A 218,850-nucleotide genomic window follows, 5' to 3' on the forward strand; every position below is an offset into this window, starting at 1 on the left:
ATATATTCTAGTAGGTAGTAAGTAATAGGTAGTAAGTAATAAGTAGTAGGTAGTAGGCGTTTTGTACCTGCCCATTTACTATCTATTCAACAACATATTCAAAGAAGAGGAGGAGGACACAGGAAAAAATTTTCGATTTCCAAGGTTGGAAATTCAATATTTTTGGATTGGAAATTTTGGTTTTATAATTGAAGGTTGGAAATTTGAGCGATTACCTTAAGCTGATTTGGAAAACGTAAATTACCCATAGGTTTTGTAGAATAAACCAATGCCCTTGAAAAATCAAGTGAAAAAAACCCATGTAGAAATGGCAATTTTCCAAGGCTGGTTGGAAAACATGACTTTTTGGGTGGGGAATTTTTTTTTTCCAAACTGTTTGGGAATTGAAAAAAAAGGTCAAAAATCGATGTGAAAATATATATTTTAGTAAATTTGATACCTGCTCAAGTTGAAAAACTAGACTTTTTGGGTCGGAAATTTGTGTTTCTCCCAAACAGTTTGGAAAACGTTAAAAATCCATGTGGAAATTACATTTTTCTAAGATTGAGATCCTTTCTTGGAAAACTAGACTTTTTGGGTTGGAAATTTGTGTTTCTCCAAACAGTTTGGAAAACATTAAAAACCCATGTGGAAATTACATTTTTGTGAAATTGAAACTCTTTCGATTGGAAAACTAGACTTTTTGGGTTGGAAATTTGTGTTTTCCAAACAGTTTGGAAAACGTTAAAAATCCACGTGAAAATTACATTTTTGTGAAATTGAAACTCTTTCGATTGGAAAACTAGACTTTTTGGGTTGGAAATTTGTGTTTCTCCAAACAGTTTGGAAAACGTTAAAAATCCATGTAGAAATTACATTTTTGTGAAATTGAAACTCTCTCGATTGGAAAACTAGACTTTTTGGGTTGGAAATTTGTGTTTCTCCAAACAGTTTGGAAAACGTTAAAAATCCACGTGAAAATTACATTTTTGTGAAATTGAAACCCTTTCGATTGGAAAACTAGACTTTTTGGGTTGGAAATTTGTGTTTCTCCAAACAGTTTGGAAAACGTTAAAAATCCATGTAGAAATTACATTTTTGTGAAATTGAAACTCTTTCGATTGGAAAACTAGACTTTTTGGGTTGGAAATTTGTGTTTCTCCAAACAGTTTGGAAAACGTTAAAAATCCATGTGGAAATTACGTTTTTCTAACCATTTTTTGCGCATGTCCTTGGGAAAACCACAAGCGATTTTTCGCTCAAAACTGTTTTGATGTATAGCTAACCTAGATATTAGGCTATAATGTGAGCAGTCAAGCTGTAAGTTTCCGTCAGGCGAGGCGTCTCTTCGGAGCGGCCTCGGTCAATCGCAGTGAGTTCGCACAGTGAAGCACATAGGGTACTTGTGTCATAGTTTCAAATAGCGCCCTGCTGAGCTGTGTGAGTGATTTAAGATCAACCACGTATCTGTGCGAACAATAACGACAGATTGACCGGGAGCCATCGAGCCTAGGCTAGCGAGTGACTGTTCACATAAACAAAAACCTTGTTTAAGATCTCTTTTCCACATCTCTGCCATCACTTTTTGGATTTTGGCTTTTTCAACCTGAATTTTCGAAATTTCCAACCTTGTTTAGCTTGGATTTTGGCTTTTTTCCAACTGAATTTACAAAAATTCCAACCTTGTATTTCGGCTTTTTTCCACCTGGATTTTCGAAAATTCCAACCTTGTTAAATTTGGATTTTGGCTTTTTTCTAACTGAATTTTAAAAAATTCCAACCTTGTTAAATTTGGATTTTGGCTTTTTTCCACCTGGATTTTCGAAAATTCCAACCTTGTTAAATTTGGATTTTGGCTTTTTTCTAACTGAATTTTAAAAAATTCCAACCTTGTTAAATTTGGATTTTGGCTTTTTTCAACCTGGATTTTCGAAAATTCCAACCTTGTTAAATTTAGATTTTGGCTTTTTTCAACCTGGATTTTTGAAAATTCCAAGCCATGGAAAATGCAAAATTTCCAACCTTGGAGAATGTCCCACATTTTCAGGTTGGATTTTCCATTGGATTTTATCTTTTTTCCAACTAAGAAAACTTGAAATTTCCAACCTTGGAAATCGAAAATTTTTTCCTGTGGGATATCTCTGGTTGGAAAGATATTTTGAGTTTTTATTTTAGTTATCCAAATTAGCACATCACAATCTCCTAATTAAGAGACTTATCTCCTATTTAGGAGAGATTACCGATGGGTATCCTAATTTGCACTTGTTCTTGACTGTCTTGGAGTAGGACCCCTCCCACTCCCAGTCAGGCGGGATTATACCCTAAAAAAGAGATATACTCTATTTAAGAGAAGGTCTCTTAAATAGGAGATTTCTTTCTCTTAACTAGGAGACTTTTCTTTCTTCGTTAATTTTTGGCCTTATAGTCGCGCGGCTGAGGTCGAAAAACGTTTCGAATCTTTTAGATTCCAAAAAAAACAACGGAAACTCGCGAATTAGTATGTGTAGATTACAAAATCAAAAAGTTTCCACGATATTATCGTGCAAGTAACGAGTAATTGGCGATTTTTTGCGTTTCCAGGCACAATTGCAAGGCCTGGAAATTCATGATTTTTGGGGGGTCTTCAAATTAAAAAAAGACCTATATCACATGATAGAGCTCTTCAAACTGAGCAAAAAAGTCATGAATTTCCAGGCCTTGCAATTTTGCCTGGAAACGCAAAAAATCGCCATTTACTCGTTACTTGCACGATAATATCGTGGAAACTTTTTGATTTTGGAATCTACATATACTAATTCGAGAGTTTCCATCGAAAAAAGTGGAATCTAAGAGGTGTATCACGAAAATCATTTTCTAGCCACTTTTTTCGACCTCAGCCGCGCGACTATTACCATGATTTTGCGCAAGTTTTGAACTTCATAGATCGACTCAGCACGTTTTTTTCTCCCTTCTAGCAAAATTTGGTTGAGTTCTGCTAATGTTTTGTGGACCTAGGATGGTTAGGGTCTTACAATCTAAAGGCCGATCTACATTCAGGGCCAAATTGAAAAGTCCCGTTTCTGTCACGGAAGGAAATCAGAGCCTTTTTTGGTCTATTTTTGAAAAATGGTAAACTTAATGAAAATAGTATTAGTCCTGAATTAAAGCCTTCATAGTTCTACTACTTCCAAACCAAAATAAATTTCATAAAAGTTTTTCCTCGTTGAATAATTGAACTTTGAAGGTTCTGTCACGGAAGGAACGCAGCAAAGACATTAAAAAAGACAAAAGTATGCTGATTCAGATTCCTGTGAATTTAAAAAAAAATTTTAAGACCAAAATACCACTAGAAGAAACTTATGTCTATCTGCTTGTCATTGAAAAAAGAACTGAGTCAAAAAAATTAATTTCAATGGCTACAGGCCTTTGCAACTGAGAAAGGTCAGTGTCAAGGAAGGACACCGTCACGGTAGGAAAAAATTCCTATTTTTCAAAATCAGCAATAGCGTAAGAAATGTTGACTGAAACTAGTGAAGTGACACATCATATCATGAATCATAGCCATTTTTACTATTCAGTTCATTTCAAAACCTTGGAACTGTATTTTTATTGTTCAACCATAATAGTGATAATAATTAGGAAATTTTACAGGAAAGATTATATTTTTTAAGCAAAAAAACATAAAAACGCGACCTTGCAAGCCAGTGAGCTACTTCCAAAGGCTCTAATTAGCATATTTCCATGGTGCTGAAGCGATTTAGAGGATTTAGAACCAGCTAGGAACAGTAGCTTTGCCAGAAAACCGGTTTTTAGGCCTCCAGAGCCGCCTGGGCTTTACGCTGTAAGCTTACAGCGCTGTACTGGAGCCTTAGTTTTAAGCTTATTCTGAGCTCCATACAGGGCTGAGCTGGTTCCCAATGGTCATAAACCTTGTAGGACACTCCCCTGCAATGGACTAGACCCATTGAAGTCTAGCAAAAGGGGCAGAACCAACAAATTTTCACTAAAAAGGCTTAAAAACGCTTAAAAAGCTCTATTTATAAGCGTTTTTAAGGCTTTTTTAAGCAAAAAACGTAAAAACGCAACCTTGCAAGCAAGTGAACTACTTCCAAAGACTCTAATTGGCATATTTCCATGGTGCTGAAGCGATTTTGATCGTTTAGAACCCGCTCGGAACAGTAGTTTTGCCAGAAAACCGGTTTTTAGGCCTCCAGAGCCGCCTAAATAAGGTAATGCCCCTAACTTGGGTATTCTCTTATTTAGGGTATAATCCCTGACTGACTCCAGCGCTCTGAAAACTTCCGGAGTTTTCCGGAGCAGCTAAAAAAACACACTATTTTTCTCTCCGGAAAGTTCTGGTGTTTCCGGAGCAAGTGATTTTTAACACGTTCTAAAAACACCGTTTAAACAAACATTGTATGTTACAAAAAAATATTTGTCCCTAGGCTCAGGTGATGGACTTTGATTAAATAAAATACTTACAGTCTTTGGAGGATGATGATTTAGCCATTAATGAAATTAAATTTGTCACATTATATTCGAAAGCATCGAAACTATACCATGAGTTGGCTGATTTTTTCTAAATACGCACGTGCACAATTATTAGTTTTCACCGCTGATGGTAAATTATTCTCCTGGGAATAGAACCAACAAATGATCAAATTAAGACATTGATTTGAACCCCCTGATTTACAGAGGCTTTTACTAGCATGTTGCAATTGACCTTGTATATCAAAACAGGGGTTAATATTTTCTTGTACGGCTACTGCTTTCAGTTTGCGTGTTTTGAAAGTTTAATGTGTGTACTCCCTCCTCATGGGATTTTTTAATGGCATGAAAACAGAATATGCTTTGTCTTTAAGAACACATTTCTAAAAGGCTTTTGTTGTTCTGTAAATATTTCTTTTTGGATTAAGAAATTCCATCTGTTGTTGTTCTAATGATTATAGTATTTATTTATAAGATGCTTTGTTGTCTTTTTGGACCTACCTTAAGGTAGTCCTTTAAATTAACCCTTGTTCGTTCGTCCGTTCGTTCATCCGTTCACCTGTTGCCAGCTTTTCTCGGGATCGGTTCATTAGTTTTTTCGAATTTTTTGCACAATGATGCAAAAAATTAAAAAAAAGAAAAACTGGTTTTTCGGCATTTTCTCGAGATTTCATCATTCTGCATCATTAGATTTTTTGCTCAAAGTTGCGTATGCCCAAAACATGGCCTAGTCCGATTTTTGAGAAAAAATTTTTTCCGGATGAAAATGCCAGAAATATGCCGGAAATGGCCGTTTTTCTGGATTTTCATTCAGGCCCCCCCCCCTGAGTTTAAAAAATGAGACAGCTCCCACCCACTTTTAGGCCGATTTTAGATGTACACCACCCAAATAAGTGGGGAGGGGGGATTGGGGGCGGAGCCATGTAGTAAAGTTTCAAAAATCAAGAAAAAATTCAAAATGTCACTGAACAACTTATTGATATGTTTCTTACTCAATTTGAGGGTGCTGATTCCGAATTTGAATGTTACCAAGCTGAAAACCTGCAGTATGTGCGTAATTTGCAATTTTTTACGTTTGCAGGCGAAATTGTAAGCCCTGAAAATTCATGATTTTTCCGGGGTCTCAAAAATCAAAAAAGACCTATACCATGTGATAGAGCTCTTCAAACTGAGTAAAAAAAAAAAACACGAGAATCTTCAATACTGATTATTAGAATGTTCATAGCAAACTTGAGTTCTACTAAAAAGTCTTATTTCATCGGGCAAGCTTAGAATTTCTTTTGATACATTTTATAAAAGAAATCAAAAGACTTTAACGACCAATTACCGACACATTCAACTCCTGTTTTTCTTTATACCTCTATGTCTAAATAAACTAAACTATAATTTCATCAGTTCATGATCTCATCATCTCTCATTTTCATAACATGGAAGAAGTAAATTTTGAACTAATTATACTAAACTAATCTCAGTTTGATGGGTGAAATTGTTGAAATTGTATGTCGTTTATCACTTTATCCCTCTTGGGCCTTGCTCTCTCTTTATCTTTATTTATAGTATCCAAATAAGAATGTTGATTGCTATTTTTGTTTTTCGTGATGAAGTCCCAGACAACATAGAGATAAAATGAAAAGCATTATTTCAGAAAATCATATACGTCAGTTTGAATAATTACAAACTCCAGCATTAAAACAAAAACACATCTCGGATGCGTAATTAGTAAAAGTGTATACTAATTTTTTTTGTCCAATATTTGATGTTGGAGTCAGCTGCAGTTTTCTAAGTTTTCATGCGACTTTGCAGGGAGATTCCCTATTGCTGTAAGGAAGGGTTTTTAAATGGAATGGTACTGTCCTTTAATAGCATCAATACGTGAATTCTTAAATTTTGTATTTGTGTTTATATTTTGTATTTTTATTTGGATCAAGCAACCAGAAAGTTCATCTTTTTTATTTCCCAATTTTTTTGAAATGTCCCAAACACACTTGAGAAACATATTTGATACACTTGTATTCTATTGGCTTTCAACTTGGGTATATTAAAGTTATAATAGACAAGGATAATTGAATTGAAATATGTTTTGAAAAAGATAAAAAACTACTCTATCATCAGTTCCATACACTTGTTTTATGATAACTAATGTTAGCGCTGGTTAGTGGTGAAAATTTTATTTTAATTTGAAACTCAACAAGGTGAAAAGATAATGAAGATAATTATTTTTTTCTTCAAAATGTTTTTGAATTTCTAATCATCTACTTATTCTTTTAGGTTCAAGAGGGATCTCCTGGATATAAAGCCGGCCTAGAACCATTCTTTGATTTCATTATTTCTGTTGAAGATAGACGTCTGGTAACTATTTTCAATTTCAAAATATATAAAACCCTCTAATAACCATTTATGAGGGCAATACGCTAGAATACTGACCAATATCAAAAGTATTTGGCTAAACTTGTGCGGTAATTTAAGCTCTTCATCGTTTCATGAGCTTGACCCTTTTGAAGTCTTGTTCTTTAAAATTAAACCCCCCCTACACTACTTGGCATTCTTATACCAAAAATTCTGGTCCCAAAAAGGTTTTTTGAATTTTGATAATTCAAATCAAATACTATTTGATCCTATCATTTGAAGGAAAACAGGAAATTTTCTTTCTTTGCATGTTGTCTTTCTTATCATTCAATATTTTTCTCAAAAATTGTTATGTTTTAGGACCAAGATGACGATACATTGAAAGAAGTTTTAAAAACGAATGTGGAAAAACCATGCAAGCTTTTGGTATATAGTAGCAAAACTAGAAAAGTCAGAGGTAAGTTTATCTGCTCTCTCTTTCGATGAAAACTAGAGTTTTCTTTTTATACCGGGTGTTTTAAAAAAAGTGTACAAGTTCGAAGTGAGGTTGTGAGAAAATTAAAAATGTTATAAATCCAAACTTTTGGCCATTCGAAGGAGGAAAGACCAACTGGGCTACTACATACTTAAGATTTGCTTCATGCATTCAAAAATTATAAAGAAAATTCAAAAAAATTCTTCTTCGAAAAAGCGTAATTTTTGAGAAAAAACTTTTCGCCGTTCGAAGGAGGAAAGACTAACTTGAATTTTGGGCTACTACATACTTCAGTATGGTGGCCCATGAGAGCCAAGTTAAATTTTTTTGACATTTCTATAAAAAAAAATTCAAAACAATTTCTTTTCACATTCATTTTTGCAATAGCTTTTAATTTAAGTTTTGAACTAAATTTTGATTTCAAAATTGATTTACTTTCTATTTTCGTTTCAAATTAAAAACGGGTTTGTTTTCAAAAACGATTTTCAACTCAGCCCATCGAGGTCATGTCATTTTAAAATCAATTTTAAATTTTTTTAAATGAATTGATCTGACAGCCCATTGAGGCCACTCATAGAAATAAGTAAATTTCAACAGATAAAGTTTCTTTTGATAATAGAACGAACCAGTTGATTGTTTTAGAGGGGGGGCCACATTGGGGTTTCCTCGGAGCCAAAAATATTAAAGCATATGGCGGCAACATGAAAGGGGTTGGAAGTAAATAAAACTTCCCTCTTATTACACTCTTTTTTTATAAGAACCAGTAAATATTTGCTGAGGCTCGGCTGTTCTTAATTTTTTGGCACTTTGAGCCTTGAATTGTTCTTATTTTGTTCTTATTTTTTCCAAGGTAAAAAACAAGTTTTGGCTATTTACTTTATTATTTAGAGGATTTTAGAAACCAGGCTCCACTGTTCTTAAATTGTTCTTATTTTTTTGGCATTTTTGAGCCTCATTGTTCTTATAAAATTGTTCTTATATAAAAAAAGTGTATTTCCTCTCTTCTCAACATTTTTCCTTTCATGCTCGCATGCTGCATATTAAGGAAAAATTCGACTCTTCATTTACACATCAAAACAAAGGCTCTTCATGTTCCCCATTGTTTTATGAATAATTTTGTCTGCAAAAAGAAGTAAATTTTTCAAGACAATACAACCCACCAGCCAAACAATGAACAATAGAAAGGAAAAGCACTGTGACGGACAAAAAATCTCTCATTTATGGTACCATAAAACACTGGAGTACACGTTTTTTCTTTTATTAGAACCTAGTTTATAAGAACATATAGGCTGAAATTCGTCCAAAAATTAAGAACATGCCCAGCCTCAGTTTGGAAAAAAATTACAAGAAACTACAATTTTTTCCTCTTTTTAAGCAGTTTTAACCGAATTTAGGGGTGGATCTTCAAAAGTTGAGAGTCAAATATTGTCCAAGTGCTCTTTATTTTGTATCATATTGTTGATTTAGAGTAATCTGAAAAATTAAGAATGCATTTTAGAACATTTTAGGCTGAAAATTGCTAAAAAAATAAGCACATCCAGGCTCAGCCAAATTTTAGGTGTTCTAATAAAAAAAAAAGTGTAAAGGATATCATTTTATACTCTCCTACACATTTGTAAAAATGTTTGGGGTTTAAGCACTAAGTTGTTTTGGCCTTGGTGGGCCGTGAACTGTAAGCATACCAATAAGTAACCATAGTAACTTCAATCTTTTAAGCCTGTAGGGGTCTGGAGACAAAGCTGTCTTTGGCACTGATGGGCTACGTGAGAAAAGTGATTTTAAAAATAACAAGACGACTTAAAGTCGAAAATTTCGCCTAAAGTTTAAACTGCATGGGAAAAAACAAGAAGTAGAGATGAAAGCTGATCTGAAGTCTACTTTACATCGACCCTTGACGAAACAATTTGATATGAACAACGAGGCTCAAAATCACTAAAAAGATAAGATCAATTTACGAACAATGGTTGTTTAATTCTTAAGAACTAATAACTGAAGGGCATATCACCATCTATGAAGAGTTATTAATTTGATTCTTATAGAAAAAAACACCTTATCAGGGAAAATTTCGTCGGGGAAAAGTGACGAAATTTTGGCCAAGTGACGAATATTTTTCCCCGACGAGAATTTAGCCCGGCCTTAACGCCTTTACCAACTACCAGCAAGTGACGAATATTTTTCCCCGACGAAGTTTTCCCCGATAATGTAAATATGTTCATATGTGCGCCATCCCTTGATTACTTTGTAAGAACTAATTACCGAAAGGTATATCACCTTCTATCAAGTGTTATTGATTTGATTCTTATAAAGTATATGCTTATAAGAAAAATAAATATGCTCATATTGTGTACCATCCCTTGTTTACCTTGTAAGAACTAATTACCGAAGGGTATATCACCATCTATCAAGAGTTATTGATTTGATTCTTATAAAGTATATGCTTATAAGAAAAATAAATATGATCATATTGTGCGCCATCCCTTATTTACTTTGTAAGAACTAATTACCAAAGGGTATAACACCGTTTATCAAGAGTTATTGATTTGATTCTTATAAAGTGTATGCTTATAAGAAAAATAAATATGCTCATATTGTGTGCCATCCCTTGTTTACTTTGTAAGAACTAATTACCGAAAGGTATATCACAGTCTATCAAGAGTTGTTGATTTGATTCTTATAAAGTATATGCTTATAAGAAAAATAAATATGATCATATTGTGCGCCATCCCTTATTTACTTTGTAAGAACTAATTACCGAAGGGTATATCACAGTCTATCAAGAGTTATTGATTTGATTCTTATAAAGTGTATGCTTATAAGAAAAATAAATATGATCATATTGTGCGCCATCCCTTATTTACTTTGTAAGAACTAATTACCGAAGGGTATATCACAGTCTATCAAGAGTTATTGATTTGATTCTTATAAAGTGTATGCTTATAAGAAAAATAAATATACACATATTATGCGCCATCCCTTACCTACTTTGTAAGAACTAATTACTGAAGGGTATATCACCTTCTATCAAGAGTTGTTGATTTGATTCTTATAAAGTATATGCTTATAAGAAAAATAAATATGATCATATTGTGCGGCATCCCTTGTTTACTTTGTAAGAACTAATTACCGAAGGGTATATCACCGTTTTAAAGAGTTATGATTTGATTCTTATAAAGTGTATGCTTATAAGAAAAATAAATATGATCATATTGTGCGCCACCCCTTGTTTACTTTGTAAGAACTAATTACCGAAGGGTATATCACCGTTTATCAAGAGTTATTGATTTGATTCTTATAAAGTGTATGCTTATAAGAAAAATAAATATGATCATATTGTGCGCCACCCCTTGTTTACTTTGTAATAACTAATTACCGAAGGGTATATCACCGTTTATCAAGAGTTATTGATTTGATTCTTATAAAGTGTATGCTTATAAGAAAAATAAATATGATCATATTGTGCGCCATCCCTTGTTTACTTTGTAAGAACTAATTACCGAAGGGTATATCACCGTTTATCAAGAGTTATTGATTTGATTCTTATAAAGTATATGCGCTATATAAGGTAAAGGACACAAAGACAAAGATATATGACGTAATCCAAAGAAAACCCGCGAAAATCGTCCGTGGTTATACGAGCGTATAGTTTGTAAATTAAATTTAGTGAGTTCGTCCACCGTATCGAGTACTTTCGTTTTCTAATTTTTTTTCCGACGACACCGCCGCGAAAGACGATTGTAATACTTTCGCTAAGCGAAATTAAAAAAACAAAATGCTTTTTAAAATGATATCGAAAAGTAAATGAGAATTAAAACAAAATTGAAATCATTTGTGTGGCCTTGCTGGGTCGTATGTTAGGTTGTTTTTAAAGTCATTTTGAAAACGAAATTACTTTTAAATTGATTTTGAAATAAAAGTTAATACACGGGTTTCGAATTAAATCTGGCGCAAGAGAAAAAATCAAGTAAATAAAAGGAGCGATAAGGGGAAATGCCTTATAAAAGGTTGATAGATTTCCTTTCTTCTCTTTTGAAAGCCAGGTGTTCATTCAAAAGATGTTTTTCTATTTTAAATTCAATAAAAGAAATATGATTAAACGATTGACTTTTTATTTTAATGTTTTTTGTTTTCATAATGACCCATAAAGTCTGTCAAAATGGAAAAATGAGCTAAAATTGCTTGATACACGGCCAATTTTCGTTCTGTTTACTTGATATTTTTCGTGCAAATTTACATGGGATCAAAGCTAAAGCTAAGCAAAAATTTAATTCGAAACCCGTGTATTTAAATTGTAAAATGAAAGTTATTTTCATTTATAAAAAAAATATTTTTCTGAGTTTTTCAATAAAAAATTACTTGGCACTTATGGGCCACCATACTTCAGATTTGCTTCATGCATTCAAAAGTTAAAAAGAAAATTCGGAAAAATTCTTCTTTGAAAAAGTAAAATCGCCAGAACAGCCCAGAATCGCCGGATTTCTTGAATTTTTCGTGTTGAATGCCAGTCAAAAATTGTGTGAGGTTTTAAAAATTTCAAAAATTGGTAAAAAAACTAACTTTTATAGAATTTATTTTTTTCAAGTGGAATTTTACATCAACATAGGTAAAACCGTGTAGAACAACCCTAGTAGTTTAGAATACATAAATAAGCTATTTTGGTGGCTGCATTTGTGTTTTTAACCATAAGCACTAAATGTCAGCCATCATATTACTCCTTTGTATTTAAAAAAAATAAATCTGAAACTTTAGTAGTAGATAGATTTTGCTATCTAGTGAATATTAAATGTACATGAATTATCCAGATATAAAGACGCATTTTGATGGCTGACACTGACCAATTTCTAAGTTTTATAAATCACTATGAAAGCCACCATTTTGGTCAAATTAAAAAAAAATTCACACAATGTCACCTCCATGACCTAATGTTGAACAAAAGAAAACAAAAATATATAAAATGGACTAATTGGTGGCTTACAAGAACTTTTGTTCAATTTTTAACCGATAATTATCGATTAATTTTTTTGCATCAATTCAGCTACTTCTATAATCTTCTGAATAATCTTTTGAAAAAATAGAGAAGCTTTGGTGGCTGACAAGATGACAAAGCAATAAACATTGAACAAGACAATAAACTTTGAAAAGTCTTCTTACTATCCATCCATTCATTCATTTATTTAATTAGCAATTTTTAGAGCAAACTATGGCTTAAAAATAAGCATTATGCCAGCCACAAAAAGAACTAATATTATGTCAATGAAAACATTACGATAACGAAATTATAATGTATCTGACATATGACAAAAATTATAAGCTGGTATAAATATCTGCTTTCAAAATGTGATACTGCAACCATTTTGTCTAATTGAAAGGGGCCATTGAAGCCGCCATATGTACTCAAACATACTGCTATTTGGCATTTGTCAGCCACCAAATCCTCCAAAAACTTTATAAAAACCACTGTATTACTACAAAAAAAGACATCTTTCATTGCTCATAAACAGTATCTCCTTTGTTTCATAAACTACAATGAAACCCTAACTTTTAAAAAGTTAATTGAAAGCCACCAAATAGTCCCGATAACTAAAAAAACAAGAAAATATCAGTCTAAAGACATGGAACTATAATGATAAAAAAATATGTGACCAAAATAAGATAGTTTGAATTTAAACAGCATGTTTGTCTTGTAAGCCACTTTTTTGTTCCCTTAATAACCTGTCAGCCACCAAAAAATTACATTTACCATAAATAATGATCTGCCTGTAAGCCATTTCGATACTAAAACAGTATTTTTACTGCAATTTATCAATAGACAGCCCATCAAGTTAAAACACTAAGTGTAAGTCGCCAGGTTTGAAGCCACCAAAATGACTCACAGATTAGACTCTGTTTTCTGATGATATTGTCAGCCACTTTTCATGTAAGTTATATCACCATAAAGCCAGATAATTTATCTTAACCATGGATTTAGTTTTAAATGTCAGCCACCATTCTGTCTCATTTTATGAGCAAAAATGTGGCTGATTTTTCAAACCTCACATTTAGGGGGGGGGGGTATTTTTGACTGGCATCGTTGTTCTTGTATTATTCTGCATTTTCATACTATTGTTGTCATTTTTCAATTGTCTCATTACATCAATCTTCAGGTCGGTCCATTCAGCATGTAGCTTGTTTGATATACACCTAAATTTTTGAGAGCCTTTCGATTGTTTTGATTATCAAAAGAATAAAAAAAGAATCTCTAAAATCGAAAAATGTTAATTACAGCAATTAAAACTTTAAATCAACTGTGTCAAAACTTTTACACTTTTTTCAAAACACCCGGTATATTTTGTGTTCCTTAAATGAATGATTTACTGCAAAAATCCTTTTTGCTAGATTTTAGAAAGTGTATTCCTACATGAAATGAAAATAATGCGTGAATTTCTTCACAAAAGTAGTTCTACTTCGTGTTTCTTAAAATATTTATGATATTTGATTTTGATTTTTAGAATCAAGCATCACTCCAAGTAATTTATGGGGAGGACAAGGACTCTTAGGTATATATACTACTTGCTTGATTTTATTATTTAAGCCTAGTTATTTCTTTCAATTCAAACTGTGGTATCCGATCTACCAATTTCCGTCTCACCACCAGTCAGCCAACATCGTGTTGTTAGTGGTTATGAGAATTTTTACTAAGTTTTGAGTAATTTAAGAAGTTTTTCAGAAAACATCTTACCTACCATACCAATCATTTTCCCAGCTTCTTTCTTTATATGCAAGTACTTTTTGATTGCTCAAACCTATTCAAGGTTTTCGTGACATCAATTTTCTCATCCATAAAAGTTTGGTAACTCTTTTCATGAATTTTTATACTCACTTTCATTTTTAGGTGTCAGCATACGATTTTGTTCATTTGACGGAGCCTCTGACAATGTATGGCATGTATTGGTAAGTCGACCTTTGGTGTTGTTTTTTTATAATTCCTTTTTGTGTCATTGCTACAATCATCGTCAACGTGCCATTCCGAGAAATTGTCAACCACAATTGGAGAGTGTATGCCCGATTGAACCGCCTCTATATGTTTTCAGATTGTGCATGGGTTGTTGCGCTCCTAGTTTCCTACTGGCAGTATTCAGTCAAAAATGAGCGTGATGTAGCGTACCCCCTATTAATGGCTGCAAAGTAAATTAACTATTTTGGGAATTTTAACGTTTCTCAGAATTTAATCTCCGGAGGAGAATTTGTGTGATTTCATTAGATTTTTCAATTTGGGAGGGGTTAAGTGGCTATATTTTCAGCCTTGTTGAAACATTTTTGAAATCCTGAGTCTTAATTCTCATGTTAAAACTATCCAACCGTAAGTTAAAGAACTTGAAAAAAATCAAAAATTTTTTCAATGTGAAAGTCAAAAAGTTACTTTTTCTGAACAGATTTAAGAACAATAAGTATTCTTTGTTTTATTGGGCCAACTCCTGCTGTATTTTTTTTATAATTCGAGATGATAGAATTTTGTAATTTCTTCAGGATGTAAACCCTAACTCACCAGCCGACATTGCTGGATTACGACCACATACTGATTACGTCATTGGAGCTGACCAAGTTTTACACGATGTAAGCTCTAATTTTGTCAAAATCTTTCAAATTTTGTTGAGATTACAAAATTATTTTTTAGTTTTCCCATTTTCCCACCAAAATCTCTTTTATTTGATTTTACTCGGGTTTTTTGTTTCAATTTTCGATATTGGAAGATAAAATTTTAACTAGCAATATGCATGGACTTCTTATTTTCTTCTTGATTTTTAGACGGAAGATTTTTTCAACCTGATTGAACAACACGAAGGCAAAGCTTTGAAATTGTATGTTTACAATGCTGAAACAGACGGATGTCGCGAGGTAAGCCTCCATTATTTGTACTGTCAGCTCCCGAATAAAGAATCCCAGTGCACGTTCACTCTCGCTAATTCGAACGAGAAGTATAATTTGTTCGAACTATAGGGAAATTCGAATTATAGAAAGTATTTTAGGAGTGTTTCATCAGGGACTGAGAATTAGCTCGGATAATAGAAGTTTGGATTAGCGAGAGTCCACTTTACAGCCATTATATAGTCTATGTCCGATTGAACCGCCTCTATGGTTGCTATTGAATGGTGAATGGATCGCGGCGCTCCTAGGTCCCTACTGACTGCATCTACTAAGAATTGAGCGTGAACTGATATACCCCTTCCTCTGGAATGACCGTTTATCCTTTGTATTAAGTTCTTAAACAATGGCCAGTCATCAAAGAGTAAGATTATTGACAATCGATGTCAAGGAGAAACTACTAAGTGTAATCCTTTTTCCAATACACCGTTTAACAGTCTCGCCATCTCCACCGTAGAGGCGGTAGGTGAAAATGCTCACTTTAGTACTGTGGAAGGTTAGAAAAATGTAAGCATTGCCATTTTTTTTTCTTGAGTGAAGTTTCCCGTGGTTGCCAGAATCAAAACAATGGAAAATTGTTCATACGCGTGCGCAGTCGACACTGTTAAACGGTGTATTATGAGTGTGAGCCATATTTCCGCTATATGTATTACGGCGTACAGTTGTCTCTCGTTAATTCAATATTTAAGGGACTAACATATTTTCTCGAATTTAAGAAAGAATTAGAATTTATAAAGAATATTTTACACTACTTTCCAAGTACCAATTCAAATAACAGAAAGAATCGAATATCAGAGGAGTTGACTGAAGCTTCTCTAAGATTATGCAAAGCTCGACACTTTTGTGTTTTGAGCACTCTGGTGACAACGGCAGTCTATGCTCGCTTACCCCGAGCCGTACTGACGAGTCCTGGGAAGGACAAAACACGTGTCTACGGATGTATAAGATTCTACGTGATGTTAACGTTAGCAAATAACTCTGTAATTAATTTTCCATTCAGGTTACGATAACACCAAATGGCAATTGGGGTGGAGAAGGAAGGTAATTTTTCAATTTATTCTCTGTTCCATCTCTCTCTTCCTTTTATTGTTTCACTTTCCTCGGCGTTCAGAGACATTTTCAAAAACCTCATGGATATGAGTATGGGTATTTTAATATAAAAAAGTTTCAATAAAATTCAGCTGCGATTTCTCGCAGATTTTCCAGAAATATTTTTGTATCTTCTTCACGTTTCTTCAAAAGTCTTTTGAATAAATAGAAGATAGAAGATCTCTCCCGTCAAAGTGTATTTTTCAAGATAACTTAATTTATTAATACATCATAGCAACTATTATTACAACATGTTAAATTCTTTCAATCTTTTCCAAGCAAAGATTTTAACTGTCCACTTTGTGCCCACTTTTTGCCTACTCTAACAATTAGAATCAAAACTTAGAGGCTAAAACTTAACAGGTTCTCCTTTCGATAAACATCTACAGTATTCCGTATTTCTACAGACCAAGGTTATGATTTCAAATAACACTGTCTTTTCTTCAACACCACTTCTCTGCTCTGGTTGTGAGATGTCAATAACAATGTTACTTTCTTTCATTTTGTTTAGCATTGGATGTGGTATCGGTTACGGATTGTTACATCGCATTCCAGTTCCTGATCAGACAGTCCCCTTGAAACCTCCCATGGTTGCCCCTTCGACTGCTGGAATAGGCGGATTCTCTGAGGTAGGGGAATTTAATCTTTCGTTTACTGTCTGAACAAACCATTAAGATAGCATAAATGGTCAAAACAAAGCCCTTCTAATGTTTACTTTAGAGGGTTTGACTGTTTACCTACTCTTATTTAATGTAAAATTCTGATAGGTGCTTTGATCAATGGTAAATCTCACAGTTATTATTTACAATTACGATAAAGGAACTGATCGGTTCTCCTATCTTCTATTTTATTTCAATATCAATTATCCCCAATTTGAGGCAAAGAAATCAAGTATTTATTCGATAATGTAACACGCTTTTAGTAACTAGTTTCTTTATCTTCCATTTACCTACAGATTCCATTACAAGGGGGTTCAGTACCATTACATGCTGGATCTCTTGACGGACAAATGGCAGCAATGAACCTCTCATCCACCAACAGTTTCCAACAACCACCTCCATTGATGACCGCACCACTACTTACTAATAATCTACCACCCAATAATTTCCCTCCAACACAACCAACCAGCTTCACTCCACAGCCTCCAATGCACCCAACAAATTTTGTTCCCCAACAGCATATGCAGCCAACAAATTTCGCGACTCAGCCTCCGATGCAGGCAACCAATTACTCCCCACAACCAGCTATCCCACCAACGAATTTCACACCACAATCTATGACTCCACCACCTAGTCTACAACAATCGCAAACCACTCCACCAGCGGCATCTCAGATCCCATCCGCCGTTGTACCGCCACAGCAAAACATCTCACCCATGCAGCCGCCGCCACAATTACAACCAAACTTACCAACCATTATGTCAACTTCGACGGTCGGCTCTTATCAACCGGCAACTTTAGTTGCAACCGAATCGGCGCCACTCCACACCACACCCACTCAACCAACGATAAATGGTTACCAAGCAAATCCCCCCATTAACAGTGGTGAAACGGCTTTTATACAACCACAGTATCAAACACAACCAATGCAACCTGCCCAACCACCTTCACAACTATTTGCAGCTCCCCCACAACTTCAGACCATACCCTCACAATACCAACAAGACCCTAATGTTATATTAGCAAAAACAACACCTTCAATGACAGACATTTCATTAGATGGGTCACCTCAAATGATCCAGCATATCCCTTCTCAACTACCTGCTGAGGGTGAACAAAATGTCAACTTGACATAAATACACATTTCTGAAATAGTTTTTGAAGGATTTTTTTGGTCGTACATTGATCACTGGGGGGATTTATTGTGAAGTGTGCTGGAATTGTATTCATTATATTATTTATGGAAGATAAATTTTTATTTTTGTTTATTGTTTTAGTTTGTTTTCGAATTTTTCACAAAAGAAAATCGACCATCCTCTTTAGAATATAAAGCCTCGTTAAATTTCAAACTGTCGTTACCGTATAAATATGATAAAAACTAAGTGGCATAAGTTGAAAGAAATAAACAACAAGTCATCAAAATGGAATCTACTCCTTTCAGTGCTTTCATTAATAGGAATTTAATTTATTCCTAGATTATTTTTTTCGCTAGAAATTTTTCTCGTTTTTACTAAAAAATATGACTTTATAATTATTTGAATTCAAAGAGAGAAAAAAATTAAATTGGAACCTTTTTTTCAAAATACTTACTTTTGATACTTTTGATGGGTTTTTTGACTCTCTCAATCATCCAATTTGGAAATCCGATGATTCACCATTTCTCTCACACTGTTTGAATCCGCTCTCCTGTAGGGATAATTATTCGGGAGCAATTTTAAATTTTAATGAGAGTTTAGTCTCTTTTTAACAATTCTACTTAGATTTCGACAAAACTCACAATAAAAGACAATTATCGAATTATGGCAGTGTGGTGTATTGTAAAAACCCTTCTTCGCTTGGGTCAATCCATTTCATGTGAGAGGATTTGGTGGATAGTTTTGTTTATTTTTCAAATTCGAGTAAATTTATTTACGAATTGGGATTATAAATTTTGATAGATTTGGATTAGATTGCGGTTTCGTACTGTGAAAATGATATAATCGAGTAAAATATTATCATTTGAAAAAAAAGAAAAAAATTGAAGAAAAAAAATCTAAAATTACCATGAAAAATGGTAATCAACTCCCAATAGATTCATGCTATAATTCTCGTAATCTTAGAACTATAACTAGCACACCACACATAACCACTTTAAAAATTGTGTTGGAATAATAATTATTTTAGTACTAAAAAGGCTCAATCACGCCATTACGCAAACCGCTTGGTTCCTCATGATTCACTAATATATATTCTGATAAATTCCGCCGCCGGGTGCTTCCCTCCTGCTGCACAAAAATTCAAAATGGTAGATATTTCAGCACAAACTCAAAGTCGGGTTTCACTGTTACTTATCTGTTATATTATTAGATAGCGTAACATCTAAGATGCAAAAATATGGGATGAAAGGATGATAGTTCTCAGAGAGCGTAACAACAAACCGTTTAAAAAGTTTTAGTAAGTGTTCGGCTCAACTATCACAGGAAACAACTTCGCACACCAAAAACAAAACCAAAGCCATGATTGTTTTTTTTTCACGTTTCTGCGTTCACATGTTTAAAGACGTCTATCGTCTCTCATGGATTCTCACACTCACTTTCAGTTTTTGGTTTGTATTCTTTTTTATTTCTTGTTTTGAAATCTAAGTTATGAAACGTCCCTACTCGGTGCACAGTGCTCAGTGGCGGCCGCCTGGCAGAGGGGGTGGTGCAGGATGTGCAGTGCACCACCAAGAAAGACCTCACCTGGAGAGGGGTGCCAAAAGAGCTTTTTAAGGCATAAGGGGGCGCCAAAATTTTGTGATGTTTAATTGGGCGATTTGGTGCTCTTCGACACGTTTTTTTTTTCTTTTTGCTAAGTTTTTTTAGTTCTTTCAGTTCCAATGTTCGCTTTGTTTTAAGATTTGAGATTGCGAATTCATAATTTTTAAAAATTAGCTTGTTATTTTAACAGTTCAAATAGTTTTCTTTCATTACGACCCTCGACATGGCCCGAGAATTCTCGGGCCAAAACTTTTATTGGAATTCGCGTAAAGCCCGAGTATGGCCCAAGAATTCAGGCCGTGTTCGGGCCACACGCGGGCCACACTCTGGCCAATTTTTGAAAACATGATTTAACAAATCATAACAGGCGTGTAATTTCAGGACTGAATTTTTTTAACATTTTCTTTGAGAAAAACTTGGTTTCTCTTAATTATATTAAATATATGAATGTTGTAAATTCATATAAATATTAAATGTCTTATTTGGTATGAAAACATAGTTATAAATATACTTAGGGTGGAAATATTTGCTAGTAAACTGGTCCTGGTTTTAAACTGAAGCGTGTCCACGGGAAGCTCGTAAAGTTTTTTTGAGCGATATAAACAAAACAGACAAATCTTATTTTGTACTATTTTGTTTGACTGGACATGCTGAATCAATTTAACATTTAACATGGCCCGAACATGGCCCGAATGACTCGGGTCATGTTCGGATGTCGAGGGCCGTTTAAAAGTTATGAAAGCTCGAAAATTGCTATTTTTAGGGGGGGATGTTATTTTGCAAAAATGGCATAAATTCTTAGCCCATTTGTCAAAAGTTGCCTTTGGGTATAAAAAGAAGAAAAAATTATGTTAAAACCATGTGGTACCCTTTTCAAGGTTGCCACGGGCAGGGTGCCACCGTGGCTCCGCCAGCAAAATCGAAATTTCAAAAATTTTCAAAACATAGTGAAGTGACCCCTCATTTGAAAGGTATTTTCATGCTGGTTAAGAAAATCAATATAATGAGGTTGAATAACACTGTCACAAAAAGTAATTTCCAACAGTTGGCAAAATTTTGAGGATTTTGCTAAAAACGCAATTTTTTGATCGTTTTTCTTGAGTTACTTCTTGTGAGAGTGTCTTTCACCCTTACAATATTGATTTTCTTAATCAGCATGAAAATACCTTTCAAATGAGGGGTCACTTCGCTATGTTTTAAAAATTTTTGAAATTTCGATTTTGCTGGCGGAGCGGCGGTGGCACCCTACCCGTGGCAACCTTGAAAAAAGTTCCACAAGGTTTTTACATGAATTTTTCTTCTTTTTATACCCAATGGCAACTTTTGACAAATGGGCTTAAAAAATTAGTCCTAACATCCCCCCCTACGTATTTTCCGCTATTTTGGGGGTATTTTTGATAAAACCCAAATTTTTGCTCAATTTTGCCATTAGGATAACTTATTGTACTAAATTATATATAATGAAACATCTATTTTATCACTTTAAAGCACTTAAGAGTGTCGTCAGAAATTGATTCAATATCGGCAGGTACAAAATGCATAATACATAATGCATATTGCATAATGCCAGACGGTGTCAATCGAACAAATCGAACGCCGAATCAATTGAACGCAATTGAACACAATCGAATAATTGCGATTCGATTGTCGAACGCAATCGAATCGCAATCGAATATACCCAGGATTTGCCGTTCGATTGCTTCGATTACGTTTGATTGTATTCGATTATGTTCGGGTACGTTCGATTGAAATGATTTAGATTTTATTCGCTTTCGTACTATACTTAATAAGCGCTCAGCCGCCCCACGCCAAAAAGCTCTAACAGAGTGATCCAATTTAATTTAATCGCAATCAAACTCATCGAACATAATCGTAATCGAACCAATGGAACATAGTCAACTATTAATCGAACCAATCTAACCTTACTCGAACGCAATCGAACACAATCGAATATTACCCAGGAATCGGCCGTTCGATTGAGATTCGATTACGTTCGACAATCGAATCGCAATTATTCGATCGCGTTCGATTACGTTCGATTGGTTCGATTGCGATTTTTGTTTGAAGTTGTTCGATTGACACCGTCTGGATAATGCATAGTATTGTGTAATTTACAAAGCGGTTTTATATTTTCTAAAACTGGAGTTGCCTCCTTTGCAGAGGCAAAAGCCGCGAAAACCTCTTTAGAAGAGTTTTTTGTAACATTCCAATCAGAGGGATTTCCCCAGACATAATGTTTACTTTTCGAATCCGAAAGAAAGAGAAAATATTCAAATCATAACAACATAAAGGGTTTTCCCTCAGCATAAGTAATAAGAAAATGCAACAGATCAGAAAGTTTTCCCCTTCTTTCTTTCTCAAAAAGGTATATAAATACACAAACATTCGAATGTAAAAAGATTAGAAGTCTATTTTCTTTGATCTAGTTTTCGCAATTTATATATATTTTGTATAATTGGCTGGATATTGGCTTATCTAACAAAAAGCATTCACTGGTTCAGGGCTGCAAATAAATATTTTTAGTCAATCGGACATCATGTCCGACAGGAATGAAATCCTGTCGGTCAAACTCAAAATCCTGTCAGTCATTCAGTGTATATTTTTTTTCAAAGTTACGGAGAAAGCGAGTCGGAAAAATAAAAGTTACCTTTGAACAGTTTGTTACTGTATATAACAGAGAAATTGATTCGATAAAAGTGATCTTAGAAACACCCTTGGAAGTTACGAAGAAAGCGAGTCGATAAAAGTTTAAATTTCAAACACCCTTGAAAGTTACGAAGAAAGCAAATTGATAAAAGTGATCTTAGAAACACCCTTGGAAGATACGAAGAAAGCAAGTTGATACAAGTTAACTTAGAAACACTCTTGAAAGTTATGAAGTAAGCGAGTTGATAAAAGTGATCTTAGAAACACTCTTGAAAGTTATGAAGTAAGCAAGTTGATGAAAATGGTCTTAAAAAAACTCTTGAAAGTTACGAAGAAAGCGAATTGATAAAAGTGATCTTAGAAACACTCTTGAAAGTTACGAAGAAAGCGAGTCGATAAAAGTTTAACTTTGAAACACCCTTGGAAGTTACAAAGAAAGCAAATTGATAAAAGTGATCTTAGAAACAAAGAAGGTTACGAAGAAAGCAAGTTGACAAAAGTAATTTAGAAACACCCTTAAAAGAGTTACAAAGAAAGCGGGTTGATAAAAGTGATCTTAGAAACAAAGAAAGTAACGAAGAAAGCAAGTCGATAAAAGTTAACTTAGAAACACCCTGAAAGCTACAAAGGAAGCGAGTATTAAAAGAATAGGCTAAGTAAGATACAGGGGTGTAAGAGATTTATTTACAACTCTCAAGTTAATGGTTTATTCCTTTTTTCAGTCGGACATCATGACGGACACAAAAGATTTTCAGTCGGTCAAATAGCTTTTTCAGTCGGACACTGACCGATGACCGACGCTTATTTGCAGCCCTGCTGGTTAAACATGGTTAATGCTTTGTAAGAGGGAAAACCCGTCGAAATTTATTAATTAGCAATATTGTTCGTTCGAAAAGAGATCTTTTCGAGTTAGAAAAGTAATATACGGAGGAGATATTTTCGTGTTTTTTCTACACTATACTACGTTGTGTGAAATACAACTATGAAAACCAAAATGGCGACCAGCATTTTCAGTGGATCATGGATTTTCTTCATCATCCAAAATTCAAATTTACAGCTTTCTACCCTTTATTTTCTGGTAGAAAATGGTATATTTGTTTTGTTGAAAGTATTATCTTTCAAATTCTCCTTATTATAGCCTCTAAAAATGACATTTTACAAATATTATGCATTATGCATTATGCAATATGCATTATGTTTTATGCATTTTGAACCTGCCGGATTCAATATGCTTTAACCAGACGATGTCAATCGAACGCAATTGAACGCAATCGAATAATTGCAATTCGATCCAATTTGATTTAATCGCAATCAAACTCATCAAACATTGACCCAATGTAATTGCCAGACGATCTCAATTTAACAGAAGCGACGATCGAACCAGTCGAACAACAATCGAACCAATCGAATATTACCCAGAATTTTGACATTCGATTTATATTCGATTGCGTTCGATTTGGTTCGACTGATTCGATTGTCGATTCCGTTCGATTGAGATTGTCTGGTAATTGACAATCAATCGAACCAATCGAACATAGTCAACACAATCGAATATTACCCAGGAATTGGCCGTTCGATTGCTTCGATTACGTTTGATTGTATTCGATTATGTTCGAGTACGTTCGATTGAAATGATTTAGATTTTATTCGCTTTCGTACTATGAGCATGAGTCTGGTAATGTCACCCAAATAGGTGAAAAAATTTGGAAAAAATAAAGTTTTGAATTTCACTTTTATTCCTGGATAATTCTTTTATTAATGACTTCAATTTTCAGAAAACATAAGTATCAGGGCTTAATCAAACTGGCTTGGTCCATAAATTTAACCTAGAGTAGTTATAATCAGACAAATTTGGCAAAAAACTCTTTGTAGTTTACACTTTATTTGAGATAAAATATGCATTATCTAATACTTGTCTTAGATTTCAGTTCATGGCTAATATATTAAGCTGCATTGAAAAGCAATTTTTACCCTCCAGTATGGCATATTTTTCAAATTCTGACACTTTTTTCAAAATAAAATCTAAAATACTAAAAAATATTCCCATAAAGTTTGACTTCATGAAAAGAAAACTGGCTATGGTCAGGTAATTTCATTCTAGATTTGAAGGACTCATCACAAGGCTTCCAAAAAACCAAAAGTTTGCTATATTTCAGTTAGCCAATAAAAATTAGAAAATGAAACCTTGTTGGTTGCGGACATAACTTTTTGTTAAATTTGATTTAAAATCAGCAATAAACATTAAATTGAGTTATTATTTGGCTTTTAATACTTTGCTGTACTTGAACCAAAACTTAATCATTGGAATTTGTTGTCTTGAAAGGTCTTTGTAACTATGATTTCCTGAAAATTGAAGATTTATTTGTAAAAGAGAATCCAATCATAAATAATTTTTTGTTAAAATCTAATCTTAAAAGTTAAGATTTGAGCTTCACATCAACTGTTGTACATTTTCATAATCATTAATATGATTTTTCCTTGAGAGTCACTAAACTTTTTCAATAGAAAGGGTTAAATGTATAATAATGCTGTGTTGCGGACATAACTTTTTCTTCTTAGGGTAGAACCATAGAACATTATACATCATTAATTAAAGATTTTGGAGTGTCTTTTTCTATTGCCAAAATTTAAGGAATATTATAGAGACTAAATCAATATAAAACCAAAACATTTGGTTTGGTTTGATTTTAGTTTTATTACATGTTTTTCTTTGAAAAGAATAAAAGAAGACTTATCAATGATATTAGAACTTTCTCATATTTCTAATAGAAGAACGACCCTCTAGGGGACACAAAAAATTAAAAAAACAAGGAAATGCATGGTTTTTACAAATGTAACTCTTTAGTATTGTCAAAGTGTTAGCATAACTGCTTAAGGGGGTCAAAAATCTGATAAAATACTTCAATAGTTATGTCCGCAACATACAATTTGCTACAGAATATGACTCTGTTTTGAACTATTGGAGCAATTCTAACCAGTCTGTAAGTGAATGTGTAGTAGATTATGTTATGTGAACACTACACAATGAATTTAATATGCAAATTAATGCATGATTTATCCTTTATTCAAGCTCGCAGGCTCAGAACCATCATTTTCAAAGAAACAAAAAGGTTATTTTTCTGTTAAAATTTTAATTTTGGACCTCAACTTGGCATCAGAGTATTTGTTTTCTATTTCTAATAGCCTAAGCATTACTTCCATATAATAAAACATCATGCCAGCTTGCAAATACACTTCATCAGCAACATTTTAGATGAAATAGTTATGTCCGCAACATGAAATACATATGATATGAGGTGAAAAAACTGAAATCTTGCCAATGGAAAATTATCAGACTTTTTTCTGGTTTTAACCAACTTATAATGACCTCAAATGCAATAATTTGTCAAAGAAACCTAAAAATGGTGTTTGGGGGCTGAGAAAATTTCATGATTTGTTGCGGACATAACTTTTTGTTGCGGACATAACTAAATTTTGGAGAAACTATTTTGTTTCACCGTCTCCCAACAAATAGCCTTTGGGACTTCAAATTTGTATAAAATGACCCCAAATATGACCCTTGATATAGAAAAATGATTCAGTTGAGTAAGAATAACTCGTTTGAAAATTTAAAGGATAAAATAATGTGCGGACATAACTCAAAATTGTGAACGGAAATCGTACCCTGTTCACTTCAAAATGGAATCTTTTTCAATGAAGGACAACTGGTATTTTAGTGTTACTTGGTTTGGTTCTCTAATGGATGGGAAGGGTTAAAAATCAAATAACTATAGATATTAACACTTCCACTTCTCTAGCAAATCAATTGTGTGCGGACATAACTTTGTGAACGGAAAAAGTTATGTCTGCAACTTTTTGCATTTATTCTGGGAAAAACTTCATTTTGAAAAATCTTTTTGTAGATTTTGTTTTTCATATCCCTTGGCTGTAATAAAAAGAAAAAATAAGTATGATCAGACATGATTGGCCTAGATTATTAAATAATGAACTTAGACAATTTGCTAAAAACCTCATTTTCCGTTCTCATTCTGATGTAAAAAGCTGTCCTGAAAAAATTGTGTACTTTGTAAAGTGAAAAAAGTGACTGTTTAAGCTTGCCAGTATCAAGACTGATAAAAAACATCATCTGGTATCATTATTGCATACACCTAGATTTTTCACTGGAGCCTTAAAGTTGAAAAGTTAACAAAAACAAAAATGGGTGACATTAGCAGACTCATGCTCCTATACTTAATAAGCGCTCAGCCGCCCCACGCCAAAAAGCTCTAACAGAGTGATCCAATTTAATTTAATTGCAATCAAACTCATCGAACATAATCGTAATCGAACCAATGGAACATAGTCAACTATTAATCGAACCAATGTAACCTTACTCGAACGCAATCGAACACAATAGAATATTACCCAGGAATCGGCCGTTCGATTGAGATTCGATTACGTTCGACAATCGAATCGCAATTATTCGATCGCGTTCGATTACGTTCGATTGGTTCGATTGCGATTTTTGTTTGAAGTTGTTCGATTGACACGGTCTGGCTTGAAGCACTGAAAATCCCAATTTTGAATAATTTTCGCCATTTTCGGTCAATTTTGACCTAAAAACCTATTATTTTGTAATTTTCATATATCATAGAGCTATATTATTGTTGGATCAAGTCCGGTTGGACTGGTCGGTGGTTGGATTCTTGACTAGTTTTTGAAACTGGTCAAGAATCCACCCGGGACTTATTTTACTGACCCGATTTCGTAAAATCTTACAAAAAACCTGGTCAAGAACCCTCCCCTCAGCTGGTCAAGAATCTGACTTTCTGGTCAAGAATTTACCCGCGAACTGGTCAAGAACCGCCCCCCCCCCAACTGGTCAAGAATCCACTCGACCTGGTCAAGAACCGGTCCCCCAACTGGTCAAGAATCCACCCGACCTGGTCAAGAACCCTCCCCTCAGCTGGTCAAGAATCTGACTTTCTGGTCAAGAATTTACCCGCGAACTGGTCAAGGACCGCCCCCCCCAACTAGTCAAGAATCCACCCGACCTGGTCAAGAACCGGCCCCCCAACTGGTCAAGAATCCACCCGACCTGGTCAAGAACCGGCCCCCCAACTAGTCAAGAATCCACCCGACCTGGTCAAGAACCGCCCCCCAACTGGTCAAGAATCCACCCGACCTGGTCAAGAACCGGCCCCCCAACTAGTCAAGAATCCACCCGACCTGGTCAAGAACCGGCCCCCCAACTGGTCAACTATCCACCCGAACTGGTCAAGGACCTGCCCCCCAACTGGTCAAGAATCCACCCGACCTGGTCAAGAACCCTCCCCTCAACTAGTCAAGAATCCACTCGACCTGGTCAAGATCCGGCCCCCCAACTAGTCAAGAATCCACCCGACCTGGTCAAGAACCGGCCCCCCAACTGGTCAAGAATCCACCCGACCTGGTCAAGAACCGGCCCCCCAACTGGTCAACTATCCACCCGACCTGGTCAAGAACCGGCCCCCCAACTGGTCAAGAATCCACTCGACCTGGTCAAGAACCGGCCCCCCAACTGGTCAAGAATCCACTCGACCTGGTCAAGAACCGGCCCCCCCAACTGGTCAAGAATCCACCCGACCTGGTCAAGAACCGGCCCCCCCAACTGGTCAACTATCCACTCGACCTGGTCAAGGACCTGCCCCCCAACTGGTCAAGAATCAACCCGACCTGGTCAAGAACCGGCCCCCCAACTGGTCAACTATCCATTTGATCTCGTACTTCTGTCCATCGGCACGAAATTTAAAAAGTGGAACGAACATAGCCTTATTAATGTCTATCAGATTAATCAGTATACATCTTTTCTATTGACCTGACCAAGTGTAATTGAAATAAGAATCTTTCTAAAAAATCTGTGTCAAAAAAGGTGTGCACTGTTTTTATTTTCAGCCATAACTTTCGAATTTTCGAATCATTTTTGTATAATAAAATATTAAAGTCTATTCACGATAAGTGTGCACTCTTTTTTCATTTACCTATAACTTTTGAAGGAATTCTTCAATCATTATAAATTTGGTATCATTGGAAAGATATTAGTGAGTGGATCAATTTGAAATAAAAAAATCTTTAAACAAATTCTAAAAATGAAGATGAAAATGAAGAAGAAAAAAATGAAGATCTTGTAGAAAGGTGCTATAACTATCATTTTCACTGAAATGAATCCTTGGTTATCGAACATCATCTTTGTGAAAAAATTTCTCAAAAATAATCATTCAGTCAAAAGATATCAAGCAAAGTTATAAGCTGATTGACGTCTAAAAACGCTGTTTTCTGCTGTTTTCTGCTGTTTTTTGGGGTCACTCACTTATTAACTTTGTATCATAACTTTATATTGAATAAATATTTTAGTGAAATTTCTTCAAAGTGATGATCTCCTAAGATCAAAGAATCTCTCCAGTGAAAATGAAAGTTATAGCACTTCTCTACAAGATCTTCATTTTTTCCTTCTTCATTTTCACCTTCGTTTTTAGAATTTTTTCAAAGACTTTTTTATTTCAAATTGTTCCACTCAAAAATATCTCTCCAATGATACCAAATTTATAAAGATTGAAGAATTCCTTCAAAAGTTATAGGTAAAAGAAAAAAGAGTGCACACTTATCGTGAACAGACTTTAGGTATCGCTGGAAAGATGTTTAAATCTACCGTGGAATCCACTGCCCGATTAAAATACGTATATTCTCGCAGAAAGCTTTGACCTCTGATACTCAGGGTATTCAAAATTCGTCCAAGAAGGTGAAGAAAAACGAAGAAGAAAATTTACTACCTTTGATAGAGGGTGCTACGGAAATGAATTTTACATCAATCGAAAGCTGAATAATACGTGAGTCCAAAAATAGCTCGCTTCACTCGCACTAGCTTCTTCCAAATTTTTTTATTGCCCCGCAGGGGCTTTTGTTGCTTCACGTAGTGGGCTTGTTCGCCAGAAAAATATTCATGTTCATGTTGTTTCTTTCGATTCTGAGCGGGCCGCCGCGGTTAAAGAATGCTCGTGCGCATCTATCGTTTTATCTATTTTGTTGCGACTTGTATTGATTCTCACGTTTTAGTTCTTACAAAGTAAACAATGGATGGCGCATAAAATGAGCATTTTTATTTTTCTTGTAAGCACCTACTTTATAAGCATCAAATCGATAACTCTTTATAAACAGCCGTATACTTTTCGGTAATTAGTTCTTACAAAGTAAACAATGGATGGCGCATAATATGAGCACATTTATTTTTCTTATAAGCATTTAGCTTATAAGATTCATATCAATAACTCTTGATCAACAGCTTTATACTTTTTGGTATAGTTCTTACAAAGTAAACAAGGGACAGTGCACAATATGAGCATATTTATTTTTCTTGTAAGCATCTAGTTTATAAGAATCAGATCAATAACTCTTGATAGAGCCATATACTTTTCGGTGATTAGTTTTTACGAAGTAAACGGAGATATCAAGATGTTTTACCGTGTGTGCTAAGCTGTACACCTCGTTTCTTTTTTGTCAGCCAATCAGAGAGAAGAAAAACATTTGACTTTGGTGTTTTTTTTTTCTTGTGTAAAAATATTTTCTACCACAATGGTTTCAAAGGAACGAGACAAGCGCTCAGCGAATAGAAATTTCTAGCTGTGTGCTTATTGGATGGCGCTCCAATAAAACGATCTGGTGGAATGCGGCCTTCAAACGTTCATTCTCGATTATGAATGCGTTCGCGGGGCATTCATAGCGACAGCTACTTGCTAGTCTAGAGATAGTATCAAATTTATCTCTTTTTCCTTAAGGATTTGGGCCATCATGGCAGTCAGTTTTTAAATATTTTCAAAGGGCCTCCTTTTCATACATCAACCATAAATTCAAAAATCTGATTCAATAAATAATCCTAATATCATTTGGCCCATCCAGAAAAATATTCCCACAATGCCAATGTTTAGATCCAATTGAAATTTACTAACGAATTTCCTTAAGAAACTCTCATAAATAGTAGCCCGTTAAGGTCTACTATTCGGCATTCTATCACTCGATAAGAGCCAGTTTTCGATGAAAGTTTGAGGTCCCTTGACGATTTTCCGTTCTCTTAATCAATTTTCTAGCGCTTAATAAGCCCGCCTTTGGGACACGAAGTTCAAAATTCAATGTAATAAGTAAGGATGTGATAGGGCAATGCAATAAAAGCTTCCAGGGGGTAATATAGGGTAGCCAGATGAAAGATGTACGAGGACGGGAAACCAAGTTTTAGTGAAAAAATGACCCTTGATAAAACTCTTTCTGAAAATTTTTCTTCGATTTTCGAAAATTTCCTACTCTTAAATAAACTTTTTGCAATTTTTCTCAAGAAATGAAACAAAATTCCTAAAAATCATAAATTTTTCGACCTTACAAAGACACTACTTTAAAATTTTCAGATTTTGGTAACGTTTGAGAGACTTTGGTTGATGAAAAACCCGACCTTTATCGTTCACACATACCCAGCACCCATTTTTGCCTAAGTACCCCCTCCGAGGGAAGTGTACCTGAAAAATAGGGAAAATTTGATCGGTATCGGTATTCGAACAAAAAATTTACAACAGTTGATTGGTGCAAGTAACGTATTGGTAAAAAAAAATTACATAATTTCATGAAGTCATTGCAGTGGTGCATAATTTTTGATAAATAACGAGATTGCTCACGGGAATTTTTTGACCCGCATTCCGCGCGATCGTGTTTAATCGCCCGCGCGTGTACGCTCTGCGAATTCTGTCTGCTGTATATGGGTACTGTATGCAAGAAAAAGCTCCTCTCCTCAGTCTTTTGAGACTCTAATGAGACTGGAGAGTGTCCTAACTCCCCCCAGATGAAAATTCAGGGTTTACAGCCCGTTTGCAGCAGTCCCAGTAAAAAGTCCTGTAAATCCCCTGAGAATCGTTGATCGGCTCCCGCATGTTGGAAAATGATCTAAAATCATTTGTTTAAGAAGTTAATACCTTGACAGGGTAAATAAAATTATACAGGTCATGGCAAATAAAGATATTGTATATTTTATCATTGTCCATTTGTCGTTGCATCTTAAGGTGTTGGTTAAGGTGTTGATCTGGAAGGTTTGTGAAGGCCATTTTCGAGAGTTCGAATCCTATACGGTGCGTTGGAGTTTGCGTTATTTTGTCAGCATTGACCAAACTTTTTCTGGTTTTATGAGCTCTTATTAATATTTTTGAAAATCCCCGTTATATTTTTAAGAAAAAAATTTCTAAGTGGTGTCACCTTTGACTCAAGTCGTCAAGTACAGTATTTCACCACAAGTGAAAAAAAAGCAGCTAAAAAATGATTGACAAGTCTAAAAAATGATTGACATGTGCGGGTTTTCTCACGCGGGTTAAAAATTCTCGTGAGCAATCTCGTTATTTATCAGAATGTGTGCATATCCTGAATTCGTGATATGATATGTACCATTGCAATGTCTTCTGTAGACATTACATCATAAATGCACTCAGCAGCTGATTGGTTTTAAGTGACGTAAAATAAGCTGCCAATCAGTTATTGGGTCCGTGGAAGATATTGTGATGGTGCATATCATGAATCAGCCTGATTCATTTTTTCACTTCGTTCTTGGTACGAGCTACAACTAAGTGACGAACATAATGGTTTTCGGAAAGATAGGGGAACAACTGAAGGAATTTACACAATCAAACGGATCCAACAGATTACTGATCGAAAAAGAGAGCCCCTATTTATCATTTTCGTCGACCTGACAGTAGCATTCGACCACATCCCTCGTGACTGGCATTTCGAGTCGATTCGTTTGCGATTCGATAACCGTCAATCACCCACACTATTCGACATTCTTGAAAAACTTTATAAAAATAAGTCTGACTTACGAAGATGCAAATAAAAAGTTTCAAAACTCATCTGGTGTTCGACAAGGAGGACCAGAAAGTCCCTTCTTGTTCCATCTTTATATTGACTTTGTCATGAGACTCTTCAAAGAAAAATCAAATGATATCAACTTTTTCAAACACAAATATTGCATCGACTTGAAAAGTCTCACCCGAACCGTTGTACCCAATACGAAATAGTCTTCTACTTTAATCGGATCATAGAGGTATAAAGAAAACAGGAGTTGAATGTGTCGGTAATTGGTCGTTAAACTCTTTTGATTTCTTTTATAAAATGTATCAAAAGAAATTCTAAGCTCGCCCGATGAAATAAGACTTTTTAGTAGAACTCAAGTTTGCTCTGAACATTCTAATAATCAGTATTGAAGATTCTAGCCTTTTAATATACGAAAATTAGATAAAACTTCGTCCACGAAACAAATTTATGTTCCATTTCGCTATCCGTTCAATTTTGTTTTGAAAAGATATTTTCTCAAGCCAGAAAATGAAAAGTTCTTTATAAGCACACACGATTTCAAACTCAATTTGTAGACATAAAGTCGCTGGAGAATTTTGAAGGAAAGTATCAAGCAATAGAGCTCACCTGAAAGAAAACATTGATCGAAAAATCTTATCATTTGATGAAGGATTGCCAAGTTTACAGGCCTTTTTTTAGTCCAAATATTTTCTTACACTGATGTCAGAAACAATGAATCTCGTCTCATCTAATTTCTAAAGCTTAAATGAGCCAATAAGATTTAACCTATGGATAAAAGAGCTCATTAAAAATGCACGATATATGAGATTATGAGCATGCATACATCGTAACTTTTTTAATCGTAGGGCGAGCTTGGTTACAATAGCATACTTCTCCTGTCTTTCTTTATACCTCCATGATCGGATTAATTTTCGCGAGATTAAATTAAGCGATTTCGCGAATTTTTGCCATTTTCGCGAAATTAAAACTCGCGAACACGCGTGAGATTCCTGATTCGTGAAATTAAATCCACCGCAAAACTTTTAAAATTGTATTTTTGGCGGAGAAACTAGTTCCAAGTCTCGATTTATGGCAAAAAATGGCTATTTTCAGCTGTTTTCTGGCTTATTCGCGAAATTAAATCCACGCGAAATATTTCAAAACTCTGATAATCAGCCATGACGAGCCCAATACCGGAAATTCAGAAGTCAATAATCGTATTCAATTGGCATCTGCAAAATTCAACGAAATGTCAAACCTCCTTCAAAATCAGCGAATCAACCTTCCCACCCGAATCAACTTCCTCGATAGTTTTGTGAGAAGTCGACTTTCGTACGCGTGTCAAAACTGGAACCTAACAAAAAATCTATTTGAAAGATTGAATGTTAGTTATCGTTCTTTTCTTCGGCGAATGATACGTAATGGTCAAAAGTTTGTAAATCCTACTGAAAAAGATTTATGGAAGCCAATTTGCACAAAAAAGACTGCAAACCAAGGTTTACAGTTCTAAACTTACGTTTCCAGCCTGTAAACTTAGGTTTGCAGTCTCTAAACCTATGTTTACAGCTCTAAACCTTGGTTTGCAGCCTGTAAACTTAGGTTTGCAGTCTCTAAACCTATGTTTACAGCTCTAAACCTTGGTTTGAAGCCCTGCAAACCTAAGTTAATGTGTAAACATAGGTTTAGAGACTGTAAACCTAGGTTTGTAAATCTGTCAATCAAAATTTCGTTAAGCCAATCAGCGTTAGTTTTTTCAGCCAATCGAAACTGAGTAAAAAAATTCCATAGCTAGAAACCACACACTGATTTAAGACATTTTATAGACTAAACGACTGGGAGAAATTATGATATGATTTAAAAGACGGGGGTAGTGTTGTTATGATATGGGTAAAATTGCCCCTTTTTTAACCTGACTGAAATTCGAGCCGTTACTAGCAACCCTGCGGGGCCCAAGGCGCCGAGTATGCACCCGGCACAGTGACAAGCCATTACTAGCAACCCTAACCTAAGCAATTCCAAACAACAAAACCCCCGGAAAATTTAAAATGTCGGAATGAGCATTAGAAAAGAGTTTTTTTCCGTTGATGGATTTTGCATATATTCGGGTCCGGGATTTACTATTGTCAAGAGCTTTTTTTGCTATACTTTAAAACAACCTACACCAAAGGGTGTTAAAGGGCGGGAGTTTCAGTTGAAACTATTTTGTAAACCTAAGTTTCTTATGCGTAAACCTAGGTTTACATATCTTAACCTAGGTTTACAAGTTGTAAACCAAGGTTTAGAGCTTTAAACCTAGGTTTAGAGCTTGTAAACCTAGGTTTAGAACTGTAAACCTAGGTTTACAGTCATTTTTGTGCTAAACGGCTTCCATAAAGATTATCGAAAAATTATATCTAATCAACGTCTACACGAAATTTGTCATACACGTGACTTAGAATTCTTCATACGAGATCAACAATAGAAATATATGCCGCATGTTATTCGAATGAACGCGGATATTCAATCAAAGTCAAGGGTGGGCGCCCTTTATTAACGATCTAGGCTGCAAACAAAACGTAAATTACAAAGTGGTTAAAACGTAAAACTATTGCACATATTGAAAGTGCATATAGAAAAAAGAGCAAACATAAACATCAATTATGACATGTAAAAATCACTCCTCAAGGCTTTCTAACAGATTTTAGTTCCCAAAAAAGTCCCGATTACAGGTAAATAGCCAAAGTCTCACAGTCCCTATGTTAGGGGACTGAATACTTTTTGATCATTTCACTTTAGCTAAACTGAACCATTTTTTGGTTTACGACGATTTCAGAGATTAAAAATTAAATTAAGAGTTTAAGAATTTCAATAGAAAAAAGCTAAACTTTCGACACTATCAATATCATCTCAACACCAACAATAAAGGAAAATCGCATAATATCGTTTAACAGCAAAGCCGACTTTCCTTGACCAGGTCGGGTGGATAGTTGACCAGTTGGGGGGCCGGTTCTTGACCAGGTCGGGTGGATTCTTGACTAGTTGGGGGGCCGGTTCTTGACCAGGTCGGGTGGATAGTTGACCAGTTGGGGGGCCGGTTCTTGACCAGGTCGAGTGGATTCTTGACCAGTTGGGGGGCCGGTTCTTGACCAGGTCGGGTGGATTCTTGACCAGTTGGGGGGCCGGTTCTTGACCAGGTCGGGTGGATTCTTGACTAGTTGGGGGGCCGGTTCTTGACCATTTCGGGTGGATAGTTGACCAGTTGGGGGGCCGGTTCTTGACCAGGTCGGGTGGATTCTTGACCAGTTGGGGGGCTGGTTCTTGACCAGGTCGGGTGGATTCTTGACTAGTTTGGGGGCCGGTTCTTGACCAGGTCGAGTGGATTCTTGACCAGTTGGGGGGCCGGTTCTTGACCAGGTCGAGTGGATTCTTGACCCGTTGGGGGGCCGGTTCTTGACCAGGTCGGGTGGATTCTTGACCAGTTGGGGGGCCGGTTCTTGACCAGGTCGGGTGGATTCTTGACTAGTTGGGGGGCCGGTTCTTGACCAGGTCGAGTGGATTCTTGACCAGTTGGGGGGCCGGTTCTTGACCAGGTCGGGTGGATTCTTGACTAGTTGGGGGGCCGGTTCTTGACCAGGTCGAGTGGATTCTTGACCAGTTGGGGGGCCGGTTCTTGACCAGGTCGGGTGGATTCTTGACTAGTTGGGGGGCCGGTTCTTGACCAGGTCGGGTGGATTCTTGACCAGTTGGGGGGCAGGTCCTTGACCAGGTCGGGTGGATAGTTGACCAGTTGGGGGGCCGGTTCTTGACCAGGTCGGGTGGATTCTTGACTAGTTGGGGGGCCGGTTCTTGACCAGGTCGGGTGGATTCTTGACCAGTTGGGGGGCCGGTTCTTGACCAGGTCGGGTGGATTCTTGACTAGTTGGGGGGCCGGTTCTTGACCAGGTCGAGTGGATTCTTGACCAGTTGGGGGGGCGGTTCTTGACCAGTTCGCGGGTAAATTCTTGACCAGAAAGTCAGATTATTGACCAGCTGAGGGGAGGGTTCTTGACCAGGTTTTTTGTAAGATTTTACGAAATCGGGTCAGTAAAATAAGTCCCGGGTGGATTCTTGACCAGTTTCAAAAACTAGTCAAGAATCTAACCAGCGACCAGTCCAACCGGACTTGATCCTTATTGTTATATTCTAATCCTACTTTTTCCCAATTTGAGGGCTGTAGCACCAACACAGCTGGTTTTAGGACTTTTTTTCAGGCAAAAACCCTGTTTTTCTCAAATTTTCGAAAATATTGATTTTACAAAACCCTGGGGCAAACGGTCAATTTTGAAGATTTTGAATTAATTTTTTCACAGAAAGTCTTAGAATAGATTAAATTACCCTTTATGGGTAAGGAAGGAAAGATATATGGGTAAGCAAGGAAAGATATTGGACGAGGCTTTGTCCAGTCCAATATCTTTTCTTGTAGCCCAATATTTTTTATATTGGATGAGACTGCGTCCAAATAAATGGTTTATTATCCGTTCATCATTAAAGGGCGCAGAGGTGCCAACTCTCACGCATTGGACGTGAGACTCACGCATTCCAACACTGTCTCACGCAATTTTTCAAAAGTTTGATTTCTCACGCATTTTTGATATTTGAAAGAAATTTCCCCGATTTTCCGATTTTCGGAATAAATTTCCCCGATTTTCCGATTTTTGGAAAAAAAATTTCCCCGATTTTCCGATTTTCAGAATAAATTTCCCCGATTTTCCGATTTTTGGAGAAAAAATTTTTCCCGATTTTCTGATTTTTGGAAAAATTTTTCCGTTTTCCGAAGTCGGAAAATCGGAAAAATCGGGTTAAGATTTCGGATCTTCATGAAAATTTTGTGCTTTTGGGCCTGGGGACAAGTTATAGCACGGTAAATTTGACCGACTAAAAACTCCGTACGGCCGACAATTGTTAGGGTGTATGATGAAATGACTTTTTTTCAGAATTTCACTTTGGACAAATTTTTCTGGTAATTTAATCTACTCTAATACTTTCTGTGAAAAAATTAATTCAAAATCTTCAAAATTGACCGTTTGCCCCAGGGTTTTGTAAAATCGATATTTTCGAAAATTTGCGAAAAACAGGGTTTTTGCCTGAAAAAAAATCCTAAAACCAGCTGTGTTGGTGCTACAGCCCTGAAATTGGGCCTAAAATGTTCCTTGGAAAAAAGTAGGATTAGAATGTAACAATGATATAGCTCTATCATACATGAAAATTATTAAAAGTAGGTTTTTAGGCCAAAAATGACCGAAAACGCGAAAAAATGAGGTTTTGCCTGAAAAAAATCCTAAATCCTGCTGTGTTGGTGCTACAGCCCTGAAATTGGGCCGAAAATGTTCCTTTGGAAAAAGTAGGATTATAATGTAACAATGATATAGCTCTGTCATATATAAAAATTACAAAAAATGTAGGTTTTTAGGCCAAAAATGACCGAAAACGCGAAAAAATGGGGTTTTGCCTGAGAAAAAATCCTAAAATCTGCTGTGTTGGTAGTACAGCCCGCAAATTGGGCCCATAATGTTCCTTGGGAAAAAGTAGGATTAGAATATAACAATAATATAGCTCTATCATATATAGAAATTACAAAATAATAGGTTTTTAGGTCAAAATTGACCGAAAAAGGCGGAAATTACTCTAAATCAAGATTTTCTGTGCTTAAAGCATATTGAATCAATTTCTGACACTCTTAAGTGCTTTAAAGTGATTAAATAGATGTTTCATTATATATAATCTAGTACAATAAGCTATCCTAATGGCAAAATAGCGGAAAATAGCGATTTTTGATTTTTCATAACTTTTAAAGGCTCAATTCAAGACTTTGAAACTTGGCATAATGAAAGAAAACTATTTGAACTGTTAAAAGAACAAACTAATTTCTAAAAATTATGAATCTCAAAACTCATTCTCAATCTAAAATCTTAACACTAACAGAGCGAACCTTGAACTAGGGGATCCCTAGTGCATGAAGCTAACGCCTTATACCACTGGGCCAACTTCTGGACATGCGCTGGCGAAATTTCTCAGGGATGTCTTTCCTTTGCTAGTTTAGAGCTCAATAGGGACCCCTAAAAGTATTTTTGAGACTTGGCTGGTCTGATACGAGGTCTGACCCCGCCCCCTCTAGAGCCTTCCCATGAACTTTTTAGGACTTCGGACCTATTTTTTCGGGATCTACATCAAAAAAACGTAAAATATCAAAACCTGGTAAAAAATTGGGACTTTGACCCAAACCAGATTGGATTCGATCAGGGGAACTTTGGACCACTAGGCTAACTTCCCGGGGGAGGGGGGTACTTAGGAAAATGAAGGGTACTGTATGTGCTGCAAATTTCAACTTTTTACCTCTGGAAAGACCAAAATTTGGTCAAATTTTTCACAAAATGTTCCTTTGTTTTCTACTTTTTAGTCCCGGTAAGGATCTGAGGGTCGAAGGTTGGGTTGCAACCCTAGTACCCCGGGGCTAACTACTACTAATCGCACGCTGGGAAATTTTCTCAAGGTTGTGAGGGCTTGCTAATGAGCCCTAAAGGGCCCTTAGAGCATTCTTGAGACTTGACTAAAGCTACAAAAGTAAATAAAGCACCACCACCCAAAAGCATAGCATAGCATTACTAGCATTACTGGAAGAAAAATAAAATAAAATCTCCACCTCCACTCCACGCCATGCCACTGGGAGTTCCCAGGCAGTCCCACATCCAAGTACTATCCCAGCCCGACCGAGAGGTGCTTTCATCCTGGTATGGATGTGGAGTATGCCTGGAGTGCTTTTTCTGGCTATTTATACCTTGTTCAAGGTGCCGACTAAGCAGTCAGGCAAAGTTCCCCAGTGGGACCAATTGAGGCCTCTACAGCCCCCACAGCCCTTTGGAGCCCTTTGGGTACCCTCTGGCTTGCTCTCCCTCAAAGCCAGCATCCTCCATCAGTCCTCCGAAGCCTTTAAAAGGCTTGAAAATTGGTGAAAATTCGTCAAAATTACCTTCTTTTTTTTAGTCTATAGTGTACTGTAAGTAACACGAACAAATAGTACAAAACTAAAGATTTCTAACCTCCCGCAAAAGGACCACCAGATCATACCGCCAGGAGGAAGGAACCTTTATAAGCTAACAAAATGAACAATATAATGATTAATAAATGAAAAAAATGACCTCCTTTGGGTACCACTGCAGACGGCCCTTGGGGGTCCTGACTGGGGTCCCAGGGGCCTGACCGGTGCCCACTGGTCAGGGGGCATGTGAGGGTACACGCCTGCACCAGTGTGGGTCCTTCAAAGTTCCTCAAAGTGTCGTCAAAAGCCGCCAAAATCGTTCTAACTCACTCCGTGGACCGATTTCGGGCCATCCCGGACAGGGAATGGGGGTCCCCAAATGGTCTTCCGGACCTGGTCCTGAAAGGGTGGCACACATACTTTGCATATCGACAGGTTTGGATGTCTGGGGGGTCCCAGGGGTCTTGCTATAAAGGGATTTTCGCATGCATAAAAATCGCCATTTTGGCCCGCTGGAAGGCCCTGTCCGGGTCAGGTCCGGGCCATCGGGGATCGTACAGGTGAAGACTGATGCACTGCGTCCATCCCAGCCCATCAGAACATTACATTAGCGAAGGCTTCAGCATGCCATTAAAACCGGAGATTTAGAAAGTTGGTATAAACAGTTTTCTGGGATTCCTTCCGGACTTTTGCCGGGCCTTCCGGGCTGGAATGGTAGAAGTTACCCTTCTGCTTTGCTCTCAGACCGTTTTCAACATTAAGGAAGGCTTACAGGACTTTTGGGGGCCTCCAGACCGAGCTATGGTTACGGTACTCTAAAAAACGACATTTCCGGACTTTCCTGAGCCGGGAAAAGCCGGTGTAGTGCCCCAAGCGACCCAAATCGCCGGTCTTTGGACCCAAACATCTTTTCCACTTTTCAAGTTCATTATAGAAAGCCTTGGGGGCCTTGCAGAAGCCCCCAAGGGTTTCAGAAAGTCGCCAGTTCCGGAGGCTTGCCGGGGAGTTCCCGATGCCTCCGAAAAGTATATTAAAGTATAAAGTATAGTATAGTAGTACGGACAATTACGTGAACTAGACCAATCATGTACTATTGTACTGCCTGTAGCTGATGAAAATAGATAAATATACGGACAAATACGCACACTAATTGGCATATGAGTTTTGATGTATTATATACAGACAATTACGCAAACTAGTTGGCGTATCAGTTTTGGATGTATTATATACGGAAAATTAGGCAAACTAGTTGGCGTATCAGTTTTGGATGTATTATATACGGAAAATTACGCGAACTAGTTGGCGTATCAGTTTTGGATATATTACATACAGACAATTATGCAAACTAGTTGGCGTATTAGTTTTGGATGTATTGTATACAGACAATCACGCGAACTAGTTGGTGTATTTCCAGATATTCTCAACTTCAGTTGAGCTACAATCTGACAATGTCTGTGTGTGTGTCTGTCTGTGTGTGTGTCTGTCTGTCACAAAAACTTTAGGGCAGCCTGGAGACTTCAAAAATGCTTGGATTTGGCTGAGATTTGGCACACTTGTTCCTTGGGTGAATATCTGGGGGTGATTTTTTCATTTTTTGAAAATTTTAATTTTTGGGGCCTGGGGGCGAGTTTTTCGCCAAAACGAGGCTAAAACTTTGGGGTAGACTGGAGACTTCAAAAATGGTCCGATTTGGCTGAAATTTTGCACACTTGATCCTTGGGCAAATCCCTGGGTTTTTTCTTTCATTTTTTCAAAATTTTAATTTTTGGGGCCTGGGGACGAGTTTTTCGCCAAAACGAGGCTAAAACTTTGGGGCAGGCTGGAGACTTCAAAAATGGTCCGATTTGGCTGAAATTTTACACACTTGATCCTTGGGCAAATCCCTGGGGGTGTTCTTTGATTTTTTCAAAATTTAGATTTTTGGGGCCTGGGGATGAGTTTTTCGCCAAAACGAGGGTAAAACTTTGGGGCAGGCTGGAGACTTCAAGGGAGAATCCCTGTGGGTGGTTTTCATTATTTTATAATTTCCATTTTAAGGGGGTGGTCATGAGTTTTTAGTTGTAATTGGTTACAATCTTACAATTGGGCCTACGAATGATTTAAAAACACTGAAGTTGAGCCCAGTGCGGTTAGCACGTTCGACAGTATTATATAGATATCAATATTACGCGAACATGTTGGCGTAATTGTCTGTATATATAATATAAAATTAGTTGTTGTAATAGTCCGTATATTATAAATAGATATTGTTAGCATAATCTGATATGCCAATATCTACTTTCTCTTGGTAGTTTTTTTATTCAAAAGTCTTGTATTTATTTTGTGACGCAATGTCAAAAAGAAGATGCTCAACTGTCATTGAACTCGTTGTGTGACGTCAATTTTTGAAATATATATGTAGCCTCTATGGAAGCTATATATTCGAAAATATTAGACAGCAAAGAAGCCAATCAAATGTCACTATTTACGCGCATCAGTAATACTAAGCAGATATATTGGGCTATTCCATTGATTGGGCGTTTCAAGTTATAGTCAGTTACCCCCTTGTGGACAACATGGATTTTCTGTAACAATTTACTTTTGATCCAAGCTCATAATCTTAGAAAAAACAAAAAGTACCTCACCTCACAAAGTTCTAAGATTATAGAGCTTGGTGCAGGTAGATTAGTCTGACACAGAATGTTATAATTTATAAACAGTCTGTGTGTGAGCCAGCTTTTTCCATAAGTTATGCATGCGCGCGCATCGAAATTATCAAAATGCGCTTGAAAGTACTGCTATGTAATACGCCGAAAGCTGGCCAATCAGGCAGAACCTGCATTGCAGGGAAAAATTTCCCTGCAGGCGCCAAGCGTTAAACAAGCAGCAAAAATATCATAAACTAGACTGTGAACAAAGTTTAACGCTTGGATTCCCAGGCTAGATTTCCGTAACATTCAAGATTTTTTATGGGAAAATCTTGGATTTTACAATACTGTACCATAAGTTGGTCTAATCTTGACATCCGTCTTCTAATTTCGACACCCTTCTTTAGAGATAGGAATAATATGAAAGCTGAAATTGGTGATTGAAAAAGAACTAAGCAAGGAAAAATAGTTTCGACCTTTCTATTATTTTCAGCTTTAGAAAAGGATGTCGAATTTAGACGAGGGATGTCGACATTAGACCAAAAAAATAAAATAAAGCAAATTTCATGGATTTTCCGATACATATGACTAAATAATGAGGAAAAATCCTGGATTTTCCAAAACCTTTTTCAAATTTCTCAGGATTTCCAAGTGAAAAAAATCCAAAAAAACCTGTCGTCCACAGGTGTAAAGTGACTTTTAATCAAAATATATTTCTAAAACAAAAATAAAAAGTACAAAATTTAATTTATAAATCATGAAACAAAAAATTTGTTGCACCTTGGAAATAGTGTTTATTTATTATATACTCACTGTAACTTATCTCATTGTGCCATTAGGCTAGGCTAGCTAGACTAGGCTATATTTATTCATTTATTTTATTTTAGTATGTTAGGCACACCTGGTTTCCATGGCCTCATTTTCAGTATCATGTCACAGTGCGAACTCAGTCTATTTAAGGCCTCACTTCAGTCACACCTCAGAGCTACCATTTTGTGTCATGTCATGCTGACTGACCATAATGGCATCATAATTCATAACCATAAGGCTCTAACCTTTCCTCTGTCATTTCCTGTAACGCCACAACAGGGGGGTAGGTAAAGGACCCTCCCCGAAACGTTTTGTTCATGCTTCTGAACACCGGAAGAATCCGGAGCACTTCCGGTGTTCTGGAGGTAGATTTTCAGCAATTGGTCTACACTGGCAGGCTAGCTCTAATAAAACAGCATCTAATAACATGATATGATTCTTCAATGGGAATCAAAACTATAAAGTGCACTTACAAACATCAATATATCAGATCTAACAAAATGAATAACGGCACTGTCATCATTGACAATAAAATATAAGATTTTCTGTCAAGAGTCTTGTAAACATTCCAACAACTTCCATCGAAATGATCAGTCACAGCTGAGTCTACCATTTTTAACACGGTTTGAGGATCGAGCCAAGGATTGAGCCAAGAATGCTCGCAGAACGCTTGCAGAACGCCCGCGGGTGAAAAATTTAATCTGTTGATCATTTTCTCAAGCAAAGAGTATGCGAAGCGATTCTAGCAGACCATTAGTGGATAGTATTCAATTATCATTATCCTTTTATTTTCATTTCTAGCACTTTTGCAAAGGAAAGGAAAAATAGAAAAGTTGTATTTTTTACTGCTCTTTTCACATACTGAATTTGAAAGATCTTCTATGTGGTGTTTTTTTGCAAACTGCAAAAAACTGATTTTTGTCCTGCTTTTGCAGGACTTCAGCTTAAGTGCTGGAGTGCATTATGTGCATAGGGTACAAAGTCCAAATATGTGTTTCCCGTAATTTTTGTATGAAGAGGTGCTAATGGTGCTAATCATGTGAAAACTAACTGCATACGCGTGTAAGAAATCAGCTGACTCATGGAAGTGAAACCTTGTGTTTTTAATTTTTTTGATATTTCTACCAGTGATGCTTCCGAATGTAATATCACGAATTCAATTTCATTAATGGCTTAACCATCATATCAATATTTAGAATATTTTTTGTAACCATGTTTAAACGGTTTTTTAGAATGTGTCAAAAATCACTTGCTCCAGAAGCACCGGAAGAGCTCCAGAACTTTCCCGAGAGAAAAATAGTGTTTTTTCGTGATTTGGAAAAACCTGCACTTCTGACCCGCAAAATCGAGGACGGTAAAAGTGCTGATTTACTGTCGTCCTAAGTTGGTCATGCTCTAGTCAAATTAGAACCTTACCGTCTCCGTCGCTGAAAAACACACATAATAGTAATCTGGGGCAAATACGGGACACCCCTAAAAACTGTGTTATTATTATAAATTTGGATTTCAGACGGAGAGGACTTTGGAGTCATTCTATCTGGTAGAAAAATGTCTAGTTAGCTTATTCTAACATATACTTTTGATGTTTCAACAAAAGTTTCACGTGTGACCATAAAAATCAATTTTCATAGTTTTAGAAGGAACTTTTCTATTTTTCAAGCTTTAGTGTCAGGAAGAGCTGAAATCACTTTGATTATATTTTGACTGAATTCTGACATCAAGATACTATGGTTTGAGATTATAATTGTCTCATTATCAAACAAGGCACCTTATCTCTAAAAAGTGTTTCTCATATTCACCCCGTAGTCAAATCTTAATTTTGGGGTAATTATGGGACACTAAAGACTAAAGTTTGAGTTTGAAGTGTTTATTTTTTATAAGAAAACTACAAACTTGATTTTCTAATTTAATGGAATCATAACTACACTCTAAGTCTTTCAAAACCTGCAAAAGTTTGCATCTAAATTAATTCAGTTGGTCTGGATTTCTCTATACAAATATTACTGTTTTGGGGTAAAAACGGGACAATCTCAGTAATTTCGTTGAAAGTCCTTTAAATAATAGCACTTGGATTTTAAGTCATCAGTCAATGCAGAACCTCAAATATCATGACCTTTTGGAAAGATATCTGGATTTTTCAATAACATTTTATACCTGTCCCATATTTACCCCAAGGGTGTCCCTGAAATGTGGGGTAATTACGGGACACCTTTAAAATAAATTTTAGGAACATCTAACTTTCAAGGAAAAGTAATACATCTTGTGTAAAGGTCATACTTTGATAAATAAAATATCAAAAGATCAGATCTCTAGGATTAATACTTTCAGAGTAATGCCCAAATAAGTCAAAATCGTCCTATAATTACCCCAGATGACTATATGTTGAATAAGAAAAAAATAGTGCACATTTATTGTATTTATGCATTAATGTGTCATCGTTTTCAATGCTAGAGTTTTTGATTGTTTTTGCTAGAGTTTGCCAATAAATATACTATAAACTAAAGTTAATGAACTAATTATGGAAAATCAATTTATAAATAAATAATATGTCGAAAAAATTGACCTATCAATTCTCCCTAAGAATCAATGTTACGTTGTTGAATTTCTTTTTTTAGATGAAACCATGTGTCTGTTCTTTACATGATGCTCCTGAGCATATCAGAAGTAACAACATCTATATTGAAAATGGATATCGTAAAAACTTCCTACATTATAAACAATGCCTCAAAAGTATTTTCATGTTAACTAATGAGACTGTAAATATTTGGTCACATTTGCTTGGCTCAATTTTATTCATATTCCTGATTTTTTCAATAAATGATTTTTTGCGTGGCCTTGAACATGCCACCCAGATTGATCATTTAATTGTGACAGTATCATGTCTATGCTTTTTGTTTTGCTTGGTCTTTTCAACTACCTATCATATTTTTAAATGTCAGTCCAAGGAATATGCTGAATGCTGTTTACGAATGGATTTTACTGGTATTAGTGTAAGCTTGTGTGGTATTTATCTACCTGGCTATTATTATGCATTCACGTGTTTTGATTTTTGGAGAATGTTTTATAGTGGTCTTACATTTATATTGATTATTGTAACCGTATTATTTCAAGTATTGCCAAGAAGAATATACATCGATAGATTGGATCGTAAACGAATTGCTTTGTTTTCTTTCATGGTGTTATTCGGCATTATACCAGCATGTCATTGGGTGTATCTTTATGGCGGTCTGTCAAGTATTTTCATCCAAACATTCCTTCCAAAGATATTTGTTATGTACTTGATTGTTGGTTCAGCATTTTTCTTCTACATGTCTAAAATTCCAGAAAAATACAAGCCAGGATTCTTTGATTATTTTGGTGCAAGTCACCAGATATGGCATATATTGATTTTATCTGCTTTTGTTTACTGGTATTGTTGCTCCTTTGAACTTATTAAGTATATTTACAGTAGAGATGGATTTTGTAATTTGTAAGGATGGGCGTAGTATTTATTTTTGTTAGTATTTTTTGTCCATTTAGACGAACTAAACTTATTAGTTACTGTGATTTAATTAGAATTCTTCTTCTTTGTTCTTTCTTCTTGATTTACGGAAATGCATTTTTATGAGAAATATAAAAAGATTTATTTCAAGATTGGCTTTTTAAAAAACTTTTTTCAGTTTATTTTTATAAAAGATTATTAATTTAACTATCATTCATTTTTTTTTTTAATTTTATTTTTGTAACTTTACTACTCAATTTTTTTTACTACTCAATCACAAACAAGAAACACCCCTATAAGTCATTCTCTGTTTGAAAATTATTTTCTTTAGAAATTGGCTTGAAAAAGGAGCAATGTAGATTAAAGTGCGAAAGACACCTCCAATTATAATTGTGAGTTTGGCAATTTGACCTTCAGCTCATTGTTGAAAACTTTTAAGACATTTTGCTCAGAGAGTTATTTTTTTAACTGATAGATTTTAATCTTTAAAAAGATTCTAGATCAATAAAATACTTTTAGAATGATATTTCTAACAATTACAAGTGTTTTTCAAACATTTTTTAAGGCAATTAAAGCTGATCTGTGTCCTGCGTCCTGGGTCCTGCGTTTTGAAACCAACTGAGGAATTCTTCTTAAAATTATTAGAATGATCAGGGGTTATAATTTTAATTAGAACTGTAAATTATTATTCATTTGTCAGAAAATTGATTTTATTAATCATAGTATGTAAAATTATAGGATATATATATATATATAGCTGGATTAATTTCAAATAATTTTATAATATCAATAGCAAATTTTTAGAGTAGTCATTTAAACAGATTTCATTCAATAGAAAATAGATAATATTCTTTCAAGACTATTAATTAATAGATTTAAAGGCTGATTTAAAATCTAACATTTTTCCATAGAGTCTTATAAATTGCATACTTTCTTAACCCTTCAAATTATTCATTAAAAAATAGTATCATAAGCATCACCTGAAAGAGAAGGAATTTCTCATTTTGTGGTGTATCAAATAATAACTGTTTACAAATATTTTTATCTATATAGAAAATGCAAAATATACGAAATCAAAAAACAAAACTGACACGTCTATCGTCTACCTTATTGCAGCAACGAAGATGCCTTAGTCTAACAGCGCAACACTTAAATAATTGGAATCCCGTTATACGAAAACGTAACACAGACGTGGGGAAACATGTTTTTGAGGCATTCTCTGTTCGTACATTGATAGACCAGCATCCAGAGCTGAATGGTGGTGAAATCCACGATGTCACACAAGGTAGTATTTTGTATTTTTGTTATTTTTATATAAGGCTAACCAAAATTCTATCAATAAAATCAAAGAACACCTTTCTCTGTTCAGACATTTCACCCTTAAGAAATGAATATCAAAATATCTTTTTCTTTTGTTCTATGCCGATGGCCTTCTAGTTTTGCTTTTCTTTGACTGACAATATACTTGATGGGTTTGATGTTTCCAAATAGGAAATGTCTAATATTTTCAAGTCGAGGCGAGGATCCTCAATAATCTCAAATCAATAGTGCACCGCACTGAATTTTAAAATAGATTTTATTTTTGACATAATCATTACTCTCGATGTGTTTGTACGAGCCAAGCCCATCAACAATCTTTGCGTTAATCTGTTTTGCGCGTTTATTGCATCACTTGACAAAAGATACATAACAACTTGCACGTATCTTTAATTGAACCACATTGAATTGTGGGATTGTAACTTGTACAAAATATCAAAAAGTGAAAAGTAATGATTATGACGTATGCGTTGCGGAGCGCTACTAAAGGAAGATCAAGATTAATCGTAATGGTCCACACAGTAAAAAGTGCGTTTTGATAGACTTCGTGTCGTGAGTTTTTTAATTAATATAATAATATGAATATTTTTCACAGGCTTGGTCAAAACAGAGATGCTGGTTGACAAATTGCAAGATTCATCTACTTTGCCCTCTTGTGAAGCAGTGGAAGATATTTTCAGTAAAATTGGTGAGCTAAAATTACAGAAGAATGTAACAGAGCTTGATGCAGTTTTGCGTGAATTTTCTGAAAAAATCTTTGATGGTTTATCTCAACGTGAAAAATTATTTTTGATGAAAACACGACATCCAAAACACATTTTGAAAACAATCTGTAATTCTAAGAACATGGAATTGACAGTTGAAGTTGATTTCGATTGTGATGAAAGTGAATGTATAGTATTTATCACTTGTGGTGACAAAGAATTACAAATGCGCATGCCAAAAGATAAATCGATTGCTGAGGTTGAACATGACGTTTGTTTGTTATTACTTAATGATCATTTCTCTGAGGAATTCAATGCTTTCAAATTCCGACTTTCTGAAGTGGTTGATGAAAGTACGATTCTATTGAATCCGAAAGCTCCGGTCAAACGTGAGGTTTCATTGCAGAAAATATCTGAAGAAAGTTTTGGATTCACCATCCGAGGGGGAGAGCGTAAAGCTGTACGTAATGATGAGTATCTGCAACAATATATCACCACCCCAGTGTTCATTTCTGATATCATTGCTGGATCACCAGCAGAGAAAGCAGGGTTAATGGTGGGTGATGTACTATTAGCAGTCAGTGATCACGTCTTACAAGATATGGGTCATCAACAAGTTGTACTATCTTTGAAGAAGTTTGCCAATGTCTCTAGCGTTACTTTTACTGTCAAACATTCTAAACAAGAAGTCTTGAAATATGAAGCAGAGCAACGTTTTATAGAGAGGCAGAAAGAGAAAGTTCGAGAAGAGATCCGATGTAAGAACATGAGTAAATGGCATGATGCCAAAGCTAAGTTAGATCCTGAAGAGTATCTATTGGAAAGATTGAAAGAGAAGAAAAAGACATACATTGCCAAGAAGCCTCGACAATCAAGACGCCTTTGGGATTATTAGATGAAGATTTTTTAGGCTTAGATCTTATTTTTTTGTACTTTAGTTTTTACGAGAGAAAAAGGTGTCTATATTTCCAAACTTTGTTTGTTGTCGTATTCTAGCTTTGACGTTTTATTACATTATTCTCGTTATCATTTTGATCTACTTTCATGTACATATCTTTTGCAATGCTGATTTTTTGTTAACTTTTTAGAGTTACTTATCATAGGTTTGTGGGATGACAGGTATGTGTTGCCTATGGTGGTCGGGCCGTTATAGGGACCAAAATGGATCCTTAGAGCGACTTAAATGGAAGAAAAACCCGAATTGTTGTGAATTTTGTGAGGCTTATTGGGACTATTTTATAGAAATTTGGAATTGGATTATCCGATCTTTACGGCCCTTAGTGGGATTTTTGAAGATCCAAAAAAGTTACCCTTAAGGGCGGCACATACCTGTACCCTCTTTTTGCCTAAGTACCCCACCCCCCGGGCTTCTTTCAGCTTTAGAAAATACTGTAGGTCTTATTTGTCTGTATGTATTTGCAATGTATCCTTTATTGTTTATGTTTAGATGAAAATTCAAACCTATTACCCAAAAACAAACTCTAATACAGATTTTACGAAGAAAATGGTTTGTCATGAAATTGATTGGCTTTTTGGAGCAGACTTTGAAATATGGTCTACGTCATGTAATGGTATGAATCGTCAAAGATCATGGATGTACATAAGAAAAAAATACTGGATAATTTCTACACAGAATTTTCTATCTTGATGACGTGAGCAATTTATCAAAGAAAAATATGACTGTGAATCAATCATTTACTGGTCTGCCAAAGAAAAGTTGTAAGCTCAATTTTTCCTTTCTTTTTTTCTACTTTTTTACTGGTCTTAATGAGTCACACAGCTATCATTACTGTGAAATTAATTTTCTTATTGCTGTGATATTTGGATTGAGTTACAAGTCTATATGTACCACATGCTCTTTTTTTTTGTACTGCTATATTTATTTTTATTCAGTTAGGTTTTACTCTTATATGATCATGGGCTATTTGAGGAGATTAAGCTATCGGTACATATCGCAGCTCCCAAATTGAGGGAATAATACACGGGTTGCAAAATTATATCAATGCAGTAAGTAAAATTTAAGAAGATTTACTCAAGTCACAGGGGGTACCAATCACAGGGGGTACCTACTAACGTCTGTTGTACCCCCACCTAAAATTCAGGGGGTACTTATTTTCTAAGGGGGTACCTAAACCCCTGGTTCATGCTATGTCAAAACACCTGGTACTCGAAAAATTCACGAGATCTTATTCCCATGTTACTTGCTTTACAACTTACCTTACTGTTGATAACTTTATTAGTGTCAGTAAATTCAAACCAATCAGATATAGATGTCATGTAACAAGCACATAAAAATTTCCAGTAAAAGCCGATTTATCTTCACTTCAGACTTTAATTTTGCAACCTGTGTATTGATTTTGATCGGATTTTTTTAAGTGGGACTTGCGAATGCCAGATTTGGATAAATGTTAGGCTGTACGAAACCCTTTGATATGTTTTGATATAGCAGACGCATGCGCAACGTTTATAAAATTCCCGTCCGAGGGTTATCCCAGTCTTTGAGTTTTTGAGTCTTAGAAATTTGATTCTAAACGTTTTTAAGAAAATTAAAACAGGTTACCCCAATAACTCTCGGACAGGAATTTTATACATGATTAACATCCCCTATATCAAAACATATCAGCAGAGGATGTTTGCAGCCTGTGGGCTTAGAATTGTAGTTCAGAATGTTTAAACCATCCCTTGAAATCTCAAATCATGTTTAGTGATTCAATTAACTACCTTAAGGGAACTATTTTTTGCGGGAACTAATTTTTGCGGTTCGCTGTTCAAGATTTAATATTCAATATTTTCGGGAACTTAATTTTGCGGATTCCTCACTTGAAAGAAAATTAGAGCCGTACTGTGAATTATTCGACCTTTGTTTTTCCCATTTGAAAAATTTTGCGGGAACTTAATTTTACGGTTTGTGCCTAAATCCGCAAAAACCGCAAAATTTAGTTCCCGCAAAAATTAGTTCCATTAAGGTAACCAATTCTAAGCTGCTTTTTTGGAAAGATAATTGAAAAGGAAAACTCTTTTCTTGAAATAAAAGTCATAAAAAATGACTATTTGGAGATGCGTGAAGGAGGAGGAAAAGCTCTTGTTTCTCTGAGTGATTTCTGGTAATGTGCGATATAAATTACAGTGTAGTCTCTATTACTCAAACACGGACGGGGAGCACAAATTTTTTCGAGTTAAGGAAATTTTGAGTTATGGAGTAAGGTTTATAAGGCATTGTTAACTGAAGGGACAATAAAAACGTGTTCAAATTATAGAGACATTCAAGCTGTAGACTCTACTGTATATGGTTGGACCTGGGATTAGATCCTTTTGACTTTCTTAACTTAACTATCATAGAAGCTATCATAGAAATACTCGGTTTTAGGGGTTAATCATTGACTGGTGTCTTCCGTTTTGTGTTACCATTTACTGCGACTTTGAATGCTTGTTAACAGGAGACTGGTAAAGGGAATTTTTATAATTAATTACACATGTGAAATGATAAAATATACGTTTTTCTATAAGAACAAATTATATAAGAACATAAGGATTCGTTGGCTGAAATCTGAAGAACAAGTTGAGAATATTTTAAGGCTTTGTGGACTCTAGAACACCAAATGTCTTAGGAAAACAGACAAAAATATCCCAAAAACGGTGAAAATAAGAGCATGTTAAGAATATTTTTAGGCTTGAAATTCAAAAATTAAGCACATCTAAAGGCTTCAATAATTTTGGATGTTCTTATAAAAAAACGTGTGTTCGTTGACTCAGTCAGTCCGAACACATGCGGATGGATGGTTGGATGGTTGGTGAAAAGAAAGAAAGTTTGTATTGAATGGTAAATGAAGTGTCACTTCCCGTCATCCTGTTCTTTCGTCATGTTGTTCTTTGACATCAAAAAGTAACACTCATAATGATATTTTTTATAAGAAACAATATATTTTTCAAGAGGATTTTTATTTTTTTCGTGATTAGTCCCGGCTTAAATTATACTAAAATACCTATTTTGGTTATCACTTCCAAACTTTAAAAGATGCGTTATTTTGACATTTTGCTCAAAATTCTAGCCTTGAGTTGTTTTTTTAATTTTGTTCTTTTTAAGTATTGGCCTAAATTGAGCCTTAATGTTCTTATAAAAATTGTTCTTTGACGTCAAAAAACATACATGCACCATGAAACCATGATGTTAAAACTGGCCACAAGAAACGAGAAAAATAGACATCATAAAAACACACACACAATTATAATAAAAATAACAACAGTAAAAAGAAACAAACAAGAAGGGGAAATTTCCTTTCAGTTTTTTTTTCTGGCCGGTTTTTTGTGTGTCATCTCTTTGCAAAGATTCTGGTGGTGTGGTTAACCTTCTTGAATGAATCTGAAATTTCCACTATCAATTTTTTTGTTTATGTCATTGTATATCGAAATTCCATTAATTGGGTATGGTTCCAATGACTTTTGTACAGTGGAGTCTCCATAACTCGAACACACACGGGAACATCTGGTCGAGTTAAGGAAATTTCGAGTTATGGAGTAAAGTTTAGTTAGAACAATGCCGTTCTTACTAAAGGGACGAGAAAACTTTTTATAATTAAGGAGGTATTCGAGTTATAGAGGTTCGAATTCAATAATTTGTTACGTTATGCTATGTCGTTTCCGCCTTCTACCGCCATCTTAGCTCTGTATGTAGATCTCGTTCTAATTTACAAAAAAAAATTAATTTAGAGAAATAATGTATATCGTAACAGAGAGCTTTCGCGAATTCAAACTCTATTCATTTGAATTTTTCTATTACTCCAACTGATTTTTAGTCTCCAGACTTAACTGTAATTGGAACCAGATTTATTTCTCTGAGTTGAGTTCGAATTAAATCAACCAAAGACAGTGGAGTCTCTTTAACTTGAACCTCCATAATTCGAATCTCCTTAATTCGAACAAGTTTCACGGCCCCTTCAGTTAACAATACCTTATAAGCATTACTCCATAACTCGAACAAATTATGTTATTATCAATGTGTGTTCGAGTTTTAGAATTCATTGTATCATTCTCCAGTGAGAAAGTGTGTAGGATTTTGATTTGAAATGTGTGTTTTATATTGACGAATGTCTGTGAGTGATTTGGGGTGTTTTCAACTGAGATTCTTGATTCTAAAGTAAACAAACCCTTATCCAAAAGTTGGTTTTTCTTCGTGATTACATTGTAGCGCTATTAGAAAATGAGATTTTGATAACTGACGTTTTTTATTTTACCGGTGGCGCGAGTTATTTTTATCAAGCTACTTTGGGATAACATTGGAGTTTTTTTTTCTTTCTTTCACCATTTCTTAAGTCTGTTGGAATTTCATTTTCTTATGGGATTACAGTCTTATATTCTACCTTTGGGACATGTTGAAAAGTTGAAACGTCTTTGTGATTCGATTCCAGCGAATTTTTAAGTTTAGGCCGGTGAATTCTTAGTGAGTTTATGTATCTAATCTTTTGAAGACAGTGGAGTAACTGAAACGATTTGATACAACCCGCAGTTCTGACCTGCAAAATCGTTCGTAATGTTCAGGATCTAGACAAATTAAAAGCTGAGACGGTTCTGTCTCAGAACATCAGCGAGTTTATGTATTCGAGATAAATCTAGGGGGACGGTATGAAGCAAAGTTGACATGACTCCAAAATTACCGTCCACTTTGCTCGACGACGGTAAAAACACCAAGATACCGTCGTCTATTTAGGTGAGCAAAGGCGATATAGAGCCGTGTATCAATCATCGACTTTGTTTTGTATCATTTCACTTACCGTCGCCCTCGATATCCTCCGATACATAAACTCGGTATCAATTCGCTGAATACGGAGTTTAGGTATGTGTGTTTTTCTGCGACGACAACGGCAAGGCTCTAGTTTGTCTTTATCGCGACTGAGAACGACGGTAAATCAGCACTTTACCATTCTCGATTTTGCGGGTCAAAACTGCGGGTTTTTCCAAATCACTTCTGTCACTTTGCCGTCTTCAAAGTGCAAATATATCAACTCGCTAAATATATCCTTAAACCGGAGAAATATCTAACCCGAAGAATCATAGTTTTATCTTGCATTGGGAAAGTTCGCCTATACGGGAATAATACATTGAGTTTCAAGCCCGAAGAGCTAGAGGCGAGACTCCTGGATGGGAAATGAAACCACTTATTCCTCATCCAGAAGGCCCGTGCGTAGTTTTCACACAAACGCCGGATTGAAACTAAAATCTATCGCTAAATTTCAAAAAATTTAGTCCTCCAAAACAAAGGGAACCGCTATATACAATCCGTCGTCATGATTACGGTGCGTTCTATGCGCGTTCTATGCTCGTTTTGGATGGGAAATAAGTGGTTTCAATTTCTCTTGGGGAAGGGTTAAAGTTTCGCCTCTATCCCGTCGTGCTTGAAACTCAATGGAATAATTATACTCTAATCCTAAATATCTAAAAGAGAGGCACGTAGCATACAGTATTTGTGTTTGCACCCTGACCTTCATCAAATTTTGATAACTAAATATTATGGGATTAAGAAAGGCAATCAATATTATTTTTCTATACTTTTTCTTCACTTTTTTGCTTATTTTTTCTTAAGGGTTCATTGTATAACGTCACTGGATATAGATTTTATTGAATAATAATGGTAACCCAAGTTGCGGAAGGCCAAATAAAAATGTCGTTAGGGTCAACCGTTATACTCTTTAAATATTATTATAACAAAAATCAATTATTGAAACACATTCGCGACTCTCTAGCGCTTTACTTTTACTTTAACATCAACTTGGGGTTGTTTTTAAGAACATGGCGCTATTTTTTACTACTTTTCTATCTGTTTTCTTTTAACTTTTTTTTTCTGTGCAAGTTGGTGTGTTCAAGCGTAGTCTTTAGCAGAACGCTGTTTCATTCAAAGCTTGAGAGATGCTCTTTGAAAAACGAGTAATTTGTACAAATAAATCAGTGTAAAGAGGTGTGAAGATTTTCGCATTGCATTAATCGGATATCGGGTTTTGGAAAAATAATGGATTAGTCATATGTTTGCTTACTACACTATCGTTTGATCTAAAGATTCAATATTTGGTATCATTAATCTGTCATCTACGCATTATAATTTAGGTATCTCTACTGATCAGAGATAGCCCCAGCATGCTATTTTGATTGGTAACTTTACGGGTAGAAGTAATATTTGGAGCTGCAACTTCGAAACAACAAGGACAGATTTTCATTATCATATCAAAATCTTACTGGAAAAGCAATGAATTTTGGGCTATGCGGCTGCCTCGCTTACATTACCTTATGTTTGCATCTTTTCACCATCGAAGCACGTTCAGTGAGTTATAATTTGTTGGATTATAGTCATATTCAAGTTACGAAAAGCGTGACGCGAAGGATAAACGGTTATTGTGTGAAAGACGGTGAGGATTATAAATGTAGTGGTTATGTGCCGTCCAAAAAACATATACATGAATCAAATGTGGAACACGAAGAACGATTACAAAGAAAAATAAAGAAAGGTCGCCACTGGCAAGTTGTTTTCGATAATACAACTAAAGGGATTGATATTACGGTTGCATTCCGAAGGGTGAGTGTTTTGCTTTTAGATTTCGAAATTCATTGCCATACACGCTACGTTATAATAAATCTTAGGTTTGGCGTTTTTATAGTGTGCCGGTAATAGATAAATAGATGAGTATGCAAAAATTCCATTGATATCTGCTTGTAGACGCTAGAAAATTTCCGTACTAACGTATTAGTTAAAAAGTTTAAGGGTTTTTTTTTATTCGGCTCTAAATCCCTATCCACTTTGCGCCCTTTACAATAAATTAAACTGTTTTATACATACAGTAAAGAACTCGGACCTCTAGAGCTCGAATTTGGCCTTAACCCTATTATTATCAGGCTTTTTCGGATTTTGTATTCTCAAGGGGGGGGGGGGTGTTTTCCACCAGCCTTGCATAACTTTTGATCTAGAAAAGATGTGGACATGAAATTTGGCAGAAATGTTCTCTATCATAAAAGGAGTTCATAGAAAAAAATTTGGGTTGATGACGTCATCATAAAGGTGATGACGTCATCACAAAGTTTCACAATTATCGCTGACCAATGAAAAAGTACTATTCATTAAAATAGCAATTAAAGTTGAACGAATGGAGATTTTTCAATTCTGTTTTGAATTTCTAAAAGCCAAAAAGAATATCTTTAACATATTTGCCGTTTTTTTACATACTAATAAAATTGACGTTTAAAATCCATGCAGAAAATGAGTAAGTTTTTTCAAAAAACAATGACGTCATTTTTGATGACGTCAGCAGTTTTTGAAAATTTTTAAAATATTTCTTAAAATTTATTATTGATACCTAAAACCTGTCAAAATTTGAAGTCAGTTGGATGCCTAGATCAAAAGTTATGCTAAATTTAAGACTTTGGGATTTTACAGGGTTTTAGCTGGATTTTATGATATGCCTGCACAAAAAAGTCATAAAACCTGATCTGGTCGGTGTAAAATTGTAAAATTTGGTATACATGCTGCTAATAGGATTATATTAAAAGTCAAAAACTTTCAGAGTGTTAAAATTTTTTTTCAGTGAGCTATTAGCAAAAGAGTGCCAGCCTGGTGGAAAACACCCCCCCCCCTGATAAAAATAGGGTTAACTCGAAAAAAGTTTTATGGACCCTTCAGTTAATAGTGCCTCATAATCATTACTTTATAACGAGATTTCCTTAACTCGAACAAATTTGTGTTCCCCATGCGTGTTTTCGAGTTATAGAGACTTGTTCACTGTATTTAAGTAAAATATACCACTTCTATTATACCACGATCGAAAATGTGGCTAATATTGAATACTTGCTTAATATCCTTACTGGGTAACTCATTTAATTGTTTTTGAAAGCATTTGTTAACTTCCCTAACACCTCAATGTCCTAAGTGTTTCAAGTGGCGAGTCACCATATCTCAAAAGAAATTCAGAAAACATTGACTACTTTATTCTTAGAAACACGCTATGATTTTCATTAATTGATTTACGCTATCATTCTTTCTTCACACTTTTTTGGACCTACCCCGGTGGAGGTCCTAAAATTTAACCCATGTTCGTTCGTGCGTGCGTACGTTCACGTGTTCGCTAGTTGCTTATCTGGCACTCAGATGGTGAAATTTTCATCCGACACACTAAAGCTCTGAAGGTCGGGAAAATTTTCAACATCTGGAAGGTTTGCATTACGGAATTTTGCAAAACCGCGTCAAGAATTTGGCAGCGGGAGGTCTGGTAATCCAACCCTCGTTTTTGGGATTGGCGGGTCCAACCGAAATATTTATGGGTTACGCGCAAGGGCTGTTGAAACCGACTAGGGATGCGGTACATCAAAGGCAGACTATCATTTCTCTCCGATGAGAAATTGGCCCTCTCCTTTAGAGCCTTAGCGTGGGCGGCCGCCAACCCGCCATCGGAATATCAGATAAGCTAGTTGCCAGCTTTTCTTGGCTCATTCAAATTTTCTGATTTTTGGCACAAAGGTGCATGACTATAAACCCTCGAATGTGACGGAGCCCGAATTTCGGAAAAACATTTTGGGCAAATTTGGGCGAAAAAACGGCTAAAAACGGGAAGTTGGATCATTAGTTTCTTCTGATTTTTTGCATGAAAGTAGGGTACCATCATAGATAAAAGATGGCTTAAGCAGACTTTTTGAAAAAAAAAATTATCTAAAACAATCACTATTAATAACTTACATCAATGTTCTTAGCTAAATTAGTCAATTTTTTGATGAGATAGATGTTCTTTTTGCTCGCGAAGTCTTGAATATGAAAGAATATTTGTGTTTGAGCATAAAGCTTTGGTTTCTAAACGTGTTTTTTATAAGAAACAAACGACGAATTTTGATATATCGTCACTATTTTTGTTCTGAATGATTGTTTAATGGTCACGCTCACGTATATCAGTTTATATGTGTTAAATGCATAGGGGGGGGTTTCAGGGGTCTCAAATACCGTCATACCGACAAAAATTTGGGTCAAATACCGTAGTACCGTCGATAAAAGAAGCCGAATTACCTAAATACCGATACCGGTAGAAAATGAAATACCGTAATCCCGTCGTTTTTTTCTGGTAATACCGATTTATCGGGGAAAAAAAGGCCCAATACCGTCGTACCGTAAAAGTGAAAATCCCCCCCCCCCCCTGCATAACCAGGTGGGTCCATAAAAGTATCGCTTGTTTTAAACTTTTATAAGCACCTAATCGGATCTTGTTTGTGCACCAAGAACAGACCATGAAGGTCTTATTTCGAAAATATAAAGGAGACCTTTTTGGTGTATAGAACAAGACCTTGCTTGAATGGTAACCTTGCAAGGTCTCAATCGGCCACACAAGAGTTTCAATTCAGACCTTTCATGATATACTAACATCTAAGTAAAAATTAGACCGGCTAAGGTCTCAAAACTAAACCTAAAAGGTTTGAATTCAGACTGATAAGGTCTTTCTTCAAATTAGCATCTAAAAGGTCTCATATAAAACCCTAAAAACTGAGAGTGTGTACCCTTTGTGATATTATTGCTTTACCACCGGTGTACAATACACCCAAATGATTTTGCCAAAACAGTCACATAAAAAACGGAGACTTCAAAATAGAACTTTCGAATTCGGGACCTAAAATCAGTGTTCCCTTCAAAACATCTTCAAAACTAATTTGAATTACATCTTTCTTCTCTCAGTAACAATGTTGTTCTCGTCGTTGCTCTCAAAAAAAAGATGAAAAAAAATCAACCAATTTCTTCTTTTCGACTGCTTTATTTTTAAAAGGATGATGTCCATTTTTTCGATCACAAGAAACTTTGATGTAGTTGAATGCCAATAAATATCCATTTTATATTCATTTCTTCTTAGCCTTACGTTGTGAACAATGTGCTACTGGCATTCGACGAGACGAACAACAATCTGGCAGCAGGTTACATTAAGATTATACATGAAGATGGGAGAATCGAAAAAACCAATTTTGCCGCTTCAAGACTGATTTGCGATATTCTGTTTGACCAAGAGGTGGAATCGTGTCATGTTAGGAACATAACTAGCGCACTCAAATACTTATACAAGGTATAAGTTTTTATAATTTATTAACTAGAAGTTATTTTGATGACGTGCGTTGAAAGCTTTAGGGAAAGCAGGCTTGGGGTGACATTTTATGTGCCCTTTAAATGCAAGCTTTCTGCGTTAGATGACATCTCATATCCCTCCAGAGCAACCCTTGACTGAAGTTTTATAGGCTCCTCTTTAGAGTTTTTAGCTGATGAAGTTTAAGGTATTTTTATTGAGTTCATGCGATCTTCTTAAGCATAACCCTTGGTTTTTTGGACCTACCTTTGGAGGTCCTATAAATTAACCCGTGTTCGTCCGTTCGTTCGTCCGTTCGTTACTAGCTTTTCTCGGGATTGGCTCATTAGTTTTTCCTAATTTTTGGCACAAAGATGCAAAATGGTAATGCCCAAAATGTGACGGAGCCCGATTTTCGAAAAAAAATCATTTCCGGCCGAAAATGCCGGAAATATGCCGGAAAAACCGGTTTTTTGGCATTTTCTCGAGATTTCATCATTAGTTTTTTCTGATTTTTTGCACAAAGATGCGTATTAGCAATGCCTAAAACATGGATTAGTCCGATTTTTGAGAAAAATTCTATTCCGGCTGAAAATGCCGGAAATATCCCGGAAATCGCCGTTTTTGCAGATTTTCATTGGATTTTTTCCTTATATTTCGTTGTTTTTTCACACAAAAACATTATTTGTAGCATTGCCCACCATCAAGCATGGTTTAATTGTCAATAAAAGTGATTTTTGAAGCCGGAACTTTCTAAAAATCGCCGGAACAGCCTATTTTCGCCGGAAAAACGGTATTTCTTGAATTTCTCGAGCTGTACTTTATATTTTTTCATGAAATTTTGCACACTGATGCAAAATGGCAATACCTAAAATATGACAGAGCCTGATTTTCAATTAACGTACTTTTCCGGCCGAAAATGCCGGAAATATGTTGGAAAAACCGGTTTTTTGGCATTTTCTCGAGATTTCATCATTAGTTTTTTCTGATTTTTTGCACAAAGATGTGTATTAACAATGCCCAAAACATGGCCGAGTCCGATTTTCGAGAAAAAATTTTTTCCGGCGGAAAATGCCTGAAATATGCCGGAAATCGCCGTTTTCTGGGTTTTCATTGGGCTTTTTCCTGTTAAATGGTTGTTTTTTCATTCAAACACATTATTAATAGCAATGCCCACCATCAAGCATGTTTTAATTTTCAATAAAATTGAATTTTGAAGCCGGAACTATTTAAAAATCTCCGGAACAACCTATTTTCGCTGGAAGGACAGTATTTCTTGAATTTCTCGAGCTGTACTTTCTATTTTTTATGAAATTTTTCACACTGATGCAAAATGACAATACCTAAAATGTGACGGAGCTCGATTTTCGAAAAACATTTTTTTCCGGCCGAAAATGCCACCGGAAAAACCGGTTTTTTGACATTTCCTCGAATTTTCATCTTTTGTTTTTTTCTGATTTTTTGCAGACAGATGCGTATTCGCAATGCTCAAAACATGGCCGAGTTCGATTTTTGAGAAAAATTTCTTCTGTTGGAAAATGCCGGAAATCGCCGTTTTTGCAGATTTTCATTGGATTTTTTCCTTAAATTTCAAATTTTTTTCACACAAAAACATTATTGATAACAATGCTCACCATCAAGCATGATTCAATTGTCAATAAAACTGATTTTTGCGACCAGAACTTTTTATTTATTTTTTCCTTACAACCCTTTCCTCTCCCCCATCAACAATCAATGATGAATTTTTTGCGTTATGCATTTTCGCTAAACGCTATATTTTCTGATTGATTGATTTTTTTCATTTTTCTCCTCGCATTGCTATCTAACTTTCATCATCAGGTAGGTCCATTCAGCATCTAGCTTGTTATGTAATATTCTTAGAACCTTCTCCCTTATCGATCGCTGAAATTACTGAATTTTCTTTCGATGCAATACCCAAATATGCAAACGTCCAATTCGCTAGTATACTGGTCTACCGTTTGAATCATAGTTATATGTTCGTGTATTTTCCTGCGACGGAGACGGTCATATTCTGATTTGTCTAGATCTTGAGTGACTGAGGAAAACGGTAAATCAGCAGTTTTACTGTCCTCGATTTTGCGGGTCAGAACTGTTCAGAACTGCGGGCTATTCCAAATCGCTTCAGTAAACTCACTAATATTTGTGATTTTCAGAAACCGATTGTTGGGACTTCATTAACAATCCACCTTTTCCCTCCTATCATCGGTGATGTACTCAATCAAAATGTAAGTATACATTTTTTTATCGGAACATCTAAAATTTTAGAAGCCTTTGGATACTCTAAACTTTTTTCTGTTTAAAGCCTCAAAAAAATGTTCTTAAATTTTATCATTTTGAGAGTATTTTTGTGCGATTTCCTGAGAAATGGGTTTTGTTAGAGACCATAAAGACTTAAAGTCGTTTATGAGAGTTTCTTGTTGACGGTGGCTTTCAATATTATCGACCAATGGAGCGTATCGAACAGCAGAACCTCGAATTAGAGAACTTCACTTGTATTGCCTTTTATCAACAAGATATCTTGAGAATTTGAAAGAAGTCCATTCTCTCTATTTTTAGTCAGGAGTCATCACCATCAGTCATTTCAAAATTTACGGTGAATGTTTTTGTTCGAATGGTCGAAAGACAAGATGTGTTGAAGCAAGTGAAGACAATACATTGCAAAACAATGGTCAAAGAACTATCTTGTTGTGTTCAACTGATGTTAGGCAACTACCATTCTGTATGTCGAATAATTTTCAAGTTTATATAAGTTCTAGTAGGGTGTCAACCCTGGATCCGTAGCATATTTTAAAATCTTGAGATATTCTCTCAAATTTCGTCCCACGAAAGATGCTTCTTCTTTGTGTAATTAACGAAATAAAGATTTTGGACGGTGCGGTTAAATTATTAGGGAGTTTATTTACTTGTATTTTGACGGGAGGAGATGGTTGTTTTTAAATGTTGTAGATCTTGCAAAACTTTGTAAGTATGTAGAAATCTCTAATAGAAATCATCCTGCTGACGAATTGTTATTTCAAATAAACATCTACGTCTACGATTTCACTAAAGAGACCTGAAGTTACTTTCATTTTTCTTTCAGCGTATTTTGTACATAAAAGGAAAAGAAGAAGTAAGTTATGACCCTTTCATTATAGTTTGTACGACGAACTTAAATGAATGTCAATACAACGGAAACTGTGGTCTGAATCGCAGACCTCTAAAAATCGCCGCTAGTATCTAAGGAGTAGGAATCTGTTAGTGAATGCCTGTAGCCTATACAATTGTAACCTTTTCTGCGATGGGTTCGAATCCAGCCGAATCAAAATAACAAATCCCTTCATCCTTTTCACTATTTCATTTGCGAATTTTTCTAATGTTTGGAGCGTTTTCGGGCTCTAAACATTCGAATTTTTACGTCACATTTCAATTTTTGAAGCTCTTGCAGGTGGGAAAAACTGAGTTTGCGTCAGAACATTGAAAGCCAATTTTTATTCAATAATTCCGGTTCCAGATTCACTAAAAAGTGATTCCAACACTGTATACGGGTATTCAAAGTAAGCGACCTACATTAAGGGTGCGTTTTCAGGCTTCCAAAAGCACACTGTAAGGGTCGGAATGAGAGAAAGTGCGCTCTAAATGATCGTTTTTAAATCTAGTGCCCCCCCCCCTCTGGCGACGATCACATCGCGCAGAATTGATGTTTTAAAACGCCATACTCAGGAAACAGTGGGATAAAAAAGGAGAAACGAATTTTAAGAATTTTTTGTTTTTAAATCTAAATTTAGCGTCAAAAATTACGTCATAACCCCCGGATTTATCGCATGACAAAAATTATAACGTCAATTCTGCGCGATGAATTTCTTGTGAAACATTTTTCCATCTTTTTTGTTTTTACTCAGGTGTCTGTGAATGTAGCTCAGTCGGTACATTATATGGAGTTTGTTATCCCATAGTCGGTTTGGGTCATCAGTGCCCATGCAAACATAGTTACCGTGGAAAGTTTTGTAATAAATGTTCAGATGGTTATCACGGCTTCCCTGAATGCAAAGGTATGTTTTGTTTTTTGTTTAAAAGAAAAATCAAGTTTATAATTAAACCACTTTCTTGGACTAGAATTTAGCTCGGAACTACTAGGATTGAAATTTATCATTGCATTGACGCACTTGAAATACCCCTTACAGCCTCTCTGGAACTTTTCCCAATAGCGGGGATAAAAGATCCCAATTCGGACTGAAATTCTATTGTTCCAAGCTAAATAATCCAGTGGGGATGGTTTGGAGTGTATTTTTTTTAATTGAATTTCAAATGGGGATGTAAAGTAATTTCTACCAAACTTTCCAGTGGGGTGGGGGTCCCGTCGGGTGTATGACAAAGGATTTTCAAAGTCACAGACCAGTAACAATGTAAATTTATTTGGTAACGATAAAGCAGGGCAAAGTCATACAGGGGGTAGTCGAACCCTTTTAAGCCGAAGATCTTCACGCCTTTTTTTTTTATAAGAAAACACTTTATAAGAATGTCCATGATGAAAATGGCCGAAAAATTAAGAATATGGTAAGAATATCACCATCATGGAATTTAGCAACGGAGCCTAAGAATGCCATTTTTAATGCATTTTAACCTGTAGATTGCCAATTTCAATCTTAACGTAAGAATACCGTAAGAATATTTTTGGATGATTTTCGCCAAAAAGTTAAGAATATCCATGATAATGAAAAAACACCATTCTTATATAAAAAAGCCTGTTTTTTGAAAATATGTGTATACCTCCTAGAATAATTCGTTTTCATACCTTTTAATGAATTTGGACAAGATAAAATCATTTTTTCACCCACTTTTAGTTTAGTTGTAAATTTTATTTCTGTATGTATTTCATCTTTGCAGAATGTTTTTGTCACTACATTGGATCAAAAAATGCCGATTGTGACGTCATGACAGGAAAATGTAGATGTCATTCCAAATATAGTGGTTTGAAATGTGATAAATGCGCACCTGGTCGCTATAACTTCCCATTTTGTTTTCGTGAGTATTAACTGTTGATATGATATCTATTGTCGATTTCATTTGGGCTGTAAATGTCTGTTTGATGCTTTCGGACAGCCCAAAGACTTTTGTAAATGATCAAACATTGTATGAATTTTAACGAATACCTGGGGCTTAATAATGTGGTGGTGCGCATACCGCACGACTATCGACTACCATAGCCATTACATATATTAGGGAAGAAAGAGCTCAGTCAAAAAGTTTTTTGTTTTCCTCAGCTCAGTCTGTACGAGTACGAGTTTTGGAAATTTCGAATTAGTTAGGTTTGTAAGACATTTTTAACTGAAGGGACCATAAAAGCTTGTTCGAGTTTAGGGAGACGAGACATTCAAGTTATAGAGGTTCGAGTTAATGAAATTGTACTTAAAATAGGCATTGGCTGACAGCATTTTCCGTCCATCTTCCACAATAATTAATTTCAGCTCGCTAAAGAATTCTTGTCTAAAACAGATAGCAGTTGTGTTTTAGTCCCCCAGTTTTTAGTGATCCAGACAGACAGGGGGGGGGTCGATAGTAAAATCTCAGACATATATGAGTAGTAAAAGGATTTTTACGAATTGTTACATACCGCCACCCAGACTCTTGGAAGAGGTATTTTACTACCCTGGTAGTAAAAGTTTTTGGGACAATTTGTCATGGAGAACACCTATTTTTTGGTTGCTTTTCGGATTTATTTTACAAAAAAAGCCAAATAATGATTATTTCTGTGACACATTTTTCACTTAGTACAAAATATAATGTTTTGCCCTTAGAATTAAAATCTTTTTTATGTTAACAAACAATTTCGAGAAATTTCGAGAATTTTTTGTTTGCAGCAAACAACTTTCCAACAGAAAATCTTTTCAAATTATAAAAATTTTCAGATTTTTTCAGAAAAGTCATCCAAAAAATTAAAAGGATTACAAAAATAGCTAAAATTTGCTAATTTTACCAGTTTTAACTACCCAGATAGTAAAAATATTTCAAAATTTAACACATAGATACCACCCATTTTACTATTTAACTACCCTGGGTAGTAAATTTTTTTTTTCGATTTTTCGTCACACCGCCACCGTAGTAATCGTCATTATGTCTGAGCTTTTAATACCGACCCCCCCCCCCTGATCCAGATGCACTCGCACTCAAATGATAAAAGAGACTCATCATATGCCCTCGCCTCAAGTTTTTCCTCTAACCTCTTATTTAATCTTAATTTTATCCACGCCCAAATGGGAGAGCAAAAGTGACTATAAATGCGAAAAGGGTCCACGCTCTCTCGTTCAAAAGTAATCAAATCTGAGCTCTAAACATGTTTCATTTTATCACAGCTTGTCCATGCCCAACCGAAAGAACAAAAGCAACTGTATGTGATTCAGTCACTGGCAGATGTCATTGTTCAGAAAGATTCACTGGAGAGAAATGTGCTAGTTGTGCAAAATGGTTCCAAAACTTCCCTGTCTGCCACAGGCCAGGTATTACTTCCTTAATTTTCTTTGTGTGGGCTATAAACTGATCGTTCCCATGGTTAAGAGGGGCTGAGGTAGGAAGGGACCGTTTCACCCAAAAATAAGATTTTTTAAATGTAAATGCTGTTTTTTCGTTCCTTCGGGAAAAGAAAAATTAAAAAATTAATTTCGGTCGATTTTGTTCAATTCATTTAGGCTCTATAAGATTAAAAAGTATTTTTGTCATTTTTACATGGAGCAAAAATGGAAAAGTTGGCAGCGATGTCGAGTTTGGACTAATAATGGAGATGTTTTTGTGACTTAAAAACCCTCTTAACATGTTTTAAAATACCCTTTCTTTCCTCAATTAAGACCTTCACAGGAGCTAATAATAAAAGTTAACTCATATGAAATATAATAATTCGAACTCACATAGGGATATGACGATGGAAGAAGAAGAAAATGTTACCTATTTGAATGCTCAGCTTAGGCTGGCCAATAATTCGAACTCACATAGGGAACACAGATACGGAAGTTTATAATAGTGGTTTATAAGGCATTATTGACTGAAGGAACAAGAAAACTTGTTCGAATTAACCTTTCCAGCGCGCAACTTTTTAAATTTTCACGCTGTCAGCGCGCAACATTTTTTCAGAAAATAGACATATTCAGTTATTTGATCATAACTCAAGAACTAGGAATCTTTAGAAAAAAAGTAAGGTATCCCTGAAAAGCTACTTAAATTCTACAACTTTTAGACCAAGTACCAATCCAAATAAAATATTCCAACAAAAATGGTAGCATCACGCAAACCACAGTTTTTTTCACGTTTTGCGGTAATGTGACTTTTTTTGCATTTTTCACTTCTAGAGCAAAAAAAAGTGGGGGGAAGTTAATTAAAAAATCTGTCTTTGGCTATTTATCAATCTATACATCATTTTGAAGTAATATACCAAAAATCAGCATCCAGAAAAATCTGTATGTGTCACACCAGCCTCCCAAATATCGGTCACTTTTGCCAAAAATCACGATTTTCGGCTAAAAAAATCCAATATATACAATTTTGAAGTATTTTGATGATAATGTGTTTCCAGAAGCAGCTACAACATCAAAAATGGTGTAAAAGTATTCCCCAACTATCTAAACAACACTTTCAGTCAGTATTCTTAGCTCCTGAAGCTTTTGAAGGGTATCGGCTACCGTGAAACTAGATGGCATAGCCGGCGGCAGTTGCAAAGTTTCCAAAAACCGTAAGCCTTTTGAGGCAAACTCATTGCTATCAAATCTGGTCTCTTTTGCCCATAAGGAATGCTAAATGTCATCATAATAATTCCATGTGGCTGTTATGTGGTTCCTGCCATCATTTTGATCCATATAAGCTGTAATCAGGACATCGTTATGAGCCAAGAATTTCGGGGATCGATCGACCGTTGCTGGTGGAGCGGAAGAAGTAGTGCAATTCAACATAAATCCAGGCTTTTCAAATTCTTTGGTGCTCCTTTGAAATAAATGAGGTGTAGAAAACACTTTTGCATTGAATTTGTCCACTTTCCATACTCCAACCTGAATAAAAAGTAATAAGTACTGTAAGTTTGGGTCGACTCCGATGGTTTGTCGAGAAAAGTGGTCAAAATGACAAATAAATGGAATTTTTATGCTAAAAACAAAACACAAAATATAAGATATACTTACTGGATGTTTTGCCATTATAAAAACAATGTTTCCATGAAGAAAAGTGGCCTAAACCAGTCAAAAAATCCAAGAACTTTAGCAGTAAGTTTGAAAAACCCATTTCTTGGTCGCCATCTTGATTCAGTGTTTTTCTCTACCTTTTCTCCGAAATCTGCTGCCTCACCACGTGATCAAAACATTACATCACCATATATCAAAAGAAAGCTTAGAATCTCTACTTTCCGTTTCTCTTTACTTCTACGGCTAGCAAAGAAGCCAATGGGAGAAATATAGCTTAGAAGATCACTATGTCAAAAAAACGACTATACTCGTCTGCCGGAACGTATGCTCGACGACTATACTCGTCCGCCGGGCTGAAAAGGTTAAGGAGATATTCGATTTATAGAAACTCGACTGATGAAGGCTACTATAACCTTACATTGTTCTTTTTACCAAAAATTGGGGCTCACTTTGTTATAGAAAGTGTAGAATTACATGTTTTTCTCTCCTCCACTGCAGGTTGTAAATGCAATAAACTGGGTGCTTACAATGGGACGTGCAACAATCGAAGAAATTGTTTTTGTAAACCAATGTATACAGGGAAACGGTGTGATATGTGTAAAGCTGGTTATGGTGATTTCCCCAAATGTAAAGGTAAGGCTTCGAAATGTTGCTAATCCAACTGATCCGGCAAATACAAGTAATAAAGTTTATTCTCGGCCGGGAGGTACTAGGGTTGCGACCTAACGGGTGGGTGCCACCTGACTTTTGACCCTAGGACCCCTTAGCGGGACTAAAAAGGATGAAACTTTTAAAGACCTTTATTGGAACTAATTTGACCAGATTTCCTAATTTTCCTACACTTTTCCCCAACCCTTAGTGAGACTGAGATTTAGTTTTCTGTTTTTTTCCAACCCTTACAGAGACTTCCAGGCTCCAAAAAGGCACCTTTAAGCGCAGCACATACCCGTACCTTTTTACTTGCCTTGGTATCCCCCCTCACTGAGTATGAAAAATTACTGGATTTAAGTTTCTTTTTATAGGAAAGGTTTAGGGTACACTTTCATTTTTTAAGTTGGATTTTTCTCTCATCTGTTTGGAAAGATACGTCTGTTAACTCAAAATCAAAGAAAGGTGTATGGCCAGCTTAAGCCAGTGTGGAAAAAGAATTGCAAAGAAGTTTATGAGAATTCTTTAACTTTAGTCAGTACTGTAAGTTAAGAAGAGATAAATATCGGACTGTGCCAGTATTTCTTCAAGAAATCTGTCTAAAGCATTTTTTACTAATTTGATCATTTCCTCTACTTCAAAACACTGACTGATCTAAAGTTTTTTTTCAAAACAACAAGAAAGCCTTCTCTTGGAGAGTTGTCAGTTCAATGAAAGGTCTGCTTGTCCCCTCTTTCTTTCAATGTACGATAATGACGAAATCTTTGTGTGTCAGAGAATATCACTTCACAAATTTTTGACAGATACAAAGTATATCTTTTATATTGATACAATTCTCTTACAACTAAGACAGTGTTACCGATATGACTTATAAAGTAAACAAAAATTGGCATGTTCAGAGGACAAATTCTTTCTTACTTCTGATGAAGTACATAATGTATAGGTTTTAAAACTTGGGTATTTTGGCAGGTTATATTTGCGATTGCTGACTTTTGTAGGGGTTGATCTTTTTTTGATTATATAGTTTGAAACTAGCCTCTTTAACTAAGCCAATATTCAAAAATGCTAGGACACACGGTCTATGGCGTATTAGTGTTTTCGGCGCTTTAAAGATTTCTTATATTTACGGATTTGAAGTTTGCCTTGTAATACTTTCCTTAAGCTAGTTTTTCAGTCATAACTTTACCATCAGATTTATCAAATTATCAAATTTGTCGTTATTTTTGGATTTGTCGTTCTTTTTGTCTATATTTAGTAAATGTAGGATTCTTTAGATTAAACCCCCTCTTAACAAGACGTCTGTTTTTTTCTGGATTCAAGTTTGACCGATAAACGCTATTCTAAATAAAGATTTGTTATCGGTATAGTTTAGGATTTTTAGATGCTTAGCAGAGTTTTGATACATTTCGAACAACTCTTCAAAAAGATTTTCCTCGGAGACAGATTATTTCAAAAGCAGACTTAAACAAGTCTACACTTTACAGTTCTTTTCATGGTCTGTCAATAAAGTCTACATTTTGTGTACAAAGGTCTTTTTACGATTTGGATATTACATCAAACATGGGCTTCCAATTACAACAGACCTTCGATTGACATTGCAAATATTGTTTGAACCATGATCCCTCACGACTTTCTTTTCTACATGTTTCTAATAGGAACGCCAAAATAATTTCGAGTCTTAGATTGTTCTCAAGTTTTTTTCAGTTGTTCTTTTTTCCTCCAATTTTGTTGCATCTCCTACACAGTCCGCAAAGTCTTTTTTTTTTTTTTTTTTTTTTTTAACTTTCTTATTTTTTGACTTTGAAACCTTATGTTCTTACAGTGTATACTTGGTGCTTATAGAAAAATATGTTTATTGTTTTTGTAAAGCGGATTTAGTGGGATGATTCAATATTGATCATTTTGATGCCCAGAATGTCAATATAGATCATAAGTCCGTCTGTTTCTGTGTGGTTTAATCGTCAGGTTCTACCAGAACTCTTTTTATGGACTTCTGAATTGTTCTAATTGCTGGAAATCAGAGTGATAGCGATCATTTGCGTCGTGCTTTTAATTTTGAAGTTTTCAAGAAGCTGAATACTTTAGTTTTCAAGTTTTGTTCTGAAATAACTTTTCTAAACATTACACTGAGCTAGTTTTCAAGAACATTCGATAATGCTATGATGGTAGTTGATGATAGTTTTCAATATTCTGTCTTATTTTGTCTCATTTCCATGACATACGAGCTTCGTTTAAAAGGCTGGTTAAAGTATAGTAATAGTTAGCTTGTAAGTAGTATCATTGTCTACTTTGTCTAGAAAGAAGTGTTCTATTGTTTACACAAAAAGTGACGTCATCGATAAGGCAGGGCAACTATGTCGATTTAGCATACACGTTTTTTTGTCTATAAGAACAAACTATATAAGAGCATAAGGCTTCTCGATGGCCAAAATGTTAAGAACATTTTAAGGCTTTGCGGACTCTAGAACACCGAATTTCATAGGAAAATGGACAAGAATACCCAAGAAATGGCAAAAATAAAAACATGTTAAGAACATTTTGAGGCTTAAAACTCAAAACGTTAAGAAAAATTTTTGGATGTTCTTATGAAAGAAAACGTGTATTTAGTGACACAAGTGTGCCTGTTCCTTTGTCCCTCTATGTTATTTTATCACTGAGTGTAATAATATTCTTGAATTTTTGTGTGCTGAGTTTTCTGACGATCAGAATGAGAAGGATTTGAAAGTTGATGTTGAAGTTGCGATGAGTTTTTCATATTTGTTGATATAAGGTTACAGGGATTGGAAATCTTATGATTTTCCTTCATGTTTCTCGCGTCATAATGCATCGAGATCACGGGATTTTGACGTCAAAGCACGTCTACCAGGCCTTGAATTTAGAACGCCATGCCTTTTTTCCCTTGTCCCCCGATGAAAATAAAAATTCAATTTAAAAAGGATAGTTTAGAAAATTACTAAGCTGGGATTAAGCTCGATAAAGTCTTGACTAGTCTGTTGATTGTCAAATCTTGTAAGGTCTACTGAGAGAGATGTTTACTTGTTTTAGTATATCAGCAGTAAGAAAAAAATATTTTTAAATCATAGCGAGTCGTAACCAATCCTTAAAAAGATTCTGAAAGATATTTTTTTTCCTTCTGAAACAATCTGTCAACAGATTATAAAGTTGTAGATCTGTAACGAATTTAAAATTTCCTTGTGTAGGAGTTCCACTATCAGAGCTTTATTACCAAATATGGATATTCAGCTCTTCACCGTTGTGTGTTTTCAGTGGTCAACCTTGATTCACGTAATCATGAGCCTACACGAGGGTTACATTTTGAGATGTTCGGTTATAAAAGGTTTGCTGTATATAGAGCAATATTGAAGTGTGAGACTTTCTATGTCAAAATGATTTTTTGAAGCTTTTGGTGTTTTTTGTACGTAAGAAATTTTGATTGGAGTATTGTTTTCTAAGGAAGAGTTTGTTGAAAATCAGATTGTGTTCCTCGCCATGAACTGGCTCACAATACAAGGCACCATCATTACCAAGCTTGATATTTTCGTTGTTTTGCTGTTTAAGAAGTTACATATTACTACTAACAATTTACAATTTCAATTTACCACGATTTGCATTTAATTGAATAATGTATTAAATTAAAAAAGTTGGTCCGTCGACGCTTAACTAAGGAAAGTGTTCTCACAATTTGTACTAAGTAACCAAGGAAACCTCTTTTTTTTCCACAATGTCTTTATTCTAAAGCTAACTCATAACTAATATTAAAGTGATTGATATTTTCAGGGGCCAACCATTTAGGCTTCTTGCAGACATGAGCTGGAGTTTTTACAAGATACTTCACTAATTGGTCATTTGAAGTAATAGAGATGACGCGTTCTTTAGAAAATTTAACAAAATTGTTTTGTTACAGGCTAAAGATCAACCATAAATCACATAAGAGCTTGTAAAAACTTCAACTTGTCCCTAGCTAAGGAGATATTTGTGTTTTACAGTTTCGTGTTAAAGAGTTCGAGTTATGGAGACTGATTTATAATTGTAATTTCAATTGTATTGACCAGAGAAGATGTTCGAGTTAAGGAGACATTTGTGTTTTACAGGTTCGAGTTATGGAGACTGTACTCTCTAAACTTCTATTCAATTATACGTGATACACTTCAAGGCAAATCACTCATCTATCAAATTCGTCAAGCCACATATAGAGAAAGTGTCTAGTTCACATGATCTATTGTTTTATTTTCATAAAACAATAGATCATGTGAAGTAGGCACTTTCCCCCCCTCTCAGGTAGCACGTGAATCCACGATTGGCGTCTGCAATCTTGATCGAATCCTGATGCACTCGTTATGTTTGTTTTCACACATTACTGTCTTAACGAGGTACTAATCGATAACGATGTTAGTTTAAGGATTCACCCTTATTTGTGATATTTAGGTCACTTCCATACTTTTTTATCAATTTGTTTTAGGTGCTAATCGCGTGTTTTACGTTATTTAAATATTAAGTCTTTTTTCTGACGATTCTCAAGCCCTTTGATGGTCTTAAAAGTCTTAAAGTGGTTGAAACCATTAGGATTACTGTTGTAAAAAAGTATACAGCGAAAGTTTGTTGACGAGACTTTGAAGGTTAAACGCTGATAGAGTTAATTTGCAGAATAACTTATAATCGATAGTAGAAAAAGCCGCAAGGTCAAACAGACTTGAAATAGAGTAACAGTCGACGGCGATGAGTTTGACTCGCATTGGTCAGACCGTCTTAATGTCATTACCAGGATTTTGAAAAGAAGCCTATCGTTTCTTATTTCTTATTTCCACCATTATTTCTACCATTTTCTACATTTTACAGCGAACATAAATTTCAAAATGAGCAAAAACTATCTGTCTATGCGATTGCTGGCACTAGCTTTTCTCCTAACTCTGACATGCATGGTTGATTTGATTTTAGCCTGTGATTGCAACACAGCTGGATCGTACAGTAACATTTGTGATGCGCGTACAGGCCAGTGTCATTGTAAACCATCATTCAAAGGGAAGAATTGTGATCAATGTATACAGGCTGGGTTGGCTTTCCCCGATTGCGAAGGAAATGCCAAATGCAAATGCCATAAAGAGGGAACACTTTTGGATCGGAAAAGAAAAGGGCCATGCATTAACGAGGTAAGTCGATATACAAAAACTTTAACCATATAACAGCTACAGTAAAAACAAGATAAAACTTAATCCGAAAATTCATTTTGCCATGGATCTTTGTGGAGTCAGAAAAAAAAGAAAAAAAATTTTCAGAAGAGTAGATATACACACGTTCTTTTACATAAGAACAAACTATATAAGAACATAAGGCTTTGACAATCAAAATATTGCGAATACTTTTAGAACATTTTGAGGCGGTGGTCTCTAAAACACCCGAATTTCTTAGAAAATCGCACAAAAATATTTACAACATTGTGAAAATAAGAACATTTTTAGGCTCAAAAAGTTCGGGAGCTTCAAAAATTTTAGACGCTCTTATAAAAAAACGTACAATTCGTTATTTAATAACTCGATAAAAGTGGTTGCCGAGATCCAAGACAGACTGATAAATACCAACTTTTTGGCAATAGTAGACTTCTTTCTCGCTGGTCTTATAGTTTTCGGCTATAGAAAAACCTCCGATGGTTTTCTGTAATTACCTTTCTTTATTTGGCTAAGAAATATGAGAATATACCAATCTGTGGTTTCCTGTTCGATGATAGATAAGCATTACTAATATGACAAATTTCGATTCTTTCTAACTAAAGGTGTTGATTAGATATGTCATCGTCCAAAGGGTCACCCTAGAAACAATTAATCTTTTCAAAGTGTCAAGTTTAATCATTTTCGACATGTTGTTGTTGATTCAACCAAGAAGAACTAAAAATTTCTCAAGTATCTTATTTCGGCCCCTTTTACGCCGGTCCTTATTGGTATTATTTTTTGGCTTTTGGCTAGCGTAAAAAGGGCAAATAAGTTAGTGATTAGGACAAAAAGGCAACCATTTTTCCTCAAATAAGTGCCGTGGTCCTCTTTATATTTTCAAGATTTTGCAGTGCTGGACTCTTTAGAGGGCAGTATTGAGTAAAGGAAATACGGTACCATAAACCATTGGAAGGTTCAGCAGCTCTAGATATCGTTCAAAATGTGAGATCTAATATCCACATCACAATCCCTTAAAATATTAATTTACATTTGTTAACTGCCTTGGTGGCTGCCCACGGTAAAGCTCTAAAGGAACAGGCCAATTTCTTATCCGAGAGTTTCTTGTTGTGCCGCTTCCCCAGCTGGGCTCAAACGGCATTTGTGCATTAACCTGAAAATGATCTGATCTCAATGATTTTGATGATCGACGGTGATATGCAAATGGGGGTTATAAAAAGGACACGGTTAGATAGCGATAATTGAAGAAATTTTGACTAATTAATTTTTATTTTATTCTTATCTGAACCCCCTTCAATATCATTTGAAAAAAAGTCTTCAAAAGCTCACTAGAATTCGAGAATAAGATATTACCCAGCGACACGAAGATACGATGGATTTGTTTTAGACTAATAGACTAACTTTACCATTCTAGCTGTCATGCCTTTGCAAAGAAAACGTGGAAGGAGCCGATTGCTCACGGTGCAAGTCACAACATTACGGCCTCTCGAGGTCCAATCACAAGGGTTGCAGTCCGTGTAATTGTTACAAACCTGGATGTTTCGGTAACATAGCAACGTGTGATATTTCCACTGGACAATGTTATTGCAAAGAATTTACGACCGGAAAACGTTGCGATAAATGCAAGACGGGATATTATTCATTGGACCGGTTTAATTTGTTTGGGTGCACATGTAAGTTCATCTTTCACTGCTTCAAAAATTTCTTCTTTTTCAATTCATCCTCGAGAAATCAAATTTTTAGAAAAAGCTCATATCAAGCTGCCCAAAATTATCTTTCCAACGTCATATTACTTTCAGGTTCCAATATCTTTATCTTGATATTGTGGCATTGTAGAATTTACCCATTTTCGATTGACATTATAATGTTTTTTTAGAGGAGTGTTATTTTCAGTTTTTGAATTTCTTGATAGATCCTGTTAAACGTTTGTTTGATACCTAGCATTGCCTTTGCTATCCTGTACCAGAGTTTATCTCACGTTTATCGTTTCGCAGTCCACTCTGTATGCATTGTCTCTTTGATAAAAAAATTCCCGTACGGAAACCTCTGCGATGAAGTATGATTTATAAATAGCCACACTTCTCTCATCGTCTCCCTCTCTCAACCGCACTTCATCGCAGCGGTCGGTTCGAAAAATCTCAAATGAGAAAAGACAATGACAACAGACCCTATACGGCAATGAATTTTGAAATTAGCCGTAGATATCGGGTCTCTTTACAGACTATGCCTTTGCAAACAATGATACCCTTTCGATTTCCTTTCAGCATGCAATTGTGACGTTGGTGGTTCACTCAGTCCGAACTGTGACGACCTTGGCAATTGTCAATGTAAACCAAACTTTCAAGGAAAAACATGTCGCCAGTAAGATTTGTTGTTCTATTATGAAATTTGTGATATCATCTATGTTACAATTGTGCTAAAAGTATTATCTTAAAGCCAATCTATACATATATGAAGCTTTTTGCTGATCTTACCAAAGCGATCCAAAATTTTACTCTTTCCCATCAGAAATGTAGTCCATTCGTTGTTTTTTACTCGACACTTTTTTATGTCAGTAACTTTGTTTTATTGATTCGTTTTAGAAATTGAAAAATATTTTTTCGATTGTAAGCTCAGCATTTTTTACAAAGCGATTCAAACCCCACTTATTAAACCGTCAAGCTGGCTTTAAGTTAGAGCACATCTTTAACGTGCGGAAGGTTGTGAGTATTGGCAAATACAAAGCAACTAAAGTGAAGGGTTTAGAAACCCTGCGAAAGCATTGACACGGTAAATTCGTATAGATGAAGCCTAAAGAAAAATTGATAGCAAACTTACTTACTATATAGCTTCGATATTCTTCCACAAATAATACTTCTTGGTTTTGTTTTCAGTTACTAAATTTCTTTTCCGATAGAACCCTTGCATTGACTCGTATTAGCGAGTTTATGTACCGCTGTGGTAGAGGATGATTAGTTTTTCATTCCTAAATTCTGACTGACTGATGAAGATACCAATCAACATCTGTATTGATCTTAATTTTGAGGGTCAATACTAAGGGATGTTGCAATTTGTTTCAGTTTTTCCTGCGTCTCCATAAGCTTACTTACATAAAACTGTCATGTCTTTCTTACCAAGGTTTTCTTTTTTACATTCCCCAGGCTAAAGAAAGATCAATCGTTCGTACCTGACTACTATCACCACTTGTTCGAGATGGAAAGCTCGACCAATGAAGGAAAGCCTGTCATTTATCAATACAATAGCATCGAATTCCCAAATTTCAGTGGAAAAGGATACATTGCATTCACAAATTCACAGGTATGTTGTTTCGCCGATAATATACAGTCGACTCTCTCTCTAATTCGATCTTAAAGAGAGTTTTCTTCGAATTAAAGAAAGATTTGAATTAATTTCACGATACTCTAGCTAAGGAACAATTTTTTTCAGTTCGAATTACAGAAAGATTAACAGAGGGTTGACTGTAGCTAACTTTAGTATTAAACGTAGTTTTGAGCTTTTTTTCCCCCAAATGTATGGTTGTGATATTAATAAAGTATTACACCAGTACATCCAAACAAATTGACTCAGTCCATTATTGCAAAGTTTTCCTGAGTTGTTTTTGTGCAGCGGAGATGGTTAGTTTCTCTATATCCTAGCTGACTGAGAAGGACAGTAAATAAGCGTATTAATCAATGAAGTATAAGCCCGAAGGGCTAGAAGTCAATCTCCTTGGTAGGATTTGAAGCCAACAAATCCTTCCAAAGTTGCGCGGCCTTGAGCGGCTCGCCTGGCTTTTACACAAATGACAGATTGAAACTAAAATTTACAGCTAAATTTCGAAAAAAATATCAATCGTAAACAAAGGGATTGCTAGATTCAATCTGTCGTCAAAAATGCCGGCGCATTTTTTAAGGCTTTACTTTTTCTTGCCTGAGAAAGGTTAGAGATTGACCTCTAGCACTTCGGGCTTTAAACTCAATGGTATTAAGCGTTATTGATTTTACGTGTCAAAATTACGGGTCGCTTCAAGTCACTACTTCGTCCACAAAATAAGGGTGGATACCTAAACTCGCTAAAAAAATTACGGTTCTTGGAATCTTTTTACTATTGAAATAATGGTAGAAAAGATGACGTCAAAAATGACCTGTTAAATTAACTAAATCTTACCTTATTCTTGATTCAGACCAATACGAAATTAGCCATTGAAGTACCAAAGACGCGCAAATATATCCTTCTTATTCATTACATGTTGAGAAGAGAAGAGAAAGCTTCCATTCTAGTCTACTTCACTTCCAAAGGTTAGACGAGTATTTCCTTCATTCTGTTCGAATACTTTTTAATCTAAATCTGTTGGATAAACAGGGATAAATCAATATAAAAATCCTTGACTAATGAGGGTAATCAAATATCTGGACGTTAAAAATATTTTTAAAAGAAGGTTAGGCTAAGGCTACTTGTTACTTTAAGTTTTTTTGCCCTGAATATACGCAATTTTGAAATATTTCTTAACTCCATTCTTAATCGAAAAAGGCTTTTCGTACTGTTTGTTCTCTTTGATAATAAGTACAAAAATATTGTATATGAGCAAATTTAAAAATACCAAAACTTTCAACCATTCAATTTAGATCGTGGCAGCTCATACGTTGCTAGTATAGACCTTTTCAAAACAGACGAATCCTTCTCTCGATATTCAACTTTTACTGTTTCTGGTGGACGACGGGAAATTGTTCTTTCCAAAGGATCATGGGATTTGGAACTGTCTTCGACATCGCAAGATTTACTTGTGGTAAGTAGTCATTTGTTACGGTTTAACATAGAAATTTGTTGACCTTTCAGAGACCTCCAGACTGATATCCCCTAGAATTTTGGTCGATTTGCGACAAACAATAGGTAAGAAGGTATTGAAGATAGATGGGATAAAACGTCTCGGTAATGACTTAACTGAGTTTAAATCAAATCTTTTATAAATGTTTTGTAAGTCACCTAATTTCTGCCATTATGGAAGCGAACCTTCGAATCTGTAGAGGCAATCCCTTACGCAAATCGAATGTTTGCTTCCATAATGGCGGAAATTGTGTAACTTAACAAATAAAAATGAAAAACCTTTAAACGATACATGATCTTAATAATTTTCTTTGAATTTAGGATCATGTGGTCCTGGTACCTGAGGAATATTACACGGCCAAGAAACTCCAACCAGCGGCCGTTCAACCATGTCTCGCAGGACAACCGAAAGAAACGTTATGCGTCGATTACAAATATATTGATCTTAATAATTTCTTGAACGTACAAGCGGAGAGTGGGACTAACAGTAAAGGGTATGGACCCGAAGTTGTGGAAAACACACGTCTTTTCAATGATCCAGATATCTTACAACAACTTCCTGTTATCAATGATATGGCAGAATTGAGCCCGAAACAGGTATTTTATTAACCTTTTAATTATTTAACTGTAAATTAATTAGCAAAGACCATCTGTCTGCTTGGCAAAGGAATACTACATGACGCAATTAAATCGGGGCTGTTTTATGCTCGCTACTTTAAGTTCCCGAATAGTAGATGGGGGCCGAATAAAAGGGAGCTGAAAAAAATAAAATGGACGTTTATTCGGGACCTTAGAATATGCTTTGACTGCTCTGATGTTTAATGTTTTTGAAAGTAAAAAGATTGTTTTTCCTCAAACAAAAATCTTACTCCAACATACGTTTTAGATAGCATTGACGCTCGAGGTGGACGTGGTTGAGAAAGGATCATATCATATCGTGGTCACATATTTCAACCCTGATGATCGAACATATCGTTTGGATCTGCATGATAGTAAGTTTGACCATGCCTCTCTTCCATTCAGTGATAAAAGTTCTTTCGTTTCAGCGCGAAATGTATTAAGAGGCTATCCGTATCAAAATTCTGCATAGTTCGCCAAAATTTCATGAATATATTGTGCTAATTTGCTGTGGAAAATCCATTTTTCGACTTAGACGAAAAACCTTGCATTGACCACTGAATCACAGTTTTTCTTTTACTCATCGCAAGAATTTTAATATGAACTTCAGTTTCTTCAATCTGTGAAAAACGAGATTTCAGGAGTTAAGATTTAGTCGAATAGGGCTGTTTTTCTTACCTTTAATTTAAGTTAACTTTGTAAGATGCCAATTTGAAGTATTTCTTCCGAATTTGATTTGATTTTTGGAATTCTGAATTTCAGAATATAGTGGAGTCACTATAACTCGAACGCGCACGGGGGATGCAAATTTGTTTGAGTTAGGGAAACTTCGAGTTATGGAGTAAGGTTTATAAGGAATTGTTAACTGAAGGAACCATAAAGCTTGTTTGAGTTAAGGAGACATTTGAGTCATAGAGGTCCGAGTTAAAGTAACCCCACTGTATTACTTATACAACTAGCTTTAAATATTTTCCCTTTCTGAAAAAATATTAGGTGAATCTGGTACTCATGGCTCCGTCGAAGCTTTGCCTTGTTTATACCGCTTCTTGTGTCGGACCGTTGTACTCGTGCATCAAGGACGGCCCTTCACTGTCACTTATGACGTCAATCGGACAGTAGATATCACTTTCTTGGGAAATATTCGTGGAAGTTTATCCATTGTAAGTTTTTTTATGTGTTTGTTAGTTTGTTTGTTTTACTTCTTGTTTCGGACCAAATCTATTAAGCTGTAAGATAAGGATCTCAGCTTTAGGATTTTCTCAAGGCGACAAACTTAGACTGAACAATTTCCTAGCTCTAAGTTGAAGATTACTATTCGATCCGGATCGCAAAGAAATATCGTTGATTAATGTCAGTAAACATATAGCGGTATGTTGTCAGTTTGTCGAACTACCAAACTACCAAACTTAAGGCAGTTTTTAAGATTTGATTTCTTGACTCTCACATCACCACTGAACTACTCTGCCGGATGAGCTATCATAGTCCTCGCTCTCCATAGTGGTTAAAGTAAATCAAAATTCTTCAGTCTTATTTTTTCATTGTTTCTTTCTTCATTTAGGATTACGTCACGTTTATTCCAGTCGATTCATGGTCACCTGATTACGTCATACCACGTGACACTTGCATTCAAAAAGATGGCTCCTGTTTGCAAAATGTTCAATTCCAGACCCCTGATGACGCAGTTCAAATGAAACCAACTAAAGATAATCCCTTGAACCCACTCACGAAAGCTGTCTACCTTACAGACAAGGTAGGTTGATACCATCACTAGTGAAAATTATAAGTTGAGAGGTCCAAGAAAATAGCTAATCAGCATTTTTCTAACCTCGCGGTTAAGTGACCCGCTAAAAGTATGCTAGTTCTCAATTCTGAGGTTATGCGTATGCGGAACGTATAAAAACTGCCAAATTTTAATAGACGGGGTAATGTTTTTATTCGAAGATAGGGTATTTGCAAATCTGTTTTCCTATTTCTTTGTCTTTCTTAATTACCTTTGATAAATAAAAGCTGGTTTGTTTTTCACCATGTTGACTGAAAACTCGTTTCTTCGTGTTATAGAAACCTGTTTACTTCACTGCCAGTATTATCAAACCAGCAAAATACATCGTTGTTTACCAATACTATCAACCTAATTCACCACGCTATGAAATCAGTATCAATATTCAGGGCAAATCTTTCCGAAAAACGACGCACGTCAATGTTCCATTTTGTCCGTCAAATGTCGGATGTCGTGCGGCGTTTACTCACGGCATGCTGGATATTGGTGAAGTGACGGTCTCTTTTGAAGTACCCAACGGAAAGGAACTTTGGATTGTAAGCATGTTTTGTTTTTACATATGACAGTGTTAAAAATTCTTTTGTCTCAGATAGAACTTCAAGCTATTGTTAAATATATATGGTGAAGATCAGGGATCTGACCTCAAGGAGAGAAAGAGTTGAAAATACTAAATAAAATAAAGATGAAACATAAAAAGGCACTAATATTTTAATAATTATACGTTTTTGTTTCCATTTTTTTGAACAGCAATCACATAAACACAAACACCAAAAACCACTCAAAAACACAACCAATGCAATCTGGAGTCCCCGACTTGCGACAGGTGCAGCGGCTTTAAACATATTTTAAGGACGTCCAACGCTCAGCCTCCCCCAGATTCCATAACCCTGAACCGACCCGCAGTCCAAACAAACTAACAAACATAGAAAAATAAACAAAAACTTGCACACAAATACAAAGAAACAAAAAAGGGGTTAAACAACAGACAAAACAAATAAGTTCAAAGAGACAAGAACAAGACAAACGACAAATTACAAATTACAAGTATCAAAAAACATAAATTTTCAAAAAGTAGGCCCAGAACCCGGTTCGACACCTAAAGTCCGTGCAGCCGTCTGCAAGGGAAAGAACGAAAAAGAAAATGACTGAGAAAACTAACATACAATACATAATATAAAAAAATGTTTCAATTTTTAAAAATGCAGTTGCGCCATGGCGTTCTAAAGTTACTTTAGAACGCCATGAGTTGCGCTAAAAAATCATTTAAAGATTCTCCAAATTTCATAAAAGTCTCTGGAAATCTATCAAAACACTTTACATTTTTTTTTGCAAGAAAGATCTTTCAGCTCTCTGATTGAGCATGCGCTTGAAAAGTTCTGAAATTCTGGGCAGAACATCTTCAAAAGGAAGAGTGCATCTAGCAATGCGTAGGACCTCAGAATATATAGAACTGTAAAAGATGATTGATTTTAAATTACTATCTTTATGTGGCATTCTCGCAATGAAAAAGGGAAAGGCGTCTCTCTTGTCAAACAATTTGTAGCGAAAGATGTTATTTTCAATGCTTATATCTAGATCCAAAAACGTTGCATGTGATCCATGATGTTCAACTTTCAACTGTAGCTCTTCCGGATAGATATCATTATTACATGAGGAAATATCATCATATATAAAGAAGCTTCTCTGTCTGAAAACTCTGCATAATTCGCCAAAATTTCCAGAATATGTGCTAAATTCCATTTTCCATCTCAGAAGAAAAACCTTGTTTTTACCACTCTAATGATGCTCCATTAGTTGATCTCCTCTAATTCGAACTAAAGAATTAAGCTCGAATTAGAGAATCGTTTAAACTAGAACGGTCTGTAATACTTTTAAGGCACAAAATTACGATTTTTTTCCTCATTAGGACTCAGTTTACTTCATCCCCGAAGAAAGCTACCAACACCATGACTACATCACACCAAAGCGTACAGAGCTCATTTCAAAATTCAAGCGATCCTGCTTAGACGACAAAGGTCTACCAAAACGCCCACCGCCCGATGGTTTCTGTTCAAACGCCCTAGTTACCCTAACATCAGAATTCACGAGTCAGACTTTCACTTGTAATTGTGATAAAAGAGGATCTGTTAGTCAAGAATGCAATCGCATTGGTGGACATTGTAAATGCAAAGCTAACGTGATTGGCAAATTGTAATAAATGTAAAACTGGCTATTATGGTTTCCCGAACTGTAAAGGTAAATTTTCTCTTAGATTTATTTTTTGACCCTTTTGGTGTGACTTTCTTTGTGTTTTTAAACTTTAGGTAAGTAACGATAAGATTTTAATTGCTTTAATTGATTTTAATTGCTAGACTTTAATTACACTTAAACCTCTATACAATATAAATGAAAATTGAAATTTTTTGCTTAATATATTTCATCAAATTGTCTGATCTTGCTGGTTTTTAGAATCTATCCAAATTCACTTATTATCTAGAAAATATAGACACGTTCCCTATATCAACTCACTTATTAACGTAAGTATTTAACGTACCATTAACCTAAGCATTTAACGTACCATTAACCTCGTCATTTCAGCTTGCAACTGTTTTATTGCTGGTTCAAAAACAGCGGACTGCAACAGATACGGACAGTGTGCATGCAAGCCACAATATACCGGACGGACGTGTAATCGCTGCCGCAGTGGAAACTGGGGATTCCCTGATTGTCGCTGTAAGTGAATTGTAAAATTTTGAAATGCAGTGAACTCCTTTAATTGAACCTCTATATCTCAATTGAGTTAAGTCTCCTTAATTCGAATGATTTTTCTCGCCCCTTAAGTTTATAAACCTTACTCCGTAACTCGAACAAATCTGCATTGTCCGTGTGTGTTCGAGTTATGGAAACTTCACTGTAATGATTGATTTATTCCTTTCATAATATCTTTCTCTAATTCGAAGAAAATTCTCCTCCCCTTGTAGATCGAATCCGAGAAAAACAACTCTATAACATTACGTCATGAATATCACGAATTTAACTTTCATTTTTCAGCTTGCAGTTGTGATCGTCGTGGATCGTTCACGTTGACATGTCGAAGTACAGACGGCCAATGCCCGTGCTTGAGAAATTACGCCGGTCGCGCATGCGGCCAATGCCAGATCGGGTTTTTCGATTTTCCATACTGTAGAAGTTGTAACTGTCATTCTGCTGGTATTGTAGTAACCAAGGAAACGCCTACTGGTTGCTATAGAAAAAACCCGGTAAGTATATTTTATGTTGGTTTAGTCTATCTAAAATACTAGTTGACTTTTTTTGCCTAATTACACTCTTCAGCTTCTGCTCCTTAAGAACGTTCTAAGAAGTAAGTACATCCGAAGTTTTTGACGTTCTTATAAAAAGAGTCGTTGTATTAAACAGGACCGATGTGATTGTAAGCAAAACGTGGAAGGGTCAACATGCAACCGATGTAAGGTCAACTACTACAACATGCAACTAGATAACCCACTTGGTTGTACCGCATGCAATTGCTCCACATTTGGTTCTATCCGTGGCGCGGGAACGTGCCACCGTGAAAACGGACAATGTATATGTCAACCGAACGTGATCGGACGCCGTTGTGATACGTGTAAAGATGGGTTCTACGTCGTGAAGAGAGATAAAGTATTCAGTTGTCAACGTACGTAAACTTTGTATTGTTATTATTGTGAGAGTTACTCTACGTGATATTTTCGTCCATGGCTAGAAAATTTTTAAAGCCTTCGCATTGACATAAACGAATATCATTTAGACTTTTAAGTAGAGCCTAGCATAACAATAGCAATTATCTGTTTAATTTCCAGCATGAATTTTTAATCTATTTCAATCTATTTTTAACCTATCTTTTAAACGGTATTTTGGCTACAATAGGTGCCGAAATATGTTGACAATTTTGTCCTCAAGATTTAAGTCGCCAAGCTCTTAAAAGTCACTTACGGTTTAAAAATGTTGAGGGAATTCCCCTTTTGTGCTAAATATTACGGCAGGGATTGTATAAGTTGATTCTTTTTTTAGTCTATGTAAATCTTTACCTCTGAAATATCTTAATTCGTTCCTTATCTAATTTTTCAGCTTGTTTGTGCAGCTCTGGAGGTTCTTTACATGGAGTTTGTGACAAAGTGACTGGTCAGTGTAAATGCAAACCTAAAGTCGGTGGTCTTAAGTGTGACAAAGAGGAAGAAGGGGGATACTATCTTCCCTCTATCGGTCAATATATTTTCTCTGCTGACGACATCGTGCCTCACGCACCGCACGAGTTTTTCGGTGATTTCGACGGTGCGTTGGTAAATGGTAGCTTTGCTTCGAGAAGAGTATCCTTTAACGTGACAGAGAAAGAACAGACATTCTATATTATGGTTTATTACTCATTGACCAGTCATATCAGTCCCAGGATCGATTTGGAATTTTCGAAAGATGGTATGTTCTATTTTTAATTCCTCGTGTATTATGTGAATGGTAAAGCGTCCTTTATGAATGTTTTTTGTTGACGATGGCTTTAAAATTAGGCTTTTTTGGACTTTTTCACAAGTTTCAACACCAAATTCTCGTCAAAACTTCAAATCCTGAAACAGCCTTCTACTGTAGAGTCTCTCAAACTACAATCGTCACACGTGCGAACTGTTTGTAGTTCGAATGACTGTTCTTACTCTTGAAGTTATCTTGCCTTATCCAACCTAGTCACCGTGTATCCCAGGCTTTATGAACGCTACTGATGAACGCCACTGATGAACGCCACAGATATTATCTATGATCTATCGACAATATATATATATATATATTTTTTCGTATTCCAGAGAAAATCTTACCAGTGACGAATTACTTGAAAGCCAAAGAATTCCAACAACCAACACTCGACATCATAAGAGATAATAATTCATATCTTATGACGAACTTAACTCAAGGTCTCTGGCATCTACAACTCATACTCTACAAAAGCTTTATTTTAGTAAGTTTACTGTACTGTCTTAGGTATGAAGCCTAAAATACCTCTATTTTGGCCTAAAAATAAGAATTAGAACAATTTGAGGCTCAAATTTCCGAAAAATAAGAATATCGAGCTTGCAACAAAGTTTTGTTGGCTTTCTTACGACAAAAGAGTGTATGAAATAAAACCCTTCTCAAATGTGCTTTCGTGTCCTCCTTAAAACTCAAATTTTTTTTGGTTCAAAATGTTCAACAAAATCTAGAGCCATGGGCATCGTTATTTCAAGATTTATAATACCTTTGGAGTTGTGAGGATAATTCGCTTTCCTGGAATTGAAAATATTCTTGAATGATGCAAAACAAACGAAAACCGCACTCTCTAACTTCACTACTTTTCTGAATTCTCGTTTTCAGAATCAAATCACTATGGTCCCCATCGAGCAAATCAGTAAACAAAAAGTCTCCAAATCCATCAACAACCCATGTACCATTAGCGATGGTCGGCGGTATTGTAGTATGTACACCTACTTTGAGCTATCCAATGTGGGTGCTGTGTTGATCCAAGGAGAAGAGCTTTCAAATGATGGAGCAGACTTGTTTGATTTGGAGAAATACCGTGGCGCAAATATTGATGGTGCAGTCAAACTATCGATGAGTAAAGTACGTTTGTGCACGCTTTCAAATTTGTGTGTGTTTCTAACTGTCTCGAATACTTTAGGGCAGCCTGGAAGCTTCAAATATGGTCGGAATTTCCTGAAGTTTGGCACAATTGTTCCATTGGGTGAATTTATGGGGGTCATTTTGTTAGACAATTTTGATTTTGGGGTCTAGGAACGAGTTTTTCTCTTTTTTCTCAGTTACTCTTATCTTATATCAAGAATCTTCTGCTAAAATTGACAATGCGGCCTTTTTTAATTTGAAAGATATTGAATTTCAGCCAATGCGGTTAGCTCGTTTGACAGTGATGTGTGAGAATATAGATTGTTCTTTTTTAGTCTGGTGTTTTTGTCTATATTTTTACTCGATCAAGCATTCGCGACCTCTTCATATTCATACGTTCAATCTAATTGACTTATCAAGATATTTCAACACAAAAACAATTGGTTGGATACACTATTGGAAAAATTATTGAATGATTTTATCTTTCCTTAGGGTTTGGCATATTCACTCTACGATGCAAGACCTGAGCCATTTTATGTGGTCATTCAATATTTGAACACAGATCTGAATAGTTCCATGGTTGAACTTTCTATATTAAACAGGGGCATAACTCAAAAAGGTAAGCAGTCAAATTCGTTTTTCTGATCGCGAAGTTTCCATTGTTGTGTGCATGGCATTTTTAATAGACCATGTTGTGTGGTACAACGTTTGATCTTATTGCTGAGATAGAACCTATTGATTTGACACAAAGAAAGCTCGAATTCCGTTCCCTTTTCTTTTCAGTAAGAAAATCTACGGAATAACCTGCAAATCACTTTTCCACATCAATCCTCCCGCCGATAATTTACAGGGGTTTTCCCTAAGTTTGGAAATCTTTAACAAATTTAACACTCCGTTGTTAACTACTAGAGTTCTTAGTTGTATAAAGCTGCAGTCTTGGAAAAAAACTTACTGATTGATGGACTAAAATCTGATTTATAATGCCCAAGTTTAGATCTTTATTCAAGGGGGTTTTATTTTCTACTTTTTCTCTCAGGTACTGTTGAACTGTTCCCATGCATTTATGCATTTGGATGTCGACAAGTGATCTTGGTGGAAAGGACGGACAGTAAACTACTTTTCACTGGGAATGATAAAGCACGAACTATCACACTCAAATCTCTTAACAAATACCAAGCCTATATTGTAAGTAGAAATTCTTAGCTCTTAAACTCCAGTCTTTTTAGAATCTGAGAACGTCTATCCTTCTGTTCTTCTGCAGTAAGAAAAATTCTCAATGACAGATATTGGTCAAATCAAGAATTGTTCTCGGAAATTCATCATCACTGGGATTCTTAAATACGACTTTATCTTCTTCCGGTAATTGTCCCTGTTATTCCTCCAAAGTTTCTATAAGCGTCTGTACCAATTATTTTGAGATGAGGCTACCAATAGTTCTTCAAATAAGCCATAGCTTATCTGTTTTTGTTCTTCTTACCATCTAGGATTTCGTTGCTCTCATACCTAAATCCAAATGGAACCCAAACATCATTTCGCCAGCTTTCTATTGCAATCGACGTTTATCGAGATGTATAGATGGTGAATTTCCTTCAACTACAAATACACAACAAATTGAAGCTAAAAAAGCTCTTGGTGTGAGAGCAAGTGCTCCTCCAGATGGCCATCCGACTTCATTAGCTGTTTTAATGACTCCACGAAGACAGGTTGGTTTTTCAAATATCTTGATTAAGTGTCAAAAACATTTTCACGAAAATAAAACTAGCGAAATCCTTTGGTATAGCTCGTTCGCGAAATTAAATCCGCGCGAAATTTTTCAAAGGGGTCATTCGCTAAAATAAATACAAAAAATCTTTGTACCATAGTTGTTTTTAGCAAAATTGTCAAGTTTCAAGAAAATCGTAAAGATGACCGAAGTAAATTTTTTTTTAATTTTGAAAAGGCTCATTCGCGAAATTAAATCCACACGAAATTTTTCAAAGGGCTCATTCGCGAAAATAAATCCAAAATATTTCGCGAATTTTTGAACTCGCGAAATTTAATTTCGCGAAAATTAATCCGGTTAAAGTAGTATCTCAAATTCCCTGTTTATCCGCTTATCCCGTTGTCTGTACACAAACCTAGTATCTACGGCTTTTTTCAAAATTCATTGTACTACGAAGCGATAAACGTGAGATACACTCTGGTACAGAGTACTTATTCAAAGGCTTATGCTTTATTAATTACCCCGGGAGAAGTCATTTTTTTTGCCATTAATTCAGAGGGTCTTTGAAATTTTGGAAAGGATCCAGGGAAGTCTAAACTGTCCAAATTGGCGTCCTCGTCCTTGGGATAAAATCTTTTCCAGACACTAGAGAATCTTCTTTCACTTTTTAGCGAAACTTGCGTTGGATCAAACCATTGAAGACTGGTTCATATTACATGATCATCCATTACTATCAACCATTATACGATAAATTCCCTTCCAAAGTCATTGTTATGACTTATCAACGAGCCGTAGCTGGCAAAGTGAGTTTTATTTTCACCCTTGGAGTTCTTACTTTATTGTACTTCTCAAATATGTAACGCTCTGTTTCTATGGGTGTTTAAATTTACACAACTTTGGCATTGTCGTAGGTAAAAGGTGTCAATTATCATTTTTGAGCGAATCATTTTTATCCTCACTGTCTCAAGTGACTTGAAAAAATGTTGAATAGGATTTTAAGGGAAAACGAAAAACTGCGCTACAGAAAAGGAAAACTACCAAAACCGTCCCCTTGCAACTAATTATGATATGTCAAATGTCAGTGATGCCTAAACGAGCTCTATGTGGTACATTAATGATACATTGATACACTCTCTGATTGTGTCTCTAAGTTTTATTTAAAGGTTTTTCAACAAATAAGGGAGTTGCTTTAGTAGAGCACTCATCTGATAAACGATGAGTCTTACAATGAGGTTACAAAAAGCTTTTGGATATCACTGATTATATTGTTATCAGGAAGTAACAAAACTCATGAAGAATATTTATTACCAATCATTACCAAGCAAATCAAGCTAAATAGATCATTTCCTTATTCCTTATCCGCAAAAATTTTACTCGCATAGTAACTCTGAGTCATTTTGTTTAAGACTACATTCAAGCTGATTCAAGAATTCTTATTTTGCTCGATGATCTATATCAGTGGCGGCCTGGCAGGGGGTGCAGGGTGTGCAGTGCACCACCCAGAAAGATCTAAGAGGGGCGCCAAAAGAGCTTTTCAAGGGGGCGCTAAAATTTTGTTCATGTTTAATTGGCTGACTTAGCGCCCTTCGACAAGTTTATAGCGCCTTCAATAAGTGCAATGTTAATTTTTTTCGCCTGCGGTGCTTCCTTTTATTTTACGCTCTTGTATCCTTTCTCTTGAACTTTTTCAAAACTACTATTACTATCAACATTGAATCGCGAAAAGTCAAAGCAAAAGAAGTGTTGTGTATCCACCAGAAGTTAAAGCGGATGCTCACCTCTACAATGAGAGATTGCCAAAAAGATCGAAACTTGTTGATGCTCGCTGTGGTTTTTTAGGTCTTATGCTGACTAACTTTCTCCTTTTTAGAAGATCTTTTAAGCTGTTTGACGTTTCTTACACCAATTTTTTTTGCCTGCGGCGCCGAGTTTAAAAAGAACCCTTAGTCCTGCCAACTTTCGAATTTCTGGGGCCTTTTTAAGCCATTATTATGATCTTTAATGGAGAGTAAAGTAAGACCAGCGGCGCAAAACTTTAAAGATTATCAAGTAATTTTTCTGATAAAGTTTTAGAAAACAAAAATATAGACTAAATCGACCTACTAGGTATAAAATTTCCATTTCAAGTATCAACAGCTCATGTTTTTTATTTGAGGAGCTTATTTTTGGTGCTAAATCGGTATAAATTGGGGCATTTTTAGACATTTTAAAAGTTGAAAATTAAAGAATTTACCTTTTTCAGAAAACTATGACAAATTATAACAAGGAAACAGATATCAAGTTATCATTACCACCACCTTCGTATAAATAAAAGTTTTTTAACTCAAAGATTCCGGGCGTTACTTTCAACCGGTCACTGCTCTCACAGAGTGAGCTCAAGCATACCAGGATAATCACGACGACGGACGAAATATGTAATAGGCTAGTGAAAGTACGAAATTTGATTGGTTGAAACTCACTAGCTTGTTAAATTTTCGTTCGTCGTTGTGATTTTTACCGATATACTTAACTTCACTAATATTTCCACTTAATGATCAAGGGCGCAAAGTAAGGACAAAAATCCAGGGGCGCCAATTTCATAGTTTGCACCACCAAGAAAATTAAGCCAGGCCGCTACTGATCTATATCTATAAATACTTGCCGAATCAAATAGATACCTATCTTGATCGTTGGCTTTCTACTGACACGGCCGACACAAACTACAATAGAATTTCGAACCCCTTCACACACCATTTATAACGCAATCTCTATAACTTGAATCTCCCATAACTCGAACAAGTTCTCCGTGTGTTATGCATTCGGTTGCGATCCAAGAGCATATCTTTATAACTCGAGCCTCTTTATTTCGAATGCCTCCTCTCGAACAAGATTTCTGGCCCCTTCACGCACCATTTATAACCAAACCTCTAAAACTTGAATCTTCCATAACTCTAACAAGTACTCCGTGTGTCCTGCTGTCGGTTGCGGTCCCAAGAGCTCACTATACAAGCGTTACGAAAATTCAAAAAATGTCTTTTTTCTTTTCACAGGTTTTCTTCAACTACTGTCCAAGTGTTCACGGATGTCGATCTGTTGTCAAATATCTCCTTGACGACGACAATCAGCGGTTCCCAGTCTCCGGAAATATCATGAGAGTTTCTTTCACGTTACCTCGATACTCAAAATTATGGGTGGTAAGTCTATTCTCAATTATCCAAGGCCTGTTTGGTGGTGGGATAAGTGTCTGTCAGATTTAACAATCCCCGTACCTTACGTACGAAAAAAATTTGGTGTTTAACGAATACGGATTGTTTTCTTTTTTCTTTTGGTTCGGTAAAAGATACACCATCTACAGCAAAAATATTTTCAGAATGTTTTTATTTACTAGGAATAAGTTATCAAAGTGGAAAAACTCTTCTTTGCAAAAGTTTTAATTAATCAGAGCCCTTAACAAAAACCAAATAGCGGAGATTCTCAAGCTTGATATAAACAACAGGCTAGCAAGACATAGTTGAAACTGAAAAGCATCATATCATATCTTATTCTTAATCCCTTGCATTTATCTCTTTCTTCAGGAACGTATTGTTCTGGTACCAGTCAACGAGTATCACGAAAACATATTAGAGCTCAGTCCTCTAGACATCACTAAACGTTATTTACGCAAATGCATCGGGCGTCAATCAAATCAAATCGAAAAATCAAATCGTGAATTCTGTCGATCAGCAACGTTCGAGTTAACGTTAGGCCTTAACAAATACCCTACGCCGTGTATATGTAACGCGCGTGGTTCACACCCTTACGTAAACTGTAATCCACAAAATGGACAATGCTCGTGTAAACAAGGCTTTCGTGGTAAAGACTGCTCAAAGTGTGTACAGGGCTTTTTTCCTCACTGTAGAGCTAAAAGCCGTATGTTTAGATACTCATACTTTCTATAGAACTTTATAATATTGGAGAAGATTGTCGTAATAATTTTGTAGGTAGATTTGGTTGTTCATGGTTTATTTATGAATGTTATAGGAGCGATGGCCAAAGGCGTCAGCGTCTCAACCAGGGATTCGCGGTTCGAATTCCCGCTCCTTCCAATGTTCCGTTCAGTTCATAGATAGCCGAGTCGGCTTGCCGTGGATTCCGTGAAAACAATCGAAAGACTGTCTAACTAACTAAAAGTCTTAGATTACCGGGCTATCCACGTAAAATATCGACTCTATCTATTTATTCCTGAAGGAGAAAAATGTCATAACTTGTACGCAGCCATTGTATCGCGTCAAGTTGATGACTATACTTCTTTATAAAGAAAATTGAAAGCTGCAGACGGTCGAGGAGGACAAAAAAATACTCGTGCGTTATGCTTATATTGGAATGAAAGCGTATCTTAGTTTTACATAGCTGTATGAGAACTTATATGAATCTAATTCGTAATATCAACTAAAGATCAAGAATGATATCAATTATCTGAAGAAAATATTCTCGGACCAATAAAATAAACTTTATAAGAAAATTCATGATAAAATTGGCAAAAAAATAGAATATGCTAAGAATACCAACATCATGGAACCTAAAAAAAATTAAGAATTTTCATGATGAAATGGAACGACGCAACAAAAGCTTGTACCTAAAAATTAGATTTCAAAAGATTCATAAATATCAAAAATCCTACAAATATAGTACCCCTTCTAAAGTTTCTAATCACGAATTGTTATGACTAGACAACTGGGTTGGGTAAGATCACGATTGCTTTGATTTTAAGTACCATTCTATATAAACTTTTATACCTAAAAACTGTGTTTTGTTTTTTTGTAATAATAAATTTTATATTTTTGTTTTCTGTAAATATTATATTATGAGAGGTTACAAAGGAAAAAGTTTATATATTCTATAAATTTGACTAATATTTTATATCTTTTTAAAGATTTTTAAATATATTTTCTTTAATGAAAATATGAAAATATTCTCTCTTTTTTCTGCTTTTTTTTTAACTCTCCTGATACACGTTTTTTATAAGAACATGCTATAGACTAACATAAGGCCTCGATGGCCAAAATTTTAAGAAAAAATTATAAGAATATTTGATGTCTTTGCAGACTCGTATCAAAGACACCCCCGCAATTATTTAGGAAAATGGATGAAATTTTTAGGATTGAATCTCAAAAAGTTGAGAACATCCAAACGCTTCATAAATTTGGATGTTCTTATAAAAAAAACGAGTAGCCCAAACTTTTTGTTGGATCTATCTTCAATATTTATTTTTTTATTTTAAAGGTAATTTTCGAGGATATTTTATCCTGCTACCCCCTTTTTGGGCAGGTTTGAGATCAATTTATTTAATTAGAAAGTATCCCTTGCAATTTTTTTAAAATTTAAGAATGACAAAAAATATCTTATTAAGACTCAAAATACAAAATCTCATTTCGATCGTCCGATTCATGCAATTTTTGTAAAAACAACTGTCTATGAATTATGTACCAGCAACAGGCCTGTTCAATTGAAAAAGCATATGCCATCAAGGATGCCCCACCCCCCTTAACAATACCAGATACAATAAAACTTTGAATTTTCTAATAATATTATTAATAATCATATCATTTTGATTTGATGTATGGTCCCATTTGATTCGAAATATAGTTTAATATTTTGCCGCGCCCACTAGGCGATGCACTGACCAGACCGTATGTCAGCAGTGGAAACGGGTTTTTCCCTACGGGATAAAAAACTTGACCAATTTTTTACCAATTTTTAAGACTTATTTTTAAAGTATAAGCAAAAGGTAATTACTAGCAAACATCACGAATAGCAAATTTTACGACACTTTCATCCCGAGTGGCAATGAATTTTGAAATTAATTTCCGTAGATCGTACCCGTGTAGTCTGCCGATATGTTTACCCCCCCCCCCCCCGTCGTGTAAAGTAAGCAATCGATGGCGCTCGCTTTAACTTTGAGGAACCGCCAACCGCTGACCAGTTTTACGATCCTCAAAACTGAGACGCCATTATGATCGAATCCCGGAGTCTACGCGTTGAAGGTGATATCAGTGGGAAGGCACCAAATCAGTGAAGGTGAAAGAAGGGCGTGCAGTCAGTGATGAGAATTGTAGTATTTTATTACATATTTTTCTTAATTTTAGACTAAACTGGTAGGATAAAAGAAATAACAAATCATGGTGTATTGAATGGAATAAATTTAACCACTGGCTGGAAATTAGGGTTGATTCTATTGAAGAAAGCAGAATGATAGGGGCTTTATTTGTTTACAATCACAAGGGTGAAGTTTTGATTTCACGTATCTACAGACATGACGTGAGGTATTGATAATTTATTGCCCTTTCATAGTATGAACCCCCCCTTTTTTAAGGGGGGGGGGATCCGAGTTTTCAAGGAAGGCTTTATAGGGGGGGATGGGCAATTTTCCAGTTAAAATGGGGGGTTTGAGCTTATAGGGGGGGATCAAATAAAAATGGGGGGGATAGTAACTTTTTGGTTTAGTTTACTGTTTATTTGCTAGTGTTTTCAAGTTCATTGACTATTGGTACGAATTCACACTGAAAGATATATTTCATTCATCAAAATTCTTCCCCAATACTGGGAGTACAAATTATATGCTGGGGGCTCGGACCCCTCTAAATGGTGCGGGATCAAAAAATTTTAAAAATAGGGGGGATACCTTTATAGGGGGGGATGAAATATTAATGGGGGGGTTCAGACCCCTCTGCACACTATGCCTTTATTAGTTTTACTTTTGAGGAAATTTCAGTCAAATAATTTTATCTCAATTTCAGATTCGCCACGCATGCATGGCAAAACAAATAAATCTTTTGCCAGCCAGGCCAGTCTGGAATTCATGCACAGTACGCCAAATATATTTGGTGTGAGAATGTCCTCAATTGGGTGTAACCTTCTTGATCCTCAAAATATCTTCGGCGTGGATTTTGCATGGATTCCACACTGGCAGCCAGGGAATGTCAACCAAACCCAGCTGGAACCAAATGCTACCGTGAGAGTGGGTAACTTGCATCAGTGGAGGCTCACATGCATAGCCCTCAAATGAATGACCTGGCTGGTCATTAAAATAAACTATAGACTATATACAGCTCCGCTCGCAGCTCTACTCTACCATTTTTGTTTTGATTTAACTTTGTATTTTAATGACCAGACGGGTCATTCATTTGAGGGCTATGCATGTTAGCCTCCACTGATGCAAGTTGCCCACTCTCACGGTATTGAACTGATTCTCTTAATCGAACCATAGAACCTAATCAAACGGCAAAAATGAAACTTTACCGCAGAAATATCTTTATTAGTTTGATTAAAAACTGTCTCGATATTGTTTGAGTATATAGTTCAATGCGTGTTCGATTAGCTCGATCAATGAGTATTATTAGAGTAGTTCAATGAGTATTCAATACAGTTCGATGATGGTTAAAAAACACATTGCTTTTGGTTCAATAGCCCAGACGGTACTAATCGAACGTTCGATTGTGTGGTGATCAAAGTAATCAATAATGATCGATAACAACCGAAGGTGATCAGTGACCACTTAGGGGCCGTCGACATTCGACTTTCGAATTTTTTAACGGCATTTGGCCGTTAAGGGGGGGAGGGGGTCGACCATGTGCCGTTAAGGGAAGGTCGAAAATCTCTTTAGGTGTCAACTCACCACATATCAATTCTTTTCACCAGAAAATATCGATTTTTGAGACGTTTATTCCATACAAATGTTACTTTCCATTTCTTTTCCTCCTTTTATCAACTAAGATCTGCTAAAGTCGCATACCTAAAGTATTCACTTCGCTATTTTTTAGAATAATTTTAACCAAAACAAACGACCCGATGTTTATGTCTCGTGTTCCTTTTGTTTAGACGGTCCGCGCGGCCCTTGAATTTAGCAGACGGTCGGTCTTTTTTCTTTGAAATGCCGCTATTCTTTTGAGTATGATTACGGAGATAATTAATTTGCCCAACTTTCGGAAAAAAGTTTAGAAATTATCTCCGTTATTTTTAAAAGGTAAACTGAGCGAAGCCGTAGCAATATTAAAGATGGCTGACGAAACAACGATGAAAGTGAAGGAGAAAATTTAGAGTTTCATCGATTTTTGACAATTTTTTAACTTTAGAGAATTTGATGGCCGTTAACGTAGAGGGGGGGAGGGGGTCAGAACCATAACGGCCAAATGCCGTTAAAAAATTCGAAAGTCGAATGTCGACGGCCCCTTAAGGCGGCAATCAAAAATATGTTTTTAACGCTAGTTTATTATTACTACCTGGTGGCTTTGTGAACCTATAAAGGTTGTTTCACCAGGTAGGTTTTGTAAATTTTCTTAGGTAAAGTTCACAGGAAAGAAACTTCAATTTCAATTTCAAGTTGCGTTCGGGTCGGCCGACCGACTGTTTTTCACAAGAAAACCCAATTCGGAAAGTCCATAAAATCGTTGGGTTTTTTTGGACGCTGTTCGCAGGTTGGGATCTTTCCTATAATGGCACGGGCGAACGGAGCATGTCTTTAAATCATTAGTTTTTGTTTCCTTATAACCCACATTGAGTCCCGTTCAAGTTTTTCATGTACCCTTTTTGAAATTTTACAGTAATGTCAAAATTCAGCAACGCGGTAGGGCCAATACCGAAAGTAAGGGTCATATTAAGGTTAACACATGCGCGTGCACATTTTATTTGGCAAATTAAAGATGGTGGGTGGCATAAGATTCTGTTGATTGCCGACTTGATTCATCGGAATTTACTCGATCTTAAAAATCCGACAAAATTTACTACTGACCAACCGACCGACTGGATTTGAAGATGCGTTCAAGTTGCGTTCGGGTCGGCCGACCGACTGTTTTTCACAAGAAAACCCAATTCGGAAAGTCCATAAAATCGTTGGGTTTTTTTGGACGCTGTTCGCAGGTTGGGATCTTTCCTATAATGGCACGGGCGAACGGAGCATGTCTTTAAATCATTAGTTTTTGTTTCCTTATAACCCACATTGAGTCCCGTTCAAGTTTTTCATGTACCCTTTTTGAAATTTTACAGTAATGTCAAAATTCAGCAACGCGGTAGGGCCAATACCGAAAGTAAGGGTCATATTAAGGTTAACACATGCGCGTGCACATTTTATTTGGCAAATTAAAGATGGTGGGTGGCATAAGATTCTGTTGATTGCCGACTTGATTCATCGGAATTTACTCGATCTTAAAAATCCGACAAAATTTACTACTGACCAACCGACCGACTGGATTTGAAGATGTTTTAGGATCCGAATGAAACATATTTTTGATTGCCGCCTTACCGATTCTATTGGTGATAAATTACTCACTCAACTGCAAATCATGACATTTCTTTCTGCCATTTTCGAATCGTTCGATCGTTTCGATTACTGTTCGATTACTTTCAATCACTTTCGATCATATTGAATACCTTCAATTGTGTCGGATATGTTTCCTGTAGCAAAGCAACGGAATCTTGAACCAAGTTTATCTCGTCCAATAAAATACGAGACTGAGTTTAGTTCGTCCAATAAAATACGAGACTGAGTTTATTTCGTCCAATAAAACATGCAATTTACGCGCAAAAATCACTTGGTTATTTGAGGAAACCCAGGGCGAGCACACTTAAAATGGCAGAGAAGTACTGAAGGTGATTCTTATGGCTTCTTTTTGTGGTTTGGTTTTCGGTCAATGTTTTTGGTTTTTCCAAGGTATATCTATGTAATCAACTGGTTATCGAAGAAAACATGGTTATCGAAGTTATCAAAAGTAATCAATAACAATCAAAGTACTCAAACGGTTATCGAGTCTTCAAAGGGTTGTTAAGAAAGTGATCGAAGAGTCAGAATTTTTTTGAAATTTGGGTACTCGGAATTCGATTGTTAATCGATAAATGGTCGTTCGATTACTCCGATTACTATCGATTACTTAGATAATCGAATTTATCAATTAGTACCGTCTGGAATAGCCTTTGATCGGGCATTTGATACTATCAACTGTTCTAACTTGGGACGATTGGTCGAAACAGGGACTGGTTGACAACAAATTTGTTTAGATAACTCCACCAAGTTTATCAATCATACTTCTTCGTTCCTCTTTGAGTGACAGTACGCTCGCGTACTACAGATTTTTTTCAAATTTCGAGTTAAAAGCCTACTCGGTGCGAAAGAGAAATCGTTTATTTTTTAATACGCCGTTCATTAATTCAAATCAAATGACTTTGGATGTTCGGTGAAATGGTGGCTGAATTGCTGTCCCATGTTTTGTCACATAGTCCCATGTTAGAGCAGTTGACGGTATATTCAATGATTAATCGATGCTGTCAAAGTACAAAAGAACCCAGTTTCTAGACTAAGAATCTTGGTGCTTTCCCGGAATCATTACCATTACCAAAAATTTTTAGAAATTTTCAAAACTACTGCGCGCTCAAAGGGTTAACCAAAAAATTTTTGATTTTTTTTGAAGACTCCAAACTGCTCAAAATACCTGAAAATGACAATTAGGAGTTATTCAAAGTTGTTTTGACCATAAAAAAATCTTTACCAGGGGTCTCATTAACCCTTAGGCTCCATAGGACGTGTTTTTGCGTCCTTAAACAGCCAAAATACCAAGTCCCAAAGCTTGGGTCTCAGCTCCCTAGGACTTGATTTAAAGGGGATTAAACCCAATGCTTTTTGAAAGAGTATAGAATTACCTTTCCAATGGTTGGTACCAAAACGAGTGTCTGAATCAAAAGCTACAAGCTTTTACACCATTTTGAAGTTTCAAATTTCAAAAAAAAATCATTGAAATTTTTCAACATTTTCAAAACTACTGCGCGCTCAAAGGGTTAACCAAAAATTTTAGTTGTTTTGACGATAACAAATTTTACCAGGGGTCTCATTAACCCTTAGGCTCCATAGGACGCGTTTTCGCGTCTTCTTTTTTGAATGCTCAATATAAAATTTTAAAGAAAAACTGAAATACATCACATTTTCGGTTCAGGGGTCACCTAAATATTAGGGATCATCAAAAACTTGGGATGAGGCTTGGATGGCCCAAAACAGAGCTATTTTCAAATTTTGAAAATTTTTCAGAAAATTTGTCCCTTCCGTTACGCTTATTCTTTACCTAATATTTACAATTTTTAGGAGTATTTGTAAGTTTATATAGTTAGTTCTGGTTAGTTCTATCATTTTAGGTTAAAAGATCATATTTGACTATTAAAATTCAAACTATCTTTTGAAGCAAGTTTTTTCCTAGTAAAGATGTTAATTAAAAATTTGAAAGTTGTCCTTTCCGTTACGCAAATTAGGCTACCCCTCCAACCTGAAAATGTAAATTCATGAAAAACGATTTTAGGAATTGGTTAAAACACTTTAGAAACATTTTAAGAGTAAGTTTAGTCTTATAAGTGGCTCTTTTTTGTAGAAATAACAAGTTTTTAGTTATTGGTTGAAAATGAGAAAAAAATCAACCACAACAACTTCTAGGGTCCTACAGTTCTGCAAAAAGGTAATATAGAGGAGCACATACTTGATTATCATCATAGAGGTATATACACATCCAAATAAATAGGTTTTAAGCAATTTTGAGGAGGAAATTTTTTTATAGCGTAACGGAAGGGACAGGTGTACCAAAAATGTGGCCTTTACCCATATGCTATTCTTAATATTTTGCAAAATCATGTTGATTGAAAACAACAAAATCCCCTTTCAAGCTCTCTTTTTTTATCCTTGCAAACTTTTCAGTTCGTGATTGAGAGAGTGATATATTTTTTTACTTCTGTTTAGTTGATATAAAAGGTCTGTCAAACACTTCACCGGAGAGCCTTTAAATTGTGAGCTTCCCTTTAAACTTTAAAAAGGATGGAAAGAGAACGAAGAGTGTATTCTCCTCTCGCTGAGCTAATGGTTTGTTTGCTCTTTCCATTGTTGGTCAATTACCTTACAAATGGTTTATGTAAACCTAATAGCAATAGATTGATCTCTTTCGTGTTCTCTCGTTCTCTTTCTCTTCAAAAACATGTAAAAAAACTAACAAATTGACACTCACACTGCTACTCTGGATTCTAAGACGGTGGTTACACGTAGCCGGGGTGAAATTCACCCCGGGGTGAAATAAAAACATATTTCACCCCGGGGTGAAATTCACTCCGGTCTATAAAGAAAACACTGTTTCTGTATACACGTATTTAGGCGGGGTGAAATCGTTTTTAGGCGGGTTGAACTCACCCCGGGGTTGATTTCACCCCGGTCCTGAGGACCGGAGTGAAATTTTTTTTGAGGATTTTTTTTGCAAATTTTTGCAGATTTTTACATGTTTACACAATTTCTTTTTCACCCCGGGTTGAATCTAAAAGTTATGCATGATTAAAGGCTGTTCACGATAAGTGTGCACTCTTTTTCTTTTACCTATATAGTTTTTGAAGGAATTCTTCAATCTTTACAAATTTGGTATCATTGGAAAGATATTAGTGAGTGGAAAAATTTGAATTACAGTAAGAAATCTTTAAAAAAATTCTAAAAATGAAGATGACAATGAAGAAGAAAAAAATGAAGATCTTGTAGAAAAGTGCTATAACTATCATTTTCACTGAAGTGAATCCTTGATCATCGAACGTCATAAAAGTGAAAAATTTTCTCAAAAATAATCATTCAGTCAAAAGATATCAAACAAAGTTATAAGCTGATTGACGTCTAAAAACGTTGTTTTCTGCTGTTTTCTGATGTTTTTTGAGGTCGATCACTTATTAACTTTGCATCGTAACTTTATATTGATTAAATATTTTAGTGAAATTTTTTCACAGTGATGACCTCCTAAGATCAAAGAATCTCTCCAGTGAATATGAAAGTTATAGCAATTTTCTACAAGATCTTCATTGTTTTCTTCTTTATTTTCATCTTCATTTTTAGAATTTTTTTATAGATTTTTTTATTTCAAATTGTTCCACTCACAAGTATCTCTCTAACGATACCAAATTTATAAAGATTGAAGAATTCCTTCAAAAGTTATAGGTAAAAGAAAAAAGAGTGCACACTTATCGTGAACAGACTTCACATTTTCACGCCGGGGTGAAAATAAGTTAAAATTTTCACCCCGGACTGAAAAAAAGGGATTTCACCCCGCCTTTCACCGACGTGTATCCCAAAATGATTTTCACCCCGGGGTGAATTATTTTTCCATTTCACCCCGGGGTGAATTTCACCCCGGCTACGTGTAACCACCGCCTAAGAGATTCAACGTCCTGTAAAATGCAAAGAAAAGAAAAACATGACAGTAAAGATTGTGGCTAAAGCAGCGATATAAACTTTCAGATTAAAAACATTTCTGTAGAGATGTATTTTTAGGAAGAAAACAGCTCTAAAACGCTTGAAATTGAGCTTTTTTTATTGCAGTTTTTTGTTGAACCGCCATCTTTGTTCATGCAAAGATGCCATTTTTAAAGGGACCTTTTACGATTAATACGGTTAATAAACAATAGAGAAGTTTCTGATTCGCCAATTCACTTTCTTGCAACTTTTGACTGAGTCTGGGATGTTCTAAATGTTTTCGCCAACAAAAATCATAAAAAAGAAATAAGTTTATTTATACCTAAGCTAACCAGAGCTAACCAATTTCATCAAGCAAAACCTTAAAAGGTTTGTAATTTTGGAGCTCGTTGACCAAATTTGATGTTTTATACAAATCCCTGTCAGGATTTGATGTCATCAGGTGATTAATGCTGTCTAATTCTGCTATAGCGACTATCTGATATGCAAAGTAGTTGGAGTGATTTTTTTAAGCAGCTTTTTCAGAAGGTTTTATTTATAAACATTTAAAAAGACCAGTTAGTTGCTATGGCAAAATTAGGCAAGGTATGTCGACACTACACAAATTTACCATACTAAAATTTGGCAGGATTCTTTTAGAACTGTTTTTCTAATAAAAACTTTCTCTCAGGCCAGTTTTCAGATGTTGGAAAAAGGAAAGGTGGGATGGAGAGTAAACAGCAGGAGGGCTGACCTAAAATGGGTCCAGGGCAAGAAACTCCAGAATCCCTAGAAATTGTTATTCAATAGAGTTTAAGTTATCATTTTTGTAGGTATGGCCTCGCTTTTCTGAACAGGTGGTAAATTAGGCTGAAAACAAATCAACTTTAGCTACCGTATACTGTTCAAAATTACTGACATTTACAGACAAAGAGATGGAAGGTGCTGACGCTTCTCACCAATCCTAAATGCTGCCCTTGAAACTTTTTGGACCTACCTCCGGGTACCCCGGTGGAGGTCCTATAAATTAACCCATGTCCGTCCGTTCGTCCGTCTGCTACCAGCTTTTCTCAGGATTGGGTCGTTAGTTTTTTTTGATTTTTGGCACAATGATGCAAAATGGCAATGCCCAGAACGTGACGGAGCCCGATTTTTGAGAACAAATTTATTTGGGCAAATTTGGGCCAAAAACTACCTAAAAATAGGGTTTTTTGGACTTTGTGCAAAATCCTGTCATTACTTTTTTCTGATTTTTTGTACAAATATGGAGGGCAAGATTTTCTAAAGAATGGCTGAAGTGGTTTTTCCCGGAAACTTCTTATTTGCCTTAAAAAACGGATTTTCGTATTCTGGGGAAATTCCCTTTAACCAAATAAGAAAATATAGCTTTTCTCAATGTTGACTCATTATTTTTTTCTGATTTTTTGCACAATGATGCAAAATGGCAATGCCTAAAATGTGACGGAGCCCGATTTTCGAAAAAAAATATATTTGGGCAAATTTGGGCCAAAAACTACCTAAAAATAGGGTTTTTTGGACTTTGTGCAAAATCCTGTCATTACTTTTTTCTAATTTTTTGTACAAAGATGGAGGGCAAGATTCTCTAAAGAATGGCTGAAGTGTTTTTCCCGGAAAATTCTTATTCGCCTTAAAAAACGGATTTTCGTATTTTGGGGAAATTCCCCTTAACCAAATAAGAAAATATAGCTTTTCTCAATGTTGACTCATTATTTTTATCTGATTTTTTGCACAATGATGCAAAATGGCAATGCCTAAAATGTGACGAAGCCCGATTTTCGAAAAACATTTTTTTCCGGCCGAAAATGCCGGAAAATGCCGTTTTTCTGGATTTTCAATGGACTTTTTTCTTATTGGTTGTTTTTTCATTCAAAAACATTATTAATAGCCATGCCTACCGTCAAGCATGTTTCAATTTTTCAAAAAAATTGATCCTTGAAGCCGGAACTATTCAAAAATCGCCCGAACAACCTATTTTCGCCGGAAAGACAGTATTTCTTGAATTTCTCGAGCTGTACTTAATATTTTTGGACCTACCCCTGTGTTCGTTCGTTCGTCTGTTACCAACTTTTCTCAGGATTGAATCATAGGAATCTTTTGATTTTTGGTACAAAGGTGCAAAATGGTGGTGGCCAAAATGTGACGGAGCCCGATTTTTGAAAAAAAATTTTCTTGGGCAAATTTGGGCCAAAAACTTCACTTTGTGAAAAATTGGATCATTAATTTTTTCTGATTTTTTGCATGAAAGTAGGGTACCATCATAGGTAAAAGATGGCTCAAGCAGATTTTTGCAAAAAAAATTTGTTGGCTCAAAAGGGCATTTTTATCTATAAGAATATCTATTAATAAGCATAGATCAATGTTCTTAGTCAAATTGCTCAATTTTTTTATGAGATAGATGTTTTTTTTGCTCATTAGGGCTTACTTTTGATAAATATTAGTGTTTAGACATGAAATTTTGGCTGCTTGGCGTTTTTTTATAGAAACTGGCCAAATTCGATATTTTTTATAAGCACATTATCAATTACTTAGGTATTGCCTTTTTTCGAGATTGGCTCTTTCATTCTTTATGAATTTTTGCACAAAGATACATAATAACTATAAGCCCTCAAATGTGACGGAGGCCGATTTTCAAAAAAAAATGTTTTTGGGCAAATTTGGACCAAAAAACGGCTAAAAAGCGGTTTTTTTGGACTTTGTGAAGTATTGGATCATTGTTTTTACTGATTTTTTGCATGAAAGTAGGTAAAAGATGGCTCAAGCAGATTTTTGTAAAAAATGAATTTTTCAGCTCAAAAAACGCATCTTTATCTATAAGAATCACTTTAATAAGCATACATCAATGTTCTTAGCCAAATTACTCAATTTTTTTTATGAGATAGATGTTTTTTTTGCTCACGAACTCTTGAATATGAAAGAATATTTCAACAAGATGAAATTTTGTTTTCTAAACGTTTTTTTTATAAGAAACAAACGACTAATTTTAATAGATCGTCACTGTTTATGTTCCGAATGATTGTTTAATGGTCACGTCACGTAGATATCAATTATATATGTGTTAAATACATAACCAGGTAGGTCCATAAAAGTATCACTTGTTTTATGAAATTTTACGCACTGATGAAAGAAAGATGAACCGGAACTTTCTATTTCTATTTTCCCTACTCCCTTCCCTCTTCCCCCATCAACAATCAATGATAAAATTTAATGTGTTATGCATTTTCGCAAAACGCTATATTATCTGACTCATTGTTTTCATTTTTCTCCTTATTGCCTTATTATCTAGCTTTCATCATCAGGTAGGTCCATTCCGCATGTTGCTTGTTGAATTTTAAATTTATGCCCCTACTCCTGAGGGCACTAACACAACCTTTCCTGCTCTTGCATTTGAGAAAAGTGAAGGGACCTGAAAACTGGCCCTAAGAAAACTCATGCAAAGAACAGTTTTGTTTAACCCCTAAAAGCCAAACAATTGAGAGCAATAAAAAATGCTTGTACAACTTTTTATCATATTGCGTGAAAGGTGTACTATTAGACCTATTTGTAGAACACAATGTCACGTGTTGAATAATTAAAAACTATGATGATTAAAAATTTTATGATGCTGTGGCTGTTGTCAGTGTTAATGACACTCAAGGTAGGATATTATAATTACATTCTATTAACTTCATGTTGGTATTACTCCCAAACTTTTTTAATTTACCTCTTTTTCAGTCGTCATGCAGCAGATGCCTTCAGGGTCAACGTTATACATGCAAGAGGACAGATTCGATCACCTGTAACACACATAGCTGGCACAAGCTTTTTTCACGTCAAAAGAGGGAATGTATGGATTGCTGCAGTCTCAAAACAGAACTGCAATGCTGCACTTGTATTCGAATTTTTATTCAAAACTGTAGAAGTTATGGCCAATTATTTTGGAAAAGTCTCGGAAGAAAATGTTAAAAATAATTTTGTATTGATTTATGAACTTTTAGATGGTAAGTTTGTTTTAATTCTATCTGGAGAGCAAGCTAGTCACCAGAAAAGTAAAGAATAAATGTGATTGCTCAAGCAAATTTAAGTTCATGAAAAGTTGAAATACCTCCTTTTTATTTTACCGGTCTGGCACCAACTTTCTTGGACAGTATTGAAGGCTAATAGATGGAAGAAAGCAGACCTTCTAGCTCTATAAATAGTGCTAGCCACTTTTAATTTGTTTTTGGTTGACAGCATCATTCATAGCATCGCTTTCAATCACGCAGCCAAGTTGTTAATAAATATTAGCTCCAAATTGTTATCGAAATCACAAGATCAATTTACTGGTTCAACAATCTTCCTAAGCCACTTGCAAAAGATATTTTCAAAAGTTACCCTCTCTATATTTTACCACTTTTCAGTCGATCTGTCTGATACGATCTTTCAGGTACTTAAAATTGTTTGGGGAGTCACAATTAAGACCTTATTTTAACAGCCAACCCTTTTCCTCAGCTCATTACCTGTGGCTGTGTTCTTTGTCAGATAAAGCTGCGAGTTTCCAGTCCAAAATATAGCTAAAGAAGACTCAATGATCTAAACAGATATTTGCATTCATGAGATACTTAACAGATTGAATTACACAAATTAGAATTAGGTTCTTCCTGCTACCAAACATTCTTCTGAGCTCATAGTCAGGCAAATTGTACTTATTTTTAATCATTTATTGACTTATGATTCTGTACTTTGGTCTTTTATTTTCATAATACATAATATAATATACACACAATTTTTTTTCTTTTTACAGAAATAAACGATTTTGGGTACCCTCAAAAGACAGATGTAGGAATTTTAAAGACTTTTATAACACAACAAGGAATTCGCTCACAGGTATGACGATGTCTACTATGTAAAATCAATATTCTCTGAAGGGCCTAACCAGTAATTTTAAAGGGACATCTAATTACTTGTGAAATTTATAAAATCACTGCAAGCAAGGGGCTGTGAAATCAAACAATGTCATTTGTGAACAGTTTCAAAACATTCTGTAGACGTTGAAAGACACGTGGTTGTTCGTGTAATGTTTACATTTTACTTATGCCTCTTTAATTTTGAACACCAATAATTAATTGATACCAACCCTTTTTATGAATTATTCTGTGACAATTTATTTGAACTTTGAATTGATTTTCAGACGAGAGAAGAACAAGCACAAATCACAAGTCAAGTTACAGGACAAATTGGTTGGAGGAGAGAAGGAATTAAATATAGACGAAATGAATTATTTCTCGATGTTTTGGAATCAGCGAATTTACTGATGTCTCCTCAAGGTAAGTACTCGACTCAAACTTTATTTTGGATTATAGTCAGACTAGTTAACTTTTAGATATTCAAAAGAGGAAATGTTATGTACCTTATGCATAACTTCATTGAGATAGATTAAATTGGCCTTATCAGCTACATAGCTACAAATTCTTTTTTGAGAACGGATTTCTAACATGATCAAAACCAAATTTAAGAGCAATCCAATCCTCCAGGAAGTGCTGATTTTAAGCCCATTTAAATCAAATAAGAGAATAGAATAAGCTTATTGAGATCAATTTAAGAGCATGTAAGCCTAAAAAGCACGGAAAACAAACAACTGAGCTTTCAGCCCCTTGCTGGCTCCTATAAAAAGAGTTTATTATTCATTAAGATCTACACTGTTCTTTTAAAGTCCTTTACAGCTAAAATTGATAGAAAGCAGTAACTTTCTGCAAGAATATGTTAGATTTTTAAGTGCATTCACATGTATGTTTAATACAAGTTTCATGTATTTCTTATCTGCTTTCATTAGGTCAAGTACTGAGTGCCCATGTCTCCGGTCGAATCGTCATGAAAAGTTATCTATCGGGAATGCCAGAATGTAAATTTGGAATGAATGATAAATTAGTTGTTGAAAAACAAAATAAATCTTCGTCACTCGACTCAACTGACCAAAGTGGCAAAAAGTAAGTCCTTTTGACAAACCCTCCCCGCCTTTAGCCATACCTTTTATATACACTGTTTTCAGTTAAAAAATGAGGTTATAAAGTGTTCATGTGCCCCTTTTCGTTAGATCTTGTTTCAAAAAGTTTGTCATGAGAAATCAACCCTTAGTTGCCTTTCATAAATGGAGCAGTATGGAGCTGGCCTAGTAACTCAGATGAGAGATCGAAAAGAATTCTTTTTCTATGCATAATCATAAGATTAAGATCTCACTAAGTGAGCCAGCCCGGCAACTGGACCAGTTCACCTCCATATAAACATCCTCTTAGTATAATATTTAGTGAAAAGTTAGTTAGCCATCAACCGACTTCCGGTTTCCGGTTAGAAGTTTTAACATTTTTTTATCTCTACTCAATAGGAATACCAGTAAAGCAGGAATCGCTATTGATGACTGCACTTTCCACCAATGTGTCAAACTTAGTAAATTTGAAAGTGAACGAAGTATAAGTTTCATTCCTCCTGATGGCGAATATGAACTCATGAGGTTGGTTTACTAATAGGCCTTATCGGATTCTTTGAGCGATGCATTGTGGGATTGTTTCGGGGGTATTACAATAGAATTCTCTTGAGGAATCAAAAACTCCGATAAGATCTATTTTTTAATACCCTTTGTATTTCTTCTACTGAGTCTTTCAAATATTTTTAACGTGATTTTCGAACTTTTATGATTGTAAATCTGCCTAATGTTAAAAGTTTTGTTGGAAGAATTTTTTAGTGACTAGCATTACAAACTTATTTTGTATGACCTTGTCGGCCTATTTATAAGCATTTCATTACTGCCATTTTCCCAGTTTTCTTTTTTTTGTGAGGTACTCACAATGTTTTCTTAGTAGCTACCTTTTCAGTTGTTCAAAACAAATAACTTGTCGTATATTTAGATATCGAACGACAAAAGACATCAGTCTACCATTCCGTGTTATTCCGCTGGTACGGGAAGTAGCAAGAACGAAAATGGAAGTCAAAGTTGTCCTCAAATCGCATTACAAACCATCTATATTAGGTCAAAAGATTGAGGTATGTAAAACTAATTCTTAGTCCAATAAAACTTGACCAATTCGAAGTTCGGTTGCTTGATATTGCTTTATTGGATAGAACTTGATTGTTGAATAGAACAGATGTAATTTTTTGACTAAGTTTATTTTTGACCCATGTTACTGCAAATGATGATTAAAAATTTCTTTATGCTTTAGGTTCAAAAGATATATCTTGTTTTTGTCAACTCATTTAAACATTCACCTAATGACTTGCTATTTAGATTCGAATTCCAACACCTCCATCGACAGCAGGTGTGCAAGTGATTTGCATGAAAGGAAAAGCCAAATACAAAGCTTCCGAAAATGCCATCGTTTGGAAGTAAGTCCATCTAAATTAAAGTTTTTTATGTTGGCCAATAAACGACTGATACGCTTCAAAAGAATTTATTCCCTCGTGTTGCTAGTAGATTAAATTAAGAATCTCCAACGGATTTTCGATTTGTGTCACAAGCCAAAATTGTGTAAAAGAAACTGTATTTAGTTGAGATGGGTCGAAGATCGATAAATTTTGTTTGATATATTTTTTTAAAAGTTTTATTGTAATTAATTGGTGGTTAAAATGTGCTATTGCATCAACATGACAATTTTATGTACTGGTCAAGTGTAAAATAGATTTTTACTATTGATTAATTACAATGTATTTTAAATACTCTACTTTTAGAATTAAACGAATGGCTGGAATGAAAGAATCTCAAATTAGTGCAGAAATCGAATTACTACCGACACGAGACACCAAGAAATGGACTAGACCTCCAATTTCTTTGAACTTCGAGGTAAATAGCAGAGAATTGGAATAAAGAGATGCTTTGCTTTAGACCCCTCCCACTTTCATCACAAGAGAACTTACCACCTCAAGCATATATTTTGAAAAAATCTTTCTTTTTTCCCTGCCTTATGTGCTAATTTCAATACGTGTTAAAACGGAAGTATAAACTCTCTATCTAGCCTAGGACCTCAGATTTTTCCGTATAGCTTGAAAGGCTGAATCAGAAACTCTAACCGGAGAGTTAAGATTTTCCTTTTACAGCATCTCCCCATCAAGTCCCTTGGTCATTTTTTAATTCCGTTTGTTTGAGAGCTCTATATGCACTCATTGAATGTACAATTATCTCTTTTTCTTGTAGGTCCCTTTCTCATGTTCTGGCTTGAAGGTACGCTACTTGAAGGTGTTCGAATCGAAATTGAATTACAGTGATCATGATGTTATCAAGTGGGTCCGATACATCTCTAAGAGTGGTTTATACGAAACCAGATGCTAGCATAGTCATTAGAAACGACATTCGATTACGTCATCACATGTGACTTTTTTACGGTATAAACGAACAAATTTTTGACGTTCTCACTTGATATGGGGGAACAATTTTTTTTTGCTGTTTATAATCTGATGAAACAAGTATATATTTTACCGTCCTCTCTGACAGCCATCATTCTAAAATTAATTTTGATTTCCAATCAATATTATGGAAGCCTCTTCTAAGTAGAGATTGAACATAGTTCTTTTCTAAGCTTCTTTAGCAGATAACTATATGGCCATCATTTGATCGTTTAATTTAAATTGTCAATTAGGGTTTTGTATTTATTTCCTATTCCTCTTCGCCTTTGCCTCAAATTCCTTAAATCTGTCATTCTTTTTTTGTTACACGATAAAATGTTTTTTATTCGTATAACCCGATGAAATTTCTTTTCGTCTGTTTCGACACGAAGAAATACTTGTTAGGTTTCTAGTAAAATCAATTTTATTCTATTTCTTAGTAAACTTACCTTATTCCCAAAATCTTCTGTATGATTCTGAATCTTATTTGTGTTGTTGTTTTTTTTCTAATTAAATAATTTGTGTAGAATTATTATGGTAATTTTTTACGTTACTTTCTTTTTATTTGTTTGTTTGTTTGTAATTATGCTTTCTATTTAGAACTTAAAATAATTTTGAAGGACCTACTACTGTTGTACTCCTTACGTCAAAGATTACTTCAATCGATTTTCAACAAAACAAAAAATGACTCTTTTTCTTTCCAGCTAAGCCTTCGTCTGAGCAATTTTTTTGTTACGAAAAACTCATCGTCGCAACGGCGATAGTTGTCCCGATAATTATTCGAATTATTCTATTATTTTTGTCGACATTTCGACATGGATAGATTTAACAGCAATCACATGGCTGCTCTAAAGGAAGGAGATATCACGTAACTTAGATTAGAACTCCTTCTTAACGAGGATAAGTTTTAAAATTCTATTTAAAAAGTTCTTTTTATTTGCTATAATTTATTTCATTTTGACAATATTTACAAAAATTCTAATCATAATATTTTGAACCTTTCAAATGTTGTAGCCACTACACTAAGATTTTAACATCGTGAGAAATTCTGTAGAAAAAAGAAAAAGTAAAATATTAAAGACGACGCTTTCAGTTATGCGATAAGAGCTCTATACATCAGGGGTCCAATATTATCATTTTTCATAATTTCTTTTCTATTTATTGTCGGTTACATTTTCACACCAGAACAGAGTATTCCTGCTTAGCAGAACAACGGGTGACAGAGAACAAGATTTTGCTTCCCATCATATTCTATGGTATACAATCATATAAAGGGGAACTTTTCCTTAAAGATGAAAATATTAAAATCTACTTGGGTTGTCGCAGTAACCTATACTATTGACCATCTTTGGTTAAACTAAATCAAAGGTTTCGGTCAATTCCCTTCATATGAATACCTTCATCATGGAACCCATTTCTTTTGAGCTTTTGTTTTCATTCTACAATAAGGACAGAAAATAAAGAGATTTTAAGAACCTACCTTTATAGTTAATCTTTCCATCACCATTCGAATCAACAGATTCAATCATTTCTGTTACATTCCGATCGGTTGCCGGCTGATTAGCATCTCTCAATACTTCTTTCACCTCATCAGGTGTCAGAAAACCATCCCCATTCTTATCGAATCGTTTAAATGCATTTAAAAGCTCATCTTGACTCGGTGGACTAAATACTCTTACAAATTCACCAAATTCAATAAAACCACTTTCTAAGAGAAAAAGTTGAGAAAATAATGACTGACTTTACTTCACAAATACAACTAGACGATCCTATCGTCTACACAAAACAACTAAAAAAGGGAATAGTTTAGGAGAGGCGTGATAAATTCGGGTGGACTAAGCAGTGGCGGAGATGTTTACAGTGTTCCAAAACTCTACCGCCACTTTTTTCCCGTAAACCGCCCTGACGCCCTAACTCTTTCTCGCATTTACTTTAAACGGACGATAGCATCGTCTAAAATACAACCCTCTTTTTTCCACAAGAGGTTGTTCATGATTTTCATGGCGTAATGTTTTGTACGGAGCCACTAAAAGTAGCCCGGGCGTTTGCCACTAGCTTTACTGTTTGAATTCAAATTTACCGTATTGCTATTGGAATAGACGATATCGGCTTAACGAATTCTCCCCGAATGATTACCCATGATGCATTGCGCAAAAAAATTCACGGACAATATTGACTTACTGATTTTTTTCGCGCAATGCATCATGGGTAATCATTCGGGGAGAATTTCGTTAAGCCGATATCGTCTATTGTTTTATTAGGTATGTACTATAATGTCAAACACCCGGTCTTTTTTGGTACTTCCGTATATAAAATTACAGGCACAACGCAACGGGTACGGCGGGTACTTACTGTCTTTATCAGCGGAGTGAAACATAGACCTCAAATTTTCATCATTGATGGTAACATTCAAAGCTTTGAAGACAGCTTTCAATTCTCTTCTTGAAATCCTTCCATTCATATCACAATCGAATGTATCAAACAGTCTCTGCATATCTAAGAAAGAAGAATTAAATTTTAGATGCCATATTTTCAACAAAGTTTTTGTATGGTTTTTGAACAGACCCGGTATCTACAGATATTTCGAACAATTTTGCCTTTACCTTTCCTTTAGTGCTCTTTATAAAATTGACGCCTCTCTTATTTTCGATTTTCGGGGGAAATCAGATTTTGATGGAATAGGGGAGCGTGTCGCCGATTAGAAGAACGCCGTTTATGAGAATTTCTAAATGCGAATCTTTCTTTAACTTGAAGAATAGTTCTTGTCTCTAGAAGATCGAATTAGAGAGCGTATCAACTGTACTTTTCAATTTGACGGAGGCAGAAGGCAGCAAAAGTAAGAAGTAAAAAATAAAATAAGATAGGAATAAATACCTTCACTTTCACGTCTTCCAAGTCGAGGCTAGAAATTGTAAATAAAAATTGATTTACTACAAAATATGTTTATAAACTCTTTGAACTAACAGACACTCAAAGAGAGTATTTTAGACTCTATTCTTGCATTCTTATACCATCCTCAAATGCGGGGACCTTTCCAAGAGTACGAATAACCGGAATATACAGGTAATTTCTCCTTGAAATACCGGATACCGGCATAAAACCCAGTCAAGTCAGACAAATAACGGCGTACTGATAAAATATTCAGCGGTACTAACATTTTTTTTTGAAATCCAGCTGCCCTTTTGTTTCCATTTTTAAACAAACCCCTCCTCACAGATGTGAAATAGAAAGAAAAAGCTTACCATATTGACAAAGTTAGTCCTATCGGTATAAAATTTTATTCGTGTGTTTGCAATTTATGTTGTTTTTTCCAAAATTTCTAAGCAACGCTCCCGTAACGCTGCAGATTATCACATTCAAGCTAATGTCATTTATTTCAAATTTCTTATATTAGAGAAGTTTTATAATGGCATATATTTTTCTCTATCTTTTTTTTCACCTATCTTATATATTTTCCAAAGTTTTTCATATACTTTTTGAAAATGTAGTCCTTCTTCTCTTTACTCAAGAACTTTTTTGTTTTGATAACATATTTAATTTCAGCCACTGTTCTTTCTCCCCTTTTGCTTCTTTATTCTGTACTATTCCTATTCGCCCATAGATATATTAGAACCTCGGGGAGTTAGAAAGCGATCAATATTTTGAGAAATATAATGAAAAATGAAAAACAAATGAAAAATAAAACCCAAATAACAATAGAGCGCTGAAAAACAATAACAATATGTTTGATTTTTAGATTATAGCAAAACGTTGGCTTTTCTTATTTCGTAATATTATGAGATTTTAGCACTCTAAAAAAGATAAAACGGAATAGTAAATTATTACTTTTCCAAATAAAAAATTGGTAAATTATAAGATTGGAAATTAAAAACTTCATTGGGAAAAATTCCGTCTTTGTCCCGTGTTGTCTACCTTCTGCCTTACTTAAAAATGGAGATGAAGTTCACCCTTTAAGAATTAATAAATCTTAAACCACTCGTCTCGTTTTTTATTTCTTTTTATATTTCCAATATTCTTAAAAAACCTTTTTAAAATGCTAGCTGTTTGCACTTATAACGACACGGTTCAAAGTAACATAGGCTGGGTAAACATTCTGTATGTCATGTCTATCTAGTAGGCTATGCGCGCGTTCCCCTGAAATATATATATTTTGCCACCGCAGTGAGTGAGTGCGAGATATTGGAATGGAACACGCGTTTGTTTGTTTGTCAATATTTTTGACAGTTCTCTTGCCGTGGGGAAAGTGGGGAAAGATTGTAACTTTAGTTTTCGAATAGTCTTATTTGCAGAGAGCAGAAGGCTAGTCAAGAGCTAGGTGGGCATTTTCTTTCAGGGGAATAAAATCGATGTGCAAACTAGAACCTAGTTCCTTACTTCCCTCTTTTCATGTTTTGGTAGCGCTCACGAAAGGTTTGCGTACCATCGGCGTTTACTACTACTATACTAGTAAAATCAAAAAGTAGCGTAAATGTGGCTCCTATGTAACTATGAATATGATTAGATTTATCATTGAGTTTAAAGCCTTTAGTGAAATGAAACCACTACAGTATACCGGGGGATACTAAGGTTGCGAGCTGACGGGGGTGCCGCCGCAAATTTTTTTTCCGTACATGGACGGGAGTATCATCGAAGGTCGGGAGTATCTCATCTTGACGGTCGGGAGTATCATCGACAGTCTGGAGTATCTCATCTTGACGGGCGGGAGTATCATCGACGGGCGGGAGAGCATCTTAAACTTATCTTAAACCTTGAAAGATCGACCCGACCGGGGGTTCGAACCCACCAAATGAAAGAGTTTCTGATCAGAAACCCAGCACCAAGCGCTGTCCGTTGAGCCACACTCGCAAAGCAGAACACAAAATTTGGAAATATTTATATTATAGAATGACAAAAAAGACGGGGTAATGTTATTATAATATGGGTAAAATTGCCCTTTTTTAACCTGACTGAAATTTGAGTCGTTACTAGCAACCCTTACCTAAGCAATTCCAAACAACGAAACCAAACAACAAAGATGAGATACTCCCGACCATGTACGGAAAAAAATTTGCGGTGCCGCCCGACTATCGAACTTTGGACCCTTACCGGGACTAAAAAGGAGAAAACAAAGGAATTTTACGACCCTTAGCGGGACAAATTTGACCAAATTTGATCTTTCACTTCAGGGGGTAAAAAGCTGAAATTTTCCTAATTTTCCGATCCTTAATGGGACTTTTCCGACCCTTAAGGGCGGCACATACCGTACCCTCCATTTGCCTAAGTACTCCCCCCGGGACAGTATACCCCATCTATCTAAAACACGTGACCCACGCGGCCTTATTTATTTTGATATTTTATAAATTCAACCAAGCGGCAATCTAACAGCGCCAGTTCTGCTTACCTTGGTGAAGATTGCAGAACTACAGTCTTCGAATAGTCTTATTTGCAGAGAGCAGAAGCCTAGTCCTAATCTTGTTTTGGCTGTATCTTATTATTTTGGCAGTTTTGGGACCACCGACAAGTTAACTCCTACACTCGCGCCAAACAAACACGCCGCCGCCCACCTTGCCCAAGAAAGCGCTTTTATAGCCGCCCATCGAGAAATTATTGAACAGGTTTGTTTTGATTTTGCTTCACATTCGAAATTCAAGATGGCGGATGAAAACAAGATGAGCGTGGTCAAAGATGTTCGGCCAGGAACCAAAAATTTGAATTTAGTCTTCATTGTCATTGATGTTGGTAAGTGTTTACTTTATAAATAAGGAGTTGAAAGATTTGTAATCTGTCAAGTAGAAATTCTAAAAGGACAAAAAGGGACTACCGTTAAGCCAGGCTGGAATTTAGTTAACAACCAGTATGGATTTCGTGTAACTAACGCCGAAGATCTTCGGCGTACAACTGAAACGTTTTTGGCGCATTGGCGTAAGGGTACTTACAAAGATTGTTTGATTTTCAGTTGGCGTAATGTAATAACTCCAGCTCGGCGTGAATGACTCCATAATCCATCGATTTTTAGCTTTCATTTGGCTAAATTTGCTTTTCGCTCGCTTACGCTCGCGTCAATTTATTAATCATGTTGGCGCATGCGCCTCTTTTCCCATCTTGCACCCTTATTGAAAAATTGAATGTTGGTACAAAAAAATTTTGCTTGGCATGAGGCTTGCTTTACGGAAAAATATCTTTGGCGCAAGATTTCGTGGAATCCATACTGGGTTAATAACACACCAAATATATTCGGCGTGACCGTGAGGCAGCAATTACTTTTGGCATATTGGCGTAAGGAGTGCATATAACAAACTATTATATAGTGAGATATTGGCGTAAGTCAAAGCTTTTCAAGACGTGAGGAGCACCGCCATTCTAACACCCGAGTTCATTGTAGTTCATTACGCCAGGTTTAAACGCATCCCCACCCCGCTCCGATCCCTTGACCGTCATATAACGACGTAGAGTGTAAATAGAATATAAAGCGCTTTTAATTCATTAATACCTAATCTTATTAATTCCTAAAATATGGCTCATGGTCATGATTCATTTAACTTTATACATTTCTTTCTTAGAAGTACAAATAATTCAATCTCTATACAAATTTTGAGCAACTTTTAGGCATGAGAAGATAGAAATCTCAGGGTATTCAGGGCTTCGCCCCCTGAACCCTCACCAGAGCTCAGTTCAATCCTAGACCCGTTGGGGGGGGGCTTACCCCCTGCAATTTTGCCCGTCTTTCCGCAAGAGCCAAACTTCTTTTGGTGTGGGCACCTCTACCCTCTGAGTATCAGAGGTTAAGTTTTCAAAGAATATATTAACCTCTGAAGACCAATAATAGAAATTTTATCGCGCACGTGTCAATCTAATCACTGTAGAAAGAATCAAAGATGAAGAGCAAATGTTACCTCATTAATGTCTAGCAGACTGTATCAGTATGCTATTTACTATTTACGAATTCCCCAGGTGCACTACCGTGAAAAGCACAGGTCGAAACCTCCAAGTGTAATTGAAGTGAGTTTCTTTCGCAAGAAATCTTTTACATGATCCCCAAATATATATCAGTAATTACTAAACTATTAATTATGGAAATGTCACTTTACTGTAATTGAATCGAAATAATAGACACTTTAATGTTACGATTCTCTATCAATGACTTTTGTAAAAAAGTATTGATGACTTTTTTTAGTTGTGTTTTCAACGACAGGAATAAAATTATTAACTTTGAACTTCATCCAAGATCTTGGATGGTCGTCGTTGATTGCGCGCTGAATAGAATCTTGATTCATCAGTACAGCGTCAATATATGATTTCAACCTGTGCTTTTCACGGTAGTGCACCTCACTTTAATCAAATAGCAATTAGGCGTGTACTTTGCATCGTTTCCACACTGGCCGGTAAGTCGGGAAACTTGCATAACTTGTCCAGACCTAATCAATCGAACAATCGAATTAATCAAACTCTGTTGAGCGATTAAAAATTATTGAACTCTAAGATTTTTTAAAAGATTGATTGTGAGTGTTCGATTAAATTCGATCAATGGGTTTCGGTTCGATCAGTTCGATAAACCAATTTTGTTTGACAAGTTTGTGCTACTCAGCCACCGTATATTAGCTTCTTTTCAAAGCCAAATTCGGAATGTAAATCAGGAAATTACTTCCGATAACGGATTACACACTTTTCCTGTATCCTTTTAGCGCCAGAGGCGGTTTCCAGGGCGTAGTATTCCGCCACTCGGCTGCGCGCAAAATCGCAACAGAGGGGCTACGGACTTTATCCGGGATAGACAAATATCCGGGTACAATACACGCGTGTCTAATTTGGAAATGCATGTGTCAATGTTCGATCGGAGAAATAAGTTTTCACCAATGTCTAATCTTTTGACTATATCTAAAGAATTAGTAAACCTTTTTAAAGTTCATTATTAATTTTGGCTAAAAATGGCTGAAATTGGATCTTTGATATATTTTTTTGGTAAAAGCTATGGTAATTCAGTTTGGCTATATGAAAAGCTTATTTATTCCTTGTCAAGATACATTTTATTTGAGATTGATTGCTTTACCAAACAAAAAGATATTTAAATCTCTTGACAGGCCATTTTGTCATTTTTGTGTCATTTTGGTCAGCTGAACGGATTGACGCATTTCCATTGTTCTGTCTTTTGGAACATGCGTGAATAAACGTCAAGCTGTTAAGTCCGGTTAAGAAACTGTCAAAATGGCAATCGCGTGCCAGGTTAAAGTTTTTGCAAGCAAGGGAAGTTATGAGGATTTAATATCATCGAACTAATCGAACTGCTATTGCTTCAAAAATTGTGAGTGTTCGATTAGGTTTCATTAATTTTTTTAATCAAACTTTAATCGTTTGATGGAGTTTGATTAGTTCGATTGTTTGATTCTGGTTCCACAAGTTCGATTGATCGGGTCTGGACTTTTTTGCCCTTGCATGACCTGGCTTGGCTGGTCATTAAAATACAAAGTTAAATCCAAACAAACCTGATTACCAAAAAAATTGCTAGTGGTAAAATGTATAAATATCTCCTAATCCTAAGTGATGTCATGCATAATTATGTTTAATATGTTATTAAAAATTTGAGTCCAGCCAGCCATCGAGAAACGTCACAAATTCCCGTCATCTTGAAATGGGAGGTCATCATTAGTCTGACACTTTCTAATCTGACAGTAAAAATGCCTGACGTTGGGTTTGACATATGCGTCAGTATTCCAACAGCAGTTTTGTCTGACAACAGTAAAAAACAACATATTAATCACCAAAGATGAGCACATGATGCACATCTTTTATAAACAACCACGTGCTTATAAAAATCCAAAGTTCCGACTTTGAGGTTGGGCCCCTAAACCCAACTTTTCTTAAATTTTGAGAAGCTTATTAGGATTAGGCTTTCAAAAGTCAAGAAATTGGATTGAACTGTTTTTACCACCCTTCTTTTTTTGGCGGGGGGGGGGGGGGGTGGCTGGAAAAAAAGTTTGCAATTTACTGCTTAATTCTGAACATGCAAAAAGGGACCCTTAAAGGCAGTGCATTCTTTTTGCTATAAATTATCTTCATGCAAATTTGATTGGTCCTTTATTTCTAATTATGTCAAAATGCTGCCAAAATGAACTGTTATTAATATTTATCTCAGTGAAAAACCCTTATTCAACATTCGACACTCTACAGCTCATCCAACTCGTTGAGTCCGATGCTTCAACATTTCCTTGAGGCTGTTGGAGTCAGCTTGCCTAAGGTTGAAATAGTGGGCAAGCAGAGGTTCATCCGTAACAGTTGTGAGGAAGGTGTCTAAGTGTTTTTTGAATACTTCTTTGGGGCAGTTTGTCAAATCTCTTATTGGTCTGGGAAGGGTGTTGAATAATCGAGGGCCTTCTTGGGAAAGACTTCCCTTCCAGATATTTTTGTGTTTAATATTGACAGCTTTTAAATTGCAAATTCTCCCTAATCTTTGATTTATATGGCAGGAAATGCCTCCTTTACTTTCGTCATAATCAAAATTTGGGACTTTGTCTTCAATGACGTTCCAGATAAAAATTATTATTTGATACCGCTCTCTCCGTCTTTCACGGCTATACTGATTTGAGTTTTTCCCAATAATTAAGATGCCTGAGGGATGGAATTCCATGTAAAAATGATTTCTGAACATTTTCCAGTTGCTGGATAAGACCTAGCCTGGGAATCCATGCTATGATTTCTTCTTTGATAAACTGATGGCGAAATGTATAGCATGGTATGGGTTGAGAGTTTGAATTTCTCAGATCCTAATAACGGTTGAAAACATAGCCAATCAAATTTTGTTATTCTTTTACTGGTCACATGTTCTTAGAGAAAGCGCAACTTTCGAAATTTGGTTTTTATTTTAGTAAGTGAGGACAGCGCTAAATTCGAATTTCCCGCTGTAAAAAATGTGAGTCCAATATTGGACTCACAGCTCGAACCCGTCTTGTGTACATCAAATTATAAAAAAACACACGACGGGTCTCCTGTCTAGATAAGACCACGCTTCCAGGGAGACCAGAGTTGAGAGCTGTAGTCCAAATGAGGGATGGCTAGTGCTTTCCATAAAGTTAACATGGCTTCAATTTTCCTTGATTTGAATGTGCGTTATATCCATGCACTTATATTTTTTGCTTTTTTAATTTGTTCTTGGATATGTTTCTCATAAGTCAACTGAGTGTCTAGGGTGAATCCAAGGTCTTTAACTTTGTCTTTATTTTTGATCAACGTTGCTGTGTCAGAAAAATAGCGAGAACTTTGCTTCAGAGCGTCGTTTTTCCTGTAGGCAAGGTGCTCAAATTTAATACCATTCAGCTGCATGTTGTTGTCTTCTGTCCACTTATAGACAGTGTCTAGATCATTTTGTATATGATAAACATCCTCCAGTTTGGATATTTCTTTCATCAAACGGGTGTCATCAGCAAACAATGCCAAAATAGAATGAAGTTATGTTGTTATCAATATCTTGAATCATGATTAGGAACAACAGCGGTCCCAGCACAGATCCTTATGGCGCACCTGAAATAACATCTGTTTCTGGGGCCAAGGTTGAGTTTACTGAAACTCTCTGTGTTCGATGAGTCAAAAAGGATCTGATATCCATTCAAGGAGTTTACCGTTTATGCCATTTTTCTGAAGCTTGTGCAACAAAATGGTGTGGTCTACTCTATCAAAAGCTTTACTGAAGTCTAAATAGATAACGTCAATGTTGTTTCCATTCTCTAGGTAATGGAGCAGTCTTTCGGTGTGTTGAAGCAATTGACTAAGACATGAGCGGCCTTTCCTAAAGCCATGTTGATTATTGTTATATCATAGTGTCCTCCAGGGTTTGTTCCCCCTACCAAATTCTTGATTTTTTTAAAGTTCCCCCCTCTTTTTTCCCCCCTATGACTTTTCAGTTTTTTAGTTTCCCCCCTCTTTTTTGCTTCCCCCCCAGTAAATTCTAAAAATATCGGTCCCCTCATAATACCCATATGAATTTCTCAAATTTAAACCTGACACAAACGTAAAATTTTGCTGCAAAAGGAAAACCAGACAAAATAGAACGAAAATGGGTTAATGTACATGGGATCATCCCCCCCAGGAAGATGGGGGGGGGGAATCAGATTTTGGTGCCAGGGGGGAAGTGAAATTTTCAAGCTTGATGGGGGAGAAAGGCGAATAGGGGGTATATTCAGTCCTCTACCTAGTGGGGGGAGTAATAGGATAAATACAGACCTTCCTGGTGTGTTTGGGCATTCAGGCTTATGAGCCTGTCTTTCTAGGGATTTTGAGAGTCTTTTTTTTGCTACAATAGCTTGCGAATTGAGGTAAGTCTGGATCATCACTTCGCAACCCTTATACAATACGGCTAGGGGGATTTCCCAATTGGGGGGGGGGGAGCACAAATTTTAAAGACAGGTGGGGGGGAAAGGCCAGATGGGGGATTTTAGCTCTTATTAGGGGGGACCAAAAAGCTGGAGGACGCCATGAATGTAAACAAACATGCTTAGAAAAGCAGACTTAAAACAACAATGAAATGAAAAATTAAAATCCTAAATAAAATCAAAACAACTTCCCCCCACCAAATTTGCCAACTATCGATGTTTTACCCCCTCTTTTTCCCCCCCTCACCCATCCAAAATTGGAAAATTGGTTTCCTCTCCCTTTTATAAAGGGGGGGGGGCACTATGTATATATACGGATTGTTTTCTTCTAAATGATTCTGTATCTTGGCTCGTACAATCTTTTCAAAGACCTTTGAAACGTGGGATGTGAGGGCAACGGGTCTATGGTTTTCAGCAAGTCCTTGATTCCCTTTCTTGTAAACTGGGGATATATGTCCAGTTGGTGACTAAAATTAGAGCCGACTAAAAATTTGGGCCGATCTAATGCAATCTGATGGGCTAAAAATGCGGACGTAAATGCTGTATTACATTTTTTATTTTCATACCGGGTGTGCCAGAAATAAGTTACCCTCTTTGATTTGATATTGCAGGCAGTCGTAAACTGATCTTTCAAAAGCTGTTTCGGAATCATTAAGCCTAACTTTGGTAGGCATTGGTAAGATTTGGTATATTACTTTTTAATTTTGCTTCATTGGTTCAAACGTTCAAAAGGTATGTACTAAAAACTAAAACGTCAATTTAAAAAAAAATATCGAAAAAGGCAAAAAACGAGAGTATTGAATTAATTTGGGTCACCATAGTGTCCTTCAGGGTCTCTTCCCCCCATGCCTAGAATGAAAATTTTTCCATTCCCCCCCCCCCTCATTTTTCCCCACCCTGCCTCCAAAAATTTCTCAACCCCCCCCCCCCTCAAGCAAAAAATTAAAAAGCTGTAATTTGATGAACTTAACGCTTATTGTTTTCCCTAAGGTAGTTCTAATTCAAGAAGAAATGGAAAGGATGATTGTTTTTAAACCATAATATTAATAAAACCAAGCATTATGCTATATCATCTCATAAAAAACAGATGTTTTTCAATTTTGAATTGATTTTGGTGAGTTCCCCCCCATGCCTAGAATGAAAATTTTCCATTCCCCCCCCCTCGTTTTTCCCCACCCTGGTTTCAAAAAAAATTCTTTCCCCCCTATACGTCCTTTTAACCTCAAAACCCATCCCCCCCCCTGAATCCAGGGGGGGGGAGGACACTATGGTCACCTAGAATATATTCGACTAGGGGTCATCTTTACCCTGCTTGCAAATCAAGCTCACAATATTGTGTATGGCGTTATATTACTTTTATACTTTGGAGTGTTTGATCTTTGAATGGATGCTTTAAAACAAAAATCTTTCTCCCCGTGCTTCGAGAAATTGAAGTAGGCTTGGACCGGCTTGTATGGAAATTCGGTGAATATGGTGAATATGGTCTGAAATTATGAAAAAACTATAGAGTTCTTTAGATTTTGAAAGTTGAACGCTTTTTAAGAAGTTGTACAAACTAGTCATTCGAAAATGTTATCCCTATTTGTTTTTGAAAGTGTAGCTGAGGTTAAAATTCTGCAATGGCTTTCCTTTATCATCTCATCTGCTCTTTTTTTAACATGTATAATTTTCCTCACTCCCTATGCAGGCAAAAACAAAATTCAAAAATGATAACCAGAAAATATCAATGAATGAAATCGATAATCGAATTTCAATAGGATGATTGCATTCAATTTGTTTCCATTCGCTCGATAGCCGATCCCGTTCGATTGAGATCATCAATTTTTTAACTTGTTTTCTCCTATTTATTATTTCTTCAGGTAAACCCAACAAAACCAAAGACGGGAATGACATTCGAACGGTCAAAGTTGCTGACAAATCTGGTTCCATCAATATGTCAGTATGGAATGATTATGGAGCTGCTATACAACCTGGTGATATCATCAGATTCACTAAAGGGTATATCCAAGAGCTAGAATTTGAAAATATTTCCCGGTTTTTGGACCTACCCCGGTGGAGGTCCTATAAATTAACCTTTGTATGTTCGTCCGTTCGATTTTTTGCGTGTAACCGTACACCCTCGAATGTGAAGGAGCCCGATTTTCAAAAAATTTGGGCCGAAAAACGGCTAAAAACGGGGTTTTTGGACTTTGTGAAAAATTGGATCATTAATTTTTTCTGATTTTTTGCATGAAAGAGATGGTTCATAGGTAAAAGATGGCTCAAGCAGATTTTTGGAAAAAAATTTCTTGGCTCAAAAAACGCATGTTTATCTATAAGAATCACTATTAATAAGCATACATCAATGTTCTTAGTCAAATTTCTCAATTTTTTTATGAAATAGATGTTTTTTCTGCTCATGAGGGCTTACTTTTGAATAATATGTGTGTTTAGACATGAAATTTTGGCTGCTTGGCGTGTTTTTACAGAAAAACTGGCCAAATTCGATATTTTTTTACAAGCACATTATGGTATTAGCTTTTCTCTAGATTGGCTCTTTCATTCTTTATGATTCTTTGCACAAAGATGCATAACTATAAACCCAATGTGACGGAGCCCGACTTTTGAAAAAAAATGTTTTTTGGCCAAAATTGAGCCAAAAACGGCTATTAAACGGGTTTTTTTTTTTTTGCATGAAAGTAGGTAAAAGATGGCTCAAGCAAATTTTTGTGAACAAAAAATTTTTCAGCTCAAAAAACGCATCTTTTCTCAACTTCAGTTGAGCTACAATCTGACAATGTGTGTGTGTCTGTGTGTGTGTCTGTCTGTCACAAAAACTTTAGGGCAGCCTGGAGACTTCAAAAATGCTTGGATTTGGCTGAAATTTGGCACACTTGTTCCTTGGGTGAATATCTGGGGGTGTTTTTTTCATTTTTTGAAAATTTTCATTTCTAAGGGCGTGGTCACGAGCTTTTAAACAGATAACGAAAGATCATGATTTATTCCCCTGCTTGTACAAGCATATGTGAGTTTAATTCAAAACTCATTCCACCATGAACAAATCAAAAACTATTTTCTCCAGGTTTTCTAGATTTTGATGCTGAGAAGAAAATTAAGCTTTTGCAAATTTAAGGTTTTGCATTTGAAAGAATCACAAAAATCCGACAACTTTATTGTGAATTCTTATAGCGACTGAATCGGAATTTTTCTCATAATTATATTAAGGTATTTTAAATCTTTGTATTGATTAGCAATTGCTCAGTTATTCAAAGTTAGACGCCATTATTGTAGATTTTGACCCGTTGAACTGCACTGTCTGTCATAATATAAAAATCAAATATTAGAGATGGTTTGCAAATTACTTTAAAATAGCTCAATTTGAATTTCACTGATCTTTCTTATTAGATTTTTGTTGAAGTAAGTAAGTTTTCAACTGCAGTCTAGGGCAACCCAATAATTTTTTTAAGTCAGCTACGGCCGTAGTTCCTATGTTACTATAATAAAAGTCAACTTTTCCAATCCAATTTCTAGATATGCACAAATCTTCAAGAACCAATTGACATTGTATGTTGGACGAAGTGGTAGCATGGAAAAAATTGGAGAGTAAGTCATTTCATGCTGTGTGGATTCTATTCGAGGCCCTCCAGCGGTTGATAGGGCACTTTTTGGCGTGATCTATAATTTCGGAGCATGTAATTTCGAAATGCGTGATGCGCGACGAGAGAAAATCTTAATTTTATTTGCGTGATAGCGTGAACAGGGACTCCACTGGGGGTCTCTTTATATGGGATGAGCTGGAGTTTTTACAAGATACTTCACTAATTGGTCATTTGAAGTGATAGAGATGACGCGTTCTTTAGAAAAAGTAACAAAATTGTTTTATTACTGGTTAACGACCAACCAAATCAAATAAGAGCTTGTAAAAACTCCAGCTTGTCCCCTTTATATGGGTATTTTTTGTAAATGTTAATTTCCAAGTTTATTCGAAGTTTTTTTCTGGTCAAAGATCTCCACTACGATTCAGATATATCGAGCTCTCTTACAACATCTCCAGATAGCGCAGTACTTTATTAAGAGTCTCGATTATTTTCAATATTTATTTTAGTTTTTCTCGACAATTAGTTCCCCTTTTTGCCCATTTCTAACTACTATATTCATAGTTATATTCATTCTTGTAGGTTCTGTTTGCTATTTTCGGAAGTTCCAAATCTGAGTGATCCAAACCAAGACTTTATTCAAATGGCTAAACAGGTACGTAACATTCTCGCCCTCCTTGCAGTAATTGATTCACAACATGAACAGCCTTGATGAAATTGATAATTTAGACCTCGAGTTCATAAAAATTGTTGGAAATAAGGATATTGACGGAGAAGAGTCCAATGGCAGCCAAAAGTGGCACTTTTCAAAGTCTTTTTCATTAAAAAAGGCTGTTTTAAGCACAATTTAGGTGATTTCATGAGGGACAGCGTCCGATAACCGGGCACTTAAAGCAGTGATCAAAGTTCTTCCGTCTCAGACGGAGTTCCGTCTCACAGAAAATTTTGTCAAAGTTTTCCGTCTCAGTTATAGTAAGAAAAAGTGATTTTATTCTCTGGAATTATTCCACCAGAAAGAAAGAAAAAAGAGTTGTTTTTAATTAACAAATTTTAGTGCCTTTTAACCACTCTAGGGGGTACCACCACGGTGGGGCCTGCGGGTGTCACTGTATACTAAAATATCTCTATCAAGAAATTTTCCGTCTCACAGAAAAAAACTGCTTTGACCACTGTTAAATTCAAAAGGTACAAAAGATGGCCTAACGATGAGAATTTTCTTTATATAAATTCAGTTCAAACACTGTATAATCTTCTGTCGATATTGATTGGTTGTGTGAAAGTTTGCATCGCCCTTAGGGGATCGCCTGGAAGTTGTTTGTAGCAGGTGGTACTAAGATTTGTTAAAACAACTGAGAATCTGATCAAATAAAAGAGGGCCTTTGGACATTTTGGTCAAATTAAACTTATACAAATGGTAACAGTCTGTTTTATTAAAGTAGAAAGTGAAATTGTTGGCTGGTGACTGTGTATATACTTTCTATTCTTCTTTGATCATTTTGGTGGTACATTGAGCGAGTTTGATTCGAATGAATTTTCTGTAATAAAAAGAGTGTGAAGTTTATATCGGAGGCTGACGTGACCTCCTTTCTTGCAAGATAAGGCGTGATTGATGTCGAACCGGCTGCCACACACACAACCACTTGGAAGTCGAGGGATGCTCCGGTTAAAGCGGATCCGCGCAACGCGTCCTGGAACTGTTCTTTGAGGTCGTATCCTTGGTCTCTAAGTACGGACGGACGGAAGTATCTTCGACGGTCAGAAGTATCTTCGACGGTCAGAAGTATCATCTTTGACGGCCCATTTTCCCTTTCCTATCTTTCACCTTATCTGTCTTTTCTACTTTCTGAGACTTAGTTTCTCATTTCTGACTTAGTTTTCATACCTGTCAATCATTTGTCCATCAATTTCGGCCTTTCTAATTTTCGCACCGAGTGGGATTCGAACCACCACCAAAGAAAGACCTTCAGATTCGGAAGCCAGCGCTCTATCCGTTGAGCGGGATTGGTATATAAGGGCTGGAGTAAACATGGGCGGTTTGTAACCGCCCTCTGCAAACTATGACTTTTGATTGAGTGTAAGCGTCAAAGTAGTTGTTTTGGTTTTTAGTTAGCGGATCTTGAGAGGTTAAAAAGCTGCAAAGCTTTCTGCAAAGCTAAGAACGAAATGTTGCAATTTTAGCTACTTAAAATTAGAGGTCTTAGCTTCCAATGTTGATTTGTAAAATCAGAATCTGCTGTTTCGTTATTCAGGGCCATACATAGTACCAGAAATCACGTGTCGTTGTTTTGACTTATCTTGAGAGGTTTAAAATGTTATGACTATTGCAATTACTGATTAAGATTGGAGGCCAATTATAGGGCCACACAGAATATACAAAATCACGTGGAAATCACCATTTTCTTGTTTATGTTTTTTTGTACTTGTCCTCTCACAAGTGTCTCCTTTGTGGTGTTGCACTTTATTTCAAGAGCCACTTTCATGCACTTGAAAGGTCTACGTGCTCCCATGCTTGTGTTCTTTTTTGTCAGAGTGCATTTGAATATAGTACTGTGATTCATACAGTTACATTCCCTAATTTGATTTAATTCCAGCTATAGAGGTTCGAGTTAAAGAGACTTCACCATAGCCATTCTCTAATCTGAAATTTTTCAAAAGATTTCCCTGTAACTTTTCCCTTTAGAAGTTCGAATTACTATGGAAACAGTCGATTTAAAAAAGTTTTCACCCTTTTCACCCTCGATGTTTGATGTTGTTTTAAAGGTCTATTTTCATCTGTTTCGGAAACTAATTACTCTCTAACAGAAACTTTATGTTGATTTTGATGAGAGGCTAAGATGATATCAAATTACAAAAATGAAAAGCTGCACGCGATTGTATGCAGCATAGTTCACAGTGATGTAAATGCATGTAGATTGGTATTCTTTGACGTAGACTACAAATAAGAATATCAGGCTTATTGTATACACTTTGTATATAAGAAACAGTAACTTCAGCGTTTTTAAGAAAATCTTTGGTGAAAAAGTCACTTTCAGAAGATGCATTTTGAAGAGTTCTATCGATTAGAGGTATAATTCAAATGTCAAGATGTAGGGATATATAAACCCTATAAACTATACCTACTCTGCTTCGAATCGTGTCTTCTGAAAGTAGTTTTTTGTCAAAAATTGTCTCAATATTGCTGACGTCAGCATCTGCCTTTTGAAGACATATCGTCCATTTCCGAGGACTTTATCGACAAAATTGGAGAAATGGCCTTATTTTACTCTTCAACAAGCTCTACCGCATGGTCAAATCAGCAAATTGACTTTTCAAGAATTTCTAGGCCAAAATGACGTTAACCCCTTCAATGATCCGTAGAAAGTTTCCCCAGCTTTTCCCAGCTTGGAAAAACTGGTTTTGAAGTCTTAAGGGACCATATAGTATCTGTGAAGATCTAACCCCTGATCAAAGGAAAGAATTCAAAAATCTTGTAATTGAAGCTAAAAGAAAGAATGAAAGCGAAACAGGTGGGATCTGGCGAGTCCGTGGCTCCTCAAAAAACGGATTCCGCCTCAAGAAGATCAACAACCAACGACAAGATTAATTTCCACCAAAGAATGTAAGAAAAAATACGAAAATAACGAAAGAAATAAAACCCAAAAAAAAAAGACACAAGATAATACAATAACTGCGAATAATATAATGCAGACCAACTAACATCTGAAAAATTGGGAGAATTAAGAATGCAATCACGAAATGTAAAACCACATTTGATCCCAATTTGTCAAGTTAAGTCAAAGGTTGGTGCACTGAGAGAACCTCATGAATACGAATTTGAAGAGTATAAGCTGGTGAACCATTAGACTAGCAAGCGTCTGTCTTTCCTTGGACACAGGAACGCGGGAATAGTGCTTATAATAAAGAGTTCTTATAAAAAATAGAAATTGCCGCGGGAGAGTGGATTGGAAAGACAGACTAGTTCCAAGTGGTGCAATACGGGATTTTGCTTCAATCTAATCTCAGGCAACGTTCCCTCGAAAAAGAGGGAAGATAAAATGAATGGACACGGCTTATTTTTTCTTCTATTCTCATCGCAATATTTGAGTTTCTCGGAGTTATGGATGAGAAAAAAATTATAAACACAAAAACAGAAAAACGTGGCGAGGACTTCTCCAACTTTTTTGCTAAACTGAGAAGAGAAGTTTTTGCTTTTAAATGTATATAAACACAGATTTAAACTGTCTTGGCATTATCTATCTGAGATACTTTATTCATACATTGTTTCTGGCTTGGTTGGGACGTTGATTTATTCACAAAAACAAACTAACTCATATATGGATTATACTTTTTCATGTGATTGTTGTGATTGAAAGATTTTTTGATTGTGTATGGTTATAAACATTCATGACATGTTCTAACACTGGGATCTTTTAAATTTTGTTGGCTTGGTACGCTGGTAAATCTCTAGTACAAGTGCAATATTTATGACATTATGACACAGCTGAGCTTCCATGACTACATGCAGGATACTTTTTGCAGGGAATGTTCAATATGTTAATATGCTCACATTCATTGGGTAACAGATCACTGCTTTTTTCTATGGGTACAAGTTAAACCTGATAACCTTATCCCAGAGAATGTAACTCCAAAATGGCTACAGAAATCCTCAAAAATTATAATGGAAAGTATGGTATTTATATAACATTTTGGTGGTGCAATACTGCGCAATATGTTGCAACAAATGATGAAAAGTGAAGTGGTAATTTGGAATTTAAAAATTGACTGCTTTTTATGCGGAAACAATATTCTGACAAGCTGACCACTGAGACACATCTTGGTTCTATTTGTGAATGAAAATAACAACATTTTACATTGAGATGACTGGTTTCCTGGGCTTTCGGATGCCCGTCGTTTAGCTGGAATTCACTACCTTTGACTCTAAATGTTAGATGTACGAGGATGTTTAGGGTTTTCACTACTGGCAGACTTCCAGGGTGGGGGCACTTAGGCAAAATTAAGTACGGGGACATACCGCTGATCAGGGTCCCTTTTTCAGACTCTAGAGATATCTGATAGGGTCCCAAAATTTACCGTGCGATTTGGTAACTTGCATCAGTGGAGGCTAACATGCATAGCTCTCAAATGAAAGACCTGACTGGTCATTAAAATACAAAGTTAAATCAAAACAAAAATGGTAGAGTAGAGCTGCGAGCGGAGCTGCGTAGTTGTATTTTAATGACCAGCCAGGTCTTTCATTTGAGGGCTATGCATGTTAGCCTCCACTGATGCAAGTTACCAAATCTCACGGTACTAATTTTCAAGATGTAGACAATTTTTAGGGTGGAAATTTAAAAATATTTGAATCTTTTGTCTACTTTAAAAAGTCACTTTTGCCAATTTACAGGGTTGAAGTGGGAAAATATTTTGATTTTTTCGATCAAATCATTTTTCGTTCTGAATGGGTCCCAAATTTACCAAACATTCACATCTCACAGGGTCCACTTTTCAAACTCCAGCGGCACGTCAGTTACCAAGGTCAGTGCCCCCCGGCAGACTTCTACCTTGTCATTTTGTGTTGTCCCCTGGTGTTGTTGAACAAGTTCAGACTGAAATTTATACGTCAAAGTTTTTCAAACTTACAGTTTTAAAGTTTATGAAAATTTTGATTGGATTTTTGCCAATTAAAAAAAAAATCTACTTGGATTTAGAAGTAATTTTATGTAGATACTATATATATCATTTTTATAGCAAAATTGAAGGTCAATATGAACAAATACGTATAATTTTATGTTTTGTAAAAGCTGTTGCTCATTTGAAAACATTTTTCTTTTTGGCTTCTACAAAAAAAAAAAAAGTTTTCTTATGCCTACAGTGGCCTGATCTTTTATATTTTTGATGTCGTTTTTCTGAAAAAATGTTCATCTTTTTCTTTTGATTTTTCCCCATATATGAATATTTTTGTTTTGGGGTACCTATAGCGGGTAGGTACAGTCCAGTTCATATTCTTTTCATTCAGACAAAAATATCATATTTTTTGTGAATAACTCCTTGTCTTGTTGTTGGTATCTTGTTAGTGCATTTATGCATGATAATTATGGGAGAAACAATTTTTTCAAAAAAAAAGCTCCTAAATTGACTGATATTCCATTGTACTCACCTTCTTTTATAATATTAAATTCAAAAAATAATCAGGATGTGAAAAAAAAAATAATAATAATAATAATAAAGCATAAAAAGTACCGAGTTTTGTTTACTTTTTTATTCTAATCTGTGAGAGTGAGTGCGCTGTTTTTTGTGAGCACTCCGCCGCGGTATGAAAAGCACTCCACCGTTTATTTAGTAAATAGCGCCATTTGGAACTAGTCGTTGTATTCAGTGAACATATAAAAAAATAGATCCCATTGAAAGTTTAATCTGCAGCGAAATACAACGACGTGGTTTACTAGTCTAGTGAACCATGAAAATATAACATCAAAAAAAGGACGCGGGATCATTATATTAGCTCACAACTCGATCAAGCATCTAATAGTTGGTGTAAAATCGGCGACAGAATTTGATGAATCATGCATAATCGAAATTCGACTTTGCGGCAGGGATGTGTTAGTTTTTGGATGCCTTTACCGTAGTCCAACAAACAACAATCATTCAGAAGAAAACAACGATAAACTGAACGAGCTGATCAAATCTATTGCTTCCGAGAAGAGACACACTCATAAATGTCTCTTAGGTGATATGAACTATCCAACCATAAACTGGGATAACTGGACAACGTCACACTCTGAGGAAAGTAAGGAAGAAAAGTTTTTGGACGCTCTCAGAGACGCGTTTTTCTATCAACTTGTTGATGAACCAACGCGATACAGAGGAACAGACGAACCTTCAACGATAGACTTAATACTTACTCATGAACAAAATCAAGTAAGCGACCTTCAGTACCTGAGCCCCCTTGGGAAGAGCGACCATAGCATATTGGTGTTTACGTTTGATTGCTACACTCAACGCAAACCCAATTCGGAAAGATACAGTTATGAAACCGGTGACTACACAAAGATGAAACAACACCTGAATGATGGAGAATGGTCGAAAAATTTGATCAACGAATTGAGAGGAAAATTAGTAACAGATATGTGGACAATCTTTAAAGGAAAAGTTCTTGATCTGAGAAGCCAGTTTATTCCAATAAAACATATTGATAATCAAAGCTGGAAACTCAAGGGAGCTATACCAATCAAAAAAGAGGTCCAGAATGAGATAAAACAAAAACGACAACTTCACAGGCTTTGGTTAAAGTCTAAAGACCCGGAAGAAAAAGCTAGGAACCGTACAAACTAAGTAACATCACGGAACAGAGTGAACCGAAAGATAACACAAGCTCGAAGGTCATACGAAAAAGGTATCTGCGACAAGTCGAAAAGTAAACCAAAGATCTTGGGGTTTCATCCCTGCTCGAAACACCAAATGACATTTCATCTTTAAGACATGAAGACCATGAAAAAGCAGACATCCTGCAGAAACAATTCTGTAGTGTTTTCACAAAAGAACCCGAAGGAGAACTACCGGAATTCCAGTCCCGCACAGATCGCGTCATCAAAAGAATACCAATAACAAAAGATCTTGTTTACAAATCTATACTGAAACTTGATGACAACAAATCGTTTGGTCCCGATGAAATGCATCCAAAAATGTTAAAAGAACTTGTAGATTATATCGCAGAACCCCTTGCACTTTTAATGATCGAATCGTTATCGACAGGAGTCCTACCGGAAGAATGGAAATTATCATATGTAACTCCAATTTATAAGAAAGGAGCACAAAATTTGACTGTTAACTACCGACCTGTAAGTTTGACATCGATCGTTTGTAAGCTGATGGAAACAATTCTACGAGTGCACATTACACAGCATCTCGACGACCTGGAACTCCTTTCAAATAAACAATATGGTTTCATTAGCAAACGCTCGACAGTTACCCAACTGCTAACATTCATCGATAGATGAATGGAAAAGGAAAAGTGGTAGATTGTATCTATTTCGATTTTGCAAAGGCATTTGATACCGTGCCACACCGTCGATTGTGCAAAAAACTAATGGGATATGGACTCAAAGGACCTACACTTGATTGGATAAGAGCATTCCTTAACGGACGTAAACAACAGGTAAAAGTGAATCAGTCAAAATCAACAACAAATGATGTAGTAAGTGGAATACCACAGGGTAGTGTACTTGGGCCGCTACTTTTTGTTCTATATATCAACGATCTTCCTGATAAAATCATCTCATCCATACTACTCTTTGCTGATGATACAAAGATATTTAAAGAAGTTGACTCCATCGATGACTCTCTTATCATACAAAAAGATATTGAGGAGCTGGAGAAATGGTCTAAAGACTGGTTGCTTCAGTTCCATCCAGACAAGTGCCATGTACTTACAATCGGAAAGTTTACAAACATTAAACATGCACATCCATATACTCTAAATGGAAATCAACTGGAACATGTTTTCATAGAGAAAGATCTTGGTGTTGTTATTGATGCAGAGTTGAGTTTCGAGGAACATATCTCTAAGCAAATCAACAAGGCCAATTCGATGCTTGGAGTTATTAACCGTGGCTTCCAAAACCTTAGCCCACAGATTTTTCTTACTTTGTACTGTACTTTCGTTCGACCGCATCTTGAATATGCACAATCAGTCTGGTCACCGAAACTAAGGAAACACGTCAACCTATTGGAAGGAGTGCAGAGACGTGCGACAAGGCTTGTCAAACTTTACAAAAATCTCTCTTATGAGGATAGACTACGAAGCTTACAATTACCAACACTAGAGTTTCGTAGAACTTTTTGTGATATGGTGCAGGTCTACAAGCATCTTCACTTCTACGATAAAGCTACGATTCCAAAGAAAACTACCCATCGACCACGCCCGAATCGACAACACAAAGATGAACTCCAGCCGAACTTCGCAAGTGATGGATTCGGCGGCCCGCAAACAAAGTCGTTCTACTACAGAACCATCCCTACGTGGAATAAATTGAGGTGGTAGCTGCTGTTTCCATAAAAGGCTTCAAAGAAAAGTTGAAAGAAGCATGGAAAAGCCATCCAAAGAAATTCGTTACACGAAATTTGTAAATTGAGATCGGTTTAGAGGCCCACTGAGTGCCTACAACCTGTAATATTCATTTTAATAATAATAATAATAATAATAATAATATAACGAGAAATTGATATAAAAACCTATACAACTTGTAAAGGTTGAAGGAAAAAAGGTCATTTTGCCATCGGAGTATTAGCTAAAATTTAAAAGATTTAACAATTTTATATAATATTTCAGTTGTTTTGCTAGCATATTTCCGACCTAATGCATGTTATAGTGGGCATTTTAGCTTGAAAAGACGTATCGTCTGGCTACCTATCGTGAGCGGGTACCTCATTTGAATTCAAAATCACGTGTGCATACAACGCAAAAGTGTAAAATCTGATGATCTTTGTACTTGCTATTGCTTAGTTACTTAAAGTCCTCTCGTTAAACCGGCAGTTGATGAGGTTAGCATTAAAAATAGATCGCCACGAGTGATATGTTTCTATGCACGATTTCATCGCGTTTTAAGTTACGCAATGTCATTAAATGAGTTTTGGAAACAGAAGGTTAATTCTTTTGGAAGTATTTAGCTTCCGTTGCAGCAGAAATTAATCAGTTTTTAATGATTTAATTACCTTCACTCGCTAATCTGAAACCAATAAAAAATTTGATGAAACGCATTTGCTTTTGTAATCATAAATATAGCTGACGCCCAAATAGAAATTGTTCATGAGCCAAAATCCAAAATTGACCCTTAGGGAGGGGAAGAAATTAAGTTATTTGGGAAAGATTTGTCCTTTCAATCTTGGTTCAGATCGTGATCCTTAGGGGAGGGAGAGGGTAAATTCGAAACAGTTTTTAGGCAAAATAAGTAATTGAGGGTACTTATTTTGCCTAAAACTGTCCCCTAAGTAAAGGCAATAATTGATTACTTGTTAGATTCGCTCACAGAGTTTAAAAGTCCGCACCATGCAATTGATTTTTTGCACATGTTTTTATAAATTGGTTTTGTTGACTCTCTCCAAGAAGGGATACTGAAACAAACTACAAATGATTGGGGTGTGCCAATGATCAGGATACGTTTTTCATCATAAAGATTCCCAGGAACGCGAAAAGACATTTTTGGTAAACTTTGCAAACTTGTGAGAAATCTTTGCCAGAGAAACGCCCTCGAATTCGGAAAAACCTGGTTTTACCCCGCCTCATAGTTCAGTAAAGGGCAATAGAAAATTTTGGTTTATTAAAAGAAACCTATCCTTGTTGTGCCTAGAGTTTTTTTAACTTTTTGGCAATGTTTGCCTAATTGAGACTCAACCCATTCCCGGATACTTTGTCTTTCATGGAGTTTTCGTGTCAAGCGGAGTGAAATATTTTCTTCTTTAAATATACGAGGAGGATATCCTCTCCTATTTCTTCGTCTAATCATTATCGAACACTTCAAAAGAAATCAAAATGACGTCCGTATATTGTCACTCTACTTTGATTGGCTAACGTCACTTGGTGCTGTATTTTGATTGGCTACCGTCACTTGTTGTTGTGTTTTGATTGGTTGCAGTATAGTTATATCACTTAAAAGAAAACCTGTGCGTAGTCACGCGATTTGGAAATAATAATGGTGGCAGATTTTTTTGCTAAAAATCACAAAGTCGCTTTTTGGTTTTAGAAACAAAAAGAAGATCAGCAGTGCTTCAATCCCCTCAACAAAACTATTAACTAAGGGTATGGGGTCAACAATTTGGCCACCTTCCAGATTTCAGTAGTGGTGGAGAAGTAAAGCTCGAATCTCATTGGCTATCCACTTTTTCAAAGATCCAGGCTATTTATTATCAAAGATTCAGGCTATTTAATTCCGTATTCTAATTCAAAGTTGATAAATCTCAGAATTCAATCTTGTGTTCTCTGTGATCTTGTGTCCGCGATATATAGCTTTGCTATATCGATTTGCCCTAAAAATATACGTAAAAAAACCGGCAAAACCAGACAGGCCTGTTTTTTATATACGTAAAAAATGTCATTGAAATCTAGTCCCATTTCTTAGAAGCTTTCTAGGTTTGCACATTGTTCTAAATACTATCGGAGGTTGAGAATACATTCGAACATAAGATATAGTATCTTTTAAAGACGTGTCTCCATGGCTGTACCACCACTCAAGAACTCACTTTAGTCTATTTTGTATCTTGTTGTTGTTACGAGGGAATGTCATTATGTAAGAAAACAAATTTTGTTTATGAGAGTCAAGAGTCAATCGAAAATTCATGACAATCGTCACAATTTTTTGAAGTGCACCTTGGGTGGGGCGTCGCTTGGGAACTGAATGTAATTGAATATTAAAGGTTTCTGATTGCTAAAAATTTCTGAGCTTTATTTGTGTCAGTTTAAATTTTTGTGACTCGTTTTTTTTCTCTATCTCTTTTTTGTCTAAATAGATCCGGCTCGAAAAATAAGTTTTCCACAATTAGCACACAATAATAATGCGGTACGAATCAACGTTTTACGCTTATTTGGTAGCACCACACCAGTGAATGGGTTTACCATATACCAACTGACGGTACGTGTAGTAAACTATTTTAGAACAACAATGGGTTTACCAACTGTATGTGCAGCGAGAAAAAGGCTTTTAGAATCGCACCATTACAGTGCAGCAAAAGGTCGATGAAATTCACACCCTTACAGTGCATTTTTCCTAAAGCTTTAACTTTTTTAGAGAAAAAAAATCAGAATTTTCAGGCAAAAATTCTCAATTTTTCCTGAATTTACTGAAATATCCACACTTACAGTGCATTTATCAAAAAGTTCACCCTTACAATGCATTTCTGCTTTTCTGCTATCTTGAAAAACATACCTTTAACCACCGCGCATGCCTCCCTGAGGATTAAATGTTGATTTGTTGAAAACTGAAAAAGTGAATAAGATGAATAAATTTCACATCAGCCGAATTCACTCAAGAACTTTTTTTCAAGGTCAAATTTGATTTGACCTAATTTCTCAATCAATGTTTTTAATGTATGCTTAGAATCACAACCCTTGGCATTTGTAACTTTCAGAATTCAAAACTTCTGCCAAAAACCAACACAAACAATTTCAAAATAATCACACGTCTTCTTAACATTCAAAATACGTTTTCCGGTTTTTGATGACGCACTCGCAGTGAAAGGTTTCATAACTTAATATATTTGGGAACGTTCTCTCAGTCATGAAGCTATTGTATTTTTTTGTAAAAGCTTTAAGTATTACTGGAGGGGGATAGTTGGCAATTTACAAGTAAAAATGCCCTTAAAACGGGATTCTTAGATTCAGTTGCCAAATTTCATGATATTGATATTCTTAGCATATTCTGAATTTTTTTCGGCTAATTTCATCATGAATATTCTTATAAAGTATATTCTTATAAAAAAGCGTGTTCCTTTGTATAGGAAGTTAATATATCCTGTGTTAGTTTTTCATTTGTCTAGATCCTGACTGACTGGGGGACGACTATAAATGAAGCCTTTTACCTTCCTCGATTTTACGGTTCAAAAATACGCTCATAAACTCGCTATTTTTGACGATGGATGAAAACTTGAAAGACTCTCAGTTTTAACTCTTTCATAACTGCAAATCGAAATTTTAGACTTTTTTCAAAGTATGAATTTTCTCAGCTTTGGCTAAAACAAAGTAGGTTTTGCTTGATTTCGACGAAAATTATGACCGCTGAGCGAGAATGACTTAAGCGTTGGATCTCCGGTAATCACTAGCAAGCCAAAATCTAGGACAAAGGACAATATCAACTCTTCAAGTCAGCGGTGGACCCTGTTAAAAATCGAAAGACTGTCTTGTCTTTTGTCTTGTCTGTCTGTGCTCAACATTACCAGTCTATCCACGGTTCGTTTCAACCGTCTTCCGTCAGAGCGAAGATATACAAACTCGCCTTTCTTTCATATAAGGAAAATGTCAGCTTCCAGTGAATTACCATTTGATTAAATGATAACCATGTATTTTTCCGAATAAATGTTTGTTTTTAAAGAAGTGTTGTATTTTCCCACTGACCTTTATAAACCCTGGACCATATCCACCATATTTCATCGGAGTTTTTGTGAAAGTGGTACCCGCAAAGAAGCCATTGTAGTTTTAAAACTTTTTGCCTAACGACAAACGGCGCTACATCACTTGTGTGCAAGCAAAGTAGATCTAGCGCTTTCGTTGCGGGTATCACTTAAAAAAAAAACTGCGATTAAAATATTCTGCTTGGCCGGGATTGAGAAACTTTAACAGGCTGTAACTTTGACCACGTTTCCGCATATAAGAAATGCTGAAAAGACGTTTTTTTTGCACCTAAAAGTCGTTTGCAATGACTACTCAGTTAAAAGATGCAATATGTATGCTCCTATTTTTTCCTTGTTTGATGAGATAATTAGTGAATGACAATTAGTCGGGCACTATTCTAATTTAGGTGAATGGAGGTTTATCTAAAATGTCAGCTTTTCTTTAGTCCAAAATAAATACCGACAGGAATTTGCTTAAGGTTAGGTTTTCTTTACTTTTTGAAAAATAATTTTTCTTGTTCCATAATAATTATCCTTTCAGATAAACAAACAGAGGAGAGCTTTCACACAGTTCAATTAGTTAACTTTTTTAGTTACTCATGGTTTAATCTGTTTGTTTTTAGCATTTGACGGACAAACCGGGCGGTCAATCCACACCACCTCCGCCTCCACCGCCAATGGAAACAAACACCAACCAAGGTCCTACAAGCCCACAGATGCAAAAACCAACAGGAGGTAGTGGTGGACCCAACAATCAAAGATTCCACCCATATCAACGCCCTATCGCCTCAAGCAACAGTGGTGGTAACGAGAAAGCGGATCCTCGGCTCCTGCGACGTCAAAATAGTGACAATAACGTCAAACAAATGCCAACGGACCCTCGACAAAGGGGAAATCCTGCTGCGGCATCGGCTCCTAAACCCGCTCAAGTAAATACGAGTAGAGACCCACGGCGACGTTGAATAATTGAGTTCACAAACAAATACATGTGCTTAGTCACGGCTTGACTCCCTGGTAGGTCTTACTTGCTAATACTCCAATTATCGTTCACTATGGCAACCTAATTATGGTATTTTAGCGTGCATGTATTTTTTATCTTGTGACAATGAAAACAAAAGATTAGGAATGGATTTTCCTCCTTTAATGACAGAGGAAGATGAGCTATTACAGGCGTTTCCAACGCACTCTCTCTCGTTCGTTCGTCTGCGCACGTCATTTGGCAAAGAACGAAAGTAACATTATAACAAATGAAATTATTTAATGATTCATCTTGTTTATATATACTGAACATTTTGTAATCTCGGCTACGTGCCAGACAACATGATGCCACCCAGAGTTTTGTGTTTGGTATTTCGTCGGACCAATTAGTGTATTATATGTGCTCATTATAAATTGAGCTGGAAATCGCTTTATGACTTTATGGAGAAATATTAAGAAATGCGTTGGTGAAAAATGAAAGATAGATTTAAATGGACTATATAGTACTCAAATGCCTATCTTGCTATTGCAAATTTTAGGTTTTGCTATATTGAAACCTGAAAGGTTTCCTGTTGTGTGAAAGCTATGAAAGGAACGCTCTTTAGACCAGCACAGAATTTGCGTTATTTTCGGCCTTGAGTTGGTAATTTTATTATAAGGACATGAACCAGATTTAATTTACTGGGAGTAATTTTTCAACAACTTCATACAGAGGATTAAATCCGGGATTAATAATATAGAGAAGCTATACACTATAGTGGCGATTTTCCTCATTCAACGAGTTTCTCCTTTTATGACTGATCTTTTTTTTTTGCACAATTCATTAGTCAGGACATTTAGACATTTTAAGTTCGAATGTTTATCTTAAAAATGCTGGATGGATGAAATCTATCTTGTAAAAGTAAATAGAAACGAGGTGTGTTACAACACACAAAAGTTTAATTCTCACGCGATCGTTTTAAAGTCCATTTTACGTCCAGAAAGGAACGTAGAAAGTTCACGTACTCTTCCTCCAGGAAATCAAGACGTGTTTCAGGCTCGTGATTATACAAATTCATCTAATGAGGGATTTTTTAAGCTAAAGATCTTTCTTACAGAGGTCAAAGGAGATAATATAATAGCTTTAAATGCTTAAAGGGAAAACGAATTTGTTCGAGTAATAGAGATCTGAGTTAGTACGGGTTTACGAACTGAAGGGACAAGAGAATCGATCGCTGAGGACAATCTAGTCAAGGGACTCCAAGCATTGAAAGATTCACGGTTAAAAGATAAGGTAAAGGGATTCAAGTTGTAGAAGCCCGAGTAATGGAGACTTGAGTAAATTTGAGCTATTATGATGAGACTTTGAGTTAGTGAACTTAGCGAGGTTTGAGTTAAGAACCTAGTCGAGTTACGAAAGTTCGAGCTGAAGGAGTTAAAGGGGTTTGAGTTATTTGAGTTACTTTATTTATAAACATGGTGATATTGGAGCTAATATAATGCACTTCGAGTTATGGGCTCGAGTTATAGGAGTTGCTGTGTTCGAGTTGTGGAGTTGTTAGAGTTCTGAATTGGCTGAGCTGCTCTGAAGCAAGTTATATTTGGAAAAGATGACTTTAATTAACATGATATAAACAAAGAATGATTGTTAGGTTAAAACAAGACATGTCACTCTGCATGTGTTTATATTTATGCAACTTAGTCATAGTAATGAGAAAAATTTTCCTCTAATAAATAAATGAATGATAATGTCATCATCACCACTTGACCTTTACATTTTCCTCTTATGCTTGTAAGAAGTTTCTTCAAAGGAGAATGAGTCTACACATTGGGGTAGGGGTATAGTTTATCCTAGCCTTTTGACACAACATCCGGCTTGAGAAGTTAATGTGTTTTACTATAATTCAGTTTAAGAATAGTTTGGGAGAATAAGCTTTGTCAAAAAGAAGTTTTAGAGGAAATTTCAAAATCTTTGGTATCATTTTCTTATAATAAGCCGTGTATAAATCATCGCTTTTTGATTGTCAGAATCTTTAAATTATGTAACTAAGCAAGAAATGTTTTAATTGTGTAACTATCCAAACAAACTACCTTGGTTACACGTGCTAGATACTCGTTAATGATCAAACATTAGGGTAAGTGCGTCCACCTTTACACCAATTGTATTGCATTGGTATCATCATCGTCACACAAAACTTTTTGTGTTATGCTATTACCGGCTTTTATTCTCCTTGTGCTCATCAATTCTTTTATTGATGTGTTCACGAATGTTTAACATTATTATGGTTATTGTGCTTTTTTAGAGTGTTTTACAACAGCTTTAGAATAATAGACGAAAATCTCCGATAGGCGACAGAAAATGTCAAAGAATCGTGCGTAAAGTCAAGATTTTTAATGATGGAAGGTTATACTCATGCTCGCGATAGATACACTCTGACGGACACGATTAAACTGAGTGAGACTCGTACATCAAGGAGATATACACCTTATGATAAAACGTGTGATCAATCTCCGCTTAAGAACGTAACGAACACTAAAAACACGGATGAAGTAAAATGTGAAGTGTGTTCCGTGCGTACCGTGTTAAATGTAAAGGTTGTGGACTCGCATATTATTGCAGTCGTTTACATCAGAAACTTGATTGGAAGAAACATAGACGATTTTGTAAAACTTTGAACCGTTATAAAGCACTTCATGAGCGTATGTTTCCACAGAAGAAACGACATGGTCGACCACTTGATACAGTGCGCGGGCCTCAGGATTGTTTTATAGATACTAAAGATCTTGAATGTTATGAACAGCTTGTTGCTTTTGTTTATAAAGCCCTAACAACGACTGGACTTTGCGTTATTGATAATTTTGTTCATGAGAGTATAGCCAAAGGAGTCTTACACGAAACCGAGGCTACATTTATATCGAAAAAGCCATCGCCAAAATACCGGTACCGACAAAAACTCAACCGAAAAGGATGACGGGATTGCTTGGGTTACGGGTCACGAGAAAATCAACAACAATATTAAATTCTTATGTCAAACGTTTCAAAACTTAATACAAGCGTTACGTCTAGAGAATCACGGTCACGCTAAATTGACGCATCGTTCGCACGTTCGTGTCTCCTGTTCACGTAAAGACTCGGAAGGTTATTTACCTCGTGTAGATAGTCCCTCAGATGATGGTCGTATTATAACAACCGCTTATCATTGTAACCAGGCTTATGAACGTGAATCTTGCGGTGGCATAACACGATACTATCTTTTAAAAACGAAATACGTAGATATTGAACCTAAATTAAATCGTGCAGTAATACATTGGTCTGATAAACGTATTTTACACGAAACGTTACCGTGTCACACGAAATTGTACACGCTCACGGCTTGGTATCTGGATTATTCCAAAAAGAATTTGGAACACCGAAACAAGGTATTACGAAAACCACCTGTTTTGATTAAAGATAACATTGAGTGTAATAAGGATAATATCAGATGTAATATAGACTATGATAGGTGTAATACGGATTACAGCCGATGTAGTGATGTATGTGAGACATATGGACCATTACGCTAGAAGATTTGATAAAACAAGGATTTATTATAATGAGACTGATAGAACGCTTTCATACTCTGCCTCTTTGCTTCATGAGCGATTCAAAATTTATGAAAGATTAAAGGAGTATGATTGTCCTTCAATTGTTACTTCCTGATTGTGACGAGAACAATATGTCTTTGTTTTGTTCAGCTCTTTAATTTTTCTTCTTGGCATATTCATGATATTCATGACGTATTGTTTTCTAACGGAAATACCCCGGTTTTAGCCAGTAGTGGTAAATTTAAACTAGACAAAAATTGTATAAAATTTGCCACTACTGTCAAAAACCGGGGTCTTCCCGTAGAAAACATTACGTCATGAATATCATGAATAAATTAAAGAATCTTTAACATCTTTTCATGTACAAATTTTGTTTGTCCGTTTTTTCCGGACATCGTGTCCCACGTTTTTGGCACCCTTTTCCTTAGGCTGCGTGCATCCTCAAAATTAGTTTTGATATAGGGGATGTGCACCCTGTATAAAATTCCCGTCCGAGAATTACCCCACGTTTGGGGTAATCTGTTTTAATTTTCACACCCCCTTCCCACAGACCCGGTAGGATTTTTTCAGCCAATGGGGATAAAAATAGCTGACTGAAACTGGATGGAGATTGATGTTTCAATAATTTTTATAGCTAGGAATTTCAATTCCTTTGTTTTTCAAGTAAGAAAATTCAGTGTTGATGGGGAAAATAGCATATATTTTGCAGTGAGGATTGGTTCATTTAGTTATTTTCAGTGGGGACAAAAATCGGAATATAATTTTCCACCGGGGACGATTTTTGGCCAATTTTTCCAGTGGGTCTGTGAGAAGGAGTGTATTTTCTTTAAAAGCTTTCAGAAATCCAATAATTATTAAACTCCAACCCTTCAAATTTTTGATTCAAATTTAACGAAATTTAAGGATTTCTAATATAGAACTTACTAATCAAGCTAATTAAGTTTCTAAAACTCAAAAACACAAAGACGGGGATAGCTGTCGGACGAGAATTTTATACGCGAAACGCATCCTCTATAACAAAACATATCAGAGGGGATGCGTGCAGTCCATCTTTTCCTTAGTGCTTGGTCATAAAAATCGACTACACAACAAATGTTCTTATTTTAAGCATACAATGAGTATTTTACTGGTGTCATTTTCTAAAAATCCCATTATTTGTAACCTACGATGCCTTAAACTCCTCTTAGAATGTTCTTTAGCTTTTTGCCTCAAAGTCTCGTGTTCCTTTGTTCTTATAAAAAACATGCTTTGATCAGTGGCTTTGTGACTTTCTTTGGTTCATTAATTCACATTTCAAGACGTGGTGCAGGCACGGTTTTTGTAGGTCGAGGCACGGCCAATTATCTCTCAGGAGATGATTTGTTAGACCCACGCCAGTCGTGTTTCGAGAGCTAAGTTAGACTTGGTGCCCTGACGTGATGAAATCCCTGTTATTCGAAGGAAATTCTTATATCCTTACTGTATCAGAATAACTGATAATCTGATAAAATGACATTTTTAGTTATTAATACCTTAAGGGGACTTATTTTAGCGGGAACTAGTTTTGGCGGATTCGGCGAATTTCGCTAAAATTAGTCCCCGCCAAAATTAAATATTTTGCTCTTAGTTCCCGCCAAAATTAAAAGATTTTATGATATTTGCTGCTCGCCAAAATTAGTTCCTGCCAAAAAAAGTTCCCTTATGGTAGGTTTTACTAGACGTCATCATAAATGACGTTGATGACCCTATGTCCCATGAAAGGATTAGTTTCGAAGTTGTCTATCTTTAGTTTAGACTCCCATTCACCTCAGATTAAATAAAAGGGTGTGATCGAACGATGAAAGAGAGTTGGTTTATATTCTGTCTTTTTTTACAAAATAAAAGTTCTCGATAATATACAAAAATTAAAAACGAAAATATTCAGGAAAACATTCATAAAACAGGAATATTCGTCAAGCTCTTATAGAGATCTAAATAGTGTCTTGTCAAAGGAAAACCGATTTTCTCTGTCAATGCTAGAGTGTGGAGCATATAACGTAGTCAGAAATAACACATCATATCACCCCAAAGAGTAAATCTTAAATTTAAAATCTAAATAAGAAAGTTTACGAAGATTTGTTTTCAACTTTGATTTCTTCACTTGGTTTCTTCAATACCATTACTTCATTGTGACGGTTAAAAACTCTGAATGGGCTATCATACCCAGCGAACATAGCTCCGGCGCTCTCATCAAAGTCCGTAACACCAGCCTCTCTTAATCCGTCTTTCAAAATATTGACATTTTTCCAGAATTTGTTGTCCAAATTCATTTGCCATCCACCGTAGGAGTAAACATAAACGCACATTGGAGTTTTACTACCGATTTTGACATCTTTACGGGTGGGTGCTGGGGCGGTTGATTCTTCAGCGGGTGGTACAAAGAATCCCATTTGGGCGTTAACTGTTTCGTCGTTTACGTCAGTGACGGAGACAAGGACTGGTGCAGTCATTTCGATTTTCTCTTTCTTTACGTTTTCGTCTTTTTGAATGTAGGCGAAAAGTTTTTGGAACATGGTGTAGTATTCTGAGAGGAAAGAATGAAAACTTTTTAGTACTTAATAACCCTTACACCCCTTTGTCACAGACCAGTTGGTCCTCGGGTAACTTAATGCATGTCCCAGAATTGCATTAATTTTTCCGCCCCAGTTCCAGTCCCTAAACCATAACAAACTATAGTTTGTTATGGTTTAGGGACTGGAACTGGGGCGTAAAAATTAATGCAATTCTGGGACATGCATTAAGTTACCCGAGCGCCCTATCCATTGGAAAATTTGGTCAAACTTTGTCCCCTTGGTGAGAAAAATAAAATTACAACCACACGAAAAATTGACTTTGTTTTCATCCCCAAATGAAATGGAATAGAAATAAAATGCACTCCTCCCCACTATGGAAGAAGTCCCACTGGAGTGGGAGACAGGGGTGTTCCCTTAGGTTGTATTCAACCCTTCAACCGCACTTGTCAAAAAAAAGAATGACTACTAATGCAAAACTTACTTAAATTTTGGCGGTCACCATTCATTGTTGTTTGAACCCAAGTTGTTTCAGGATAGCATCTCTCTTCAATTTCCAGATCATCGTTGACTGTGATCTTTCGGACAACTTTGAATTCTGGACAGTCCAAATCATGACAAAACCATGGTTTACCATCTTCACGTTCGGATTTGTCTCCAACTACTTCTTTCACTGCGTTATGGAGTTTGCCTAACATGTTTTTGAAGAAATTTGGTTTAGCTTCTAACCGTGTTGAACACAAACACAAAACCACGATGAATGCTATCAATCTCATCTTCTTGTTTTTGATTTATATCCCAATGTTCTGCTGGAAAGACAATTTTTATGTAATTATTATGATTTGATGATTAAAAGCATAACTTACATAAAAATTTAGGTATTACATAATTTATAAGTCATTCACGCTTCAAAAGCAAGGGTTGTTGATAGATACACGTTCTATGGGCATCTTGCTTCCATAAGGAGATAACAGTCACATTTTAACGGCGGATATTTAGTCCAATATCTAACCAGGCTTGTGATGTAGGGCCCCCTCCCTCCAACGGTTTATTGCGTGAAAGGGCTTTTCACTTGTATGAATGCGTGAAAATTAAAAAAAAGCTGCGTGAATGCGTGAATTGGAAAACTTTGTGTGAACAGAAATTGCGTAAATTTGGTTGCATGAACTGAAGGTCTGCAGGGCGCAGGGTTCATGTAGGACCTTGTAATATCTTTGGTAATATCTATCCCCATTGCCAAAAACCGTTCTAAAAGTCTACCTCATTCAATCCAATATAAGAATCGATTTTGCCTTACCTTTTCCAACAATAGAAAACTCTTTCAACTTCTTTCGACGTTATTGAATATGTGCGATTTCACTGTTCTTTCAGTCTACAAAAACCTGACTTTTATACACTGCATTTGAAGTTACATAATCTTGTATTATGACAAAGTTCATGTTTATGTATCAAACACCGTCGATCAAATTCTTAATTCAAGTAGCCGTGAGCTTTTAGGATTAAGAACATAGTTTATAAGAACATATTAAGCTGTAAAGTAATGGGGGTCGTTTATGTTTAGCACCCCCATATCACAGGCGGACGGAATCCCTTCTTACTGGAAAAATTGGTCGGAATTGACTGGGAGAAAATACACTAGAGTTTACGTCTCAATTGTAAAATTCACTAAACTCTTGAGAAAAAATGCCACTGGGTCACAGAAACATTGTGATATATAGAGCCTTCGTGTATATAGTATACCCCTGTTTCATCAAGAACCAAAGAGTTGTCCCTTGGTCTCATAAGAATCTCATATGCCTCATAGTCCCACGAGGGTTTCTTTTAAAATCCCATTCTAATCATTTACCCCGAGAAACAGTAAAAAGGCTGATTTCGTTCCGATTTTCTAATGAACAAAAATTCATAATTTTCATTTTCAACGTTCTTTTAGTCTTTTAGGAAAAAGACTGCGTGAATTCACGTCAATTTTGTATGAAAACATCCTACCAATGTTTTGATTTGACACTGATACACTATATTTAAATTTGAATTTTTCCCAATTATTATATAACATTCTTAACTTATGAAATTTGTGTATTTTATAAGACTGATCAAGGACGTCAACACGTGACTTTAAAAGGAAGAGGATTAGTATGGTTCTGGAAAGATAAAAAATAGAGAAACTAGGCTTTTTTTATAAACAAGGGGAGGTTTATCTTTGAAAGAGGCGGCGAACGGCTCATACAGGATACAGTGCTTGATTCCTTTTCAATTTAAAACTATACAGATTTAGGACGCTTCTACTTACTCGACCTAACCCCCGTGTTCAAATTTCTCCAGCCTTAATTTATTCCCTTTCTAGTGACCTTGTGTAGAAGATATCGTGGCTAGACTTAACAGTTTTGTGAACAGTATGCTAATAGTACCCTTGGAGTAGAATTACTTTTTATAGGAAAGACAAGTGGCGTGATCAAACTTTTGCACCAGAATACTATCACCAGTAATATGAAGTAAAAAAAGACTCTATAATAAGAATATTCATGATAAATCATCATTGCTCCAAAGACAAGAACAGTCACATAAACACCATAATTTTGCTTTGTGGGATCCTAAACTAAACTAGGAATACTGTTAAGATTCATCAAAAGGTGAAGAATATCTATATCCATGATGTTTTGGAAATACACCATTCTATGAAAAAAAGCGCGTAAGGTCCACTCGGTCTGAGGAAAGTTTTAAAGATGATTTCATTTGCGAAATTGATCAGTGGCGTCATAATTCTAGTTTTGTATCCAGGGGTGAATAGGTGTACTGTGTTTTATTTACGATTTCTGCAATGTTATAGGTTTTTTCAATTGATACCGCGATATATCGCATTCAGACCACAAATGTAAAATCAAGAAAGTTTTCCGTGTTTTTACCGAGATTTTTACGTTGTAAGCGATTTTGCTATGGATATGTGTTTTTTGTTTATTTATCAAGATATCATTTTACAGTTTTGTTATGATTTTATCTTATTATATATTACGTAATTCAATCTGATCTGATCAAAAATTCCCGAACTTTCTAGAAAAATAACTAGCCCCTATGCTGGATGGCCATTGAAAAGCTATAATACTTAAGCTCTTTAAGCTCTACCATCATTCAGTTGCTATGTCACACCATGGTTACACCACGTCCATTGTGATGGACGCCATCATTATTTAAAAAATTAATTGAATTGCAGATTTCAGGTGACACATCACATAGTGATTTTTTAAAGATTTTTGGGAGACGAAAACTATGTAAGAGAATAAAATGTCTAATCGTGCTACCATAACCATTTTCCCAAGAGTTCTGAGAGTTATTCTTTGATCTTATCAATAAGAATATCATGGGTGAAAAAAGATTTTTTCAAAAATCTAGCCAATAAGAAAATGCACTGTAAGAATCGTAAGAAGGGTCGATTTTTGACCCAAATTTACTCTATTTTGCTAAATTTTCTTCTGCACTGTCAGTCTGTGCCACTAACTCGATCGGGAAGACTCTTCCGTAAGAATCACTAATGGGGCTCCCCCAGGGGCTGGCGTGACACGTGAATGAACCTTTTTTCTGACGTGAACACGCGAATTGGACTTTTTAGCGCGTGAATACGTGAATTGAGATATCAGCGTGAACGTGAAAATAAGATTTTTCCACCGTGAATGCGTGAATCGAGATTTTCAACGTGAACGTGAAAAGCAAATCATTGTCTAAAACACAAAGATAGAAAAATCTAAGACCTAAATCTGTAAAATTTTCTCCGTCAGCGTTTAATAATGGTCGTCTCTCCGTAGTCACTTATATTGTTACTACAATACAATACACAAAATGATACTGCGTTAACTTAGAGACTTAAAGGATTTGCTCCTTCAATAATTTGCAAAAATTGGTAGTTCTAAAACATCTTGTATTGTATGCATGTACCCGGGGGGGCAGTGGGTTTACCAACTGACGGTATGTGCGGCGAAAAAAATGGCTTTTAGAATTGCACCCTTACAGTGCAGAAAAAATTCGGTGAAATTCATACCCTTACAGTGCATTTTTTCAAATTTTAAACTCTTTTAGAGCAAAACAAATCAAGATTTTTGAGCAAAAATTTGCAATTTTTCTTAGATTTGCTAAAATTTCCACTCATACAGTGCATTTATCAAAAGCCCACCCTTACAGTCAAGAGCAGCCGCCGGCAGATTTTTTTCTGAAATATCTGTTCTTTTTTTCCAGGAGAGTAAATTTTATTAATAAATCCAGGAGAGACTTTCCTCAAAACACCCAGGTAAAATCCAGGGGTCGCCTTAAAAACATCTGTTCTTAAAATCCAGGAGCACATTTTAAGGAAAAACACATACAATTTTCCAGCGGACAATCTGCTCAAAAAAATCCAGGAGCTAAATTGCGAAAAAAGCAACCCGATGCCAGATTTTTTTTCCAGGGAGCTTCATAATTTTCTCATTTTCTAGGAGCATTTTAACTTTCTTAGCGAATAGCTGTTATATTTTTCCAGGAGCATAATATTTCTAGAAAACAGATATTAATTTAAGACGCTCACTATTTGCATTATGCATTGCTCGCTGCTCGCAGTTTGAGCACTCTTGTGACTCCACAATGCAATCCACAAAATGTGTAACCGTACATCCTGTGCCCAAGTTCAGGAGTTGCCACAAAGCCATTATGGTAATAACCGGGAGGGCACATTGCTATACATTGTAGAAAACAGATATACATTTTCCAGGAGTTCCATTTTTTCCCAGAACAGATGATATAATCCAGGAGAGCCCAGGGTACAGAACAGATAGTTTTTTCTAGGAGAAAGGGACCTCGAGAACAGATATTTTATACTTCCTAGCCGGTGGCTGCTCTTGTACAGTGCATTTCTGGTATTTTGAAAAACATACCCTTAACCGCCGCACATACCCGTCGGTCAATTTGCCTGACTGCCTCCCCCCCGGGGGCATGTAGCATCGAACACAATTAAAAAATAAGTCTCATAGATAATGATGTACCTCTAGGCATTCTAAATTTTGAAAGTTTTCTCTTGGGCGGAACTCTTGGAACACCGCACCAGGTACGGCAGGTACGTCGCTCGCCGCCGTACCAGATATTTGCCAACAAATGGTCAGTGCTAAATAAAATCAAAAATTTTCAAAAGAATTGTGTGACAAAACAAGGCATACTTGGCTAACAATAGCGTTAATTAAGTAACATGTCCATCTTTGTTTGATGCTGACCCATGCACGTGTATTGTTACAACCTGTAGATTCCAACATGTCAGCACTTTTATCACACAGGGTATTTCCCTTTTACCCCCAACCCCCAATACGGTTTATCATTTTATGCGGACTTCCGCGCTTTTTGTAACATTACGTAATTTTTGAAAACGCGCACGCGCAGTACAGATGTAAACAAAGAAAACAGCAGATTCACGCAGAAAAAACCTCAAGTACAGACAAAATCAAAATATTGAAGAAATTTTAATTATAAAATCAAGTTTGTTTTATGGGTATACCTCAGAAAAGATTACGAAACAAACGAATATCAGAAGATGGATAAAGAAACAGCAATCAAAGCCCAACTTGGGCAAAATTTGAAACGCTTTATTTTACCAGCAAACTCACAATTTGAAGATCTTTCAAAGATGGTAAGCATTTTTTCATTTTTTATTTGTTTTTATTGTTTTATTTATCTGTTTAAAACAATTCCAGGCTGATCTATTCGCTACAACGAGCCTGTTGTAAGAGACTAGCAAGGACTGTGACTCTGTGACGATAAATGTACATCCGAGCACATTCAAACCAAAGGTCCATGGGGAAAGAGGACCCTGCCGACGCACCGGACTGTGCGGTGTATTTGTCCGGTGGCAAAAAGTATCCTTTTGCTACACCGGACGCAATAAGTCCAGTGTCAGTCCGGTGTTGCATACAGGGAATTTTCAACGCCGGACATTTATGAAACAAAAAATTAAGAAACACCGGACGCACCGGACTCGTCATGTATGTCCAGTGTTTTGACTGTCCGGTGGGAAAAATATCCTTCTCTGACACCGGACATCCGACTTCCTTAAGTCCGGTGTAGAAATTGTCAGTGAGGGTGGAACCTCGCTTTTTGAGGATTACGATTTTACCAGCTTTTTAGCGATTTTTGCCTTGCTAACCCAAATCTCGCAACCTCTTTACCTTAAAGGAAGATCGAAATTAGAGTTTTTCAGCGTTCCGAAAAAAACGCAAAGCAAAAATTTTTTCATCTTCACAGGATCGATTCTCAACAACAAAATACATCTTTTGGTCTTTGGGTTTGTTTCTGACCTTTTTCCTTCAAAGAATATCGATCACTTTCATTTTCCCCTCGAGCGCGCGAGAAAAAAATGATTAGCTCGCATTCTCGCGCGGGCGAATAAAGATGAGGCGGCAATCTTGCACTGAGGGTGGAACTTAGTTTCCGCCCTATTTTGCGTCCACAATAGAATGGTCCAAATACGGGGGTATTCCAAATGATAAACGATGTCGTTCTGTAAGTGTTTATTTTCTAAGAGATACAAATAGTATATTATTGAATATTATTAACTTATTTATTTAAGTATTTTTGAGCCCAGATTTAAATATCTGGTTAAATAAAAAACAAATGATAGCAGTTCTGTTTTACTTCAAACCCCGGGAAAAGTTTTTTTGCCGACTTAGCTATTTTACAAATTTCGGAAAAGAACTCCCATAGGAATTCCGATACATAACCCGATTGGTTCATTTCGGAACGACTTCAAGAAAGTCATAATGGCAGATAATTTTAAAAGTTTCTGAGGAAATGTATAGAATTTATGGATGTTGATGGCTTGTTGATTCTTTAAAGAAAAAAGATAACAGGTATAGCTTTTTCTAATCCTGGAATATCGAGGTTCCAGCTACACTGATTGTTGGGTGCTAAAAAAAAATTCTCATTTTACACCGGACTTTTGCTTGTCCGGTGTTCGTTTAAGTTTGTTGAATCACGTGCGTTTGGTTTGGGAATGCGAAACACGAACGCAAACTACCCATGTCTAAACTTTTCAATATATCTCTAGAACTAACAGATTTTTTGAAATTCTGTAAAAAGGTCTAAGTTCCTGAATAGTTTTACTATGTTCTATGGAAAAATCATAAGCATCAGTCAAATACTCGTTCATCTATTTAAGATTGAAGACAAAAATTTGCGAAGAAAAATATACCTTGAGCACAAAAAATGCTTTTTTAAACACTTTTTTCCACCGAAAAACAAATAACTTTTACAGACTTACCTTCCCCAAACATTGAAGAAGCCTCTACTAATTAAAGTAAATGAGATAAGATAAGATAAAACCTTAAAATCAACCAGAATTTACAACCTTTCGTCCAAAGCAAAAGACGTGCTTTTCTCGCCGCCATCTTGAATTTAAAATGAGAATTCTAGAGAATTCCATTCGTTTCCAGCTCCCGCGGTCTTTTTTCATCCAATCAGATCGCGCGATTTCACTTTCGCTTTCTCTAGTCCAATAAGACTGCGGGATTTGAGTCATGTGACTTTTCTATTAAAAAACCCGCGTGAAATACAGGGGGTCAAAAATAGAAATACAGGGGGTCACACTACTGGCTACAGGAACTGAAAGCAAGCAATTAAGGCCAATATTTTTGGTTTTTCTGAAGGACAAAAGGTTTAGGAAGCTTTACTGAAAGAGGGATAAGGCTGGGACAATCTATTTAAAAGATATGGACATAAAAAAGGCACTTTTTTGGGTGATAATTAAGATTTTACTTAGAAACTTTAATTCTCTTACCCCCGGCTCGGCCCCCCCTGATATGAGCAAGGAAACCATGATGGCCACCCCTACTGAAAATTTCAGATCAAAACAAACAAGGAATTAATTCCTGTAACTCGAAGAAAATTGGAAAAAACTGGTTTTTGACTGTTTCTGATCCTAAAGTGCTATTTTTTGGTAAAAGCTATACAATTTATGTTTGGATTTCTAGAAAGCTTACCCATTCATTGTTAATACATTTTTTATTTGAAAGTAATCTCTTCATGGAATAAAAAGATATAGTCAAATCTTGTAGGGTCATTTTTCAAAATTTTTTTGCCAAATTCGATTTTCGCATTTCGCCATTTTACCCTACGCAAACGCACGTGGAATCGTATGCAAAAATTATGGTGACCGAGCTGTGGTGAAATTCCCTTAGAAAGTATGCAAAACATATGCAAAAAGAAAGTATTAATATAAAACTTACATGCATAATTGGCATTATATTAAAGTGTAACTTGTAGATCAGTTTCAAAAATGAAAGGGGGTTCTGTGACATTTTCAATGTTTGAACTTTGGACAGCTGTACAAGTGACAAATTTAGAGTTATACTTTGTTTTTTTTTCGCTTTGAGCTCTTGGTTTTCCTTTGATGAACAAAGTTTCAAAGAAATCATAAAAATAGACTTACTTTATCAATAGTTACTTATCACCATAGATGTTAGGTGACTTTTTTAGACTTACTTTAAGATTAGACTTACTTTACTTGTAATATTCAAACAAATAAACAAATCTAAAATATTAGCCTTCATCTGTGCGCTCGATATAAACAAAGCTCATGGTTGGGATGACATATCAATCCAGATGATAAAAAAGGTGTTCCTCAGGGTTCCATTCTGGGACCCCTCTTTTTCCTGGTATATATTAACAATCTCCCCGAGGATATAATCTCCTTGATCAAAATATTTGCTGATGACTCTTCTTTATTTTCCTTGATTCTTGATCAGATTCGCTGTTCTCAAGAACTGAACTGTGACTTGCTAGTTCTTTGTGTAAACTTGCATATGTTTTGCATACTTTCCAACTAAATCCAACCGCGGCTTTATCGTTCCTCTATTTTTGCATACAATTCAAGATGGCGGATGGAATGGCAAAAAGGTCTATTCGTTTGTAAGCATCCTAGTCATCAATTTCTTATGCACACGGTAAACCTCTGAAAGCGCTTGAAAATTATACATTTGAGGAAAATAGTCCCGCGGAAAATTCTACAACAAGAATCTTGTTGTGCGCCGGAAAGTCAAAAACTAATACGGCGCTCTATTCATAAACACAATTTATACAACTTTGTTGTCGGTCTTAGTCCTTTCACAATCCGATCTCAGGTTACATTCAGTCAATGGCTTTTTTAGTCGGACATTGAACGTTGACCGACACTTATTTGCAGCCCTGGAATGGATCAAGATACAAAATGAACTTGAATTTAATGTCTCACAAAAGAGAAAGGATCTAACTCAAATTTTAGAACTAAAATTTCACCTTTCAAAATGGGCAAAAATGGTCTAAAAATTGGCCATTAAATTTACTATGAGAAAAGAGGGAACTGGAAATAGACAGACATATCTGTATCAATGATTGTATATACTTACACAATTTTTTTGTTTTTTTTTAAATAGAGAAAATATTTACAAGGCTAAGGACAAAACTTATTTGTTGGGAAAAGCATTATTAACTCTAGCATACTTGATCCACATGCTATGCTTTGCTAGACAAGATATTTTGATGAAGAGAGAGATTTTTACACACATGATTTTTTCCAATTAACATTTTTTTTCAATAAAGTTTTGCCAGAAAATATCCTTAATATTTTACAAATTCTGAGCTGTAATAAATGATAATAAAATGTTCTACCACTTCATTGTTCTGCTCTTTGCTGTTTGACAATAAATGTATTAAAATTATTATAGAATTGACATATTTTTGATTGTTCTTATAATTTCATATAACCCTTTTTATACAGTACACTTGTAAACTTTTTTATGATACCATTTTATAGAGCTTGTAAAAGCTTGTAATGATACAAATAAAGATCAAAATAGAGAATATTTCTTCTTTTACAGCTGAATACATTATTCAAAGATGAAATAGCGACAATTAAATACGTTGATGAAGAGAATGAATTGATAACAATGAGCACGCATGAGGAGCTTAGTGAGGCTATAAAGTCGCTTCATAAAACTGGCAATGTTTTAAAACTTCACATCAATCATTCAGAAGAACAAAAGTTTGATAAAATGGTATGTCCATCAAATCAAATGAATAATTTTTTACCAATATAAAATTGAATTGACAAAAAATCTTTACTTGTGCATACCACTCATAAATTTAATAACAATTTGTTCATTAAATTCTATGTTTATTTGCATAGGTCCCATTTTAATTTTTACCTTTAGGAATCATCACATCAAGCTAAGCAACAAGTCCAAAGACAAGAAAGCAAAGTCAAATCAAAACAATCAACTGACAAAGGGAGAAAGAGTTCTATCCCACACAAAATTGAAAGTGCATCAAAACTTTCCAAAGATATTGAACTCATTGATTCGGAGGTGACTGGTAGAATCCCAGTCCCTTCACCTGCATTGAAATGCAAACTGGACAATCATTTTATTTCACAGCAACCTGGACGTAGGAAATTGCGAAGATTGTCATCAACTAAATCGGAACCACGCAAAAGGAAGAGCAGATTCTCAAGAAACTCTCATGAATCTTCTTCTTCATCGTCGTCAAGCAGGTTTGTTTATGCTCTTGAAATCAACATTGAAAGTCCTCAGTCAGATTTTTTGCCTTCCTCTCTTTATTTGCATCTTTAACTTTTTTAGGTCAAATAAATGTATAAATAGGAAGTATAGAAATAGGCTCTATCTCAAAACTCAGTTAAACCATAAAGATTTAAAGGCATAGCTGATAATGATATAATATTTAAAGAGAAAAACTATCTTGATTTTCAGCTCATCCTCGTCATCTTCATCCTCATCAAGCTCCTCAAGCTCATCCAGTTCTGATAGTAGTTCAGAAGATGAAGATACAAAACGTCCAAAACGTCCCTCTTCACCTTCCCTTGCATTCAATAAGGTAAGCAATACCATGTGGGTTAAGTTACTCCAGCTTTTTAACAGACAATGTGTCTTTTGTGGCCTGATACTGTTGTGTCATGGAAGATTTAGCAAAATAACGATTTTATTTGTTATCTTTTGGTGAGGATATTAGTTAAATACGGAATCGTCTGATCTTACAATTGGCAGTCTGAATATTTTATAGTTTTCATTGCAGTATGTTTCCTTTCATCAAAAATGATGACTAGTTTCCAAGACGAGAATTTTGAAGAACTGTTTTTAAAGTATTTTTAAACGGACTATCTGACTAGCTATTGGTTTTTATTTAGATGCTGACAAAGTTTGAAAAAAGGATCCATGAAAGGTTTTCTGAAGAACTTCAAGAGTTTTCCAGAACATTGAAACATGACATTATCTCCACCCTTTCCCAACAACTAAACGGAGCTGTAATTGATGTTGTCAAAACAAATCATAATGCCAGTACACAAGATGATGTGTCAGACCTTCTTGATTCTTCCTCTCTTAGAGGATCAGAATTCTCCTCCACCAGCAATAAAAGTAAGTGTTCCATTTTGCAAGACTATCTGCCCTTTTTAGTTTTCAAAATGAAATTCACAGTCGTTTAGGTCTTAGTTATTTTAATCTTTGACCCTCATATCATAGCTTCACTTTAATCGTATAATACATGTCGTTAAAGGTCAGACATTTTTAACTTTGACAATATTACTCCATTTTTCAAGGTTCTACTTTTTTAAATCAAAACATATAGGTTAAAATTTGATTTATTTATTTTTCCTTAAGCTAAATACCACCACAGAAATGTTATATGCGACCATTGTGAAAATGAGATCGTTGGACCAAGATACAAGTGTGGGTAAGTACAGTTGAGTCTCCATAACTCCAACATACACGTGGAACACAAACAGAGTTAAGGAAATTTGAAGTTATAGAGAAAGGTTTATAAGGCATTGTTAACTGAAGCGACGAGTTATTCAAGAAATCCAAGTTCGAGTTAAAATGACCCTACTGTAGATATATTCACCTAAATGCGATACTTTTCATCTCCTGATTTCAGTTTTCTCCTGGTAAGATAAGGTAAACAGTGTTAAAAGTTCTTCCTTCTCAAACAGATTTCTCAGAGGCTTTCCTGTCTTAAAATTCTGCTTAACTTACCAGAATTTCAAGAATATTATGCGCTAATTTGCTGTGGAAAATCCATTTTTTGTCTCAGACGAAAAACCTTACTTTAACCAATGGGTATACTTGGCAGCTTTACCAAACCATAATGTCCTATATATTCTATTGAAACTTATAGAAACTGCAGTGATTATGACCTTTGTGAGACATGTGAAGGTATTGATGGTATACACATCCCAAGCCACGTTTTTCTCAAACTACACTACCCTTCAAACCATGCTGGACGAAAATCATACTGGGATGCACCCAAGCCATTGCTCAATACAAACGTTTACGAAGAAAGAGAAACGGAGCGAGAAAAGTAAGAATTCGTTTTACTATTTTACGTAGAGCCATCTAGTTTCAGTTGGGAATTTTTTACAATGATATTTTCTTTAACACAAAATCTGAAATTTTATCATGGTTCTTTTTTAAAACCTGTTGGAATATGTTATTAAATTATTAATCGTAGTCCCTTACCCTACCCTTACCTCAAAGGTTGTGTAATATAACTTGAGATATCCTAGGTATGTATACGCCATTGGCTTTTAAAACAGTCCCAAAAACCCAATTTCTTCTTTAGTTCGGGAATTTTTAAGGGTTAAAGGTTGTATTTTTACATAAGTGTTCTCGTTTTATATCAGACACATATTTCATATCAGGACAGTGTTTGCCTTTTGTTATTATGCTGATATAAGCAAAAGAATGTTTTTCTTTTCCTCTTTCTGCCCAATCTTGCTCCACATCAGCTTCAATTCAATATCAAAAAGCTTGTAAATGTAAATTGATGAGTAAGCAGACGATATCAAAAAACAAAACCTTTAAGGGTTTTGTTGCAAAGGTAATCAAAGGTTTCCAAATGAGAGGTTTATTTGTTGTCTTGATGGTGCAATCTTACACGTATATAACAGTACATTCTTTTGAATGTTTTAACTTCCTATTACAGGTTTTGTTTTTAAATAAGAGTGATATCGTTTGCTTACTTATCAATTATACAAGTTTTTGGACCTACCCCGGTGGGGTGGAGGTCCTATAAATTCACCTCTGTCCGTCCGTCCGTTCGTTACCAGCTTTTCTCGAGATTGAATCATAGGAATCATTTGATTTTTGGTACAAAGGTGCAAAACGGTGGTGGCCAAAATGTGACGGAGCCCGATTTTCGAAAAAAAAATTTTTTGGGCAAATTTGGGCCAAAAAACGGCTAAAAAACGGGTTTTTTGGACTTTGTGAAAAATTGGATCATTAATTTTTTCTGATTTTTTGCATGAAAGTAGGGTACCATCATAGGTAAAGGATGGCTCAAGCAGATTTTTGCAAAAAAATTTATTTGGCTTAAAAAACGCATGTTTATCTATAAGAATCACTATTAATAAGCATACATCAATGTTTTTACTCAAATTACTCAATTTCTTTATGAGATAGATGTTCTTTTTGCTCATGTGGGCTTACTTTTAAAGAATATGTGTGTTTAGACATGAAATTTTGGTTGCTTGGCGTGTTTTTATAGAAAAACTGGCCAAGCTCAATATTTTTTTATAAGCACATTATCAATTACTTAGGTATTAGCTTTTCTCAAGATTGGCTCTTTCATTCTTTAAGACTTTTTGCACAAAGATGCATAACTATAAACCCTCGAATGTGACGGAGCCCAATTTTCGAAAAAAAAACTGTTTTGGGGCAAATTTGGGCCAAAAATACGGCTAAAAAACGGGTTTTTTGGACTTTGTGAAAAATTGGATCATTAATTTTTTCTGATTTTTTTGCATGAAAGTAGGGTACCATCATAGGTAAAAGATGGCTCAAGCAGATTTTTGCAAAAAAAATTTGTTGGCTCAAAAAACGCATGTTTATCTATAAGAATCACTATTAATAAGCATACATCAATGTTCTTAGCCAAATTACTCAATTTTTTGATGAGATAGATGTCTTTTTATGCTCACGAAGTCTTGAATATGAAAGAATATTTCAAGAGCATGAAATTTAGGTTTCTAAACGTTTTTTTTATAAGAAACAAACGACTAATTTTAATAAATCTTCACTATTTGTGTTCTGAATGATTGTTTAACGTTCATGCTCACGTAGATATCAATTATATATGTGTTAAATGCATAACCAGGTAGGTCCATAAAAGTATCACTTGTTTCACATTGGAATGACACGGATGTGGAGTAGGATTGGTCAGAAAGAGGAAAAGAAAAACATTTTTTCGCTTATATCAGCACAATATAATAATAGGCAGACACTGTCCTGATATGAAATATGTGTCTCGTATGTAACGGGAACACTTATGTAAAAATAAAACCATTAACCTATTAACGATAAAAATGTGCATTTTTAAATTCCCTTTTATAATATCAAGAATATCCATTATTATATAATGCTGAATTAGGGATTTAACGAGGGGAAAACCTCTCATGTGATTTTTGATAAGTCATAAAACTGAGGCTAGCAATATTTAGGCAATTTTTCAATTATATTTTTTTCACAATTGTCGATTCAGCAATTGATCTACAGCCCAATCAAAATTACTTCACAAAACGAGATCTGTTTTAATTGATTTCCAAAATCAACTAATATTCTCTTTACTCCTCAGGGATGATTTGCTTCAACGGAAATTGGATTCGGGTTCCGAATTAAATCCGAAATCTTTAGAAAAAAAGATCGAAAAACATAAGATGAAAATGAACGAAGCTAAACGTAAAAAGTAAGAAATGAAGATCCTTTAAGCCACTCAGCCGTTGGGTCATATTAAAAAAATCATATAAAAAAATGGGCTCTTCCAGAAAATGTTCGTACATGGGGGTGGAGCCATGTCCGGGGGGGGGGGTGAACTCACTCTGTTCGAGGGTAATTTTAAATGTTCTGTTTTCTGGGGGGGGGGTCAAAAGTCACAATGCCCGGGGGTAAATTTCCAAAAAATATTCTCCACCCCCATATTTAAATGTTTTCTGGAAAAGCCCAATCCTTATTCTTACCAAGTCTTTGAACATGATTTTATGGTATAATATAAATCTGGGTATTGTCTTAAGGAGACCAACTTTACCTTACCGGCCCCTTTTACGCCAGACTCTACTTAACTAAACGCCTGCTTCTTTTCTTTATATCCATCACTTCCAAATTTGAAGTTATTATGTCTGCAATTTGGTCTTTAAAAGGTAATTGATATGTATATAATGAAGACAGTTTTTCTCTCAACCATTCAAAATTCAAAATGTACTTTTTATTTGGTAAACAGAGAAGCACATGAAACAAGAAAAGAAGAATGGAAGAAAGTTCGAAAAGAATTGAAGAAAAATAAACGTGAAATCAATCGGAAGTTAAAGCTTGCTCGAATGTATGTATTTGTCATTAGCATTACATCTGCTATTTGAATCCCTTTTTCACTGTCACTGTCACTGTCACGATTTTTTTTATTTTAGCATTTATCCTCTCAGTCCCAGAGTTCTGGATTGTTCAAAGCGAGAGCCCCCGAAACATCTTCGCCAGGAGTAATAGCCTGTAAAAGAACGATTCCTCGAAGGGTCTGTGACTGAAAGGGTTTTAAAACATTAAATAAGTACCTTATGGGAACTTATTTTGGCGGAAACTAATTTTGGTGAATTCAACGAATTTAGACTTTAGAATTCAGCGAATTTAGACTTTAGAATTTAGACTTTAGAATTTAGATTTTTACTCTAATCACTTGCAATTTTTATTTTCACAGGAAGAAAAACAATCAGCTAGAGATTCGTGGTGTTCAAGAATTAACACTTTCTCCCTCACCTGGTGACACATCAGACTTCTCCTTCATTCAACGCTCGACGGACACTTCTTCGTTACAAGATGAAAACGTCATGACCGCTCTCGCAGGTAAGCAAATCTTCATCATTTTCTTGTTACTAGGTCATCTTTCAACTTTAGTCAGGGCGAGAAATTTTGATTCAAGGAAATAATATTTTTATATACCTTGAAGATTTCCCTTTTACCTTGTGTGTTTACCAACCACCCTTTTAGGCTTATTTTCATAAAAAAGTTCGCGGCGAAGTTAATTTCGTCTTTGATAGTACCGAGAGACCCCTAGGATTTCTTTCGAATCTATTGAAATACTCTGTACTTACAGCTATCTTTCCAAAAATTCGCTCAGCATTCAAACGCGCTAAAATGACGAAAATTCGGATGGTGCTGTGGTACTACCACTTTGAAATAAGACACAAAATCCGTAAAAGAGACTTTTTGAAGAGTTTTCTTTTGGTTGCCAGCTTGGTTCGTCTCTCGAATTATTTGGAAATTTTCATTATCAGCGGAATTCTTTTCATTAGCATTTGAATGTTAGCGAACTTTTAAAAAGATAGCTTTAAAATTCGGAGACTTAATTAACTCTTTTGCTTCTCATCACTAGGTCTTAAAATCGTTCAATTGCCAACACACGAGTTATCTTCAACAACAGTGATGACACAAGAAGAAAATTATGTCGAGGTTGAGCACCAAAGTCTTGGTGGTGAAGACATTGAAAATGTGAGTGATCACCAAGACATGTTTTTGACTGAGCCAGAAGAAGAACAAGCCGATGATGCTCCTTTGCTTCATGAGCGAACGGAATTCATCAAAACTAATATCGGTGAGTTATTTTTTTTTTCATTTTTGGGGATCAAAATTTTCAGCTTTTTCAACTTAACTTTTGATTGAATGAACCGATTTTAAAGTTTTAAATTTCAATTAAGTTTTCCTCTAAGGAATAAAAAATCTACAAAAAAATCTTTAACCATAATTTCACAATATCTTAACAAACCTGTATTTGGGTGCCCCCGGTAGTTTTGAAGGGTTTTTGTTGTTGTAGATAGTTGTTGCAACACTCGACATAAGTAGTCTCTTTTGAAACGCCAAATAGATCGGGTGAGAGAAATTGCTGTAATAATTTTTATAATTAATTTGGCCATTGATCCTCACGCATTGTGACTTATTTTCCCTTCAGGAAACTTTGAAGACGTTCCTCCGCATTCATCAACATCAATCTCACCAACAAGCCTTCCAGACACTTTCACCAATGAAGAAAACCAAGATGATGTTTCGAGTACCACTTCTGATGATTTCATTGTGGTGTCAAAAGTGTTTGATTTGAGCACGCCATTAGACGAAGACGAGATTCGAAAACGTTTGAAATATGAATTTGTGGACCATATGGGTGATTTGAGTGATGTTGTTGGACCATCAGCATTTTCAATGCACGTCAATGAAAAAATGAACAGAACTGAAGATGAGGATGATGATGATAATGATAGTGCAAGCATCGAAGTTGTTCAAATCGACAGCGACAGGTATAGAGCTTGCGACAAGATGGATTTTGTTGAAACAAATAATGAAAACAAAACAGCGCGCTAGTGATAACCTTTATCTTTTAGACACCATGCTTAGGTGCCCCCTTTGAAATTAACCGAAATTTTAATAATTAGACATTTTGGGCATTTGCAATTTCTACTTTATAGTATGATTGAACCACACTTCATATCTGCTTAAGAAGAAACGTTCCTAATGAAATTCTTTGCAAATATTTTCATTAATCTTCACATGTTTTCATTTTTTCTTTACTTTTCCAGGGATGACGAAAGTAATGACGAGGACAATGATATCACTTTGGAGCGTTTAAACAGCATCATGGATGAGAGCATTCCCAACAACACCAGCCAATCACTACCACCACCACAGTTGACTCCTTCACCAGTCATTGAACCTCTTGTCATCTCCATCATTGAAACGCAGCCTCAAGAATCACCACGACTTCCCAATGAAGATTTTTTCCCATCATCTCCAGTCATCGTTAACAAGCAACCAGAACCAACCAACAATCCATTGGTAGAGTCTCTAGATAGTCCGAACACCAACACAAAACAAGAACCTCAACCACAGTTATTCTTTGGGGACACTTCACCACCACAATCACCAGAACAACCAGGAATCATCTCCACTCAACCGACACTTCATGATGAAATCCAAAAACTCCAATTTACAATGGAAGAATCAATTCGTAGCACGAAAACAACTTCAGCAGACCAATCACCAAGCCCGACAACTTTATTGGAGCAATCTAAAGCAGCCAGCAAGAACACATTTGCACCACCTTCACCGAGAGATGAAGTTGTCCAACCAGTTTCACAAGCTACAGTTGACCTAACTTCGTCCACTTCTGAGGAGGACATGCCAAGAAGGTTAGTTAATCATGTCCTTGAGTCTTCGGCTATTAGTTGCTAATTTCTTAAATTCCTATTCTTTTTTCATTCAAGTCGTGGTCTGTCCATAAATAAATAACCTTTGAGACTTGGGCAAAAAAATATCCCTCAGGTTTGATTTCATAAAATTTTTTGCCCAAGGGCCTCATCGTGAGGCTCTGAGTATGTTAATCTACATAAAATTGCACTTCTAACGGTACCAAGAAACCTAGTGCGGAAATGTTTTCAAGGTTGACCTCTTTTATGTCATAAATCAGCCAGACTATGGAGTTTTAGGGACAAGTTAGAAGAATAAAAATATTACAGAACCTGACGGGACAGGAAAAATAATTTCGTAAAAAATTCTGGCTAAGTGACAAATGGTTTAGAAACCTCCTCAATCTTTTCGGTATTTTTCTACTAAAATAAACGATTATCAATTTATTTTAGGCCTGCAACACACCAGATCACTTATGACGGAGTTGATGACGAAGATTCTATCGTCAAAAGAATCAAAGAACAAGACCAACAAATTATTCAACAGATCAAACAACAACAAGAAACTGACCCTGAATGGCTTAAAAGTATATTTTATTCTGTCATACCAAATACACGAGTTTTTTTATAAGAACAAACTCTATGAGAACATGATGATTTGACGACTAAAATAATAAGAACAAGTTAAGAACATTTAAGGCTTTGCCGACTCTTAGGAAAACGAACGAAAATACTTTAAAAATGGTGAGCGAAAGTAAGAACATTTTAAGAACATTTTTAGGCTTAAAATTCAAAAAGTTAAGAACATTCGAAGGCTTCAAAAATGTTGGATGTTTATATTGAAAAACGTGTAATTCTTGAAACAATAAATTATGTTCCTATTTCATTTAATTCATAACAAACTTTGCAATAGGAAAATGTGTTAAATGTTAGAAATTTCTTCGAGAAGCCATGATTGCCATTGCAAAAAAAAATGAGTATTAATAAATGACTCTTTTTGGCTCAATACGATTTTTACAAAAACCAAGCCAAAAATAATGCAGTACTTGTCAAAGTAACAACTCAAAGTTTCCTGTATTCAAACTTTGCAATGATTTCTTTTGATTTTTTTCCAAAAGGTATTGCAGTAGCATCAGGAGCCAACCCGTCGCCACCTGTTCCACAACGAGATAGTGGAGCCGCCGAAACTGTAAGTTGTTTTTCTGTCTGTTTTTCTATTTGTATAGCGCAGTCTCCCTAATTCGAACTTCTATGATTCTTTTTCTTATTCGGACTCAGCAATTCGAATCTTTGTTCAATTTGAAGAAATCTCTTGGTCCCTTTAAGATCGAATTAGAGAGAGGCGACTGTATTTCAAATTGAACTGCTATGAACTGTTTTCTCGTATATTAGGAATTCAGACAGTAAATAAGTTTTTTTTGTAATTAATACATCTCAGGTATTCTGACAGCTTATTGTGAAGTTTAAAGCTCTTAACATCCAGTGCATCTATCCCTTTAAAGCAGAGTATTGTCCTTGTCAATCTGTTGAGACTTGGTTTTCGCTGAAAGTTAACTTGGTTTTTATGTATCTTACAGTGGAAAGTTGTTTTAATCTCTAGTACTAATTCTACCTCTTTTTCTTCAACAGAAAAACACATCATTCGGTGAAGTTTTAACAGATGCTATGGCGTCAGTTGTTGACAATGTTGCCAGTGTGGCGGCCACCCTTTTACAACCCGCCCTTCCGCCACCAGTTGCTCAATATCACAAAGTAGAAGCCAACCGAAATAATGAAGAGGGGGCCACTGTCAACGTTATCACAGTAAGTTCTTTTCTTTTTCTTTTTCCTTCTTCTCTGATTCATTAGGGATGGTGAGAAAAAAATTAACCCTTGGTTAATTTGATGTGATGCGTTTATTTGCTAAGCCATGATAAAGACTGAATTTTAAAGTAGTATACAAATTATAAACTCGCAAAAGATTCTGTAAAATACATCGAAACACAAAAAACCGAACTGGAAAGCAGGTGTTAGATTATTATTAAGCAGAACTACTTTTTTAGAGGTCTGCGATTCAGACTAAGTATCCACCGACCATATTGTTCTCATTATAAGGAAGAATTACTTTTTTTTTACTACAGTAGAATCTCCGTAACTCGAATCCGCCCGGGTAGCAAAACTTTGAGTTAAGAAAATTTGCTTTGCTAACTGAAGGGGCGAGAAAAACCTGTTCAAGTAAAGGAGACATTCGAGTTAAAGAGAGGTTCGAGTTAAAGAGACACTACTGTATTAAAATCTCATTATTTTCAGGGTGAAAGGCAAAGACAAGATCCATTCGAAGCTTGCATGTCACAACTCTTTGATATGGGATTCTACGATCGTGAATTGAACACCAGAATGCTTCATAAACATAACAATGACGTCAGCTCATGCGTATCAGAGCTTGTTCTTTCAGTCGATGACCAATGGCATAATGGCAGACATGGATCGAGGGGTGATGGATTCTTGGCTTAATTTTTTAATTTGAGAACCAAAATCGAACGCGAAAAGTTGCTAGAATAAAAACTTTGTAGCCTATGATTTGGCCATAACATTTTTTCCCAATGATTTTCTCAGGAAAATTATGACTCGGTCACTCACGAGTGACTTAAAAATTGTGAACTCTTTATTATTCCTTTGGAGTTTTCTAAAAAAAACTTGTAATGATACCTTATGTGTAAGTATTTGTAAAGTATTACCAATTTAATTTCTGTTGTGTTTTTCTTTCTACTGCATTGGATAGAATTTAGAATGTATAAGACTGTCACTAACGGTAAAGCTTCTAATTGGAATGTTTAGTTTAAGAACTTGAATAGTATTAAGTAGATGAAGTTTATTTAGTATAAGAAATTAAGAAATAAGTGATGCCTGTTCTTTTTATAATTCTGTTGAACAACATGTAGGAAATTAGAGAATTTGTCGAAAGAGACAAAAGGGAGTGAAAAATTAGAGAAAGCTAAGCTGTTTTTCCGCAATGCTAACTAAGCATCCTGTGCTGTCCCGGGTGAAAAATTTTAAAAATGAGATGATAAGAAGAATTGAGGTGAAATGAGGAAATTTGAAAATATTTTTTTCCAAAATTTAATTAGTGGGGTGGAGGGGGGGGGTGTTCAAAAATGTAATTAGCGCGATAAGGACGAGTAAGAATGTGTTTTATATAATACTGTAGTCTTTTCTTCTTTTTTTTGTAAATAAATTGCTTATCTTTTGAATTTTTATGAGGTTCTCTTTAGAACCGTTTATTACCTTTCCTGGTGTAGCCTTGGCGTAAAACTCTTGGTCTTCACACTAAGAACGGCACTTTGCGCTCTAGTCAAAGTTAATTTTGAGATTTCTTCCAATTTTGTTTTATTGTAAATTATCGTAAAACTTTATGTTGTACATAATATATTGATTGAGTTTTTTTTTTTCATGAATTTTTGATTTTTGTATTATATTAAATTCTTGATTGGAATTTTTGTTACTTTTGAACTTTATTCTTTAAATCAGATTTTCCTACACCAAAAATTAAAAGGCTGGTGTTTTGAGTGAAATACTATCATCTTTTTCGTAAGTCTTGCCTCCTGTGGTAATTGTTTTATTACGTTATAAGCTCGATCGCCTGGTTAGACTAGCAGGTTTTGTAAAATATTATAAACACTTTTACTTAAAACGAAATAAATCTAAATAAATCTAATAAGAGTCATTTTATAACTGATTCTCATCCAGAAAAAAATTTTACATGGGGGCTGGAAGACCCCGGACAAGGCAAATTTTGATGATTTTTTGCTACCCCTCGGACAATATATCCTCCACCCCCCGTGTGAAATTTTTTTCTGGAAGAGCCCATTCTCAGTTCTCTTCATGGGCAAAACCATTGAACTTATCAGTGTTGCAACTTTTCCGTCTGTAGACGGATATCCGTCCAGTTGAGATACAAATATATCATTTCCGTCTTGTCAGTAAGAGGGGTTTTGGTTCAAATGACCATCTAAGCCTATGGTTTCCGTCCATACACGTTTTTTCTTTTATTAGAACCCAGTTTATAAGAACATTGAGGCTGAAATTCGTCGAAAAATTAAGAACACCGTAAGAACATGCCCAGCCTCAGTTTGGAAAAAATAACAAGAAACTACAATGTTTTCCTCTTTTCAAGCAGTTTTAAACAAACTTAGGAATGGATTTTCTAAATCGAGAGTCAAATATTGTCCAAATTTTACCAATTTCAAGTGCTCTTTATTTTGCATGATATTGTCGATTTTAGAGTAGTCTGAAAATTTAAGAACGCATCTAAGAACATTTCAGGCTGAAAATTGCTAAAAAATAAGCACATCCAGACTCAGCCAAATTTTAGGTGTTCTAATAAAAAAAGCGTGTATTCACAAAACCTAGTTGCAACACTGATTTGAAGCTCTGAGGGGACTAGAGTATAAACTTTTGGATGGGAAATAAAGGATAGAGATTCTACTCTAGCCTATCGGGCTTTAGAAGCTCAATGGGTAAAACCTTGTAAAATACTCTATAGAATCGTTTTCTCATTCGAAGAAAATTCATGTTTGAATTAGATAGAGAGTTAATAGGAGCTTTTTAGTTCAGCCCTCAAATTTTACATTCGCTTAGTCAAACTATCTAGTCCATTTAGACTATCCCTATTTTTGGCTATTTTTCACTTTCAACTGGAGACTTTTTCATATCTCAAAATTAAAGTCTGTCTCAAAAGTATCTGGACACAATTTCTTAGCATTCATTAAAGCTTTATTAAGAAAAGTGGGAACGATATTCTCGAGGAGAATTAACTTAAAAGTAGAAATGGAAGAATTTTTCTACTGGTTAAAAACTTTTTCGAATTTTCAAATCTATATTCAGATTTTTCGAATCAATTCGAATCCATGTTAGATAAATCGTTAAAGCGCTAACTGTGTGGAATAGATTAATTATGGTCGATTTTGGCGACCATTTATTGAAAAATCTTCGAGATTTTAATAAACGGGGGAGGGGGGACTATTTGCCAGGCGAAATACTTCTGGAACCCAAAAATAAGGTAAATATAGGCTAAAATCAGGCTATTTAGAGCAAAATAAGGGGCCTTCTCTTTGACAGCTGAAGATATTCTTAAAGATTAATAAACAGGGGATCCTTATAAGGTCCGAGGGGGTTGGGAAATTTTCATTTCACAGGTCTGTAAATTCTTATCTATCAAGAATTAGAAAGGTTTAAATTAATTACTAGACGTCTGTCCCCAGTGGGCGTGGGCGTTTGAAAACTTTTGAAGTTCAAAGTTCAATGTAGTGTAACGCAACAAGCATTTTCTTGTATCGTAACCTTTCTTAAATAAATTCATTTTCAAAAAACTTTGCTCTTATTCAATAAAGTTTACAAGAAAAACAACAAATAAAACTGGAATAAACATTATAAAGAATCTTAATTTTCTCAAAAACATTTCTCACCTGTATCAAAAATGAAAATTAAGGTTTAAAAGCTGTTTTTCGAAGTTTGTAACAACGCAATGAAATTCTGAATTTTCCAAAATTAATTTCTATAAAACGTTTGAACTTTGTAAAAGGCCTAGAAATTCGAAAAAAAGTTAAATATGTATACATCAATATAAATCTAAAAATCGAACGAACAAAAAAATACATTCATGAAAAAATTTGACGAAAAACATAAAATAGAAATTTTTCCCAACATATCATAGCCATTTGAGCTAGAAATGGGATTTTAATTTTGGGCCACTCCAGGTCTGAGAACACACACACTTATGCTATAGGCGTGGAAACTGTTATCAAACGGAAAATACGTTTTGTGTATTTTTAAGACAAAATTCGCTGAAAATCGAGACTCGATGGCGATCCAATAGAAATGTCTAATCATCGCAAAAATAAATTCCGCCAAGGATAAGTTTACATCAAAGTGCCATTTTGGCTTTGCCTCAAAGTTTCTGACGATAAAATATAAAGCCCTTTTTAAATCCTACCTATGAAATAATAAATGTCAATTGCTTCCTATCTATCATACTTGTAATCCATTGTATATCTTTTGTTTCGAATCTTGATTCAATATCGTTTTTATTGCTGAAATTAAAAAAAAAAAAGAAATCAAATCAAATCGAAATCAGCCAGATACAGAAAAAGCTCAATTTTCTAGAGCTTTAAAACTTACAACCACAACCTTTATTATAGAATTTTGAGGAAGAAAACCAACGAAGGGAAACTATCAAAAGAGCGATAATTATTTCTGAAATTAATCAGAAACCGAGCTTCAAGTTGTCAAGTTGAAGGCTAGAGAAATATCTTCAGCCTTTCCTTTTTTAGGGCAAAGGTTGCCAAAAGGATTACAACGCCTCTTCAAACAACTTCACACCTACCAGGTATCTTCAGCATTTTCTAGGCAAAGAAAAAATTTGCGCCGCATTTTGGATAACGGATTGAATCTAGCACTTTCTTTGTTTTGTGTTTCACATTTTTCGGATTCTAGCTGCAAGTGTTACTTCCAATCAAGCGCTTTACATAGGGGATTCATAGGAGATCTTTATATACCTTATTGATTAAAACCCTAGAATCATAATTATCAGAGATTATACCAGATTTCTCACCTTCTTTTTGTTCCTCTGCCAATTCTCCTTTTGGGAAATCAACATCAAAAGTGATCACTAAGACACCCTTGTCCAAATTATTATGATAATTGGGCATCCCTTCTCCCTTCTTCTTGATTTTGGCACCAGGCCATGTGATCTTTTCGCGGTGAACTTTGACCACGTGACCATCTAGATGTTTGAATTCCATATCGAAACCGTTCAAGGCGTCAACTAAACTGATAGTGATGTTAGTGAACAAATCATCTCCCCTTCTTTCGAACGTTTTATGCCTAGAAATTGAACAAATTTATGAGATTTTAGTACTAAACTGATTTCGAACGTTTTATGTCTAGAAATTGAACAAATTTATGAGAGTTTAGTACTAAACTGATTTCGAACGTTTTATGTCTAGAAATTGAGCAAATTTATGAGAGTTTAGTACTAAACTGATTTCGAACCTTCCTTCCTTCGAATGTTTTATGTCTATGAATTGAACAAACTTATGAGAGTTAAAGTACTAAACTAACTTTTATGAACTTTTTCAAATATTTTTAGCTATCAAAACACTCACTTGGGACCCTCTGAAATGAGGAGTTTCAGCCGTTAAAACCAAATCCCTCTTTATTAGGCACAAAATTTTTGGTAAAAATGTTTGGTTTTTCATGAATCTTTACTTACTTTAGTTCTTTAATTTTAAAAATCAAATCTCCTGGCTCTCCATCAATATGTGGTTCTCCTGGAATAATAGAAAAAAACATAGCATAGATTCACAGCGCTCAAATTCATAGAACCCAACTATAACTCAATGTGAGTTAAGCAACCTTTTTCTAATATATTGATAGCCTGACTCACATTGCCATTAGAAACCATCGATAATCAAAGTTGACTGTGGCATAGATTGCAGAGGGGTATGAAAGCTCTATCTGTAATGAAACTTTACCCGCCCCTCTTTCAAAGAAAATCTGTTTCGAAGGAAACTTGCTCTGTGTCGAAGCCACCATTTTATTAGACCCCCTACATTTCCATCCTCCCAGTGTTTCAATATTGCTTACCCCCTCTACGTACAAAGGTCCCCAGAAAAAGTTGAAGTTAGAATACAACAAGTGATACTTTTATGGACCTATCTGGTTATGCATTTAACACATATAATTGATATCTACGTGAGCATGACCATTAAACAATCATTCAGAACACAAATAGTGACGATCTATTAAAATTAGTCGTTTGTTTCTTATAAAAAAAAAAACGTTTAGAAGCCAAAATTTCATGCTCTTGAAACTGCTTGAAATATTCTTTCATATCCGAGACTTTGTGAGCAAAATTACTAATAGTGATTCTTATAGATAAACATGCGTTTTTTGAGAAAAAAAATCAGAAAAAACTAATGAGCCAATCATGAGGTTAGCTAATAACGAGCGAGCGAGCGAGCGAACGAACGAACAAACGGATAAAGATTAATTTATAGGACCTCCACCCCACCATCGGGGTAGGTCCAAAAAATGTTGGTACAACTCACCTTCAGACACGAAAGGATATTCTTGACCGTCTTGCATTCCTTGTTCGATTTCAATCTCTAACAATTGGTCTTTGATAATGAATCGTTTATTGGGGCATTCATCACAAACTTCTTCTTGCATCATTTGGAAACGTCCAGGTCCTAATTGATGTGTCCTCATCTCCATTCGACAGTTGCAACGTCGAGTACCGCTCGTTGTTTCAGCGAATGGTTTTGCCCTTAAAACCTGCGAAAAAGGAGAAAAGTGAAAGGTTGTAGTTGGTCACTACTATATAAAAGAAAAGCAAAGAGCTTTGAGATTTGAATGGAACTAGTTTTTTAAGACGAAACAATCACAAATGTGTCAATTCTGGTTCTTCCTAGAATATCAATAGTCTTAAAATATTATTACGACCAGTTACGACTAAAATTCAGCATTAAATTAGTGGAAAAGTCTGGCTGTTGAAAAAACTTTTTAAAGCTAATTGGATTAATAGAACGGTAGATAATTTACCTCGACAAAATCTCCAGTATATAATTCTTCTAATGTGACTTCAAGATCCATAACAATATTTCCACCTTTGGGAATTTCACCATGGCCTCTTTGTTTATTTCCACCGCCAAAACCGAATCCTCCGAATCCACCAAAAAATCTGATTTAAAGAAAAATTATAGCCAATCAAGGGAGGAAATGTTTTAAATAACTTTCAACTTTATACCTTAGATCATAAACATACCAAGTGCATAAACTACCTCTCACCGAAACAATATAGCTTGAAAATTTTGGCTGACAGGTACCTTTTGAAAATCAGATGTCTATTTATTTTTGAAAAGGTAAAAATAAAATGAAAATAAAGATATTGCCAGTATTGCTCCAAATCTTAAATTCTGATCATCCCTTTAAAGAACATTATTTTGAAGTAATCTAAAAACTGACAAAATGCAGTGACAAAGAACAGAAAGTGTCTCCAGGCCAAAAAAAACTTAAATAGTGATTATCCCTTGAAAGTACTAATTAAAGTAATGTCAAAAACAAAACAAAAAACATCTGAAAAAGAAATAAGACATACGATTCAAAGGGGTCAAATCCATCACCACCTCCGCCGCCCATTTTCTGGACGCCTTCTTCTCCATGCTTATCATATGTTTTTCTTTTGTCTGCGTCTGAGAGTACCTAAGATAAGTGATTTTAGAATTATAAAGTAAAACTCAGGTCAATCGTAAGTCTAGTTCTTGCTTCTATGATCATCTAGGTAATGATGAGTAAAAGCTGGTCCAGGGCAGAGTCGTGGTGGAAGTGAGGGTTTAAGTTTTGCTTTAGACTAGTGCTAGAATATTGAATACTTAATAGACTTTCTTTACTTTTTAAACCTTTTTCCACGGCTAATTCTTTTTCTTGAAGAAATTATTCTGTTTTCTGGTAGCAAAAAATCCCTAAAATATGTATGTACCCAGATTATAGTGGACAAGCTTTAACTGGACACTTTTATTATATTTTCTCCAGTGATCATGAGTGTTTATAATAAAGTATCTTATTAGGAGTGATATCAGACATTAATGCAATCATTGAAAGTTATCCTGGACTGTCAGAGAATATTATTTGCATTCATTGTAGAAAAATATTTTCAAACTTTCAGTCAACTTTACAAGTTTTAAAGCTTTAAAACCTAACATCTTAAAATAATAGACTTGGTGAACACATTATCAACACTTGTCTCATGATGTGTTCATTAAAATTTACCTCATAGGCAGCGCCTAAATCTTGAAATTTATCTTGAGCTTTTGGATCGTCTGGATTTTTGTCAGGATGCCATTTCATAGCAAGCTTTCTGTATGCTTTCTTGATATCCCTGTCTGTTGCATCTTTTCGAACTCCAAGGATCTTATAAAAGTCTCGACTAAAAAATAAGACAGAAAAATTAAATTTGGCAGCAGTCTTAAAGATTTCTGAGTAGTACAGAATAATGCTTTTGTCCAGTGCCAAAGATTATTATTTAATTATGTCAGACACAATTGTATGGTATTTGTCTGAGTGTTACATTATTGAAAACAGAAAGTTCTAACACCTGACATTCATACTAATCACACCCAGTTAGTCACACTAGTGTAGGAGAACGCGAAGGTACGATGGGAGAATTTGAGCATTTCAATTTGAACAAAACTTATTAATAGGTAATAACTAATTTCTCGCTGGTTTTACTTGCAGGTATCGTAATTTAAGCTGTAGTAACATTGTATTTATCATTGTTTTAATTATCCAACATGACATTGTGTCTAGCGAAAGGTCTATTCCCCTTTGGTGCTACTGTAATTCAGGTGCATCAATAGTTTTTTCTATGAGATTTTACAACAAAATTCTTCATTAGGCTGTGATCATGATGTGATGGAATTGGACAAAAACAAGACAATTTTCAATACTCGTTTAGGAGAACACAACGAACTATTGAACAAAACAATGTCCTCCCAAACAACTAATATAAGAAATATTATCAGTCTGACAGACGTGGATTACAATTTTACCAGCAATTTTACCAGCTTTTTAGCCTACCTAAATCCTGCAACCCCTTTACCTTAAGGAAGATTTTGAGTTTTTTAGCATCATTCTGAAAAAAATACATTGTAGAAATTTTTTCATCTTCACAGAATCAATTTTCAATCACAAAATACATATTTTGGGTTAATGGGTTTTTTCTGACGTTCTTTCCTTTGAGGAATATTCATCACTTTTGATTTCCCTTGAAAGTGCAAGAAAAAATGGTCGAATTCTCGCAAGTGCAAATAAAGAAGAGGCGGCAATCTCGCGCTGAAGGCACTATCATGGCTTTGTGTAATGTTGACATATCTTCCCTAATTATGCAGAATTATGCCATATAGCAACTCTCTGGTCTACAAAATAGTTACACGTAGTTAGGGTGATTTTTTAAACGAATAAGTTCAGAAAGTAGTTAGTTAGTTTCCGCCTTATTTTGTATCCACGATAGAATGATCCAAATACGAAGGTGTTACAATGATTTTGTAGGCGCTTATTTTCTGAGAGATACAAATAGTATATTGAATATTATCAACTTATTCATTTAAGCATTTTATACCAGACCCAATCAATCGAACTTGTCGAACCAATCAAACAATAGAACTAATGAAACTCCATGGAACGATTTTTAAGTTTGATTTAAAAAATTAATCGAGCTCTAAAATCTTTTAAAAAATTGTGAGTGTTTGATTAAATTAGATCAATGGGTTGCGGTTTAATCAGTTCGATAACCCAATTTTTTTCGACAAGCTTGTGCAGCTCTGTCAACATATAGCTTCTTTTCAAAGTGCAATTCGGAATGTAAATTGGGAAATTACTTCCAATAACAGATTAAACTTTTCCTGTAGTTAAAAACGCCAGAGGTGGTTTGTTGAGGAATAGTATTCTGCCACACGGCCGCGGGCAAAACCGCATCAGAGGGGCTACTGACTTTATTCTGGATAGACAAATATCCAGGTACAATAAACATTAAGTCCGGGATCTGTTGAAATGGGAAGATATATGAGCATTTTAATATCATTGAACTAATTCGAGTTATGTGTAACTCTAGTTAATTGTTGAAGCGCTGTTTATGTTCGCAGCTACGCGCACCATTTTGATTTCACCCCCACCGCGCGCCATTCCTGCTACTATTGCATTGTGGCGTTCTGGCGCCCTGTCCCTCCAGATATTCTTCCATTTTGTTTTGGCTCCTTCCTTCGATTTTACAGCTACCAGAGTCAGTAACTTCGCAGAAAATTTTCCCTCCCGCCCGCCCTTGTTTCATGTTAATTCTCGGTTTGCTCTCGCTCTCTTTTCTTTTATTTTAGATCACCATCGGATGTCGTCCAAGCGTTGTCGCCGTTGGCCTATTATAGGTGTCTTCCTTTCTTTCTGCCACGGTTTTTCCCGGTAGGCCCGGTTTTTCGACCAGGGGCAGAAAGATACCTCTTGGGTTGTTGGTTGTGCTTACCACCCGCCGGGGTGTGGGTTATTACATAACCCCTATTGAAGTTCATCGTTTCGACCGCGTATTTACGTTTCCGCAGATTTACGTCATTCCGTGTATCTACCCGCCGGGGCCGTGTATTCATTTGCCCGTCGGGGCCGTACCGCGCATTTACGATTCCGTGTACTCGACGCTCTGCGTATTTGCCCGCTGGGGCTGTTCCGGTATTGCCCGTCGGGGCCGTATCATTCCTTAAGTTGCCTTTAGCCTCAAGCATGATCAACATCCCCTTATTCATCCCAAATTCCGCCTAATCGACACCTCATTTTCGACCGTTATGTTTCCGAAATACATATTTCTCGTTTCGACCGCATACCTATGTGTCCGTTTATTTCCTGTCCCGTTCTAAGTCGCCTGGCCTTTAAGCGTGTGATGCAATTAATCAAACTTTTTACTGACTGAACTATAATTGAACTCATATTGCTTCAAAAATTGTGAATGTTCAATTAGGTTTGATCATTTTTTTAAATTGAACTTTAATCATCCCACTATTTCGATTGGTTCGACAAGTTATTGATCGGGTCTGGTTTATAGCGCAAATTTTTAAAATATATATAAGATAAAAAAACAAATGGTGGCAGTTCTGTTTTTCCTCAAACCCCCAGCCAGGAAAAGTTTTTTTGCTGACTAAGCTATTTTACAAATCTCTGAAAGAACTCCCAAAGAAATTTTAGAGTGTATAGGCAAAATTTCCAGGAAAAAGCCTATTAATTTTCCCCTGATTTTTTTCTTGGGAAGTTATTCTTTCCCAAAAATTAGTTTTCAAGAGGTTGACTTGGTTCACATTTTTCATCTAAAAGGCTCAAAATTTACGTAATTTCTCATAGTTAAAAAATAATTCTTAATTCGTTAAAAAGCGCTAGTTTTCTTTTTCATGAATTCCTTTATGAATTTTGTAGTGCAATTTTTTGCTTGCGAGTCAAGTAACGCACGGTTATTATATAGCGCATTCACAGCAATTTTTATAATAATACTGTACCCATTTTGCTTTTGGCAGGACACTTGTATGGCCGATGAAATTTATATATGAGTTTACCGTCGGCCGCCCGCATCTCTAAAAAGCACCCGCATGAAAATTTCATTATTTTCAAAATTCATAAATTTTTCATTATTTCCACATTTCTTTACAACTACAACCTCTATCTTTGTTAAAATCGTCTCTATGCATGTTTACACGGGTAAACAAAGAAGATTTATTACAGAAAATGCTGCCGCCCTCAATCCTACAACTGCAGTGGGCGTCCCGCCCATCTGCCAAACCGCCCTGACCGCCATTTTAGTTTTTTGCAAAATCTAGCGCCACTGTAGCAATCGATCTTTATTTTTCGTTCGCAAAAGATGCGAAGGGTTGAAGCGAAGCAAAATTTTTTATTTTGAGAGAGCATGATTGGCAGAAATGGTGGATAAGGTGCTGTTGGGAAAATAATGAATAATGAATAATGAAATCATGCCGCATCTATTTTTGGGTAAGTTCACGACGGTAAACTCATATGTAAATTGCATCGGCCTATGACTAACTGAGGGGAGTCTCAAGGGATTTCCAAGTATTAATAAGGGGGATTAGTGTAGATTTCAGCCATAAATCAATATCTATATCAATTTTTGCCTGAATTAAAAAAAAAAGGTCTGATATTGATAAGGTTTTGCACTTTTTGCGAAGCGAATTTATGAGCGAAGCAGTTTTGCTATATTGTGCACGTACCTTTAACTTCTATCCCAAGCGAAAATTTGCTATAAAATTTGCTATATAAATCACATCTTCAAACCGATGATTTTATCAAAATGACTTGAATGGTTTGGCTTGAAGCCACGAAAACTTTCTCGGTTTGGTAGCTAGGACTGCGAAAAATGCTGTTTTAAAATGGTGTACCCTAACAGTGAACAGCAACAAAATCACCGGAAGCCGAAACACAGACTTAGATTAGAATCTGAAGTTGATCAAATTGCCGCTCGGGCGGCACGTATCTAAGCAATAATATAGCAGTGGTTCTTCGGTTTTAAATGTTTATTTTGCTGTTAAATAGAAAAAAATTAGTTTGAACGTTGACAGAAAGGATCTTCATCATCCTTTGACTTTTAACAGCAAGTATCAAGTATCAAATAAGGTCAATTAATGAGAGGTTTTTGCAAGTCGCACGGGCAGGCGGGAGGAGTGCTCTTTTAATGAACAAAACTTACCTTGCAAAACCAAGTGGATATTCTATGATAAAGAAGTACGGAGGTAATCAAATTTGTCGAATTTGTCAAGAAATAAATCAAAACTGCCCAACAAGCCATCTTTGTACATTTTTGTTTTTGTTTTATTTTTGCGAAGCGAATTTATGAGCGAAGCAGTTTTGCTATATTGTGCACGTACCTTTAACTTCTATCCCAAGCGAAAATTTGCTATAAAATTTGCTGTATAAATCACATCTTCAAACCGATGATTTTATCAAAATGACCTTGAATGGTTTGGCTTGAAGCCACGAAAACTTTCTCGGTTTGGTAGCTAGGACTGCGAAAAATGCCGTTTTAAAATGGTGTACCCTAGCAGTGAACAGCAACAAAATTACCGGAAGCCGAAACACGGACTTAGAATCTGAAGTTGATCAAATTGCCGCACGGGCGGCACGCATCTAAGCAATCTAAGCAGTGGTTCTTCGGCTTTTAATGTTTATTTTGCTGTTAAATGGAGAAAAAAATAGTTTGAACGGTGACAGAAAGGATCTTCACCATCCCTTGACTTTTAACAGCAAGTATCAAGTATCAAATAAGGTCAATCAATGAGAGGTTTTTGCAAGTCGCGCGGGCGGGAGGAGTGCTCTTTTAGTGAACGAAACTTACCTTGCAAAACCAAGTGGATTTTCTATGATAAAGAAGTACAGAGGTAATCAAATTTGTCAAATTTGTCAAGAAATAAATCAAAACTGCCGAAGAACCAACAAGCCATCTTTGTACATTTTTGTTTTTGTTTTATTTTTATGTTTTGTGATTATTTCGACGGACGATTCGTGATTCGAATAAAAAATGTTCGATCCTTAAGGCACCATTTACACTAGAATAACTAGAAGGAAAACAAAAGAGCGATGCGCGGGCAGCGGCGGGTGTTGTGCCGCCGTGGATTATGTAATGTGTTTGGGGCATTAAGGCTCTTACGACCCTGTCTCTATAGCGGCTTTATTAGAAGAGGGATTTTTAGAGAGTCTCTTATTTTGCTAGCAACTTGCGAATTGAGGTGGAGTCTGGATCGCTTCGCAACCCTTATACAATACGGCTAGTTTTGGGTAGGCAGCTCTTTTAAAAGGGTTTTAGCATTGAATCAACTTAAATCTTAAAGTTGATTAAATATGGAAGAAAAAGTATAAGAAATATTACCCAGCGAGAACGGTGAGGATTGTGCTCAAAAGCATAAAAATCCACAGTGATTTTCCATTTTGCAGTGACGCCATTTTCCCTCAAGGACGCGGTGTGTTTTCATTGGTCTCGCTGACTTTGTTATCATCTTGCTCACCGAAGGTCCCTCCTTCTGAGAGGCTCGATTGCCAGGACTGTAGAAAGTGAACTTCTCCTTTGATGCTATTTCAAATTTCACGACTTCCCGCGGTTTTTTAATGTTTCCCGCGGTTTCTAGAAAAACATTCCAGTTCAGGCATTTTTCAACGAAAATCACACCAAACATCGGCGAGAGGACAGGAAGGAAGGACAGAACAGGAAATCCCACAGGAAAAATTGGTTATTTTAGCTACACTTTGCTGCCAATGGAAGAAAATTTAAAGAAGGTAAGAAGTCAAGCTTAGTATGACTGAAACTTTTATATTCACCGCGTTAACGAATTGCGTCGTAAAAGAGACCAGCAGTTTTAGGATATTTTGTGTAAACTTCCAAAAGCAAAACTTCTTCATTAAGTTGAAGTTGGTTTGATATTCTACGTTTGACGTTTGATATTCGTTTGATATTCGTTTGATATTCTCAAATTTGCGTTTTGAAGTTTTTGTGACTACTTTTGGAATTGGAAACTATTGGAAGCCAATAGAGTTTATTCTCAAGGGTGTGTGTGCAAAATTTCAGCGCTCTCCGTCGCAGCGTGCTCCCTCTAAAAATTTGTAACCGTCAAACCTCATTTCGGCCGAAATGACAAGTTGGGCTCCTGTGGGGGAGAGCGGTTATCTTTGGAACTGTAAACTATTGGAAGCCAATAGAGTTTATTCTCAAGGGTGTGTGTGCAAAATTTCAGCGCTCTCCGTCGCAGCGTGCTCCCTCTAAAAATTTGTAACCGTCAAACCTCATTTCGGCCGAAATGACAAGTTGGGCTCCTGTGGGGGAGAGCGGTTATCTTTGGAATTGGAAACTATTGGAAGCCAATAGAGTTTATTCTCAAGGGTGTGTGTGCAATATTTCAGCGCTCTCTGTCGCAGCGTGCTCCCTCTAAAAATTTGTAACCGTCAAACCTCATTTTGGCCGAAATGACAAGTTCGGCTCCTGTGGGGGAGAGCGGTTATCTTTGGAACTGGAAACTATTGGAAGCCAATAGAGTTTATTCTCAAGGGTGTGTGTGCAAAATTTCAGCGCTCTCCGTCGCAGCGTGCTCCCTCTAAAAATTTGTAACCGTCAAACCTCATTTCGGCCGAAATGACAAGTTGGGCTCCTGTGGGGGAGAGCGGTTATCTTGGAATTGGAAACTATTGGAAGCCAATAGAGTTTATTCTCAAGGGTGTGTGTGCAATATTTCAGCGCTCTCTGTCGCAGCGTGCTCCCTCTAAAAATTTGTAACCGTCAAACCTCATTTTGGCCGAAATGACAAGTTCGGCTCCTGTGGGGGAGAGCGGTTATCTTTGGAACTGGAAACTATTGGAAGCCAATAGAGTTTATTCTCAAGGGTGTGTGTGCAAAATTTCAGCGCTCTCCGTCGCAGCGTGTTCCCTCTAAAAATTTGTAACCGTCAAACCTCATTTCGGCCGAAATGACAAGTTGGGCTCCTGTGAGGGAGAGCGGTTATCTTTGGAACTGGAAACTATTGGAAGCCAATAGAGTTTATTCTCAAGGGTGTGTGTGCAAAACTTGTGTGTGCTCCCTCTAAAAATTTGTAACCGTCAAACCTCATTTCGGCCGAAATGACAAGTTGGGCTCCTGTGGGGGAGAGCGGTTATCTTTGGAACTGGAAACTATTGGAAGCCAATAGAGTTTATTCTCAAGGGTGTGTGTGCAAAATTTCAGCGCTCTCCGTCGCAGCGTGCTCCCTCTAAAAATTTGTAACCGTTAAACTCATTTCGGCCGAAATGACAAGTTGGGCTCCTGTGGGGGAGAGCGGTTATCTTTGGAACTGGAAACTATTGGAAGCCTATAGAGTTTATTCTCAAGGGTGTGTGTGCAAAATTTCAGTGCTCTCCGTCGCAGCGTGCTCCCTCTAAAAATTTGTAACCGTCAAACCTCATTTCGGCCGAAATGACAGTTGGGCTCCTATGGGGGAGAGCGGTTATCTTTGGAATTGGAAACTATTGGAAGCCAATAGAGTTTATTCTCAAGGGTGTTTGTGCAAAATTTCAGCGCTCTCCGTCGCAGCGTGCTCCCTCTAAAAATTTGTAACCGTCAAACCTCATTTCGGCCGAAATGACAAGTTGGGCTCCTGTGGGGGAGAGCGGTTATCTTTGGAACTGGAAACTATTGCAAGCCAATAGAGTTTATTCTCAAGGGTGTGTGTGCAAAATTTCAGCGCTCTCCCTCGCAGCGTGCTCCCTCTAAAAATTTGTAACCGTCAAACCTCATTTCGGCCGAAATGACAAGTTGGGCTCCTGTGGGGGAGAGCGGTTATCTTTGGAATTGGAAACTATTGGAAGCCAATAGAGTTTATTCTCAAGGGTGTGTGTGCAAAATTTCAGCCCTCTCCGTCGCAGTGTGCTATCCCTCTAAAAATTTGTAATCGTCAAACCGCATTTCGGCTGAAATGACAAGTTTGGCTCCTGTGGGGAAGAGCGGTTATCTTTGGAATTGGAAACTATTGGAAGCCAATAGAGTTTATTCTCAAGGGTCTGTGCTAATTATTTTGTTTGAAGAAATATTTGACTCCTCTGGCCTGAAGATAACTTATTTTAATTTATTCTCTTTTTATCATGGGGATATTTTGAAGAGTGTAAATGTCATTTTTTGTTTAATTTTTGCTTCTTAGAAAAGGTTCGACTCTGCTCTTTGGAATTATATTTTAGAAAATATTTTTTTATTTTAGGCTTATTTTGTGTTGGGATCAGTAATTTTGACAGTTGGACCAACGGATTAGAATAGGTGGATTAAGAACTCATAGAAAACACTCCTCGTTAGGTTATCAAACTTTTTTACGAGTTTGCTAGCAATTAAAACTTGATAAGTTGTAAAAAAGTTGTAAAAAATCATTACTTTCAACATTTTCATTGGTCATTACGTATCACGTGGTACATTTTAAATAAGAAAATGCACTTTTTTAGCCCTTTCTATCCAATGCAGAAATTAGCCAAATAATTTGAAATTTATTTTCCTAATTCTAAATACAGTCTTCTTTCACCAGTATGCAACCCATTCGTGACCCATCGATAGTTTCTTAGTTATAGACCATAGGTTAATTTTCACTTATCTGAAGATTGCCATTGACAAAAGATTAAAAATTTACATTAAAACTGGTCTAGCGTTTGTTGATGCTAAAACTTAAGTGCAGGATTTAAAATATTTGCAAAATCATCAAAATTGATCGAATCATAGGACAAATTCGTTTTCGAAACTGTATAAATTGGAAAATTGTTCTTATAAAAACAATGAAAAAACTAAACGAGGAGTGCGCAGAGTCATTTACAGATTTTTCTTGTAACAATGAGAAGACAATGGATCTCTCTTGGGAGCAACGAGAGAAGTTAATCCACCTATTCTAATCCGTTGGTTGGACCTAAGAATAAAGATAACAAACCTAAGAATAAAAACTGAAGATATTTTTCATATTTCTTATTTCAGTGCATAAAATGTAGAATATTAATAAACGAAAATCATCATATCATTAATGTTATGGGTAAAGTTAAGAAAAAAGAAAAATCAATTGGAAAGTGCCAAAATACTCGAGGTATTCTTTTAATTCTTTGTATTTTATTTATATCATTATTTACTTATCTCAACTTCAATTTATTGTGTATTTTATTTATATATATTTTTCAAATTACACCGGTGATTTTGGGAAAAAGTATCGAGTCAAACTTCTTAACAACCCATTCTCACAGACCAACTGGGAACCCTTTCCACTGAAAAAAATTGCCCAAACTATCGTCCTGGGTGGAAAATTTATCTTCAATTTTGTCCCCACTGAAAATAATCAAATAAGCCAATCCTCAATGCAAAATATTTACTATTTTTCTCGTTCCCACTGAATTTTCTGACTTGAAAACAAAAGAATTGAAATTCCCATTTGTAAAAAAAAGAGAATCTCAATCCCCCCCATCAAGTTTCAATTAATCCTCCGCCATTTTTATTTTAATGTTGTTTCAGTACATTATCCTTTTTTTTCGTATTTGAACTGATTTGAAGTATTTTGCTGGAAAAAATTACTTTCTTATAATGAAATGTAAGGGGTCTTGAATCGAGTAAATGAAAAAATCCAGAAATTTCAACAACAATGCGAATAAAGCAGAAGCTTGATGATTTCAATTTAATTAAATTTACCTTATAAAGATAACACAAAGACTACTCTATTTCAAAAAGGTATTTCCAAAAAACAAATGTTACCAATCAAATTGTCGTTTATTTAAGTGCGTACATGAACGTGTGTATGCCATTATCACATTTTAGTAACAAACAATTACCAAAACACAAAACAACATCCACACGATGAGAAACACGCAAAATAATTTTCTGGCGGTGGAAACATTTGAGAGGGAAAGAAAACTTTTGGCGGTAACTAAACCTGGACGAAACTTTTTCAGAAAAATGATACTCTACTTTTTCCCAGACAACCCTTTTTTGTATTTCATGTTTTGTGTGGATATCAGTATGAAAAATACTGGTCTATTATTTTTTTCAAAAATTCTAAAAAAAGTCTTCTCTTAATATGGCTAGGAAAAGTCCTTAAAGTGTGATATCTTTGAATTGAATTGTCAAATGCTTTGGTCGATAATTTATAGTTTCAAAATAATAATATCTTTAAAAAACTCATAATTTTTTAAATTTTATCTGACGTATTCACAATGAAAATTTCGCCGTAAAAATTTAGTCAAAAATAATTGTTTATTGAATAAAGTTCGATTGGTGGAGTTTGTACAAATCAAAAATTTGAGGTGAAATAAATGATTCAAAATCACTATTCGTTACCGACCCTAATTTTTAATACGTTGCCGATCCTTTTTTCCGATTGTTACCAACCTTAACTTCAAATCGTTACCTGCTCCTACTTACTAAATTTTATATCCAATTGATCCTGATTCAAACTGTCCAAATTTTAAAACTTGATAACTGACCCATTTCTTCAATTGTTAGGCAATTACTTTTTTATTTTCTGGTTTACGGAATCGCCGTCGTTTTTTTTGCAAAAATAAAATAAAAATAAAATTGGATTTTACAAATATTTTATTTATTTATGCTCTTCCGACCTTGCACTGAACAGCCATAAAAAGGAAACTTTATAGAAAATTACATTTTATAAAAGCAAGAAGGGCAAGTTAAAGGGTCAGTGTCCAGGCCTTTAATAACTTAAACACAATTTCCCTACTAAAAACGTTCTTTAATGTATGTAAGTTTTCTCAAAACATATTTTTTTAATTTTTTACAACATTAAAGTTTGAAAAGAGCAATTTTATTTTTATTTTTTTCCGCCCTCCGGTCCAAAAGATCATCTCCAAATGTCCGTAAACCAGAAAATAAAAAAGTAATTGCCTTACCAATCTTAATTTCCTATCAATACCGACCATGATTTAAACTGAATGATGATTCAACAACAAGAGAAATATCAACTGATGTTTCAACACGAAGAGAATGATGGATAAATGATCCATTATTTCCAATCGATACCAACCCTAACCTACAATCGATACCGACCCTACTTTCCGATAAATAAACTTACAACCGATACCTAACTTACAGTACAATCGATACCTAGCCAAACTTTCAATCACCACCGACCTAAATCCGTGATGTTTCAACAACAAAAAGATGGGAGAGTGATGTTTCAACAACAAGAAGAGGGCAGAGTGATGTTTCAACAACAAGAAGAGGACAGAGTGGTGTTTCAGCAACAACAAGAAGAGGGGAGAGTGATGTTTCAACAACAAGAAGAGGACAGAGTAGTGTTTCAACAACAACAAGAGGGGAGAGTGGTGCTTCAACAACAAGAAGAGGGAAGAGTGATGCTTCAACAACAACAAGAGGGAAGAGTGATGTTTCAACAACAACAACAGGGGAGAGTGGTATTTCATCAACAAGAGGAGGGCAGGTTGATGTTTCAACAACAAGAAGAGGACAGAGTGGTGTTTCAACAACAAGAGGAGGGCAGGATGATGTTTCAACAATAAGAAGAGGACAGAGTGGTGTTTCAACAACAAGAAGAGGGGAGAGTGATGTTTCAACAACAAGAAGAGGGGAGAGTGGTGTTTCCACAACAAGAAGAGGGGAGAGTGGTGCTTCAACAACAAGAAGAGGGAAGAGTGATGTTTCAACAACAAGAAGAGGGCAGAGTGATGTTTCAACAACAAGAAGAGGGGAGAGTGATGTTTCAACAACCAGAAGAGGAAAGAGTGATGTTTCAACAACAAGAAGAGGGCAGAGTGGTGTTTCAACACTAAGAGGAGAATTGAATAGTGATTCTCCTATTTCCAATCAATACCGACCCCAACCATTAATCGATACAGAGCCCAACTACCAATGGATACCCACCTTAAATATCAATCAATACCAACCCCAACTATCAATACCGACCTCAACTATAAATCGGTACAGACCCCAACTACCAATCGATACCGACCCCAGCTATCGATTGATACCGACCCCAACTACATATCGATACTGACCCTTACTTCCAATAGCTTTTTGCCTGTATTTGTATCTGATCGATATCGAGTCAAACTTTGCTACCAAATTTTATTTTAAATCAACACCGACCCTATTACTAAAAGATGATGTCACTACACCAAGCTGATGGAAAATTCTGGCAGTACCAGTTCTACCTGTACTTCGGGAGCCAGGGGTGGTACTGCCAGATTGAATTACCTCAGCTTGCAATACGTGAACAATCAATCGACGATTCCAACATCAAGAGGAAGACAGAATGATGTTTCAACAACAAGAAGAGTGCAGAGTGATGTTTCAACAACAAGAAGAGGGCAGAGTGACGTTTCAACAACAAGAAGAGGGCAGGTTGATGTTTCAACAACAAGAAGAGGACAGAGTGGTGTTTCAACAACAAGAGGAGGGCAGGATGATGTTTCAACAATAAGAAGAGGACAGAGTGGTGTTTCAACAACAAGAAGAGGGGAGAGTGATGTTTCAACAACAAGAAGAGGGGAGAGTGGTGTTTCCACAACAAGAAGAGGGGAGAGTGGTGCTTCAACAACAAGAAGAGGGAAGAGTGATGTTTCAACAACAAGAAGAGGGCAGAGTGATGTTTCAACAACAAGAAGAGGGGAGAGTGATGTTTCAACAACCAGAAGAGGGAAGAGTGATGTTTCAACAACAAGAAGAGGGCAGAGTGGTGTTTCAACACTAAGAGGAGAATTGAATAGTGATTCTCCTATTTCCAATCAATACCGACCCCAACCATTAATCGATACAGAGCCCAACTACCAATGGATACCCACCTTAAATATCAATCAATACCAACCCCAACTATCAATACCGACCTCAACTATAAATCGGTACAGACCCCAACTACCAATCGATACCGACCCCAGCTATCGATTGATACCGACCCCAACTACATATCGATACTGACCCTTACTTCCAATAGCTTTTTGCCTGTATTTGTATCTGATCGATATCGAGTCAAACTTTGCTACCAAATTTTATTTTAAATCAACACCGACCCTATTACTAAAAGATGATGTCACTACACCAAGCTGATGGAAAATTCTGGCAGTACCAGTTCTACCTGTACTTCGGGAGCCAGGGGTGGTACTGCCAGATTGAATTACCTCAGCTTGCAATACGTGAACAATCAATCGACGATTCCAACACCAAGAGGAGGACAGAATGATGTTTCTTCAACAACAACAAGATGAGGACAGAGTGATGTTTCAACTACAACAAGAGGAGGGCAGGATGATGTTTTGACAACAACAACAAGAAAAGGGGAGAGTGATGTTTCAACAACAAGAGGAGGGCAGGCTGATGTTTCGACAACAAGAAGAGGGCAGAGTGGTGTTTCAACAACAAGAAGAAGGCAGAGTGATGTTTGAATAGTGATTCTCTCATTTCCAATCAATACCGACCCCTACCAATCGATACCAACCCGAAATATCAATCGATACCGACCCCGACTACATATCGATATGAACATAACTTCCAATCAATGCCGACTTTAACTTCCAATCATTGCTGAACCTACCTTCCTATCCTTTCGCATAGTTTGCAGAGGGGTATGAACCCCCCTAGGTTTATGTCATCCCCCCCTATATACCCATCCCCCCCTTTTGTAGTGAAATCTTATCCCCCCTTTTTTTTTACAGAAAATCCGTTTCGAAGGAAACTCGCTTTCCCACCTACCTGTTTTGTTTTGATAGTACATATTTTTTTTACTTTAAAACACAAACTGTGACAATTTGTATTTGATTAGAAAATTGACCAAAATTTCCAAACCCCCCCTTTTTTATTTGACCCCCCCCCCCTACATTCCCATCCCCCCTAGTTTTTTCGGCAGATCTCGGTACCCCCCTACAAAGGCCCTCCAAAAAGTTGGCATCCCCCCCTATTAAAAAGGGGGGGTGCAAACTATGCTTTGGCTCCTGTATATGTATCTGATCGATATCGACTCAAACTTTGCTACCATTTTATTTTAAATCGACACCGACCCTAATACTAAAAGATGATTTCACTATACCAAGCTGATGGAAAATTCTGGCAGCACCAGTTCTACCTGTACTTCGGGAGCCAGGGGTGGTACTGCCAGAATGAAGTAACTCAGCTCGCAATACGTGAACAATCAATCGACGATTCCAACATCAAGAGGAAGACAGAATGATGTTTCAACAACAAGAAGAGTGCAGAGTGATGTTTCAACAACAAGAAGAGGGCAGAGTGACGTTTCAATAACAAGAAGAGGGCAGAGTGGTGTTTCACTAACAAGAGGAGGGCAGGCTGATGTTTCGACAACAACAACGAGATGCGGGCTGAATGATGTTTCAACAACAAGAAGAGGTCAGAGTGATGTTTCAACAACATGAAGAGGGCAGAGTGATGTTTCAACAACATGAAGAGGGCAGAGTGGTGTTTTAACAACATAAGGAGGGCAGGGTGATGTTTGAATAGTGATTCTCTCATTTCCAATCAATACCAAACCCAGCCATTAATCGATACCGAGGCCAACTACCAATCGATACCGACCCGAAATATCAATCGATACTGACCATACCTTCCAATCAATACCGACCCTAACTTCCTATAGCTTTTGGCTCTTGTATATGTATCTGATCGATATCGAATCAATCTTTGCTACCAAATTTTATTCTAAATCAACACCGACCCTAATACTAAAAGATGATGTCACTACTCCAAGCTGATGGAAAATTCTGGCAGTACCAGTTCTACCTGTACTTCGGGAGCCAGGGGTGGTACTGCCAGATTGAATTAACTCAGCTCGCAATACGTGAACAATCAATCGATGATTCCAACACAAAGAGGAGGACAGAATGATGTTTCTTCAACAACAACAAGATGAGGACAGAGTGATGTTTCAACAACAACAAGAGGAGGGCAGGATGATGTTTCGACAACAACAACAAGAAGAGGAGAGTGATGTTTCAACAACAAGAGAAGGGCAGACTGATGTTTCGACAACAAGAAGAGGGCAGAGTGGTGATTCAACAACAAGAAGAGGGCAGAGTGATGTTTCAAAACTAAGAGGAGAATTGAATAGTGATTTTCTTATTTCCAATCAATACCGACCCAACCATTAATCGATACAGAGCCCAACTACCAATCGATACCCACCCCAAATATCAATTGATACCAACCCCAACTATCAATCGATATAGAGCCCAACTACCAATCGATACCCACCCCAAATATCAATCGATACCGACCCCAACTATAAATCGATACCGACCCCAACTATCAATCGATACCGGACAGAGTGATGTTTCAACAACAACAAGAGGAGGGCAGGATGATGTTTCAACAACAACAACAAGAAGAGGGGAGAGTGATGTTTCAACAACAAGAAGAGTGCAGAGTGATGTTTCAACAACAAGAAGAGGACAGAGTGGTGTTTCAACAACAATAAGAGGACATAGTGATGTTTGAATAGTGATTCTCTCATTTCCAATCAATACCGACCCCAGCCATTAATCGATACCGAGGCCAACTACCAATCGATACCGACCCGAAATATCAATCGATGCCGACTTTAACTTCCAATCTTTGCTGAACCTAACTTCCTATCCTTTGGCTCCTGTATCACTCAAACGTACTGTGATAAACAACGTGTCCAAAATCATGAAATTAAACGTTTGAAAAACTCTCATGTGGGTAGGAACTACAGGAAACTGATCGAAAAATCTCATGGTTTTGATTTGGATGAAGACGGAGAACAAAGTGAAAATGAAAATGGGGATGGAGTTGAAGAGGAAGGAGATGAAAAAGGAGATGAAAAAGGGGATGGAAGTGACGAGGATGAAGATGAAGAAAGAGATCAAAGTAATGAAGAAGAGAAATTAGAGGAAGGAGATGAAAAAGGGGATGGAGGTGACGAGGATGAAGATGAAAAAGGAGATCAGAGCAATGAAGAAGAGAAAGTAGAGGAAGGAGATGAAAAAGGAGATGGAAGCGACGAGTTTGACGATGAAAAAGCAGATCAAAGTAATGAGGAAGAGCAAGTAGAGGAAGGAGATGAAAAAGGAGATCAAAGTGACGAGTTTGAAGATGAAAAAGGAGATCAAAGTAATGAGGAAGAGCAAGTAGAGGTAGATGAAAAAGGAGATGGAAGTGACGAGTTTGAAGATGAAAAAGGAGATCAAAGTAATGAGGAAGAACAAGTAGAGGTAGATGAAAAAGGAGATGAAAGTGACGAGGAAGACCAAGAAGAAGATGAAGCTAGATTTGGCGACTTAATGAATGCGGTGGTTCTTGATGACAAGGAAGGCTATCACGAACATCGAAGATCCTTTGCTATTGATTTGATAAAATCCGTTGTTACAAATATAACTAAGGAATCAATTGACTTGGTTTTTCCTAGAAACAAAACTCCATCAGGCAAAATCAAAAAAATGACCCAGTTGAATACTGAAGGGAGGAAGTCGCCACACTCTATCATCGAGGAAGAAAGCGAGGATCCCCAAGATGTAAGTTTTTTTAATGAAGTTGGTTTGGATCATTCAACGGCGGAGAGCTTGGCAAACAAGAAACTAACAAAAACCAAATTCTTCACGAGAGATTTCCATGGAAAGAAAGCTTCTTATATGATAACTCCTGAATTTAGGAAAATTCCAATTATTTGTGACCAGAAAACACTCAAGAGAAGACGTGGAGGAAACTGGGTCGACATCACTCTAAAACTTATTAAGGAAGCAAACCCGTTCTGTTCTTGGAAGTTCACTTACAACCACATCAGAAAAAATAAAACAAACAAAAAAAATTCAAGTTACTGGGTGGCAAAAGCAAAATGTACATTTGTTGATTGCAATTGTCGTGTTGAAATAACCCAAGAAGATAAAGAATCTCTGGAGCTTGTTTTCCATTTTATTGGCGACATAAACCACGATGTTACTAAGCCTAAATCGACGAAAATTAACGGCGAAGCTCGAAAGCAAGTAAAATCAAAATTAAGTTAAGCCTCTTGGCACTATTTCAGAGGGCAATTAAGAACTGAAGGGTGCATAAGTTGTATAATTTGATTAAATATTAGTCTTATTTTTCCTAATGTTACTACTAATTTACATAAAAATGACTTCCAATAGTTTCCAATTCCAAAGATAACTGCTCTCCCCCACAGGAGCCCAACTTGTCATTTCGGCCGAAATGAGGTTTGACGGTTACAAATTTTTAGAGGGAGCACGCTGCGAGGGAGAGCGCTGAAATTTTGCACACACACCCTTGAGAATAAACTCTATTGGCTTCCAATAGTTTCCAGTTCCAAAGATAATCGCTCTCCCCCACAGGAGCCCAACTTGTCATTTCGGCCGAAATGAGGTTTGACGGTTACAAATTTTTAGAGGGAGCACGCTGCAACGGAGAGCGCTGAAATTTTGCACACACACCCTTGAGAATAAACTCTTTTGGCTTCCAATAGTTTCCAGTTCCAAAGATAACCGCTCTCCTCCACAGGAGCCCAACTTGTCATTGCGGCCAAAATGAGGTTTGACGGTTACAAATTTTTAGAGGGAGCACGCTGCGACGGAGAGCGCTGAAATTTTGCACACACACCCTTGAGAATAAACTCTATTGGCTTCCAATAGTTTCCAGTTCCAAAGATAACCGCTCTCCCCCACAGGAGCCCAACTTGTGATTTCGGCCGAAATGAGTTTAACGGTTACAAATTTTTAGAGGGAGCACGCTGCGAGGGAGAGCGCTGAAATTTTGCACACACACCCTTGAGAATAAACTCTATTGGCTTCCAATAGTTTCCAATTCCAAAGATAACCGCTCTCCCCCACAGGAGCCCAACTTGTCATTTGGGCTGAAATGAGGTTTGACGGTTACAAATTTTTAGAGGGAGCACGCTGCGAGGGAGAGCGCTGAAATTTTGCACACACACCCTTGAGAATAAACTCTATTGGCTTCCAATAGTTTCCAGTTCCAAAGATAACCGCTCTCCCCCACAGGAGCCCAACTGTCATTTCGGCCGAAATGAGGTTTGACGGTTACAAATTTTTAGAGGGAGCACGCTGCGACGGAGAGCACTGAAATTTTGCACACACACCCTTAAGAATAAACTCTATTGGCTTCCAATAGTTTCCAGTTCTAAAGATAACCGCTCTCCCCCACAGGAGCCCAACTTGTCATTTCGGCCGAAATGAGTTTAACGGTTACAAATTTTTAGAGGGAGCACGCTGCGATGGAGAGCGCTGAAATTTTGCACACACACCCTTGAGAATAAACTCTATTGGCTTCCAATAGTTTCCAGTTCCAAAGATAACCGCTCTCCCCCACAGGAGCCCAACTTGTCATTTCGGCCGAAATGAGGTTTGACGGTTACAAATTTTTAGAGGGAGCACGCTGCGAGGGAGAGCGCTGAAATTTTGCACACACACCCTTAAGAATAAACTCTATTGGCTTCCAATAGTTTCCAGATCCAAAGATAACCGCTCTCCCCCACAGGAGCCCAACTTGTCATTTCGGCCGAAATGAGGTTTGACGGTTACAAATTTTTAGAGGGAGCACGCTGCGACGGAGAGCGCTGAAATTTGCACACACACCCTTGAGAATAAACTCTATTGGCTTCCAATAGTTTCCAGTTCCAAAGATAACCGCTCTCCCCCACAGGAGCCCAACTTGTCATTTCGGCCGAAATGAGGTTTGACGGTTACAAATTTTTAGAGGGAGCACGCTGCGACGGAGAGCGCTGAAATTTTGCACACACACCCTTGAGAATAAACTCTATTGGCTTCCAATAGTTTCCAATTCCAAAAGTAGTCACAAAAACTTCAAAACGCAAATTTGAGAATATCAAACGAATATCAAACGAATATCAAACGTCAAACGTAGAATATCAAACCAACTTCAACTTAATAACTTCTTCTTCTTAATCAATATGAGGATTCCCATTTCTGTAAAATCGTGATTCCCCATGGTTGCGAAATGGTGGCTATGGCTAATTCCTTTGTTCTTTTTCTATTTTCTTTTGTTCTATGTGATGTAAAGACACTTCACAAATCAAAGTACTTCCACTAACTGAGTGGTCACCGGGACGTATTAACAATTGGGCACATAATCGATTTTTTAGCAATTGACCTTTTTCTGAAAAACAGAAATCAAATCCTGTTGGGATATCTGCATTAATAACTAAACAATTTTAAAGAAAGTGTAGGACCAGAAAATGTCATAAAAAAGCACAAGTCTGAACTGGTCTGAATCATACTTAGGGGGGGTAGGTTGTTGTAAAAATGTCCCCCTAAAAACACTTATTAAAAATATTAAATGGAAAAAATTGTTATTATTTAAACAGAACCCGTATTTCACTTGGGGATGTTCTGATGATCTAGCATTGAGATTGAAGAAAACTCTTTACTGCTCTGAAGATGATGATTGTTATGACGTTTCATCCATTGCACTAACAGGTAGCAATATTAATCAAATTCAAATCACTCAATGCAATATCATAGTGATTTTTCATACATGTAAAATATGTGAACTCTGGAAAAGTAGTAATTCAGAAATTCTAGGAAAGCAGGGACCATTATTAGCTCCATTTAACTGGCTCCATTTAACTGGCTCTTGTGGGTGCTTTCAAATATTACATGAGTAGTGGGGCTCCTGTTTCCTCAACGTTGTCAGAATAAAAAATACGGAATCAAAAAGAGTATGATGTTATTTGAACATACTCGTATCCTTTAGAATCGTGATATAACTTAAATGTCAAGTCTCTGAAACCCAAGACAGGTTTCACTATTTTTTTGTAATGACTTACGTTTCAGATTAATCTATATACTCGTGACTAAAGCATTATTTATTCCTCTCGATTTTTCTCAGATGTTGCTGTATCTATTCTCAAAGAATCAGCAAGATGTTCTAGAAGGAAGATAACACATCGCTATGCAAGCTCGTTAACCAGGTAAAATTACATCTTTCTTTGTCTTTAATCACTTTGATAATGTCCAAAAATAGATATTAGCTTGAAAGTTTATCTTATAGGTGACAGTAAATGGTTTTTTTAAGTTTCTTAAACTTTCGAATCCTTTATTATTATTATTATTTTAGGCAGCTTTCCATATCACCATGTGCACTTATAATGAGCTTGTTGTACTCAGAAAGACTCCGACAATGTAATCCAGGTTATTTGGACCGTATCTCGTCCTCTGATTTGTATGTCATCTCAATGGTAAGTTTAAACCCTTTTATTATTGGTGGTAGTGCTAGTGGTTCCTATTAGAAAATTATATAGTGGCAAAAAATTAGGATTTACTCTTAGGGACCTGAAGTAACAAACTGTTGGCCCTCATTAACAACAGGACGGAATATCAACTAATTGTCAAATACAATAAACAGGGATAGTTGGTGGAAAGTTTGCAAAAATTAGCAAATGATAGGTTGATTATAAGGCACCAGTAATGATGATAATATTTTAATAACAGCTATTAAAAACACTTGTCACTCTCTCCTCAGTTGGTGGCTACAAAATTTTTACACGATGAAGGAGAACAAGAAGAAATCTACAATGACGAATGGGCTGAAGCTGGTAATTATTTTTTTTAATTGTAGGTTTTCTATTTCCTACCCTAGGCTAAGATTTGCACACCTGCTTAGTTCCACCTTAACTGGAATATTTTGAATTGCTTGATCACATTTTGTGTCAAACTTAACTTTGAAGAAACTAATTTTTCCCTTTTTTACAGTTTTCACCAAAACCATATTAAAAATCACTTCCAAGGGGGGGGGTTTCAAAATATTCTCCATAGATGGGTTGAGAACATCGCTCTTTTACTTTCAGCTGGACTAGCAGTTTCAACTGTCAACCGTTTGGAAAGAGAATTCCTGGACGCCATCGTAAGTTTTCAATAAAATATCTAATTTTTTAATATTTATCGTATTAAACCATGTAAATAAATAATCCCGGCGGGTTCTAGGTTCACATTGCCCGACCTACCACCCTCGGATACTTAGCAGGACTAAGAAAGAGGATAAATAGGAAAAACCTCTAAGAAACTTCGTTGGGAATGAGTTGACATTGCATTACACTTCGCAAACGAGACACGAGTGGCCAATGACGTGATTTATTAAAAGGATTATTGTATTTTTGTGTCTGTTGTCTCTATATTTTAATTTTTTTTAAGGATTGGAATATTTACGTTAAACCGGCCGATTTCCTTGACTATTGCTCGAAAATTGAAACCAAGATAGCTTTAAAGTATGGATTGCAACGCGGATGGTTTTCATACACCGACCTCGCACAATTCTTACACGCCATACAATACCAGACTGTTTTGAAAGACGTCATCGAAAAGACGGTCACTGTAAGTGTTCATTGATTTATCTTCGAATCAGTTCGAATGTTTATTTTCGTAACAGCTTTAAAATTCCAAAACCTTAAAAATTAAAAGTTGTTGAATGTCAAAAGAATCTTGAAGATAAAAAGATCTAGTTTTAAGGTTATGTAATCGTCGCACATAGTTTGATATTATCTAAAACTACTATAAAATATCAAATATCTCGATAAAGTTATCTAATGAAAAAGTAAACTCGTAATAATACTCGACTGTATGAGGTGAAATTAATCAAAGAGGATCTTTTAAAAAACATGTTTCTGTTTGGTTTAATATAATATTTGCATAAAATTTGCTAGCCATGACGTAAGTTTAGAATTCCGTAAATTTCATAATGTTTTCAAAACTTTTTTTTTTATTTGACAGGTCATCTGTGGTTGTGCTTTGGTTTATGGTATGTCACTCAGCATTCTCGTTTCCACCGCCCTCACTTACGCCTCTCAAACAAGCCACCGCATTCAAACGATCACCCAAACATCGACCAATCACACCCGTGTAAATGATTTCACGCCTTTATCAATGTTGCCTTCTTCAAGCATATTCGCCAGTTTCTCCGACCGTCGACTGACCCGTAGACGAGGCTTCAGAAGCCATCGCAAAACAACAGATATGAACGCCAACCAACCCGAAGCAAATCTCGAAGAAATAAGCGATCTTGCTCTTGAACGCTTACAGGAAAATGTAACCGCCTCACGCCCAACACTGCCTTGCACGGCAGATTCCCAAACACACGCCTTACGCTTTGAATCGCAACTCCAACACAGGGCACGGCAAACACGGCTTTCAATCACGTTCGACTTGACAGATCGCCGATTCATGGCATTCGACGAGGTTGGATATCACGAAGAATTTTCGAAAAACGTTGCAAAATGTTATGGTTATGCGGCTACAAATGTAAAGAAGAAGATTGACCCTATTGGAAGCATTTTACGTCGGAACGCAAAGAAGTTTATGTATGATCCTCGTATCCTAGGAATGACTGTTATTTAATTGATCGTTTTTCTCACTACTATTTTTTCACTACAGTATTCTTAATTCAACCTTCCTATCTCATAACCCAAAATTCACCATTTTATGTGTTTGTTTATTTGAAATTGCCTGCCTGTTTAGTCCAACAAATCTGTTCTTTTGTACGCATTTTCTTCCTGTAAACTTAACAACTATGCCATATTAGTACATAGGCTTAGAATTGTGCTTTGTTTCGATACTGTATAAATGATTTAATCAATATGTAATACATTATCATAATACAAGGTGTCCCGGAAAAAAAGCACTATATCAAACCCTGACACAGTAATTTTTTCGAGACACACCATATTCTTCGTATTTCTAATTTTCATTAAAGCTCTCTAGTGTTTCTGTTTTTTATGGGTAATATCACTCCCGAAGTAGCCAATTCTTTAGACTTAGACCACTATAAACAGCTCCAGGCTCCAAGCTCCAACTTAGTCTATGAGCACTCTTATAGGCGGCCACTAGTGACCCCCCTAACCGGAAACTTGTGCGGAGCGAAAGAAGATAAATTAAAATTTTGCTCATCCCTTATTAAACATCGTGTCTTTTGAGACCACGTTCACACACTACGGTTCTGTTTCGCTCCGAAACGAAAAGAAGTCATTCTATTGGTTAAGTTCAAGTCTTACGTCAATTCTAACCAATAAAATGGCTTCGTTTCGGAGGGAAACGGAACAGTTACGTGCGAACACAGTCTCAGCTTTAGGAAATAAGCAATCATATTATGTACATGTCTATGTCGTTTGAAGAAGTTTCCTTAAAATTGAGAATAAAACTTGAATTACTACCAAGTCAAGTAAATTCGTTTCTTCAATTTATTCCCCTCCTTTTGTAGTTGTCATTTTTTTGTAAAAGATTTTTTACAGTATTGAATATTTGTAGTATATTAGCTAGCCATGTACCTATACCGTATGGATATAATCACTTTCAATAAATGTGTTTATATAGCAATGAAACTAATGTTTTTTTATTCAGTGCTTTCCTACCTACAAGATTTGATCAACCTTCTACTCAAATATAGTATTTTATAAGAAGAACCAAATAAACTTTGAGGCTCGGCTGTTCTTATTTTTTTGGCACTTTGAGCCTTAAATTGTTCTTATTTATAGTGTGAAATTGAGGTTTTTAGGCTTTATGCCCAATTTTTGCCACTTTGAGACCTAAATTGCTTAAAATTGAGTAATTCCAGGCTCAGCATTGTTCTTAAAACTTTCTTATTTTTTGGCGATTTTGAGGATTATCATTCTTATAAAATTGTTCTTATAAAATAATAAAAAGAGTTTACTTGAAATAATTTTGGAATCTAAACTACTTACTTTGTTTAAACTGAGCCTGCTACTAGCTCTAAGGAAGATATATGGGATTACCTTTTTGGGTGATTTTGCATACAGTATTATATTTTGACTATAGTCCTTATTAATAACGGTTTTATTGACAGACTTTGTTTTCACCTGCGCGAAATTTTGATTTTCGGGAATGAATTCTTGTTTTAACACTTAGCCTTCTTGTACTATAAAAGTCATGTTTAAAATTTCGGTCGATAGTAAAATGTTCCATCTCGCGCACAACATTGATTGAACATTCATTACCGTTGTGGACCTTAGATGTATGTTAAAATAACGTTGTGTGTCGGCTGTGGTTTCCAGTAAAGGAAACTTGAAAATATATAGGCCTACAGTTAGTTTAGGCCTAAAGTACTCGACATATAGTACCTATTAAAATGTATTTAATATGAAATTTTTTTGTAATATCTTAAAAAATAGAAATTCTTGAGTTTCTTTGTACCAAAATTAAAAAATGTATGGTTTTTTGAGGTTTTTGGGTTTACATTTTTAATTTAGATGGCTCTATAATTAAAAACATATATTTTGATATACAAATAAACGTTTTAGGACCCTTTGTTGTCTACTTTTGAGATCAGAGTTTTTTCTAAAATTTTAATTATTGCTTTAAAGTCGTTTTTTATTAACAGGCAGTCACAATAAAACTTCAATATCTTTGATGTTCTTGATGTTTGTGAAACCTTGGAAAGATGCTAGCTGTTATTTCCTACGTACAGATAAAAAACTTATCAATTTCAAAAATCAGTTGACTGTAGTAATTTTTCCATGGTTTCTTATGTTGATATGAAAAGAAAGACCAATTTTTTAAAGACTTAAACATGCGAATCTTTATTCTAATCACTATGATAATTGTATTATTAATATTTGGAACTCTATTGAGTATCGATTGCCAAACATTGGAACCTGGAGGGGAACGTATGGTTATCATAGGTCTGTACCAACAATGTCCTGGAGAAAATTCTTCTAATAGTTCAACTATTTGCCAAGCAGCTGTAGATTACACGTATAAAGACAAAATTGAAAATTGGAAATCTTTCCTAGATGATTCAAAATTTGATCGTGTTGATAATTTATTTTCCATGGACGATATTGATTATCAGGTGATGAACTTTTGTAGCCAAAACGAGGCTGTCCGAATATCATTAGGCTTGAAATTAAACGGCAGCTATTTTGTTTCAAATAATACTCAACCAAGACCTAAATGGAACAAAAGATATATTCTCTCTTGGAAATTTGAATCAAAGATTATACTCATTATTGTTCATGCAGAAGAAAAAACATCCAAATATTTTCAAGAAATCTTTTACGAGGAAGATTATTTAGTTTGGTTCATGAATAGCAATATACCTGGAAATTCCAACGACAAAAATTTACACGCTTTTAGTAATTCTTTTGATGTTGATGCTCAGAAACTTCTTTACAGCATCAATACTGCTGCAGATTTATCCAAGGAACAGTTGAACAGATCATCAGCGAAACATTTTGCATTGGTCTATCTGGATACAGAATCTCCAACCTATAGATTGGATTTAGAGCATTTTCAAGGATTACTGAATGGAAATGTCCGGTCATTAGGTCTTTGTTACAAATATTATCAAGTCAATACTACAGATTTTGCCAACTCGACTGATATATTGATAGATGCGATCTACAATTCTGATATTCGTCTTGTTGTAGTATTAGGTGATCCTAAATTCGGTTGGGAGTTGTTATCCAAGTATTTCAAAAGAAATAGGCAGATGCAACGGTTTTGGGACTCAATGATCTTATATGACTTGAATAACGATGTTAGTTTTCCTAGATTTCTTCCAGAAGTAATGACTTCTCTTGTTGTAAACATTTTCGGTAAATATCATTATATCACAGAGCTTGTTCAAAAAACAACAAGTCATTTTGAGGAAAGATTGTCAATCAATAATATGGAAGAAAAAGTTGTTTTAAAAAATTGTATTGGAGCTTTTCAATACCATATTTATAAAATCGTTCGTCTGATACAAGTGTACAATTTCCGACTTAATTATTTCCAATATGTGACTTACAAAGAATTCAAGAAAAGTTTACTTGTTTTTACCTCTGGATATCAATTTCGTAAGTTCTATCAATATAGTAAAAGATACGATGGTAGCCAAACACCAAAATTCTGGCCACTGTTGGATTCTTATAAACTTACACGTATCTCAAAGGAGACACAAGTGTGCCCTCGTAGAGTTTGCCTCAAAGGATACGAAACGGTTTTTGGGATATTGCCTCCAAATCAACTTGGTAATTGGCAAACTGGCTCTTACGGTTGGTTTTGTCGCCCATGTATGAAAAACTATTACCAATCTCTAGATAACGTCACTAACAGCATGTGCTATCCTTGTGCAGAGCTTACAAGATCAACACCTTTACGCGATGGTTGCTATGACCCTTACACACCAAGATACTTAACTATTGCAAATGATCCTGTCTTAAAAATAGTTTTTACTTTATGTTTATTTGGCTTTTTCAGCAGCTTTACAACTCTCATAGTTTTCCTTAAGCATAAAAATACAATTGTCGTTCGTGGTTCCAACTTTCCAGTAACAATGATTCATATTGCGCTTATGATTGGTCTGTTCATTTGGATACCCTTACCGTTTTTGGTACTATCAACCACAAAAAAGACTTGTTTAATCGAACTTGTAGTAACATCATTTTTAATGTTTTGCCCGTACACATTGATTTTCATCAAGTGCCAAGACTTGTTATTAGCTTTTAATTCTAAGCTACGCTTGTCGACGACAGAGAAGAAGAAAAGTGCTATCACGCAGGTTCTTTCTATATTGATAATGCTCTTAATTCAAGCCTCATTGATGATATTATCGCTTAAATCCTATCCAAACGTATTGGAAATCGAACTTAATCACGACCAGCTTACACGGGTATACAGATGTAACATAAATAACCACTTCAACATGCAAATAATACTTGTCGTTCTACTTCATTTGCTATCAACTATCCAAGCATATCGTGGACGAAATCTTCCAGGACCATTCAATGAAACTATTTCGATCATCTATTCTTCCTTTATAAGCGTTATTATATCAATCACATATTTTCCTATGAACTTTTTACAAAACGATAAAGATATACGAGTAAAATCACGAATTTTGATTATAACTTTAGCAAACTTACTGTTTCTGTTGGTATTCTACGGAAGTAAACTGTATATTATACTGCTGAAGCCAAAGAAAAACACTCATGACTTTTTGCAAAAGGAAATTTTCGAAATTTCAAAGGACAGAGTAGATTTGAAGCTAAAGTCACATGGGAGACGACGAAAAAACCGTGAAAGTGGAATGTCTGAAAGCACAAGGGTCGAATATTGTCATGAAAATCAGAACGTTAGAATAAAGTTCATGCTACTCAATTATGGAGGAGGAATTTAAATTAGTCTCTCCATAGTTTTCTTCTTGGCTGCTTGCGTATGAGAATCATTTGGATGAATGCTATTTTGAAATATTCTCCTAACACTCCTAACACCCACAAAACTGAGACTTGGAATTTATTCTTTTGTGGGTGTTTTGGAATTTTCGCATCGCACACTTAACAAATGAAAAAGACATGCTTGAATTAGACCTCGTTTGGAAGAGAGATTTCATAATATATTTTTAGTTTTTTTTGTCGTGGAATTATTCTAGGGAGATCATTATGAAAATATTTCATTTGTTTGTCTACTTGTTTCTACTCTTCAACTACCACCAATGCAAACACTCTGAAGATCAATCCACAGTTGATGACATTGAGGTTGGTGTCTCCATTATTTTTTTATTTTTACTTATTCCTTGGTACCTACAACCATGAACTAATGTTTGAGAAAAACACTGGAAAATGTTTGGAAAACCAAGCGGCAATGTTGAGTGCAAACGTCCCACCGACCTTTCCACTGCCCTTCAAGGGGGGGTTTCATGGTTGGCGGGGGAGCGGAATCGGCCCTTTTTTCGGACGGAGTGGCGGAATTTGGCGAAAATTTTGACGGAATTACGGAAATTAGGTTCTCTGACGGAGACGGAAAATTAGACAATTTTAGTGCGGAAAAACGGAATTTAGCAAAAAAATTTGCGGAATTTCGGAATTGGTAAAAGATATTCAAAATTTGCGGAATTTTCGACAAAAATATTGAATTTCAAAGGAATTTTCGGTGACGGAATTTTGGTTCAATTTAAGACGGTTTGACGGAAATTGGAGAAAAAATTGACGGAATTGCGGAATCGGGTACCCCCTGAAACCCTCCCCTAGTAAAGCAACTAGATTTTTAAAGAAATATATACACAAAAGATAGCACAATAAACACAGAAGGCCTCAGATACTTTTTATCTTCCAATGCATAATCCCTTGGAACAACGTTTCAACCAACTCTGAAATTCATTGGAAAAAAATCTTCTTTTAAATCATGAACATATAAACGACTGGACATCCATCTCCTCTGTATTTTTGAAGATAACACTGCTAGCTTCGTTGCCGCCTCGTTAAAATCATCAAATGAAACAATAAATTCTGATGGTATACCTCTTGGGAATACCTTCTCAGGCATTTTAAGGCCTGTCCAAATTTTCCGTAATTTTTAAACACCAATAGCACTCGTCAAGAGGTGTTCATTTATACGTTTTTGGAAGCGTATTAGGGTGTAGAATATGAAAAGTGCTGTTCGATAATTCTTTTGTTTGCCTAAATAAAGATACATGGATAAATAATGCAAAAATGTAAAAATGCTGACGTCAGCAAAACTTATTTCTTAAATAACTTTTGATTGGCTTAATTCTAGATGCTGAAATTTTGGAGAATGCAAGAGAATATTGAAAAGCACATTTTGGATCAAAGTTTTTTTTTGAAATTTGATGACGTCAGCAAAAATAAGTAAAAAACGCATTTTTGCGAAAATATGCTGACGTCAGCAAAATTTCAAAATATTTTTGATTTAAAATGTGCCTATTCATAATATCCTACTTTGGTTAAAATTTCAGCATCTAAAGTTAAGCCAATCAAAACTTATTCAAAAAATAAGTTTTGCTGACGTCAGCATTTTTACATTTTTTGCAATATTTATTCATATATCTTTATTTAGGCAAGCAAAACAATTATTGAACAGCACTTTTCATATTCTACACTCTAATACGCTTCCAAAAAGGTATGAATGAACACCTCTTGGCGAGTGCTATTGGTGTTTAAAAATTACAGAAAATTTGGACATGCCTTAAAATGCCTGAGTTGCTAACAACGTCAAAATTTCGACAAAAGTCTTTGTTGTTCTACTTTTCTCAAGTCTTTTATCTATATCATAACAAAGATAACAGAGGCAAAATCATCGTCAACTAGTCAAAACTCCGACTAATATTTCCAAATTTTGACTTAAAAGTGTCTAAAAATTTTAGAGAGTGTCACATTCTAATTTCGATATTCTTATGACACAGGCTCTCAACTTTGGCAAGCTATTTTTTTCAAGTCATAAAAAAAATTATTGGAGTGACAAAAGGGATTCAAAAGTATACACGCAGTTGAAATTCTGCATTTCAGAGTTGAAAAAGTTGATAAAATATATTGCAAACTCGTGAAAAAATTTGAAAATAATTTTTTTGTGCATTAGGAGTAATGTTCAAGCTCTATCAATCATTTAACTAAAATAATTCAAAGAAATAAAATTACGACGGAATATTGTCGGATTTTTTATAGCAATTTTGAAATACAGGCGGCAACGAAGCTCGCTTCAAAGAGACAATAAAAGATAGATGTCCAGTCGTTTATATGTTCATGTTTAAATACATAGCATTTGGATCATTAAGCCTCTTTTCACCCCTGTATCACAGACCCGGTGGCATCCCACTCAGTGGAATTAAAAGATAAATACAGTACAGACTTAACTTAACTTTGCCCAAAGTTTGGCTATCTCATTCTGATCCCATATTACAGATACATGGGTGGCTTTGATTGTGTATGGATAAATGCCTAAGGCTTGTTAAGAATATCCCAGCGTCGGAGTTAAACTAAATAAAAAATCATGGCTTTAAGCCCCTTTTAAGACAAAATGCATGTAAATTATGATTTTTTTAGAACGATGTCTTGATGTCTAAAAGCCGTCATTACTTTTGCAAAAATGTTTTACAAAATCGTGACGGAAAAGACGGGAGAGATGGTGAGTAAATCCTTCATGGTAAATCCTTGTGCTTTTCTTAGTTTTCCCCACACAATCAGGCCTAACTCCAAATCGACTCGCTAGTTTGATTCAAACGGGAAAGACTGCAGAATTTTTTCACCCCGCTGAGGGGAAAGAATCTACCGGGACACTTACACAGAGGTAAATCTGTCATTCCATCGCCTGTACAATTTGAATACTGCTCCATTTTGATTAAATATTACGTTGAGAAAAATGCTTCGATGGAAAGAAAACTTGGGGGATTTAACGAATTATGTTAAAAAAACTGCATCTAAAAAAAACCTTTCAACCATCTATAATATCAAATTTCTGTGATAAAATTATTTTCAAAACAGTTTGAAATTACTGTTTAGGAAGGGATGGGAGAGATGGTATCCGAGGCCCACCTGGAGAAAAAGGGTCTACAGGTCGAGCTGGGAAGGATTGTGATCAACAAATGCAATGGGAACGAATTCAACATAGACCACCAAGCAATGACGGAACTCAAGGATTAACTGGAGAAAAAGGTGATAAAGGTGCTCCTGGAAAAGATGGTGCTCATGGTACCCCTGGTAAGAATCACTTGTAAGATTGTGTTTATTGAGACTATTCAGTTTACGTTCTCTATGACTCTGTCGATACGCTCCATGATGCTAAAAGTCCCCGTCAACAAGAAACTCTAATAAACGACGCTCTACTATTCGGTAGGCTCCCTTATTCGATGAAAATCCAATTCCCCTTGAAAATTGTTCTACAGAGCGCTTACTAGTAATCAAGTCGTGCAAAGAAGTAACTAGTAAATACTGTTCATGTTCCAGATGCAAGCAATTTTACACAATTGACGAAAACATCACTTTTGACCCCTCAACATTCATTGTCTTACGATATATTGGACGAAAAATCACGTAGAAATATTTGAAAAGCTTCAAGAAAAAACAATTGCTAAAATAGGTCAAGCAATTTATAGAACAGGATCAAATCTTCTTTAATCTTCTCTTTATGAATTAATCCAGAATATTGACCAAATGCCTGATTTATATGCGCCAACCTTTATCTTTTGACCAAGTTTTAATTCTTTATAGGTTTGCCTGGTGTTCCTGGACGGGATGGAATCAATGGCACTATTGGTGAAAAAGGTAAGCTTCCCCCAGCTTCCTTCAGTCAGTTGAGACGTTGGAACAAAAGTAAAATATATAAAGACCTCCAAGTTTAAATATTTTTCTCAACATCATATAATATGGCCAAGAATTATTTTCTTAAAATTCTATTGTTAACAAATCCATGAGTTAATCTTTCGCGGGAGGGGGGGGGGTACTGGGGCAAAAAGAGGTACACGAATGTCAGGGTACCTTTTTTTTCTTCCCAGGTAGAAAATATTGAAGAAAATTTGGAATTTCAGTGCCATTCAGGATCACTTTTTTTCGCAAGTTTTGGCTAAGTTTTCAAAAAACAACCGAAAGACCCTACTACTTTCGAACCTCGGACAGCAGAACACCCCCGTTAGTCAGCAACGGGTAATTTTTACTCTACAAGTTATATATTTCCATACCGGAATGAATGAGAGATTACTTTTACAATACAATGCAATATAATTGAACAAAACTACAAACAACTTCGTTTGATCATATTTTAAGGTTCTCCTGGATTACCCGGAAGAGATGGTGAAAATGGTACTGCTGGTATTCAAGGTAAACTACCTAAGTTTATTAATATTGGTGAATATGGTCTAAAACTGCTCAGTCAGCAAAATTAGTCTTCTTCTAAATTAATACACTTAGGTAAACCATTAAATAAAATTTGAAATATGATTTTCAATTGATATCTTAATTCTAACTCTAAGATTTGGTTGATCTGATACTACGCCAACCATTTGTTTTTCCTTAGGACCTCCTGGTGAATCTGGACGGAATGGAACAGATGGGAAACCTGGCAAAAATGGAGCTCCTGGAATCCCTGGAGAAGATGGAAATCCAGGAAGAGTAGGAAATTGGAAGGAATGCAAATGGAATAATATCCAAGATTCGAGAACTCGTGGCTTGATAAAAGTACGTTTAGCCAGTTACTGCTACTAATAAGCATCAAAAAATATAAATCTAAGTATGGAATTCTATGATCGTAGAAGTGTGTAACCCCCCAATGGTGATCCAAAACTTCAAAAAGCCTGGTGTAAAATGGGTTAATGGGTTATTAAAGGGACATAACAGTACTTGCGAAATTTGTAAACAAACTGTATGCAGCGGATAAAAAATCAAACCAAATATGGCTAATTTTGATTGTTCAATTATTTTACAAGTTTGTTTTTTGGACACGTGATTTTAATTGTTAATTTTAATGACACGTGGTTCGCGCAATGTTTACATTTTATTACTTTAATGTCTTTTTAAGGACATTCTTCTTTAAGCATGGAAAGTGTAAAGTTTATTGTACAGGGTGTCCCTAATAAAAGTATCGAGTTTGAACATGCGATTGAGTAGAAAGTTTTAAGTGTGTATTCACAAAATTGTATTTTAAGCTCTCCCTCTTTTTTCTTTGTCATTACGTAACAATAAAAACATACTCTGCCTGTTTACAAATGCAACGAAATTACGATCATGAGAAAAACGCAACAATTAAAACATGTTTGTAAAGAATCGTATGTAAAACTATGAAAATAATAAAAATGGAATGTATGGAACAATAAAAAAGTAAAACTAGGCATTTATGCAACAGGGGAATAGTAAAATGGGCTATTGATTAATTTATACGTTGTTACTACCTTTTGTAATGAGCCTATGTGATGGAGAACGTTCTTATATTTTAGCGATAACACACACAAACTTTTTTACTCAATCGCATGTTCAAACTCGATACTTTTATTAGGGACACCCTGTATGGTTCTCCAAATGGTAAATGATCAAATGAAACTCTTCCCAGAGGTTGCACCTTTCTAGTGGGCGTAATTTCAGGGAATCTTTTAGTGAAGAATTTTTGAAAACTGCAAGTGATTTTTAAGTGCTTTAAAGTAAGGTTTGAAGTAGAGTTTTGACATGAGACTTAAGACTTAAGACTTTAAGATCTCAGGATCTAAAAACTCAAAAATTTTCTAGTAAGGCTGAAAATATAGCCTGAAAGCCACTTAACCCCTCTCAAATAGAAAAACTCAATGAAACAAAGGGAGGGAGGTACTGAAATCGCAGTTCTCGCCCGAGCTTTAAATTTTGACAAATTTTGAAATACCCAAAAGTGCCACTATATTTCGGTAAAGATTGGGAATGTATAATTATTCGGAATTTACTTTTAATTCGTAGGAATGCAGCTTTGTTAAGAAGTACCCACATACATATGTTAAAGTTACAGTTGTAACAAATGTCCACATTAGAAGCAATACAGGAAAAAGATGGTTCGTTACTTTCGATAACAAAGAATGCAGTCATCAAACTCCTATTGGTCTTTTTGTTAGTAATGTTACTGGTTTTACGCCGTTTTATTTGACTGGATCGTGTCTGGTGAACAAAACAGGAATTGTGTTGATTGGTTTTCATGTTCAAAATGGTAGCGTTGTTGCGTATACAGGACACGGAAATTCTTCAACTAATATTATCATTGAAGAAGTTATTCCACCACAAGCTTAAAGATGTAACAGTTTTTATTTCTAAATTTAAAAAACTCTACAACTCACGCTCTAATTCGATTTTCATCGAATAAGGGAGCGTATCGAATAGTAGAGCGTCGTTTATGAGTGTTCCTTTTTGACGGAGGCTTTCAATATTATCGAATAATGGAGCGTATGAATAATAGAACGTCGAATTAGAGTGTCAACTGTATATTCATATTTACATAAATACTCTACCATTTTATTTTATTCACAGTCCAATTAAAAAGCTGCAGAAGAAACCGAAGAAATATTTACCGACTTAAAGTTTGTCTAAAATGGATTATAGTCAATGAAATAGAATCTCGAAGAGCTAGAAGCGAATCCTAGGTAGGATTCGATACCGCTAAATCCTACCTAAGTCGTGCGACCCGCGCGGGAAGTGCGTCGGTTTCACCACATGCCAGATGATGCATTGAGCCAAAAAGTAATATTCAGTTCTCAGCTATACTTTACAGTTGTACAAGATAGTTGGGATAGAGCAATTCATGTGAAAAAAGAAGCTAAAAAGAAGCTAATTTGAGTTCCTTGAAGAAAACAGATAAAACTGTCACCGCCTTATTTTCCAATTGACTATCCGTTGATAGCGCCAAAACTAAGCTCGGTCCAGACCTCCAATTCATCACAGGCTTCATTTTTTCTTGCCTGAGAAAGGTTAACGATTTGCTTCTAGTCCTCCAGGATTCTATTTTATTGGTTAAAGTATCTTTCATGATGAAATCTATAGCTCTTGAACGGCTAGAGATTCATAATGAGACATTAAATGATAAAATAATTATTTAAATACACGGGTTGCAATTATATCAAAGCAATCAAAACATGTGATTACTCGAAAAAGTTTACGTGATTTACTTGCTTTACAACTTACAGCTGATAACTTTATTACTGTCGAACCAATCAGAAATAATGTCATGTAACAAGCACATAAAAATTTAGAGTAAAAGCGTGATTTGTCTTCAGACTTAAATTATTTTGAAACCTGTGTATTGTGGACTTTGTAAGACTTGGTGAAAAACATAGTATTGGGTAACGTCTACAATAAATGAGTGCAGGAATTGATGGTTCATCAACTTTTTCCCTACTCGTCTTGTAACCCACCAAAAATTCAATAACTTCACGGAAGCTCGTTCTTAGTGTATTGTTATACATACGATGTTTACTGGACGAGCTTCAGGTCAGAATGATTATCACTGTTGTCCATCAGTAACGTATACAAGCCTGAGATATAATCCAGTGGCGAAATAACGTTTTTTGATTCAGTCTTTACAAGGGCTTTTTTTTCCAGTCAAGGTAAAGTCAACCTCGTCCCCGTGTATTCCAGCCCTTATATACGTTATTGATTGGCGCCAGAGAATACCCTCGTGTAAGCAATCGACCTTGTGAGGGTTGGAAAATAAAATAGAACAAATGAAATCTGACTTTTTGTTTTTGAATTATGTAATCTTCTACGTTCGCAAACCAGACAATTTCTAGGTATTATCTGGCATTATCAGGAAGCATAAAAAACTGATGTAAGACGTGGGCCGGAACGAGGTTGGGGTAAGATCATTTTGACCTAGAGACCCTTGGAGAGTCAATTTTGAAGTTTTTCATTAACAAAAACTAATTGTAACATCTAATAAAGCTTGAAGAGTAATCTCCTAAAGGCCAGTCTCCACTTTCGCGCGAAATGAGGGAAAACCTTTTAACTTTTGTAAGGTCAATGGTCAATTGAAAAATGAAAAATTCCATTGGGAAAATCTGACGAAAAGTTGTCACTCATTTTTGCACGAAAGTGGAGACCGGTCTTTAAATGGGATGTTTTGTCTCATTTCCGTCGTCTAAGGCTAAGACCCGATAGTAAACGCAGGAAATAATATATGCATAAAGTTTACACCCATGCATCACGGTGGTATATGCATAGAGTTTACAGCCATGCATCACGGTGGTTTACGGGAAAAATAATGGTAGTAGATTTCGGAACAAACCCCTTAAACACCTCCGGCCCTAGTGCTAGCCTGCGTTTTCTTCAAATCCCGCCCCCTAAACTGCTCCCTTTCTAGTGATTTTGTGTATACCTTAGTATAAGAGGCCAAGTTTTCAATATCAACCTCTGACGACCTATTGTAGAAGTTTTATCGAGCATGTGTCAATCTAGTCACTATACAAATACAAAGAATCAAACGAAGAGCAAACATTACCGAATTAATCATCAAGCAGTCTGCATCAGCAGTACACCACACTAAGTGTCATGAAATAAGTTTCTTTTTCAAAGGATATCTTCTACATGATTCCTAAGTGTATAACAGTAATCACTAAACTATTAATCATGGTAATATTATTTCAATGGAATAGCGTAATAATATAGACAGATCTTTATCTTATGATTCTCTATCGCTGACTTTTTTTAAAGCGTCGATGACATTTTTGAGTTGTGAATAAAACCATTAACTTTGAACTTAATTCATAGATCTTACATTGTCGTCATGGTTACTTTTCTCTGCGTTGATTGCGCGCTGAATAGAATCGCGATTGGTCGTCACATGTCGGAATATGATTTCGACATGTGATTTTCACGTTACCGCGGAAATGGACAATTCGACTTCAAAAACATACAGCAGAAAGGGCGAAAAAAATTAGATCGCAAAAATTTTTTGTCGAAAATCGTCATCGACAGGCTATGCCATTGCGCTACTGCGACGTATATACTCTTAACAAGATGTATATCCTACGTGTCTCCCTCATAAAACCGACCTCCTCATAAAAAACCGATCGGGAACTTCGGCTCTTTGCTAAGGGGCTCTAATCTAAATCGGAGGTGCGCACACATCTTCTTACAGTTTGTCTCTCCATAGCTTATTTTTAGAGAAGCTAAGCTGTGGTGCTTACAGTACTGGAAACTTGAATCTGATGTAAAACGATGTAAAACGACGGCATACACTATCATTTTATACAAGACGCCCGGCGCTTCTCCTCGGCGCGCTTCTTACGGGCTTCTTCTCTTCTCCTCGCTTCACTCAATGGCCGCCCGGCGGGGGCGGGCTACGCCAGAACCCGGCCACCGCCACGTTACGTTTTTTCCAGTGTTTGCATTTGCATTTCAAAATCTACTAGTCATTGCTTTAAACAACCTGGTCCACAATGAGTGTGATTATTTACGTGGGTCCCGTGCCCTCGTGGGTCCCGTGGGTCCCGTGCCCTCGTGGGTTCGTGCCCCCGTGGGTCCAAAAAAAAAAAACCCGTGGGTCCAAAAAAAAAAACCCGTGGGTCCGAAAAAAAAACCCGTGGGTCCGAAAAAAAAACCCGTGGGTCCAAAAAAAAAACCCGTGGGTCCAAAAAAAAAACCCGTGGGTCCGAAAAAAAAACCCGTGGGTCCGAAAAAAAAAACCCGTGGGTCCAAAAAAAAACCCCCTGGGTCCGAAAAAAAAACCCTGGGTCCAAAAAAAAACCCGTGGGTCCAAAAAAAATCCCGTGGGTCCAAAAAAGAAATCGTTTGCGATATCGCCCAGCCAAAAAATCGTTCCTTTTGGAACGACGTCTTCTTCACCTTATAGCCTCTGATAGAAACATCCACTCGCTTTGAAACTGAATTTTCTTCAAAAAGAGGCCTCCCCAGCCGACTTCATTGCCCTTCCCTTGTATAAGAAGTATGTACCTAATGTTTTTTATTATCAGCTGTAATTTTTGATGTTTTTCTCTGTTTCTAAGATCTAGACTGTCATTTTGCATAAGATTCCAGATTTGAATGCATGCCTTTTTAATACTCAAATATAAAAAAATTAAAATTTTTTAACTTGGTCATTTATTCAAAAAAGTCATTAAAATTGATTAGCCTCTGCGGTCCTCTGCGATGGAGTGCAAGGCTGAAAGCCACTTGAATATGGTTCATCCTATAAAAGGAATTTCATTCTATGGTTGCCTATCTATCGATCTATATCTTGAAGTGAAGGTGGTTGAACAAAATGTTTTGTTTTTGGCCCGGGGGGGGGGGGTACTTAGGCAAAAATGGGTGCTGGGTATGGCATAGTGATGAATGATATGGAACTGCCAGATATATCAACCAGTCCCATGGCCATGTTTCGACCAATCGTCCCAAGTTAGAGCAGTTAACGGTACTTTAAAATGGCCAGTCAGGTCATTCAAATTAAGGGCTATGCAAGTTTCCCTCCTCCAGGGGATTAAGGCGGGGTGAAAAATGCTTGCAGCGTTACAACAAATCATTTTCAGAAGCTCATTTTGGGCTCAAACAAAGCGTATGACTAAGTAGAATAGGATTCAGTCTAGGCAGATGTTTTTTTCACTTTGAAATTTTGCGTAATTCGCAAAAATCCTCAATTTTGCGCTATTTTGATGACGTCATCACGTGCGTTTGGTTTGGGATACACGTAAAATACACATACGCAGCTCCGCTGGCAGCTCTACTCTACTATTTTTGTTTTGATTTTTTATATTATTTTATTTTAATGACCAGCCGGGTCTTTCATTTGAAGGATATGCATGTTAGCCTCCACTGATGCAAGTTACCCTTTTTCACGGTAATCCTTGAGCACAAAAAATGCTTTTTTAAACACTTTTTTCCACCGAAAAACAAATAACTTTTACAGACTTACCATCCCCAAACATTCAGTGTAGACCTAAAGCTCTAAAACAGCATCTAATAACATGAAAACCAGAATATGATTCTTCAATGGGAATCAAAACTATAAAGTGCACTTACAAACATCAATTTGTCAGATTTAACAAAATTAATAACCACACTGTCATCATTGACAATGAAACAAACGATTTTCTGTCAAGAGCCTTGTAAACATTCCAACAAGTTCCATCGAAATGATCTATCACAGCTCAGTTTACCATTTTTAGCGCGGTCCGAGGATTGAGCCGAGAACTCTCGCATAGCGCCCGAGCTCCAAGCGGCACGCGCCGCGGGATGAAAAACTTCAATCTGTCAATCATTTTCTCAAGCGAAGTGTACGCGAAGTGATTCTAGCTTTACGATAGTGCCGCGGATCATCAATGGATAGTATTCAATTATCATTATCCCTTTATTTTCATTCCTAGAACTTTTGCAAAAAAAGGAAAAATAGAAAAGTTGTATTTTTTACTGCTCTATTCACATACTGAATTTGAAAGATCTTCTATGTGGCGTTTTTTTGCAAACTTCAAAAAACTGATTTTTGTCCCGCCTTTGCGGGATTTTGGCTCAAGTGCTTGAGTGCAGCATAGGGTACAAAGTCCAAATATGTGTTTCCCGTAATTTTTGTATGAAGAGTTAGGTCTTCACTGACATTGAAGAACTAAGCCTCTACTAATTAAAGTAAATGAGATGAGATAAGATAAAACCTTAAAATCAACCAGAATTTACAACCTTTCGTCCAAAGCAAAAGACGTGCTTTTCTCGCCGCCATCTTGTTTTTCAAATGAGAATTCTAGAGAATTCCATTCGTTTCCAGCTCCCGCGGTCTTTTTTCATCCAATCAGATCGCGCGATTTCACTTTCGCTTTCTCTAGTCCAATAAGACTGCGGGATTTGAGTCATGTGACATCTCTATTAAAAACCCGCGCGAAATACAGGGGGTCACAAAATAGAAATACAGGGAGTCACACTACTGGCTACAGGAACTGAAAACAAGCAATTAAGGCCAATATTTTTGGTTTTTCTGAAGGACAAAAGGTATAGGAAGCTTTACTGAAAGAGGGATAAGGCTAGGACAATCTATTTAAAAGATATGGACAAAAAAAGGCACTTTTTTTGGGTGATAATTAAGATTTTACTTAGAAACTTTAATTCTCTTACCCCCGTCTCGGGCTCCCCTGATATGAGCAAGGGAACCATGTTGACCACCCCTACTGAAAATTTCAGATCAAAACAAACAAGGAATTAATTCCTGTAACTCGAAGAAAATTGGAAAAAGCTGGTTTTTGACTGTTTCTGATCCTAAAGTGCTATTTTATGGTAAAAGCTATGCAATTTATGTTTGGATTTCTAGAAAGCTTACCCATTCATTGTTAGTACATTTTTTATTTGAAAGTAATCTCTTCATGGAATAAAAAGATATAGTCAAATCTTGTAGGGTCATTTTTCAAAAAATTTTTGCCAAATTCGATTTTCGCATTTCTCCATTTTACCTAGACGATGTTATCGTAAGGCGAGAAAAATGGACCAAAATGAAGCCAGCGTCAGGTTCGTAGCGTCAGCGTTAGCGTCAGGTTCGTAGCGTCAGCGTCAGCGTCAGCGTCAGCGCAAATCAGATTCAAATCGAAAGTGGTTATGAAAAGTGTTCTAGCCAGCTTGGATCGAACGGTATGGCTCCCATTTATAGAAAGGACGTAACTTACACCCATTAGTGACCTTTTACAAAAAAAATGAAGTTCATAGCTGCTTCCAATTTTTCAGTTAGTCGAGGAACGTGTCCCTAACTGACTTTAACCAAAATGTGAAAAAGTGAAATTCGGGCTTTCTGGCCAACTTGGATCAAATGGTATGGCTTCCATTTATAGAAAGGACGCAACCTACACCCATTAGTGACCTTTTACAAAAAAAATGAAGTTCATAGCTGCTTCCAATTTTTCAGTTAGTCGAGGAACGTGTCCCTAACTGACTTTAACCAAAATGTGAAAAAGTGAAATTCGGGCTTTCTGGCCAACTTGGATCAAATGGTATGGCTTCCATTTATAGAAAGGACGCAACCTACACCCATTAGTGACCTTTTACAAAAAAAATGAAGTTCATAGCTGCTTCCAATTTTTCAGTTAGTCGAGGAACGTGTCCCTAACTGACTTTAACCAAAATGTGAAAAAGTGAAATTCGGGCTTTCTGGCCAACTTGGATCAAATGGTATGGCTTCCATTTATAAAAGGACGCAACCTACACCCATTAGTGACCTTTTACAAAAAAAATGAAGTTCATAGCTGCTTCCAATTTTTCAGTTAGTCGAGGAACGTGTCCCTAACTGACTTTAACCAAAATGTGAAAAAGTGAAATTCGGGCTTTCTGGCCAACTTGGATCAAATGGTATGGCTTCCATTTACATTTATAGATATGATGCAACATTGAAACCGGGGGGGGGGGCTACTTAGGCAAAATGGGTGTCAGGTATGTGCAACCCATAAGGGTACCTTTGCTTATTCCTCAAAAGTCTCTCAAAGGAGTACAAGTCTCTGAAAGGGTCCCGAAAATTAAAAATTTCTCACGATTTCCAAAAAATTTGACCAAAAATTGGTGAAAATAAAACTAGATTTGGAAAAACTGGACCAAAATTTAGGAAAAAGTCTCTCAAAGAGTCCTAAAATCACCAAAATTTTGTCTCTCAAAGGGTCAATTTTCGATTTTCGGTTCGGACATACCCGTCACCTCGCAAACCTAGTACCCCCCCCGGGCATTGATAAAACAATTATTGACAACAAGTTAATGTCTTTTATTTAGGACAATTGGTCACTGATTGGTGTAGGTCTGGTAGGTTGCGTCCTTTCTATAAATGGGAGCCATACCGTTCGATCTAAGTTGGCCAGAAAGCCCGAATTCCACTTTTTCACATTTTAGTTAAAGTCAGTTAGGGACACGTTCCTCGACTAACTGAAAAATTAGAAGCAGCTATGAACTTCATTTTTTTTTGCAAAAGGTCACTAATGGGTGTAAGTTGCGTCCTTTCTATAAATGGGAGCAATACCGTTCGATCCAAGTTGGCCAGAAAGCCCGAATTCGACTTTTTCACATTTTGGTTAAAGTCAGTTAGGGACACGTTCCTCGACTAAATGAAAAATTAGAAGCAGCTATGAACTTCATTTTTTTTGTAAAAGGTCACTAATAGGTGTAGGTTGCGTCCTTTCTATAAATGGGAGCCATACCGTTCGATCTAAGTTGGCCAGAAAGCCCGAATTCCACTTTTTCACATTTTGGTTAAAGTCAGTTAGGGACACGTTCCTCGACTAACTGAAAAATTGGAAGCAGCTATGAACTTCATTTTTTTTGTAAAAGGTCACTAATGGGTGTAGGTTACGTCCTTTCTATAAATGGGAGCCATACCGTTCGATCTAAGTTGGCCAGAAAGCCCGAATTCGACTTTTTCACATTTTGGTTAAAGTCAGTTAGGGACATGTTCCTCGACTAACTGAAAAATTGGGAGCAGCTATGAACTTCATTTTTTTTGTAAAAGGTCACTAATGGGTGTAGGTTACGTCCTTTCTATAAATGGGAGCCATACCGTTCGATCCAAGTTGGCCAGAAAGCCCGAATTTCACTTTTTCACATTTTGGTTAAAGCCAGTTAGGGACACGTTCCTCGACTAACTGAAAAATTGGAAGGAGCTATGAACTTCATTTCTTTTGTGAAAGGTCACTAATGGGTGTAGGTTGCATCATATCTATAAATGGGAGCCATACCGTTCGATCCAAGTTGGTCAGAAAGCCCGAATTTCACTTTTTCACATTTTGGTTAAAGTCAGTTAGGGACACGTTCCTCGACTAACTGAAAAATTGGAAGGAGCTATGAACTTCATTTCTTTTGTAAAAGGTCACTAATGGGTGTAGGTTGCATCATATTTATAAATGGGAGCCATACCGTTCGATCCAAGTTGGCCAGAAAGCCCGAATTTCACTTTTACACATTTTGGTTAAAGTCAGTTAGGGACACGTTCCTCGACTAACTGAAAAATTGGAAGGAGCTATGAACTTCATTTCTTTGTAAAAGGTCACTAATGAGTGTAGGTTGCATCATATCTATAAATGGGAGCCATACCGTTCGATCCAAGTTGGCCAGAAAGCCCGAATTTCACTTTTTCACATTTTGGTTTAAAGTCAGTTAGGGACACGTTCCTCGACTAACTGAAAAATTGGAAGGAGCTATGAACTTCATTTCTTTTGTAAAAGGTCACTAATGGGTGTAGGTTGCATCATATCTATAAATGGGAGCCATACCGTTCGATCCAAGTTGGCCAGAAAGCCCGAATTTCACTTTTTCACATTTTGGTTAAAGTCAGTTAGGGACACGTTCCTCGACTAACTGAAAAATTGGAAGGAGCTATGAACTTCATTTCTTTCGTAAAAGGTCACTAATGGGTGTAGGTTGCATCATATCTATAAATGGGAGCCATACCGTTCGATCCAAGTTGGCCAGAAAGCCCGAATTTCAATTTTTCACATTTTGGTTAAAGTCAGTTAGGGACACGTTCCTCGACTAACTGAAAAATTGGAAGGGGCCATGAACTTCATTTCTTTTGTAAAAGGTCACTAATGGGTGTAGGTTGCATCATATCTATAAATGGGAGCCATACCGTTCGATCCAAGTTGGCCAGAAAGCCCGAATTTCGCTTTGTCACATTTTGGTTAAAGTCAGTTAGGGACATGTTCCTCGACTAACTGAAAAATTGGATGGAGCTATGAACTTCATTTTTTTTGTAAAAGGTCACTAATAGGTGTAGGTTGCATCATATCTATAAATGGGAGCCATGCCGTTCGATCCAAGTTGGCTAGAACACTTTTTATAACGATTTGAATCTGATTCGCGTTGACGCTGACGCTGACGCTGACCACTGACCTTTATATAACCCTGGACCAAACAATATCTGCCATCTTTGATTGGAGTTTTTTTAGAATTGGTACCCAAGGAGAAGCCATTGCAATGTTAAAAATTAACGTCTAACGCCGCTACATCATCAAAAGAATTTGAGGAAAAGTAGACCTAGCGCTCTCGATGCATTTACACCGCTATCGAGTAGTGCCGACATTAGGGTACCAATTTTCAAAAAACTCCGATCAAAGATTTTGCTTGGCTGGGATTGAGAAGCTTTGTCCAGGGTATATAAAGGTCAGTGACGCTGACGCTGTGAAACTGACGCTGGCTTCATTTTGGTAAAAAAATTTGCGGTTTTGCTTGGACTAACCAGTGAGACTGGTTAGTCGCTCCGTGGTGAAAACCGACCAAGTTTAAAGGCCGAGCTTGGTTCAAACGATCAAAACACGCAGGTCACTGGGAAGAGACACAAGGACAAGATGGATCTATGGTTTTTCTGTGAAAATCCAGCTCATTATGGATTCTTTCTTCTTGGTTCATTTGTTTTATTGAGACTGCAAGATAACTTACTTTAAGGGAGTACTTTTTCCTCAAGTATGCTTCTGTAGAAGCTGTTTTAAAATGATTTTTCAACAAGTCTACATACAGCAAAAAGACACAGAGAAACTAAGTAAGGTAAAGTCAGTTTGTATATTTCTTATGAATCCTATGAATCACAGGCAACGTTTCATTAGATATGTGAATACCCTCATATCTCCACTCTTAAAAAGTTATTTTCATCTATGGTGTTAGCAGTTCTTTGACAACTTTGAAAAATGTCAAACAAAGTACTTATTGTCAATTGTGGACTTTAAAAGACTGCTTTTAACACTTTTTGTTCGAACACTTTCACATTTTCTCACTTTGATTTGAATTGTCGAGAAGTTCAGTTACCTAGTCGTACCTGTAAAAATTATCAGATTATTATTCTAAATTTTCTAGGTAAGAATCAGAAATTCAGAAATAGGATGCATGGGAAAATATGGCAGTAATTTGCAGAGAGCACATTACAGAAATGGAATATTTGGCAAGGCATCCTGGTTTATTATTGAGATTAAGACTTGCAATATTTCACGACGTCCTGGTATAATTTGAGATTATAAATTGCAATATTTCACTTCACGTCGTGGTTTAATTTGGGATTATAAGTTGGAATTATTTCACTTGACGTTCTGGTACAATTTGAGATTATAACTTGGAATATTTCACTTCACGCCGTGGTTTAATTTGGGATTATAAGTTGGAATATTTCACTTGACGTTCTGGTACAATTTGAGATTATGACTTGGAATATTTTACTTCACGTCGTGGTTTAATTTGGGATTATTAAGTTGGAATATTTCACTTGACGCTCTGGTACAATTTGAGATTATAACTTGGAATATTTCACTTCACTGTAGTACCCACTTAGTCGAAGTGCTTGGGGGTCAACAAACAGGGAGTGACACAAATAATTGACAAGGTAAAGTTCAGTTCTTACAACTATTTCTTCTTCTTCATGAAAGACGTCTGCACTCTCTGCCAAGCTTGCAACTAAGAGGCTTTTGCCTCGCTCAACATAAACCTATCAAGGTAGGTCACTACACCTCTCCTTTCCTTCGGGTATTTACATATGTACAGTGCCTTCGCTATTGGTGGTTCTCAGTCCAAGGCATAGATTTTATATACATTAATGACTACTTTATAACTCGTAGTCATCAAGATAACGTGGCGCTTTTCGTCGTCTTTTCAGTCCTGAATTTTTACGGTCAACGTCCTCAACGTCTTCCATCTCACTCTCTCCTTCTCGATACGGAATCGTGTCACTTTCGCTTCCCGAAGATGTGTCGTCAACGGGGCTGTCGTCGGGCAATGGCGGATTAATATCGTTATCATAGCGACGATGACGAAACGGGAAATCATCATCCGAGTCGGCGTCGACGTAATGTCGTGTTGGTGCGCGTCTGAAAAACGGATCACGCTCATGGACTTTCTTGAACTTGTTTGCTGCACGGGTAACAAATTTGCCTTTCGATGTTTCGGCGGTGAGCATATAACCTTTCTTTTTCACCACATTCAATGGTGATGGGTCGAAAGGAGTCTTGACGGTAGACTTCTTTTGAGGGCGAAGGACTTTGTCCCCTAGATCGATGTCAATGGGCTTCGCGTGTCGTCGTTGGTCATGGTATTTGGCCATGGCGGCCTTGTAACTTGTATCTTTCTCGAGAACGGATCGATCTTGTTCCTTCTTTTTCATCATTGGAACAGAGGTTGCAATTTGTCGATTGAACAACAATCTCCGCTGGTGACTTCCAGTGGCTGAATGAGGAGTCGTCGCCCGGTAACGAAAGAAGATATCTGTGAACCGCTTCTTTTGGTCCCTTGTTCGACATAGGCGGTGTGGGCTACCTTCTGAAGCATCTTCATGAAGTTTTCGCAGCCCATTCGACGAAGGTTGTTCTGGTGTAATCGGCTGGTGTTTAAAACCTCGCTTTTTGCGTAATTTGTAAAGTCGTGCGAGTTTTAAAAGGCGGACCATTGTCCGTCTTGACCTTCTCTGGAATGCCATGAGTTGCCAAAATTCGGTCGAAATGAGGTACCACCGTGTCGGCGGCGGTAGAATCTAGCACAGCCACTTCTGGAAATCGAGAGTATTCGTCAATGAGGAGCAGGAAATAGTAATTTCTTTGGCGATTGGGCCCTTGAAGTCCGGAGGCAATGTGTCTCCAAGGTCCTTCTGGCAATTTCGTTGTGATGAGCGGCTGATGCTTTTGTTGAGGTGTAGCGGCTAAGCATGCATGACAAGATTGTACAAAGTTCCCACAAGCTTGTCCATGTTGGGAAACCAAACTTTCGAACGGAGATAACGCTTCATTTTCGATGCGTCTTGATGCCCTTCATGAGCGAGAGCTATCACGTCAGGCTGCAAACTTTCCGGAATAATGAGTCGTCTCCTCGTAAAACGACTTGTAGTGCACTGAAAGTTCGTCGAATACGTGTCGGAACGGCTTTAAGTCGTTGCATTCTTCGGAAGTATCCTTTCTCAAGGATGCAAAATTTCAAGCGGGCGAGCTGGTCATCGGCGTTCGTTGCTTTTCGAACCATGTCGAAGGTCATAGCGTCGGGGAATCCGTCGTCGATGATAGCATTGATGTGGAAGGTTTCTCACTGGCTTGCATCTTCTGCTGTTCAGTGATGGGCAATGGATGTCCGACTGTTGTAATCTGTCGGATTGGTGCTTCCCTTTCATACTTTACGGTCATACGGTACTGTTGTAACTTCAATCGGTGTTCTCGATGCGAGCTGGGGCTTGTCTTCGTTGATTATTGTACAATGAGACCAGCGGCTCATGATCAGTTATTGTGTCGAATTTCATTCCGTGGAGATACATTCGGTGGTCGTG

At 36.1% G+C, this 218,850-nt stretch overlaps 14 protein-coding genes across 14 annotated transcripts; 11 read left to right on the plus strand and 3 right to left on the minus strand.

Annotated features, from left to right (window-relative positions):
- The first annotated feature begins 19,417 nt into the window (after positions 1-19,417).
- On the plus strand, positions 19,418-46,444 carry LOC136819410 (progestin and adipoQ receptor family member 3-like). The gene is made up of 2 exons (XM_067075636.1): positions 19,418-19,498; positions 45,179-46,444. The coding sequence occupies exons 1-2, from the start codon at positions 19,469-19,471 to the stop codon at positions 46,034-46,036; spliced, it is 888 nt and encodes a 295-aa protein (XP_066931737.1). The 5' UTR covers positions 19,418-19,468; the 3' UTR covers positions 46,037-46,444.
- A 646-nt stretch (positions 46,445-47,090) lies between these two features.
- Positions 47,091-49,038, plus strand: LOC136819411 (uncharacterized). Its single transcript, XM_067075637.1, has 2 exons — positions 47,091-47,329; positions 47,957-49,038. The coding sequence occupies exons 1-2, from the start codon at positions 47,101-47,103 to the stop codon at positions 48,958-48,960; spliced, it is 1,233 nt and encodes a 410-aa protein (XP_066931738.1). The 5' UTR covers positions 47,091-47,100; the 3' UTR covers positions 48,961-49,038.
- Positions 49,039-54,935: 5,897 nt separating this feature from the next.
- LOC136819460 (laminin subunit alpha-like) lies at positions 54,936-75,465 on the plus strand. The gene is made up of 12 exons (XM_067075682.1): positions 54,936-55,626; positions 58,928-59,134; positions 61,306-61,377; positions 61,709-61,871; positions 62,232-62,261; positions 63,031-63,180; positions 64,016-64,153; positions 65,482-65,625; positions 67,789-67,923; positions 72,874-73,085; positions 74,515-74,773; positions 75,365-75,465. The coding sequence occupies exons 1-12, from the start codon at positions 55,300-55,302 to the stop codon at positions 75,463-75,465; spliced, it is 1,938 nt and encodes a 645-aa protein (XP_066931783.1). The 5' UTR covers positions 54,936-55,299.
- A 781-nt stretch (positions 75,466-76,246) lies between these two features.
- On the plus strand, positions 76,247-83,532 carry LOC136819441 (laminin subunit alpha-like). Its single transcript, XM_067075663.1, has 11 exons — positions 76,247-76,397; positions 77,263-77,377; positions 77,705-77,865; positions 78,225-78,500; positions 78,790-78,895; positions 79,515-79,681; positions 80,080-80,271; positions 80,580-80,834; positions 82,205-82,533; positions 82,876-83,010; positions 83,329-83,532. Exons 1-9 carry the CDS (start codon positions 76,293-76,295, stop codon positions 82,490-82,492), a joined length of 1,665 nt encoding a protein of 554 aa, XP_066931764.1. The 5' UTR covers positions 76,247-76,292; the 3' UTR covers positions 82,493-82,533; positions 82,876-83,010; positions 83,329-83,532.
- On the plus strand, positions 82,513-92,518 carry LOC136819461 (laminin subunit alpha-like). Its single transcript, XM_067075683.1, has 13 exons — positions 82,513-82,533; positions 82,876-83,010; positions 83,259-83,537; positions 83,695-83,953; positions 84,385-84,729; positions 85,107-85,258; positions 85,651-85,896; positions 86,389-86,515; positions 86,933-87,081; positions 87,381-87,599; positions 88,270-88,401; positions 90,628-90,771; positions 91,153-92,518. Exons 1-13 carry the CDS (start codon positions 82,513-82,515, stop codon positions 91,513-91,515), a joined length of 2,571 nt encoding a protein of 856 aa, XP_066931784.1. The 3' UTR covers positions 91,516-92,518.
- Positions 92,519-93,605: 1,087 nt separating this feature from the next.
- On the plus strand, positions 93,606-109,764 carry LOC136819442 (AP-2 complex subunit mu-like). Its single transcript, XM_067075665.1, has 10 exons — positions 93,606-93,879; positions 104,514-104,779; positions 105,562-105,644; positions 105,949-106,084; positions 106,591-106,744; positions 107,140-107,265; positions 107,660-107,795; positions 108,037-108,134; positions 108,477-108,588; positions 108,940-109,764. The coding sequence occupies exons 1-10, from the start codon at positions 93,806-93,808 to the stop codon at positions 109,072-109,074; spliced, it is 1,320 nt and encodes a 439-aa protein (XP_066931766.1). The 5' UTR covers positions 93,606-93,805; the 3' UTR covers positions 109,075-109,764.
- Positions 109,765-110,054: 290 nt separating this feature from the next.
- Positions 110,055-112,050, minus strand: LOC136819446 (uncharacterized). The gene is made up of 4 exons (XM_067075669.1): positions 112,002-112,050; positions 111,480-111,623; positions 110,608-110,835; positions 110,055-110,175 (listed from the first exon to the last, which is right to left on the minus strand). The coding sequence occupies exons 2-4, from the start codon at positions 111,619-111,621 to the stop codon at positions 110,150-110,152; spliced, it is 396 nt and encodes a 131-aa protein (XP_066931770.1). The 5' UTR covers positions 111,622-111,623; positions 112,002-112,050; the 3' UTR covers positions 110,055-110,149.
- LOC136819443 (protein CNPPD1-like) lies at positions 110,580-194,863 on the plus strand. Its single transcript, XM_067075666.1, has 9 exons — positions 110,580-110,584; positions 178,161-178,233; positions 191,766-191,877; positions 192,290-192,371; positions 192,518-192,638; positions 192,923-192,995; positions 193,248-193,303; positions 193,591-193,770; positions 194,167-194,863. Exons 2-9 carry the CDS (start codon positions 178,213-178,215, stop codon positions 194,788-194,790), a joined length of 1,269 nt encoding a protein of 422 aa, XP_066931767.1. The 5' UTR covers positions 110,580-110,584; positions 178,161-178,212; the 3' UTR covers positions 194,791-194,863.
- LOC136819445 (SOSS complex subunit B1-like) lies at positions 114,730-138,602 on the plus strand. The gene is made up of 5 exons (XM_067075668.1): positions 114,730-114,845; positions 122,326-122,464; positions 123,977-124,048; positions 124,624-124,696; positions 137,742-138,602. The coding sequence occupies exons 1-5, from the start codon at positions 114,758-114,760 to the stop codon at positions 138,078-138,080; spliced, it is 711 nt and encodes a 236-aa protein (XP_066931769.1). The 5' UTR covers positions 114,730-114,757; the 3' UTR covers positions 138,081-138,602.
- On the minus strand, positions 143,488-145,550 carry LOC136819421 (heme-binding protein 2-like). Its single transcript, XM_067075646.1, has 3 exons — positions 145,486-145,550; positions 144,673-144,997; positions 143,488-144,202 (listed from the first exon to the last, which is right to left on the minus strand). The coding sequence occupies exons 2-3, from the start codon at positions 144,962-144,964 to the stop codon at positions 143,745-143,747; spliced, it is 750 nt and encodes a 249-aa protein (XP_066931747.1). The 5' UTR covers positions 144,965-144,997; positions 145,486-145,550; the 3' UTR covers positions 143,488-143,744.
- LOC136819447 (next to BRCA1 gene 1 protein-like) lies at positions 149,602-165,082 on the plus strand. The gene is made up of 17 exons (XM_067075670.1): positions 149,602-149,823; positions 154,043-154,219; positions 154,376-154,713; positions 154,931-155,054; positions 155,365-155,593; positions 155,837-155,909; positions 156,351-156,533; positions 158,805-158,915; positions 159,447-159,545; positions 159,915-160,060; positions 160,590-160,808; positions 161,163-161,505; positions 161,785-162,393; positions 162,844-162,977; positions 163,509-163,579; positions 164,020-164,193; positions 164,680-165,082. The coding sequence occupies exons 1-17, from the start codon at positions 149,728-149,730 to the stop codon at positions 164,881-164,883; spliced, it is 3,330 nt and encodes a 1,109-aa protein (XP_066931771.1). The 5' UTR covers positions 149,602-149,727; the 3' UTR covers positions 164,884-165,082.
- On the minus strand, positions 167,672-177,976 carry LOC136819444 (dnaJ homolog subfamily B member 11-like). Its single transcript, XM_067075667.1, has 8 exons — positions 177,830-177,976; positions 172,198-172,354; positions 171,527-171,630; positions 170,971-171,109; positions 170,478-170,703; positions 169,640-169,697; positions 168,980-169,251; positions 167,672-168,458 (listed from the first exon to the last, which is right to left on the minus strand). The coding sequence occupies exons 1-8, from the start codon at positions 177,901-177,903 to the stop codon at positions 168,397-168,399; spliced, it is 1,092 nt and encodes a 363-aa protein (XP_066931768.1). The 5' UTR covers positions 177,904-177,976; the 3' UTR covers positions 167,672-168,396.
- LOC136819426 (gametocyte surface protein P230-like) lies at positions 188,023-189,432 on the plus strand (the record flags this gene model as incomplete). Its single annotated transcript, XM_067075651.1, has 1 exon — positions 188,023-189,432. A coding segment is annotated over one exon (1,410 nt), but the record flags the coding sequence as incomplete, so codon positions are not given.
- Positions 194,864-199,776: 4,913 nt separating the features above from the next.
- LOC136819420 (uncharacterized) lies at positions 199,777-206,096 on the plus strand. The gene is made up of 7 exons (XM_067075643.1): positions 199,777-199,925; positions 202,227-202,308; positions 202,683-202,880; positions 203,391-203,444; positions 203,943-203,996; positions 204,193-204,353; positions 205,596-206,096. Exons 1-7 carry the CDS (start codon positions 199,830-199,832, stop codon positions 205,917-205,919), a joined length of 969 nt encoding a protein of 322 aa, XP_066931744.1. The 5' UTR covers positions 199,777-199,829; the 3' UTR covers positions 205,920-206,096.
- Positions 206,097-218,850: the final 12,754 nt, after the last annotated feature.

Source organism: Clytia hemisphaerica, unplaced genomic scaffold (assembly GCF_902728285.1).
Source record: "Clytia hemisphaerica strain Z4C2 unplaced genomic scaffold, Clytia hemisphaerica genome assembly, whole genome shotgun sequence".
Lineage (NCBI taxonomy): Eukaryota > Metazoa > Cnidaria > Hydrozoa > Leptothecata > Clytiidae > Clytia > Clytia hemisphaerica.

Bases quoted from the DNA above. Each gene is read 5' to 3' on its own strand.
- LOC136819461 (XM_067075683.1), top strand. From the start codon at position 82,513: ATGGTTTCCCGAACTGTAAAG. The intron at 82,534-82,875 runs GTAAATTTTCTC...TCGTCATTTCAG, and splicing joins TGGTTTCCCGAACTGTAAAG to CTTGCAACTGTTTTATTGCT. The intron at 85,259-85,650 runs GTAAGTTTACTG...TCTCGTTTTCAG, and splicing joins TCTACAAAAGCTTTATTTTA to AATCAAATCACTATGGTCCC.
- LOC136819444 (XM_067075667.1), bottom strand. From the start codon at position 177,903: ATGGCGTCACTGCAAAATGGAAAATCACTGTGGATTTTTATGCTTTTG. The intron at 169,698-170,477 runs GTGAGTTGTACC...CTATTATTCCAG, and splicing joins ATATCCTTTCGTGTCTGAAG to GAGAACCACATATTGATGGA. The intron at 169,252-169,639 runs GTAAGTAAAGAT...TTCAATTTCTAG, and splicing joins TTTAAAATTAAAGAACTAAA to GCATAAAACGTTCGAAAGAA.
- LOC136819421 (XM_067075646.1), bottom strand. From the start codon at position 144,964: ATGAGATTGATAGCATTCATCGTGGTTTTGTGTTTGTGTTCAACACGG. The intron at 144,203-144,672 runs GTAAGTTTTGCA...CTTTCCTCTCAG, and splicing joins TGGTGACCGCCAAAATTTAA to AATACTACACCATGTTCCAA.
- LOC136819442 (XM_067075665.1), top strand. From the start codon at position 93,806: ATGATAGGGGCTTTATTTGTTTACAATCACAAGGGTGAAGTTTTGATT. The intron at 107,266-107,659 runs GTTGGTTTACTA...TCGTATATTTAG, and splicing joins GGCGAATATGAACTCATGAG to ATATCGAACGACAAAAGACA. The intron at 108,589-108,939 runs GTAAATAGCAGA...TTTTTCTTGTAG, and splicing joins CAATTTCTTTGAACTTCGAG to GTCCCTTTCTCATGTTCTGG.
- LOC136819447 (XM_067075670.1), top strand. From the start codon at position 149,728: ATGGATAAAGAAACAGCAATCAAAGCCCAACTTGGGCAAAATTTGAAA. The intron at 149,824-154,042 runs GTAAGCATTTTT...CTTCTTTTACAG, and splicing joins TTGAAGATCTTTCAAAGATG to CTGAATACATTATTCAAAGA. The intron at 155,055-155,364 runs GTAAGCAATACC...GTTTTTATTTAG, and splicing joins CTTCCCTTGCATTCAATAAG to ATGCTGACAAAGTTTGAAAA.
- LOC136819443 (XM_067075666.1), top strand. From the start codon at position 178,213: ATGGAAGAAAATTTAAAGAAG. The intron at 178,234-191,765 runs GTAAGAAGTCAA...TTATTTAAACAG, and splicing joins TGGAAGAAAATTTAAAGAAG to AACCCGTATTTCACTTGGGG. The intron at 192,639-192,922 runs GTAAGTTTAAAC...CTCTCTCCTCAG, and splicing joins ATTTGTATGTCATCTCAATG to TTGGTGGCTACAAAATTTTT.
- LOC136819411 (XM_067075637.1), top strand. From the start codon at position 47,101: ATGCAAAATATACGAAATCAAAAAACAAAACTGACACGTCTATCGTCT. The intron at 47,330-47,956 runs GTAGTATTTTGT...TATTTTTCACAG, and splicing joins AATCCACGATGTCACACAAG to GCTTGGTCAAAACAGAGATG.
- LOC136819445 (XM_067075668.1), top strand. From the start codon at position 114,758: ATGGCGGATGAAAACAAGATGAGCGTGGTCAAAGATGTTCGGCCAGGA. The intron at 114,846-122,325 runs GTAAGTGTTTAC...TTATTTCTTCAG, and splicing joins CTTCATTGTCATTGATGTTG to GTAAACCCAACAAAACCAAA. The intron at 124,049-124,623 runs GTAAGTCATTTC...TCATTCTTGTAG, and splicing joins AGCATGGAAAAAATTGGAGA to GTTCTGTTTGCTATTTTCGG.
- LOC136819460 (XM_067075682.1), top strand. From the start codon at position 55,300: ATGAATTTTGGGCTATGCGGCTGCCTCGCTTACATTACCTTATGTTTG. The intron at 55,627-58,927 runs GTGAGTGTTTTG...ATTTCTTCTTAG, and splicing joins TTACGGTTGCATTCCGAAGG to CCTTACGTTGTGAACAATGT. The intron at 59,135-61,305 runs GTATAAGTTTTT...TGTGATTTTCAG, and splicing joins CACTCAAATACTTATACAAG to AAACCGATTGTTGGGACTTC.
- LOC136819446 (XM_067075669.1), bottom strand. From the start codon at position 111,621: ATGCAGAGACTGTTTGATACATTCGATTGTGATATGAATGGAAGGATT. The intron at 110,836-111,479 runs GTAAGTACCCGC...TTTTTCTCTTAG, and splicing joins TCACTCCGCTGATAAAGACA to AAAGTGGTTTTATTGAATTT. The intron at 110,176-110,607 runs GTAGGTTCTTAA...TTTTTTCTACAG, and splicing joins TGGAAAGATTAACTATAAAG to AATTTCTCACGATGTTAAAA.
- LOC136819410 (XM_067075636.1), top strand. From the start codon at position 19,469: ATGGATTCTCACACTCACTTTCAGTTTTTG. The intron at 19,499-45,178 runs GTTTGTATTCTT...TTCTTTTTTTAG, and splicing joins ACACTCACTTTCAGTTTTTG to ATGAAACCATGTGTCTGTTC.
- LOC136819441 (XM_067075663.1), top strand. From the start codon at position 76,293: ATGGAAAGCTCGACCAATGAAGGAAAGCCTGTCATTTATCAATACAAT. The intron at 78,501-78,789 runs GTATTTTATTAA...CATACGTTTTAG, and splicing joins CAGAATTGAGCCCGAAACAG to ATAGCATTGACGCTCGAGGT. The intron at 80,835-82,204 runs GTAAGCATGTTT...TTTCCTCATTAG, and splicing joins ACGGAAAGGAACTTTGGATT to GACTCAGTTTACTTCATCCC.
- LOC136819420 (XM_067075643.1), top strand. From the start codon at position 199,830: ATGAAAATATTTCATTTGTTTGTCTACTTGTTTCTACTCTTCAACTAC. The intron at 199,926-202,226 runs GTTGGTGTCTCC...TGATTTTTTTAG, and splicing joins CCACAGTTGATGACATTGAG to AACGATGTCTTGATGTCTAA. The intron at 203,445-203,942 runs GTAAGCTTCCCC...TCATATTTTAAG, and splicing joins TGGCACTATTGGTGAAAAAG to GTTCTCCTGGATTACCCGGA.